Here is a 244500-nt window from a genome sequence, read left to right on the forward strand (position 1 = left end):
AATAAGGTTATTTTAATTAAAGCGAAAAATTGCAAGCGCCAGGGTTTAATTTATTTTCCGCCAAGGTATTTTGCTGGCGTTCAGCTAAAATGAAAACTCTTGAAGAATGATGCATCCAAACTTCACATTAATTAACTAATACGCGACATATTATAAACGTGTCTAGCAACGAATTCGATAAATTGAAAAGAACAACAATTGTCTTTTCTAAAATCACTAACTTTAATGTACAGTTAAATTGGGAAATTACAAGGACAGTAAATACGGCATACAGAGGCGGCAAATAACAATTATCATTAGGTAGGTGCACTAATAAGCAGCTTTCAACTTGGAACATAATGGATGCTTAACAAAGAGAGCACTCCAGCTCAATCTGCCACAAAACCATGAAATTATCGCAAAACCGGGTTTGTCCATTCCTCTTCTCCATCATTTTCCAAAAATAATTTAGGCCCTAAAACTGATTTCCACTATTGAGATCTAGTGGTATGGTTGAACGATTTTTGAAACAGTAATGATAATCGATTTTATGCAGGACAAAAGGAAGACAATTTAGTATGAACATATTCACTGTGGATGAATAGTAGGTTTTAAATAATCAATTTTCAAATTATGTTTTGAATTTTTGATTAGGTGTTTACTATTGGATGCGTAATTGAAATTATACTGTCAGTGTGGTTCTTTCCACTGTTTGACACGTAACACGATCATTTAGGTAGAACTGATCTTCTTTCGCTCTTGTAGAATATGCTTTAATAAAAATCACTAAAACAAGAATTTACTGTCGGCGTTAATGACAAAAACATTGAATTAAATAGGTCCTCAGGAAACGTCGACAATAGTGAAGAAAAATCCTGTGTTTTATTTGGCTGTAACACACCAACAAAACTTTAAACGTACAAATTTTTCTTAATATTCCGATAAAGCCTGGTGAGTCCCTTGAAATCCCTAACGATGAGAAGAACACGGTTCACACTAACACGGAACGAGATTCTGTAACATTCTGATTCCGCAATTTCTGTAACAGCTATAAGCATCGCAGTAAATCAAATCAATATCCAGAACTTTGAATAATTAAAAGAGTGGAATTGTCCTGTTCATGCAGTCGCTTTTATACTGTACTATATAATCAACGGTAACTGACTTAAAAACTCTAATTTGATGCAGTAATAGTGTGGCAGAATATGCCGTAAAACAACAGGCCTCACAGAATCGCTGGTATGACCCATCCAGTATCTATTTTCAGTTTATTCACTATACAATTTTAAACCAACGTCACTTTTGACACTTTTGATAGTCAGAAAAAAAATCGTTGCGCTGTTCTTTTAAAAAATTTAGCTAGTTAGTCAGCTCAATCATTTTATCACATTCTTTTACTCTTTTTTTGAAAATTAAGGGCAATTAGTCAGCTCAATCATTTCCTTCATCAATTAAAATCACGACCGTCGTGTTACGTTTAAAATTGACTTTTTTAAGATTTTTGTGCAATTTTTCAGGTACTTATACAGAAAAATACGTGGCATCTGTGTGATTTCGTAATCATGGTGTTATGTGATTTTTAGATCATAACGCCTTTGGACCCAAAATCATGGTTCAAAAGCTCCTAAAAATTGAGAAAATCAAACAACAAAGAAAAGTTTAAAAATCTTTTAATGACCATGCATTCCATCACTGCAGTGTAATTTATTTGAATGCTATTCATATCAATATCAATCACAAAATACTTCCACACTACATGACAAAACTTTTACTTAATTTACAAGTAAGGTTTATTAGGTAAAACTAACGATGATAATAGAAACGGTGAAAGTTAATCTCGTAATGCAGTCGCCTATAAAAGAAAATAAAAGTTGGAATGTCCGTCTTAAAAAAAATATAATCCGAACTAAATTGGCGGCCTCTAATTTGAGGAGAATAAGAGTCGTTTTTGTTTTTATTAAGGAAAACCCGTAAATAAAACAGCGCTCTTTGCGTGTCGATAAAATCGTCCCACGAAAGTAAACAGCGGAGCCCGTTTATTACTTCACACAATGATTTTCGTTTTACCCTCATATCGTAGATCTATGCATAAGTTTAATTGGAGACGACAATTATTTATTAAACCTTTCGTTTAGGGCGTTTGTTATTTTCTAGAACTGTACGCTATTTTATTTGTTGCACTGAGGAAAATGTTCTAATTACACGGTTTTCTATGTGTAACAATACCTTTTCTCGATGCAACTCAATTAAAATTTAATTTTGCCTCTTGGAAATTTAAGTGATTCTAATTTAGATGTTATAGATAGAAACTAGCTTCCTGCTGCTGATGGCAAAGTCTTGGCTTAAAGTTTAACCGCACTTCTGCAACCTAATTACTAATTTAAACTGCTTCAGTCAGATTTTGACTGATACTTAAACAACCAGAGAAACGTTGGAGTTTTCATGACCGTTAAATCATACTTGATATAATTATTGTTGTTAACGAAACTGCTTTTATACATGTTGAGTACGTGAATAATTCAAATGAAATTTAATCAGCTGGAAGCTTTTCCGGGTTTCAGAATTATTAATCTCGATTATTGAAGCCGGAGGCATTAAACCTAGGATTTTTACTTAATATTTATTTAAATCGGCAGATTTTTCATATTAAGAGCAACGGAATTTATTCATTAAATACTTTCATGTGCTTTCCAGGGAGCGCAATTTTTTAGTAGTAATTCCATTAAAATGTCGCTGAATGTTAAAAACTAAATAAGTAAAAACATGCCAAATCCATTTATTTGAAAGGGTTCCGCCGCGCGATTCATTCACTCACGGTGAATTTGATAAAATACCTTTTATGTAGGTTAAGAAGTAATGCATACTAGTTAAATCAAAATCTCAAAAGTGCAATTTGTTTCTTGAGCGAGCGACTGAGGCCTCGATTTGCATAGAGCTTTTCGTGTCAGGTAGGAAATAAAATCGAGCGCTCTGCAATTGTTAAGTAAAATATTTGAGAATGTCTCTTCATTTCTAATAGTTTACCTCATAAATATTTATAAGCCATTTTATTAAAATGAGCTCTCCTTCATTTTGGAATTAATAGCGGCTGAATTACTATCGATAAAACCCGGAAATGACAAGTTGCAAAGGACAAATGGGAAATGAGGCAATTTTCAGTGTATAAACACTCAAGCGTTTGCACGAAACCAAAAAATTCTCTAACCCAGTTTGATAATAATTCTTAATTTTAGTAGAAAAGTACACGTTGCATTAAAACAAAAATAGTTTATTGATTGATTATGTAACACCCCATTCTCTCTTAATTGAATAAACCTCAAATTTTGTTGATTCAGTGAGTAACGAAAGAGCCAGTTTACCAACAATAAACGTTTTTTAACACTTTATTTCAATGGATTGTCCAAAAACCCTCGGAATTCAATTAAATATTGGCCATGAGCCATAATTACCTTATCAATAAAATAGCACATTTTTTTTAAAAATACTTTCCGCTCTTTCAACGAGTTAGTGTAAAGAGTGTCAATAAAAGTGTTGGCAATATCATTATTGAATATTGAAAATTATGTTATTGAAAAAACGGTCGATATTTGAAATATTGCAGTTCAAAAAATTATTAAAAGAGACCTCATTTCCAATACAAACCCGATGTATTTTAGCAACATGTACATAGTTTTCAATTCATAATAAACTACCGTCAAAAAGAATGGGACAGAAAAATGTTTGATAATTTTTGAGAGGCTGTTTCTTATGCTGATATTTTTTTTGAGGATTAAAAGGCATTTTCTTCCTCTTTCTGATGTCCTAAATAACCTTTTTGAAAGTTTTCACGGATCCGAGTATAGAAGGTGTAACTGAGGTGTAGTCAAAAAATTAAACATTCTGTCTAACGCCATTTCTCGCAAAACAATTTTTATATTTCAAAAGAACCTGTGGTCAATATTTCTAGTCGTTTTCGCCAGTTTGGTGATTAACAAAATTATATTTTTATCATAAATCTTGACATGTTGTTGTGTGATTTTAATGGAATATAATGATATGAGTACACTATTTGTTTAATGAACCAATTCATATATCTAGACGTTTTCACCAGTTTATTAAGGGCTGTTTATAAAATTTATTGGTAAATTTTAAAAATGGGTTTATTTTTACATCCTTTTATTCAAATTCAACAATTTCTTTAGATTTTTTGCTGAAATAAGGGATAAGCAAAATTACATTTAAAACTACCCAATTTAAAGTAAAAACACAAAGTCGATCTGCACAAAATTTATTAAATAGCTGTTAATGTAACTTTGCTAATCCCTTTTTTTCCACAAAAGATTTAAAGAAATGGTTAAATTAAAACCAAGAAAATTAAAAATAACCCTATTTTTGAAATTTGGCAATAAAATTTGTAAACGTCCCGCAATCGCCAAACTGGCAAAAACGTCTAGAGATATGGACCACAAGACTGGATTAAGGTTATTTTAATGTATCATATTATATTATAAAATTGTTTAAAAACTCCTAACCATCATCGTTCTATGTTAAGCAACTTTAAAGGAATAATAAAATAAGTAAAAAACTTCTTAGATTGAGGCTAAAACAACAATATTAAGAGGTCAAAATGAATTTCGTGAAGGAAGCAATTTAAAAACTACAAGTGGCAAATACAGTCCACCACTTAATATCATCGGACCGTTAAATTTCGTATTGCGTGCAGTTGCGTGGCGTCAAGATTAATGACTTCTTAAAGACAATGAAAGCCGATTTTGATTATAGCCCGCCCGGGAAAGGCTCATTATGTCGACAGCTTAAAAACGGTTCCAAAGTAATATAATTTAAGTGTAAAACTAGTCTAATTTGAATACTCTCTACGTCTCTTACATATCTTATCTGCGTTCTGTATAGGTAAACTTTTACTACTTTCGCGAAGAGCCGTATCCAAGCCCGATTTCGTCACACTTATCCATTCTGAATTTTAACTGTCCCGGGAAGGTTTAACGAAAACTTTGATGCTGCAAACTAAAATTGACATAGAAGTGGGTCGGTTTCCTCTCTGCAGAGAATTGAAATCTCGTTAGGAGATGGCCTTATGGGAAAAATATTTGTTGAGAGCATTAGAGCATATGTGTGAGTTGGCATTTCAAATGATTGCGTAGATGATCTAGCTCTAATCATATTTTCAGCCTCCATACAGGAATTTTGTGGTCACATGCCAGAGAAGTTAAAACGGCACATAAACTAAATAGGGTAAAAGCCTCTCGGGATGAGTAGTGTCCAGATAAGTGCTAGGTAATTCAGTTAGGAGACATCTAAAGGTAGTCCTTTATAACGTTATTGGATTTCATTTATCCTAGCTTTAAAATAGTTTTCAAAGCAATTTTCTTTCAGCAAAGGCTTCGCTGACAATTATTAATTATCGACATTACGCTAGTGGAAGATATGCGAGCTGTCACTAATGCATTTTCAAACATGTGCTGACGGTTTATAGTAATGCTAAAATATCAAATAGCGTGTAAATGTCCCACAGTCGATACTCTACAAATAACAAAGAACATATTTGAACATCATTATAACCGACTAATGGTTATGAGCTCTCTACCTATTGGAACAAATTACGTTAAATTCAACTACATCAACAAAATATCAATCAACTTTCATAAAAAAAAAAAACAGGTAACCTTTTTAAGGTGAGTCTTCTTCAGACATTCAAAACGTCTGGTCTTCCGTGACAGTAACGTAATGTAGTAAATTGATTTATATCCAAGATAGGGCCAATAATAGGTCCCAGTTTGTTCATTTGTATTTACTGGATACTTTGCCTAGAGAGGCATGCCCGAGAAAAAGCTAGCGAATCGTCTTTTTATTTCCAGTCCCTGGAGAGAAATAAAATAAACGGGTAAGTTTCAAAGTTCGCCGAATATTGCTCTCGCGATTAAAGAGTTCCTTTTATACACGGTTAGAAACCTGAGCGGACTGAACATTACCAGTAACGATTAAAACCAATTTTCGCGGTTATATTTCATTGGCTATAATCCCCGAATGGTCTCTTTGGAAGAAAGATTTTCCCAATTTTAGATTTAGTCAGTCTCTACCTAAGGTAGAAAAACCGAAGAACATCCTAATATGTTTAAAATTGGAACTCCATCCCTGAAACTTCACTCTAAATCAATAAAACCGTATAACTTCAATGTGTCTCTAAACGGTTTTATTCCAAAAGCAATCCACCCAGATTTAGCAAATGTTTGAATTATTAAAGGGCGAGAATGTTAGTTTTTGTTTACTCGAAGCTACTGCGGAGTGCTTGATAATGTGTTTAATCAGTTAAAACGTGAACTAAATTGTAGAAAACAAACTTCCGTATTTGTTATTTTCAACCCGCTTTACTACACTTCAAACCTTATCAATCATTACTGATACTTAGAATTGTATCGATAACAATAAATTATTTCTTGTTTTGCAACGCCTTTTCCTAGTAATTAGCACCCTTGTTAATGACAATGAAATTACGTGCAACCTGGAAAATTTCACTATTGGGTCAAGACACGCAAACTGTCGTCATCACTGGTGTTTTACACAACTTTATTCACGAAGTTTACCGTATTTATTTCTTTGTATGCTTTGGTTATAAATAGTTTCATGTTTCACAAACCACACGCCAATCTTTTGGTCTTAACCTTTTTTAATCTCACTCATTCACTTTAATGGAAAAGAAAATTTCTTGACTCGGAAGTTTTGCATCATAAATTTTGTTTAATAACCGTTTTCCTACAGGTTGGAACAACGTAATGTAATTTTCTGAAGTAGTTCCTTTGTTCTGATAAACAAATTATTTCCTCCTATAAAGATTTTTCTTTTCAATTTAATTTGAATTTAAGTTATTTAAGTAGCTTTTAAAGCTCAAATTAGCTGCAGTCAACTAACATTTTTTTGTTGGTTTTATGTATAAAAACTGTTTACTTGCGTGTAGAACTAAAATAATGTTTTCCATGAGTGTTAATTAGTAATTTAGATGCATGCATTTGGTATGAATTACATGTGTTCTAACAAAAATAATCTTGATTGTTCATGTTAAAGTTTGACAGAAATGTCAATACCTAAAGGTTGTGGGGTGTTCTCGTTTTATTAACATAGCTATTGAAGTTGTCACGTGATCTGTTTGGTTAGAAAAGGGATAAAAAATACTACAAAATGAGCTAAAACTCGCCTCTCTAGTACCTCATGTTACCGAGATATTAAATCTCAAAAAGTTGTAAAAAAACCTCTGATACCTTAAATTTCTTTTAATTTTTCTAACTTGTGCTTATCTTATCTAATTAGGGTCTTTTAGTATAAATATGCTCTTTGCTGTGCAAATTGGAACCCTTATTACAAAATTATGCTTGATCGAGTTTACTGGTTCAATGACTTCAATTTATTGCAATTAAGACAAGTAAGTCAATTGATCAGAACAATTAGGACACTCCAAATCAAGAACTATTGTCTTTAAGAGTTATGGTGCTTGCGCAAATAACATGCATCAGAAGATAACTTACTATCCTAATTATTTCACTACAGTGAGCAAAATTGCATTTATTTTGACGGATGCTGTAACCCTTGTTACACAATCCCTGAGGGAGATATTTGCGAAGCTGAAAATCCCCTTATAACCCTCGTAAGTACCTTAACCAGTCAGTCACCTTTCCTCAGCATTTACGTAGGCAAATCCAATTATTTGAAATTATCGTTTCGCAATCAAAATCTAATGAACCTAATCATTTTGGGGTTTTGCGTTTGAAGATAATTGTCTGGGAAATAGGAAGGGTTAGTCGTGTTTTTGACTTGAGGAAAAATCGGAAATTGATAAAATTAGAAAAGCCAATATTCTGTTAGCTATTATCTTTTGAATTCACAATATAAAAGGCAAAACGGGGGAATATAAAATTTACTTTTGCTGATCAATATCCGGGGTATTTGATAGGAGCAACACGTGAAGGCTTGTAAAAGCCTTATCATCGTCGAGTAAAGTCAAAAACAAAGCAGTCGCGGTTCGAAGGAAAGTTTCTATTAAGGAAACTTCAAAAAGAAATTTATATTTTTGGAAACTTTGTATCGCGTTTGTGGTTTAATTTCCTCTCGTAAAACAGGTCAAAGATTCATCTCGTCGACAATGAATGAGGAATTTGTTTAAGGTTTGATGTTGCTACTACGTCTATTGATATTAAATTCCTTTTTAATTGAACTAATTTGTTTACCAAACTGGTCTTTTGCTTGTACAAACATGCAGTTTTGTAACATATTAATTGGATGTACAGAACAATGCTTGTATTCACTTTGCACTTGGGTAATTCCTACAATTACGCCCTATAGTAATTTCCTGATGCATTTAAATTTTCATCAATATCGTTAATTAACAATCCCAGACCTCCTTAATTCGGTAGCAATTATATCGTCCTATAAATAACTTGAGTGAACATCAATTACACTTGCAATACGCCCAGAAGAGCTTAACGTGATTACAGTACCTTTAATTCTTTAATCAGAACAGTTACACATCCACATTTACTGTAGGAATATTAAGTAAATACCTTACATGTACAAATTAAAGTTAAATTAGTACATGTACGGTATTTACTATAAATATAAAAGGAAAAAAAAAGTCGTAAGTGAACTTAATAACTATTTATTTTAATCGTCAATAAGTATTTACTTAAATCTACATTTCAATTACTTTAATTATACTAATTAACTGGGTCTCAAACGCTTTCATCTTCCTCGTAATAAGCCTGCAAAACAAAGAGAAACTGAGTGTGAACTAAGAACAAAATCAGATTATAGCTTTGAAAGTATCACTCCAATACGGAAATTGTAAGTTCTTTAACTGTTGCGGTTCTAACATGTTTACACATCTTAATTAAGCGTAGAGCAGCAACTGTTCCGAATGTGTAATTTCGCTCAATTCCATTACAAAGAGCCATAGATAAAAGGGGGCTGGTTCGGTTACACTACTAATGTCTTTAATTACTAATATAATCTCCCAACAATGCCGAAATCGAGGGGGAATTCTTTACCAAACTTCACCTAACAAGTTCGGCAACGCTGTGACATTGAGTGAAAGGATTTCGGCCATCCTTCGGTATAGTTAAGTGTTCTTGGTTTTAATTCATACGCTGGCCTAGGACCCATACAATTTAACATTGGCAAAACTAAACTTATAGTGCCTTTGATCCCTCAAGCTTAAATTTAATTAACACGCTAACGATGATGTTTTGATCTTGTAAGGTTTCAGCTTCAGCTGTGAACTCAGCTACAGTTTATAAGATAGGAAGGTTTTTTTTTTTAAAGTGATTTTATTTTCTAAATTGCGTGTCCTTTCCAGGCAGAAAGAATCTCTCGTTACTGTGCTTTCTGGTTGAGCAAACCAGGAATGTATTAAAAAATGTTGGCTACAATTTCTAAAGAAAGATAATTAATCTAGAAATTCGATCACTACGAAATCCGTAATAAACGTGTAAAATATTTTCATCCTGGACACTCTAATTGTCCTTCAAAACTTGACGAATTACAGTCATCAACTCTTGAAGCAGATAGAGGGAAAATTGAAACGTATCGGTAGCTATCAGGCTGTTTTTTAATAAAAAAAAATCTCTTGCCTCTATATTGCTTTTTAATAGCTTGTCTTTAAACTGGGTTATGTCAATCATGTTGTTGTTTTGATAACTATCAATATTTTTAGTCTGTAATCAGTTTTTTTCCAACCGCTGCATTGAGTTTATAAAAGTACTTACTTGATGTTCCATATTGGTTCGTGGATAAGTGCAGGGAGTACATTCCATGAAAGATAATCCGTTTTGAAGAGAAGTACATTCGCATTCTGTGCAATCTCTTGGCACAGCTGAATAAGCTAACCGTTTGGCAAAAACAGACGCAAATTTCCTTGCGTTCTTTTGTAAGTCCAAGTGTTTGCTGCTAAAAACGGTCCCTGCAAAATGGGAATTTAAAATCTTTATATGTTTTGACACTAAAATTTGAGTAATTCCTCTATGCAATGCACTAGCCAGCCAGATGTATTGATTTAAGCCTGAATAGTGGCTTTATGTTGAAAATAGTGCTTCCACATATTGCAATTTACCGCATTAAGGAATTAAATCATTTCAATTACACATCAGCATTGTAGAGAGGAATTATCCTATTCATCAGGTAAATTCCTTTACACTCCTATTAATCCTGAACAGTCCTAATGTCTATTTCATAGTATGAATGAAGAGCCACATATCAAACAACAATTGCAGATTAATCTATTAATTGACCAATCAGCAGTTAATTTCCCATTTTAGGGAAGCGGAAAACTTTTTATTATCTGGTTTGTTTCGAGCGTGTGTGAACGCAAACTGCAATCAATAAGCAAATAACGAGCTTAATAACTCGATTGGTCAACTAAGCGTTTTTCAAAAGATAAACATTTAAATTGAAGTTTATCCTAGATAATTTGCTTAACTGATTTGGTGATGCGTAGATCTGAAGCAACTAACGATGACAAACCTCAGACGATTACTGTATATTGGTTGCACTAAGCATACAAAACATATCATGTATATCAAAGCATTTGCATGAAACAGTGCACACATAAAGTAACATATACGGAGAAGTTCACAAATAGGCACCAGTTCGTAAACAATTAATCTGACAAGTCAAAGGGCATTAGTCTTAATCTTAAAGGTACACGCTCAATATTAGGTCGATATAGAGGATAACTATTTAGTCAATCGTAGCTGTCAACAATTAAGATGCCTTTGAAGCTTGTATACTAAAACAATGAAAACATAGTTAGCCGCTCTCGAATCATAGGTTTGTTAGAGCTTGGTTGGCTTGTTGTGGAAACGGAGAAGCATCTAAATTAATGTTTACGTCGAATCGGAATGATTGTGTAGTAGGTAGCACGAAAATTAACCCACTTATGCCGGGATATGAATTATTATGTTAATTCCAATCCAATTTAGTTGATATTTATTAAATATAAAGGATTAATTTACTGCCAATGCAGTTCTTTGATTAATTTGGTTACAATAAAAGCAACATTTCTAATTTGGAAAAACAATGCCGGTTCGAACAACTTTTAACAATATCGAGTGGATCGAGTTATTACATAATATTGTGAAGCCAGGCCCGGTAAATATTGCATTTATTATTGTATTTGGCTGTAAAATATTGCGCATTTAATTACTATTCAATGTTATCTGAAATCACAAATACTTCGATTTATCATGGGGTTGTAGCCAAAAAGTCAAAGCGATTTTTATTCGAAATGTTTTTGGCTGGTTATCTGTCCTGCATTCGTTCATTAAAAAAATATGCTTTGTGCTGTATAGGGTGGACCAAATGGACGTGTGGACTAACCTAAGGTGCTTTGGTATAAATATGTCCTTTGATGTGCATTGGAACCTTCCTGGAGCAAAATTAAAAATTGCCCTTTTAAAAATACTACAAAATGAGCCAAAACTGGGGGGCCAAACTAATGGGTATAATTTGGCCCACCCTGTACACTAAATTCTCTAGTACCCCAAGCAAAAATTTCCGCATTTAACTTTATATTATTCACTTAGCCGGAAGCTATACCCCCCGATTTTGCTTCAATCTTCCCTTCCAACGAAAGAAATGCACGATAAGATATTTCTTTTCTCTGGCGGGAAACACGAATGTAAACGCATGTAATCTGGCCGTGTAAAAAATTTAATCAGCGCTCTGCTCACCGTTTGTTTCTAAGGCGAGCGAAAAACACAGTCCCAGTCCTGATTTCGAAAAGCTGATTGAATTCCTTAATACTTGATCTCCATCCAGCTTCTTTATATCCTTTTTAGTGTAGGCTTTGCTTGAATCGACCCCTGAAATTGGAAAACAACTTTTTGATAAATATTGACTGATTTAATCATAAATTATAAGTAAGAAAAGCGAATATTTTCAATGAAAAAATTGCTCTTGTTTTTAAGCTGCTAGAAAACGTTAAATAATGAATCACTCTAAAAAGTAAGAAAATTGTCCTAGACAACTTAATCAATAAATTGCCTTTGTCACTAAGATTGAAATTTGTTTTATTGTGAAATTTGATTTCAAGTTGATGAGGACGTGGAGCTTTCTAACGTTATCCATTATTCAATAAACTTAAATTCATCGAAAAAATATTTATGATACTAATACATTTAAAGTTTCAAACACGTTTATAGACAACTAAAAAATCTATAAAACCGTGTTAGTGAATGTTTTTCCTGTTCTTGACAATTAATAAGTTACAAACATTATCACTTATTGCCTACATCATCCTATGCAGCTTTTAAACTTGTCCAAAAAATATCTGAAATCTTTAGAATGCACTCCAGATTTTGTCGCTATTTGAACACAATGCATCCTTAACTCCAGTGGATGCTACGTTCTAGATATTAAATTTGTGTACCTCTTTTCCGGAAAATAAGAAACTAAACTAAACCCTTCCAGATTTTTTGCAAATTTCTCCTTAGGGCATTCAATAGTGATACATTGTTGAACAAAGATACAATCATTTGAATATAAGTGAAAACACAGGTGTAACTTAAAACGTAACGATCGATGGTTTTAAATTTCATCCTAAATATTTAAATTAACATGCTTTTCAGTTAGAGCTAATTATCCTTGCTAAAAAAGATTTAATGAGGGTTGGAAGTTTTGTTATGAAACTCGTGTATGTATACAGGGTGTAAACAGATCAGAAACACCTTAGCAATATAACAATTCATTTTTAGTCAAAGTTAACTGAGCATTTTTTTTTAAAGGTTGGAAGCAATTACATTAAGAATATTAAACCTTAATCATTATGGTAGAATGATAAAGCACTGTATACGCTAAACCGAAAATAAACTATTTACAGTGCACTTTCCCTCATTAAAAATTTCAAATCAATATATTTGTTTAAATAACTCTGAACCACCAGTCAAAATCAATATTAAATTTGGTTTATTATTTATATATACTTTTCGGTGCTAAAGTAAGTTAATTTTAAATTAAATGCAGTTTCGAAATAAGCAGCAAAATATTTCACGTGCAACAGTATTTAATTAGTGAAATAATTTTTTCCCAAAGATTCCAATTCATGTAAACGTGAATTTGATTTTGTATTAAATTCTTCGTATACTATACGAGATATTAAAATTAATTTTCAATATATAATCATATTCAAAAACTAAATTTACTCACCATAAGGAATTTTGTTGTCTCTCTTTCTCTGATCGGGTGATACGACAAAAGAGTTGTTCATCAAAATATGTAGGGCAGTAGAGCTTTCGAACAGTAGTTGATGAACAGTAGGATAATCGTGCTAAAAAAAACAAACTGGGTGCTCATAAAAAGTGAAACCACAAAGGAAGATAAAAATGGGGGGAAATTTTCGTTCAAGGCCAATTTAATCAATCACCATAACCAATCGTCCGCCCTAATATAGTGAACGATATTTTCCCCGAGGGAAGCCCAAAGCCCTAATTTATTCATACGCGAGTCAACCTCTAAAAAAGCTAAATAATGGCTTTTCACGAATTCTCGTGTTTCTCTCGTCGAAATGAAATGGCTTAATCCATGCGTATCAAAGAATTTTTTATTTGTAGAACTGTTTCTCTTTCTTTAAAATGTATCGGTTTATTTCGGGCTTTTGTGCGGGTAGTTGGATGAACGCCTTAAGATGTTCGTGTTTACCATCCTTTAGAGTTCTCTGGCTATGTGGAAAATCGATACGTCTTTACCGGAGTAAATCCTACCAAATTAGAGATTCGCGAGACTAACGTCGAGAATCTCTAGTTTGGTTTAGATATTTTGTCCTGCTTTGTATTTAGAAATTGACGCTATAGTTTAAGTAATTACATCTTCCCTACTAGGTATATTATTTTAAAAAAAAACCTTAAACGCCTAAAGAGAATAATTCCGTGCAAACTTGGTTTCAATCTCCTCAACGGAAACTCGCAGGTGCGCCATAAGTTATCTTTATAATACGTAACAAGATGTAGGTTCGGTTAACTTTACCTCCATATTATCCTCCTCGCATTGAGAACACGGGAGTAATATGAAATTTCTGGACACTCCTGGTCTGAACATCAATTTGTTAGCAAATATAACAGCTCCGTATATGTCAGAATTTCCATTGCCTGAAACCAGAAACGATGCGAATCATTATTATTATAATTAATCCCGTTATGTTTACAAATATTTTCGAAGTTAATTGATGAAATAATTACTGATATTGTTATTTTCGATATGATTGTTTTTTGCTGCTAACGAGCTTTCTGCAATATTAACTATGAGTGCATATGTCTAAAATGAACTATGTTACATTTTAAAGTGTCCTATTTCATTCGGCTTATTATTTTAATGTTTGTAGATCAACAATTCTAATATTTCCATAATTAAATCACGGCTGGTTAGCAAACAATATGGTAAACTGTTCGGAACTTTCATGAAATTAGTAAAATAAACGGTTCAGAATAAAATATATTAATGAACTTACCGACCGGAATATCCAAATAAGCCAAAACTGACTTTGCATCGGTAAAAGTTTGTGAACTTCGAACGATACTTCTGGGTGCATTATAAACTCCATTCCCCCCAAAAACTACAACCCCATATCTGAAAAAAACGTTTTATTGGCGAATTTACTCTACTCCCCCTGGCATAAATTACCTGTTGTTGGTTATGTTTAACTCGGAAAGTTCCTGGTTTATCGCTTCGATGAGGATATCAAAGTTTTTACGAGTTCTTAGATCTTTGTTGCAGTCTTTAGCCTCGACTATAAAAACTATATCAGCAGTCCTAGGCACTGCACTACCTCTCAAAGATATTATCTCTCCTTCACCAATATCACTACCATTAGCTAGATTACACCTTTAAATTTAAACAAATTAATAAACCCACACCATATTGCAAAACTCCAAACAAACCTTATACAAGAATCTGGAATATTTAGTGGTGTGTGCTGTCTGTGGCACATCTCAATATACCCAACAGCACTTCTACAAGCCTCTAAAGTGTTGGTACTGTTCATGCACATGCGCATGAAGTTATGTTTAGGAACTCTGGGGAAGCACGTACTCAAGTCCGAAACTTTGCTTTGGAAAAACTCATGGCAAAGTGCTTGGACTTCTTTTGGAGGTAGTTTATCAGAGTAAAAGTCTGTCATAAGATTGGTTTCATTAGAATTATATATATATATTATATTAGGTTATGTTAAATTAGTGCTATCAAATAAATTGGATATGGGAAGACACCTTTTTAGATAGGAAATTCACGTAATGATAGGAGAAGAGATTCAATGAGCTAGAAGCAAAGATAGCAACAAACTTCCTAAGTGACATGTGTTAGTCTGCCGAAACGGATGTGACGTAATGGTTACAATTACATATTAATTAGGTTTGTATTAATAATCGTTCCTTCAAGAAACTCAAGATTTGCTTTGGCAACATAGCAAAAACAAACGAAAGAAGAAATAGTGATGAAGAGTAATCAAGAGGAATTTTCGTGTTTTTGGTACTTAAGGAAGGTTGGAACACCACTCAGAAGTGGTATGTATTAATAAATTGAATCTGTTATGCAAAAAACAAACAAAAAAGTAAAAACAAAAGTAATTTCCAGCTATACGTTTATCATTCACTTGAACACCTCTATGGTAGTTGTTAAAATGTAACTTTACCAGGGTAGTTCCAGTCGTACCATAATATTGCAAATTTATTAGGAGAGAAAGAAACCCTAAATTTTTTTTTAAATTCACTGCTGCTATAAATTTCTAAAGGATTTTGGAACTCTATTATAATTTTTTGGTATTCGCAAAAGAACAACTATTTTGCAATTTTCAGTTGAAGGAACACTGAAGGTAGCTACAATGCTAACTTAAAGTAAGGAATTGCTTGAGGCATCCTTAAGGAATTATTAATACCGTATTACTCCTTAAGCATCAAAGAACCCTCAACGAACGATTATTAATATGATTCCTTCAGTCTTTCTGATGGTCACGTGACCAACTGTCAAATGATGTCACATTTGTTCGGACAGACATGTTACTTACTTTACACTCTCTAATTGTAATCCCTTTCGAAATTACATTTACTAAAAGTATTATAACCTATAAAAAAAAATCACCTGGATGTATTTGTGTAAAACATTGCTCATTAACCCTCCAACTATCGCCAAAAGCTGTCAAGTTCTTATCGCTCGGTCTAGACCGGTTAGGAGTGGTTAAATCGTCAAAAGGTTCGTTGTTGTAAGTTCCCCACAATCCAGCAGTCCTGCCATAATGCCACCCTAAAAGTAGATCTCAGTGTAAAAAACTGCCCTTCTTCTTCCACTCTCAATTAAAGAAAAAAAAAAGCGAGGCACCTACACCCAGCGAAATTATATGGAAGTTTTTCGTACACAGCCACTAAATGTCCGCTTCCTGTTATACGTGACATTAAATTAACGTCATTAAAAAGTTACCCGGTGCGTTTTTTGTTCCATGATGTTTTTGAGAGGCAAATTGCTCTTTCCTGGTTTTTTTGTTTGTATTTAAGTGGTGCCTTTTTCCAGGGATAAAAGGGTGTGCAACCGACCACTTAATAGCCAATTAATTTTTCTGGTTTATATAATATGCACATTTAGATGGGCGACAAAAAAATGTTTAGCATTTAAAACGTATTTTGTAACGTACTTACCCGAAACTTCAAAAATGCAAATTTGGAATTTGATATTGCATTCCAGAGTAAAGCCAGAATCGCTCGTCAAGGTGATGATGTCGGATTCCCTGTATAAGTAGTCGTTGCCAATTTGCATGGGCAGCAAAGCCGTTTTCGAATCATCCACCAAAATAATCTAAAGCAAGAATCGTTTAGGCAAAAGACTTCCGTACACGAAACCAATATCCTTACATCGCTAAACAAATCGATGCTGACAACAGTTTTATTTATCAATAAAACCAGTCTATTGGAAACCCCATTTTCGTCGTAAGACACCAATAAAGTGAAATTCCGATTGATGAAATCGGTAGCCAGCAAGTAAGTGCAGCTGCCCCTGAAGTCGTAATAGCGTTTGTCGAAAGTAACATAATGCTTTCCTCCCATCAGCATGGCGTGTCCTAGAACATATTGAGTCAAACATGACTGGACAAAATTCTGTTATATCAGCCTTCTCGGAACAATCTGACAGCGAATTCTCAGCAAAATAACTAATGTCATAGATAACTTTAGTTCCAGCATAGATAAACTATTCTGGGACACTAAAATTTATCATGCAGTTTCGTCAGGAAAGGCAAATATTTCAGCGCACGAACTGCAATATACCTGAAAGTTTAAGGCTAAGACGGGTTTCATGTACCCACAATACGAAGAATGTTATTTGATGTCGGATTTTGCAGTTTGCTCTAAGTTAATCTTACTTTGTCTCAATTCAAACATTCGAAATACTTAGTACGAGAGTAACGGAACTTCTGAAGGTAGTTACTTTTCAGGATTACTGCAGCACGTTTCGGCAAAATTTTTCAACAGATTTAACACTTATATGTTCTTCTCAAACCGCATCAAAACTTTTCTGACAACCGTTGTTTTATATCTTTTCCGGCATTTCAAATTTCCTATAAAACACTTTTGGACTTTAAACTTACATACCTTGAATTCAGTTCTATACTTGCGTCTAAGCTTAAAATTGCATGTCTCTTAAGATGTAAAACTAGAAAAATTGTTCTTATCCACTCAAAACAGTCAACAAACAAATGTTGTACAATAAACTGATTTTTAAATTACGAGTTTAACACAGTTTTCGTAAATAAGGATGACATATAAATTGTTATACTCTGTATATACAAAAGATGTTGTATAACCACTGCTGATACAATTTAGAAAGTCTATTTATTTATGTCCACGCTTTCAATTATTTTCAAATGTCAGATTATCTGTAATAATAAAATAGCAGAAAGATTTAAACAAGTAAATAGGCATGAATGCAACACTTTTCTTGATAACTGTCATATTCGTTATTTTATGACATTAGAAATTAAAAGTTTCATATTTTCTAATTTTTTACCTAACACATGCGGAAAGCGTTTTTCGCGCCCTTTAACTGCCTACCCTGCTGCAACTGCAGTCTCGTGCGGGAAAGTACCACTTTCCGCACTCGTTAAGTAAATATCTATTATTGCACTAGGGTGGTAAAAATCTCTCATTACGTAACTCAGTGAGATTTCTGTGTAGAAGTACTTTTTAAATAAGTTAATAGACTCTTGGAAAAATTTAATTTCGTGCTGGAGTTCTATTATGCGGTAAATAAACTAAATTTTGACAGGACAGTAAAAAATACAAGTTCCGGCTTTTTCTAGTATTTTCATTTATGCAATTAATATTTTTTAACGATGTAACATATTTTTAGAACTGTATTTGATTCTTAATTTAAATTGGGAGGTTTTCAAATTCAATGAACATTTTTGACTCCCTTTTTTATATGACATACGTAAAATAAAATATTTATTGGTAACCGCAAAATGTTAAAAAATAAATTTAACGGAGCAGTCAGTCAACATTACAAAAAGAATGAATGGCAGGATAATTTAACTAAAAACATGGGGTGGCAATTCGAAGTCATTTACACTCCCCCGTGCTGTCCAATTGAAACGTTTTCAAATCATAAAAAATTAATATATTTCGAGTCGAATCAGCTTTTTTAGAGTGTGATAAACTTCGGATTTGAGCGACGGCTGAAAAGAAACAAAACAGTAATTCCTCTTATTGAAAATGCGGACGATGTATCCCGAAAAAAAAACAGCTGGGTAATGTGACCCATAATACCAGAAAAACAAGCTCTCGCTCGGAAAAAATCCTATTCAACAGATTTACTGAGGCACTTAAAGACTCTTTTTAAACTTTTATTCGCATTAAACTACCTAGTCTGCTTGACATGTCGGGATGTCAAATAAAAATCTTTTTACCTTTAAATGGAGGCAGCCATTCTGACGGATCCGTGTAGGGCATGTAATCGTAATAAAAGTTCCAAAACGACGTCTCTGATGCCGCTAAATAGTTGTATACATCGTAAAATACCTTAATTTCGGGAATCTCCTGAAAATAAAGCTTTAAGTACTAGGGTTGGCAAAGTGGGCTAATTTTATTCACACCGAAGCTTTTAAATTGATGCTCGGCTTTTGCAAGGCTTTATTTTTTCTACACCTAAGCTCCCAATTTTATATAATAAAAAGTTTAAAAAGTACAGTACGGAGATGCAATGTTTGATTAAAAGGAGCAGAAAGCAAAAGTGTCACGTAACAAGATGTTCAAATTTCAAGGAATATCGTTAAAAAGTCTTTTGGTTTTCCGGGTTTTTATGAGGTTAGTCCCTTTTTAAAGAAACACGATACTTTCCACTCTAAGGAATTTTTAACTGAGAGCTTAGGGAACAAGTGAAATTATATTTGATCCAACCAAATTTCAATATGCTCTTCGACGGTGCATGTTACAAGAAACAAAAAAACTTTACCTGAAACTTTGGTGTTTCGTTAAAACCGTGCCAGGACATTGGAAGTTTCTGCTGTAAAAACATGATGCCGTCATTTGGTTCGTATATGAATTTAGTTTTCGCTGTCCTGTGACTGGAAGATAAATTAGGTTTAATAAAAATGTTTCAATGAAAAATTGTCAGCTTAAACGGACCTATTCTCCATTTCTAAAGCTGTCACTGTCATTTCGGACAATTTCTTGTATATAAATTTAATAATTCTATGCGCCCGATATTCAACTTCAAAATATTTGTAATAATACTTGACACTATCCAAAACTTCGTTACACTTTTCGAGTGCATATTTAATAGATGGTACATCACCAAGTTGCTTCAATTCTGCTATGATTTCTGATATCACCGCCTTCAATTCCTTTCCGAAGGGAGCATGATTAATGTACTTTTCGTTTACGAAATTCCAAACGATATTACCGTATTTATAAATGGCTTCTACGGTGTTATTTCCGGTGATATCTTTGTAAAATCTATCGACATCTCGAGAAAATTTCGTAAATTCCATGAAATATGCCGATTCGATGATTTTGTTTTTGCGGATGTAAAGGAAATCTGAAATCAGGACAGAGAATTTTGTTTTTATATTCGACCTGTCAATAACAAAATATTGGTATTGAGGAAGTTTTATTGCCGAATAGGGGAGGAAATATATAAGGGCAATCTTCCACAATCCCAAATATATACACAGTTCAAAACTTTTCATCATTAAACACTTAATATGTTGTATAATATTACGGCTCAAAGTCTGCAAAATCATGCATCATGAAGTATCAAAACTCACCTAAGAACTCCTTTCCGGTTGTCCAAACAATAGTTTCGGCATAATGAACAAATTTTAGAAAACTTGGTTCTAGAGCAGCTAAAATCTGATGGCAATTATCTATTATCATATCGTAGGTCTCTGACCATATTTTCTCTATGTAATTCAATACAGATACATGCATGTTCTTTATGTAGCCATCGTACTGATCAACAAGTGTTTCTAAAATGGATGACAAGTGTTTAATTGGGTCGCCGTTAATTAGGTTGTGAATGAATTCAGTGGTGTGCGTGTAGTACAGTTTGATCTGTAACAGAAATAATAGAATGTAAGTCATGTACTAAAGAATTATGATGTGACGTACTTTTTCAATTGCAAAGATGAAACTTTCTTTAATGTTCTTTCCTGAGGCTCCCATCGCTGTCCAGAGTTCCTGTACGATTTTAGGGAGTGACTGTAAGTGAGTTTTAATAGACAAATCGTCGAATATAGTCATAATGATGGAAGTAATGTTCTTGATATAAAACTCATTGTTATGGTACGAAGTGTTCAAGAAATCTTTTAAGTATCCCAGATCCTCTTCTATGACGGTAACATTCCTGAAATGAACAATTAAAACTAAGATCAAATGAGATTTCGGGTTAAAATTTACATTAGAAACGGCAGAATGTGAACAAATTCATCGCTTTAAACCCTGGGGAGTGGCTTTAAGTTCAGAGCATTTCTTGTTACTGCACAAGGGGAACAAACGTAACGTAAATTAAACGGCCAAATCACATCAGCCGAAGGCAGTGACGTGTCTAACCTTCGTCAGCTAGAATTCAGGTGATGGTTAAAGAGAATGGTTTTCGAATAACCTTTTTACGGCTTTCTCTCTGTCAGTGATGTTTTGTTTAAAGACGATTCTTAATATCCACTACAGTTTTGCCGCTTCACGGCGAATTAATTCCGAAGACGAATACCGTTTATAAAATAAACAAGCTAAGCGAATTTACGGCAACCTTTGTTTCGTTTAGTAATTAACAGATCATTTTAAATTCTTCCTCTAAACCATTGTATTACTAACAATTATGATAATTCCCTTTCATTCAATTTGAAACCAATCCCAGCGATACCAACCTTAAATCGATAAGAAATTCAGACACAAAAGGTTTTGCGTCTTGCCAAATTTCTCCAATAGCATCCTTAGCTTCAGCTCTTATATATTGACGAGTGTTGTTAATTTGATCCAAGACTTCGAGGTACAATTGCAATGCTTTCGAACGGATTCCATGCTGAAAAATAAAAATTTTAAAACTTGCATATGGTATATTTATTCAACCAATAAACAAATATTGATATCTTTTTATAATGTTTAGACAGTGGGGATAAGCAGAACACGTTTCATACTTAAATGTGTTTCTTCAATTGTAAACAAATTCTCACCAAAATAAAAGGCTCTACTACCTAACTCTATTCGCAGTTGTAAAGAAAGCTGGCGATAAAAACGTTAAATTTTAGCGTCTGTTGTAGCTAAATCTCAGGAGTAAAACAATCCTTACTTCGAACAAAATCCTTTCTTAACGTATGTGACAACAGAAATAAAAGACCCGACACTAAAGACCTTCTTTTCGAACAAATCAAATTGGTGTATGTAGACCGGGAGCAAAAACTTTGTTATAAAAAATACCGTAGTTTGTAAATTTACCTAGATGATGCCTTCATTTTTACTTGGAAGTGTTAAGTTAGTAGGAATTGGTCGAAAAAGATATTTTCTATGAAGTAAGAGAGTAAGTACCAAAGATTGAATTTAAAAAAAAATAAAATTTTTGGTTATCATAACCACATTAATAATTAATGTGAAAAAAAAATTTAAACTATAATTATTATAGTTTAAATTTGCATACTAATTATTAAAAAAGCAAGTTAACAACATAGTTTATTATCTAATTTTGATTTTCCAATTTGATTGATTTCTAGTTGCATAAACAAAATATTTTATTTTTTCTCAAAAATGGTTAGTTTATAAAAAAAAAACAAAAGAGAAATAATTTGAGCTAAATTGAATAGGGAATCCAAAATTGTATTTTATAAAAAAAACAGTGGCGTACGGACGTACGGATGCTACTGGCAAACTTTGATAGACAAATTTTTTGTTTCTTGAAAATATGAACAAAAAGCTAAATTAATTCCTTTTATTCAAATTTCAACATCCTGTATTTCCCTAACAAAGGATTTTAGTTTATATATAATATAAATTACATTTCGGGACACCCTGTATATTCATAATCTGAATTTCTTCTCTGTTTCTTGTTCTTTACACTCACTCTGTATTTTTCCGTATCACCACATTTTTAAATTCACATAATATTAGTTAAATTTTCCATTCATCAACAATTACAATAAAACAAAGTCAAAACATAGAGCTAAAAAGCTAACGGTACTTGAAATGGTACCGAAGCTAACATTTGATTAGTTTTCTCTATGTACGCTTTCTTCTTTTTTTGTTATTATCCTCTTCCAAATAAATTAAATTTAAAACTGGTTTTCTGAGAAATCTAAATCAACAACAAATAGTCCTGAGATGTCATTGGCACTAGTTTTTTTATTAAATATACACAATGTCCTGAACACTGCTTCAAATAAATTTGAGTGAGAGACATATTAAACTTTTAACTGTATGAACAGACATCATGACCATTCAGACCTGGACTAAAACCAAGAATAGAAGTTTAATTTGACAAAAACAAACCTGGACGTCGCTTATCAGCTCGGGACGATACTTTAGCTTGGACATTATTAATCTGGAGTGATTGAGTTTAAGATAGTAGGACACATCAGTTAGCCGCTTGTCTTCGTAATCTCGCCAAATTTCAAATCTTGCACTCCTAGCGTCCGGGATTACTCCGTAGGTGTGCAAACTTTGGCTGCCTTCTGTAAAATTAAAAATAAGTACAAAATATTAATCATTTTTGTACTCTAGAGTCGAGAGATTATGTGTTGTTTAGTTTTTATATGGAAGAAGATTTGAAAAGGATTACATACGAAAACTGAACTAAGCATTAGCGAAATTTACGTTTTGTTGAAAATGCAGAGTGCAAGCTTTTCAGTCATAATATATTTTTTATAGACTTGTGTATTTTTGTATAATTAATTTCAGTCTGGCGTATATGAAAAAATTGTTTTGATAAATTTCAGGTTTTTACCTAGCTCATTGCCTGGATTCTTTTAACTGAAAAAATTTAACTATTTCGCTTTAAACATAGAATGGATATTGTATATTACCTTCGGTCAAATTTACATCGGCATAAAGTAACTTCTCTTTAAAATTCACATAAAATTTCCCTGAAGTGTAATTTGATCCGTGAGCTGTGGTCATATTTGCAGTGTATATCGGAAAATGGCCCCCATATCTGGCCCAGAAAAGCGATTTTCCAATTATATTCTCTTTCTAAAACAAATTTGGCTTACAATACTCGACAAAATGAAGAGCTTTACAGAGGCCATTATATGTAATCAACAACGTTTTACCTTTATTAAAATGTCCTTCATGTCAAAATCGACTTTGGCGAGTGCCACAGACCGAGATAATGACAAATAAGACTTCTTGTAATCCGCCATATATTCAGTTCCGCATTTAGAAGGGCTCCAATGAACATGTCCGAAGCAATTCAAATATAAATTCGTAGCATTGTGTTCGGCCCAAATATTGTACGAATAATTGTATGTCGTCTCTTTTGATTTATCTTCAGCCAGGATCCCGAAAGTCACAGTACGCTCCGAATCGGTTGAATAGTCTATGGTAATCTGACCGTCCAATGAAGAATTTTCGTAACCGTAATTGGTCAATAAGGACACGTCCTAAAATTTCCAAATTAAATTTCACCAAGCGTAAATCGAAAAATGGAAAAACCAACTTTTTCAAAAGAAGGATGTTTAAACAGAAGTTTCATCTCTTTTCGTTTCAGAGCGATTTGTCTCCAGTCCAGCGCAGCTTCAACAGATTTGTTATCTCTGTCCCACACCAGTAATACGTCCGTGGAAACAACAGAATCACTTATATTGTAGAAAGCTTGGGCACTGATGTTGCGTCGAGGGTATGACATATTAATAAGAAACATTTCAACGTCGAAATTATTATCCTGCAATTTTTAAAAGAGTTTATCTTTCGAGGCGTAGAGGTTTTGCGGACAGTTTTTAAACCCTCCGTAATTAATAAGCACAACCGCTCATTACACAACAAAATAAAATTGTACTCGCTCTAATATTTACTTACAGTAGTTTTGTTAATAAGACTGAAATCATATTCAATCCAAATTTTCGGGCTCAATTCTAATCTTGAATGCTGCTTATACTCTTGAGGTTGAATGGAATAATCAGCAGAAAGGGACACGGTTCTATTCAAATGAGTAGCGGTCACGACGTAGGCTTGTCCATCTTGATGTGTTTCTACGTTAATTTCCCCGGTCAAATTAAACTTTGACCGATTGTAGAGATGGTAAAGGTGCAAGTGCTTATTGTCCTAAATTAGGAAAGTTATTACTTAAGTTTAATCAGAGTTAACACAGACAAAAAATTAAGTCATAAATAATTTAAAATAACCTTCATTAAACACAATATGTTTTTACAAAAAAAAACATTAGTTAAGTTAAATTTTGCTTCATTAAAAGTTAACCAACTTCGTCGAAACATAAACCAAAATGCTAAATTTGAGCTTGGTGAAAAGCAGGTTATTTGCAGTCAAAATATTAAGGCCTCACTGACCTAACTTAACAACCGAATCTAATTTCAGGCAAACGTTGAACTTTTCTCATTTCCTAGCACCTAAAACCTAAACAAGCAACAAAAGGTTTCAATCTGTCTTTAGCAGAAAGGATCCGCGGATCTGAATTCAACTACCACAGAATTGCAATTAAAATTATCTAGGAAATGGTTGCTCTTAGCTGTTTTAGTCAAAGATACAGTTTTAATCCCTTAGTTCATACCAGTTGGCGCTTTCATAGTTAAATATTAAATGTAACCTAATTCTAAAGGAAGATGAATAATAAGTAGTGAGAATTGTAAAGTTAATTCAGACAATTGACCACTTTACCCAAAGGCAGTTATAGAAGCAGGGATGATTTACGAGAATAAAAACTTGTAAAAAAAAACAGCTAAAAAACAGAAGAAGCAGAAAAGAAAAATTATTAACATAATATTCTGGAATGTGATAAATAAGAATACAAAATAAGCATTAAGTTAGGATGAGGTTTTTTGTTGGAAGGTCAACTTTTTGTATTAAATTAGTTAAGCCTGGTTTATAAAACAAAAATGATTTAACTTTAGCGTTAACTTTAAGAGAATTTAGAATTTTAAGTAAATTTAAGGTCAGGAGATACAGCTAAATTTAAGGTTAAAGTTAAATATCATTTATGAACGTCTTGATTTAAAACCACTAGTCTTATTCTTAAAATTAATACTAAATTTAATGCTAAATTTAAATTTTGTTTTATAAACCAGGTTTTATTCTGTGGTAATTTAAGTTTGGGTTATTTTTAATAAGTGACAGATTTTGAGATATTTATCAAAGAGTAAAAAGGGGTGAACAGCTGCAACCGTAAACGAAAGGGCCGGATCAAAAACTTTAAATTGACGATAATTCGTATATTTCAGAAGTGGATTAGAGAAATAGCAACGTACCACAAGGTCTGGCGTGCTTATGAGTTGTGTCCAGTGACCGTTTGTTTTTCTCGACTGAGTCATATTTCACCTAAACGAACAGAGAGCCTAACGGTCTGAACACATTCATCACAACCGGATATATACCAAAGTTTAAATCAATAGAGCTTTCCTCTCTATGCACAGACATAGATGTATCATTATACAAGTTATCATCGTTAAATCGTCGGTGCATGTACATTTTGTCACGAAATCCTCCAGGTGACAGGATGCACGCCTCTGTGTTGTTATGCCAGCTCTAGATAGTAAATATCCACCGCAAAAAAAGATTAAAAAGAAGAATGCCCGATGTATTGGAAATGTGGGGTTATTCCAAAAGGTTTAATATTGCGAGAAGTTTGGAATGACTGAGAGTGGTAATGCAAGGCGAGCAATAGATTACAAAGGATTTTATAGGAGCAACTGATTTATTTGATGCACCCACTAGAGTTAGAGCGTTTGTTGCAGCCGTCCCTTGGCGTACCGTTTTCATGTTCTATCCTCATGGACGGCCCCGATGGGGGATATTCACAACTCAAAAATAATTCCTACTCTTTGCAGGGTGAAATTTTAATTTTAAACCTTCTTACCGTTGTTGGAGCATTGTAAACGCTAGACGATCCATTAACATGTTTGTGCACATAATCGGCTCCAATGGGAATTTTTCCGTTCAAAATCTCGACGTGAATCGTATCAAGTCCGACGTCCGCCTGTGATTTCGACAGGCAATTATACTTGCCTTCGAGTACGTTTTCTCCGTTATACAGCACGGTGGCCCTGCCTGTGCTGAGCTCTGCCTTTTTCTGTAAAACTCATTCATTAACATTTGTTTTTTGCTTATTCGAGATCCGATGGAAGATTTAAGAGTTTTTGTCGGCTCGACCCCTGGAAAACTTGTTCGTACAGCACTGAGAACGAGCACTTCCAGAACGGTCTTGTTCCGCTTAATTAATTGCCCCCTTCTTGTCCACCTTATTAAAAGTTAAAAGAACTTATTCTGTAATTTAACACTTTTTGATGGCTCTTCTTCTTGCAGCAGATGCTTTAACTTTATTTAACGTCAAAACATCTCACATCGTTTACATGCACATTAAAAAAAAAGCTAGAATTTTCAGTCTTGTTAATTAAACTGCCTTGTCATTTAAAAAATATATTTGAAGTGAGTTATCGTATGTAACTTCCATTTGGAACTACTTTAAACTTCCTCATTCATGAAAAAAACTGAAATTTTCATGTCGATTACCTATTGAATTTACAAGGGGCTAAAATTGAAGTGCTTTCAAGTAGGCTTCAAACTACACATGCAAAGTACAGGGTTGGGCCGTATATTTAGACAGCTTTATCCGGTGTTTTTACAAATTAAGCAAATTTCATTTCCATTAAGTCAAACTTTGTATATAAATTTCTTTCTGGTTGAAAAATTGGTAAACCGATTCTAGCCAAGTTCAATATCAAATTTCAAATCATGCTCCAGACATTTAACCTTACGGCTGGTTTTGTCGTAAAGTTTAAAGTAAAAAAAGAAGAGCAGGCAAAAACAAGTCTTAAATGTTCCATTTTGGGGACATCCGCCAATCGATTTGGCATAAAAATACATCATAAACCTCTTACGTCATATTCATAATCGACGACTCCAATATGCCTGGTAGCTAAAGGCAATTCCACAAGCAACTCGCCTTTATAGTGCTTTTCTGAAATGGTATTGCCCGTTTTTATGTCGCACTTGCTGTCTAAAAGTGCGCTGTCATTGGCCCAAAACGCTTTGATATATCGATTGTGAACGTTGCTAAAAGGTTCGTATTTTTTATTACTAGCAGTTTCTGATTTACATAGTTGGTTTTAAAAACAGATGAGCCAAAAGCTATTACTGTAAATAATAGGTCCTCACCTGTTGGTTGTGAATTTAAAATCAGCCCCGGTGAAATTAAGCGATTTATGGGGAACTGATACGTTTAGCATACCAAACATATTTGCCAGCTCTACATAATCTATTGTGCCATATACCAGCGATACATCTTCTGGATAAAATGTTTTGCATCTGCAATAAAAAGACATACGGATATGCTACGCCTGCAAATGTCTTCGTTATTCAATTTACGCAAATTCCCATGCAAGTCGATAGATACATTTAAAAATTATACTTTGTAAACCCAAACCGTTAAATGAAACGGAATCCTTAACAGGCTAGTTACTTTTTCAAAGTGCTCTTCATCCAAAGAAAATTCCCGAAAAATGATAACCGTTTATTTAGTTACTTACGTTATATTGTGATGTTCGTCTTCGCTGTTATAAGCAACTTCAGCAACAAACGATTGTTTTTCCCGATACTTAGGGGTTTTCAATTTATACAGCACATCAAAGGACTTTTCCAGCCGTCTCAAATTGGCGTTATTTTGGAATTCTTCCCCATCCCATTCGATTACGGCATTTCCAGAAATATTCTGTTTGTCTTCCAGCAAAACCTAGGACATTGATTTAATAAAGTGACCGCAATACATTGACAATCATTGCAAATCTCTCGTCGTTATTATACCAGAATGACCTAAAATTTTCCAGTTCAATATTTCACTAGTAAATATGGATGCTGCATATTTCTGGCATAATTGAAAAGCTTTCAGTTCTATTTAATTAAGCGTCTAGATTTGTGACATTTAGGTTTGGTTTAACCAATAATTTGAAACCAATTTTGTCTTAAATTAGAAACAATTTTTTTGAAGGAGCTTATTGTGGAATAACAGTTTGTTTATTGCTTTCAAGTTTAGTTTCATTCCTCATCCCATTGAATTACAATTGTAATATTGATTGAATACAAAATGTTTTAATGAAATAATGTTTGTCTAAAATTATAATGCGTTCTGGGACTCTTACAAAATTATTAAATTGAGTGTTCTGTCAGTCATTAAAACTCTGTATACACAAAATCCAAAATTACTATATTTTTTAGATTACGTGGATGAAATTTTCAGTCTACTACAAAGTTCCAGACTGAATATGAAATATTGAATAGGAAGTTTTACGAAGATATCCGTTCAGTGCAGATAGGTCGAACATGCAAATATATTTACCTCGCCCCATAATCCATACTTCCTTAAAGGTTGATTGCTTCGGTACTTGAGCAAATAATCAATAAAGTTGAGCCCATTGCCATAAATTAATTTGGCAAACAGACTGTGAGTTTCCTTAAACTCGTTGGGAATTTTTAAGTGCCCTTCAAGGCTTATGTTGTTTTTCGAAGGGATGTTGAACGAAGCATTGGCACCTGCCCTAAAACCGTGAATAATTTTATTTGTCGCCCTTCGTAACAAGTTATTAATTCCGTAAATGCTTACTCCCATAACTCGTCAATTTTCACATTTCCCCCAGTTTCCAGGTCCTTAAACTCCTTCTCTGGATTTTTATAAAATATTGCCAGTTGTGAAGCACTAGCATATTGGGGATTGGTGTAGCTGCCTACCGCTTTCAATAGCATATTCTCCAAATATAACCATGTCAAATGAATATCGGCCTTCCCCCTTATTTGAGGAAGTGTAAAGTATCCCGCAACGTTTTTCACTACGTTTTCATCCCTGTAAATTATTCGGAGAGATTTTGATAAACATGAAACCGATTTAAAGGGAAAAAAAGTAATAAAATCCCCTTCAACAAAGTGATACCTAATATGCAAAATAGCTATTACATTAAACGCATAATAATTTATAGCTTTAAAATAAATTCCAAGCAAATTTTATTTATTACGCGCTACAGGTATCATTTTGAAGTGCGCATTTGGTCGGTCTCCTGACACTAATATATTAACCTTTATGTGGAAAACAAAACCGTTTTAAACGATAATAGCCTGTCTGAAAATCATTACCAAAAATGGTCAAAAATGAGGTAATGCTTTCTGTTTGAATTTCAGCAATTAGGTTTATAAAAGCATAATTCAATTTCGAGTAGTGCATATTGACAAGTTGGTTAGCATTTAATATTCTACAGGTCATGATTGTTTTTCGACTCATCGAATAATCCAAACTGAAATTGAAAAATCGTTGCAATTTTCTTGAGTGACTGAAACAGCACCAAAATAAAGAAAAAATTGATTGGAATCTAAATGAAATTGGTAGTTAAAATTCATAAGAACGTTTATCTCCAATTGTTATCAAATGGAAAAATAATTAAAAAATTTGCATACACACCCCAGATATGGAAATATCATTTCAATAGAGCAACGCGAAATAATAGCAATTTTTGCATTCGTCATTGTGATTACATTCAGTTTTGTATAGTTTCCAGGAAAACTGAGAGCGAAAACGGAAAGGTTTTAAACTCGCTCCAGGCATAAACCTGATAATTGTTTTTATTTTTTTGTTTGGCACTTACGGCGGTCGTAAACTTTCTTGTTCGTGTTGTACATTATCCAAGAATGAAATTTTGAAATTACGGAGAATTAGTTCGTACCTATAATTTAAACCAAAAGTGGAATGTTCCAGTTTAGGAATGCTCGTAACAGTTTCCACATCAATTGTTGCAGTATTTCCCGCAGATTTAGCAACAGCATGGATGGTTAATCTCTGAACAGGATTAGGTGGATCGACCTGAAATAAACCAGTAAAACAATAACCAATATTAGTATAATAAATAACATTACAACATTCCAGTGGATGAGCGATTAGGGTTTGAAATTTTGAAATCAGACCAAAATTATTGTCAAAGTTGGGAGAAATAAAGCAAAGATCTTAGTGAATAAGTAAAACTTTCGGTTTGTTTAATTACCTGTAAATTAATTTCCCAGTTAAATTTATCGTTCGCTGTGGCATTGCCGCTAAAACGGGTCAATCTGTTGGAATAACTTAGAGAACCAACTAATCCATAGCCTTTTAGAGTTGTTTCAAGATTGTATTGAAAAGTCAAAGGAACGCTATTATCTTGCGGAGTAAAAGTGATTAAAACTTTTACTGGTAAACTTCCTATAAGGTTTGCGTTTCCATTTATTCTGAATACTTTATCTCTCAGTAATAAAGTTCCATTAAGCTCACGCCGGTTTTGAGCTGGAGCCAGGACTTCACAATTTATATGTACAGGATATCTAAAAATAAACAATTTATGAAGTCCTGTTGCGTAATGGCCAACTTTCACGTAATATCCCCCTTTGTTTTAAAAGTCTAGGTGCCAAAGAACACCTTTTAGCACACAAACGATTAGTGGTCGTGTAAAAAGTTCCAGTCAGATATAAAGATCTTTATCTTTCTAACTAACTGGACGCTCTTAATGGCTTTTCAGCTCAAACAAATCACCTACCTCGTTTTATTTTAGAAATTTTTAGGTAGGTAATTTGCAGTAATCGAACCTTTGGGTCCTATCGATTATCATTAAATATAAATTTTTGCACAAACCTCTTGCCATTAAAAACCACCACACTGTCACTTCTGAGCATTTCATTCTCAAACGTTGAGTTCATCTCTGCTTCAATAGGGTTAAGATGAAGAGACCCTACTAACGACGTTCGTTTATCAGTCGATACAAAATCAATTACTGCTTTAGTTTCTTCAAGTCCAGTAAAGGGACTTTGTAGCTCTACAGTACTTTTGAATTCCTTGACTCCTCTGATCAGCCATGATGTTTTAAAATATACCTAAAACATTTGATACCCTTCTTAAATATCAACAGGGGTGAATACAGCATCGATCTAGACGACTAAATTGCTTATACCTATAGCACTTTAAATTCAGCATAACTTACCTCGGACCGCAGCCTCTCTGGGACCTTAAGGCGTACTTCAGCGTAATTGTTAGAGAGGGATGTTAATTTAGTAATACTCAAATGGGATTGGGGAATGGTTACCAGCGGGTTAACCGCATGGAAATCTGATATAAGGCTCGTCCATCCATCCTCAAACTGCAACGACAATCTTAAATCAATCATTTAGCCAATTTTACAATATACAAACAAGTAAGCTAAAGAGCAGGTGCGCCTATTTAAGAAAAAATTTTTTTACAAAAAGAATTCACGCTTATTATGCTTTATCAGATCTACTTTCGAAGGATTTACTCTAATTTTTCCTAAGGAAGTGTATTGATGAAAGGGAAGAGATCCCTTTAAAGACGACATTCTTATTTGGTTACCTGGGGGATGGCAAGAATTTTTCGTCAAATATATGCTGAACACATATTGATTCTCTCATCTATTTCGAAGCTTATTAAATGCAAGCTAAACGTATTTAAACCAGCTTTTTAGTAACACGCAATTAATTTTACTTACATCCAGTCAATTTCTAGATAGGTAGTTTTTGTATCAATTTTGAAATGTCTGTGCGTTTTTTTTAAAGCTTAAGAAATACATTACAAAAAAAAATTGTGTTTCTCACCTTAGGGAAAGATGGATTAAACCACCTCCCATAGCGACAGTAACAATATTTTAATTTGCTTTTATAAAAAAATCTATGTTACGTTAGCAGCCCATTACAAATTAGGAAATATATTTTAAAAATGTTTTTCAATCTGAAATATTTCGTAAACATCCTGTTGCTTTTAAATTATTATTAATATAACAAAACAGTAATTGACTGAAAACACATTCAACTGACAGGAAACAAAATCGTAGAAATAGTCCATTCTAGCTCAAAAAGACTTTCAGTAAACAATAAAGGTTTTGTCAAAAAAAAGTCTCAAAATTTTGAGTTTGACTTCTAGTTTTTGACAAACCCTGTATTGACATAAAAAGAGATTTATACACATAATTTCGGTGTTTAATAAACACCTTTTAAAGAGTATTGTATAAAAAAGTTGCTCAAAAAAGATTCAACAACACTTTTCACACACAAGTGAATAAAAATGAAAATATAGTTCCCAATTATTCTGTCGTTACCGGTCAAAATTTGCTTGGCACATATCCTTACTGCAATAAAATTTTCCGAAATAATACAAATTTTCAGTAAGCAAAAATAGGCTTAACTGAGGATCCACAATAAGGTGGGTGTCAAAAACTATGGTTTATTAATTTAGTAATAGTTGATTACCTAAATATGTGATTGGTACCAAACACTTTAGTAGAGTGTGTTAAATCATTAAAAATTAATTATACGAAATGGATCAAAACAATATTTTAATAGTTCTAGCAAATTGTAATGTATTTTAAATTTGAAATTATTAGTTAGATTGAGGTTTGAAGTAAAAGTGTAAAATAAATTAGTGTCCACATGAAACTCTAATTTGTGAAAACTTTCACAGTTCTTTTCTCGAGCTAAAAGTTTGGAATTCTTAATGAGTTAAAACCTTTATAGCATTAAAAAGCTACAAATTACAAAGTTGGGATTTTTTTATCAATCACATTAAGGTAATCCAAAAGAAAGTTAACCAATAAATTAGGACAAAGAAAGTTAGGAACCGAAGAAACTCGAGATGGTGTAGTGAAGAATGTCATCTCTGGCAGACAATCGAACCGGAGCTGCGGTAAAAGAGGGTCTTTAGGGAGCCATAATATAACCACTCAAGTGCCGGGAGTGATAACTAACAACAGTGAAATAAAGTATTTCAGGTCACGGGTTTGCCTCCAAAAGTCAGATATTCGGATTTAAATTGAAAAAGACAAGTCGATGAATCGATATAAATGCCCGTTGATTTTCTGAAACATAAAAGGATTTTTCCAATGTTTTTACGATACAGTTTGAAGAATGGCAGCCTTTTATGTGTGGTATAAATTTGTTTTTTCATCAATTTAGTTGAAAAGTTAAAGCTGAAAAATCTTGTTCAGTGTTTATCAAACGTTTCGTATTTCGGTGCGAATTGCAATAGACGAATGATTCCGAAAAGCCGCGCTAACTAAAACATAGAATTTCGAAATAAATTCGATGATTGTGTGCGTCCTTTTTTTTGGTACATTTCCTGCGTTAACATACTGTATAATAAAGCTATTCAATTTAAAAGTCAAAGCGTTTATTTAATTTCTTACTTCCGTGGTGGCGTCCAGAGATATATCACTCCTATTTGTTGTGAATAATAGCTTGGTACGATAAAAATTCTCCTCGGTTTCAAAAGCCCCAAACAATTTCAACTTTGGAAAGGCTTTAAACGGGGTATTTACTTCTAGTGTAACGTTGTAAATTCTATCGTCGGCATCCTGACGGTCCACATTATATTCAGCTAAAACACTAGTCTGGAAAAGCAAAAATAAATATATTCCCGAACCATACGATAAATGCAATTTCACTTACGGTTACTGGTCTAGAATCGTTTTGAAAACTTAAGCCCAAGTTAAAGAGGTAGTGTTTACTTTGAACAAAATACAGTTTGAAATCCGAGTTTATATTCTTGAAAGTTTTATAAGGAGTTACTATCCTCAAGGTATTGCCCATAGACAAGACGTCCTGTAAAAAGATCGTATTTTTACAGCAAACACTGGCAAACAGTATGTAAACAATTACTAACGACGTATTCAAACTCGTCGAAAATGGTGGCCACTCCATGGGGTAAGTGAATTTTTGATTGGAAAACATAAACCGGACCCTTCTGATCAATTTCGAGTTGTCCCTTCATTGTGGGAATTATAATTGCGTCCACTTCTATTAGTCCTTTGAAACTTAGGAAATCGTCATCTTGGCTGCTGTTGCGTAAGGTCTTAGAATAATACACGTCGCCAACATTAATTCCCAATTCCTTTAATGGCTTCGGTTTCGGCTTTCCTATTAACTTCACCCCTAACTACAAATAAATAGTTTCATTACATAATCACCTATCACGACGCTGCTAAAACATAGAAACTCCGCCAATTTATTACGGAATGAAGTGCTTCTCATACCTACGTCAATTAATTTTAATGTCGGCCATTAGGAGTGGGAAACTCGAAAGAAAACCGAGATAAGGGGATTAGCAGAAAACATATCTAAAAGAGTTATAATGATTCATTTTATTTCTCTAGTTTTGTCAGTTTTATTTTCGGAACAACTTTTCTAAATGTGGAATGTGTTAAGGAAGATTTATAATCAACGTTAAGTATTCTAACAGTTAAAAGTTCAACTCCGCGAAGAAGACATGGAGTTGAATATTCGGAGAGGATTATGTAATATTGAATTACGAACAACTCAGTTTATTTTTCTTATATCAGACAATTGAATTACAAGATCTTACGGATGACTTATTTTAAACCTTGTCAAGTAATTCAAGCAAAAGCTTTAATGCCTAAAATATCTCTAGGTGGATTAACGTAAAGCTGATTTCCATTTTAACGTAGATTTTATTTAATTTAACGAACACTTGTATGTGTTAACTTTCCCAACTGACGTGATATAGGGGAGTAATATTTGCTTAATATGGCGAGAAAGTTTTAAACCTATAACATAACAAGCTTATGGTAATCTATTAAGAAAATTTCGTCGGAGGACCGCCTTGAGGGAAAAGTTTAAGTGTCTCGGCATACATAAAGTCATGAATTTATAAGTGGGGATTTTGGATTCCTCCTCCAAGTCGATCAGATTAGATTTCAACCTTATATCGACAAATTTTTACCTTCAAATATTTACCTTGTATAAAGACATTTTCAAAGACATTTCAAAGTCTAAGCCATCCTTGTATATCAGTTTGGCCACGACACCGTTGTCTTCAAAATCCTTGATGGGTGTGTAAATCTTGTATGTGTATTGGAAGTCAATGATATTAACATAATGCGATAGCCCGGAAAATCCCAACAAAAAGGAATTCCAACCTATTCGGAAATCTGCCTGAAAAGTTGATTTTATTAGTTCTTTCTTTCCCCCTGATAGAACGAAAATATTGAGTCGTTCGACGACATATTCTGTTTTGTTGTGTGTATCGCTCAAACGAACGACTTTTTTATATATAGTGCCCGGAAAAAAAGGCCAATCCATTAGCTACAGATGTGCAATAAAAAAATAATTTATCTAAAATAATGATAATATTGTCTATGGAACTGTAGCTCATAATTTAGTTGGTTATGACTCACATTGATTTATAAAAACTTGTGTGTTAAAATTCATGATGTCTGTACAAATTACTTACCTCTCCAGGATGTAACTTAAACACAACTAACATGTTTTGCAAGAATTTCGCTGGTGTGGCAAGCAAAAGTTTCACATCGAAATCCATTAAATCATTCAAAGCAAACAATACTTCAGTCCCCAAATTTCCAGTTGGGTATGTGACCAAGGCCACAAAATGCCTGTCTTTTTTAGACAATTTGAATTTGCACTGGTAACTTTCGTCCACAGTGGTAATATTAGCGACAAACATGCTGTCCATGAGTCTTTTGAATTTTCCTTCCATGTCGATAACCAGATTTTTGTGATCCACATCAATATCCGCAACTCCTCTTAGGTATTTGTCAGCTGTGTAGTAGATCTTACTCAAGATTATACCTTTTTCTAGTCCTTTAAATGGGGTTAGAGTTTTAACAGTCCCAGTCAGATTTGAGAATTTATCATTGTTTTGTAATTTCCATTTACTATCCAAATCAATTACGAAGTCTGGATTATACTAAAATAATTTTTGGTGTACACTAGCAGAACATATTCTTAAACTTACCATTAAGTGCAATATAGAATTGTAATCGGTTGCATTATGAAAATGTTTTATAGTAGTGTTCACATTAGGAATGTTAGTTAATGTACTTTGAACTGAACAGCTGTATCTACAGTCAAATTCCAGTTTCTTGGAAGTGTAATCACCAAATAAGTCTATGGCAATTTTTTGCCTAGGACTCCAAGTAAGACCTCCATTCAAACTGTACTTATTCGCTAAATGCTCAAACCTAAAAATTTCAAAAGTGTTGAGTTAAGTACTAAGTCAAGTTGATATTAGTCAACTTACACTGCAGAAAGCTTCATATTTTTAAAGGCATCCAAGGGAGTATTAAGTCGGGACGATATTTCAAAAAATATCTCGTTTTCATATCTGTATTTGACGTTCAAATTAATGGCGAATGATTTGCTGTCGTCCCAGGAGACACTGGCCAGCATATCGATGTGACCCTCTAAAACCGGAAGTTTATTTAATTTATTTCCTTTAAAACCCTTTTATGCGTCTAACAAAGATTGTGACATATTTATTTGAGTTCATGAAACCGCGAAAACTGGATTTTATGGAAATTTTAATAAAAATTATCGAGATTTCGAGGGGAATAGAGGATTTGACGGTGTATTTTGATCTCTTTAACAGAACTCAAAAGCTGATAGCATGCCTTTTCTAGCAGAATTAATTCAAGAGAAACCCTCCTGCAGCAATTTAGTTTAAGTCTTGGACTACACTTTTCACTCAGTATCCTTTATGTTGGGGTTTCACAGCAAATCCCAACTTTAACTTCTATTCATCCTACAAAATTGCCTTTCAGATGAGTTTGTAATTAATTGCTATATTTGTCAAAGTTTTAGGATCCAAGCTAATGAAGCTCTAGGATATTTTTAACGATTTAATAGCAATAACTCTTTAAGCCCCGGTTAATTAATAGTCGGAAACTCAGCGAACAATGCTTTGGTCCTATTGTACGTTCTGATACCCGCAGGTGTCTACCCTCATAAAAAACCGGCATAGTTTATTATAACCAGCTTTGTAATATAACATCAAAGAGCGAAAATGACAAACAGCGCAAATTAGGCCTTTAACGGTACTTAAAAACATCAATCACACAGACGATGCTTACTTTCCAGTAGGAACTGATATTTTCCAATAATAGTACGTCCCGGGTAACTAACTATCACATCGGCGTTGTAATTAAAATCCGCTGCTTTGGTAAAATTGGCTTCAACAAACAATTTTTGATTTGGATCTCTATTTGCATCCCAGTTTATATCAAAACCCAAAGCCTTTTGTGTCTCCCCGTTGAATCCCCACATCGAAAATTCAATATCTCTTAACCTAAAAAAAATCATACAAAGTTAGGAGAGTTAATTTACCCTCTAAATAGAATTGTAATTACTGGTCTATGTGCAATTCCGTAGTTATTTTGAAGTGGGGTCCACGGTTTACAGCCGCATTCAAAGTGTACAACTTTGCTTTGTATTTTACTTTAACATCCGTGTGCATTTCCTCTTCCGATATCGTTTTGTGATTCAGATATGCTTGGTAATCGTTATTGTCGTGTACAGCCTGAAATATTGTCAATTAATCACCTGTCCATTAATTGTGTAAATAACTAAACAAAAATAGTTTCTGCCACTGTTGATTAAAACTAACATTAGTGTGTTGTTTTGGATTATAAACTGCTATAGCAAGTTGAAAAGCAATTTGGAAGCGGGAAGTTTACAACTACTGGCTAGTCTTCAATCATACTTTTTAATTCATTCTTTAAACAATAACTCATGACGACGAATGAAAACGGACGAGCAAGGAAAAAGAGAACGTTTTTGCCAGAACGTTGAAGTAATAATTCGCGTCGAAAGGGTGACAAAGACATATGGGACTTGAATCTTAAGGTAGGTAAGCAAACTGAACTTCTTGTCCGACTTAGGCAATCATTCGCCACGTGTTCCTAATAATTAAGGCCGACATTTTCTCATTATTCTGCTTGTCTGTTCTCACTGACAGCAGCTTACGCTTAAGTCCTTTCCCACTTCGATGGAAATGGTGTTTGACTCCACTTCGAACCTAGTAAGCTTTAATTACCCTTTTACTATCTAATGGTTTTCGATACATTTTTTTAAAAACTTTTTTCAATAGTAGGTTAGGATCAAAAAGTTATACTACTGTGTTAAAAGCCAAATTCCTTCGGAAGTAAGTTAACATAAATTAATTACGTTATCAAAACTTGGCATTACCTTAATATCAACTTTCAAGTTGTCATTGTCTCTATAATAGACCAAATCAGCGCTCACATCTTTGAAGTTGGGAGATTTAAGAAAAACTTTCAGGTGGTGGTCTGAAGTTATTGCGGTACTGCTATCTTGATAAAAACCCACAGCATGGGCGCTATGGTTACTAAACGTGGTTCCGCTAACTGTAAGCTAAAATTGCATTATATGAAATAGACTTACAAACAGAAAATTTTAGGTTGTTTTACTTTGTACTCCCGATTGTGGACTTCATTAACTTCCACTGATAGCGTCATAGGAGTGAAAGTAGGCAGAGTAACATTAAGATCAGCTTTGATGTACTCCAAAGTTGTACGTGGGTGGGACCAAAATGCCGTAATCGAAGCTTGTTTATTTTTTGCGTAATTTACACTACCTTCCAACTTAATATCCGAATTAATACTTTCGTACAATAGCAAACCCTTTAAATCTAAATCGCTGGATTTGCGCTTCACGTTGGCTATGGCCCTTATTGTCTGCCTGCTATCAGTAAAAGCCTTGTGGGAGAATATGAAATCAAATTTAAGGCTTTCAGAATCCGACTTTGGATCATTTAAAGGCAGCGGATTTTGAATTAAGCCTACTTTAAATTCCATGTGACTACCACTTCTCTGGAACAGCGTAAATATTTTAAGATCACTTTTAATTAAGGGGTTTTGATGAAAAGATCTTACCTGGAAAGTTGCGTTGCTATAGAAATTGAAAGTCGGATAAGCTGTAGATTGGACATTGCAAGCTCCTATGAAGATAGCCAAGTTCTTTCTAGACCTGTTGGCTAGACTTAACTTCCAGGAAACTCTCTGTTCTTTGCTACTGAGAAATTTATAGTCCAAGTGCAAATCAGTGCTCAGAGATGAGTCAGTTTTCGAAATATATCCAAAAACTTTCGAAGTCACTCGTTTTGTTTGAAATTTCAAGTCTACAGTATATTGGTAAATGTCTTTTTTACTTATTAAATCCACAGCACCTGCAAATGCAACTGTCAGGTAAATCAATCTCTAACTCCTAGAAAATGATTCTATTAAATTCCACTGAATTTCACTCATGTGTATTCGCGGTATTAACAATCCTCATTAAATTGAAGGTACAAAGCAGAATACATCGAACAGCAAATTTGCTTAAACGCCTCAGGATGGATTCTAAATGGAAATGCATTACCGATCTATCTAAATCATATGTTCTTTATCTCTTATGTGTGAAATAGGTGAAATTCCAGTCTCAAAAATAGTATTAGCCAACAGGGAATTGTATATATGAGTTCCAAATAGTTCTAAATAGAAATTCTAAAGTGAGGAAATAACACACTCTAATTGAAAAAGGCAATTTGATAAAAGGATGTTCATATCAATATGTAGGGGTAGTAATTACGTTGGTGCAGGCAAGCAAGAAAATTTGATTAAAGTTCTGACAACAATCAATTACGTGCAAAAGGGCCCATAGCGCCGTAACTTTCCTATCCGTTACATGATATATATCCCTATAATCGAGAGATTCAGATTCGTATACAACTGGTGAACAGCAATTTTCTGGAATCGAATTTCGATTAGCTTCAGATTTAGATTTCCCTTAATTATTTTTATCAGCACTCCTGTAAAATTGCCCTAAGTCTAACAACAATGCCAGCTATTTATACGATTATTAAATAAACCTTTTGATTTGGGTTGTATGTCTCCCTTCAGGCTTTGAAGTAAGAATGTTAAGAATGTGCTTTATCTCTTGTTCTTAAAGGAAGAATTTCCACAATAAAAACATAAACTTTTCTCTTTACTGTACAAATTAGAATAGATTTTCATCCTTACCTTGCAACTCCAAGACACGTTCTCCGTTAACTCCTAAGTATAAATTAGGCTTATAAATAAAACCATTAACTTTCCTCAGTCTGTCATATCCAATTTTAGCGTCAAAGTGTTTCATGTCATTGATATCCAATGTCATCTAAAGTGTACGCTTATATAATACAAGATACTTGATACGATGGGTTAACGTACCTCGAACACTTTTTGATCTTCAGTGTTTTTAATTCGACCTTTAGCTAAAACAACTCCAGCAGATGATTGCATTAACATAGTCAAATTGTTTCCAGTTGGTTCAATAGTAAAATTAGCATGCATAAGTCTTTTAACTTGTGATCCAGGCGTATCAAAAGTCAAAGAAACTACATTCAAATTATGCCCTTGTGTCCATTTATATTCGAATAAATACACATTCGCACTCGGATCAGATTTTTGCACGTAAACATCAAAGTAAGCAGGTCCTGCTAAAGAAAAATACGGTGCAGCGAAACTTGTTGTATTTTTGTAGTTGTAATCAACGCATAATTTCAATCCAAAAGCTGTGGAAAGAGCGGACCAAGTGCATAAAGAATTTGAGACTGTGCTTCCTGAAAGCCCCGTTTGAGGCTTTTCAATATTGTTTTGTTTGACTAGCAGCTCCGACCTAAAACGAAATAATAAATATACGGAAAATTTGAATGAAACATATACACAAACGGGACTGCCTATATTTGACATATATATGGCTTACAAAGACCTTTGAGGTCTATATTAAGGCCGTTTGAAAGCGCACCCCTTAAGATATTTCGCGTTCATTTGAATGAAAGCTTATGTTTTGGAACGAACGCCCACCGTCAACGTTCTTTATTGTTTTCGTCGACTTAACTCAAACATTTAGGAATCGAGTTCATGGGATTAAATTTCCTTTAATACTAAGCTTTAGGAAATGCATCAAAGACCAAGAACAGAAAAATTCAGTCTTTTGTAAAGTTAGAGTAATGTTATCCTTGACTCTACAGCCATGAAATACAAGATTTAATATACAGACCTCAATTTCAAATGTTAAGTTTCGTAAAGATAACACTGAATTGGTTATGTTAGCATATAATTTAAGTTATTAAAATAGTATTCCTTCCGAACTCTCCAAATCAACATTCAACAACTTTAATAATCCTTTAAAATCACGAAAAGTTTATCTACTGAACTTGTAAAGGAGCAAGGAAAATTAATTTCCGTTTCCTGGAACAAATTTATACTTTGCAATGTCAAATTTGCGAAACAAATTCTGTATTCTTAGAGAGGTAATTTATAATATACTCCAGTGAAATAAGCGCAAGTGTCAGTGAAAGATTCTGCGTTTTGTATGTAGAATGAATTTCAAAAACTTTGTATTGTGGTGGACTACCTTACATTCACTCATAACCTAGTTGTGAGTAATCAAATTTATATACGAGAATACAAAATTCCAGGTCAACTAACGTTTTTAACCGATTAGTTTAAATATTTGCCACTAACAGTGCAAATAAATACAGATGACCCTGTTCCATTAATTCAGCTCGGAATTAGCGACTGTTCGAGTTGGGCAAAAAAAAATTAGCAATTATTTCGCAAAAGTATTAGTGATAAAATACGTTGTGATCCATTTTAATTAAAATATAATGAGCAAATTAAATTATATACGTTTTGGGGCCTGACTAATACGTTCAAAACATTTTACACGCCGACACAATATTGATATATTTATATAACGTGAACGTGACTGATTTTGATTAAATGTGTTTAAACACCGAGATTTAATTTAATTAGTAGTTTTTTCTAGCAGTAAACAAATCTACTAATTGTTTACGAACAAAATGTGTTATAATGAATGTAATCAGGGCTGAACACATATAGTGAAAAGTTTTGGAGAATCAAGTAATTGAATGTAGCACATTGTTATTACAAATTTCGTGACACGAAATAAAATGAGAGAGACTAAATTCTCTTTTGTTGATGATAAACTTATTATGAACTCATTGGCATTCTATTGAGTTGTATTTAAATAGCCTGATGTTTGAAATGAGCAAAAATAAAACTCCGCACATAAATTGTATTTCCTGCATGAATATTATTTTATGGATATTAACTATAAAAGCAAACTTTATTACCGATAAAATTTTATTATAAAAGTCAGAACCGAATTGTAAAAAGCTGGAAAAATGAATTTACCTTGCGCCAAAAATTCTTGTGGTTTTCCTAGGTAAGCTAAACTTGGCACTGACCAATTTAACTCCTTTTACTTTAAGGTCCGCTTGAACAGACATAGCTGATTGCATGTTTGTTTTTAATTTAATTCCGGTACTGGCATAAAATGCGCTTAGTGACATTTCACCGGAAACGTCAACAGTCACAACAGGATCAAAATTAGCGACCAGATCCAGTTCCTTTTTCTTCGAGAAATCCGGAGATTTTAAAGATCCAAATAATTTGATATTGACTGACGCTGTTCCTAATGCCGAAAGAAACAATGGGAGTCCCGCTCCTGTGGGAACAACGTAGTTACCGTCAAGAAACATGGTAGCTTTTTTGTACTTAATTTCCTACGGTGGAAAGAGATTAAAACATTAATATCAACTGATTTACGGCTGCTTGTGAGCAACGGGACTCGCCTTTCCAGAAAGTATATGCTGCAGATAGCTGAGCACATTAAAATACTCAGTGCCGTCTTGAATTTCTTTCTTTCCCATAAATGTTACGTACTTAAGGTCGTTTCCAAAAACCTTTAGTCCCACCGCCACCTGAAAAACATATAGTCTTTTGATACCTCAGGAATAAACTTTTCGATGTAAATATTGACTGAAAAAGTTTGGAAAAGTAAATGCTGAAACTCGTTAGAAGTTTTATGCAAAGTTCAGCTTATGTTGATTGTTAATAATATTCGGATGAACGGTTTTTGCTATTGACGTAACAAACGGCAAAATGTGTTTTTTGAGTTTGCGGATCCGTATCGGATATTAATTCAGTTTCAAACTTTTCCTGTTTACTCACCATCAAGCACTGCCGTATTAAAACATAACAATGTGTAATCATTGTACAGCACAAATGCGAAGCACTGTTTAAATGAGCCAATAAAATTCATTTAATAACCAAACAAAAATAGGTGAGAATTTAAATAAACCAACATAAGTTTCATTTAGTTTTTTTTTTAATTGTACTTTTTCTGGTATCTAATGATAATTGATTTGATGATGACATATTTTCAGTCATACATAATTACCGAAATACTGATTATACCAAAATTGAATAAAAAATGATAGAATACCAAAAAAAATACCTTGGGTTCCCTTTTAGCATTATTAGCAACATTGGCAATCTCCTGCACTTTGTTATCAATAATCTGGTTGTTCGTTGTATCTCTAATCCACCTCGGCCTAAAGGCATCCATTTTTTCCTTTATTACATTGGCTTTTCCCCCAGGTCCAAAAAGCGATTCCAAATACCGTTCAAAGCCTTCCACTCTGGTATGAACCTTTTAAATCATAATACGTACGGTTAAAAAAATCCAGTGATTATTTTATAATGTATTACCTCTAAAAGGTTGACATATTTCCCAAATAAATCAACTGTAAGATTTAGCATGGCAGTTCTGGGTATATAGGATGAGGGTGAAAATAATACATTAGTTTCGTAGTTGCCACCTGTGAGGAAAAAATGAATTATAACGGTTTAAGGTGCAGAAAGAAAGGTAGGTGGAATTTATGTGAGGGTAGTGTAATTTTTGTTTACCGAAATTGTATTCATCGAAGTACAAGGAGCCTTCCCGATTATGGGAGAACTTTCTGATGTCCGAACTGAATTTTTCAACTAAATCTTCTTCAGATAGCAGACTCTGTATTTCGACTTTTAACGGATTTGCCGACTTGATAATATTGTTTAGATGGGACCACACGAACGAGCCAACTAAAAGAAAATAAACAAAAGTTTTAGTTTACTTACAATTACCAATCAAAATGACTTAGTGCAGAGAAGATAAAAATCTCATAAGGTAGAAAAATTACTATCACGCCCTTTCGTTTAAACCAAAATTCTCCACCTCTTCGGTTGGAGATAATTTACGTCATGAGCAGAGAATCTGCATACAAATACATTTATTAGGGAGCTTGGCCCTTGAGATGTTGCTTTCACTTTAAAAGTATGGTAGACTATACAAGTAATTTTACCGTCTTCTCGGGAATTACTAGCTCGAGCTCGGGTAAATTGAAACAAGTTTTTAACCCTAAAGGAAAACTAAATCTTGATAGGTTGCAGAATGTTAACGTATTACCTTGGTTGACTTCTTCGTGCCTTAAATTATAGGCTATCTTCCGGACTAGCAAATAAGTAGGGCATCTCATCACTTGGAGATACGACGCTATCCTAAGTTCCGAGTCTTGGTCCTGGTCTTGAAATATGCTTTCGAAATAACTTCGGTGCTTTTCGCAAGGCAAACGCCGGAAAGTTTCAACTGCCGCTACTCGTACCGCTACGTCCAGATTAGAATCACCCACAACTTTAAAAAGTTCTTCTTCGTATTTCTCCGATATCCTTCCTATGCTAGACAATGCCTTTAGTGTCACTATGATCTACGGCAGACATATATTTTAGTTTTACCACTTTCTCTTTTCTCCTCTACTTTGAACAACTCCAACAAAACTTTTAATCATCAATACTTATAAATGTTGCAGAACCAAAACAAATCGAACAACAAAACGGCATCGAGCAATCCAATAAATAAATTGTAAAACCAATTGCCTGGCCGCACGGTAATTAATTAACAATAAAATTCCAATTGCCCTATCGTATTCATTTTGCAAAACGCAATTTGATATTAACCACCACAGATATCATTAATTTACAATCTCCATTTACCTTGTCCTCAATGACCCTCTGAGTGACATCATCACGCAAGAGTTCATCCAGAGTCTGCTCAAAATACTCGATGATATAATACACAGCTTTTTTGGTTTCGCAATTCGAATGCAAACCACAAAAAGTGTGAGTTAAGGCAGCTACACTAAGAGCTATATTAGATGAGAAAGGTTTGCCTTTCAGAATTGTTAAAGCTGACTCCATCATGCTATTGTCTGGATTAGGGATGAATGATATGGTGAGCATCCAGTCGTTTATGGTATCTTCAGATAATTTGCCAGATAGAATTAGATCTTTCATTAACCCTAAGGATGCTGCAGTTTTGATGTAAGGCAGTGCTTCGAGGGCGTGTTTTCTGAAATTGGAGAACAAATTGTGATATTGAAGAAACTAACTTGTTATCTTTAACTTATTCAAGAAAAATCAAATTGTGGTATTTGTGGGAGTAAGTAGATAAATGTTTTATCACCACTTAATTTTTTTTAGACTCTGATATAAAGGGAATTTCAAATGTTCCAGAAAGACTTAGCTTTTGCCAGAGCTGTATAGATGAAATTTTGAAATATCATGTTAGGTTAAGTCAAAAACTGGCTGAAAACAACTCACTCTTTGTTTGTTTTATTTTGTATAATTTTACACAAAGACACATGAAAAAGTATGTCAAAGTAAAACTTGAAATATGTGTAGTGCAAGAAAATATCGTTTTCTTCCTTAAGTCCGTAAAGTCCACAAAAAGAAAATAAAAGACGACATTTATAGACAAGCAATAATTTCGATTAAGCTTCGCTTTGAAAGTGGACTGGAGACACATTTTTATCTCAATTGTTTCGCCTGTTTCTCGTGTTCCTTTCGGGGGTAGGTAGTTAAGCCTAATGGGCCAAGATACTATTATTTTATAGGGATTTGGCAGCGTGTAACACTTCCCCAAGCTAAAATATAGATTCGAACATAAAAACAAAGCATAAATCCGTCCGGCTTGGCGGATATATTTTGTAAAACGGTTTGCGTCATGGAAATAGAAAACGTGTAGGAAGCGAGGATTTTAGCAGTTAAAAATAACGGTGTTAAAACTTAAGCGAAGAAAAAAAAAGATTAAATCCCCACGATGATGCGACATTTATGGAGTTCGTTCCGTCTTCACGCATGATATCCCAGATAAATGAGTTTAAAACATCGTTTCCCTACATGTCATCTTCGTGATTCCTTTGATCTTGTTACTTTTTTTACAATATGCGCACCAGTAAATATTTTCAAACCCCGTCAAAATCTGTGGTTCAGCTCAGATATAAAAGTAATAAAAAGTCCCCTTAGTCTCCTTTCTTATTGAAAGTAATCGATATAATCCCATTCTAAACGTTAGGAAGTAAGGACTTACTTGGCCGAAGGACACGTAGAGGTGGTATGAGTATAAAAGGTGGACAAAGCCGGATAAGCTAAGCCTCTTAATCCATAAATGAACTTTCCAAACAAATCAGGAAAGTCACTTTCAGACTCGAGTTGACTTTCCTTGCATAATTCTTTGATTAAATCCCTCGCTGTTCTTAGATCGCTGCTTGTCGGTTGCTTAGGGATCGAATGGTCGAACTTCAGATTTGTTCGTCTCGATATCTCGCTTTTTTCTTCGAATTTCGATTCGTCTTGCTCTTTAAGAGTCAATTTTTGGATAACTCTCGTCAGCGCCCCTGCGGCGTTATTGGAAAATGGTTCTAACAGGAAACTCTCTTCGCAAATTATTTCGTTATAGATATTTTCATCGATAGACATTGTGCAGCGGCTCGACGATTTTAACAGATTTTCGCTGTTAGTTCTCTGGAAAGTAAATAATTAGTTTAGTGTACAAAGTAAGTAAGTGGTAGAGAAACGAGTGGTGTGCTTTCTCAATTTGCAAATACAAAGTCCATTAACAAAACCCCCCAAAAAATGTATAGTATATTTAGTGAATATTGTGTTTAAATTAAATAATATAATTTCCCTAATGTCGTTAGTATTTTTAATTAAATTACTACGTTGGAAGCTTTCGGCACGTAAACACCAGAAGCGTTTTAGCGGAGCTGCAATTACGATAGCATTTGTCCTTTATTTGTTGACCGCTCTGTTAGCATATTAACAATAAATATAATCGCCGTAATAAATTCAGCGCCGCATTTATCAAAAGTCATTCTATTTGAATAATTTCATGAAATCGCAAAATGAATTCGCATAAGCAAATCAGCACTAGATTGTATGCCGAATATATCTATGTAAGCCAATAGCGCGAAAACAATTGATCCCCGATTGTTCATACTCTATTACCAATTCGCATAGACGAGTCATCCTTTTATTCCTGGATTATCCTCTCCAAAGACCACAAGCACCATAATATGCGACGATATTTTTAAATAAGACCTAGGCAAATTACCTTGCAGTAGAGTTGCAATAAATAACCTCACCGGCCAGGTCCATTAACAATAGGGGATTATAGAAAAAATGTATCTATCTATTTTTTATCCAAATAATTCCGGCCATAAATTTGCAAACCCATAAAACGCTTCCAGAGCTGCGCTCCGAAGAACATGATTAATAATCTTGCAAAAAATGCAGGCTTTGTGTCCACCCCAATCAGGTATAAAACTATACAGCATGTCTCAAAACGACTTGTCAGTTTTATTTCCATATTCCAAGTAACATTAACTAATTCATTAGTAGTTCTAGTTGTAACAATTACCAGCATAATGTTACTGAATATGCAATGGTATCTAGGACATTCAATGATGTGAAAATTATACAACAACAGTAAAACTAACCAATACTTACAGTGGGAAAATTAGAAGAAGTCATTTGGATGACAGAATTAAATTTAGCTCTTTCAGTACAGCTGTCCAAGTCTTTAGTTTTCTCAATAAGTAGACTAGTCTCTTTAACTCCTGTCACTTTATAAGTAGTGGGACATACACCCCTGACATCCTCTTCTTCCCCAGTGAAATCGAGGTCAAACCGTTTCATGCTATTCTGGATCAAGGACAAAACTCCCCTTTTAAAATTTAAAGGGTAACTTTTTTCGTCATTATCTGGACATATTTCATAGATAATTCCGTCCTTGAAGGCAAACCTAAGAGTGGATCCGCTTATCATGTCTGAAAATAGCTGTCTATTAGCTGAAGTGAGACTTTCTTCATTGTCTCCTGAGGCAGTTTCGCTTAATGTTACGTCCGAAAGGGTCAGCAAACCATCGCAGGGAGTTAAGAAATTAAACTTGACGTCAGCATTGATGAACAATGTAGATTCGTTCTTGCTGGTCCCATTGAATAAACTGTTGGCCTGAATGGAATACTTGTAGATGTAGTCTTTGCCAGAGTTGTACTTAAATTTATTATCTGAAAATTGAATTTAAAAGTTAGTAAAATGGTTGTTACGCGGAAAATGTAGGATATAAAGAATAAACGTCGACGGGAAAGCGCTATTATACCCGCTACCCAAGACTATACATTTTCCGGGTAGAAAAAATGGCAGTGGGAACATAGTAAGTGTGTACAATAAGATAACGCCTTACATATACGATACTATTGTGTATTACACTCCATCTTCTTGGCATTATCGTCTAACACTTTGTCATTTTCTTGCGCACGTGTATTGTCCATTTACCATAACAAGAACCGCTAAATGTGTTTTCTCCGTAAAAATCGCTTATGTATTCAAACCCCAGGAAGGATTTTCTTATAGTGAAGTTCACCGAACCGCCTTAATGATCTTGGTCATTGCAGAAACACGACTCTCTCGTTTCAAATAAGTCTAAGCCGTTTAACGTAAAACCAGCACCAAGTTCGCTGATAAAAAAAAACGAAACTACCTACTGAAAAGCGTTAATTGAAAGGCAATTTTGTTCCTCAATTGAATATTTATGCGAGGGAGTTCGGTTAGGACCGTAGGCGAATTTATCACCTGCAAACAAATAGTGGTATAATTTTCCTATGCTATTGAAACGAACAATTTGTATTCTGGATAAAACGCATTAGGCCCGTTCCAGGGTTTCGGTGAACTTTAAAATAGAAGGAAACGGCCCGAACGGTTTGTTCCCTTTTCTCAACCGGCTATAAAATTCCGAGAGAATCCGGATTATTCGATCAGTTGACAGAATTTCCTTAATCTCACCACCGACCACTTAAATCAATATATGTTACGACGAGAGTGTGTATAGAATAACCATTACCAAAATAAGAGGGTTTTGAGCGCAGAATTTACGGAGCAAATTTCAGTTTTTATGTCAAAATTGGTAACATCCCGTAAAATCAGCCACAACTTGCTCAAGGACTTTGGATTTATTAACGAAAATTAGAGCCTGCAAAATAGTTAATTCAACTATCTAATAAATACCACACATTTTCGTTAAAATTTTGCTAGTATAATGCAATTTAAACTTTATCATTTACCTTCTAAAATACCAATTGATGCCAATCTATCCAAATCACTGGCATTATTTCCGGCTCCATTAAATATTTATCGATTTGACTAATGGCATTGTACATTCTTTTAACGCATCAATAAAACTTCCCCAAATAACGCTCTAAACAAACAATTTCCACTACATAAATAATTATTTCAGTTTTGAAGCAGATTGTTGTAATATGTGCCTGCATTTACGATTAAAGTAAATTCGACGACTCCATTATTTAACGAATATTAAATGCCTTTAATTTAAATTTATCGCACAATTATCCGGTTATCTAGCTATAGATTTATGCAATTAATACTAAATATACACTGTGAATTTTTTAACGTCATTAAAGCAAAACCCGGTGAATTTACATATTACTGTCTAAATATACTCACTTGATAGCAAACACGTGGGAATTCCACAAATCTGGGGGTCCTTAAGAGGATCTGAAACAAAATTTCGATATTATGATCATGAAATTTAAATGTTTTTCAATGTATGTCACTATGTTTCTCATAATCATAACTTTAAAGTATAATTTACTATAAACTTCAGCGTTTTTAAACTGTATTTCGTGGAATCCTGAGGTTTCGCCAAAATACAGGGTGGAAAGGACATACAAGTAAGTGAGTGTGTGTCATATAACTATGGTAAAGAAGTGCTCCCTAAAGGATAATATGTAGCCCAAAAACAGTTCTTTAATCTTAATTCCTAAACAAAACAAAACTCTTATAAAATTTGGTATAGCAATTTGGAAATTGTTTTTTTAATTAACGACAAGAACGAATTTTTCATTAGCATTATACATTTAGCGTATGAAAATGACAGTATCTTAAAAACAATGCAAAAAGACAAGAAAACTCCAGACAAACATTTCTTAGGAAAAAGTCCTTACTTTTTATCATCATCAGCTATCACATGTGCCACATCAGAATTACAGCTTAAAGAACCTCTTGGAGGCCTCAAAAATAGGAACCAAACTTTATTTGAGTAACTTTTTTGTTCGTTATAAATAAGAGTAAATCTCATTTGCTCACGGGTTTGTTTCAGGCAACCTTATCGACATGAGTTTTAAGTCAACTTTCAGTTAATGTTAATTTTGTAACATAAACTCCAGATTGAGTTTTTTAAATAGTATGTTCTTTCAATAAAAAAGGTAAAGAATGTTTTGATGGCAATTAGGTTTTCTTACTTTAGTGATTAGAACATTTTAGGTACTTCAATTAATTAGAGTTGTTTAATTAAAAAATTGATAATGGGGCATTTTGTCACGTTAAGGGGTAGCTCAGAGGTAAGAATACATTAGTGACAATATTAGGAAGAAATGTTGAGATTTGTTCGATCGAATCAAAAGAAGAAAGAGGAATAACTAGAGTAAAAACGATACGCAGAATAATTATGCAGACTTGTCTGAAAAGCTAACAGAAAAAACTTGACAAAAAATAAATACTATTACATTTAAATTTTCTATAGCAAAAGCTCATTAAGAGTCAGTTTTATAATTAATTAATTCCATCCAAAGATACCATTAACCACGACAAAAGATTTTAGTAAAACCATCGCCGTTGCAAATGTTAATCTTCGATATTAATAACGTCGCTGAAGCCTAGTAAAGCAAAAGCCTAACAGATTTGTTGGTGCAAAACACATTACGTATTAATGTTCCTAATTAAAAGCATACGTGTAATGTCACAAAACAATCCGGTAATACAATATCAATCAAAATGCCCTGTATTCGAACCATTGAGAATTCAATCGCTTAAATCCGTGGAAATTGGTGTAAATTATCTCCGTTATAGGATCCCCGACATACTGTTATTATTTCTCGTCTGGCAGTTGCGTTAGATATGGGTTAGAATAATTTGGAACATCGACAGGGGTTGTTATTCCACCCGAGAATCATGCCGAACTTGAGACTTGTTAGAATTTCAGTCTATTCACTAATAAAGTGAGCTATCGATGTCCGTCCTTTAATACTAATTAAACCAATCGAGGGTGCTTTTTGAGGTATTAAGTGCAATTCCAACTCACATTGACTAAATTATCATGCATATGCGAAACTCTTCTTTATTTATTGCATCTACGTACAACGAAATGATTCCAGTATGGCAATTAATCATTGTGTGGTTTGCCTATAGCACAGCACAGCTCCTCTGGATCTAAATTTGTATTTTGGATTAGGGTTTGCAATTACAGCCAGGACGTTTGCAACATTTACGGTGTTCGTAATTTTCCTTGCGCTCTATCAATCAATTAATAAAACTACCGAGATTTTAATGGAAAATCTTCTTTGTTTGATCGCGTATTGTGATAAAAAAGCGAAACAAGCTGTAAAGCTTCCTTTTCGACTATAAAGACTAAAGAATATTTTTCTAGTATAGGTAGTAGCTAGCTTCATGGATCTTCCGGAGACTTGTATAGCTAAACAGAGATTTGGTTCTTTTCATTCCCTTGACATACACTATTCATGAACCAAAGAATAAAGGAAATTTAAATACGCCCCAATATTTAGCTACGCTTTGAACAGGATGCATGAATAGGATCTTCTTTCCCTCAGTTTACTCGTATACACAGCGATTAGTAACTTGATACTATTATTAAAATCAAAATTTTGTTTGTATACGTCAATTAATAGACGAAGAATATTTAATACATGTAACAAGTTGTTCGTGCGGTAATAGCACCATTTTAATCAATATCCAATTAAATTTTGTTGTATTAACTTTCTCAGTTAAATTGTTCTGCCTATTTTTAAAAAATATAGTAATTTAAAATACGTCAGTAACAAATGTGATTATGGTCCAAAAAATTGTTAAAGAATCTATAACATTCATTTATATTTCGTTTAATCAGAAGGTTAATAATTTATTCTTGATAAGCGCAAACTGTGACTTGTTTACTAAGTTGACCTATTGACTACCCGTTTCGGGTCTTACAAACATTTAACTTATAAAACCAATTCAACTTCAATTATACGAAACATATTTTGTAATGTATTCGTTTCATAATAACAAAAAAAAAATTATTATTAATGGACATCATTAGGATCAGCGTGAAATGTACTATAAACATAAAGCATTAAAGCTGGCGAGATGTCCAATTTAAGCAACAATAAAAATGAAAATAAGCTGTAAATTTTCGTGGTGGTTTTGAGCTATAAAGACTTAACTTATTAGGGGTAATAACTAACTTTATAGACCATTCGGGATCGCTCAGATTCTTATAATTATATTCAACTTTTGTAAACAATTTGACACGTTGAATAATTATAATAATAATGCAAACAATTTACCTAAAATCCCGAAAGTTATATTTTAATAAATGTTCTATCCCAATTTCGATTAGCCCTAGTTTGAGCCAAAGCTTATGTGCTACAGCAAGGCTGCATACTTGGAATACTCAATGTTGGTTAGATTGTATGTCAACTATGCATCTTGCTGTTTCTACTTCATTGTTCCTAAATTAACTTGAGTTATTATAGCAGGGTCTAAGTGAATAGCGACAAGCTTTGAAAATTCAAATTTCCTAGCGGCTTGCATAATTATTAGTAATTAAATTTCAGTTCTTGTTTAGCAAGCAAGCGTTAACAATATGAAAAGAAAAAATAGGAATACTTACTGGTATGCTGCGAGCAAGTTGAGACAAAGAGTAGCAGGAAAACCAGCCCCGATAACAACAAAAACCTCATTTTAACTCAGAGGCATTGGCACTATTTAAAAAGGAACTAATTCACTTATAAAACGTTGCTACGAGGTTGTTAAGTACTTAAAGTGCTGTTTCCTACTGATTGTTTAATTTTCCAGTACCCTAAACTTATCTCCGTCTAAAAGAGAAACGATTATGGTCATTTTGAGATCCTAAAATGACATTCTTATCTAAAGTTCGATAGGTTACTAGCTGTTATTGAGTAAATGGTCTTTGCGTAACAGGGACGTATTTAACAGTAATCACAAAAAGAAATCATTTTATTAGTTTCATAAATATGTTTTACCAGAATGTACCGCTTATCACTGCTGTGGTTATTCATGCTGCAAAAATTCAGCCCAAAAAAAACTATTTGTTGGTAAATTACAAGTGAATTGTTTTGAATTGTACTCTGCTGTTGTGTTTATCTTTAAAAATACTTTGTCGGCATTCCGGGTACCGATACTGGAATAAATGACGTTTAATCAGAATTTGGTCGTCCAGTTTTTTTTCTTACGATTCGTGTCGATAACGTTCCGATTTATCGTAAGCTTTACTTTACCATAAACCATACAAACGAAATACCAAAAGACAGCACGATGACGGCGTATTGTCCCTCCATGGAATTTTAATTTAATTTAAATAATATGCACACGTTATAGTGTGCATGGAGAAAATTGATAAACGTGCTTGTGTGCAGGGCTCATATTTCATACATCCGCAACTGACAACAAATAATAAAAACGGATTTTGGAATCCTGCAAATTGAAATCAAATAAAATGCTGCTGTATTATACATTCGTAACTGGATTTATTTTAGAGATTACACCACAAATCAAAACTCAATGTTTTTTGGTAGCCAGTGACGTGAGAAAGCTGTGATGCTTACTTTGAGAAATAATCTTTACCCAAAAAACACCTAATTTACAGTCAATTTTTTGTTTTTTTTATAATTTTTTGAAAATGAAACATATTCAAATTAGTTTGTCAAACATCTATCCCAAGGGAATCTAACGGTTCGGGTATATGTAAGCGGACATCAAACAATTCAGGAAGCAAACTCTAACGAAATATTCACTCGTCAAATTACGTTCTCTCTCTGACCTATCAGGATTTATTACCTTGGAGAATTGTGGAGGGTGACTCGAATCGAAAATTGCCTCCACCTCGGTTGTTAGCCTACTACCAAAACGTTATATTGTACTAACGATTGATTTAATGAGCTTATTTGTTGATGCTATTTGAGGTTTCTCAAACAATGTCTCGTCTAGTATTATTGTTGTATAGTAATTGAAAGCATGAAAATTTTAATTTCCTCTTTAGTGTCAAAAATTTAAATCTGTGTTTAGTGTGTTTGGGGCTCGTGTCAATCCTTTAATGAAATAATGGGTTTTCGATATTCTATTCAATGATCTCCAAATGCGATTTGCCCAAAATCCCACATTCTGTAATTTTGGCTACAAATTGATGAAAATGTGTTCTGATTTAATAATCATTATTGCATGTATTTATCAAGTCTGATTAAATGCGAATAGCTCAGCCAATTTGCGGATTTATCTGCTTAACGATATTTATAAATTGTCAGCTTAGAAGAGCATGACTAATTTAAATTTTGCTATGTAATCCTAAAACAATCACATATTTAAGTTTTGATTTAAAAATTGAATAAAGCCGATAATTTAAAATTAGTAGAAGCCTGAGGGTTTTAGCGACATCTTTTCAAAAAGGAAGGGAAATTCAAGCTGAAACACTTGGATCAATATGAAAAGTTTGATATCGATTGAATATTCTCTGGACAAATTAGTGAATCCTGGTTGGCTCTAACTTAAGCAGCATTACAAAAATTTATAAGAACTAGTAACATTCCAGATTCCAGATTTTATATTATCTTTGAATATTCAAATCCACTAAAGCATTCACTATTCAGCATTCACATAATAGAAGGTAATGCTTTTCTAGATTTGCTCTGGTAGTCCATGCACATCTTCCGTTAATTGAGACACCTAAAAACTAAAAAATCTCTAACCTATCTCCAACAATTGACATATAATAATTACTTTGTTAGAACTGCAACTATGTGGGCCGTAATATCTTCATAATATCACGTTTTGCATACAACTCCTTCTTTAGCATAATTTTACTGTTTACATGTGTTTTAGCATAGGCAAATTGCAAGCACAAAGACAACAGAATCCTGTATTTTCAACTTACCACCCACTAAGTGATACATTATGCAGGGGCACGTTTCTCATTTGTAAGTACCAAATTCACGTATTTTGTGTTGTATATTTCTTATTTAAGTAAAAATCAAATAAATTTGATGTTGAAGCTTAATTTATGATTACACAGTGGAATAAAGTCTTTCTCCATGTTGGGAATGATTTGTGTTTGAAATTACTAGTTGTCAAACTAGTAGTAGTGTTGAATAACTAATAAATTAACTACTTTAGAGATTTCTGACTATTCCACCTTAATCAGATTATTTTCACAAGACTGATAGGACCAAACAGGAATTTTTTGTCAATTATAGCTGGTCCCCACCAATATTTGCATCATTTGGTTCTTCTTAACAAATATGATGGATGGATGTGATGAAGTTGGCCTTATAGGAGAGTAAGCAACTTATGCGTCATATTTAGGGACACACATTGAATGAAGGATAAAACAAAACGACACATTCGCTTACACGTTTATTTACGATAAAGACATGACTTACACAAATATTTACTAGGAAGGCCATTAACATCAAATAATATAAAACGAGTACCGTATTTAATTTTAAAGGCCTGCCCACTCGGTAAAATAATACGTTAAAGATACACAATATTTCACTATCAGCTAGAGCATTGTTCAGTTCAAATAAAAAGTTAAAAAATGAATAACTACTCCTAAGGTTTCATGTTTAATGTCATTTTATAGTACAATTATAACAATAATAGTAATAAAGAAACTAAAAATAATAAAAACAATGTGGATAACATTGTTGTTATTATTTAGAATTCGTTATAATGCCCGAAAATATAGTTGTCGAGGGCTAGAAATGTGTACAGGGTGTTTGTTGTTAGATCAACAATATTGCACGATGAAGACCCTGTTTGTTGAACAGATGTGTAAAGTAGTAGTTTGATATGCATGAAGTAATATCGGCAGTAACTAAATTACAAAAAAAAAACTGTAAAAATAAAATATAAAAAAAACTAAAATCCTGTTCAAAATTGTATGTACAACGTAAGGGGTGTGCAATTCCAACAATTCACAAAAAATAAACAATATTGCTTATAAAATTATGTACATCCGCTAGGGCAAAAATTAATAATCGATTCATGTGTATAAATACATATATAGATATAAGTTTCCAATAAAATATCAATCATAGAGTTGTAAAAATCAAACAATTGTAATAACTTGTTTTAGGTATCACAGCAATTATTATTAATTTTGTGGTTTCACAATAATCCAGAAAGCTGTCATGTGGATCAAAATTTGTATCAATCAAGAACTATTAACTGACAGTAATATTGTATTGAGCTGCACTAAGGAATCCTGCCTGAATGCAGAATATAACGAATCATACCGAGTATTAATACAAATGATTACACATACGCAAAAATCACACTATATTGCTCTGTAGAAAATTATTGCTTAGGTTACACTGCATAGAAAAGATAAGAACGTGTATTTCCAAAGAAAATTGTTGGAATAAAAAAATTAGTGTCTCGCATATAGCCGCAAATAAATTCAAAGTTCAACAAGAGGCACTCTTGTATAAATTGCTTCTTATCAAATATTAAACATATAAAACATAAAGATAATGTCTTGTGAGAACAATGGGAAATTCCTAATACGCCATCAAAAGAAGTTCCTCTCATAAAACGAAGTTACTCATATTTTTCGTAGTAAAACTTCAAAAACTATTAAGTAAGTCTTAACATTACCAATAAAAAGTCTCTGAAAGGCACTCTTAAAAAAGTACTAGCAATTGTAAATAACCATAAATATGCAATTAACGTCGCGATTACAAAATTGTTTATGTAAATAGAATCTTTTATTTATGTACAAGTATAATTATTACTAAGGCACCATAATGGATGGATTTGATTTGTAGTGAGCATCATGTTTTCATGTTAACTCTGAGGTTAACAGAAACAGCGTTAAAATCTTTTTCAACGTGATAACTCCTATTCCAAGAGTTGTCCGTGCACATGAAGGAATCCCTTATTTTAATACCAAACGGATCATTTCAACAAAAAAGGCACTAAACAGATTAAAGCTGCGAAATCCTGCTGAAGTTTAACAAAGAAAGCTGCGTTCAGAGCGTTAACAATAATTGTGCCTTTACTACGAGTTTGTAAAACGACTCGAAGTCAGAAAAAGTACTTAAATGTCTCAATCATAACTAAATTACTTGAAAATCAAAGCCTGATTTACCAGTAGACGAATAAATAGACATTTTCATTTTCATACATGACATTAAAAACATTTTCAAGACTTTCTGTCATTAGAGCGAAGGAAACGGAAAGTCAGCGTAAATGCAATTTGAAGTGATACTGGGCACCAAATCGTCGGTTGAATCAATGTTGTCGCTTATGGCAGATATGTCAGGAGTGTCCAAAGCGTGACTGTCACTGCTTACGTCTATGTTATCTTCCATACTTGATAAGTAACCTTCTGGAGTGTGTGGCAGTGAATAGTTGGTTCCCATACCTAAAAAGCAAAAATTAATAGAGGTACTATTACTGAAAACAGTGTAGGAAATCTTGAATTATACACCCACTACAGACTTGATATTGACTTTAAAATGAGAATTATTGCAAACCATCACTTTTGGCCAAGATGATGCAAAACTGTCTGTCACTTATGAAAATGTATAATTACAAAATTGTTACACTATTCTATTATATTCTCACCTAAACCGCTATCTCCAGATTCCTGACGGGAGTGATCAGTCAACCCCGACAAAAAAGGGTCCATTCCCGGCAATTCAGTGGAGGTAGCCCTAAGCATAACTTCTTGCTGCCTTCTGATTTCCTGCTGTCTTTGCTTCAGCCTCTCTCTTTCTAATTGGAGTTGTTGGAGTCTCATCTGTTGCGCTTTCTGCGGCGAAGTCGAAGCCGTTGCGTGCCATGCCGGCTGTACTAAAGTACTTCCTGGTGCTCTTTGCTGAAGATGTTGCGCTAAATTGATCAGAGGTTATTTAAGATATTGATAGAGGTAACAGGCGACTTACGAATTCTGGGATCAAACCATGAAGTAGTCCTTGTGTGATGATTTATAAAATAAATCTCACCCTCTGGGGTTTGGGCTTGTTCCCAACCGTCTGGCAAAGGTCCTAACTCAACTCCGTTGTTTACTTTGGCAGCTGGAAATTGAGTTTTATTTAAAGATAGTCATTGGTATAAAGAAAACTGAAAAAAGTTTTCATTTCAACAAATGTACTTGTGATAAGAGAGAATACAAAACTGGAGATAAATTTTTAAATTTCGCATTGTTATGGCAATTTCTGCAGCAAATTCGTGCTACAATGAAAACCCTAAAACACCTGAAATATAATGAACAATGCTGATTGGAGTCTGGTATGACGTTCAGGCCATTATTAGTCCAGCAGGTGTATAGCAACAAAAGATATTAAAACAATAACAATTTTGTGGTTTTGAAATAATGATAGCGATACATTATCAAGTGCATGAGAATATTATTTCTTCAGTTTTTAAATAAACCTTTTAATGAGTAATGTAGAAACGCATTGTGATGACCGCTAAAAAAAGTACTAAAACGACATCCGCGGATAGCTAAATGTCTTGTTCTAGTAGTAGTATTGGATGTATTTTAAAAGTTGGGACGTGGAAAGTACTAAAGCAGAACAAAGTTCATTAACATCGATGTGAACTTATACGCAGGCGAGCAGGAAAGGAAATACTTGCAAATAATGTAGTGACATCAGCCTCTCGGGTGTAGCCTGAAAATTATGTCACACACCTACTAAGCCACTTTATTTATATAACATCTCAGTTAACACTATTTGAAAATGTGGAGTAAAGTTTATTAAAAACTGATGCTTAAGGGGTATTAGAGAACTTTGAGTTAATTTATGAACAAACTGAGTATTCAGCACTTCTGCTTTTCTTGGTTACAAAAATACTGGATATGGATGTTTTTCAGTTGATTCTGTGAGTGTGTAATTAGGCTGGTTGGAGGCATTCACATTCTGGTTCAGTTTAGTAGAATTCTACTTCTTCCTACATTTAAACAAAGATTTAGATAACGGTTGAAGAAATCTTACTTGTAGTCGGTGGAGATGTGTGCGGATGTGACAAGTGTTCTTGGCTTTGATGCTGCGGTGTGGTGGCGGCAGCTAGAGTTTTTCGGGGATCCTCCCATGTGGTCGTTCTCGTAATGTGGCTGAAATTCGAAGAAAAAAATGCTTAAATTAAGTGTCTGAAAGGTGGAGTAAAAATAAAACTAAACCAGAAACTTGTTAGAAACCGGATGGGATTTCTGAACGTAGCAGGCTTTTGTTCGGGTGTACCGCTTAATACCACTTCGTAGAAAGCTACGAAACCAGGTATAAATTACTTTTACCCATATTTCCTCGTACTGCTTCGAGACGTCCTTCGCTTCTCACTGAAGCAAGGCAACGAGATTTCGCTTATAGTTTGAAGAAGGAATAAGTAAATGGCAGCCACTGGTACCTGGTGGTGATGTTAATTTTACCGGGGTTATTTGATTTCTTTTGGTCATGTGTAGGCAACTGTACAGTTACGAAACCATGGGACATTCTCTAACATTTTCCTTAAGCAACCAATTTAACGTCCTTTAAAGGCCGGCAACAACGGAAGGCAATTCAATGCACATACAGGATGTACACATAGTGAAGTAGCGGACTATGGTTGATTATGGTGTAGTTGATTGTTTTTGACTTTTTAGAAGTTTTGCTGGTCAAAATCCTAGAGTGGAGCAAGGAGCATATCTCAATTCAACAAAAATGAAAATATTTACACATGTAGGTTTATTGTATACACTGAGTTTTATTATTAGCACAAGATGTCGAAGTGGTGGGTGGAAGGAAAACCAGAATAAGTGAAGTGCAAGCAGCGGTTGTACATTTAAAAAACAAAAATCTTACAACATTAAATGCACGTTTTAAAAATATTCCAAAATTACCTAACAGTCGTTATCTCTAAAACAGTGGAGTAAAAATTAAATTTTGCCTTTTATAGGTATTACAATACCGCCTCATAAACATACGCAATTTTAGTAGAAACTGTCTCAAATATTTAGACGTCATTAAAGCGCAGTGTAAACTTTATGTTCCTCAAATAGTTCTGAACAAACCTTGAGTTTAAATTGGTATTGATGCTTTCAAGGGAACATGGAGTATTTTTGTGTTAGGTAACGTAATCCAGATTTTGCCACACAACATATTTGGTGAAACCCTAATGATGTTTAGATTCAATGTCGAAACTACTGCAACAAATTTCCGGTTAACCTTAAACACCTTCAACTTTCCCATAGTTAACCAAACCTCGTCAAGATTCAAATATGAATAAATCCATTGTTTAACAGTAAAACTGGCAGACTAAACGGCTGACTGGGCTGCGAAGGCATAATCGTACAAGCATAAAGTAGGCTTACTTGATATAGTTCGTCTTGTATTTCGTAAGTATTATTTAAAACCCAGCCTATTACTGGGAGCGGTATATATGAAACTCGTGTGGACACTTCGTCTTTGTTCAATGCACGTAACTAGGAACCCGACCACGTAGCCGAGAATGCTAAATGCGAGACAAGAAAAGTTGCAGCGCTCATTTACAATCCCATAACCAGTTTTCCCTTATAATTGAAACCTGAAATTCATAAAATTTGCTCCACTTCGACTAACTACATTTATCTAACCAGAAATGTCACACACTATTCTCTTCAACTACTGCGATTGACATTTTCAGCCACTCCTCTTCAACGATATTTACCATACACCATCTTCTAAATGTACGGAGAAGGTTTGTGTTAATTGAGGTTGGGTTAATTCGAGTAAAAATTACACATAAATTGCAGTGCTAATCATGTAACTTGTTTCATTAACTAAACTTCTGGAACAATCAAATCATAATCAGATTCAAGCTGCTTAAATAATCAAATATACATCTTTTGAATATTGTGACACCCGAGGTGACACCATAGAATTTAATAGTCAAATATTTAAATGTTGGATATTTGAATACATGCAGATTTTATAATATGTCAGTTATACAACTATTATAGGAATACTGAATGACCTAGCTTTCGAGCTAACTATGCATTTGTTTACCAATTTACCAAACAGGACTTTCAAGAGTTTCTAGTCAATTTTCCTGGTCAAAAATCTAATTTTGAGTCTGAAAAGCACCCCCTTGTTATTTCTAAAAAAAAAGAATTTTTGAAAAAAAGTTTGAATGAAAATTGTAGGTATTTTGCAACACACAAACTATTATTCAGGATGACTCGTAAGTGAAATAACAGTTAAAACAATGTTTTCTTAAATGAAATTCTGTATATTTTATTGCATATTTAACAAGTACATTAAATTTGTTGGATCTAATGGTAGTCCCTACGACTACTGTCAGTGCTACTGCCATAATTTTAAATTCCAATGTGTTCAAATGACGGTCAATTTACAGTTATTGTAATCGTTTTTTATAGTTTTCCATAACATTTAATAAAGTTTGTTTGGAAATTGTATTAAACCCAATCAAGGTGCGTCATATAATTTGATTTGATTATCTGCTATGATGTTTGCCTAATTAAAATTTCTAATTATGACTGACAGTAGTCGAAAGGACTGTCATTGGACACATCAGATACCTAGTACCGGGTAATAGAAACTTCCTATTATTTAAATATCAAGTTTTGGAAAATGTTGAATAATTCGAAAAATTATATTAAAATATTGCAAATTTAATGTTCTTTTTAAATATACAATAAAATATACAGTTAAAAAACGTTATTTTACCTGGTACCTCAATTATGAGTCACCCTGTATAACAGTTTGGTGTTGCAACATATAGAACACACCTGGAATTATTATTTATTTTTTTTTCTTGTTTAGGAAATAATAAAGGGGTGTCGCTTCTCAGACTCACTCTGTATATGAAGTTTGTTAAAAAATTATCTGATGATGTGCTTATGAAAATGTGCACACTCTCTTACATCAAAATACTAAAACTTACTATACGATATTTTCAGTTACTTAACGTACACTTTTGAATTAAGTATGAACAAAACCGATAAGGCAGCAACAAAATATCTTCAAAAAAAATTCTAGTTTTAAATTGATAGTCAAATCCATCTATTTTCTTTAGCAATATCTACAAGAAAGCCTAGAAAAAGTTGTTCAAGAATTTTCCAGTCAGTTGAAATGACAAACTGTAAATTTGAAAACAATCACTCACGTGATCTTCAAAATTTGGCTTCAATCTTTTAAGTTTCAAACACACATGCAAAGCAATAACTTCTCCAATTTGAATGTACCAGAAAGTTTCCTAGTGAAAAAAGTATCCTAAACGAAGTGATGAATACTGGAACAACCTGCAGAAAAAGTACGTGGTAAATTAATGGAGTGTTGATTGGTGGGTGTATAAAAATAGAAGAAAAGTGGATGAGTAAGTGAGCAATAAACGGTGGTAAAAATCGTAGCTGTAAAATTGCAAATGGTGGCTGGAGGTGAAAATAATTCGAGTTTTGGCAGTTGGATCTTCCAATTCGTACAAGCAGAGCCTGGCAATTAGACTCGTCTGGATATTTATAGAAGTTAAAATTCTAGGCGCCTAAGTCTCGGACATCGAACCTTTTAATCTGCGCTCAAAATAGTGGCAATGCTGATGTTGTGGCTTTGCAACTTCTTGTGGACGCATTTGTAATAATAATCAGCCTATATTCGTTCGTATCTTTAGACTGAGTATGTTTAGCAACGGCGACCGAAAAAATCCGGATCAGAAATAAAGCGGATGGTTTGGTAAGGTAAACAAAATCCAGTGCATAAAATTAGTCATTGCAAAATTGGTTTTGTTAACCTTGATTCCAAACAACTGTCCTGCTTGCCAGAAATTTTGACTTTGGCGTCACCAATATTCGACGGACGCCTTTCAGTTTCTATTAGTCACGCCTAGATAATCTGTTAATGGTTTTTCCAATAATGCTTGCCATCCTGAAATTAGATTTTAATTACTATTTTAAATGGGAAGTCTCTTTGACTTACTTAGAACAAAGCCTAGTTAAATAAATTTAGCACATTAATTAATTAACACTTTAGAAAGCGTATGAAAATACGAATCTTTGTGGTATGGTCATGTAGAAATTACATAACACTCTGCTGAACTAAATAGCCAAATACCTTAAGTTTACATATGTGTATACAATATAATCTGTAAGGATTGACTTATTATTTGTTTCACTGTTAAAAGTTTTGCCATGAGACTTCCGCATCAAACCGACAACAAATCCTTGACCGAACCATTTAAATATTGTTTTATATCGGTAAATCGTAGGTTCTTGCACCTAGACAACGAAAAGTCAACGTTCTTTACATAGAGACGGAATTAACAAATAAAACAAGACCCTACTGTTTATTTGGTTAACAGCTATAAATAAAAATTTAATTAATCGTCGTCGTCTTTACAACAAAGGTTAAAGACTTCAGATGTGACGAAGTGCATAAATTGCCCGCACAATGTTAAATTTTGTTAATAACGTATTAAATGGCTTCTCTCCAGCCTGCCCCTACGCCTCATTTATTATATTACCATATTTCGAGAGATACTACTAAAATCCTAACAAAACAACAACTTGGATTAAACCAGCCTCGTGTGTGTGAAAAATAGAATCTAAGTTCGCAATCTTATCTTCTCAATGCCAAAGTAATTTTCAACATTTTGCACGTGAGAATAATCCTAAAATTCTAAAGTAATTTTGTACGTATACACAAATATTAGTCAATGAACATCAAATAATCCACAATAATGATCGAATTGAAGCTGACGTTACAAAAAAACTCACATGAAACAAACATTTCATGTACTAAACCTTATCTGTAATTACCTATGTAAGCGAAAAAAAACTGGGGACTAAATAAAGTACTTATTATTAAATTTCACTTGTGTTGTTGCCTAAATGAAAAACAAGGTAAAGATTGTATTAAATTTGATAATTTACAATCAAATTATCTGCTCAAAATCAGTGTTGTTAAGTAATTTGTTTACAATGTCCACAAATTTACAGTAAACATATTACTTTAACTCTCAACTTACAAATTTACTTCAAATCTTGAGTGATGAGGTAATACCTAAAAAATGCACTCAAACCCACTTTTTCATTAAATTTGGACCAGGTCGTAAACGAAGGGCAACAAATCAATTAGTAATTAATAGTTCTGGTGACCATAGCAAAGTAAAACAGCAGGTAGAAACAGCGCCCACACAAAGTAACTTAAAATCCATGATTCTCGTTTTTATATGTCTCACTTGATTTTCAATGCTTTGATAATCTAACAATACTATTTTGGGATGGTAAAACTTACGTAAATGTATTTGATTTGAAGACAATACTATTTGGTAAATTCCTAATGGTATCTAAGTAGTTCAGATGTTTTTTCAGTGTCTGAGGAAATTATTAGACAATGATATTAAATTTTATGGGTCTATTCAATAACGTCTTATGACAGTGCAACCACAAATATACTAGAGGCATTTACGAAAATTATACCTGCTAATTCCACCCTTTACCACAATCAGTGTAACTTTTAAGGATCTGGTTCATTACGGTTATCCTATTCCTGATATATCTTTGACATCCCATCTTATTTAGCATCCGATGTTCATTGTTGAAATGTTTTATAATATCGGCATACTCTCCCTCCATCTCGCAAACAGAACATATTCCAATATTAACTTTAATTTAACAGGTCAATCTCATAAGCTAGCTAAACTGAGGAACAAACCGAGAAACCGTCAACCATAAACTAATTTTTGAGGTTATGTTATGATTCTAAATTTTAAGGGAAAACCTGTCAAAAGTCACTTTTTTCTTAATTTACCGACGGAACTTCTCGATCCATAAATCATAAACCGGGTAAAACCAGGTACATATATTCGGTATATGGGTAAAATTTCAGAACGGCAATAGTAGTTACCTACCGGTAGAATATTCGTAAATGGCTTAGTTTTGCACTTGCCAATGGAACACGCCTTTTTTGCGATTTCAGATCCAAGCGCGGTATGATCCAAAGGTCACGTGGCCTTCACATGATTTGTAATTATGGTGTCATGTGATTTTTACAAAATAACGCTTTTGGATCTGAAATCATGTGACCAACTGTTAACTAACGTTCAAAACAAACAATCTGACTAGCACACTTGTATTCTCTGCTCTATCAAATATTATTGAACCAGAAATACAGTAGGTTTGCTTGCCTTAAACTAACCAATGGAAGTTAACTCTCCTTGCTAATATAGAGTTTAAAACTTTGAAGAAGACGTAAATTGTCAGTTGTTTAAATTTGTTTTACTTCTACTTTATTCATACTCAGAATTAGTTATGCTACATTCCTAGCACGTTTATCATGTAAGTGTGACGAACCTTATGCTTAAAAATTCCTATAATATGATTTGAATGTTAAAATAATTTTACAGAATACTGCAGTAGGAATATTTATAAGGAGTTTTATGATATAGTTATTATCAAAATGTTTGTTTGCCAATGGGTTTTCTTTTTACAATTTTCAGTAAAAGAACAGTTGTACTTTGAGCAATGACGAATACTAGATGACGTTACATTTGCTCTGTTCGTTTAGTCCTTATAGTCCTTTAGTGATATTTAAAGAAACAGTTCCATAGAGGCTAAAAAGAGTAAAAAGGTATTTTAAAACAATGTACAAGAATGAAAACCATTATATTCCCATTCTTCTGATGACAAAGATGGTGCAACACTTGTGTCTACCTGAAGCAAGCGACAGGTGGTCACGTGAACTGTCAATTACCCTACCTGGCCTAGTTACCACCATTTGCACCGTCATACTTTAAGCATAGCTTAAGTTAGGTATGGTTTAGAGTGTGACTTTTTTCACCTGTACTGTTCCAGTCTGACCCATACTTAAATTAAGCTCGGCTTACAAAACGACGGTGCAAACGGGGGTTAGACAAACAAAATACTTATAGCGTTATCAATTGACAAGTTTAGTGCAAAACTAATGTATCTGTATCCCACTCTATGAAATGCCATTGAAACAGTGTGGTAATACACTGGTTTTGCACTAAACATGCCAATCGAAAACGCCATTAATTTAACTGCATTAAATAAATATTGTTTGCCACTGTGCTCATGTTTATACCTCAAAAGTTAGAAATAAACATTATTTAAACTCTAATAGAATGGTAAAAACCTCCCCTTCATAATTTTTCCCCATTTATTAGTCACCAACCCCTACAATGTCAACATTAGCGTTTTCTGGGCCTCATTAATCAATTTTAACTACGTTTAGTCCAATCATCCTGAAGTGTTCTCTACTTTTCAAAATAAGCAAAAGACATTCATGGAACTATCCCACGCCTTTTGGATGTGAATATACAAACATTCCCAGAATAAAAGTGGCTGAATGGAGACTTCCTGTGTGATATGGCGTTGGATGGGTCGTATGACAGGTTACACGGAAATTTGAGTAAACTAAACACTTGTGTCAGATTTCAATAAGCAAAGGCTTGAATAAGAATTTACTGTGGTAAATCGGATCGGCAAGAAGAAAATAAAAAGTCATAAAAACATTTCACAAGCAACTCAGGTTTCTGTCTGGGATTGATGTTAACTACCTTAGTGGTATGTTGTAATACCTTTCCAGGGTGGTATCTGTTATATATTGAGATAATCTTTGCTAAACGGTGTGTTATTCTACATTAGTATTACTGATAAGTTATAATAAAAAGTCATAATGTTTATGCCAAAGGACCTGGCTGCATGAGCAATAAAATGAATAGAAAAGAAAATAAATATATAGTTATATTTCTTTTAAATTACATTGTGTTTCTTAGCCTAATAAAACTGCTATAAAAATAATTAAAAAAAGCACACGAAGTTATCAAAATAGAAACTCGAAATAGGGGTGAAATTAAGTGTCAATACTGAACACAAAGAGCCGGTCCGGTCCTGTGGCATAACAATCTGACCCATGAAAACCTGTTGTCAACAACAGGTACTGGTACAGGTACTCACTCTAAATAATAGATTTGCCCCTCAGGGGTGCGGGCCTGTTCCCAACCAGGAGGCAGGGGCGTCGAGTCTTCAGTTTTACAGGCGACATCATAGGATCTTTGTTTGATGTGGTGGTGAGCGGGGGGTTGTTGTTGGCCCACTGCGTAGGTTTGTTGCAGTGAAGCAGGTGAACTGTGAGCCCTGTGATGGGCTGGCTGTAAAGGCACAGAATTCACGGGGGTGGAAACTTCAAATGCAGAGTCCACGGAATTCTCCCGTGAATGATTTATGGATTTAGAACCAGTTGATGGCGGGGTAAAGAAGGAGTCTGGCAATTTCCTCATACTCCATGGTACTTGTGCTGGCCTTCTTGAGTCTGGTTTTAAGACACTGTCGAATAGCGCTTCCAGATCAGTTTCTGAGTCTTGGTCCATTCGGACGACTTGTTTGGACTCATCTTGATTCCGCGCCATGTTCACTGAATTGTCCCACAAATCTCAGTCGACGCGAACTAGTTACCAACACTGATGGTACTCACACGACCAGTGTTGATCCCCGCGGTTTGGGGGTCTTAAATAAAATGTAACAGCCAGGTCAACTGTTATTTACGACCCCACAAAATAAACACGACAGCCACGGACACTCGCTACTCCCTACACCACCCTATCTAACTGCCCCGTTACGCTGGTCTCGACTGAACTGCTTGCCTGTCCTTTTTGCTCAAGTCAAGATTCAAGAACCATATCTGCTTGGTTCACACACCCGTTTCAAGCAGCGCGTTATAATAGTTAAGCGCACCGGGCAAGCGCTCTCTTTAAATTCGACTGTAGTTTTCAAACCGCGCTTGCTCCCTATAACTTTCTTTCGATTTCAGGACATAGATAAGCTGAGGAACATATCTAGCATAAAAAGCTCACCACTACGTCACTGGTTTTGATATAGCATAAACTGCGCGATCTCCATCACGTTTTTTGATTCTCGCGCTTCTATGTGGTTATTTTACTTTACGTCCGTAGGCCTGGTTACATCAATTTATTAGTTACTAGACATTACAATAACAGTCGAAAAACCTAGTAATTAAAAAATATTATTTTCTTTCTCCTAGAAACTTTAGTACAAAATTTAAATTTTGTGTTTAAAAAAAAAATACGAAGATAAGCGCCAGCTACATGCCTATTACGCACTAAAGGACTTTTATTTATTACAGATTCCTGTACTTCGAGTGCCGTCTTGTCACTAAATTACATGCGTCAGGGTTGTCCACCAACTCAAAGCAGTTCTTATCTTTTACCATTTTCATAAACCGGTTATATATAACCGGTTATTTTCATGTATATGGGAAACAATCAAATATTACTTTAAACGAAATTAACTAGGAATTTTGTAGGTCTTTTCTACTTACTCACATTACTTCCAAAACTGCTTTAATTTAAGTTTTTTCACTCAATTAACTGCGTTAATGACTACAAATTTGTCACACATGCGCAGCAATATTTGACATACACTGTTGCGAAAACTGTGGCAACCCTGACTGGTGCCTAGTTGGAAATATTTTGGCCCGCTCTTGTAGACGTGGAACCACAAATGAAAATAAGTTTGGCCTAAGGAAAGAAAGTATTCCTCCTTTAGTTCCATCCAGTGCTTTAGTGAACAGTCTTAGACTGAAAGTTTGTAGTGGTGCTAAGAAGAATTTGAATTTAAGTCATAAAAATGTCCAAACAACAAAGTAAAGGGTTCACCAAGGAAGAAGAACTGCTCCTGCAAGACTTCAGCAGGAACGTGTCTACGAAATCTTCAGCACTTTTTTACGGGAATGCCTTCATCGTGTCCGCCGTACCAATATGGCTCTTTTGGAGGATACATATGATGGACTTGTACTCCTCCCTCATTCTGTTTGTTGCTGTGACTGCCTTATCAACATACTTGTTGGCCATTGCTTATAGGAACACCAAGTTTACATTGAAACACAAAATTGCTGTGAAGAGAGAAGAAGCTGTCACCAGGGACTTGCTGAAGAAACTTTCTGATGACAAGAAGATGAGCAAGAAGGAGAAGGATGAGAGGATTTTGTGGCAGAAAAATGAAGTTGCTGATTTTGAGGCAACTACATACTCAATCTTCCACAACAATGCTCTATTTTTGACCATTGTGATTGTTGCCAGCTTTTACTTCCTCAGGTCATTTACTCCAGCTGTTAACTACACTATTTCTATTGGAGCTGCTTCAGGCTTGTTGGCCCTGTTATCAACTGGATCCCAATAAATAAATTGTTTCATTTAATTTAAGTATGTTTTGTTAAAACATTCTGTAGGTAACTTTTGGACAGTTACATGTCCAACATAAAGAATGTCTTCATTTTGCAATTCATTTCATACTCCTCATGTTTGTATAGTTATTTATGAATGATTAAATGACATTTGTATTAATTCCAGTTTTATTATTTGCCTTAGGAAATAATAATATTTGCAGGTAAAAGTTGATAAACAGAAGCAAAGTATATGTGTTTAAGAACATTTAGATTTATTTATAACACAAACAAACTTTACAATTGAAAAAATAAATAACAAAGGAATTAACATTGAAGTAGTCATTTTACAATATAGTAATTAACTAGTCAATCTCTCCATCATGGTCAATGCGATAGGGACCTGGACAATTTTCTTTGAGATCCTCAATGTCAATACCAGTAATAACACAGTAAAGGCAATACAAGTGCTTATTCCTTATATAGTCAATTATTGCAAATAAGTTCTCTTCAGTAACATACTGCTCAAACTCATCATCCTCATCACTACTGTCAGTATCATCAGGACACTGTTTTTCTATCTTCCTACGCTTCTTAATTGTTTCTTTAGTCCAGTAAAACTCATCTACAGGATCTTTAATATTCTAAAATAACACCAACAACAGTGAAAGTATGAAATAAAATAGATTACATTTAAAGTACTTACACATCTGAAATCCAGCTCTTCACAAACTTTCTGAGCTTTAAAGTAGTCTTTCCTTATCTGAGATAAATTCTTCCTTTCCTTATTAGCAAGCCTGAATTGAGTTTCATAATGCTGAAGATTCTTAATTTTTAATTGTTGTCTATTAGTCAAGACATCTTTAATATGAGATTCTCTGCCAACACCTGAAGTACCTTGTTTCAATACAATATCAATAGGCTCTTTAATCCCAGCTCTTGATTTTCCAAGACTCTCTCCAGGTTTAAATCCCATCTTCTCCAACATACGAAAACCTTTATTTTCACTTGATATTGCAGTAGAAAGACCTTTATCTCTGTTTTCATGTTCTAGCTCTGCAAATGTTTTTTGTCTTTTATTGCCGGTATCCATTTTCTTTTTGAACAATTCATGTTTACGTTTCTCTCTATTTACCAGAAGGCTAGGCCTCACATCTTCCTTGCTAAAAAAAACCAACAAAAACATTTTCTAAATATACTAAGGGGCCAATTTTTATCTTACCAATCAACCAGGACTTTGAAAGACATATAATCATCGTCTGAATCCGACATCTTTTATGGCTTCTACTTATTCACGGGTTCTTTTCTCTATAATTCAATTTATAGACGGAATTTTGAGTCTTTATTGGAATTAGTAACAATTTAAATGGAATTTTGTGTTTTATCAACAGTAGAACTTGTCAAACTCAATAATCTAGACAAGTTTGGTTAGTTTGTCTGTCGGCTGATGGTTGTCAAAAGTCAAGTAAGGATGTTTTTCATAGAGGTCACCACTAACCATCTCGTTTTGATGGTAGTGTCTAGTGTAACAGTTACGTGGCTTTAAAATTACTTATCTACACGAATTTGTTGTTGGAAAAAATTGAGTGAAAATAAAAGGAAGTTTACACTGAATGTAGAATATAGAGAAAATAAAATTAGTAGTTTGTTATGAATCCAAAAGTAAAATTTGTATGGCTTTAATCACTGATTAATTCTGGTTCCCTTTTCTAGCCCACCATAGTAGTATACATCACTATGAATTAATTACAATCATCTTAATAAACTTATTTGGACAGTACCAGCAATCCTTGTTTCACTTTTTCCCACCTGACCATGATTAAATATACATAATATATCAAATTGATACAAACCTGAACGTGATATATCAGTGGAGCGTTTTTCGTTATCCAAGCATTGCAACCGCGTTATATATTAAACCCAGAAAGTATCCAGAGTTCTAAAAATAATCCCACAGGATCGGTACGAGTTTTCTCCCATATCACGTTCTACTTTAGCTTTTTCTAGATAAGATGTGGCAGTGCAATGGTTTTGAAGCCGCATTTTATACTGTTTTTACTATTAACTACTCACACGGGGTTAACAAGGGTAACATGCAGTCCGCAAGGGGAAGAGTAAGTGAATTTTTGTGATAAGAAAATAGGTGAGTTTAAAAGTGTTAAAATGAGTGACTTTTTAGGGTGAAAAAATGGGCGGATGCTATAGGAAATAAATTGTGGATGTTGGGTAATGAAGTAACGAAAAGAACGGAAATAGAGCAGGTAGGTGTACCAAAAAAAACTTTGTAACTATTGAAATTCCAATTTAAGTTTTACAGAAATATGAATTTTTAAATGCCAGAGTTGGGGAGAAAGATCCTGGCAGTTTATTGGCAGAAATTAAAGAAAATATTTTAAGAATGATGGACCGAAAAATGGACGCTATTAGGGTAAACAAATTTTCCTGTAAAAGCAATAATAACAACAATAAATACAATTCTAGTGCATACAACAGGAAGCTGAAACTAGAGCAGAAGAATTTGAATACAATAAAGACCAGCCGTTCAAATATTACAGTTCTAGATGGTCTACAATTGAAGGCACTGAACCCATCAAACTATCAAAATCTCTTAAAAAAAACCGCCACATGTATTTGGGACTTAAATTGAACAATGACACTCATTTTTACAATTTACCAGTTAACACAAGTCACAGCTCAGTTTACGTTCCTACCAATGTTTACGATAAAGGTAATTTTGGAAAATATTAAAAAATAAAACTACATAGAAGTATTTCTCAAGCAGAAGATAAAGCTGCAGAAGCTATACAATGGTCAGAAGCTTTAGACAAAGTATTTGCTCAGAACTACAAGTCAGATCCGGCGCTTTCCTGGCAGTACTTTGGTAGTGCTTCTGGCATAATGCGGCACTATCCAGGTAAGTACTGACAAAAGATGATAAAACATATTTTGAATGAGGTTTCAGCAATGCATTGGGTAGATAAAAAGAAAATGAAAAATCTTTTTGATTGCCGTATTCGTACTTGGTTTATTGAGGCTGCAACTTGCACTAAGGATGTTATTATTCTGATTGATAATTCTGGATCTATGGATGGTAATTAGTTTTATTTCACTCCATTCGTTTTTATAATAGTAAAAGTTTAGTTAGATAAATTACGTTCACAACTCACACTTTTATGAAAGTAATTCTGTTAATCAAAACTTTTAGGTATGGGCAAACATATCGGAGCATTAACCGCCTACAGTATTCTTGACACATTTTCTAACAACGACTACGTAAATGTGTTAAATTACTCAGAAACAACCGATTACACAGTACCATGCTTTGAAAACAGACTAATTCAAGCTACCAAAGAGAATATCCACGTCTTTAAAGATGCTATAGACCGTTTAATGCCTAGTGGAAAAACCCAGCTGGAACAAGCTTTAGTTGTGGCTTTTGAGCTACTTAGCAAGGTTTGCTTGTATAACAATAATTGTAATCTGTAGGTATCTACCAAAGTATTTGCAGTACCGTACGATACGAGGGTGCGACAGTGGAAATAGTACTGACTGTAATCAGGCTATCATGGTGTTAACTGATGGAGTTAATCGTAATTATAGTGAGACAGTTATGAAGTATAATCATCTTTTTGGGGGTAGCAGTATTCCTGTTAGGATATTCACTTATCTTATTGGTCAAGAAGTGACCAATGTGGAAGAAATCAAATGGATGGCTTGCAGCAATAGAGGTTCTCATTAAATGTAAATAAGAAAAACGTTTGAAACAAACATTTGCAGGATATCACACTCACGTACAGTCACTAGAACAAGTTACCGCTTCAGTGCTACAGTACATTTATGTCATCGCCAGACCTTTAGTACTGCAAGGAGAAGACCATCCAGTTTCCTGGACTCACGCTTACGCTGACATTACGGTAAAACCACAATTAAAGACGCGTGCAATTCTAATTTAATATTTTTTTATTAACTGATCATAGTATGATGACAAGACTGATATGACAATAAATGAACCCTATAGACTTCTAACGTCAGCTGCCATACCATGTTTCGATAGGAAAATTAATAAAATGAACGATACAAGAACTGCAGAACTATTAGGTGTGGCAAGTACTGATGTTCCTATTGATGAATTTAGGAAGTTAACGCGTCCATATAAGGTATAACTATCAATTTACTAGATCATCATCACTGGTTGTCAGTTTAAACATATCCGGGTTCTTTCAATCACTCATTTTTTAAGATTGGGGTAAACGGTTACGCTTTCATTGTAAGCAACAACGGCTACGTTTTAATGCATCCAGCATTACGGCCAGTTTTCCAAGGAAAAGAGAAAGAAAATTACAACAGTATCGACTTGACCGAAGTCGAACAGCATTCCGGTGACATTCTGCCTCGAATTATGAGTAACACTGTACGAGAATTACGCTCAGCTTTGGTGAACGGATCAGAAGGAAGTTTTCACAATATTGTGTTAAATTATCATTACGATGATAACCGTAGAGTGTCTGAAGAAGGTTATGATTACTATTACACTTATCTAACTGACACTCCGTTTTCTTTGGCTATTGCTATCCCAGCTCGGTATGGGAATTATTCGTTAGACGTGGGTGATCAAATTCAAAAAAACAGGCATACTGGAGAAAATTTAACTTCATTTTTTAAAGGAAAGTGGAAGGTCCACCCTAAATGGTTTGTTGGTTATCTGCATTAAAATCTTTCAATTACCAAAATGGTTTCAGGGTGTATTGCAGATATCATTATTTGGAAGGTCACGAATTCAAAACCCCAGAAGAAGAGTTGATACACTTTTTGGGGAAGATGTATGACATGGACTTCAAATGGGAGAGACAATATGAACCGTTGGAATCTGAAGACCTTACTAAAAGTACATCAAAAAATTGTGATCAAACTCTCATGGTAAATGACAAACAAAATTTCAGTTGAGTGCGGCAGAAAAACTTTAGGAGATGACAGTTATTACTGCGACAAACAACTAGTGCAGCGCCTCATCTTCGATGCTAGGAACACATTTGAACCTTTCAAAGAAAAATGGACGTTTCAGTCCGATACAAAGCAAAACTCCACTAATAAATCAAATAATTCTCTATCAAACTTATTCGATGATTTCAACGTCACCCTAAGGTTTGTGGCTACGATGAGTGGTCTTACTAGGTGGGACTACATCTACGATGAGTATGCTAAAACCAAAGCTAAAGGAAAGTATGTTCTTCAAATTTTACATACATAAACTTTTTTTAATAACAATTTTCCAGGGAATTTGGAGACTTACATCCGAGGGCAATAGATGAAAATTGGTACAAAAGTGCCGTTCTACAACATCAATACGACACGGAATCCTTTGTTTATTCGGTACCATACAACTATGAACCAAAACTCGACAATGACACTTTAGTAACTGGAAGCTACGCGATTTTTGCTAAAGACGCTGGAATTGAAGCTCCAGGTTCTGTGGTGGGGTTTCAATTTTCCCACGCTAATTTAAAAGCCAAAGTAATGGAAGTGGCAACCAGACTATCAGTAAGAAAGCATCCGAAATAATCCTGACATGATTTACCTGCAAAGAACTGTTACAGAACGAATGTTCCCGAAACTGCACTAAATGTGGCGAAAACCTAGTTTGTTACATTGTCGACAGTTCTGGTTACATTATAGTAGGAGATGATAATGAAATGACCGGGAAATTCTTTGGGGAAGTCGAAGGAGATATTCTAGAGTCGATGCTGGAGGAAGAAGTGTTTGTAATGAAAACTCTTTATGACTACCAGGCTTTGTGTTTTTTAAATATCAGCAATGAAACTAGTTCTGCTACTCGTATGAGCACTGTAAGTTTAATTAACGCAATCTAGATTTAGTTACCTAGGAACTATATGATTTAAGCCATCTAACTACGTCACAAAAGCTGTGCAGTGGATTATTTTAAGAATCTTGCATTCCTTAGCTGAAATCAGTTTGTTTCAATTCCTGGATCCTTTAGTAGCTATTGCTCAAGATATAGTGGACACTGATGGTATGAGTATACTACTTTAATGTATACACTCTCCGCATAATCTACTTTGAATTAATGTAGGTGAAACCAGCGAAACCAGTTATGAATTTGATGAAGATGGAGTTGATACTGAAGACGAAGACGAAGGTGATGAGGATGACGATGGTGATGAGGAGGGAGAAAAAGCTGATGATGATGATGAAACAAGTCGCGACTATGCTTGCGAAAACAAGTCGAATTTATTCATTTTGCAACAATTCCGTTTCATCAAAGACAACATACAAGGAGAGTTGTCAACGAAAGATCGGTAAAATTTACTGTAACTCCAAGACCATGATTACTCATCCTCTTTTATAGTAGGGAATACTACGTTAAAAGAATTCCCCATAGCAACTTAATATTTGTGGCAGCTGCTGTTATGACGAAATACAATCCAAGAAAGCCAAGATACTCCACTGATCCGATAACCATCTCCATGGCACCTGTGTGGACTTATGAGGAAATGAATAGCACTTTGCTACCTTGTCAAAAGTTGTACTTAAATTCACTACCAAGACGAAGACTTACAGGTTGCTATAATGAGCACGAGCTGGTGAGTTTTGGTAAAAAAATTAACGGTTAATACTACATATTTGTTTTGTAGGAACATGAAATTGAAGCTTGCAGTCGGTCTCCAATTTTCAAATTCAGTATATTATTATCAATTCTAAGTTGGTTTATATGTTATGTTTGTTGGATTTGATATAATAAGGTGTTTTACCATATTTTCCTTTCTTGTTACCATGTTAATTTTGTTAATTAATACCTAAATGAAATGTGGATGAAGACCTTTCGTTTTATTATTACCCACCATATTTAACCATCTTGTATTTAGGTGAATTTTCAATGGAGTCACCGCCGAAATATTGATAATCGCACACTTGGACACCCTGTATGATACCTCAACAAATTTAGTTAAATATGTAACCACGAGCCCTGACCTTCGCCCTGAATAAACATTAGCTACAATATTATGACCTTCAATACATATTGTTTTAGGCTGATTCTTATTAGATTAGAAAGTAAAAATTGATTCATGAGACTATACAGGGTGACTTAAAATTGTTGTTATGAAGAATATTCTACAAAACACATCTTATAGCTTATTTTTTTCTCCAACGCCCCCAATTCTATCAATTTGACAAATACGCTTAGAAAGTTGTAAATATAAGGTAAAGTACAATAATGGATGGGGACGGATCTTTGGGCCACTAAATGAAAATGAGATATGGAGAAGAAGATATAATCATTAATTCTACCAACTTTTCAAGGAGGCACCTATCTCAGAATTCGTCAGACTACAGAGGCTACGATGGGCAGGCCACGTAGTAAGAATGCCGGATAACAGACTACCAAAAAGGGCCCTCAATAGTAGGATGCAGGGCAGAAGACCAAAAGGGAGACCACGGAAAAGATGCGCAAAACTTGGTAGGTGTCAGAACCTGGAGGAGAGCGGCGTTGGATCGACAGTGTTGGAGGCGGAAGATAAAGGAGGTCAAGGCAAGAATAATGGACAAAATTGGTTTAATACATATATTGCATTTTCATTTAATTTTTTGAACAGACAATATAAATAAAAATAATTTAAAAATCAATCTAAACAGTAAAAAACATCTTATTTGTAAACATACTTAAATAAATTAATCACAGAATATTTGCCACTCGTAACGAAGTATATTTAACTAAGATATCAACTAACTCTAGGAGTATTGGGATGTCTTAATATTCTACCCGGCTTGCTTTTACAAAAAACTCACAATCTATAAACTCCAAATCCATATAGGTAATATCTCAAAAAGACTGAAGATGAATGAATTATTACAGGAGAAATAGCACTTTAAGTTCCTTTTTTACCCAAACGTACAGTTTTCTCGTAATAACCGAAAATATGACTGGCGTCCAAGTTAAATAGGAACCAACTGTGAATTCTCATGTAAGATATAAATTGTACAATTCCCTATAACCAATTGATGAGAATTCGCGATTAATCCTGGCTAAACTATATGACACAATGAACCCTCCGTCTATTAGAAATAACTAATAATTTTACCTGAGCAACAATATTCTAAATTGCCTAAATTGATTAACACCACAAAATCCGCAAAAAAATATTCACATCTTTCGCTGAATAACTGCATTCACAATAGTTGTAAGTGAGCATTAAGTCGTGTTTGAGCCTATTTACTGCACGTTTCATTGTTTTTAAACAGGGTCGTGGTCGGATGTTAGCGGTTGTTGAGCCTGAAATTTTAATTCACCATTATTATTATCTACAACTCAAAACCACAATATAAATTAAATATTATATTATAGTAATGATGATGAACACCGAAATGAGACTTACCATAAATGTACCACGACGGATGCAGAACAAAAATATAGACAAATTAAGAAAACGTATTACACTATGTAAATCAAATTATTAATAAGTCAATACAGTAAGTACATAGTAGCGGTAAACATTAAAATGAACACACACACCTACAATCAAGATCAAAGCAATCGGAGTCCAGGCAAACATTTGCCAAGGAACTTGTTGGACTGACACACCTAACCCGTTGGATTAATTTGCAGTCTGAGGTTTAATTAAAGCCGAAAATTTGCAAATTTACCAACCTCACATAAGTTAAAACTTAAAGTCCCTATTTAATTCCATGTACCTTTAAGTTTGATGAGGAAAGCTAAAGTTAAGTCATGTTAATTTTGGTTGTTATCTAAATATTCTCCAACTGCACGCAAAGCTTAGAAAGGGTACAACCCGATCTAATAGGACGGGGTTTGAAAAGGCGTAATTAAATTTGTGGGGGCGTGGTTAAATCTAGAAAGGACTTGAGACAGGGGACGGGTGCTCTAAAAGGTAATTTCAATTCACGTAGCAGTCGAAAAATGTGACTTTTAAAAAGGGACAATAACCTTTCCAAAAAGCGTCAAAACTACAATTATGTAGTAAACATTTACATATAGTAATAATTGATGCTATTGGCACAATTCCTCATAAAAGAGATACAAAAATATTATCATTAGTTTAAGGAAAGCTATAGTAATACTGATGGTTAGGTTTAGAGAAATATTGTTAGTTTACGCCGTTAATAATTTTAAGACTTATTCGATACATTACTCATAGAAGGACAAATATATATGTATATATAAATTTATATACGAATACTGTAATTTAAGCGACGAGAATTACATTTTGAGTTACCTTCAAATCACCATTAAGAGGTAAAACAAAATTTTTGTCGCGATCAAAGTAATTGGCCGATTATCTAGAAATGTTATAATCTAAAGCTAAAGCCCTCACCTCTTCTCCTACAGTGCTCAAGTAGGGCCTCTGAACTGGGTAGTTGTTTTTCTCCAAGGAAAACTGGTCTTCTGTGGTTTTCCTGTAAACGGGGTTGTCGAAATTCATCGAGGTCACGTTGCGGTGCATTAAATGACGGTACAAGAACCAAATACCCTGTAAAAGTAATTATTGTTTGATAAGTGCAACTGCTGCATTTGCAGCAATGTAAAAACTCTAACTTTTTTTTACTTCTAAAATATCTAATTATTCTTAGGATACTTACAACAGCGAAAAACAGTACCACTATTAAAATGCTAATAATAGCGATATAAGCCACTCCACCGCTATCTGCAGACTCTGAGGTTTCACCGCTTGGTTTAGACCGATTTGTCGTACCTGAAAACATTTGTAACCATCAACCTCAATAGTAAAACTGAACTTGAAATAAAGTTAAACAAAAAAATTAGTTAGAGAGAAAAAAGACTTAAAAATCTCCTCGCTCTATGCGGAGGCACCTAAAAAAATCTATACAATATTGCGGGCAAAAACAAGCAAAAGACAGAATTAGAGGAGAGCCAAACCACCACCGGAAGTAGAAAACAGAGATATAAAGCAGGGACGCAGTACTCACTCTCTGGCAAAGAACCAATTCTCGGCGTATAAGGCTCAGACTTGGAAGGTGCGCTGGTCGTAATTGATTCTGCCAAAACCAAATAAAATCAAAATAATAACACATCGAAGGCTCCGCAATGCGTGTAAACACTTAAAAATATGTAACAGCAGTGCCTAACCAAATTAGCTGACAGTAATAGTAGTAACAAAATACAGTACTAACCATCTTGTACACACGTTAAGCCATCAGGTAACATGCGCAGACCCTCAGGGCATGCGCAAGAAATCAGAGGAGCCCTAGGATTAATACGGGGGGCAGGCAGACATAAATGTGAACAATGTCCATTAACAGGTTGACAGTGATTCTCAGAGTCTGGTTGACGGTAAGGGTGGTAAACGTGTATTACCATAGGATTCTGGAACAAATCTCACCTGTAAACACCCAAACTTAGGGTATTCGGAAAACATACCTGAACCATTTCAATTGCGGTCACATGTGACAAATCTTTGCCGGTAAACTTATTAGCGCGGAAAACTGCAGCTCTGTCCCAATCAGTCCAGTATAACCAGTCTTCAAAAGTAGTAATAGAGAAAGGATGTCTTAAAGAGGAAGTTGAGTACAGTATTAAGTTTCTATTGCGTCCATCCCAATCGCAGACTGAAATAGTGTTAAGTTTTGCGTCCACCCAGTATAAGCGTTTTTTAACCAAATCTAGTGTAAGTCCATTTGGCCACCTATCATTCAGAAAAACACAGTCTTAGGTATGAGTCGAGAGAAAATGCAAAATTTTATAGAAAGCTTGTTTACCTAACATCATAAGTAACAATAGCCTGTCTGTGAGAACCATCCATCCCTGCTCTTTCAATTCTAGGTTCCTGACCCCAATCAGTCCAGAACATCCATCCTTCTAAAGGATCCACTGCGATTGCTCTGGGTTCCTCCAAATCGTCCTTTATCAGAACCTTACGCATTTGACCATCAAAGTTAGCTAGAGAAATCGTATTGGTACCAGTATCCGTCCAATATAAGTGTTCATACACCCAATCCACTGCTAAACCATCGGAAGTTGTCACCTCATCCGAAACGACCTGAAGCAACTCAATCATTAACATCTCTGTACATACCTCGGAGTAAAATTTTCATACCACAGTTTTAGAATTTCCTTCGTCTATCGGAGCTTTGTAAATTTTCTTATCAGCAACATCACTCCAGAAAATCATTCCAGTCCTAAAGACAAAGTCAAGGGCAGTAGCGGAATTAGTTTCGTTCACAATGCTGGTCATTTCATGATGGTCTAAAGAAATTTTCCTGATGTCCCGTCTTCTAGCGAATAACAATGATGCGTGGCCTTCAATAGCCTTGCAACGTGTGTGATTTCTAGGATCTCTTGCATATCCCGGCAAACACTCGCATTTAAATCCTCCTTTGTCATTAATGCAAATTTGGGAGCAAGTTCCTTCAACTTGGCATTCATCAATGTCCCTGCAAGTACGGTTGTCTGCTGCCAAAGAGAATCCTGGACGGCATTCGCATCTATATCCAGCTGGAGTATCCAAACATCGATGGGCACAGCCTCCGTTATCATGGGCACATTCATTTATTCCGCATTTTTCTTGGGGTTCATCTTCAAAAGCTGGACAATCAGGCTGTCCATCGCAAACTTTAGATAAAGGTATACAAGGTCCTTCCGGACTACAGGAGAAGAAAGAGTTAGGATCGCAAGTCACTGCCAGAGAATTGCAATCTTTTTCATCTTCCCCTTGAGGACAATCTGGCTGTCCATTGCAAAGCAACGCCCCCGGAAGACAGGATCTATCGCTACATTGGAACTGATCAGTCCGACAAGTAACGTTTCCACAATGAGCTGGCGCCTCATCAGAACCATCTGGGCAATCTTTCGTTCCATCACAGAGCCAATTCTTATGGATGCAAGTTATTCTGTCACTGCATTCGTGCTCCGAAGGCAAGCAAACCGTTGGATGTGGTCGTGCTGGACAACCCTGTTCATCTCGACCGTCCAAACAGTCATACTCGCCATCACATCGCCATTTTAAGGGTATGCAAAACTTTTCGCTACATTGAAACTCAGTATCAGGTGCGCAGCTCACTTCTGGACACTCGGCTTCATCAGATTTATCACCGCAGTCATCATCTGAGTCGCATACCCAACGATTTTGGATGCATTTGCCGTTCTTGCAGGTAAACTCGTCTGCTCGACAAGTTTCATCTGTTAAAAAAGAATATGTATAGTTTTAAATACTCACCAAGAGTCTAGCAAATGACAAGGTTTACATTTTTTTAGGGTAGAGAAACGAAATATCTTTTATAAATCATTTTATAATCTACTTTAATGAGAAATAAAAAAAATATCACTTACTACATGATTTCTCATCACTGCGATCCGAACAATCATCATTATCATCACACATCCATGTTAATGGTACACATTCACCAGGTGTCGATTTGCAGGTAAATTCGTCAGGTCCACACAGTTTTTGTTCTGTAATTAAATTCAGTATGTTCAAATTTCCTCTGCTATTATTACGGTCTACTTACGGCACAGGTGTTCATCTTCATCGCTATTATCACTACAGTCTTTGTCATTATCGCACTGCCAATGACTGGGAATACATTTTCCATTGCCACACTTGAACTCGTTTTTGTTGCACGTTACATTGGCTGAAACTAAAAGTATATTGATGATTATTCAAGTTAAGAAATTACTTAATCTGGGGAAAATCAAGCTGTTAAGTTTTCAACCTAAATTATTGGCCCCTCCCTAAAACTTATTATTCAGTGCACATAGTTACAGTAAGGCAACAAGTAAACCTATAATTATTGGTGTAAATACCGTATAATCGATTAATCAAACCCTGTATCTAAAATGAACTATTTGGTTGGAGTAAAGCAGAACAAATGCAATTAACATAAGTGTAGGTAGGTCAGGCGCCATTTGTACATACACAATAAGTATCTAGAAATTGACCTTTCTTAAAGTAATTGACTTTTGCTGGCCAGACGGATTATGGAAGTAAAGATATTGAATTTCAAAAACCAGCAGCTACTGTCCTAAAAAATTGAATTTCTACAATTTTTAAAAACTTTAAATTGTTTATTTCTACATCTAAATTCCTAATTTAGGGTCCAATTCACTAAAGCGCTATTAAAAAGAAAACTCGTCATTAGATCAAAACAGGTTGAACAGAAAAGTGAAAATCCCCCGATTTTATAACAAAAAAAAACTTCCTTTTGCGTCGTGAATGCACGACCCAGATTTTCTGCAAATTTTTATCATTTCTACTAGATCTCTCCGTTAGTACTACTCTAAACAAATGAACTTGACCCGCACACAACGGGTTATGTTTACAATTTTGATAGGAAACCACATAACAATAGCGATTTAGATAACAGTCGAATTGTTTATAAATGAAGAGGTTATATAAGAATCAACTCGTCTCATCTTACCCTGACTCGTTTTGATTACATAGTTAACATAAACAAAAAAAATATTGCTGTTTAATAACAAATCCAAGTTCCAACCATCAGACGGAATTCAGACCCCTGTTTAATCGCTTGAACCCCTTTGAAGTCTCGCTAGAAATTAATAACTCTACTACAGTAAACACTTAAAAGCTCACGTTATTTACTTGCTCTTTACCCATTTCGCGAAGTAATTAAGCGGTAAAGTATTCCTATATTCAAGAGCTCCTCTAAACCTGATCATGATTTTCTAGCCTGCTGGTTCATTTATCTTAATTCCAGACTTTCTGACTACGGCAAAGCACCCGTAAATTCCTAATTTTGTGTAAAATCACCTTATGAAATGTTAATTTCACCTCCCTATGGCATACAGTCTTTCTATAGAAACTGATTTTCAATTGAGCCTGACTGAATGAAACTACAAGACTGGGATTTATTTTGTTTTGCCGTACATGTGTGGAAAATTGTATAGAAAAAAAAAACAAATAAGCTCTATCGAGCTTTGAACGTGTATTACCTATCAGTTAATGGATGAAATAACAAATCCAGATAGGATTGAGTCAATCATCAGTTGGATATACAGGAAAATGACACATGTTTATGGCATACGGTGAAATCAATCATGTTGATCCCTTCTAATTTAAGTTCAATTGGTTCAAAGCGCTTTTACATGCGTTACGAAATCCTTGTTAATACCGACCTAACAAAAACACGGCTGGAATGACGTCCATTCATGTAACAACACGTAATAGTTGTTATTCCATGAATTAAATGGTCCGGAAGAAACATTTGCACTCCCAATTAGTAAATACTGAATACAAGGGAGGTAAAAATCAGATCTTTTTTGAGTAACGTAACCCAACTCTGACAAAGCTCGTTAAAAATGTTCATTTAGGGGTGAAATATTAGAAGCGCATCTAAAACATAACGAGATAGCTCAACTTCCTGAATTATTGCATCAGAAAAGAGCAAATTTTGGTAACATAATTAGCAAAAATGAAAAATGCTGCCATTAATTTCCGGCTATATTCCGAAACTTGAGTGAAAAATCCGCAACCGCTGGAAAAATGCAGCCTGAATTTTAATAACATAATACGTCCCAAGGAAATCTTCATCTCGCAGCTGCTTTTCAAGCGAAACTCAATTTTACTGAAGGAAATTCTTTTACGTTTTCCATTTCTCGTATACTTCAATTCCTCACTGACGTTACGAGATTTACTTCTTTTCGAAAGGCATAAGATTTTGTTCGGTTTCAAGAATTTTTTTGCAAAATTTATAAATAAAAAAAACGTACCTGGCTGGATGTCAACACGTTCCGTTGGAACTATTGTCAGATTGAGTGACCGACAGTAACCAAATCCATAAATCAAAACTCCGAAGAAAAGTAAAAATTTCATTATTATTCTTAAGCGACCGATTAACACACCGCGAGTTCTTCAGACAGTTTGAAAGAAAGGTTGACAACGAGGTTTCTTGACGCTTCTTGTTTCCCCCTGATTTGCAGACTTCGATAACGTATCGACTCTTATTTCGTTTTATACACACGTCTAAACAGTATTGAAAAACGCAATCGCTTGCTCTAGTTACGACATATCTTCTGCGCTTTACTGCGCTGATACTCTAATAACACTTAATATTAACGTAAAATTCATAGCCACTATATTAATTACAATCTAAAGAAATGTCAAACATTACAATTTTAGCGCGTTCTTTGGTAATTCAATAACCATCCCGATGGGCGAGTAAATTTGTAGGTTCTACATCAAAGGGCACCTCTGGAATATAACGTAGAAATTGCAACTCAAACTTTGAAACCGGCAAGCGGCGCTGGATACCAAAAGGGACCCTAACTGGTTTAATGGAGTGTATTTTAACTTAGCCTGGGGGCCTATGCAGGAGATATCTGATGTAACTTTTCTAAGTTTTACATTGCAGTCCAATTAGCGGAAATGTTCTTTTTGATGGGGATTTTTTTGTTGAACTCCTAAGGCGATGAGTTCTTTCAGTTTGTAGTTAGAAGCTGCAGGCGGGCTTTTTATGGAAAATTCTTCCTACCAGCAAAGAGAGATATAAAATAAAGCCATTATTTAATCATAAGCTTTTTTGCTGGTAAACCTAACTTTATGAACATTTACCAGAAAATTTGGGTAGTCAAGTCTACTAGGGTGGAAAATGTTGGACTGACGATTTAAATGTATGTACTAATTCAATGGAGCCGTCAGGAACATTGTTTTAAATTGTTCCTTCTTCTTTTTCCTATAAATAATTGTGAATTCCATATACACTGTTATACAAAATATTATAAAAGCGTCTAACTAAACCAATACAAACAAGGTAAAAATGCATCTATTAAACGTGAAGTACATATTATGTATCAATTACCTTATAAGACAGTAATCTATATTATCAAGAAAATAATGTACTTCACTCTGAATGCAAAATGACTTGTTATTGTTTGTAGAAACCAATATATTTTTTCCAATTATTACGGATGGTACAAAAGTGCATTTTTCGATATCGTATATGAACTTTTTTGACCTTTTTTTACATTATACACTCAATGTTATGTTTTATACGTTTTATGTCATATAATAATAGGCAAATGACGAATGTTGCAATATAATAGAGCTCTACTAATTATTTTGTTCGACAGTGACTAAACAGGTGTTTTCACTATCCAATATTGGCAAAAAAAATATTTGTATGGTAATTTTACTCAACAGACATTCTTCGTAAAAAATACAAAAGTATTCCAAATTACAGTCTTAAATTCTATAACCAATTTAAAATCAAATAATTGAAAAGACCATCAACAACACACCTTTAGAAAGTCGTGGCAATAAAATGACCAGACCAAAAAAAAAGGGAAATAAATGCAACTTTCATGATGGCCGTAGATGCCACCTGTATTGACATAGACTGAATTGATTGCATCAGAAAAGACATTACCTGCCTGATATAGGAGAGTAAAGCTGCAATTATCGATTTCCCAATAAAGGACTGGTGTTTCAGTTGAAGTATTTCGTCTCGGATGTTTTGTATAATTGAAACACTCATAACAATGTCGCATTTTTAATTATTGCCAAAACGTTAATCAATTAGGCTTTTACTAAAAGTGGTAAATGTAATTAAAGTAATTAAAGCACTGCTTCGACCTGTTTTTTTTCCAGACAGTGGAAAACACAAAAATGTTTTGATTTTCTTGAGACTTGACAGTGTAAAGGTTATAAGTTGGAAAACATTTATTATTAACTTGAAAATAGCGCAAGCTTATTTTCGAATTTGACGCAAAGCCTGAATATTGTCTACCATGTAAACATAGCAAAGCAAGCCAAAAAACTTAAACGGTTTTATGTGAGGAATTATGAAAGCGAATATGTACATCCGCACCTTGTAGTTTACCATTAATGCGTATTAGAGATTTTTTCCTGTTTACATTGTACTTTAACCTTTAATACACATTTGTCGAATATAAACAGGTCAAAGAGATTGAGAATACTACTTGATAAGTTATGCAATTATAATTACGCAGTTATAATTAGCATCTATAATGTCGCCGAAATTCCCATAACAAAAGACCAGCGGCTGATTATCGGAGGTTAGTTAAAGTTATCAATTGAAATTACATACATGAAAGACACGAGTCGTAAAGTTTACAAGCGAACCGCGAAGGGAGATAAGTTTGAATTGTCCCAAAGTGTCGCTTGAACTGGAACACCAACTTTATTGATAGCTATTTATTGCGTTTCCAAACTCGCCATGTGTCAATAAATCAATAGGTGGAGTTAAAAGAAAGTTTAAAATAAAAAAAGAGGATAACTTGACACTCGATCAATCTTCAAGAAGGATGACTAGAGGAGATTACAATGCGGTATTTTTGAAGAAATTATTTGCAAATTAACGTCGTAACTCAACGTTTTAATTTAATTACATGTGAATTGTTGACAGTGGATTCATTAAAACAAAGACATTATCATCGTTAGGGTGACGGTCAAAATGTACGCCTTTAATTGTTTTTATATAAGACGTATTAGTAGTTTTCGGAATAACATAATTAATAACTATTGTTACCGTCACCAAGGCGTCAATATCTTTTTTTTAACGTCGGTTACACCTGAACGTATGTGTTTTAGAACCCAAAATAACAATTATCTTATGATATTGTAAAAAACTATTAATTCGACACGTGAACCTACTTAAGAAAAATAGCACGTAATTTCCATTATTGACACGTCAATACCGGAGTTGTTAATTATCCACAAAGCGCCTTTTCTCCGATTTACTAAGTGTAGAACGGAAATTATCCTAATTATCGACTTTTTGTGTATTGTTCACTTAATTCGTTAAAACCATCTATGAGACACAAGAAGGCTCAGTCTCCAGCCACCATAACATCATGCAATTATTAACAAAAGTGATCTATTAACGCTAATGGATCTCAATTACTTACTGGGACATTCCGCCGGGTTTTCGTCTGAGTTATCCCCACAATCATCTTCTCCATCGCAAACAAATGCAATGGGAATGCACTTTTTGTTGCTGCAAGTAAACTGCCTGAGTGCGCAATTTGAATCTGAAATTGATAACCGAATGCAACAATCACACAGATTTATGGTCAATACTACACTATTATAAATAGTTTGGTATGGTCTGACTTATTTTTTATCACTGTTTTACAGCCTGCGAATAATTTGCTGACAAAAAATTGCCACAGCTTACTTAGTTAAGATAATGAATACTTTACAAATCAAATATGCAGATTGTGAACCAAATAGGGCTTGAATTGTCCTCATTAGAGTGTATACAATCAATGCGGCTATTCATATTCAAACGAAATATTACTCTATTTTATGTTGTTAGTTTATTCCCAATAAGCAAAGTGAAATAAGTATAATTTCAGGCTAATGATAATAATGTTTATTCTTTCTGAAAATTGAGGCTTTTATATATAAGGTGTAAAAACTAAAAAATCAGTATCTTCCTTGCCTATACCAGCTTTCCTGGTTAGACTTTAGCTTGTATTAGCTAAATTGACGTTTTGTAAACATAAAACCACTTAAATGGTCAATTTTCTGACTGCCTTTGGACCATTCAAGAACTAACTATATTCCAATTGTGCATTTCTGGAGGCCCAATAAAAACTAAATGTTCTCCAAAAATTCAATAAATTGATGAACCTTCACCACAGTTTTTCTATTGCCAATAGCATACCTTCCCAGATTTAATAAAATATCATTGAGACATCTAGAACTAAAAACCTATAGAATGATATGACTAAAAATAACTAAGGAAATTAGTCATAAATTGTGCCATAAAACTTAAAAATTATTATTGTTGTGTGAATTACTTCTGCAGGCACTGGCTATAAAAAAAGCATTTAAATGTTTAACTAACTGCTTCAAAACTAAATACCAGCTCTATAATTATCAAAAATCTGACTTGAAATTTAGTTAGAAATTTCACAGGGTTAAATTACTGCTAGAAGTGTTTAATCCTTGAGAAAATTAGCTGGTGTAGGAGCAAAAATAAGTTTCGGTAATTAGGCGTAATTTGAGTCAAACCTACATTCTACATTGTTGCCTTTTTTAACATTTTTTCCAAAATATTCTCTACAATAGTGAGTTTATGTAATTTCTTCCAGAATTACAAAAGCAACTTTAATTTGCACATTTAGTATTTTTGGTTCAATTTTGACATCAATTCTGAATTACATTTTTATTTGTATAAAGTCTGATAATTTTTTAATTAAAAGTTGGTTCAATAGAGGAAAATACTTTTGTAAGTAAGATTGAAAAATATTGATTTTCTTATTGATTTTTTATCAATAAATTTGTATATGAAAATTTAAAATACCCTAGTTTTTAATACTAACTTGTTTTACTGCAAAATGTGAAAAAAATCTGATTTTAATACCTAAATGATGATTAAATAAAATAAGTATAACTCATTGGCTTAATAAATGATGCATAGGAAATGAGCTGTGTTTATATAAAATCAATTGTATTTTATTTTAAAAGCAAAACAATTTGCAACATTGGGACAATAATATTTAAATTTTCAATATTTAATGATTCAATGTCACTCCACTAGCAAAACCTATTTTGATAGGCTGGTTCCATTCAACGTAAATACACAGGTAAAATATCACCTGATGTTTTTGTAAGGCTATGCCTTTAATAGGAGCCCAGTAAAATTCCTTTGAATTAAACTGAATTTGATCTAAATAGGGTTGTTATTGTACACCAAAGGGTTTATTTTCTAATTGATGACATAGGGAGATAATTAAAGATATGCAACTCACCCGGGGTGACAGTTAATTCCGGGTATCCAATGGACAGGGAGGCAAAATAACACAAAACCACAACGAAAACGGTCGTACCATTTGATAACTTTAAAAGCATCGTATTCATTGAGTTTCACACGTGTTTTACGACATAACCAGTTCGTTATTTTTGACTCACCACCGTACAAAGCTAGGGCTAGGTGTGCTATATGTATTTTACATTGCAGACCTTGCTGCTATATCCTACGTCGCTAGACCTACGCGAGTCGGGTCCTATATACAGTGACACCTTTCTTTAAACTTTTGTCTCTTTCTAACTCACCTTAAACGACAAAGAATACCGAGTTTCGGAAGGTGATTGACGTGCAGTCTCTGCGTAATAAAGTGCGCGTCGTTATCGGCAAGCGGCAGCCCTTTGGACAAATGCAAGCGCAAGCGCTTCTATTGTTAGAATGTTTTTGCCAAAATAAAAATACAAAAACCATTTGCGCCCCAGGACATATCAGCTCCTAAAAACAACTATTTAGTTAGCTTTAACAAAAATCAGCCTTCATCAAAATTGCAAATATATCAAGGAAAAACATTGCACTTTTCATAAACAGATGTCCGTAAGTATGTTAATAACTATTTTGAGCGTATTAATGAAGGCAATTAATAGTCAAAACGGTTTAGTACAGTTGAGATTATTAATCACTACTAATAAAACAGCTAGTGGAGACTGAATTGGAATAAATTTCCTAGCGGAGAGCGATGATATTAATAAGGTGAGTTAAGTAGACTAAAATTTAAACAATTAAATACAAAAATGTTTTTTTTAAGTTTGACAGTTATCACGAAACGGCATTAATATTTAATAATATAGGCTCCATTCATTTTGATGCTCCATGGAGCGTGCAAAACGATTTTGACGTCACTATGGCGTAATTTGACAGTTGGTCAAAATATTCTTTTGCTAAATTGCGTCATCGTGACGTCAAATTCGTTCATTTTGCTTCGTTGGAGCGTCAAAACCAATGCAGCTATAAAATGTAATGTAACTCAATACACGTTTATAAAATTCTGGTATTATAGCTAACAAGAAAAAAACAACAGCACTCAACAGCTTAATTACCATATCACTTACAGCGTTTACACAAGAACTTATTGTTTCCAAATCTTTTGATCGACGAAGGTTTCTGCAAGATGGGGCTGTACCACACACTAAAGCCGTTATTGTTCCTATTTAGACGATTAAGGTTTTCACTGAGAAACCAAACAGAACATAGCAATTCTGTAGATAAAAATAAATTTTATCAAGATTTGGCAGTTTTTTAACCCGTATGATCATATATATAATAATTTATCTTTCAGTTTTTGAGATACCTATTTGAAAAATTACTCTAATACTTCCCAGCATTTACAAACACGCTCTTTATTATGCGCCTTACTGATTCTTTTTGTGTTATCAGTCTTTTAAACGAGAACAAAATAAACGGTAATACAGAACTTTCTGTCTTCCATGCAGTCAGTGCTAAATCGTTTTTTGTATTGAGATATCGTAACGCTAGATGGCAGCATGCAGTATTCAACTTAATTAAAATTCTCAAATACTAGGGCTTCAATCTATAGTACCTCTCTCTCAGCCATGAAATTAAAATAGGGTTGAAACCTCTAGGATTATGTAGGAATTAAGGTTTATAAAAACCCCCTTTTGTAAAATATACTTTATTAAGTTACGTAATAGTACATATATAACACCAATAAAATCAGATTCCTTCTCCTTCTACATAGTGATGGCTGAAAAAAAAATTCTCACTAAGAAATAAATTAAACTGCAAGATCATCATTCAAATGACCTCATTACAAAACAACACTTGTTATTGGAATTAGCATTTTCAGTGTTACAACACAACAATAACAATATTTTAAGTACTAAATGGTGTTATTTTTTGTACAGATAAACTTACTTACCATACTGACAAAATGGTCCATGCCACCCTTCATCACAAACACATCCCTCCTCCCCATCAGGGGCACATGAACCATGTCGGCAAAATGAACTGCAAGCAGCTCTGGCGGTTTTCGGTTTTCCAATTTCGCAATGGTCCCCTCTAAATCCGCGACCACATCTGCATTTATTTACCCCCTTGCATCGTCCATAGTTCAGACATGGGATAATGCAACGCGAAAATTCGCAACGCGGACCATAGTATCCTTTAGTGCAAGTGCATGTATCATTTTGCATGCATTTGCCACCATTTAAACATTTTTTGCTGCAGATTCCTCCTTCGCAATTAGCACCCTAATTGACAGCTCAATCGGCATTTTGCACAATATTAGTAATTATATGTTCTAAAAATTTACCTGAAAACCTGGAGGGCAACTGCACACGCCAGGAGATGTGCAAACTCCCCCATTTATACACTGAGGATAACATAAGGCAGTTTTACAATACTGGCCCATGTAACCTTCTTTGCATTGACAAATTTTTTCTTCATTACACCACCCCTGATTGGCACATTTTTTATCACATTCTGGATCAGGGCCTGATGTGTTATCACAATTATGAATTTTTTGAAAGAAAATTAATTTCATTAAAACTTACTCCTTTTTGTGACTGAACATTCCTTTTTTAGCTTCAGCTTTAAAGGAGTATCATTCAGGACTACCCCTCTTCTAGTCTTTATTCCCAGCTCTATTTGAAATTTTGCTATGCCTGACCTATTGCCAATACATGGTAGAAAAACACTGAATTCCTTTGGATGTTTTGGAATTCGCCCTTTAGATTTAATTGAAATGACTGGGGCCTCCATAACACTTTTATCAAAAGATGTTAAATTGAATTCATAGATGTATTTCTTATTTCCAGCTTTCCATGTGAAATTTACAGAGTTGACTTCAGAAGGAATAACTGGAAGGTATTTTTCAAAATTTGGGTCTAAAATGTATGAAGAAACATTTCCATTTTCTATGGCAAATATCTCAACTTCAACTCCTAAAAAAAAAATGATAATCACACAATTAAACTCATAAAATATAATTTATAAAAAGTAGGCATAAAAGTGATCTATTTACAGGATGAACAACCTCAGTTTTTTTAACAACTGTAATTTCAACCTGAAATGGTGCTATATTAATGTTTGATTGATATTAGTGCCAATTTTAATTATAAACATTAGAGTAATAGAAATATGAATAAATCTTATCATATATGCCTCAATCATGAGAAATTTCTCTACTTACCACTTAGCACTTTAACTTGTTTTTCATCCATCCATAAAGTTAAGTCACTGCTGCTTCTAGGGTCATTTTTGGAGTCATTTCGAGACATAGCAATGGAGACAAAAGTGATAAGATACAAGAAAATAAAATTCATCACAGACTTCTTTGTATACATACTGAAAATTGCCAGTGTTACTGATCAAATTATTTCAACTGCTTCCAATGTTAAAATCAGTGGCAAAAGCATCAGGTTAAAGGGTCAGTTAATAAATAAAAATGCAAATAATTACCAAGATTACAAAATATCAGCTCATTCTTCTTGAAATCTATGTGATATTAAGCAAGCTTAAATCGCAGCCGGCCAGGAAATGAGAGCACAAAGCAAATAAGCATCTCTAATAAAGTATTATACTAAAAAACTCACTTTTATATTCACAAAGTCAACTTGTTTATAAATATATGTAAAAAAAAATTCTTTGAAGACAAATACATAAAACTGGTAATTAGTGCTTATATAAAAAAGAACATTTGTACAATTTGAATTTGAAAATGCTCCTACTAACGTTTCTAAACTTGCTTGATATGGGTAACACATTCATACACATGTCAAACAACTAAAAAAAAACAAACAAAACACACATGTTTGTCTGCCATTTTTATTTTTAGTCAAAAGAAAAGAGATAGGCATAGTACAAAGACGGTAAACGGTAGAGCTCGAATCAGATGAGAAAAGGCCACCGCATCATCAATGACGCAGTTTTTAAAACTATTTCTTTCTCCTTCTACAGTTGCCGTCGCATTAGATATAATCAGAGGCGTCCTATTAAAATATTCCCGAAAATATATTGTTAAGCGGTCAAAAAGCCACTTGGCAACGTAGTACGGTTTTTACTTGGACACAATTAAAACAGATGCGGCAGCGGCCAGGGACATTTGGACCTTTTTATATGCTTTTACTAGCCGGCACTCTAAACGGTGTTGCCAAGTTTAAAAAAATGTAGTGGCGGACAGGGAGACTTAGGGGGTTAGGTTAGGTTCCGTTTTAGTCTGGTGTTTTGGTTGTATTGTTGATGGTCGCAGTTGAAGTTCACATAGTGTTATGAATAAAAAACGTTATTTTGTCAAAATGTCTTTCAAAAAGGTTGGAAAGAAAGGTGTTATCATATACAGCCAAGGCCGTGAAATCGTCAGTAACGTCTTACAATTTATGAAGAAAGAAGCAGAAGGAGTTTCCATTCCTTTGAAAAACTTGTTGTCTTTTATTTTCTTTATTAAAAACGACGAAAATGTTTCATTTTACTGATAAAATAATAGCACGCCACTGACTGGCTGCAACAACTTGGAAAGTAACGAGAGCAGCAATATTTAAAGCGAGACGTACAGAGATCGTGACATCATCGTTTGATGACGCCTGTGGCCTTTTCTTAGCTGATTCGAGCATGGCTAAATTTCTTAAGTACGATGTAGCCTGTATTAACTTGGTCCTGCAAGCGTTTGTGACGTCAGGGCGGATGCTGAAATTTGCTCTCGTCAATAAGCTCGTAAGTATTTTTTAGGCTTATGAGTACATCAACTTAACGTGTTTTTGCTGTAATTTTTTATTTTTAGATAATTTTTAAGTCAAACTTAAATAATTCTAAAAGCGTTGAACAGTTGTACTTCTACACTTTCCTACAATTCTGTCAAGTGTTGTTTATGAGAAAAGTCTAATCTAAAGCTTATTATCTGCCTGCCTGTGCTAAGGATAGTGGAGTAATAAATTCAAATCTTTTCCCGGTAGGGTTATCCCCAGCCCCAACAAAATGGGTATTTAATTAAAACTTAATTTAATGTAGTGCCTTAAGTTTTTTAGTATGTAGTATTTTTTTCTCCATAACGAGCTTTGTTACCTCCTTTAAGCATTACTTGTTAAATTCAATTATTCTATCATAAAATGGGTCTCACTGTCTCTCCCCTTGTAAAGACAGCCGGCGCATTGTTATGCAATTTAAGTTCCTGAAGATGGACATTAATATGTCCAAAAAAGTTGAGCAGGCCTTATTCTTTAAAGGCTGAAATAACGTATTGTGGAGACGACTGTATGTCACATTCTTACCTTTCGTAATCTAATAAGCCTTTGTTAAAGTGGAGAATACATTCTCAAACCTAAATTTGTTTTAGGTTTACATGCATAATGTACGAGGTAACAGGGAATGATTCAAAACTATACATTTGTAACAATATAATAATTACGACATGAAGGCAATAAATTAAAAATTAAATAACTGAAAATAATCCTGCACTTAAATATTAACCGAAAACAAATATAAATACATTTACATTTCATTTACAGTGGGAAAGCTTTCTACTGTTTTTTGAAAGTAGTCTTTGATAGCTTTGACAAAGTTTTTGAGACACTCAGTGCCCGATTCCACATTCATCATGATACCAGTAAAGCGTCTCTGTCGACTACTGATGTCACTCCATTTTGAGGTAACTTTGAGAGAGTCCAACTGAAAGTGCTCTGGGGAAGACATTTTAAATTCAATAGTCCACCAGGTCTGGCTGCGTGAACACACCATATCGAAGGTGAATGTTCCGTTGTTGTCAATTTTCAGTGATGTAAATTTACTGGAATTAAAAAGAGTATTTTGTTTAAATAACAAGACATCAAAGACTCTTCTTTTTTATCTAAATAGCTGATATGTAAACTTAAATAGGGCCAGTTGAAAAGTAATAGAAAACCTCATTAATCATTCATATCAAAATAATAGAAGTAACAACTACTTCTGTAAAATGCAACACAACACTTACCTAACCTATCTACTGAATTGAAGGACTAAAATAGGGTACAAAACACTCACCGTTGTAACATTAGAAACGTCCAAAAGAAGTCGTAATACTTGTCTATAATCATCTGCAAATACTCAAGGAGGGACAACATATCAAAACTTTGTCCTAGTGAACTTGTCAACTGGTCCATTTGGGTTTTGGACATCAGGTGCTCTACCAAAAATTTGCAAAGTGAATGATTAGGGTCTTCTGACGTTTCATTGAGAACTTGCAGTGATGTTAATTCTATTACATTGTCGTTTTCTTGGTGTAGATCAGCCCTAAACCAAATAGATTCTGAAAAAGCGGTGAACAAAATTGTTTTCTCTTCTATTTCTATCAGTTTTATATCAGTTGGTTCACTTTTGTCGAAAACCTCTCTGATTTGATCCATTAGAGGTTTTGGTAAATCTACAACTTCATCTACGTCTGAATTCAGACACTGCTCAGAGTCAGAACTGTCTGTACTGGTCAGAGTGTTTGTTTCAGATGCGGATTCAATGCTAATTTTGCCTATAGTTGTCATGTTTGTTTCGGATTCGGTTTCAGAGGTAGTTGATGTTAACGACTGACAGGTTAGTCGAAATTCCGTATGTGGTTGATAATTTGCAAGACATTCTTTCGCTTTTTTTAATACTTCTTGTGAGTTTTTGATAGTCGTATTGCATTCAGTAAGGTCCACAGTTACTGGTTGGTATGTAATTAATTCATAATTTCCCAAAATTCTATTCATAGACTCCATCAGTTGGTCTATACTGTTGTTATTTGCCACTGAAGAGGCAGCTTGTATCAAAGCTTGAGTACTGTCTACAGTACTTTCAGCAATGGAATTGGAAGCCTCCAAGTCCGTCAAATTAACTAAATCACATTGTGTTTCTAATATGTAAGAGATTTCATCTTCATTTGTGCATGCCACTTTAATTTCAACTTCTGGATCAGTAGTAGAGTTGACAGTTTCGGTTTCGCGTTCCTCTGGAATAGATTCAGTATTTACAGCCTGAACTTCTTCATTCAATGTCTGCTGTAGAACTTCTGTACTGCGATCATTTGTTTTTGAAATTAATTCCTGTTCCTCTTCAATATTTTTCTCAGACATTGAAGAACCAGCCTCACTCTGTTGCGGCTTCGTAATAATGTTGTTACATGCCGTTGAGAACTGACAAGTAAACTCCATGCTATGGTCAACGACGTTTTCGTTGTGACTGGTTGATTCAATTCGTTTAACCTCAGGAAATCTACACGTTAAACTGACGTCATCTTGCGGGTATATTGTTCGGTTGGTAACATCGATGTCCATAGGTTCTTCACTGTCAGCATCATTAAACTGACTCGTTAGTTCCATATCACATAGTTCCAAGGTAGTTCTGTTAGCAGTTGGAGGAATGTTCTCCTGGTCTACAATATTGCCAAAATTGCAACATGTAAAACTCATATCTGCGGTCATCTTGGTACCATCTAAATTATTAAGACTGTGTGCAGAGTTCACTTCTTCTTCATAGGTGTTATCCCATATGGTGCGATCTCCGTCGTTAACAAAAGGTTTAATAGTGCTGTTGGCGGCAAAACTCACTCGTCTAAGTGGCGGAACTGGGACATCTTCACTGGCCTTTCTTAGGGATGAGCGAATTTTGTTACGGTTTTGAAGGGCTTCTTGATTCGATTCGGAATTCATTCTTGCTGAAAATAAGTTTTACCTATAATAATTAGTACATAAGATTGATGAGTTATTAATATTGGTAATAAAGACATTTGAATACACATTTTTATTCAAAGATACTTTAAACATTTTTCTTATAAACGGTGTCTTGGAGTAAACTGAACTGCTACACAAAAGATCGATATAGCATAATTTTTGGCAATTTTCAAGGTACTGTATCTCCAAAATGCCTCAGTCAAATTTAATGAATAAAAAAGACTGTTTTTTTGCTCCACTATGTTTGTACCCTAACAGTGATTTCTTCAGGGACATACAGTGTAAAGAAAAAAGTGCTGCAAACTTCTTAAATTTCAACACAGTGCTTTTGATAGTTGGGATAATTTTAGAACAATTTTTTTAGTGCCATGTAATGGATTTGGTTGATATTTTTGAACATGTTTTTGGGTTTTTCAATCTTTGGTCTACAAAAAGAATTATGGTGTGTTTGCAAAACAGATGTACCATATTTTTATAAATTACTCTGCATCCCGGGAATACCAGGACTAATTTTAAGGAGATAAATCAACACTAAATTTTTACTGGTTGTGAAATTAGTAACCTAGGAGGGAGGTTGATACAAATCAAAGTTGTTGAGCACAATAAAAACACAATGCAGCACAAAACAGCTTAGAGTCCTTAATTCTGGTCCTTCTTGCAATGATAAAGTATAAGAATTTTTTTTGTCTACAATTTACTGGAGCATGATAAAAACATTTCCAACTACTACCCCTAAATAGTGGCCTTTATATTACAGTGGTAATTAATCTTAAACTTTGTTTTTCCTATTCCAAAAAAAATGTCCCAAGTCTATTTTCCCCTGTAACTCTTCACCTGTAAAACAGCCTTTAAAGCCACTTTACCTACAGCTGGAACTTTGCACTATATTCCTAATAGTAGTTAATTCTTAAAACAAACTACACAATACACTATAACAAGCTTTAAAACACTTCCAACCTACTTTTGTAAAAAGTACTTACCTATCTAAAGTTTCAGCTTTGTAGAATGAGGACTAATGCTAACAGCTAGTGGCACAATCTGAACGTTAGAAACCTATAGTTAGAAAGGTTTAAAACTGGTCGGTTTCTATTAAAAAAATATTAAAGAATTTCTAATATTTGTAAACAGCAAACATTTTCTTTAATTTTTTAAACCCAAACATCCGTTATTAAGAAGACTAAAATATAATATGACATACCGCCTGGCGTTGTCAAATGTCTATCAGTCACTGTCAGTAATACATTTATGTTCTTTTCTTTTTCTAATTGAATTATTTTACTATAAGTAAGAGAGAGAACAAAACAGTCAAGCAACAATCAAGCAGCTATCTCATCACCTTGTTACGTTGTCAGTGTTGTCACCCTTTACATGTATGGTATGTTGTCACTGTTGTCAGTTTTCAGTTTCCTCCTAAAAACTACTAATGTATGCCAATTTTAACAAGTTTATTAAAAAAAGTAAACAAAACCACTTTAATTGAAATACTAGAGCTGCACTCCGGATATTACTCACTCCATAAATAAATATTTCCAGCTCCACCATAAAAGGTATGACAGGCTACTGCAAATTAAATTTAAACCAAAAATTCCACCCTTTTAGGTGCACAGCAGGAAGGATGGAGCTCTCCCATAGTTTAACGCTAAACGAAGAGGCCCTAGCCCAAATCTCAGATTCTAACAAGCCAGTATTCATATTTGAATGGTTAAGATATTTGGATAAAGTCTTGGTTGCGGCCCAAATGGTATACTGTACAAATTATAAATAATTCTTGCTAATTTAACCATTCTCACAGAATGATATAAAAGGCTGCCAAAAGCAAATAGTTCAACAACTAATGAGCCACATTCAAGAATCTCCAGGTCCTCCAACGCGTCATCTTATAGCCAGGTGCCTTGCAACATTGTTTTCTGTTGGGGATGCATTTTTACTGTTTGATACAGTTAATCAATGCAATGATATTCTTAAAAATAAGGATGACAGCCCAAGCTTTTTGCCTACTAGATTGTAAGTATTGTTAGTGACCTAGTTTTAATTGGCTAGGATACTGATCTTTGTCTGAGGCAAGAAATTCAGAGAAACTGTTAGTACTTTGAGCAGTTTAAGAAACCATTTACCTATCTAATACCACATACTTTAGTTATTTTAAATCAAGGGTCTTTTGTTGTTAACTAGTGATGACACTCAACATCATCCACTCTCTTACATACACCATTTACAATAGTTGTTTTTTTATTTATCTATTGTGTTTGCATTACCATAACCAGAGTGAATCTGTAGTAGTTCATAATATACAAGGAATAGGAAGCATGAAAGTGATAACCTGATAATATGTTTCTCTGTTCAAGGATTTGTGATTGTTTTTTATGCCCCTTTGTTATATGTAAATAGTCTTTTTTTATTAGTGGCCCCTCTTTTCTTACATCTGATAAAATCAGTATTACACAAAAACATTTTTTTCCATTATAAATTTCTGTCACTATTCTTTGTTCTAAAAAAATGATCTAAAACCAGGGAATAAAGATTATACTTAATACCAGTAGTAACCCTTCTTTGATGTAGTGGAAATGCTGACTATTTTTTGCTAAGGGTCCTAAAATCACTTCTTATCAGCCTATTACCAGGGTTGCACACTCATAATTGAAGTGCTAAAAATTAGCAAAGTTTACAGAACAATAATAAATTGGGTCACTCCTGCCAAATTTTACTCTGTCTTCCCCTGATATTTTTATAGCAGTAAGAGGCTATAAAAGGGCAGGCTTAAGAAAATGAAACTACAAAGTACCGACAAGGAGTGACCCAACTTATATTCTGTAAACTTTGCAATTAGTTTCTTTACAACTGTTAAATTCTGCTCCCCCAAGAGTGCCTATGGCAAGAGGGTTGGTGCCCTCAAGAGAAGTAAAATTTTACATTTGTGACCACTGATTATCAAAATTTGTTAGACTGTGCTAAAACTGTCACAGTATGCAGATGTTGTTTACCTGAATTACAACTATTTCCCTGATAATTATTCAATGAAATTATCTACTAATTTCGAAACTTTTGTATTAAATTTTCAGTATTAAATTTCCCACACATTCAACAGTAACAAAAATATGGGTCAGTTCAGGAAAGACTCCTACAAAAACATCAAAACTCGTTTCTTGATAATTATTTTTTTCTCAGGGCTGCAATATGCTGTGTGGGTACAATGTATGAGAAATTAGGCCGAATGATGGGCAGATCATATGAAGAAACTGTACAAATTTTAATTCGTTCTCTACGAAGTGCCGAATCGCAAACTAGAATTGAAATAATGTTAACTTTAGAAAAAGGTACATTAATACTGAAATTAAAATATTCCCTTATATCAAATTCTGTTTGTATTTAGTGTGTTCCGGGATGGGGAGTGCAGCTATGAACATACACAAAGATGTATACAAAGCAGCCAGACCATGTCTTGTAGATCGAAATATGGCAGTAAGGTGTGCGGCATCCAAATGTCTTTTGGAATTACTCAAACATGCTTCATTTCTCCATGGCCAAGAATTGGAGAGTTTAGCTTCTTTGTGCTTTCGAGCTTTTGATGGTTCTAACTATGAAGTTAGATGCACAGTTGCCAGATTATTGGGTAATCTGGTGGCTGCTACTCAACAAGGCCAGAAGGATTCTACATCAAAAAATAGTTAAATTTGTTGTAAAGTTTAATAAGCTGTTTATTACCAGTTAAATTTGTAGGTCAAGCAAGCAATAAAAACTTAAAAGTTTATTCATTAGATGAAGCCTTAGGAATTTTAATGGCTGGATTTCTAAGAGGAGGTGTGGGATTTTTGAAAGGTACTGGAGAAATTATTAAGGGAAGCTCTGGAGTTAATAGAGAAGTTAGAGTTGGTGTGACACATGTAAGAAATAAATTAAATGAAGCTTTAAGAGTTATTTATGAATGTTATATTATTCTCAGGCATATGTGACTTTTGTTCATATTTTGGGGACTTCTTGGTTGGAGAAGAACATGAAAGTTTTTCTTGCTCATATTCTTTACTTGGTAGCAAACCCAAAAGCTGCTTCTTCTCATGTGGACGCAGTATACTCTCGCAAATGTATTAACTTTATTTTGAGATGTATTTTTGGAAAAATGTTTGGTGAAAAAGCTCAAATAACTGCTTGTAAACAAATAGCCCAGATTATCGTAAAGGAAATGAACAGCATAGATTTCAATCCCGAAAATGCCAAAGAGTTTAATCAAGAGACTTTGTTTAGCCAACACCTTTTGGTATGTGCTTTACAGGAAATAGGAAGCCTTATCCTTAGCCTTGGAACTACGGCCCATGATCTTATTACAGACCACTCTTTGAGTATGTTACTGGTTATAAGGGTTACATATTTTTAATGATCCATTTGTAGATTTAATTGACGTAACAATGAGCGTACTGGTACACCCATGCCAAGCAGCTAGATTAGCTGCAGCGTGGTGTTTAAGATGTATCTGTGTTGCAGTGCCAAGTCAGATTTCACCACTTATAGGTGATTATAGTGTCACTTTCAGCATTTTAAAGATTGTTACGTTGAAATTTATAGATCGCTGTGTGGCCGGTTTGGAACAATACAGGACTTCTCCAGAAGCAATATCAGGCTATTCTTCAGCCTTAGCTGCCATTTTAGGAGGTGTCAAACTATCTCCTTTAGGAATACCTCATACAAAAGGAAAAATAATTTTTAACACTGCTGAAGAACTGTTGCGCAGTGCAAGCCAAAACAGCCGGTTGTCCTTGGCGCGGACCGGAGCAGGATGGCTTTTAGTAGGGGCTGTAGCTGCTCTGGGACCTGCAGCTGCTCGTCCGGTACTTCCTCGAATGCTGCTTTTGTGGCGCAATGCATTTCCGCGATCAGCTAAAGAACTAGAGTCTGAAAAGGCGCGTGGGGATGTTTTTACTTGGCAGGTAGCTTTGGAAGGACGTGCTGGAGCTTTAGCAGCCATGCATAGCCTGTTGTTGCACTGTCCTTCATTGGCCACTGGAGAAGATGCTGGTAGAAGACTTTTGCAACCTGTTGAAGCTGCTTTGGCCATGCTAGCAAAGTATGATTGTTTACAGCTCCCTGTCTACATATTTAATTTTCTCGTGTAGTATCTCAGGTGTACTGAAAACCTATGGCCAACAATTAAAAGCTCCGGCAGCAATGGTGCGTCTGCGTTTGTGTGAAACCCTTCTTTTGCTCTCTCCACAATCATACGAAAGTCAGTTGTGTTAAATATAACTTAAGGCTGATTTAGAGCTCGTTTTTTACAGATTCGTACACGCACTTGTTGAGAATGTTAGTGGCTGAGTTTACGCTGGCTGAGAACCCTGCAAATACTACAACATCCCAGCTTAAGGCTGTTTGTCATGCGGATGATGCTATTCTTTTAGGAACTTGGCTACAAGAAACTGATCATGGCACTATTGAAGATCAAGTAAGTTTGATAAATGTTGTGTTGTTTGTTGCCTAAGTTTTCCACATCCCCACACATTTTTTTCTAAATTGTTTTATGTGGATTTCTTGCGCAACATAATAAAGTTGTAAATAAGTTTATGTTTTATGTACTAACTAATTATTCTTAGATGGAGTCTAATCGCAAGGGCGATAACGACCATGTGAGTAAAGGCTATAAGACTTTGCAATACGGCTTGTTTTTGTGTTTACATCATTTGTGTTATTTTCGCTCTATTCAGTTTCATTTTTTTTTGTTTTTAAATCACAATCAACATATAATTGAAGTTTTGTTGGAACTACTATCACAATTTTTTATTAAGACAAGCAAAAACCAGTCTTCATATCCCAAAATTCAAATGTTTTTCATATTGTTTTATGTATTCATTTTGGATAGAAAGTGTTAGTGGTAAGTTATCCTGATTTTTAATTATAATGAAAAAAGCAACATCTTTTATATTGAATGGGGCAAAATGGAAGTGTTGGCTTTAAACTTGATTAATTAGGTGAATGTTTAGTTTTCATCCCTTTATTAATGAAATTAATCTTTTACGATATAAATGCTCCAATCTCTGATGGTATTAGCTAGCCATACTTAATTGCTTTAGGACTGGATCCATTTGACTTTATTTACTTTACAGGCAAAATAGGACTGGAGTTTTTGCTTTTCTTGATATGATTTATTTTGATAAAACTGTACAAATGCTTACTTTTTTGTTCAAGCTTCAAACTCACAGTGCAGCTGGTTCAGGGGCATTGGAACATGACCCTTGTTGTCTCTTCCGCGCAGGCCCAGGTGAAGACCCTCCCGGACCTCTACCTCTAGGAGTGGCTGTAATAGATGCAGCAGTTCAGTTATTTGGACAGTTGTTTCCTCGCATAAGCCAACGTCATCGTGTTCAGACGTTGGAGCACTTTGCCGAATGCGTCAAAGCTGCGCGTAGCTCTAGACAAGAAGCGGTTCAGCTAAACGCGTTTGCTGCCCTGCTTTGTGGTCTGCGCAGTTTGGCTGCTGTTAAAGTACACAAGTTTTAATAACTAAACACAAGATATTTTAAAGTAAATTTACAGGCCTCCTTGACAGTGGATGAAGCTAAGAGGATTACAGTCTTGGCGTCAGCCGCTCTGGCAGCACCAGGAGCACCACCAGTACTTCGCGCTGCCGCAGCTGAAACTTTAGGAAGACTAGCTCGGTCCTTAGCAGATCCTCGTTTCACAGCAGAGTTAATTCAAGCCAGCATTGAGCGTTTGAAAACTGCTAGAGATGCCGCGACCCGAACTGGTCACTCTTTGGCTTTGGGTGCTTTGCACAGACATGTAGGAGGTCTCGGTGCTGCCAGACTGATGCAAACGAGTGTGTCAATTTTGGTGGCATTAGCTCAAGATCGTGCTTCTGCAGCTGTACAAGCTTGGGCTTTGCATGCGTTGCGATTGTGCGCAGATGCCGGTGGCCCTATGTTTCGTGGTTTTGTGGAACCAGCTTTGGCTGCTGCTCTGCGGTTGCTACTAGAAACACCTCCGTCGTTTGTAGATGTGTATCGTGGTGTAGGAAAGTTGTTGTCGTCACTGATTACCACCATTGGTCCTGAACTGCAGGTATTTGGTTTTATTTGGAGTGTAAAAAATGTTGTTCAATAAACTATTTTCAAGGGTAACACATCAACTATCTGTCTGGCAAGGTCCTCGTTTTTGTGTGCGTGCGCAGCATTGCAAGGCCATCCAGAACCAGTGGTTCAAGCTGAAGCTACAGCATGTCTTCAGCAACTGCACTTATTTGCTCCTAAGCACGTTAATTTGTCATCACTGGTTCCTACTTTATGCGTACGGTTTATATATTTTTTCCTACTTTCATTACTGCAATTATATTTATTTTTAGCGAGCTTTATCTAGTGACCACCTCCTTCTTCGTAAAGCCGCAATATCCTGCCTCAGACAACTAGCCCAGCGTGAAGCTAAAGAAATTTGTGATTTGGCATCTGCCCTAGCAAGTGAAGGTCCAACAGTAGAAGGTTTAATCATCACGGAAACCGGTCTACCGGGAGTCTTTTTCGGTCTTCTTGATACCGAAACCGACCATGGCTTAATCAAAGATATCCATGACACCATCATTAGTATGCTGCAAGTTCTAGCCACTAATCATTTAAGTCAATGGTTGGGATTGTGTAAAGATGTGCTCACTGTTGCTTCTGAGCCTGGGGAAGACCGTGGAGCTGCTGATGCACCCGAAGATGATGATCAAGAACAGTTTCATGCTGAGGAAGAGACGCAAAGAGGAGTACAACCTCGTTGGCCTACTCGAGTATTTGCAGCTGAATGTGCTCGACGTGTACTAGGTGCTTGTTCATCTAAAAGGCTCAGTTCCCAGTTGCCTGATTTGATTAGAATGGCGTTTGTGGCTGCTACCAGCGATTCTGATCCTCTGAGACTAGAAGGATTAAAAATGCTCAGAGAAATAATTGATAAGTTTGCCACAGAGCCAGAGCCCGAATTTCCAGGACACTTATTACTGGAACAGTATCAAGCTCAAGTCAGTGCAGCCTTACGACCAGCGTTTGCTGCAGATACTGCTCCCCATGTAACTGCAGCTGCCTGTGAAGCTTGCTCGGCATGGATCGGTGCCAGAGTAGCTAGAGATGCCGCTGATTTACGACGAGTTCATCAACTGATGGTGTCATCATTAACCAAATTAGGAAAACCTTCAGCTGTAGAGACGTTACTTTATAACGAGGCTATGTTAACTCTAGAGAGGCTAGCTATACTACGAGCATGGGCCGAGGTTTACGCAGTGGCAGCTGGAGCACGAGGACCACCAGATTCTGGTGTTCTGGAATTGGTCAAGCCCCAACTTGCCACTTTAGCTCGACATTGGCTGAACGCTTTAAGGGACCGCGCTTTGTTAGCTTTACCCCCTGAGTTTTCCGGGCAATTACCTCATGATGGAGGGGCTTTTTATACTGCAGAAACTGCTGAAGCTGCCAGACCACACTACGCGGCTTTTTGGCCTCCGTTGCTACTTGCAGCCGCATTATGGCTGTCACAACCATCCAATACTACAACAATATCAATGGACGAAGAACCTAATAATAATCCTCCTCCAGACGACCATTTCCGCCTACTTTTTGGCACGTGCATTGAAGCTTTGTGTGGCCCTAGAGGCACTGAATCACCAGAAATTGTGGACACATGCTTGAGAGCTTTAAGAAATATTCTGCATGTTGCCAAAGCTAGAGATTTGTTGTTAGATGACACTGGACTTGTAGTGGAGTTGTGCAATGTATTACATCGTTTGGTGCTAACTCTTGATTCTTCAGATTGTCAATTATTGGCTATGGAGGTGCTACAACTAGTTCTTAAAGCTGCAACTGATCGTTTGGATGATGAGAAAAATAGACAACCTGGTGAGTATATTTTGTTTAGATTTGCAAATGAAATAGTTTGATAGCAATGAATTGTTTTCTTGAGTTACAGAAAATGGTGAAATTCGAAGCCTTGAAGACCGTGATGCTTTAGGAGAAGGCGGAACAGATGGAGACTTAGATCCTGACAAATCTCTTGTTTTTGCAGCTCTTGAAATTTGTCTCTGCCTCATTGTTCGACAAATTCCATCTCTTAGTCCAACTCCTCATCCTGCTATGACAGGCGCCCCTAAAATAGCGGATCCAAAACTTTTAGGAGCTGCATTCACAGCTCTAGCTGCTCTCACTGGTTTATGTTCCTTGCAAGGCGCTTTAGCTATTCTACCTACTTTGTTGTACTTGGGGACTGGAGTTCTGAAGGAAGCTCCGACTTCAGCTCCTGGAGCGCTACAACTTTTGAGGTCTTTAGCTTCTGACGATAGAGCTAACGATAAGGAATGGAGACATTTACTACAGAGTGCTTTAGCTAAAGTGATTGATTTGGCTAAGACTCCCGGACCCGATGAGGCTGCGCCTTTGTTGGCTATAGCGGTTTTTGTTTTACATGCTCCTTCGGATGTTGCTGCGGCTCCAAATTTGCAATATCCGTGTATTAATCACTTTAGGCAATGTTTGCAAAGCGACGATTATGCAGTAAGTTTTATTAAATTATTTATGATGTAAGTTGCAGTAAATTATTTCCAGACGAAATTGAAGTGCATCAAGACACTGAAGTCATTATTTGCTCATCCTGATAGGGCTGTGGCTACGCCATATATACATTCTCTTGCTCCTCAACTTGTGGAGTTTTTATATTCGGACAAGGCAAAGAAGTTGTCTTCAAATGAAGAATTCTGCATCACTGTGGAGACTATTAATGCTGTAGAAAGTCTAATTGCGCTGGCTGAACCTCATAACAGTAAGTATTTTTTAATATCTTAATATTTGTAGTTTTAAAATTATTTTTATTTTCTACAAATCTTGCGTAGGGAATATTATGCAAGGCAAGTATTTAATGTTTATAACTTTTCAATGTCGTTTTATTGTTCTTTTAAGTTTAAAGTAAAAATTAAATGCAGGAATTCAAATGTTGTCTCTTCTTGTGCCAATTCTGGTTAACTACCTACTTCAACATCCATATGACAAGTCCCAGAATAAATACTCACTGTCATTGCATGCAGTAAGTTTGGAGAAATTGATGAAAATTGGACCTACATATCCCGAGGTATTACAACTTAGTTTTCAGTGTGGTATTGCTACTAACAATGTTAAATGTTTTGTTTTGTTCGAAATCTATTGTTTTTTATTTTCCATGTAATAGTATGAAAATATTCATTTTTGCTTGTGTCTTGTAGGAATTCAAGAAATTGATGAGCACTTCCTCTGACCTAAAGACTAAACTTGAAAGTGCCATAAGGTCCAGCCAGCAGAAAAACCAGCAAATCAAGTCCAGCGAAGTCAATATTAACACTCAACCTACGTCAGTGCATATTCCCACAATTAAACTTAAAACTGACTTTAGTAATTTTTCGTAAGCGACTGAAGATGTAGTCTTTCAGTTGTTTGACTAACCTTGCATTTAGCTGAAATTAATTATCCATGGTAGGACCAGACTTGTGAACCAATAGGGAATGCTGAGCAAGATAACCTTTTTTTAATGTAGGTAATTCCCTTCCTTGTATCAGACTGAATAAACTCATCGTTATATTCATGAGCACAACCCCTCTTTGTAAGAATATAATTTTGTGATATTGTTTAGAACGAATCTGATTTTATATAGAATGATTTCTTATAGAACAATTTATAGAAATATACTAATGACGCTTAAAATGATTTTTATTACCTTTTAAATGTTGTGTCCTTTAAGTATAAAGGGAAAAAGTGGACTTAAGTATTTTTTTTAAGTTTCTTTTAGTTATATGCTAAAATTTGGGTTGTTAGTTTAGAAAGCAAAATTTAATAAACGTTTGTCAAGTTTTGACGTTCTCTTAATACGTTTGGCACTATTGGTCAACTGATGAGGTAAGTTGTTTTTTTTAAACTAATTTGTTCCTGATAGTACTTAATGGTGGTAGAAACTAAGAAGAAATAAAATTGTCTTGTATTAAAGTAACAAGTTTTATTAGGGTGGCAAATAGTGTGATGGTCAAGATAAAAAATTAAAACTTATTTTAACTAGAATATAAAAGTTTACAAAAAAAAATGTATTTTCTTTGAAACTACATATCTAGTTTAATAGTATACACTTTCTTAAACTGGCCCTAACCTTTTATTAACAAAACACCGACACAAATATCTACCAAAACATAAGTACAGGAAGTAGTAAAAAATTACAAAATGAATGGTAAAATAGCTTTCCTACTTTTAGGGTAGTTTGGAAATTCCTTCTTGTAGTTCCTGTGCTTTGCAAGAGCCCAAACTGTCATTTGGTACAACCCAGCCAATGCAAAAAGTCCAGCTGGAACCAAACACATTACAAACCACATCAAATCAAATTAAAATAAATCCTACCTGGTACACAAGAAGTCAGCAAAGTGAATCCTAACCAGGAGTAGAACTCATAAGTATAATTAGGACAAGACACAAAATTATACAATTGGGTCAATGGGTTGCTGTTAGGAACAGGAATCTTTCTGACACTAGTACCTGGAGGTCTCAAATCTCTTAACAGGATATGGATGCTTAAGTTTCCAAGCTCAGACACCTTAAAATTTTATATTTTTTAAAACTTTTCTACTTGATGGTATAAAGTTCTTACAATAAATATAGCAAGACCCACAATCTGCACCAACACTGGAGGTGGTGTAAACAGAGGGTGGTTGATGTGATAAGCTACATAAACAGTGAAGCCCCAATAATATCCACAGTTTTTAAATAGATTCCTAATAGGCATAGTACCATGTGAGAAGCGATGTACAAAGAGAGTTTCTAGGATCCTTTTCAAGTAATGGGTGCTCCAGCAGGCCAAAGCAATTCTATAATTTTAATCTCTAAAATTTAATATAGATTTCAAGCTAATGGACTACTTACATTGCTGTAGTAGACAAGGTTGTGCCTTTGGCTGCATTTCCATAAAGAATCCAAGGTCTCAAAGAAACTAAACCATACAAAACCAAGGGGCCAGCATATTCAAGAACAAACACAGTGCTCCAGCCAATTTGGGGACCCAAATCTTTAACATAAATCTTTCGGGTGCTACTTAAATTAGGTACAGCTATGTCATCTTTGATGTCTCTGCCTTTCAATTCAGCCCTTAATGATTGCCGGTCAACATAAAGTTTAGGAGAAAGTGCTGCAATTTGCTTTTTTATATCTTTGACCTTTTCATTATCATCAACTGTGATATCTCCAAGTTTTTTATTGGATGTCGTAAAAACTTCTACCTGTAAAATGTAGAACAAGTTTAGATGACCTACTGACTTCCTGATTTCTACTAGATAAAATTTTATATCATGTTCGGTATGCTGTTTAGAGTACTTATAACAATTTACAGTTCAATAAAAGAAAACATAAATTTTACTTACCTGTACCATGACTACTGCACAATTTATACCTTTTAATGAAAACTAGATAGATGCTAAAGTCTATGTTCACTGCTAGTAATTAAAATTCATTAAAACAGCATTGGGTTTCTGTTTAATGAAAAAATCGTGTTTCCAGTGGATGGGGTTTTAACCTGATGACCATTGACCCCTATAAATACCTACGTATAAAAAACAATATGCAGTGTAGAGCTGTGAACGAAACGTTTTCGATAGTTAGTAAGTACGAATTTTAATTAGGTCTAGAACCGGTTAAACGTCTAGATTTTTTTAAAGTTTTGGGCGGAAGCAGTCATTTATTGATAAATTGATCGCTCTTTGTTTTGAGGTTAGGTTATCAATTAAAAGTAAACAACAGTGACAGCCCGACGGCCATTGGAAAATGAAGAGACATCTATCGAGTAAAACCGACCAATTGAAAAGGTCTGACAGAAACTGGCGCTCAAATTTAAATTCTGCTTTCTTGATTAGGATTTTTTAATAAAACATTAATTTGCCTTTATGTAGCTCTCATACAGTTCGTGTTTAAAGATGCTCTGAGTCATTCTGCGAAGGAATATAAGCATAAGACCAACAAAACATATAGGTATATGTCAGCGATACTAACTCAGTGGTTTAAACACTTTTTTTCTTATAGAACCACTACTCCTACTTCCAACTTGTCAAAGAACCAGAAAAAAATCTGTTAAAAAATTTCGCCAACAAAACAAAAAAATTTACTTGGTGGACACGATTGTTTAAATGCAGTACATAAAAATAAGGATGTACTAGATAATGGCTGCATTCGTTTTCAAGCTCTATGGAGCGAGCAGAGCGTTTTTGACGTCACGATGACGCAATTTGGCAAAACCATTATTTGACCAACTGTCAAATTACGTCATTCTGACGTCAAAAACGCTCCATGGAGCGTAAAAACGAATGCGGCCACCGTGTAGGGTACTAACTTATTAGTTTTTGACGTAAAAAAAAGTGTGAAGTAGAAAACAAATTGCTTAGTCGCTTCTCATATCCAAGTATGAAACGTTTTTCGGGTATGACAAGGCTACTAAAAAGATCATATCGATAATATCTTATCTCTACACTCATATATTATCATGTTAATTTCATAAATAACATCCTTTTAGCACGTTTTAAGTCGCAAATTTCTGTTTATTCAAAGCTATATAAGTCGTAGATTGCTGCTAATTAAATTATTGTTATATACGTTCCAGTAAGAAAAATAAATAAATTTCGGTTTCATCCACTGTCAATACATTTCCTTCTGGGAAGATAAATTCTATTAATGTTTGTCACGCTCACGCTCTCTGTAGTTTAATGACATATTTATCTTTACTTTTGATGCAATTCTTAAAATATTTGCAGAAATTACTCACATTAAACAATGAGTAAACCAAAAATTATATCATATTCTACGTCTTTCCATATTTAGGTGGTATGTGTAAATGAACCGCTAACCAACTATAAAAATATTACGCTTATGGGATTGCCGCTATATATTTAGCAAAACGGTAAATTACATTTTTAATCAGGAAGTGGACAACTATGCCGTGTTCCTATGCATGAATGTAACTCACGTCCGCGTCATGCCACTCTACGACCGCGACAAGGTCGTACGGTGACCGCCAGCGTGACTATTTTCTGCGATTTGGCTGCCTTTATTACTTTCGTTTATTATTTATTAAATTCCAACACGGTGAAGTTTAGTAGAAACACCGCCAAGTTAACGATGACACACTGAGGTAACTCGTACAAGTTATGTAATTTCATTAAGGGGTTTTACTGATTAAAGATTATTTCTACAGGAAAAGTGTTAATGGAATAAAAATCTTGTACTAAAAGAAAAGTTGCTTTAATACAATAATAATGTCATAAAAAAAATAACAAAATAATCCATTTTCTACATCGTTTAACTTACGGACAACGCCTACAGTTTGCCAGACAGATAAAATTAATTAACAGAAATGTCGCTTTGACGACAGCTGGAAAACAAAATGTGCTTTTCGAAAATGAGAATTAGATATTACATTTATTACATACAATATGCCATGCTTTGAAAATACGTTTCACGCAAGAATGTACATCTAAAAAACTGGTGAATACAACTTAGCCAATGAAACAGAGATTCTGCCGTTAGTTAAGATTAACATTCATTTGGAACAATACATTCAGTGCGCAGGCAGGAATAGGGCGCGGACCCAAAATTTTCAAAAAACAAACAATGCAATGATTTTGAAAAATTTATTCTTTTTTATCTGACAATTATACTTGACAGATACAACAGAAAACAGAGTTGGTAGCGTTTAATACATATTCATACATTTTATATATAGCACATCCAAAATGACCAGAAAAATGGAACAGGACTATTGGAAATGGTTGTGCCCTGGGGCCGCGCGTGCAAAAAATGTGGATATAAGGGACAGAAAAAGGCATAGAGAACAGATAAGGTAATAAATAGGTTGACTCGTTTAATGATTGAGAAATACAAAAACAGAAACAAAACTATAACTTAAAATATTTGTATGTACTTAACAAGTCAGAACTTAAGAGTGCTGCAGACGAAGAAATCAAAAATGACACATTTTGTTTTGGAGGGATATATAATGTATAAAATATTAAATATAAAAACAAGTATAATAAAAGTTGAAGAAAAGTTGACACCTGAATCACACAACAGCCAGCAAAAGAAGTTGGGGCTTTTGAATGTTTTGTGGAAGTTCAGCTGGTTGTGTGATATTTAATGTGAAATATAATTTAACATTTTACATATCTCCTAAAAACATTGTTAAATATCAAAAGTTTCATCACGGTGAAACTTAAAAACTGTCTACGAAACTTGGCGAAAGTTCCGCAGAGTTAACTTACATGAATTTTCATTTTTAACGGATAGAGTGAAAACAGGGAATTATAGTTTTCAGTTCTCACCACCTTCCTGAGGCTCGTCTGGTTCACCCTGTAACAAATAAAGTAATTACAACAAGTTAACACCAGAACTTCTAACAGTTGAACCAACCTGTGTATCGCTGGTCCATAACGTCAAGTTATCCCGCAAAAGTTGCATAATAAGTGTGCTGTCTTTGTATGAATCTTCATTCAGGGTGTCTAACTCGGCAATCGCATCATCGAAGGCCTAACAGAGACTTGAGTTAGATGGCAAAGCCAAAATACAAGAAGTGAGGTTAGTGCGCGGGCAGAATTAGCGTTAAACACGACACACACGACAAACCTGTTTCGCCAAGTGGCAGGCGCGTGCAGGCGAATTGATAATTTCATAGTAAAACACGGAGAAATTTAACGCCAGCCCCAGCCGGATCGGATGGGTGGACTGCATTTTCGATTTGGCTATGTCAAATGCTTCCTGGTATGCTTTTTGCGAGTCTTCGACCACCTCTGAGAAAAACAAGCACATATTAACTATCGGTAAGTTCGAGGCGCAAGAGCGCCGTGCCGATGTCGCCGCGTAATCGCAATTCTGCCCGCCAAAAAACCTATGAGACTGATAATAACCTGTTTAGCTAACTGACAGGCTTTGTCTGGTGAATTTAATATCTCATAGTAGAACACTGAGAAATTCAGAGCGAGACCCAGCCTGATTGGGTGTGTGGGTGTCATTTTGGCCTTTGAGATTTCAAATGCGTCCTGGTACGCCTTCTGTGAATAATCCACGACGGCTGAAAAGGCAAAAACTCGTAACGCTTGTCCTTAGCGGGACTCGGCACCAACGCTACCCTACTGCTCTTAAATCACCCCGAAACTTATTACTTACTATTTCTGGTGTCACCCGTCGCTACTTCTGCCAGGTATCTGTAATAATCTCCCTTCATTTTGAGGTAAAATACTTTAGATTCTGCGTTTGACGCCTTTGGGATGAGGTATTTGTCCAGGAGACCCTGTAAAGAAAGTTTACCCTTCAAATTCCAAAACTTTACCACTTTTGCAATTTTCAACTTTAAGGTAAAAAAATCAGAATACTAAAGTTTCTTCAAAGTGTCTCGGAAGAACGAAAGTTATTTTTGGACATCATTTAATACCCCCATACCACCTAAAATGATTCAGCTTCACAGCAAATAATTACACTGGCAACATTTAAGGAACTTCAAATTGATTGAAGATATAAACTTGTGATTCACAAGGTAAAGTAAAAATAGGAGTCACTCATTAATCTGCTTGATTATTAATTTGCTGCATACTGAAGCATAAAACAGCAAAACTGTATTTAAATTTCATGGTTTTGCACCTGATTAATGATTCATCTCTATTTAAAAATGTTTGATAATAAGAATGTTATCTTTTTAAACTCCCTGTTAATGGACTATGTTTAGTGATTTTCCAATAACAGGAATATGTTTTGATACACTTTCATTGCTCAAAATTTGACAAAATCATTTCAGTTTACCAGATACTGAATTTGCTTAATTAGTGTAGATGACAATATTGTTATCACTTGACTACTGCATGTTGTTAATCTAAAGTAGTCACATGGTTGCTGCAACTGCTTTAATAAGCTAACAGTCACCAATCAGAACAATTTCATTAACAAACCATAATTATTTTATGTTAAGAGACATTTTGATGTGTCTGGAAGTAAAATGTTAGGGTTGCAACTCTTTCCTAATCTAACTGGCATTGTTCACAAAGTATTCATAGATGTCCTGTTTATTTTGTGAATGTGAATACTGGTTTTAACAAAAGAAACTACTAAAAACATGGCAAAAGTGCACCACCATATTTAAAGATAGTTTAAGCTGAGTAGTGACAGAAAATGGTTTAAGTTGTCCTAAAGAACTGTGGGTGCAATTGAATAAATAGAGATTTAGCTATGCTTAATAAGTAGTGTTGCTTCAATTATGACTAATCAGGTAAGATATGTCACAGTTAAAACTACATTTGTCATTTATTCCAGTACACAGTATTATCTGTTTATTATAACATTATCCATTGGCACAAATACACTAGTTTCACACTAAAGTTGCCAATGGAAAATTATACACATGATAACAGTTGCACATAAACCAATAACTTGAAGAGCAGAATAATAAAGATAATTGCAAGTTGCTATAGTGTAGAAAGATTTTTGGAAGAATTTAATAGATAGATTTCAACTTTGAGAGTCCTCATAGGCCAATGAAATTGTGTATCAGAACCGAGTCTATTCAGTAACTGTTAACTGGTTCAAAGTTATATCAATAACTTTGTCATTGGCTATGGAGAGTTGAAGTGATAAATACATAAAGTAGCAAAGGTAGGTAGGTAGGTATGTGAAATGAAATGAAATTAACAAAAAATGTGAGTGTGGCTGCACTTACCAGAACATCGTCACAAATTTCTCTGAGCTCTTTTTCAACCTTCTCCCTGTACTCCTTGGCCATTTGTTGTTTTCGCTCTGAACCTTCAGTCTTTTGTTCAATTGAAGAAATTACCCTCCACGATGATCGCCGGGCACCAACAACATTTTTGTAGGCGACAGAGAGGAGATTCCTCTCTTCATTACTGAGTTCCACCCCAGTCTCTGTGACTGATTTCATAGCAGAAGCCATGTCGTCGTATCTTTCAGCCTGTTCGGCCAATTTGGCCCTTTGGACTAGTTCATCTTTGTCAGGAGCAGACATTTTGTTCTAACTCTAATCTGCAAGAAAATCGAACGTGAATATCCGCTCAAGCCTCAAGCTTTGACGACGCTAGCACTAAAAATAGGGATGGCCACACTAGCGACGTTACCGGCAAAGTCAGTAAACACGATCGACGCAATATGGCGCCGACCACACCTTGACGAAACGCACCGGATTGGAGGATTGGACCGAACATGCCCGGTACGGCCGGGCCCGTGTGACCCATCCGTGTGGAATTTTGCAAATTGACAATTGACGTCACCCCCAAAAATCCTATTTTATCTCACGTGTATAATCTCAAGTTGCAAATGCAACGAAAAAGGCTTGAAAAGTCGTCTTTGACTTAAGACTACGCATTAAGAAATGTTGAAGGTCGACCGAACCCATTTTAACATAATTCACCGCATGCCGCAGAAACCCTCACGAAAAATCAACCACCACCCTCTTACAAACTATCTATGAATCACAAAAACTACGTATAAGTTAAACTTACAAATTAATTTAGAAATATCACACAATTTTCTGGCAGCGGATGCCGACAATTCACTCACACGAGCATACACAAGGACTAGACAACGACAAGTATTAAAACGAACTACGAACGAAGAAAACCGTGGGATCGATCCATCCAAGTTTACTAACCGTCATGCCGAATACGCAAATATGGCGGCAAGCATGTAAATTTTACCTGGAAATATTCCTTTCCCACATGATTTATCAACCGGGAAAACACTATGATCGCATGCACTTGAAAGTAAATATTAATAAACAACATACTTACTTGAAAATTCGCTTCGATTTATCTGAAAATTTCAGTTTATAACACTAGAGAACACGACCAGAACGAGAGATCTGTAGCCGGCAATGAAACTTGAAACAGAGACAGGAATGAGTAACAGAGATGTCGAATAGGAGGTGCTTAGTGGACAGTGTTGCCGATACTATTCCACGATCCCTCATAGAGGTATACAATTTAAAATCTCTGCATTTGATTGAACGTCTTCTTATAACCTCGTGCTTAAAGCACCATGTGAGCATGATCAATCCGACATTAGATTCAAACTAAGCGCTACTTTTTATGCTTGTTTCTTTCTGCTTAATAGCCACCCCATTTAGCTGGTTAAGGTCGATATTGGTTATTTTTAATACCATTTTTTACGTAATTTGTTTCATTATTAATACACATAACCCCGCGTCAGTGTAAAATTTAATAAAACAAGATTCATATAATTATATCATTTAGAACAAATTAGGAGTACCAAAAATAGAAACTGCCCTTTGAGGTATCAGCACCAGCATGGCAAGATATTCACATAAAGCAGGATCTCGCCATCCACCCTGAAAATCGATAAAGCTATGGGCCCATTTGACCTTGCTCTTCGCGCTACATTAATTAACCTTCGGTTATCAAATATTTACTGCTGAAATATTTGCTCAAAATTAACACGTATCATCGTCATTATAGTTAGCAAATTTATTAAACTAGCAGTGTGACGTTTTTTGTCTTTTAAAGATTTTTTTTTGTTAGTTTGACAAACAACAAATATTTATGCATTCAAACATTTTGCCTGCGCAGTATTTTAAAAAACTTTTAGAAGGGAAATCTTATTTATCTAAGCAATACACATACGGAAGGTTTTTGTAAGTGCATTAAACTCATGTTTGGATAAAACTTAATTTTTATGACAACTTGTCGCTTGATTAGATTAAAGCTTTGTGAAAGTGCTTCAAATTTACAAGCAATTTTAAAATTAAACTTTTTACAGGAACACTTATAATTCACACACAAAACAAAAATTCATATCAATGCGCAGCAGCGCAGTCCTCCATCATTTCTTCACCCTCTAGTTATTTTTATTTTACAGCTCCATGGTTTACGTCACACGTAGTACAGTAGAGGTCTCTTGCGTCGCATTGCAATATGACAGAGTGACAGGAAAAAGTAGAATGACAGAAAAGCTTTATTTTTGTACACATTACAAATTAAATAGCATTTTTTCGTAATTGTGGTTACTAAATATAAAATGTAACAGCAAAAGGAGCCTTGCCTGGCGTTGCAGTTGCTCCTTATTCGATCACACCCAGTAAAATTCTGTGATAATTTGCAAAGGAAAATGAGATTTAACGATAAAGAAGTGACAAAATTTGGGGATGGAAAAGCTGATTTGGAGGGTATTTTGAACCACATGAAACCTCAAGGAAATGAGTGGTCAGATTGGTATCAGCAGCCCAGCTTCAAAGAAAGGTATTTTAAGCTTAAAGCTAATATGCTTTTCTACAGCAGGGTAAATGAACAAGAACCTTTGGGAGTTCTAGTTCTTGAGAATGCTCATGTAGCTTATGAACACCCTCATAGAGGTATTCCTTTCGCATTCTCAGTAACCTTTAAAGTTAATGACAAACTCAGAGACAATGAAGCCAAGCATGTATTTTCCTGCAGATGTGAGGCTGATGTTAATGTGTGGGTGTCTGCTTTGAAAATTGCCTCATATGAATATTGGAGATCCCAGTACAGAATTTTGAGCACCAAAATAGCTATGAAAACTGGTAAAGATCCAATTTTAGAATCCTTGAAAAATGCAAACTGTATGAATGTTTCTGTTAAAGTGGAGGTGAAAAAAACAAAAACAAAGGAAACGAAATCAACTTTCTATAGCAATTTTGAGTGTAGTTCTAGAACTTTCTATGAAAGCTCAACTAGTTCACTAACCAATTCTGTTCAAACTAATGGGACCTCAGCAGTGGAAAATCTAATTACTTTTTAGTACCTCAATATTGATCTCTTTTTATTTTGTACTGTTTTAAAAACATTTAATTTTTATTATTTTAATGAGCTTTAAAGATTTACAATGGTCTTGTGTAAGTAATTTATTATTTGTAGTCACAATTTTTATATATTTTGTATCCTGTTAATTTATACATCAAGCTTTCAGTGAGTAAAACAAATGTAATGAAACATAAAATCCTTGCATTGCTTCTGCTAATATAGTTAATTAATTGCAAAGATTATGTAAGAGTTTGTAATTCAAAGTAACATATAAAACAAAATGTGTGGCACAATTGAACTATTACACTATTTATTATTTTTGTCTATTGTGTCACAAATTTTACTTGTTCTAGATCTAAAGTAATAAAATGAATGTATAATAGACAGTAATAAGTGAAAAATTTTCTTCATAGATGATTTAGGGTTAAGAATGTTGTCATCACTGGATATAAATTTTTAGTTGTTAATACAATCCTACTAGTAACTCTAGTCAAGCCCAATAAAATACTATTTTTGTACTAAGTACTGCTGTAAAATTTCTAAAATTTATTTTGAAAAATGAGAACCTTTTTTTAAACTGTGTTTTTTTATTTATGCCCCTTAAATCATAAAAAAGTCTTTAAAATGAAAGTTTTCTGTAAAACCATTTATTTACCATAAAATAACAAAATGAGAACTTATTAAATAACTTATATTTGCTTAAATAATAACAAATTTTTGTTTTAGTACATGTAATAAAAATATCTTACAGTCATAGGGAAAAAATATGAACTTAACAACTTAAATTGCCTTCATTTGGGCCATAAGATCATCCAAACTGATATCATTGCTTGTAGCTTCTTCGGCTTGTTCTAATGGATTGTTATCAGGCATTCCTGGTAATGTGTAAGCCAAGGACAACCCTTCAGCAACAGCAACACATTCTTTTTCCTCTCTACTTTCCTCAACTAGAGAAATGCCCCATTCATTGGATTCATGAATAGGACCTTCATCTTCAACAGCCTCCTGAGCCTGTTCAGGCTTTGGCTTTTCTTTAATCTCAGCTTGCCTTATCTGGCAATATTTGTCATCACAATTTGGATTTGGACGCAAATTCATTGTTGGGAAAAAGTCATTTAGAGCATTATAGCCTAGGTAGTTGCTGACTTGACCAAATTGGAGGAGATACTAAAATATAATATTAAGTTGTCTGAAATAACTGGTATAGAATAAATATACCTTCAAGGCATTTTGTACTAAAAATCCAGCTACAATTCCCATTGTAGTTGGAAGACTAGCAGCACAAACTCCATCCCTTTTCAAGGTCTTCTCATCAATGTTTGAGGCTACTATTAAAGGTGGGGCACACTGGAAATGAGTTTTATTTCAAGTATGAAAGTTTTTATGTTAAGTAGAAAAGTCTTACAGCAAAACAGGCAGTTTCACCTGGTGAAATAAACTGGATATGTCCTGAGACAGCATTTTCAGATACTCCAGATTCAAACCAAGTCAAATTAAATTCATTGCAAGCAGTATTTATGGCAAACCTGGCTTCAAAGTTGTCAACACAACTAAGAACTAGATCCACTGGACCATTTGATAAACTGGATGTTCTGTAATAATAAAATAATGAATTTATAATTGTTACTTTCTGAGATTACTTACGTCAAAGTTTCAGTGAATTTATCAAAATTCTCTACAGTGGTGATGTTGTAATTGTAGGAGAATATTTCTACATCGGGATTAATATTTTTTAAAGTATCTGCAGCTGCAGAAACTTTACTCATTCCTGACTGATGTGGTTGGAAGAAGAGCCTATTCATATTAGCTAGTTCCACTTTATCATAGTCAAACAGCAACAAACGTCCAATTCCACAGCGTGTGAGCATTTCTGCAGTGACACTACCTACACCACCAACTCCAACCACTGCCACTGTGTACTCTCTAATTTTCTCATAATTGTTCACAATGCCCATTCGTTTTAAAGCCATAAGACGGCTGAAATAATATGGCTTTGAAGATTTAAAGCTTCAAAATTTTTCCCTTACCTGTAGGGGTTGCTATCAACAACTTCAGAAGACATATTTTGAATCTTTTCTCTGATAGGGGCATTTCCTTGAGCTTTGGCTAGTTGAGCCTCCAACTGAGATATTTTATTCTTAAGTTCTTCTACAGAATCCATTGTGATTGTTAGTTCAAATTAAACATATGTAAAGATTTTTTTAACAAGATTTTTTTATCCAACACAACAAGAAAATGTCAAAATGAAACATGTTGAGGTTAGGTTAGGGTTTGTACAATAATCAAATAATCATTATTGCGCTCTTTTATTATTAGGTAAAAGAAAAATGTAATAGACAAGGAAAAACATATTTATGTTTTTGGTGTCAACCCTGTATGCTTCTTTTTAATTTCTAAGTCAGTTGACATTAGACAGAATCATTGAATATAAAGAAGACATGTTTATTTTTCTCTGTCAAACTTTAAAAATAATAAGGTTATATTAGATCAAAAAATTTTAAGTCACAGTGCATTGAGATGATTTATTAAACTCCTTATTTAATTGCATAACAGACACAGAAAACGGCATAAACAACCGGATATGGCTAATCACTTAAAAAACCACGCATTAAATAACATGCCAAACATGAAGCCTGCTCATGGTAGGTATTCAAATTCTGGAATAATAAAGTTTATTACAGGCTCAAAGAATTAGGACCAATTAATCACAATATATAGGTTGTACGTTTATAAAATGGGTTTTCACTGCTGTTTAATTCAATGGAACAAATGTCTATGAGTTGTGTTTGTATTCTAGGTCCAAACAACTGTTCAAATAAAATACCTGAAAGTCAGCCAAATACCTCCAGACCTATGCACATAAGGCGACTAGAGCAAGTTTTAAATATACAACCTTTCCTAAACACTTTTCACACCCAAGATCCAAATAGTGATAGTGATAGTAGTGAAGATAACAATTATTCAGAGTCTTTGGATAATGGGTTTAAAGAGGAGTCCCATTCTGCAAAGGATTATTATAATTTTGAGAATGTCACTGCAAGTCGCAAGTGGCTTGCTAATATACTTTCAGAAAATATAGATACAGGCCCTGAGGATGCTCCTTATAAATGCTTATTAAAAATGCATGCTTATCAGAAGAAATTGAGGAAAAATAAAGTGGTAAGTGGTTATAATCTAATTATTACAGTCTGGATTTTTATGACTGTTTGTTGTAATGTTTTTGATGATTCTCCAAATTTTCAGCAAGGTCAGTAATAAGATCCTGAATAATAGTCAAAGGCAGGAAGTAAATTTAGAATGTGTGATATGCTAGACTATTTTTTCTAATCAGTTGTGTACTTTAGGTGTTTTGATGTAGATACTAGAGAGGAATGTTTTTTTTATTCAAATTACTGATTTTGATATCTTTATAGTTTTGTTTTCACAAATTTTGAACTAATTTCAATTGGTGGTTGTCTAAATAAACAATGTTTTACTTCATGTATCTCCACCTGATGTCCTCAGATTAAAAATGCCAGAATTTACATATTTGTTCTACAACATACTGCTGGGAAAAGGTACTTTTTGCAATTCACCAACATATCAAGACTTATCATTCATTAGTTAATGATGTTTGATGAGTAACATTGATATCTAAAAGATTACTCATTATCTAGAAATCGGAATGGTGGTTTTCAAATATTTTGAAGAAAAAAGTTAAATTTGTGATTACTAGTTAATCTATTTATAAAAATACAAATTATATGTTATACACCATTTTGTTTGCATTGCACTTTTTCTTGTTATTCCTGAGTGGTTTAAGAAGAATGTACTTAAAATAGTAGGATTTTATAAATAACTATTACTCAACCTTTCCTTATAGAAAAACAAAATTTTGAAATGTTTCTGTTTAACTTTTATATAAATTAATGCAAATATTTCCAAACAGAGACTAGTTTTGTAATTCCATGTAATCTCAGAGAAACATCAAATCAACAGACATTTAACAAAAAACAAAACTGAGAAATTTGTCTGTATTGTTGGGAAATCATTACATATCCTTATTTGTTATTTTTTTGGAAGAATTTCGACCATTCAATGTATTATGGTGCTGGTCTCATAAGCGCCGTAGATCGTTACCCAGAAATAGAAAAAGAAATTCCTGCCAACTTAAGAAAAGCTACCTACCTTCATCACAAAGATGATTTGAAATCTTCCCTTTACGATGGTGACATTATGGATGATATATCTGTGGTAATTAATTTTTTTTATGTGATTTTCAAATCTAACCTACAAATTTAATTTCGAATAGGATGAGCCCTGTTTAGATTTAAATTTAGAAAATGGAATTAGTGAATATCCAAATTTGGATGGTGATTTTGAAGATAGTAATGCTAATATTGACTACAATCACTCGAATATTTCCGCTCAAGTAATGCCATCTGTGGTTATGAGTGGACATGGTTCTTCCAAGAAAAAAGCAAAAAAATTCAAAGATGAAGAAGCAAAACGGAAGTGGGAGGAAATGATGACGACTAAAAGACGGAAACTGTTTATAAGTATAGCAAAAAAAGAAATTGGAAAGCAACATAGAGCAAAGACTAATAAACATAAAGAGATGTTGTTGCAGTGTAAACGAGTTGCCTCACATTGTGCTAAGTATCCCCGACAGAAAGCTGTAAGTATTGTTATCGCCGTAATTGCAATCATTATACAACATTATTTTTTGCTTTCAGCTTCAATCTGCTAGAGTAGTAAAAGAACAACAATGGCGTATGAAACGGTTAGCTAGAGAAAGTATAGCTTATTGGAAACGGTCGCGACGTTTTGACCGAGAAGTGAAAAAACGACTAGAAAAAGAAGCGGAAGAACAACGCAAAATTGACCATGAACTAATAGAAGCCAAACGTCAACAAAGAAAACTGAACTTCCTTATAACCCAAACCGAACTTTACGCTCACTTTATGTCAAAAAAACTAGGAACAGCTTCAACAGAAGAACAGTTGAGAATTTTAAGCCAACTAGACGAAGAAAAGATAAATAAGCTCATAGGGGATGATTACGATTCTGAAAGCATGAAAGAGCAAGCCAAACGTAATGCACAGGACGCGTTTCAAAGCGAGAAAGCCCGAACAAAAATTTTTGATCAGCAAGCCAATTCTTGCCTCACTGAAGTAGAACACATAGATGGAGAACAACCCCAACCTGATATGTTCAAAGGAATACTTAAGGGCTACCAACTGAAAGGAATGAATTGGTTGGCCAACTTATACTCTCAAGGAATAAGCGGCATATTAGCTGATGAGATGGGTTTAGGGAAAACTGTGCAGAGCATCGCTTTTCTATGCCATATTGCCGAGAAGTACTGTAAGTTTATTATGTCACAAATGTTTAAAGTTGTTTAAAAAAATATATTGCAGCTGTTTGGGGCCCGTTTTTGATTATCTCGCCAGCGTCGACGTTGCATAATTGGCAACAAGAAATTGCCAAGTTTGTTCCTGACTTTAAAGTTGTACCTTATTGGGGAAATCCTAATGAGAGGAAAATTTTAAGGCAGTTTTGGGATCAGAAAGATATTTACACAAGGGATGCTAGTTTTCATATTGTTGTCACTTCATATCAAGTAAGTACTACAAGTAACTACAGTATAGATATGATAGGATTAGTTTTGAATGCTGTGCCAGTTGGTAATTGGATTAAATTCGATTTTTAATAGGATTTAATATGCTTATAAGAGGTTTATTTTGTTTATATTTTATGAAAGTAACATTTTAAGAATTATTAACTAGTAGGATTGTCACCTAGTGGATTTGACTGGACTGAGAGTTTTAAGGTCAACTAAAAAAATCAACCCTAAATTAAAAACAAGAATACTGGGGCAGAATCTGATACATAGTAAAGAAGCCTGTGTAATGGTCTTTAAAATACATTTACACTTTCTTATCAAGCATTATACCTTCACTTGTTCTTTTTAGATTGTGATAACAGACATAAAATACTTCAATCGTATAAAATGGCAATACATGATTCTGGACGAAGCTCAAGCTATTAAAAGCACCAGCTCGATGCGTTGGAAAACTTTGCTAGGTTTTAGTTGTAGAAATCGTCTTTTGCTTAGTGGAACCCCGATCCAGAATAGTATGGCCGAACTGTGGGCTTTGTTGCACTTTATTATGCCTACACTCTTTGACTCGCATGATGAGTTTAATGAGTGGTTTTCTAAAGATATTGAGAGTCACGCGGAAAATAAGACTGGTATTGATGAGAGTAAGTTTTTTTAATTAAAATTTTGTCAAGAAGCTGATGTTATTCTTTTTTTAGAGCATCTTTCAAGGTTGCATATGATTTTGAAACCTTTTATGTTACGGAGAATAAAAAAGGATGTAGAAAATGAGTTGTCAGATAAAATCGAGGTGATGGTGTATTGTCCATTAACAACAAGACAAAATTTGTTGTATTTAGCTCTCAAGCAGAAAATTAAAATTGAAGATTTGTTGCATTATTCAGTTGGAGGAGGTGATTCTCACAATGTTGACAAAAACTTCACATCCAACTTGATGAATTTAGTTATGCAGTTTCGGAAGGTACAGATAACCTTTTCAAAGCTTCAGAGTGAGATAACTTGGTGATTTTGTAGGTTTGTAACCATCCGGAGTTATTTGAAAGAAGAGATGCTAAATCTCCTATTAGGATACAGCCAGTGTTCTATACTATGCCCTATTTAGTTTACGATAGTAACATCAGACAGGATACTTTCCTAAAAATAAACAAACTCCTAACATTTACTCCAGAGTATATTTCTAAAGCAATGTCATCAAGAAACTCATTCTTTAACTTATTAAACTACTTGGACATCTCAGTCAAAGAATTGTTTGGAATTTTGTTAGGGGACATCGTAACTAGGTGGAGATCATACTTTGAAATTGAAAAACGAGAAGAACTACTGTACCACCGAAAATTGTGGCATCCCAACATTCACCCAAAACCAAATTTAAGTTTCAAACACGAGCTCAGACTGAGTAAAGCTCAAATAGAAAGCAGCAAAGTTTTGACAGATCTGCTTTTTGTCCGGGAAATTACTGCCAGTCATGTGGTGTATACTCATCAAGATTACACTTTTCATTCAATGCAAGAGACTGTAGAGCATAGAAATATACGATACAAGAAGGAGAGAAACTTAGAGGAAGAAAGTATTGATGTAGAGTGTGATAGAACTGCAACTCCCGGTTTTGAGTTTCCTCATATTAAAAGACCTTCCAGGCTGTTCTGTTGTGAAAAGACTGAAATTCCTTCCTACTTATTCTTTAATATGCCTAAGGTACTATATTGTCAGGTAAATTTAAGATGTGTTCACTAAATCATTTTATTATTGTAGTGTTCTGCCGCCGCTATCAGTACATATTGCTACTCAAGAAGAGCAGCATGGGGTTTACAAAGACACATAGACGACTACAGTTACAACTCGTTAAACAAGTATTGGGCTGAAGTTACAGGACACAATTTTAAACCTAAAACTGTACAACTAATAACACCAAAACCTGAAGATTGTTTAGAACGCATTACTCCAGTCAGCGGTTGGTCGAATATTGCCATTCCAGATAAAGAAAGTCTGGTAACTGATTCAGGAAAATTATTCGTATTGGATGGACTTTTAAGAAAACTGAAGGAGGAAGGGCATCGGGTGCTTATATATTCTCAGATGACTAAAATGATTGACTTATTAGAGGTAATAGTGTAAAATTGGATCGTTGTTCTTGACTGTAATTACGTTGAACTGCAGGAATACATGTGGCACCGGCATCATAAGTATATGAGACTGGATGGTTCATCGAAAATTTCGGAAAGACGAGATATGGTAGCTGATTTTCAAGCTAGGGCTGATATATTTGTGTTTTTGCTGTCTACGAGGGCTGGTGGTCTTGGTATTAATTTAACTGCTGCAGATACGGTAAGTGACTATGTTTTCTTTGCCTGTAAAGTGATAATAACTGTCTTAATTATCTTATTGAACTTTCAAACACGATTAATAATTTGGGATGTATGTTTTGCGTCTAGTATTGCCTACCTTCATAGTTTTGACCAATCATTTTTAGATGTTTTCTATAGCGAGTGGGTTAAATTGTCCGAATGTTTCTTCTTTTAGAATTTTAATAGATTACTTTGACAGTTAAAATTAATTTTTATAGAATATACACACTTCAAAATAGTCTGTACTTGTTTGCCAAGCATGTACTGTTTTTATAGCTATCTGTCTACATATCACTAGTACTTACACACAGGGTCATCTATCGATGTATTTCAATGGTAATTTATTTATCTGTATAAAGTATTTAAGCACAATAATTCTTGAAATCGACAATGGAGTTTCAGTTTATGTGACACAGATGGCCTCACTTGTGCTGTTTATTATAGTCTATGGTTCTGGTAGTGTATATGGTGTCTTACTTCTTTTTTCTAGAAGTATGACGTAATTATTTTAGTAGAAGTAATTCATCAGCAGAAGAAGTAATCGTTCGAATGTTGATGTCCTAATGCAAATCATGGAATAGGTCAAACAAGTGTCCCCGATGCATACTGTCGTGGTCTTCGTCGAAAGTAAACGCTGGTGTTCGTGGAGCAGTACGCATTGGAATTATGAAAGATAAAATTATTACCGGTATTGAACAAGGTACTGCAATTTAGAACGGTGTCTGCTTGTTAACGGACAGAGGCGTGCGTGTCATCGAGTTGGAAATTTTCTCTTTTAATACAAACTCGCAAGTCAGTAGCAATGAATAGTAAAGACCCGCAATAATAACTCAATTAATGTACTAGCAATTTCTAAGTAGCAGCTAATTAAAAAAAGAATGGAAAACAATAAATGTTATGCGTGGTTATGCAAATGAGTCGGAGCACAACAAAAAGTGAATGAATTTATTGTTGGGTTAACGGTGGATTTCGTGATGGTGAAGATCAGCCCGGCTATAAATCTTCAGGACAAATGGGTGCTCAGGTACCTCCCGAGCCTGATGAGAACAATCCGAACAAAAAAGAGATTAAAATAGTAGCGATAACATTATTTGCATGCCGTGGTCCGGCTTTCGGACGGTTTTTGCCTCGAATTTCGTATTCCCCGCGACGCTACCTGTTAATGGACGGTCTGTGGCCGCGGAATGCTCTGACGTCGACCGATCGTGGATTCGCTGAGAACTTTTCAGCGTGATTCTCCCAGCATGTTTGTCGAAGTACGTGGACGCTGCATCCGTTATGCGGCGACCTGGACAAACTGCACGATTCCTTTACGTTTTCTTATTTACAACCTTGTGTATTCCACTCTCATCTGCACGTCCTTGCCTTTAGGCCATATTCATAATAGATGGGAAGTAAACAAAAAAGTGGACGATATTTCAGTTCCACTTTGTTATTGACAATGTTGTTCAGTAAACATTTTTTATACGTAATTGGTTTATGAAATAGCACAGAGCCACTATGAGAATCTTGAAAATGGTAACAACTTATCTTGACACAGCCCATATTAGATTTAAAGTAAATACTTTTCATGTCCGTATTATAATAACCTTTTTGGTGTTTGTTATTGTTAAAGAAATTTTACTTAGACACCCTTTATACACTATTTTAGAAAATATGATTTACTGAATAATAATCTAAATTTAAAATATTCATCAGCACTTTTGTGGTTTTGACATGTATACATGAGCGTTTTTGGTTTTGGTTCATTGATTGAATGCTCATGTGACTATGACGTTTTCTGACTTGTGGCTAATAGACCTAATAAAAAAGCATTGAAAAATCAAACCGCAAATAATGCATTTTTAACTGTAATGATTCTACGATTGTGTTACCTTATTTTCTCCTGGTGGTACGAAAAAAAAACAAACAACTATCCATGCAATTTGTTAAACTAAGCGCCACAGTGTTCTTATGAATTAAATCACCTATAGCAATCGATAATTTGTTATAATGTCAATGCCGTTTGTTACTCGTTATTTATTCATCTCAGGTTTGGATTATACAAGAAAATGTGACATTATCAAAAGGGAGATATAAATTGTTCGATTCCTGTTATTGCAAAATGCACCCATTAAACGGCTGTTCTACAGGGTGAGTCAAAGCTCATGTTCGTGGAATTGATGGTGAGAAACTCCTTTCGCGCCACGAGATGGAAAAGGCAATCTTGCATTTATTTGGCATATATGGAGTGGCGTTGCATGATGCTTATTAAACTAGAATGGCGCCTATCTATTAAAAACAAAATAACTCAAAGCGAATGCTTATATATTCGTGTTTTAATTGTGTGAAATATCATGCCATCGTGCGCACCTATTCAAAGTGGAGTACCTAAAAAGTCAACTTGCGAGCGGAATTGAGACTAAGAATGGCTAAAATATGTATCGGTATCACCAGAAGCATCTACATCTAAGTTTATTTAAATAGTTTTTCCTATTTCCCATACGGCTGCTATTCCATCTAAGCTTATCAGTTTGCCGCATCTTTTTCGCAATAATCAGCAGTTACGGTAGCCAAGTAGCACGTGTAAAGGGTGGGTTTCGCTCTTAGGTGGTTGTACACGTGCGGGGCAGGAAATGGCTTCCTCTCGTTTCCGGGACTTTCATACCGCGCCATCCTACACTACCCTTATTAAGTACTTTTCAAAGATCGCATTGGAGAACCACAGCCACTTCAAGTCTTATTTGGACAACACCGTCCGTTATCGAGATTTTCGGGGGTGGCACGATTTTAACTACCCCTTTATAATGTCCTAAGTACCGCTATCGCGGTTTAATCTCTTTTTCTTCGACAGCCTGCATGAAAGACTAACCCTCTTTAATTATCTCTTTAGGGATTAATTTTAAAAACTTCAATGAACTTTAAGAAAAAAAATACTCACAACAACGAGGGCAATAGACGAATTAAAACGATCATAATGTTTTTCTAGCTAACTATGTTACTAAGTTATACTCCAAGAACGTGCCGGTAATGTTAAGTGGGCGTGTACGAGCTCCTGAATATGTTAAGCGATAATATTCGGAGAACATATTGAATTTTAATACCTTCACTCCTGTACGTGAGTCGACCGTGTGAAATTTTACTTTGCCAATTGCCAAATTATCGTAGACGGTCTTGATGGATAAATAATTAATTTACCCATAAAATTAGGGCTCTTTTGTTCACACCGTATGATGACACTGCTTTTTGTTTGTATTTTTCTTTCTGTCGAGTCAAGTGGATTCAGTAAAGGTGACCTACTTTTAATACAGGAGATAATGAAATGTTCATTAAACTTATTGTGTTTTCTTTTAGCAGTATTTGTATACAATTCTCACTGTGTTTTAAATTAGTAATAAATATCCTTTTCTAAGAAATTAGGAAATAAGACTTTATTTTTTACATTTGGCAAATTGTTGCAGGTAATATTTTATGATAGTGACTGGAATCCAACTGTAGATCAACAAGCTATGGATAGAGCTCATAGATTAGGTCAAACAAAACAAGTAACTGTTTATAGATTGATTTGTAAAGGATCGATCGAAGAACGTATATTACAACGAGCTAGAGAAAAAAGCGAGGTATACAATCAGAAAACCTCTAGGAATTATATATGAGTATTGCTGCGAGTTTTCCGATGTTATTCCAATGGCGCTTTAAATAATTCAGGTTGTTTTGTGCTTTATAATTTTGTGCCAGATCCTGTAAGGTTGTCATGTATAATTCCTAATAGGTTTGACAAGTTTAAATTATGTAATGTTAATTAGCTTGGTGAAATAGTTTTCTCATTCATGATTATGTAAAATTGTTAGATACAAAAACTAGTAATCAGCGGAGGAAATTTCAAGCCTGATACTCTGAAGCCGAAAGAAGTGGTTTCTCTTCTACTCGACGACGATGAATTAGTTCAAAAATGTACGTTCGGTTTTTTTTCTTCTTGGGAAGAGCTATACGTTGATAATTAATTTATTTTAGATCACCTAAAAGTCGAGAACAAGTCGACGACAGAGGAAGCGAGAGACGATAAAAAGCGAAAATTGGCTTTTAAGGTAACAACGAATGGGCTACTATATTTTATTCGTATAATTACCATCCGGTCACCTTTTATTATTATAATTATTGAATCGCAACGTCTTTCTCACACTGGTTTATATATCGTCAGACAATTCCGGCTGCTGAGGCTAAAAGGGCTAAAGTGGAACCTTTGACTCCTTTACAAGACTCCAACGAAGAACCTCCGGCTAGTCCCTCCAGTGAAATTGATCCTGATGGTGCTGGTGAGGATGCAGATATTATAAACGACGATGATTCTCCTATAACTAATAGTAAGTCATTAAGTTCTATTCTTTTGGGTCGTTTATTTATTAATTAATATTTTAAATTGTTTCAGAGTATACAGTATACAACGTATATGGATCTACTGTAAGGCCTAGACCAGCAAGAGGAGGTCATACGAAGAGGGGAAGACCTAGAGGCTCAAGGTCTCGGGCTGTAACTTCAATAGGTAGGAACAACGCAGCACCAAACGGACCTATAAGCACAGGAATTCCTATTAGTAAGTTTTTAAACATTTTTTTTCGGTTTGGGTTCTGTGTTAACTTTAAGAGTACCTAAAACTTTGAGGAATCCCTATAACATTTATACGTCTCGCAGAAATATCTTTACGCGCATAACATTTGCACGGAACTAAAAATACGTACAGACAAGTCGGCTATTGTCTTGGAATAAATGTCAGCTATCGGTGAGCTGCAGCGAATTTGGATTTGCTTTGATTACACCCAGGGCAATATTTGAGCCACGTTCTCTTAAGTCTTTTCAGGGTAATATTACAGATGAAGAGGGAAAGCAGCGTATTTAGGTTAGCAAGTAATTTTATACAGTGTGACTTTAATATTAAATCTGTATAACTCTTTATACAGACACAAAAACTGTCACTTGTCAAATTTGCTTGTGAGTTTGTAAACTGAATCTTCATCTCTATTATTCCATTTGAAGACAGTGGCCTGATTACATAATTTTTACCTACTTGAAAGTAGGTAGCTGGCAAGTGTGGGTCTTTCAAAACGTAAAAAACTACCTTGATTGTATTTTGAGAAAGAAAAAGGACTAAAAAGGGGGAGCATCCGACCCAAATCGAGGCAGAAGGCGGCAACTCTTCCCGACATCTGGCGGATATCCTTCAGGAAATCTATTCAAAGGTGGTTCTAAAGGTGGCTGTTTTTTGCGCAGGTACCTCGCGGCAACTGGTACTCATTTGCGTATAAAAAACCGGCCCAAAAAACTTTGTTTTCCGATACGCGCGCCTTCGAAAACCCGGAAGCGGAATATTTCAGTCGGGGACCTAGTTTTTAATTTAGGAAAGGACGGCGGGAACATATGGTCCTATTTAAAGATTTTTTATGGTTCGTCAGATCAGTACGACCGCGAGGAAATGCAGCTTTTACGTTGATAACCCAATTTTAAACGGTTAAATCTTTTGCTTTTGTCTAAATTGTCGATTAAACACTTCTTAACAGTAATTTTTATACGCGTTTACGATTTAATTCGACCGAAAAATCGCGTTAGTAAACTAAAAAAAAAGTAATAATAAGGCCAAAATTCCAATCTACACCATAATTCGGCGTAACTCACAAAAAAAATTCCTTTTATTTATTATTTCAATTTGAACACGTATTGTTTTGAGTACTTAAGTGTTAAATGTTTTTTATTTTCTTTTCATCCCGTCTACTTTGTGCAATGTAATTGAAACTTCAAATTGGCTTTTTTTGAAAACACCGTTAATCGTTCAATTTAGTATAACCGCAATAAGCTGTAAAACGTGAACTGGACATCTTATTGAATATATGAGAGTGAGAATTTAACTCTGACTTGATTTCTAAGCTGCATAACATTGTTAGTGTGGTCTATTTGAAGGCAATAAAACGCTTTTTCCAGCCACATTAAACTCCTTTGGGGAGCCTAATTCAACTCAAGACTCGGCGTCTTCAGTATCTTCTACGCAGTCATCCCCTAGAGGTGCCGGTGAAACACCACTAGATCTAATGGGATTATCGGGTACGCCCCCTGCCAGACGAGGCCCCGGGAGGCCGCGGCTTCGACCTTCTGGGCCTGCGCATGCAGGCTCTCGGACTCCTCGTCCGCGCAAGCCCGCTAGACCTTTACCCGTGCCATTACCGACCGAACCTGCCATTAGTTCGCAAATCTCTTCAGCTTATTCATTTTATGAATTCCCCGACGATTAATAATACTAGGGCTAATTATCTTTATATGTGTTTGGAGGTTAAAAACTACTACTAGACTACTTTTATAGTTTCTTCAATGTCATTAATTCTGACGTTGTTTATGATTGTACCGTTTGGTTAGTTTTAGTTTTTCCAAGTCATCGAATTTTTAAGGAATCATTTTCTTTGAACGTTCCGTATATTGTTCCGCTAATTTATTGATAGTACCTGGTAGCAACTGAAATCAGAAGCTAAAATGTCAGCTATCAAAACTTGATCGTTGACATTATTGCTTCGCTGTCAAGAATAATTTGAGACCATAATTGGGGCAATGATATACGTAGGGTGTTCAATTTAAGAAAATTCCAGCTGAAATTTTAGAGGTTGAGGTAAAATCGAAAAGTAATTTTTATGGGACAATTTTCATGGTATTACACTTTGTGACTTTGAACTAGTTAATTGAACGGCTAGTTATGTAACTTTTTGAGTAAAATCCACTGGCGTAGAGAAACGAGAACTTTTTTATTGTTTATTATTTTAATTCACCTTATCAATATACTATTTCATAGCAACTATACTCCTCATATTAAGTTCATGTTTTGTTTCTCCGCCACTGTGTTTTACGCAATGCTGTTTTACATAGCTGAGAACAGTCTGTATTCGTATTATTCTAATAAATTGCCAATTGCACTGTGACATTTTTTTTAATATAATCTAACTAATCAATTACATATAAGAAAATATTTTCACTCTTATCAATTAAATTTTAGCAATTATTGTTGTATATATAGATGGTGTTTCAAATTTTCTTAATAATTAATACTTTAATATTAAATTTAATGTGTATAGTTCTTTTTGTATATAGTTTATCACTTCGGATCTATATTGTGATTTTATTGTAGCTATGTAAGAAATATTGTTAGGTTTATGATTTGTCTAAAGTCGTGTAAAATAATACTGGTACCTGAAGACATTGGAATCCGTTTTTAATTTTTTTGTAATTGTCTTTCTCTATTGTATGAAATGTGTATATTGTACCTCTACACGGTTTGTAGGTATATTACTCGTAAACTTATGTAATTTAAGAGAAGTTTTTTATTTTAGTCTTTTAACAGTATTTATGACGGTTATTGATTTTCTGAATTTAATATAGCTGCGGTACAAACGATCATATTTTCCACTGCAGATAATCAATAATATAGAATTTATGCCGGGTGTAAAACATATTCAAACATTCTTTTATTAAGCAATAAAATAGTCATCTAATTATTTAAATTATTGAATTTTTTATTTATTGAACTACGAAAAGTGTGAAATTGTATGTTTGAGCGTAATAATTGTATTTTTTTTTTAATTATATACTTTTACAATAATTCAATTTATGTTTTTAGCTAATGATCCAATTGATTAATAAAATTATTTTCAAATTGAGATTGTTTTTTTTTTAATCCTATTAGTAATGTACTATAAATTTCACCTGAAGGGTTACGCCATTGGTAAGTTATGGTGGTAATCAAGGGTTGGTTACGTTAAAGCAACTGCTGGAAAGGTCGGCCCTACCCTTAAATGCGGCAGGTTTGAAAAAGGGGTTAACATATACGACTTTCCCCGTTTGTTTCAGTAACCTAAATTATTTTAAAACTCACCCCGATATTGCGAGTCATTTATGGCCAGAAGTGCAGTTTTTCACCCTTAAAACTAGGGCTTGATTTCGGCCGGGGTTATTTTTATAATGAATCACTTTCCAAGAATAAATCAGACCGGCTTGTGGAGTCAAGCATTGTTCAAAAATTCATTAAAAAAGAACAATATTTTTAAGGGGTTTACAGGATCGTACTGAGGGTTACATTTGATGCAAGTGGTTTAATTTTAGGTTCAATGTGGTTAAAGTTGATTGGCATTAAAGCTTAAACCGGGCCTGGATGGGTCCATTAAAATAGGATATCGATTAATAGCTCCCTCAGGACTCTTGAAAGTTCATAGCCTGAGCACTCGAGACCCAAGGCGTCAGACAACCTCGATTTCTATAGTTTCCCGCTTTGATTTCCAGTCTGGACAAATACACTCTGAAAAGCGAAATCTATTGCCAATAAGCGACTGCACAGTTCCCGGTTTTATATTTGATTAAACACTTGTGCAGGAACGTAGTCAGGGAAGGTGCAGAATGAAACGAAGTAATTTCTAGTTCAGTGCGGCGAAGGATAAGTATAAAAGCTTTGTATGCTTAAAGAAAACCCAACAAGGCTTACATTGAGCGTTTCCCTGGATTAAAGAAAATATTTAGCCGATTTTCCCGTGTTAACACCTGGCCTGACCAGGCTTTATTTGAATGAAACCAAACAAATAATACATTAAACAGGCGGGCTGGTATATTTATATCCTACTTAGAAGAGGTCGAAACTGAGTGCGTGCTTCTAATTCGCTAAATATAAAACGCTCTCAAAACTCTCTCTTCTGTAAACATGAATTGTTAGTTACAAGGGAAACCGTACGAATGGAAATTGCTTCCAGAATTTCCACCGACGGGGCTTCTTTCACATACGCGTTCCAGTTTCGGTGATCCAGTGTCCCGTCCCGGATTCATTGAGGAATGCGCGCTGCCCGGTTCAGTGTTAAAATTAGTGTCACTAGTGCTTAAAGTTCACTCGGAATGACCATCGATGTCCCCAAAAATTTATATAGCATTAGAGGTGACGGTCTCAACCTTGAAATGGATACGAACATTATTTTGGTATGTTTAATTTTAAACTCTGACTCGGGAGCCACTCGTTCCCGAAAGTTGTGCGCTTTGTGTGTTTTTCGCTTTTATGATTGCAATTTCTTGTTTTAACAGGAATTGGTTTAATAACTTTCTGACCTTAAAGTTTCACTTCATTTAACGCAGAAATGTTCGCGCAGCGAATTTCATTTGATGCGCACAAAATTTACACAGTAAAGAACAGTGTCCAAAAAGTTCGTTACATGGTGCTTCTTGTGGTTTATTTTTTTAAAGTTAAATTTAGACCAACAGAGGGAATAAGAAAAGACACTTTAAACCCCCCTATTTTAGCCAGTGACACGTTACATAATGTTTTAAGATAGTCACTAATAGCGTATTATTAGGGTTGGAGCTAATTTTCTCACGGTGTTTTTTTCCTTAAAAAAGCAGTTTGTGTTGAGTTTTTTAAGTGTGTTACCTAAGTGGGAATTTTTTTCTTTTTGGTTAAAGTTGTCACAGGAATTAACTTATTCAGGAAATATTTTTAAATTATTAAACTCTCAGTCAATTTTCAAGAAATTTTTACAAATTTATTGTGTTGTGTCCAGTATTAACAGGAAAGTAGCATTTTTTAAGGTTGGCACTACATTTGGGTTATACCGTTGGCGACCTCTACATTACACGCAAAAAATTTAAATCTTGTGTCAAATACAATAATACAATATGCTTAAATTGATGCTAAGCTAATTTCGTATATACTGAAGTAGATATAATCTTCAAATGAAGAACTTACATTTTTAGCACTATAGTTTCAATTTAAAAACAAAATTCAATATATATAAAAAAACTTGAATTGAAAGAACATATTTTGATGTTGCGATATTAACGGCTTGAAAAGCCTAGGTTTTTAGTTACAAATATGTATACAGGGTGGTCCAGTTTTAAATGTCAATAATTCACCATTCGAAAGCCCATCAAAAAATAAGTTAACATACATTATGTCAATACAGTCCATACATGTTGAAAAATCGGTTTCTTGTCATAACTGTCAGACCGCTCGAGGAATTTTAATCAAATTTAGAACAAATTTATAAGAAATTAATTCTCATTATGTGATGATAATGACGTTTGTCGAAACTGTCCAGTGGTGGTGGAAAGATGGTTTTCATTTTTCTGCCTTATTCTCTACGTCAATGGATATTTTTAAAAAATTTTATTTTTTTTACTTTACTTGTTCAATTTGACAAAATAAGTATCTCTTATAAAATTCTGATTTGAAACTTTGTTTACGAAATACTGAGTTATTACGTTCAAAGACCCAAAACCAACCCAACCCAACTTAAAAATTGTCTTGAAAACGGTGAAAATTGACTTAAGAAGCTTAAAAAATGTCTTTGTAGCCAGTTTTCATAGTTTCCAGACAAATTGTAAGACTTTAGTTTTAAAAATTGAAACCAATGAATTTACTTTGAAACGGTGAAAATTGACTTGAAAGGCTTAAAAATTGTCTTTGTAACCAGTTTTCAGACAAATTGAAAAACGTTAGTTATTTAGCCTTCACAATTGACTTGAAAACTGTGAAAATTGACTTGAGAGGCTTATAAACTGTCTTTGTAGTCAGTCGTTATAGTTTTCAGATAAGTTGAAAAACGTTAGTAGGGAAAATTGACTTGTAGCATCAAAAACTACTTTATCTAGAATTTTTGACTACAAATTCACACATTTCAACCTTGAAAATTGACTTGGACACCAAAAAGTGACTCTGAACCAATGAAAAGTGACATCAGAAGCTTAAATTTTGCATTTGAAGTAAGTTTTCATAATTTGAAAATACATTTCAATATTTTAGTATTGAAAATAGTCTTAAATACAGGATATTGACATTAGATTCATGAAAATTGACTTGAAGACTAACTTTTCAGGTTTTTTTCACCAAGTTTTTGACTTAGCAGAATTAAAAAACTATGTTAACATTTTCCATAGCCTTAAACATGTTATTTCAAGCTTTGTCAGTATTAAATTGACTTCTAGACGCTTCACTGTGCTTTAAGACTTTAAGAGTTTTTTATAGTAAAAGTTAAGTTTCAGACCCTTCATTAATGAAAGTAAACAATTTAAGTCTTAGTCTCAATTTAGTCTTAAACACTAATTTTTAGAATTAACTTAGTCCGAAAATTCGAACTGTTTCCAGTGTAATTGAATAAAAAAAAAGTTTGAATTGAATGATCAGTTTTACACTACCTATAGTTTAAAAAATTGAACGCCAGTAAACATTAGTCAAAAAATCCTGTTTTTTGACTATTTTCAGTGTACTTGTTCCCAATTTGATCAAAATTGATCCAACGGTCTGATAATTGTAGCAAAAAAAAAATTCTTTACGATTTTAAAACTGAATTTTGGAGGTCTGTGTCTTCCTTAAGAAGCGTTCTTCAGGAAAATGACATAATGCATGTCAACTTATTTTTTGATGTGTTATCGATTGGTGAATTATTGACATTTAAAACTGAACCACCCTGTATTATAAAACTGGTAAATTTTACTGACTTATTTTAAGGAATTATTGTTACGCAAAATCTTCAACAATATTAAAAAAGTACTAAATTAGAATATTCGAAAATCATCAAATAATGCAATCTGCTTGATGAGACAATAGACAGATCAGCATCATAGCAAAGAATACTGTTTTTTTTTAATTATATGTATTAAAATAGTTTAGCAATAAATTAAAAAAACAATCAAGATTAGAAGTTCTGACAGCAATGCATCAGTAGTTGTCATTGTTGACATTATGACAGCCAAGTTTTATGAACATCTTGTCTATGGCCACATTTGACGATAAACTTGACGTCACTGTAATGTAATTTGACAATTATGGTTTTGTTAAATTAGGTTATCGGCTTATAACCTATTTGATTGCAATATCGTTTCAATGATGTCACATACACTAAACAAGGAAGAAAAAAAAACAAAACTTTCTTCCGGCTACTGCCGGCCTTTTTAAACAATGTAAGTTTTCAATACAATTTTTTTCGGACTTAAAGTGAGTATTTTCAAAAATAAAAAATTACGATTCGAAAAAAAATAATGGGTATTTAAAAAATTCAGGTTAGAAGGTTTTCTAGTATTTTAGGGAAATATGTAATTAAAATGGAAATAATGCGGGCCCTGGGTCGTGAAAGCTACGAAACGCCACTGGGCGCGCGGTCGTTCCAGCCGGCATATCACCAGGTGTAACGCGGCTTCAGCACCTGTCCTCTTAAAAAAATCAATGTCCTGTGGCTATTACTCGTCACAGTGTGTCTTTGGACCTCGACAACTTTTATATATTTTTGGTATTAATAATTAATTAAGACGAAAATTAGTTTGAGTGACTGCATAGCTTAGAGCACAAAGTGGAGTGTGCTAAAAAAAATTTAATGTGACGATAACAAAGCTGCAAAATGCGCGTGAGCTTCATTATTTCGCAAATTGGAAATAACGTTAAAGAGAGGAGAAAGACTGAAGAAGTCAGTGACCTTCTATTGAAGAAGATGCAGAAATTCGTCCCTGTCTGTGCGCTTACTTACGGCGGTCGGGTCACAAGTCAAATCAACTTTATTTTCTTCACTGCTAGGAAGAAATCGAACATTTTTCAATTACCTTCCATTACTTTCTAGCCAGGCTGTTGCCAACCACGGCCACTATCTCTTGCCGTTAATGTAGGTAAAAGCTGGAAGTCGTTTTAATTAATTGACGCTTCAGTAAGAAAAAGGAAGAAGATACCATTGTTAGACTATAGAATTTCATTAATTTGTGATTTCATTACCCCCGCCTTGTTTAACTGACAATGATTTAAATTGCCGCATCATAAACAACCACATCCATATTGTCCTTTTTCATGTTTTTCATTGATGTTCTGGGAGATTAATACTAAAGCTGTCGCTATGCTGGCACAAAATTGTCGACGCTTAAATTATTTGACGTTTATTGGTCTGTCGGGGCGTTTTAGTATCAAATATATTTAAACATGATTTAATCTCTAAAATAATTCCTTTAGACAGTTTTGGACTGGCGTGTAAAGTAAATGCACACTTGGTTGGTCTCTGTGTTTCCTGTTTCCACTACAATGGACACTAGACACGAGCCAATTTAGTAGATTAGCCATTTAAAGATGTTTTTTTTTTCTATTCGTTTTTTCAGTTAAATTAGTATGCGTTTAGTATAGTCTTAATTGTTAAAAACTAACACAATCGCCGACAGAGTCCAGGATAGAGTTTTACCTAAGAATCTAAGCGGTGTTAGAAGACAATGAAAGAATAAACACCTGACCAATTGGGTGGGCTCCAAAGATTTATTTCAGTGAGGGACAATGGTTTGTATCACTAAAAACGTTTCCCTAATTACTCCTTTGATTTTTGTCCGGATTGACGCACAAACAAGTCTCATTGTTTTTTATTAAATGGTTTGCATTGTATTCCGCCTAATTTCCTCTGGTACTACCAATAATAGTACCACCAGCACGTGCTACTGTGTCTGTACAATTGTCACAATAGATAACAATATCTGATTGTTGTCTATAGGGTTAATAACGACAAAAAAAATAGACCCGCATTGGACATACTCTCCTAGACTGATAACTGAACTGTCATGTTCATCCCCCAATAAGAAGACATCGTCTGTTTTGAGTAAGATGACAGATCTGCGTTATTTATAAACTCGGGATTGAAAGACGCCTGGCGCAGAACCCTAATGGGTGAAATAGATTTTTTGCCTCAATTATAAATATGAGCCAGCCACATTGCTGAGGAACTCATTTTTTAGACGCACGTGCGGACGCAATCCACGTGTTCGGAAAAATCGCCGAATTATAGCCTGCCACCCTATCACATCCGATTTTTTTACTTCACATCCCCCACACCCACATGTCCAACTTTACCATGCTTATTATGACGATGAGGTATCTCAACATGTCATCTTACACATTGGCGTACTAAATCAGTAAGTAATTCTACATTACCTTTAGTAATATTTTCGTATGAGGCATGACGTGGCCAAAGAGTATCAATCTGATAAATATGCATGAGATCCATTATAATATATTAAAAACTCCTCCCATAAAATTCTTTTGGATTGGCATCGAAGCAATGTGGACGAACGCCAATGTTAATAAAGTATCATAAAAAGTGTCTCAGCTAAAAAACAGACGGGGCGCAAGCTGTCGCGATATTTTAAGAATTAGGGGCGACTTTTTAAGCCCTTATCTTGGCTCGTCGTTAATCTAGGGACAGCTGACTTTTTAGTTATGCGCAGCGGCCCTAATATAGGATGCATATTTTGGCAAAACTAATAAACGCCCCAGGTTCAGATAAGTTTTAGTTGCATCCGGAGTCGACATATTACCTACTCCAGATTTTTATCATTTTTTTTTTGCTGCAGCCTACAGGAATTGATAAACGCCACTGATCTTTGCCACATTCTTCTCATGCCGTTAACATTATTTACAAAGAGGAGCGAAAAGTACTTTACAAATAAACTTAAGTACAAGTTTGCAAAATACTTGTAGTATCAATCAAAAGTGCTTGGACATTGACAGGTCTATGAAGAGTTGAAACGTGCTAAGAACACAGCTCAGAAGTACCTATCTGCAGAAAAATGGAAAAGTTTTTAATTTGTATCTTTTATTTTTGACTAATTTTTAATTTAGTCAGTCAGTTTTAATAATGCCTGATTATACGAAGAATTTAAGAAGAAAATTTGTTTACATGTTAATAACAAAAACAACCTTTCAATCCGATATTAAATGGTAGTATTTTTCATTAAAAAATTTGTTTATTTCCTTTTCAACAAATCCAAATTGATGCTACTGTTTTCCAATCACTCTCAATTTAATGACCAACTGTAAAGAATTATTGCAAAATCGAGTCTACAGCATTTGATAATTGTTGTATGTGTCAAAATTTGCCTAAAACATCAGGTATATTACAGTTTTTGAAACAAGACGTTATTCTGATATTTATGACTGTTATTTTGACAGTTGTCACGTGATTATTAAGCTAAAAAGTGTTTTCTAATCACGCGGCAACTGTCACTAACGTCAAAACTGACAAACAGTGTCCCGAAACTGAAATAATCCTTTTTAGAGCAGTTTTCAAAGCAAGACCGGTTTTTCCGCTGATTGACAGTTATTTCGACTGTTGTCACGTGACTACGCGAGTAAATAATTAATTATATTTTATTAAGAACTTCTACATCATCTATTTGAAACTTAATTTTTTAGAGTATATTATTTATACCCATCATAGCAAAGAATACAGTTTTTTAAATTATATGCATTAAAATAGTTTAGCAATCATTTAATACTTATTTAACCAACTAGTGTATTAATGAAAGCGATTAATAATCGAAATGGTTTAATTTAAAACATACATCATTTGTGTTGGAGCAAGATTCAGATAATCAGACACTTCTCGGCTCTGTTTTCAATAAAAATGCATGGAGGAGTTTTTTGAACTGGTTGGTTTGTGTTTAAAACAATTTTAAACAATTATAATATATTGGCCCATGTTCTTGAAGTAGATGTAGTATAACCCATAGAGTTAGAGCCACAAAATATGGTTGAAAAATAAATTGAGAGCATGACCTAAAAAACAACAACAAACATACAAACCCTGTATAGAAAAACAGAATGATTAAAGTCATTGACAGGTTTTCCTCCATTATCTACGTTTCTTACAGTTTATTTACATTTTTACTACATTTATAAGTTTTACCCCTTTATCATGTAGGGTTGTTCTACCCTGAATGTGGCGTTCCATTAAATTTGATGTATGACTGAAATAAAACTTAGTAACCATGTAATATATCATGATTTGGAATAGACGGCTGATCCGATAAGATTATTGGTCACAATTTTTGGCGATATCGCGGAAAGGCAGATGTGAGGGGTATTGTCTCGTAAATATGGCTTTTCAATTTGGATTTCGTCACGAAACTTGGTTGTTTGAGGCCCGAGAGAAACATAAAATCCACTTGAACGTGGTAATAATTCCATCTGTTCCAGTTTAAGTCGAAATGTGGAAATGGCACCGTTATGGGCGATTTTAGAGATTAATACCACACATATGTGATTTGATCTGAGTGATTTTGAGACAGTTTTCTAAAAATACATCAAAGAAGATATGTTTTAATTAAAATCAGTGGGTAACGCTAAAAGCATCAGGGCGGCAAATTGTCACGGTATGCCAAAATTTCAGAGTGAATTGACAAGAACACGTAAAATCCGGATCTGTATGTCTGCTTCCTCCTCCTACTAAACGGAGGCATTTGTAAAATGGGGATTGTCAATAAAAGTGATAAAATTTCGCCCAACTGCAATCCCTGGGGTGCAAATTGAAAATTTCATTTTGTGCTGCCAAAAGAGATAAAGGAATTCATTTAGGAGATTCTGATCTCTGTCAGTGCTCTATTTTGTCAAATCGATTGGCTCGATTAGGGGAACAATAGGAAGATATTACCTTCCGTTTGATATATGTCTTAAAGGGGGTCACTTAAATTATTTTGCTGCTGACTGACGGAAGGGTGAAATAGTAAGTCAATTACAGGGTCGGCTGACTCTAGGCGCGAAAAATAAGGTCTTTACTATTTAACATAAACTGAATTCGGGTCTTAAAGGGACCCTACTAGAAATCTCCCCCTGAAACTGTTACTTTCTTTACTTATCGCATTCGATAAGGGTGAGTTGTTTTGTTGTATGTTCTGTAACGGAAATACGGCTTAGATAAACTTCCCAAAAAAACTGTTTTTTCATTTGAATAAATAATCGCTTTGTAAAGCAAATTAACTAAAAAATACGTAAGTTCATAAATTAGTATAATTAGCACAATGAGGAGGAATTTTTTAATTAAGATTTAATGAGACTAGTGACCATTTTATTACAGACCCCCTGCGAAAGGAAAGTAACAAATTCGTTCTTTGACCTCTGTGTAGATGTTCGACGAACTTTTATTATCTCGTAATTGTTCTCCTGAAGAATAACGTTTTAATTATTTACCCGTGATATGACTTTTTATACAAAAAATTATAAAGTCGCCTAAGCCGAGCTTCGAGTTCCCGCTAGCCAGGCGAAACAAAGATAGCGTTTGTAAATTAAAAAAGACTCTTAAACAACAGTTACTTGTTCACTTTATTGGTAGTTATATAGAATTAAAACTTTCTTCCATTATAATTCTATACGCGTTCTTCATGGGAAGACTCTTCGTCATGTTTTATTGTCGAATTAAGAGGTTTTATGATTGCTGCATTTCGGCGGCCCCACCTGGTCAGCCACCACTCGCACAACTTTATGAATTTTATATTAATGTCCTTATCAAATAGTGGCCAGAAAACCGTAAAATTGTATATTATTACTTGATTAATACACCACAAGTAGATAACATTCCGGTATACAAACTATACTAACAAAACCGTGTGTGTCATTAGTAATCACAAAACAATTCTCACATTTTGAATTTTGGCGAATCAATTCAAATTCATCAACATCAAACGTTCAGAAAATGTGGTTTTGTACCGAATTCAGCATCGCCCCTTATGGTCCGAAACCTGTGACATCGGATTCCACTATGCTGATTCCCAAACTTGTCATCTCAACTTAAAAAAACAACGAAAAATCTGCACGTTCTCGGTTTTTTTGTAATCTAAAGTGTCGTCAATTTGGTCACCTTACATACCCTACTATAACAGTAAAGACATGTTTTTACAGAAAAAGCTCAAAGATGTTATAAAATTGTCTACATTTATCCATGTATAGGAATGTCCAAAGCATGCTCTTTAGCAAAAAAGTAACTAACTAAATTCAATAAAATATATAAAATTCTATTTTAAAAAATATCACTAAACCATGTGATATTCACCAAGCGTGAGATATGAAATAGACCAATGAGGCCTTCCCAAGATTTTTTATTCTATTTTCTAAAGGAATTTGGACAAGAAAAATATTTAAATTCACTAAACTTGTAAGAAATAAAAGAACTGCACTCATTAAAAGAACAAAACATTTTAGATCACTATAACTTACAAAAATAAAGGTCAAAACTGCAATACAAGTTTACAAATCCATCTGCAGACCACTATGGAAACATGCTAATGGCAAAGTCAACTCCGAAAACTAAACAACACATACAAAGAACGGAACAAATTGCATTAAGACTAATCACAAAAATTAGAAGCGAAAGACTACTACAAATTCAAGCAAATTAAAAAGACAACTGGACAATATTAAACTTACTCTGTATAACTCGACAAACTAGATCCCGATTTATTTGCTGCTATTTTTTGTATTTAACTAGTTTATGACAAATCAAGCTTTCCAAATTTTCTAAATAAATTTGAATAAATAGTTTGTAATTGTAAACGCGGTTATATCTGTAAAATAACTCCTTTGACAAAAAAAATGCAGGAGTTTTGACGTAATCTTATTGGTTATGTAACGTCGCACAGTGGGTCATTTTAAGCCCTAAAGTGGTAATAATGACTTTTGCTATATTGAAATATTGAAGGCTTCTGAGAGACAAACACATACCAATTATCTGTTGCAAAATGGGTAAAATGAGTAAATTTGTAAATTGAAAAATTTAAACTGACCAAAAAATGTCTAAATGCTTCTGAAATAGTCTAAAAAATGAAAACACATTCCAAAACACTAGAGAAGCTCTAACTTGCAAAAGCTTACCAAGCAGCCTAGAGGCTTCCAAAAGTTTTTAAAACAGTTTAAAAGCTTCCAAATGCTTCTCAACTTATCTAGAAAATTTCAAAAGATTTCAAGAGTCTGAAAGCTTCCGTATGCTTCTAGACCAGTTTTCAAAAATTTCTGAAACCGTCTACAAGGTTTCAAATGCCTTAAAGCAGTCCAGAACCTTCAAGGCTCTTTAAACTGTCCAAACACCTACCAAATCCCCCTCAAGTAGTCTAAAAAGGTTTTAAAACACTACAGAAACTCTAAAATGCTTCTAAGGCCGTCGGAAGCCTTTCAGACACAGTGTAGAAGCTGCCAAAAGCTTTTAAAACACTCTAAAGGCTTCTAAATGATCTCCAACTACTCTAGAAGTTTTCAAAACATTACAAGACAGTCTAAAAGGTTCCGTATGCTTCTACACCAGTTTAACAGCTTTCAAAAGTTTCTGGAACCGTCTACAAGGTTTCAAATTAATGCTTTAAAGCACTCCAGAACCGTCAAGGCTCTTTAAACTGTCCAAACACCTTCCAAATCATCCTCAAGTAGTCTAAAAAGGTTTTAAAACACTACAGAAACTCCAAAAGCTCTTCAAATATTCTAGAAGCTCCCAAAAGGGACCAGCTCTCCAAATGCCTCTAAAGTATTCCAGATCCTTCAATATGCTCTCTAAACTATCCAAAAACCTTTCAAATGCTCCTCAATAGTTCAAAAAAAGTTTTCAAAACAATCTAAAATCTTCCGTATGCTTCTAAAGCAGTTTGAAAGCTATCTAAAAATTGAACTCAAAAAAAGTAAAAAATTTTGCATCTCTGAAAGAGTTAGATAGATAGATTTTTATGATTTTTTTTAATTTTCCTCCATTATTTTGTTTTTAAGCGCTTTTTTTTCACTATTTTAGTGCTTTTTAATCCGGACTAACACTATACCACATAAATTAGAGTTATTGTACCGTCTTTTTTTTGCCAAGTGCAGTTTAGGCTGTGACTTTTTAAACTCGTTTTGTCACATTCAAAGCCAAACTCAACTGAAACTCGAAATTTATCCTTTTTTTTTGTACATTTTTTTTATTATGTAAATACATTTGTTTCTGTAACATTGGCAGAAAGACCATTGTAGGTCGATAGTCGTTTTCCTCGGAAATAAAGATTGCTTATGTATGTATGTAAAAATATTGAAAATATTTAAGGTCACGTGAACTAAACACTGCAAGCAATTTTAGAGTCACATGATGCACGTTGTCACACGTTGATGAAAATAAACTTTAAAAAGTCAAATTAACAATAGGAGAAATTTAATTAACCTAAAAAGCAAACAATACTAAATTGTCTATGCTTGTCCATCTAAAAATCAATAATTACGTGGGTATTTCCAGCAAAATGGGGTGGTTAAAAATAGTGAAAACAAAAATGGCAATTAATTAAATACATTCAGGAGGCTTTAAAAGTAAATTACAACCATAAAAGCAGTTAAACGTAATAATTGCCGGGACACACGCAGGGAGAGAATTTTATAAAAACCGTCAAGAGACGAGTGACACCCACCAGTAATGTTTTGTTTGTTTTCTATTTCGCTTTTTTACGTTTCGTTACAAAACTACAGCACATGTTATAATGAACTTGAAATCTGCCGGGCTATTAATATTTTTATAACTATTGTGGTCTGGATGAACACTGCCGGCACTATTTACTATTAATAGCATTGGAACTGAAAGTTCCGCGTCTTTTGCTAACTGGAGGATCTTTGTGGATCCAGTTTTAAATTTGCTTTAAGTTAGACAATACGTTCATTCATTTTTTCGGCACAAGTTGTGTCATCCATCATTAAGAACATAGCATCTATTGAAACACTTCTAATTTCAGGATTTCCTTTGAAGATATGCTTGAAATAAATGATCAAATATCGCATCATTAAAACATATTTAAATGGTACATGGTCGCTATATACGTGTTCTTTTTTTGTATACAAGTCTTACATTTGCTATGGTATCGTCTTATTAGAGACGCCCAGGGGTCACAATAATTGGAGAGCTTATTGGACTAGGACAGTCTGCACTATATCAACTTATAATGATTCAACAAATCACCTTCAAAGTACCTTTGGAACGCGGTGAGGGTGGGAACGTTAAATACGGCATTATGTGCTGTAATATTTTTTGTGTAAAGCAATTGGATATGTGAAGTTAATGGGACAAAATAACGCAGATGTCATGGGTGTAGATGGGACAGAAAGTTAAGGAAGCGAGAAAGACGAAGTCCAGGAGTTCGCGACTGGCCGGCCGTAGTTCCGGCCCAACGGCCAACTGACCGGCACAGTTGCCGCGGTTTTTTTAACCAGCTCCTTCAAAATTACCATGAAAAAAACCTTTTTCCCATACGAACTTGAAATTACGACCTGATAGCTTAAATTGCATGATGTGTTATGATTTTGTTCGGTCTGGTTTATTGATAAATTCTGCATTAAACTCTTAAATTTCGATCTCCCTCTAGTAGAGCCATAGAGCTTTCTAAGAAAGCTCTTTATGTGGCAACCCAGCAAATGACCGGAAGCTTATCAAGTCTTAGACGCGTTGCCGCGATCACTCAATGAAACCGAGTAATGGGGCCCAGACAGGAACCTTGGGGCACAACACGCGCTTTTACTAATTAGATACACCATGTAATTCGAAGAAAAATCGACGCAACTGCATTAACGAGTCCCCTAGTTAATTGACATGTCAAATGTCAATTGTCCTGATGCTTTTCAACGAGCGGGTTATTCAATGTTGGGATAACAGAACGGATGTAGAAACTGCAACGAGGATATGCACCCGTAAGTGTAAACGGTTTATGCAGTATGTCGTCCGAACACAAAAGAACTGTAGGAATAAATCTATCCTTATTGTTCGCAGTCACGTAAAAGTGGACTTTCGTTGTATTAGAGCTCGAATCAGATGAGAAAAGGCCACCGCATCATCAATGACGCAGTTTTTAAAACTATTTCTTTCTCCTTCTACAGTTGCCGTCGCATTAGATATAATCAGAGGCGTCCTATTAAAATATTCCCGAAAATATATTGTTAAGCGGTCAAAAAGCCACTTGGCAACGTAGTACGGTTTTTACTTGGACACAATTAAAACAGATGCGGCAGCGGCCAGGGACATTTGGACCTTTTTATATGCTTTTACTAGCCGGCACTCTAAACGGTGTTGCCAAGTTTAAAAAAATGTAGTGGCGGACAGGGAGACTTAGGGGTTTAGGTTAGGTTAGGTTCCGTTTTAGTCTGGTGTTTTGGTTGTATTGTTGATGGTCGCAGTTGAAGTTCACATAGTGTTATGAATAAAAAACGTTATTTTGTCAAAATGTCTTTCAAAAAGGTTGGAAAGAAAGGTGTTATCATATACAGCCAAGGCCGTGAAATCGTCAGTAACGTCTTACAATTTATGAAGAAAGAAGCAGAAGGAGTTTCCATTCCTTTGAAAAACTTGTTGTCTTTTATTTTCTTTATTAAAAACGACGAAAATGTTTCATTTTACTGATAAAATAATAGCACGCCACTGACTGGCTGCAACAACTTGGAAAGTAACGAGAGCAGCAATATTTAAAGCGAGACGTACAGAGATCGTGACATCATCGTTTGATGACGCCTGTGGCCTTTTCTTAGCTGATTCGAGCTCTACAGATTACGACGAAAAACTTTTGAATGTGTTACCGACCGTTTAGCAGTCCACAATACCGTGGGAATCGAGCTCAGTTATAATTTCAAATCAAATCATTACCGCACAGCCAAGTAATAACTGTAACGCCTTATGCCGATGCAATTAACAGAGGCGTCGATTTGTTTTGGTCGTACCCAAGGCCGGATATATTCCCTGTCTGTTACTTTATTTATAATTATTGTCACCAGACTAATTAAATGTACTCACACTTTAATTAACTATTTTTATGAGAATATTACTTAGTTCCTTACTGTTCGATCAAACGTGACGGTGATCAGCAAAAAGAAAGTCTGAGACAACTAGTAATGTAGCAATTTAGAATTTTCGTCAGTTATGGTTGGCTTAATCGAAGTTAATTTGACTGAAATTTTATTATTTGTACAGAAGCAAAAATTGTTTTGCATTATCAAATTAAGTGTTTTTGCAAAAGATTAGTGGCAAGTTTTTTACAGTTTAGATTTTGTCATCTGATAGGACTGCCACTGCTCAAAAACATAATGAGCAAAATCCAGTAAACATCATTTATATGGCAAGATGTTTCTGAAACGTCTAATAATAAATCAATAATCAATTAAGTGCTCTATAAGAACCAGCAGCAAATATTCCATTAAACTTAGTAGTCATAAAGCTAGTAACGAAAATTACCATTGCAGGGGTTTACGGTAGTAAAAGGCAAACAAATCTGTTTTTAAGTAGCTGTTATTAGTTCGCACGTTTCGGAATTGCCGAGTTTGTCTTACATATTGACATAACTTTATGGAGTCGAAGATTGAGCAAAAGCAATGACCAGCTGGAAGAATTTCTTTGATATACCCGAAGAAATATTGATTTTCTTTTGGACAGATTTTATTTTCACCTTGCGATTGGGGGCGTTTTTCCTTTAATGAGGTCCGGCTTTGCATGCAAGCAATAATTGCCGGTGTTTGATAAAAAAGAGCGCAGCTGATAAAAACACATGGCAATCTCAAAGGCCAAATATGAATACTAGTGGGCTGAAGAAAAAACCATCTGCCCTTGGTCATGATTTCGTAAAATACAGATAAAGCAAAGGGTTGGTCGTGGCGCGAGCAAAAAGAACTAACGGACTGACAACTGGCAAGTCGGGGATTCAAATCAGAACTGCATCTGTTACGCAGATGGCCTTTAGACCTGATACCTTTCCTTCACGCGTCCTAAAATAGGTAAAAATCACTTGATTATCCTCCCTTTATTACTGAATTTTACCTGTGCCATATTTCAAACGACGGTCTTTCAGAACGTCACATGTTTTATTGAAGTTTTCTTGAAAACAAGAAATTCACGGCCACATGGCCAAAGTCTGTTTGGTTTTTCCACAATTCCCACCTTCATCGAAGAAAAAATCGTCGGTTAGGCACGTTCATTTTGGGAACCCAAAATTGTTTATTACACGACAATTACAGTCAAATGGTACATCACAAAACCAATTTCTTCTCTCGCTCTTTACGTACATTTCGTATTCTCAAGATGTTCTGTCCTGACAGTTGTTCTCTCCTGGTATTTACCGAAAGATAATAGCCCGAAATAGGATGAAAAGTATTACTGTCGTTTACCTACTTGTTGATACCAGGTAAGCCAGGATCTATTCAAAAAAATTTTTCTATTCAAATGAAACAAAGCCACATTGAGAGCCTGCAGTTAGCACAAAAGAGGAAGAAAGGTTCTATATGGACAGCTGCAACTTTTTTGCCACGCGCTCTTCTATATACGCATATGGCACGTGCTAAACCACCCTAGTGCGCGCATGCGTGCAGCTGCAACAGGTACGGGGTCCAACGTCACCCATACCCAACAGGCTATCCATCACGAAATTTTGCGCGCCAAATCTCCCCGGATTTTTAGACTTAAGCTACCGTAAGAAATTGATTAAAACTTCCAACCCCTAGTTCAACTATAAGGGGAAGAAACACCACTCTCGTAACGGCTTAAGATCTGGTCGTTTAAAAATTTCTTTAGAAAACCTTACCTCGGATAATATTTCACTATAGTCCAACCTCAATAATCCGTATTAAAAAACCATTGGAGCATTCATAGGTTAAGGAAGAAAAATGTTTACCCCTTTTTCTAGTATTTTTTGTGGAGTGATTAGAGTTCTTCAAGCTTCCAGCTTATTCAAAGTCTCTACCGTCTTTAGAGCTTTTTGGAGAAGCATGGCGTTATTTTGTGAAAATCAGTGTTCTTCCCTTTACTAAAAAATAATATAAAAATAAAGGTGATTTAATAAACTAAATTTCAAAATTTTGGAAGCTGTTAATGAAGTTAAACAAGAATCTAATGACCATAATGATTGTCCATGTTTATGAATTAAAATTCCAAATATGTCCCAAAGCTAGAAATTAAGAAAACTTAATACTTTGTTATTTAAATATTTCTGATTATAGCAACAAAACGCATATGTGGTTCATTCCTGTGACACTTGAAAATCTGACCCAGTTGCCCGTCACATGGGGCATAATGGAACCAGCAATGTGGGCCATATAAGCAGATCGTAATCAAACACCCTCTATGTGGTTTGAGACACGTGCGGTAGATATGCGTTAATGTAAACCGCAATTTAAACAGGACGGTAAATACTATCTTTAAGTATGTAACTGTGTATAGTGCTAAGTAGTTTCCTGTTGTGGATTTCCGGTTCCCTAAATTGAACTTTTTTGCTTAATGAAATATATTGATGGCGCGGATGATACCTTATTGTCTATCTGGAATATAAAAGGGTTGAGAGATCACCCCATTAGAGGGCGTTAACTAATCGATTATTAATTATAACCCAAGTCCCTAGGAATAAATTAATCATCAATCTGTGCAATCGAGTTTTTTTAAGGGGTAAACGCATCTGCGCTTGCAAGGGGGATGAATTTGAAATTACCTCGTCGAAAACGTGTAGTCATTAGAATCACTCATTGTTGTTGCAGTGTTGTTTCCAATGTTTCGGCAAGTCTTTTAAAAAAATAGACGTAATTCCCTGTAGTACTATTTAAGACTGATGGGATGGATTTTGTTGTCGCATCTGTTTTTTCACATTTGGCAACGCGGTGTCTGGATCTTTAAATAGTAATAGATTTGACAGGGCGACATATTTACCAAAACATCGGGGACGGGACGTTAAAAAAGCCGAAATTTATCGACGGACGCTTTCACAACGCGACTCGAAAATTGTTGAAATATTTTCTCAAGCCAGACATTAAATCCGGTAACGACAAATGGGCCAAAGCGTCCGACATCTTTTTTAAGCCTTTGTTTGTCCGAAATAAAATTATGCACCTTTTAACTTAAAATATATATATATTTTTTAAAGCGAAACATCTGGTTTGTGTGCCAAATTTATGAGTGAAAAAATACGGTGTTCGTTCTAGTCAAAATAATTAAGCTACATTAGAGAGTTATTTTTTTAGAAAAATGTAGGTAAATTCAAATGACATATTTAGTTAAGGAGGCTTTATTAAAAATGGCATCATAGAGGAATCAATAGAAGGAACCCAAGAAATTTAAGAAGATATTTCAGCAAAAGTGTTTGATACTCGCAGGTCAGGATAGTGGGAACACCATTAAGTAGTCTGTAAACAAATCAGAAAGAGACCAAATGAAATCAAATCCAAGACCAATATCTCACACCTGAACTCAATGACTTCAGGCAAAATCTAATGAGTTAATTTTGGGTTTATTAAAATTTACTGATTTGACGCTAAATGTAACAGTTCTGAAATGTGTTGGGTGAGTTTGGCTAGTTTTGGAAGTTTAGAGTTTAGAATTCGAGAAAGTGTCCGAAAACCAAAGAAGGAAAGGTACTCGTAGGAGCGTGGTTCCGCTAGCTTCTTGTAAGAGTAGTACCAAGGAGGCCCAGCTGCCTTTTCGCCGGCATCTGTCTTTCACAGCTGCTTCTTACGAGCAATCAGTCCAGATACATACAAAACTCATATTTGGTTTTGATAACATCGCAGACCTATATTGTGTATCTTAAATGCCTTAACTGATATTATTATTACTTTTATTGTGTCTTTAAACAAACAGTCCCGGTGCCTGGATTGCGCTTAAACAACTTTAAATAAACCGGTACGATTGTCGAAACGTATCAAAGTGAAGAAGAAAATTGTTGTTTGCTTAAGCTTAAAGTGAGCTTTGAGGGTTTTTGTTGTTTTTTTTGGGGACGTTTGCAGTGCAGGAGCGTAACAAACGCCTTGTGTGAAGCATAAAAGGGAGTTAACTAAAGGCAACCGAGGATAATTAAAGCCTAATCGAGCTATCTCACGCGACAATTTTTTGGTTCCTTGCGATTCGCCAAATCGAAATTGAGCACCTGCCCGGCTTTTGCCGAAATCTGCAAGACACATGTCGGTAACAAGCGGCCTGTGGGAACCAGCGGCAGATGCTGCACACCTACATGTGCTGTTACCTGTGCATTTTAGTGCAGGTAAACCCTCAGCTCCTCGCCCCCGCGCCCTTTAAGCACAAACATTGCTTGTAATCCTACCCTGGGAACCACGGTACAGATGACACTCCAAGAATAAGGCTTTATATTGTCTATACTGATAACACCAATCCGAGGGGGAAATTCAAAACTTAGCCTAAATGTAAATGACATTACCAGATATTGCTACAACAATACCTTCTTGTTGATATAAGAATAATAAAAAACGTGGTTAGACTAGAACACTCTAGAAAATTTTAAAATTGCTATTAAACGTTTTCACATACATACATCTCAGTCTCTTATTCTGTAATTGGTGTCCTTTCACTTTAACATTAGTTTAGTTTAGAGGCCCACAACTCCGTTGTGTTCACCAAAGCAACTCAAATTATTCATAATTAAATGTAAAAACAAATGGTACCGTTATTCGTGAATGGCGTTATAAAATGCGAACAGTATAAATAATGCATTCGAGCAAGCCTCGAGGCAAAATTACCGAATTTTTGCATTTTTTTTAAGGGGCGCGCTTGCACCTTCGTGCTAAAGTTCATTCGAGTTTTTTGGTCGCACCATGTTACACTACGTAAGTCCGGTGCTTTCAACCATACACAGGCTACACACCATTATTTTCCAATGGCTGGACATACAGTATTGTCATTATAATTTTTATGTAAGCTTCAGGAAGTCACTTATTACTTTACCTACGTCTTCAAGACGCTCTCTAGTACGTTTCTTTATTCTCAAACAACACAAGTTTAATCAAGAGGGACCTAACGGAGCCCTTAATGTTGCAGTTAAATTTTTTTCAAAACTTTCTCGACCAGTGTGTTTTAGTGCCTGAGGAAACAGCAATAAATTCCGCGAAACGTTGTAGTTCAACTAGCCTATTTCCCTAACACTCATTTCGTAAGGCCACGACTCCAATCTAGCAGCTCTAATGAAAGACAAATATTCGTAAATTTTCGTGCTAATCAAATTTCAACTTATCATTTTTGATGATGACAATTTCAGTAATATTATGTCTAGGCAAATTAATGTACTGTGTAAATAATGTGACTATATTATTATGCTGGCTGAGTGACCTTTGTGAACTTAAAGAGAGCAAAATGATATTTTAGTTAAGTTAACAATAAAAATTAAAAATTACAATTTGAGTGCCCTATTTGTAACCAGAGAAGTTTAGGGTGCCAGCACGTAAATTTTATAATAGCAGTTACTTTTAGGTATATTTCAATAAAGTAAAATTGTAAAGTAGTTCTACTAAATCGTGTGAGTCATAAACATAATTGCGACCAAAAAAATCACGGGCATGACCCACATATCATAAAATCTTCTTCTAATGGCTGAAATCGAAAGAATAGGGTAAACGAAAATTAATATTTCATATTTTTGAAAAGACTGTTTACATTGCTACATTAGTTTGAGTTTGCCAATTAAATCTGGACGTCATCTGAGAGTGAAAAAATAGGAATTTATTTACATTATTACATTACAAATTTAGTGTAAACTAGAATAATAATTTTCTTTTACTTCTTAAGGAACATTTATAAGAGTCTAAGTTAACAGAACTTTTAAATTAAGATCCATTCTGTGCATTGAAATTACTCAAAAATACAAAGTTTATTCTCATGTTAACAACATTATTTAAAGCGAAGTAGAAGCCATGTTCTCAAAGTGGAGGTGAAAGTGTTAAAAGAGAGGAAAGAACACACAGCCTTCTCCACAAAATATTTATTAACCCCTAAATGTTAAAGGGCGGGGTAGAGCTCGACTAGTTTCGGGTACATAGGCACCCATCATCAGGAGCTCATCTTTTTAGACAGGGAGAAAAAATGGAAATGGAAAAATGGGTCTCGCTATCTGTCCATTAATAAATATTTTGTGGAGAAGGCTGTGTGTTCTTTCCTCTCTTTTAATTATCTAAAGCGTTTGGTTCCAAAATACCCATGGCATCTAAAAACTGTTTCATGGAGTGAAACAAATGTAATTTACAATACTTAACGAAACTCTTCAACGGTTTTTCCAATCGAAAGTGCGCGGGAGATTTTGACGAAATTTCCAATTTTGATTAAACGAAACGAAGTCTATTATATGCAATTTGGCCAATTAAAATAGGAAAAAATGAGAAAGTAATACGTTCTTTATAACCGCTAATTTAATTAGTATAATTTAGTCTGATTATAAGTATGCCGAACGCAAGATGGCTTTTTAACCACCGTCCCATATTATAATATGCACTGTAATTGAAGTTTTACTTTATATTAAGTTTTAACTATAAATTGCAGTTTACAATCAACATGGGATGCGTTTAGACCCACATTGTTCCAAGAATTATTCATTCAGGGAGGATACAATCTCCAAACAGCATGTGATGAGGGTAGTAAGCAAATAAATTTAGCACTTTATTGACATGAAAAAAAGGAATGATTGTTTGTTAACCTGCAGAATTAGTGGATGCAAGGTCGGTTCGTGTAACACCTTGCGTAAAACGAATACTTTTATCAACTGAAGGACTTTAGTCCGTCTGCTAGACGGCGGAAATCGCCCGTCATTACTAAGTTAAATCTCAATGTTATAGTTTTTTTTTTCAATAAACCACATTAATTTCGTTTACTTTTGAGATGACCAACCCATAACCAGGAAATGTCAGTCAAGGAGACGATGTCCAACCGCCTCTATATAGTAACTACCCTACTATAGCATTCAGACGACCCTTATGCTTAATTGGTTCAGGAACTGAACTTTGTCTCAAAACATATTAGCAAAGCTGTCAATATACACGGATCTGGCCATAGAAGGCTCTTCCTTTGCGACCACGTGCCATTTCTTAAGCCAGGTGGCCCCAGTTTTCTAAACATATGTACGCCCTTTCTTTCTAATGATTTTCTTGGATCCGCAATTTCATCATTAACTTCCTATGTAAAATGCTAAAAGGTTGGTTTTTCGAGTGTGTGTCCATGATAGGAATGGTAAAAGGTACGAGGGCAGTTTGCATAAATAAAATGACTGGGCAGGTGTTTGTTTTATGTTAAACGGCCGGTATCGGGCACAATTTAAAGTTCATGTTAATTAGCCGAATTTTCATTCGCAGCTTTTTAATATTTACCGTTAAAAATGCTGCAGTTACATAAAAAAATATTTAACTACGTCAGATGTCTTTTTGGACTCATTTTTGGTTATTACACCGTTTTGAGGAAAACTGGAGCAGTCGCATTTGCTTATGTTTTTGTAAAAAGTAAGAGCGGTATTATCGAGCAATAATATTATTCCAAAAAAATACATAAATAACTACCGAGCGAAACGCCCATTAAGCATGGAGGAGAGTTCCATTGTTCAATTTTACTGAACTGTGGCGTGTATACCAACTGCTTGGACTATACTTCTGCCATGAGGCTTTGGTACTCCTTAGCAGGTACTACACTGCAATTAATTTTCGTGAAGATACCGAAAGCAATTTCACCTACTTGCCGCACGTATAGTACCTTCGACTTGTAACGTAACACACTTTCTTCCTATTCAAGATTCCGATATTTGAAAGAAATGCGTGATGCCAACTAATGATTGCTGTTGCAATGTTGCATCGATGCTACTTTCATAAAACATCCTGCTGTATTCGAAGATTCACCTAACTTACCGGTTATAATGCCGTTTTGTTTATTTACTGCCTCTCTTCTTATCTTGTATCGAAGATCTTTTAGTTTATTTCTCTTCAAACTAACATCTTTAGTATGTTCACATTAGACTGATGTGCTGAATCGTCCTCATTAAGAAACCAGTCCCACGATTCGAAAACAAATATAGTGTGCAAGTGGCATCTTTTATTTTTATGTATGTTATTGAAAAACATTTTCCCCCTAGTGTATATGTATCTCTATCAAACGTCATTGAATCAGTACAGCAATTCTCTAGTTTTAAACCTAAACCTACAAAAAGGAAAGTTTAAAACACTCGGTACTAACCTGTAATCTTCTTAAGTTTATAAAACCTTTTAAAAAAATTTACTAAAACTTTTTTGACAATTTAAAAACTATAAATGAAAACAACATGTTTAGTTAAAGTAAAGAGAGTTTTATGGAAGAGTTAATTCCTTTTCTAGTTTAAATAAGTCCATTGGTAGGTTTACAAAAGGACGTATGTTACTTCTGACAATGTTTGGCTGTGTAATAGGATATCCTGGAGTTTAAAAGGAAAGTTTTCTCCATTTAATCCATTAGCAATCTAATTTTTCATCCCTGTTAAATCAATATAGCCGAAATATAACCAAACATAATAGATCAGTAGTTCTAATTGTAGATTTTGAGCTGACATAATATAATAATTTACGTTCAACAATTTATATAAAATAGTGTTCGATACTAATTGAGGATTTCGTTATTTTCAAAGGTGTTCTGCAATTAAATGAACTGCAACTCTGATTGCATGACATTACAGCTTTCACGTTTAAACCTCTAGATCGGAAAAAAACAGGGTGGGCTTGTATACTAAATAGTACGTACAAAACAACGGACTGTACACAGATATTAAAACGATATAACAACAATAGCCATTTGCATAATAATAATTCGTTACACAACGTAGAAATTCTCTGAAAATTAAAATACCTCACTTTCAAATTTGAGATCAGACACATTTTTGTTTGAAATGATACTTGCACACTGTTGACACGGTTATAACTACAATAGAATGCCATTTTGGGCGTAGGTAATTTAGAAAAGCACGACCGATATTGTTTAAAAAAATGAACCTTGTTGATGCATTCCGTAATATAAATGTGACCTCATCTGTTTTTGTTTAAATAAGCACACTATATCGATAATTCATGGAATCACTAAGTTTTCACTTTGAAAAATAAACTTAAAAATTATAATAATAATTGTTCCATAACTCTGATGATTTTAGTAAACAGGGACTCATGTGTTTGTCCAGCGTTAAAGTTTATGTTATACTTTGTTTTCGGATTTTAAGTTTTGCCCAAAGCTTGAGAAAACACGAGGGCGGATTTTCCAAACAGACAACATGCTTGATCGGCCATTAAGTGCTTTTAGCAGATGTCATACGCATTGGGCTTCAATTATCTGAATACCTTAAAGCAACTTCATCGGGAGCCTGCATATTGTAAGCCGGAGGCTTATTTTTTGTTTGCTATGTAAGCTGTACTACCTAAATTTCCATTCGTACCGGCAGACTAGGTACCTTTCTTTACAAGTCTTACGATTTTTCGGACTTATGACTTATTTTTTCATATGTACGTCAGGTAAAAGAAAGCCGGTGTTTGGTATATAGTTTACCAACGCAGCTGCTCCCAAGTAAAAAATAACCATAAGAGCATATGTTTATTTTGATCATTTCGGCTTTAGGAAAAATATACTTCTGGTTTTTATTACGAAACTTAACTGCACATACAATGTAAGGCCTGATTTCACCTTATGTAATCCTGGACCTTTAAATAAACACCTTTGAAAAAGAGAAAATCAGGGTCCACCTGGAAGATTATTAAAAATCGACATTTCATCTGTGTTAACCAGTCTGGTCAGTTGCAAAATGTGTACCTTTCATTATCGATTGGGCCTAACTCAAAACGATTTTTAACATTACGGTGTAGTAATTCTGAAGGAGTAGTACATAAATTACCAAATCTGGGACCCACCCCATAGGTCGATCGTGAATGACTTAAAAACAGATGCCAACGAAAGCGCAATGTTGTAAGTGGTATACCACAAGTACTAAAGCGAATTAGTTAAATGGCAAGGAGTGGTTTAGACTCACCTGTCGAACCTATTATGAATTCTACAAATATTTTGCGTTTTTCGTGCTTTTATCCATCGGTTATGTACCAGAATTAACAAGCTACGAAGCCAAATAAATCAACGGACAGACAAATTGAAAATCCTAACCTATCAGGTAGCTAATAAATTCAAGTTAAAGGCCTTTGATTATCATCTTACTAACAATAAAACCAAATCAAAACAAACCCCGTATAAGAAATGTTCTTTATTTTTCAAACTTAAAATACATCTAGCATCCCTTCTTAGCAAACGTAACACCCTATTATCAATCAAAGTAGGTCGCCTTTAGGGACAGGATAACCCAGAATATACCAAACAATAAAATAGATTTGGTTTACTAAAACTTGATGGATGTGCATGTAAAGCTCTTACAATAGAACATCAGTTACAATTTCAGAATTCACAGTACAGGGTGATATATAATTTTGATTTTAGCAAAAAACAGTTATTATACAGGGTGTTTTTTAAATACAATGATCAACTTTTTATCCGATATTTGAATTGTATGTATCGATATTCAATTGTTTCCGCAGCAGCTGTTACTTTAACAATGTTGCCTCGATTATATGTGATATGATAAGGGTTAATTTAGTTACTCAAATTTGGGACACCCTTTATAATAATTGTTTACCTAAGAGTAAAGTCAACCTAAATATCAATCAAATCAAGGAAGCTGCAGCAGCTTCCATGATTGATTTAAAAAAAAATAAAAAAATATATACAGGGTGGTCCAGTTGTAAATGTCAATAAGTTGACATGCATTATGTCATTTTCCTGAAAAATGCTTCCTAAGGAAAATACTGTCGTTTAAAATTCAGTTAAAAAAATCAGTTTCTTGTCATAACTGTCAGTTGGAGCAATTTTGATCAAATTTGGAACAAGTACTTATGAAATTAATACTCCTAATGACGTTTATCAAAACTGTCCAGTGGCATAGCTACAGAAAGATTGTTTTCATTTTCGGCCTTATTTCCTACTCACTAGATATTTTTCAAAAATTACACTTTTTTTACTTTTCTTGTTCAGTTTGAAAAAATAAGTAGGTTAGTCAGGTTATCTACTTCTTATAAAATTCTGATTTGAAACTTCGTTTACTAGATACCTGAGTTATTACGTTCAAAGACCCAAAACCAACCCAACCCAACTTAAAAATTGAGTTGAAAACTGTGAAAATCGACTTGAGAGGCTTAAAACTGCCTTTGTAGCCAGTGGTCATAGTTTTCAGGTAAGTTGAAGAACTTTAGTATTCAAAATTGACTTATAGACATGAAAAATTACTTTCTCTAGAATTTTTGACTACAAACTCACACATTTAAACTTTGAAAATTGACTTATTAGACACAAAAAACTTGTGACTCATCAGAAAATTTGAATTTGAAGTAAGTTTTCATAATTTGAAAACACATTTCAATACGTTAGTATGGAAAATAGTTTTAAATACAGGATATGGACATTAGATTCATGCAAATTAACTTGAAGACTAACTTTTCAAGCTTCTTTACTTTGGTTTTTGATTTTCTTAGAACTCTGGACTATTTTTAGGGTTTTTTAAACTGCTTTCAGCTTGGAAAATCAAGAATATCTTCGACAAGTTTTTGACATAGCAGACTTAAAAAATAATTTTAACATTATCCATAGACTTAAAAATGCTTTTTCAAAGCCATTTCAAGCTTTGTCACTATTAAACAGACTTTTAGACACTTCAGTGTTAAAAATTCGACCATTTCTTACAAATCTCGACTTTTTTAGTGCTTTAAGGCTGATTTTAGCCTGAAAAATAGAGTTTTAAGGCTCTTCTCGATCTTCACAAGGTTTTGACTTCAGGCCAGTTTGTACAGTGTCCATTAGTCTTGAAAATGTCATTTCAAACCTCTTCACTATTAAATTGACTGCTACACTCATCGGTGCAACAAATTGGAGCATTTCTAAGTAATTCGGACTGTTTTTAGTGTTGTAACACTGAAAAATCGAGTTTCAAACTATTTATATTAGTGAATATATTGAAGATTCAGTGATGAAAGTAAAAATGTTGGCACTAAATGCTACGATATTAGTATTGAAGACTATTTTTTTAGAATTGAAATAGTAAGAAAATTTAATTTGAACTGTTAGCAGTGTTTAATTGAATTCTAGACTTATTTTAATCCAGAAAATTGACTACCTTTAAAATTAACTTTTAGCCTACTTTTAGTGGTAAAAATTACAGTTTCAGACACTCGACAATGGATTGCAGTATAAAAAAACGAATTTTAAAACAATTCCTAGTAGTAAATAACAAGTTTTTAGACTATTTAGTCTTGAATGATCAGTTTTACACTACTTATAGTCTAAAAAATTTCTGGAGAAATTTCTGGTATAGAAACTGGGGTTCTGTCTTCCTTAGGAAGCCTTTTTCTGAAAAATGACATAATGCATGTCAACTTATTTTTTCGAATGGTGAATTATCGACACTTAAAACTGGACCACCCTGTATATATTATGTAAACATATGCTCTTATGGTTATTTTTTACATCAATTGTTTTTCCGGAGACAGTTGAATATCGATACAGACATTTTACATCAATTAGGGTAGAATTCAAATATCGTATAAAAAGTTGGTCATTGTATTTAAAAATACATAAGTTTGGTTCTTTACTCAAATTTGGGACACCCTGTAGAATAACTGTTTATCTAAGAGTATAGTAGACCTAAATATCTACTAGTTTTGTATATAACTTTTTTTGCTAAAATCAAAATTAAGGAAGTTAAGGGGGTGATCAAAATTCAACCAATCACCCTGTACATTATTATGCTGATTAAATTAGATAAATGTTAGATGAAAATTAATTATGATCGCACTGAAGTACGTAAATTTTTCGATTTTCAAAACCTGGAAATTTTTGGTTAATGTTTAACTGAAATTCTCTGATGGGAAAGTATAAGACCTAAGGCAGTTGAGGATGTCATTAAACCTAACCTCATTAATTCAAAATTACCTTCCTGCCCATTTTTGTGTATTACAGAAAAGTTTCCATATCATTACAATGGTTGCTAAAGCCAAGTATACAATTTAGTGCAATTAAATTATTTTAAGTTATTTTTTGGAGCTGTTGCAATGCAAAATGCTTACAATCTGAAGTAATTATTGCTGGTATAATTAGTGTATCGGAATTTTTTGCAAACTATTTAATTTCTGCAACGAAACGTTGTCATTTTGTTCAAAAACCGGCTTGGTAAAGTTGGGTCTTTTCTAATTGGGTTCTCGTAAATGTTCTTCTTTATTAATCAACTTTTTACCAGGCAATTATTAAAGCACCGGCACCTGTAAAATCTAGGGGATTGACTTTGGTTTTTTACTCCACCTGCCAAGACACAGCGTCGATTTTTGACGCACCTGCAACCAGAAAGGACAAATTATTATTTTCATCCTTTCTCAATCTCGTTTATATTATTACCACGTCTTTGGCAAACCACTATTTACTCAACCCTTTTAAAGTTGATAGTGGTAGTACTAGATGCCAGGTGAAAGGTATACGTCGTTCTAGATTTTGAATACAGTTTTAAACCTCGAGGTACCGTGGGAATGGCCAATCCAAAGCCTTAAAAAGGACTCAAGGCACCTGTTGATGATAAAGTAGTTCTTTCTCGCGAAGGGTTTCTTTAGGAAAAAACCTCTTCACCCACCGGGCCCTGATACTATAAACCAATTCTTCATTATCGTCCCTTAAAAAAATGCACCTGACTGTCAGCTTTTTAACTAAATTAATCCTTTTCTTATGCTTATCTAGATCCAGATAACTTCCAAAAAACTCGACGGACTTGGAATATAAAATATTTGATTGCTCTTAATGGCGTCGTTTAAATATTCCACATACACAAATGAACGTCATAGTTAATGAACTGTAGCTGGTCCGTTGGGACAGATACCCATTAATTAATTTTCGAAACTAAATAAAATATTAGTTCAATTCCCAAAGGAAACGTAGCGTGAAATTCGGACGAGTTCACCAAAAACAAATGCTACCTATGGTGAAACATTAACGGAAGTCGAGATTAGATTTTTGAAACGACCACCACCTGATACGGTGGGTGAAATATGGACACCGTGCAAATTGGATCTAAAGCCATGTGGCGGGCATGTGGCACGTGCCGAGTTTGCCTGTCAGGCTGGACCACTGATCAGCTCGCAGCTGCCGCTTTATCTATCGGATAACTGTCACTAGTGCAAAATTAATAAAACGCAACTGAAAACCTTTTCTTAAGCTTCTACCTGAAATTTTGATCTTAAGAAATAAGGGTACCCCAACCCCAAAGATCAATGAGAGTTCAAACTCCAATGATCTTCAAAAGAATTTAGTTCGCCCGAAAATATGTTTATGTAATTAACTATTTGTGTTACGAGTCCATATAGCCCAAAAAATATTATTAGAAATTCTGGGTTCCACAATGACAAAAAACCACAATGTCCAAACTATCACTAGAAAATATTATTTCATAGGATAGACTGTCTATTGATTTATAATAGTTTTCTGTTTGCAGTGATCTAAAAATGCTTGTCTTGCATAAACCACTGATTAATTTTCTCCTAAAAAATCAAAACGATTTGACATAACAAATATGGAGTAAAATTTGTAAGAATTGTGAATAAACTATAAATAACTGAACAAGACAATTTACCTCTATGAAAGTTAAATAGAAGCTTAATTGAAGACCGAATAGTAATTTAAATATTAAAATATCCATTATGAAAATAAACCAGGAGTAATAAATGATTTATGTGGAGACCTAGACGTTGTAGCGTGTATTCCAGACGTTTAAATAAATATATTAAGTTCTAAGACATCGAGATTGAATCCTAGATAAAATCAAGCCATGTTTTTACCCTGTCATCTTCGTTATAGACTCACGTCAAGAACATTTCTTATTTGTTTGATCTATATTAAAATATGTGCATTTCATTCACCCTAGTAAAGGTGTAATCAAGAGTGTCGGGGTGGTTTTGGTAAAGAGCATGGGAAAACATTAAAAAATATGTCTCGATTCGAGTGTAATAAATGTGGAATCTGTGAAGGATAAAGGTTGCATGACTAAATGAACCGATTCTGAATCGTCAAAGTGTGTATAAAAGTGAAAATCATTATGTCGAGATTTACCTAAGTCATCCTGACTGATCGATTCAATCTAAAATTGTTTTGTTTAAGAATAAAAAAAGCTCAATGCATCCTCGACATATGCCCTGTTAAATGTGGCGTAATAGAGAGAAAAGAGGTTCTCACGGTTTTTTTGGGTGCCATCTGCCAATTGTGGACGAAAAAAGGAACAGAACCACGTGCCAAAAGAACCTTATATTCATCAATTCTCGAAAAGGTAAAAAGGTGTACAATGGAAGGCAGTTTAATGTTTCAACCCAGGTGATCGTCGTGAATATTATCAATAGTATGTCACACCTACCACGCTTTCTATATCATGTTTTGCAGAAAATTGTTGACTGTGGGAAGTGTAACTTGGGATTTCATAATTTTGATTATATTATTGTAAAGCGATGCAATAAAATTAAGGAGAGTTCCCTGCTGGCTGACACACTATGGCATTTAGAATCAAGGAGAACTTAATTAGATATTGTTGTCATTGAAATGTTGCGGACAATTATGTCGCTCTTTCCTTGCGAAATAAGCATAAATTAACAACGTTCTTCTACTACGAGAATTTTTGCTCGTTCACTGTATGTCGTAAATTATACCTCCACCTTTTCAAGCTGGCCAAATCGCAAAATTCACGGCGTTAATCTGCTTCCGGCGGATTTTGCATCCCTCAAGTGGTAGTACTACGTTCAACAGGCGTTCCGGAAGTACCCGGTGGTTTATCCTTAAGCTCGCCAGCTGTATAAAGTCACTTGCGTCACTCAAGGCCTGTTTTGCATTGCTCTTTCTGCAACCCTCCCTCGTACGCCTATTTTTGGCTTCGATATTTCTGATTTGCCCCAAATTTTCTTCCCTTACCTATCCCACTTATTTACTCGTTCCCACGCTTAACTTAACCACTTTCTTCAAGTCAACTGACATACCTTTTATTATGTAAATGTGTCAGTTAGAAAATAATTCACAAAAACAATTTAGTAGTACACAAGAAGCCGAAATAAGATGAGCAAAACACCAAAATGTGTTAAATAATCAATCAATAATTGTTATAAAACCATTATAATACTGCATACAAATCGAAGGCCTTCAATCTGCTATAAGGCAATCAAAGAAGATGCCTTGCAGGGGAAGAAAAGGTGTACCTCTACCAAATAAAATAAGGGTCGCTCAAAATGTGGCCCATGATTTTTAAAAAGATACCGTAAATTCACGTAACATCTGCTTTAGTTCCTGAAATCATTGTTTTGGGGCAACTGCTCATTTAAATTAAAAAAAGTGGGGAATGATTTATTTTTGCTTTTTGGCGCATATGTTGGGTGGTTGGATTTTTTTAAATCTCGAACAGGAAACTCAGTTTTAATAGTTACTTGCAATGATCGATGGTAGTCTATAACAGATTTGTCGGCGCCAAAAAATATATCAACGTTAAAAATGAAGTACGAAAATAAATGTCGAGGTTTTATGGTAAAACTTTGGCCTAAATTTGATGTTGTAACTCAAGTTAAATTAATTGTTTTCATGCCTCGCTTTTCTATTTTTATCTTGAAAAGTGCAAACCACTGCAGAAATTTTATTTTCGTAAATATTTCTGTGGGTATACATTTTTGATAACTAATGCTAATTAACACGGTATCCTTGATGACAGTTCATTTAAAATATATAGTGTTCCAGTTGAAAGAAACGTATTTTTTTTTAAATTTCAGAAAAACATCATTCATGTTAAAAATTCATATTGTGAATAAACTCTTGGTATTTCATATAAAAGTATCCTAAAAATTATTGAACTAACTGTCCTATTTATATTTTTACAGTTCTGAAAATAGCCATTTTATAAGGCGAAATGCTGAAAAGAAAATCGACAAACCGCTCTTCGTTGATTTCTTAGACAAACGTAACGAAGCAACTACTTATTTGGAATATCCGATTTTAGATGAACTGGAAGAAAACATAATAAACTCAGCGGGATTGGAAAAGTCCTAATGTGTTTTAAAGTGGGCGCTTAACTTAAAAAGAGGCCAAGTAAATGTCTGTTTTCTAGATCCTTACTAAATTACTATAGGTAGCTAAGCTATTTTAAACCGTCTAAAAATAGGTGCATCCGATGTTAACCCCTTCTTTTGTAAATCCCTTAACTGTCGAACAGAAGCACGAACTTTTATAAGAAAGATAGACAAGTTTTTTGGTGGAGAAAGAACCCTGGGAAAGCCGAATTAAAAAGCAGCAGTTTCACAAATCGGGCAGAACATACGTTCGACAAATGAACATTAGTAACGAAACCCCGGGGCAAAATGCAGGGGTCCCGCCACTGAAGCTGAAACAAATAAGCTTTAATTTGAGGACCTTGGCGCTCATCAGCTGCTTGCAGAGCTTTGATAATCTTAGCACATCTGCCCGAGAACCCTTTGACTTTTACGAACCCGCATGGCATTGCTAATACCATCAAAAAGAATTTCTAAAAAAATATGTATCAATATCGTAGTATTATGAAAAGTTGCATGTGTATCCCATTAGATTATACGCAGGTTGATTTTAACTTAATTAAGTTATTTATATATTGCTTTATACATGTATAAAGCCATTTTTGGGAGGTACCTGCATGGTTTTATTGTTGGCGTCTAAAAATACAGTTTTCAATCAATAACCCGAAAATTATTAATCGTCGACAATGCACAAGCAGCCTAAATTGATATAACTTCCATTTTTAACAATTGGACAATTAACAGAAAGGTAACTAGGTGTATGCTACAACAAAAAGAATGCCTACGGACGTGATAATGCGTTGAACGGTTTTCAATGTTGTATCAACTCTGTTTTGTTGTATTGTCAATGCAATCAATACCGATTTAATAGGCTTTAAATAGAAAACATTCCATTAGGTGAAGTATAATGGATTTCTAATATTATGAGAATAACTGTATTAGCTGTGCCAAAACGTTTAATTCTACGAATTACTGTTGCCAGGCATAAAAGGGCATTTATACGTATCAATTAGACAAGGTTATGAAGGAGTTTAGTAAGCATTGAGGGTCTACTCTAAACCTTGAAGTATAAGAAATCAATGGCGGTAAAAGCGCAGATTTTTCACCAAATGTAAGGGGCTAGAATAAGCAAATAACCCCCCGAAAGGTGGGTTTTATCTCAATCTTTTCACACAGGTCGCAGAAGGACAGGCAATCTCAATATTTGCTTATCCCATAGGAAGGAAAGAATATGACCCACTGTTCTCTTAAGGACTACTTCCGGCCGGAAATCTAGAACCACCCCGGAAGTACTTGCGATTTGGTTTTATTAGACTACTTGCAGCATTACTCGGATGTCTTCATTGTATTGTACAATCTGCTGCAGATAGGCCCGCCCACAATTTTTTGACACGGTCCTACATTATAGTCAATTCTTTTACAGGCAGGTGAAATTCGAAACTCTTTTCTTTAAAGGGGTCGACAATACCTGACAAAAACTTCACCTTTAATTAGTTACTGAAAGTGACAATAATTACCGAATACAAATGAAGTCAGTTGGGTAAATAAACAAGTTTTATGTCGCAGCCGCAGGGTAATTGGAACCCTTGTTTAATTTCCAATAAACTTAATTTACGCTTCTTGTATTAGTGTTTGTTTAGGCCTATTCTTGATTCACTGATAATGTAATTAAATAAATTTTAATAGAAAATACAGCATATGAGCAATTTCAGTGTTGATGTTTACGAAATCCAACACGGTATCGATTTTTAGTTTAGCAAAAAAGTTATATAACTACAATGGGGTTCGTACCTTAACCATGACTCAGATGCGCTCAGAATTTTGTTCGGTACGTGTCGTTTTCGTGAGTTTGTTAGAAAATTTAGGGATAATCAGGATAATTAGGAGTGATCAGTGTTAAAACACTACAGTGACTGTATATCGAATTGTGCACTGTAAAATCAGTGACTTAGGGAAAGCATTTTTTGGGTAAGCTACTTTTAATTTATAAGGGGTTTAGTATATTATAAAATGTGTCCTCTCTAGAAAAAAATTATTTTACCTTTACATATTCTAATACCTAACAACAAAACAATTAAAAGAGAGGGATATTGAAGAATTAAAACCCACAAAATGATCAGTCTTGCAAATGTAATATTCATGGGGAAATTGTTATTTAACAAGAAACAGTCGAAATTACATAAAAGCTTAGTTTCTGTAACCGTGCCCGATGCAGTTTTTTCGGTCTTAAGCTTGGCGGATTGCCGCGTTTTTTACCAATAACTAATAATCCATCTGAAATTAAAGTAAGACAAATATAGTTATAACAATTAATCTCGGAGCTTTTTTCACCACAGTGAACACTGATTAACATTCTTTCTGAATAATCACTGTGATATTTCCGCTCGCATTTAACGCTTGTGCATTTACGGATTAATGGCGGATTATTGGGGAAAATACGATTAGCGTGCTTTTTTCTTTACTGAGAAGTCGAAAAAACGCTCAAATATTGTCTGGATGGTGTCGTGCATCTAATTTTTGCTTTCATTATTTTTATAAAATGATTTTTTTTTATGAGTGACCAATTAGATAATTAACCGAGTAATCACCGTTCTATGAGTAAATTACTTTCTTCGTTGAATCCAATTTTCACTTTCTATTCATCAAAATCTGGCGATATTATTTGAACCTACTTCATGTAAGAATCATAAATTGTATCCTACGCACAAGAATTTCAATCGAAATTGATCTGTTTTAGTTGAATCGCATTCTTGGACTATTAAGTGTAAATAATTGTTCATATACAGGATACAGGATGTTTCTAAAATGTTGTAAATATACACTCAGAAGTTCAATAAATTAATTAATGAGTACAGGATGATAAAAAATTTGTTTGTTCTCTGCACTAAAATATAATCAATATTGTAACAGCCAAATTCAGTAAAACAAAATTGATCTAGCCACCCTGATGTTTTATTCCAAATATGCAGGGTGTCCCATAGGATAGAACTACCGCAGTCGATAATTTAAAAACTACAAATATGACTTTTTCAAAAATTCAGGGTTTAGTTAATTACGAAGTTGCTATACCAACTCCACTATACAGGGTGATTCCAAAGTTGGTGCTTTCCTTTCACCTGCGAATAGGGCTTCAAAAAATAACGTTTTTTTTCCTTTAATGCTGTTTCGAAATATGAACAATAACGAAGATACAGGGTGTCAAAGTTTTACTGAAAAAATAAAAATTTAATGATTTTGGCCAAACCATTTGAAGTAATTAAACAAAATTTTGTAGGTGTCAGTAGCTCTGTGCAAAGGAAATTTTCCAAAAAACAACAATTTTCTTGCGTTTACCAGTGGCGCGCGTACAATTTTTTTAAATCATTTTTGAAAAAAATATTACCCTACTGGTTTTTTTTTAACATAAAATTTATTCTTGAATTCCTTGTTCAATTCTAAAAATAAAACCCCTTTTATTATTTTTTCCCAGTAAAAAAATAAAAACCGTCTTAATGCCTGCCTAAAATTAAATGCTGTTTTAATTTAAAATGTCAAATTATTAAAACTTAGTTCAAAGGCGGCTGAAATCTTTTGTTTTTGTTTATGTCTGTTGATAAGGAATAACCTGTAGTTAGTTAAAATTAAATTTATGTTATTTTTTATTTTGGTTTTTTTTTCAGTAAAACTTTGACACCCTGTATCTTCGTTATTGTTCAAATTTCGAAAAAGCGTCAAAGAAAAAAAAAAATTGTTTTTTGAAGTCCTATTCGTAGGTGCAGGGAAAGCCCCAACTTTGGAATCACCCTGTATATTCAACTGTTTTCGAGATTTTGGAGTCTCATAGCCTTTAATCAGATTAAGATAGAGCAAAACAGTTTGTACAGTGGTACCTCAAAAGTGAAAATATGTTATATATGTCATTTTGAAAAAGTTATTTTATGAACTAGTTTCCGGTGGGGCACCCTGTATACATAGTACAAAGTATACTTTGATATGATGATGATAAATTGGCTCAGTAACTATTTTTTTTTTCTATTAGGACATCCTGTATTTACTTACAATAAAGTATAGATAAGTATCCTAGTTCCCTAGGTATATTTTTATTAATTGAAAACTCTGTATATTTACAGACATCATTTGGTTTACCAAAATACACTTAATTTTTTTTTTACTCACACGTTGAAGTTTGGCATTAAATTATTAGGTCTTGGTATTAAAATTTTCTATAAACTTTTCATTCCAAAAGAAAAAATATTTTTTATTGCTTTTTAACTGTTTAGTTACAAGAAATATCGCACATTTCGACAGATCACGTGATTACTCGAATCAAACGTTATGCAGGAGTCATGTGATTGCTGTCAACACGTTGCATAAGCCGGCATGACCCTCTAAAATGAAACATTCTAAAATCTCAACACCAGCTAATATCGTTACTAATAACTACCCTGTTTTCTAAAACTAAGAAATTTAAATATACTACAAAATTTGTTTAAATTTGCAAATGAAACTCAATGATTTCAAAATTTTTTTTTCTGTGAGATGATATTGACAGAATGACAGATGTCAAAGTTTAAGTTTTTGGCGGGTAGTACATACGTTCTTGGTATTTCGTCGATTTTCCAAAAAAGTCGATTTAAGATGGGCATCCCTAGTTCCGGGTGCGGGTGCCAGTACCACCACGGAAGCACCGGGCTTTGTACCCCTTAGAGAGCCCCCCCACCACCGGCGGCTACCACACGCTCGCACAACGCTCTTCGTTCACTCAGTCGGCATAAAACCGAAAGAAAGCACGGACGTAACAAACACGCGTTACCGAAGCGTTCTTACATTTCACGACGAACGTGAACAACTCGCAGTGTTTTGTGTACGATATAATATGGGGTTACATATCCATCCGGCTCATTAAAATACAACCCTTATTCTCGAACCTTGCTTGTGCTTGTGCTCTTTATGTGGATAACCTTACCGCCAGTGATTTTCTAGTGAACTCTGTGAACAGTGATTATTCTTCTTTTCGTAGCCTATGGCGCTTTGCGGAATACCTTTGAGGTAACATCACCTGGAGGCTGTAGCTCGTCCGTGTTCTGGACTACGTTTCTACATCATCATCCCTATCGACATGTTTTGGATTTACTTTTCTCTTCTTGGACTTTCTTTAGTCACTCAGGTAAGTTCTTTTTTAACTAAATATACTTAAGATGCTCGTTTATGTCAAGATGAGACGGTGATATATTATTTACATGGTCACAGTCTCAATGCCACATGTGTACACGACTTTATAAATCCGCGCTAAAAAACTTAACCGTCATTTCGCACCCTCATGATGGTTTCCGCTTACCATGCTTTAAAGCTCTAAACACACACACACACAATATGTATAACGTTCGGTATAACGTGAATATTTGGCCACCGTTCGACTATTAGTATTTGTTTCATTTAGGTTAGGCCAATAGGGATGTTTGTTATTTCATTTTATTTATTACAGTAATCTCATTTTCTATTTGCAGATCTAGTGCAGAATGCGTGTATTTTTCGATGTTTAGTGCAAAACCAGTGTATTGCCACACTGTTTCAATGACATTTGATAGAGCAGGATACAGATACATTAGTTTTGCACTAAACTTGCCAATCGAAAACGCCAATAAATAAAGTTCAATAGTAAAGAAGGAGTAGACAATACGTCTGCTCTTTGCAAATGGGAAACATGTCTTCTTTAAGACTTTTTAGGTTAATTTCTGTTTCATTACCCTTAGTTGTGCTTATGGTTTTTCATTAATTATTAAAAAAAAACTGAATCTGGGTTGTTACGCCACTGGCACCCTTTAAAGGGTGTCCCTATAGCACAGGGGAGTTGAGGTGGGTTTATTAGCAAACAATAGCCTAAAGTAATACTGGCTCTAGAAGTACCTATAATATAATATTTTTATTACTCTTATCAAATAATTTGTGTTTTTGGGACTTTGTAGTTGTAGGTTATGATTGACCAGATCTCTGTATTTGCATATACCTACTACATATAGGGCACACATCACATTACTCATATAAACCAGGGAATCCAATGCAGTGGGTTGATTTTGTGAACAATTTGTAAACTTATAATGATTCTTTTTCATCTCTCCTTAAGCAACCCTGGGCAACTTGAAATTTATTGCCAAATATTAACAGATTCTACACATTTTCAACCCACTGTATGGCTTATCAAGCTTAGGTTTTTTGCTGGCAAATATATAAAGTTTTTCTACCACATTTTGTGATGACTAACTTTTGTTTAATAGTTTAACAAATAAAAGCACTTAAAGTGGTAGCTTTAGTGGCATTAATCTTTGCCTGTATTGTTCCCACCCTGTTTAATGTAGGTACAGTACCTAGTTCTAAAATATTACAAGGCTAAATCTAAACAATAGAACACAGTAAGCACTAACTGTTGTTTGTTTGTGTAACCACCTTACTTTGAATCAGCTGATAAATTCCTGAAGTTGAAAGTTCACCCAGTTACTTTAAGCTTAAGGGATGAAAAGTTGAACCTGGATAGTTTTATTAAAGAAGTTTTTTTGGTGTTAGTGTACAGGGTTGTTCAACAATGTGAATTGATTGAATATGTCTAGTATGCATGTTTTTGTATTATAAATTAGAGCACAAACTTGCACAACAGATTTTACTGTTGATATTCTAAATTTGGCAAATTTTTTAACTAAAACCTGAAACACTCTGTACATTGAACTGCCAATTTTCTGAAGCTCATGTTACAGTAGTAATACATGATATATGTAGTGTCTTAAATTATCTTTGGTTAAAATGTTGAGATGCTGGGACAGAGGGAAAAAAGATAGTTAAGTTAAATTTTCCTTTTTATCAAATATTTTGAAAACCAGTTTTATCAACCTGGCACATTAAGTATGTTACTACATAATTGGCATGTCAGCATTTTTTCAGAAATTTCCAGTAGCCGGTTTGACAGCTTAATTTGACTAAACTGTAGCTGTTCAACATATCATTCTAGTTAAACATCCCACTATAAACTAATGTATTTTGGCACGCAAATGGTCTTAAAATCAGCTGAAAATGTCATTGTGGAAAAAATCATCATAATATTATATGCTCGGAATTATAGCCCCCGGTAAGACTTTTTCGAACATCTGCCAGACCCAACGTCATGTTTACTATATATTATCTGGGTTACTCACAGAAAGCCGAAACAACCTACCTATTAAACCGGCCTGATAATTTATGGAATACTAGTGTAGTAGCTGGTTTGTTGAATAAAAGCTACGAAGTTATCATAATTGTTTATTTATATTTTATAACAATCTATTTTGGGAACCCGTTAATTTTTAATTGGCGGTTGGGTCGCGGGCTACCTACCCATATGTTATTTCATAGAATGTTACCCATCTAAAAAATCAATTACGGAACATTTGGTCTTTGAAATGAATAGTCACGGGCAGTAATTTTGAGCATATGACATGAGACCTTCTGGTTGTGAAAGTCACATTTCGTAATTACCTAAATTCCAAGAATTACGTAGAGGTGTCCCAAAAGGTGTCACATTCTCACCTGAAATAAAATCCCTTTACCTGGTGGTCGGTTGTTAAATGTACTTTTTCAGTAAGTTTTTGTAACAGTTTATAGAAAGATTTTATGTTTTCAGACTCCTGCTTCAGGGGTTTTCGAACTAAGATTACTATCCTTCGACAATCAAGCTGGAAAAGATGACCTGGGTAGATGTTGCTCAGGAAGACCCTCTGGTTTGGAATGCGAAGGAGACTGCAGGCCACGTTTCCGAATATGCCTTAAGGAATACCAAGTAAAGATTGATGCAAATTCTCCATGCACCTTTGGAGATGTCATCACGACTGAACTCGGACCGGGACCTGCAGAGGATCCTCAGAGTGGCTTTGCTAATCCTATCGCTGTTCATTTTTCATTTAATTGGCCGGTAGGTATTTTGATATTTATTTTGAATAAATAAATGCAGAATAGCTGCGTGAAGTGTACGCCAGTTTCCGCTAAAAGATTTTAAGTATCTTAGACCGTCTCGGCACTCGAAAGGCAGGTACCCAGCCGTGGGAACCGCACTTCCATTGTCACTGCACAGCTGGGAAATTAATTAAAATTGATTTATTGATCTAACTTTATGTTGATTCGGTCAGTTTTTGGGAATCGCTTTATCGATGTTTTTGTTTTCTTTTTATTAATTATACGGTAGCTTTTGTACTGTACACGTTTAAGAAAGCACAAAGTGGAACGCTTTACAATTTTCTGATATGTATGCTCACGTCTTCAAGTAACAGTACTCATTGGTCTGCTGCAAAGAATTTAATTAATATATATTTTCGCTAAAACTACGAAGTTGGAAAGCGTAACTGGCTATGTGGGTCCGAAGAAGATATTTCCGCGTTTTCGAATAGTAAATTCCACAACATTGCTACAATACGCTAACGCTTCAGAGAACCTTTTGCTCGTTTCGACATACCCACCTAGTTTTGCGACTATCTAAATTTTTTAGTAATTAAATCCGAAGGTGAAGTCGTTTATCAATTACATAAAATCCTCAGCACTTATATAAGCGTTTGTCACCTCTGTATTGCAACTGATTTTCATTAATGCACACCCACAATTAAAGAGAATTTCTATACTATGTTCGTATCTGTGTAACTTAAGTAAAAGAATAATTAACAGTCATGTAATGAGCACCCACATAGAGAGGTAGTGCCAGAACAAGTGCTTATAAAGGCGTTGAGGTGTTCGATATTACTAGTAAACAATTCGAGTATACATTTTAGCAAAATAAACATTTTAATGGGTGTATTAGAGCAAATGGCATCTTGCCAAATAGTTCATCGCACACGTTTTCTTAGCCTTAATGAGGCGGCGGTGTGTTTTTGTAATTTGTAGATGTATACAAACAGAACGTTTATATATGTTAAACAGAGTTGAAAAATTGAAACTGAATTCTCTTTAAGCCAAAGCTAATTCGTATTAATGATGGGTCGATCCGCGTACCGAGTTCTCTTCCCATGAAAGTCTTTTATCATCCTCGTTTTTTCATTCAAACTGGTGCTCGCCATAATTGTTGTTTTATATTATAACTTATCATCTGCTCAATCATGGGAAATGAACAGGTGATCGCAGCATCGCATGTGCAGCAACAAGTGAAAGTCGCTTTATTTTTCTGTATAAGCATATACAATGTAGACAAAAAATATGTAATCAAATTTATATTTTTGCAGGGCACCTTCTCGTTGATCGTCGAAGCTTGGCATGGGAACCAGTCTGCTCACTCTGAAGGTATGTCTTTTATATTAACAAGTGACTTAAATCACGATAAGCTGACTAAATTAACTCGACTACCTCATCGAGAAATATTACCGGAAGAAGAACCTTTAACTTATCAGGAAGAGGGCTGCGCATACAGCGAGAGCAGTTGACAGCTGTTATGCATGTGGCTCTATACCGTGCCATATATTTATTTAGTTTTACAACACATACACCGAAGAAAGTCTCTGTGCGATTGATAAAAACGCTTCCACGAATTTGTATATGCACAATCCCGGTCTGCCAAGACCCCTTCAACTTTTTCTCTTAGGTGTTTATGTCATTGTTTTTTTATATTTCTTCTCAATTATTTCTCTCACTGCAAAGCTCAGTCAGTGGGTTTTAGATAAAGTGATCAAATATTTGAAGATAAATATTTTGTTCCGTACTTCCAAAAATTCAATCTGTCTCTATTTTAAAAAAACTGAATTTTCAACACATCAGTAAGCCAAAATTGACTCTTTTGTTTTTTTTTTGTGAATATTTTCCTGAACATTTGAGTCGATTCTGACTGAATCACGTGTTAGTTAATCAAACGGAAAGGGGGCACGCGTTTAAAGATAAATATTTGCAATGTGCCATATTACCTAATCACAAACATTAAAATGGTCTGCGAAGGGCACGATAAAGTTGGTGAAATTTAAAGCGGTATAGTATGCCCTATCCCCGGTTTACACAAGAACCGGCCAGGTGCTACAGAACAGAGTAACCGTTCTCTGCGCTCCCCTCCCTCCGTTTTTACTGTCGTACAACTATGCAGTTGACGGCACAATGATAAATAGATCCCAAACTCCCTTCTGACCGATTATAATGTCATAACCCTAACTTAGTGACGTTTTTCAGCCATTTGTTTGGGGCTTAGTCATTTTCTTGAGCTTAGTTTTTTATCTGGGCATCACAGACTCTCTTTTATCCCAGCCAGTCTTATCGAAATGCCATTTGTTTGTTTTTGGTATTTTGACAATTAAATGGGTCATTGTCTACCTATCTTCATCGTTTACCTTTGGGTGTTCCTACTTCAGATGATACTTCCTACTGACAGACTATTAATTCTGTTAACCCCTGGCACACAATTTATAATATTGTTTCAATGCGTATTATACTAATTTGTTCAGACAATTTCTGGGCAATAAAAGTCTTCAGCTGTATATAGAATGTCTTGAGAGGAAAAGGCCAACGTAAACCATCTTTCCTAGGTATATGTATACACTTAACTTCTTGCGGCTTTAAGAGGCTTCATATCCTGTAGTGGATGTGAAAAAAGCATGTTTTTAATTCGACCCATCAAGTTACTAGAGTAAAAACATACAAATAGTTCAAACCAGTCTACCGCGCACCTCGAGTGATAAATATCATAATTTTGAACGGAAGAAGAGTTTCGAAGACCGTATTGAACGGTGTCTGGTAGATCTCTAGAGTAAATAAGCTGGGCAAGACAGGTTTTCCTCCTTTAATTAACAGACCTTCGTTAATGCGAAGAAAGAAATAGTAAATAAATGCTTGCGATAGAGACGGAAAAATAAACGCTATACAGGCACAAGGAGACACGGCACAAAAGTAGGTACTTGTGTATGAGTGACTCTGAAATTTAGCGTCACTCATATACAAGAATTTTACAGTGTGATATGAGATGGGACAATGGCCTTAAGAGTTCCTATTACTATAATAAAAATAATTTCGTGACATCCAAATCTTGGGAAAATATTTTCTAAAAACGTTTAATTAGAAACAAAACAAGTTCAGAGAAAGCTCGGTAGCATTGTTTATATTAAATTAATTTTCTTGTTTACTGCAATTAATTAAAAAAATGGTTGAGCGTGTGCCCAGCAAAACAATAAAACTGTTCACTAAAAAAACGGTGGAAGCAATACAAAACTTCTCATATATCTAATTGCAATGCTCAGTTATTAAGCAGCTTATAATATATTGTTCCGGGGTCCACGATATCCTTTATGAAGCAACATAATATAATGTGTGAACCTTCTTCATTAAGCTCTCGGTAATGATCCCGATCTTTATGTAGAAATGCTCTTATTCCTTTATGCATTAACATAACTGGTATAAGTCCGATCTTTTTATAACCCAAGAAGCGTCATATTGCTTGCGGCGTTTCTGCACTATGGATTTAAATTTAAAATGCATTGAGTCCAAAACTCCGACTTGGTTTTAAACTTTTATGTTTATGGAGACCAGTTTTTTCGAACAGTAATTTGATATTAGCTTTATTACTTAGATAAGACTTATTTAAATTCTAATTGACTTCCACTATTAATTGATAATATGCGCATTTTTACCGGTACCTACTAAATAGAGTAACCTCATAACAAGTTGTTATCCAATACCCGGTTTCACGTCTTAAGATAGGTTGGTGTGTACGCCACCGGATGTCCTGTCCTTTTTAAATTTCTCCCCAACTTGTGGAATACAATCTGGTACTTCCTTTTGAACAACCCTTCTGCAGTTTATTAATGTCAGTTTGAACTGAAAAATTTCAAGTATAACAATCGATTTTTTATATAAATATTATAACCAATGACCCAGTGATCAGATCATTCTTCCAAATAGGCTAAAACCGACTTGATTTCCTTCTTGAAATATAAACGGTTTGCATATTTTTACATATTTTTGAATGCTAATGATTATTAATTTTTTTAAACCACACTTACGTCGGCTATTGACCTAGAACGAATAACACTAAATTCTATATATTTCTACACAAACTACAAGAATGTTTAATTAATGCAGCCATCCTTAAAATTTAACCAGTTTTGTTAACGAAGCTCTAAATATATACCCACAATTTAGTCAGCTTTAATCGGGTCTCGAATCTGACCAAGACCGGAGTAAAAATCTTGGGAATGGTTAAAGGTGTTCTTCTTGCCTTTTGTACCACCGGATACAGCTGTTCTCCGGACAGGATGCTTTGCTATATGACGCAGGTGTATTTTGCTCTCCTTCTTTTGAACCACTTTTCGTTTCTTACTCTTCTTTTAGTACAGACTTTTGATTCAATATAAGGATGCAAAATCCAGTATAAGCAGCAAAACTGTTGGAAAAAAAATTAGATTGTCTTTATTCTTTTAAACCTCCTTTTTGGCTGGTCACTGTATTAAGTGGGTTAATGGCCTTTGCAAACATCTACTAAAAATTTAATTACCTATCAAAATTGATTAAAAAGCGAACGAGGGCAACTATCAAGATAAAGTTTTCTATAGATGGCTCATCAATACCTTTTTAACAAGTTCGTTAGATATTTTTTTTAAGTCTCTTAAATAATAATTTTTGACACAGTTATTCCGGGTGTTAAGGTTTTATGCGATTGCCAGTCTAGGACATGGGAACCATGGGAAATAAAAACAGAATTATCTCCTATTATAAATTTTATTATCGTAATAAATATAAGGCGGAATTTTGTTTGAAGATCGCCTAGAACACCTTTGTATAAATCTGTTCTGGGATATAGATTAGCGTCGGCCCGTCAGACACTGGTTTTTGTTTGCTTTAGCTACTCGAGAATTTTAAAAAAATATCTTTCCCATTATAGTGTAAAGTATTGAGAATAATTTTATTGTTTCAGTCCTGGTCAGCAGACTAATGCGCCAACGATATCTGGACGTCAGCGAAGAATGGACAGAGGACACTCACAGTTCGAAGTATTCGACTTTACGATTTGAATATCGAGTAACATGCGAACCCCATTATTACGGAAAGGGTTGTGAAACTGTGTGCCGACCACGTGCTGATAGTTTTGGACATTACAGCTGTTCACCTACAGGAGAACGCGTATGCTTAGCCGGATGGACTGGAGATTACTGTACAAAAGGTAAGTTTCCCATCAATAAAGCTCGATTGATATGTATGTTAAAATAAACACAAAGAAGACGACAAAAAATGGAGATTTTATAACGCAAGACAAAAAAATTGACCGCGAGATCTAAGACGTGAGCTTCACTTGCTGCCGAGTATTCAGCCGTTCAGCCGGCGAATGTTCCCACGATCGCAGCATACCTGTCTGTCTACAGGGTGTTCCGCATAAAATAGCCCGAAGAGAATTAATAATGCTTGACATTTAATCATTCAACTACTTTGCAACGAGTCTATCTGTATAGTTTTATATTTACTTATTGAATTTATTAGTTGTGCATAGATTAATTAGATATTTTTTGCTTTCAGCTCAATGTTTGCCAGGATGCGACGAACAACATGGTCATTGCAACAAACCCAACGAATGCAAGTGAGTATTTTTTGTTTTTCAAGCTAATTCAAGACGTGAACAATGAAAATATGATACCCGTTGTACGCGAGTTACTCATGCAGCTGAAAAAGTGGCTCAGCCAGTTCTGATCATTGTGGAATTCCTTTTACAATAATATTACTTTCGCTCCTGGTTGGTGGTACAGTCAAGACATTTAAATGTTAATGTGCGTAATTATTGTAATGTACTGGTAACATAAGAATAGTCGATTCACCTTGTATCAACAGAAACGCGTTTCGATTAAATCTGTGAGTCAATATTGAAATTCGATTAGTAGTAAAATGGCGGAACGAAAATAGCCGGTTCGGTGATTGAAAAGTTGTTAATTTGAAACATCCTAGGTGCAAGTTTACGCGGAAATCAGGCACCGGGTGGCGATCGCCGATCCGCATTAGCCATTCTAATCGTGCACTAAAGAAGCGGCGGCTCATTGAGTTGCAGCCTGAGTTGAAGGCGAAGAGGGGGCACGCCCACGGACTTGGTTCCCACGCTGCCCGTTGGCAAGTATGCGGGTCAAGGAAAGGTTACCTGCGGGTCGGCGGCCAGCCGAACAAAATCGCGAACCCGGGCCTGTTAACCGATTCTAAACGCTTTTCCATCATCAGGTTTTTTCCTTCTTATTTTTAGCCAACCAGTCCATTCACGCTACTTACAACTCTCTATAGTGGTACCAAAAATTATATTTAAAAAAAATGGGATAACTTTAAGAGTCCTCATCTATGTACCCCTGCTTGTAGTTTACTAGAAACGTATTAAGACATCCAGAACAATAAAATAAGAGAATTGAAATTTTCTAGTCCGATGACGAGTCAAATAATCAAAATCGCTTGGTTAGTTAACGTGACCGTTATTTATTTATAAATCCGACTTTTAGAATCAAGTTCTGAAGAACTTTTAGGTGAATCACCCTGTATGGTAAAGAACTTTCACGTACCGCTAAACTGCACAACTGCACGTGCAATTGCTATGAAATTCAAATTATACAAGTTTACATAACCGGTGCAAAGGTTCAGTTTCGACTAAAAACCTCGTAATTTCAGTGTTCAAACACCCAAACTAATTTCTATTTTTTTTTTACTTTCAGTTGTCAACCTGGTTGGGAGGGTCCTCTCTGTACGGAATGCCAACGTTATCCCGGATGCCTGCACGGCTCCTGCGTTAAACCCTGGGACTGTTTATGTGACGATGGTTGGGGAGGCTTGTTCTGCAATCAAGATCTCAACTTCTGCACCAATCACCTGCCATGTCGTAACGGAGGCACTTGCTTTAACACCGGAGAAGGAAGTTACACCTGCAACTGCCCAGCGGGCTTTAGCGGTAAAAATTGCGAAACACCCACCGACGACTGCACCAGAACCCCTTGTTTACACGGAGGAACATGCGTCAAGTCAGAAAATGGCAACACTTCAGTTTGCCAGTGCTCTTCAGGATATAAAGGTTCTCTATGCCAAACTGCTGTACCACCTCCACCTTCTCCCAGCTGCTCAGGATCTCCTTGCTCGAATGGGGGAACGTGCTTTGATGCTCCTGGAGGATTTCGATGTAGCTGCCGTCCGGGATTTACGGGTCCCACTTGCGATCGACGTTTGGGAGTTTGTGATCCCAGCCCGTGTGAGAATAGAGGTGTGTGTTCCGAAGCTCCAGGAGCCCCGCACGGTTTTCGTTGCGCCTGTCCCGCTGGATTTGTTGGAGATCGCTGTCAAGTCGACGTGGACGATTGTGTCGGTGGCAATCCTTGCCTAAACGGTGGTACTTGTATAGACAAAATTAACGAGTTTCGGTGTCAGTGCGTTCCGGGATTTGTTGGCCGATTATGTCAAGAACGCGTGAACTATTGCCGTACCAAACCTTGCGCGAATGGAGGCACTTGCCAACAACTACTTAATGACTATCAGTGCAAGTGTCCTCCAGGTTTTGGAGGAAAAGATTGCAGCATTGAAGTTGATGAGTGCCGGAATGAACCATGTAAAAATGGTGGAACTTGCATTGGCCGTCAGAGAAGTTATGAATGTCATTGTCCCGTTGGATTTCACGGTAAAGACTGTACTGAAACAAGCGGAGGAGCCGCATCTAGTGCCAGGATTTCTACTGAATCCGCCTTAACTACTGAACACGTTGTGGTTATTGCCACAATATCTACTTTTGTCCCTCTTTTGGCTCTAGTCGCAGTGGGGGTTATAGCCTGCCTTAAACAGCGACGTAAAAAAGAAAAAGCACGAGCTGATGAGGAAGCTAGATTACAAAACGAGCAAAATACAGCTAATAGCAGTTTTGCTAAAAGAGGAGCCGCTATGGCCAGTGATGCTAGGATGATTAAGAATTCTTGGGGTAAATGTACCAATAACGCCATAGAAGAAGCAGCTAGTGCCACAGCAGTAGGAGATTTAGAACCTTTTCCCAAACAACAGCAGCAAGTAATTGACGGACGGCCTGTTTATGGGCTACAGCGAAGTCGTTCGCAAAAACAACTGAACACTGAGTCCTGTACAGCCGCAAATACAGCCGCTGTGGCGGCAGCTCGCGCGTCGGCCCTTTTGGTCGCGAAACTTCACGAGCCCGAATACGAACCTATTAAGCGTTTATCTGTGATGTCGCAGAGCGACCCGCCATCAAAGGATACTCCAGTGTTTGTGGTTGAAGAACATTTTCGAGTCCCCGTTCCCGGTGGTTTGTTTGCCACCGAGGTGTGATAGACGAAAACTTTCGAGGTTTCGTCACCCCCATGACTGCTGTGTTCCGGTTCTGAGTCTCCGCAGGTCCGAAACCAATTCCGAGCACTTTTTGAGGTACCGTATCTTCCTCACTTTAGTTTAGGACTTAATTTATTGTATTAAAATTTGCTTCGAAATTCCTTTGTCATTCCCGGCGGTACTCATTTCCGGAAAGATCGAAGGCGTTGCGAACGGGTGATTCGTCGTCTCAGTCCCCCAGCGACTGATCCAGCGCTTTTCTGTCCATACTGTACATATTTAGGGTTTAGTGTCCTGTAAATTAAGTCTTTGGCTACTGGATCAGTCGGAAACCAAAGATAGGGCTGTAGCACGTCGTCTTATTCCCGCGCATCGTACTTCCGGGTACAGTTTTTTCTAATTGTACTCTTGTGATGCATTTAAGTGAGCTAACTCACCCGAGGGGTTAGTTACTAGTGAGGTATTTGTATGTATAATTAGGTTAATTTAAATTACATTTAGAAACTGTTAATGTAGCTTAAAATGATTTTCGAACTTTATGCCGCCCGTTTTGTTTATTTTTGTTGTATGACATTTTTTTATACAACTTTTTATACACTCTATTTCTTTATGATAGTATATTATACAACTTTGTGTCATGTCTAAAAAAATATTTGCAATCAATTAGACTAGAATAACTTTTCTCAGAACCTGACTGAAGTGAGACAAAAATGACGCTTTCGGGACCAATTCACTGAACAAAGAAAAGGAAGTGTTTCTCTAGTCTTTCGGATTCTTAGATACCTTAAAAGTGATTTTTAAAATATTTTAGGGAGCAAGTTTTGAAAATCATTTTAAAGCCAGAAAGCGCATTGATATGTAACTTTCTTATTTGTGACTGCCCCTCATACTGTAGTCTGATTAGAAAGTAGCTGCTTCGCTAGATTCTGCTTTCGCGTATTTATTCTTGGCCAGTGGACTTAAGAGTTAGAATTTAGCGGACCAGCCTTGTTCCAGTTTTTAGTGACGATATTTTGTCTATTAATCGGATTTTGTACTTACTTAATACGAACAAAGAAACAATGTTCCTGTAATGTAAACTAAGTCATTTTTGCATGTTATGGCGTTATTGAGCATTTGTCATAACGCTAGGCAAACGCAGGGTGTACTACCACTGATGGAACTATTTCTCCTTCAGCTTCTGGTAGAAAGTAGTTTTTTTTCTCGTAAGTAACTTTTGTCCAGAAGCTTTCATTGGTGAAGTAGTTTTAGAAGTAGTTCTGTTGTACTTAAACCCTTGGGCAAGTTAATTAAAAGACTTAATAATAGTAAAGACGTTTTGTAATATATTCTTGTGTATATTTATAGCATGTACCTATAAAAATTGTTCTGTTTCTAGAGAAGCGGCTGTATTTGTTCCTCATGTGAATAATGTTATTTAAAGTTATCTTAATAAATTTTTTGTTCTATATATGGTCTTTCACTTTTATCTTTAGAAGTCACCTATTATTACACCGACAAAAATCAATGTAACAATACCTCCTGACAGAATGCACAATTCCTAGAAAGGTACATTAAAAAGCCAACTGCTAGGATTCCCCTAAGGGTCCAGGTAGACTTTAAAGAAAGATGGACACATTATTATGCCCTTTGAAAACACATGGTGCAGGGTCCAGGTGTCTAATAAACCCAAGGCCGCTTTTTGAACCATTTTCGTGAAACTGAATGTTACCGGCAAACGTCTTTCGAAAAACACCAGAATTTTAATTATTATTATTATTTGAAAGCCTGCTGTCAACATGTTGCAGATACCCAAGTGTCTTTTTTAATCTATGAAAGCCCACCCATTTTTCTTCAACAGAAGAAATAATTAATATAGGTAAGTTATATGAGTTTTTCAGTGTACACACGACTATAAATTTTTAAATAGCCGCCCTTATTGCAATTAGCATCTAAAAAATATAACTAATAGTACTCGTACCAACTTATACAATATGCAAAAACTGGGTGCATAGGGGACCAGCATTTTTCTATTAAGCACCGGATAAGGCTAATCAGAAAGGAACAAGAAGGTCGAATTCACCTAGACAACGCACTCCAACCTTCTATCGAAGTGTTACCATAAATAATAATTCTGGTTTCTGGTCGAGTACGGCGGAACTGCATCTTAAAGAATATCGGAGATAAAAGTACCAAAACTAAACACTGACGGGATTAGAATTTTATTAGTCATTAGGACTACTTAAGTGGCCATCAACTTTCGGATAGGGTTTTTTTAAGGCAGATGCCATACGTGTACCGCTATTACTGAGAGACAAGATTTACTAGTTTGCCACTAGAGAGATTTTTGTGGTTGCTGTTAGAAGATAACACAAAGATGAAAAAGAAAAAATAGCTTTGGTTTTGAATAATCTATACCCATATTTCTGTGATGAAAAAGTAAACTTTAGTTGTGTAATTGTTTGTTCCTCGCAATGAGTTTAGCGGTATAAATGTAATAATATTAGAAATGAAAGTCGACAATCTCGTAACCGTTTTATGGGTGCATCAGTAGAAGCGAACCATCTATTCGACACCTACATAGCCGTTAGATACGCGGAAATTCCAAAAATGTCCATCCTTGCGTAAGTCATCTTCACACAAATCCACAAGAAAGTGAAAGGATTCACAACAGACATTTTTACTAGACTTATATGTTCGTATTTACTAATCATCCCACATTTCAGGGGGACTGGCTTGTGTTGAGTAAAACAGTTTTTGCATATTTCATGTGATGTTTTAATATTTCTTCTGTTAATGAACAACTGTAGCACAATTTGTATCGTGTGAGTATATTGCTATTTGCGAAACCAAAATCAATATACATTCTTCTGAATGCAGTCTTAACCATCATCAACCTACATGCCAACGAGAAATACTACTTTCACGTTAGGAAGCATCTTCGACATGGAATTTGGAATGCAGTATCGTAAAATGCTTGTGCCACAGTACGGTACCTGACTATCTCGAAGGTACTAGCAGAGAAACCGCGGGTACGCTCATAATGCAAATGCAATAATTAAAATATGTTAATGGCAGATTTTATTACTCATCGAGTAACGTTTAATAAAGATTAATTTTTGACTCTCGCTTAGTACAGTGGAAGAAACTAAATTTTAATTTATATAAGTATCAATAACTGGCCGTATAATCCTACCTTTATGCATATATGAAAGTATTATCATCACTGCAAACGCAAGACCGGCTAATAAGATTTTGCTTCAAAACCTCATATAGGCCTTTCTCCTTGCTGAAGGAAGAAGTATACACTGTAAGTCAGGCGAATAATTTAAAGATTAATTGAATGAAGCTAAGTAGCCGTGTGAAAATTGATTTTGCTTCCGTCGGACGGTTTACGTATAGGTGGAAACAGGAAGATGAATTCTCGCACCTGAAAAACGTCCGAATCAAAAGAAAAAAGATCAAAAACCTTTTTCGACAAATAAATATATCATCGTTTGTGTTTCTTCGCAGAGGCATCCGAAATACATTTACAAAAACTGGGATGTCTTGTCTTAAAATAAATGCTTCTCATTCTTGTCGAGGCCATTTTATCGTCAACGCTGCTAATAATAGCTGTGTAAAAAATATCGAAGATCCAGCAAAATTTATTTCCCGTGGGATAATGCGAAATTACCATTACGTTCGCCCGTACACCGGATAAAAGTTTAATCGCTTCGAACATTTTTCAAATACGCTTCCAAATGTTCTGATTATGAAAGTTCCAAACGTAGACTCATCGTGAATTCGAAAATAAATATATGTCCATCATGTATGTCCACTTTGTTAATTTAGACAATTTATTTTAAATAAAATACCCAAAGTGAAGGAGGAAAAAGTTTAATTCGTACATATATAGGACACATATATTTCAAACACTTAATGTGTTTTCTTTTAAAAATATGTGGGACAAAACCTTGATATGATTGGAAAAGTTTGCCAGGAACCAAAATAAGGAGTAGTAATAGAAAAATTAAAAACAAAGACAAGATGAGTGCCGAAGAGTATGTTTGTCCGTATAACCCCAGTAACTTCCACTAGATGATTTTGAGTAGACAATCCTTATCTAGCCGCCCCAGTTTTTGCATATTTAAATTATGATAGATCCCAAAATTGTGTAAAAAAGTTTAAAAGTCACCAATAAACTAGGAAATATGGTGTCCAAAACGCCAGAGGTCACTTTTCAAAGAGTTAATTTGGTTGCCACTAATTAAAACAATTCCTCATTCATCTAATCAAATCAGAGAACAGTTAATATGAACTTCAAAGAATCATCACTTCGATACTTCCGATCACCTATAACAAATTAATAACGGTACTCCATACTACCTAAATAACAATTTAATCTAGAACAAGATTAATATAATAATTTACCAAATGCAAAACAAAGACCCACACTTTCTCATCTAACAGTAATTAAACAAGCAATTACCGGGACCTCATTTTTATGATTTCAATTTTATTAATTGTGATTTTGTTACGTTAAGGCTTGATGATTGAAGCCGTAGATAGAAGCCCAATAAATTATTAACTTACAGAGTGGTTGATATTCTTTTTCGAAAAACAACTAAAATATTTTTTTTTCAAGTTGAAAGTATATCAAAGTTTACGCGATTTATAAATTAACTCGTTCAGAATAGGAGGAGTACTTCAACACTCAAACTAACACTGAAACAAAAAATCAGCTCTATTAATACGCAGGTAGTTAATCAAATAAAACTCAGATTCAATAATAGGTAATGTTTATTTACAGAGATAAATAAATTATTAAAGCTACAACTAACGTATCGCGTAACAATATTGAAGTGTACAAGCAACAAATTAAGGGCCATCCGCAAAACAGGGCTACTACAAATGTGGAATCAGTACGCGACTGCTTTTTATCAACAATGGCATGAATGGTTAATATCTTAATGGAAACATGTTTGAAGTTAGACAAAGTGAGTACTTACAGATATTTGAGTGTTTAGCTGCAGACCGGAAAATAAATTGTTGCTTAAAAATATATGTAAGTCAGGTTGTTAAGTTATTATGTAAATTAATACATATATACATTTAACAGTTCCATCACTATACGCTATCAGTCATTTAAACAGGATACTGTTACATGTTGTTTCGAAAAAGTACTGCAAATAGGTTATCGCCAATTTATTTCAGTTTACCTATACAGAGAGAAATAAACCAATTCCTGACTTGACTTACTGATACAAGGGCTAAAGCAAAATCTACTAACGTTAGTTCGGTAATTACTTGAACACATTTCTCACACAAGAAAAAACGAAATGATTTCGTTATACAATTGATAAGACCCAATGACGATAGGATAATAATGTCGCCTTAAAAATTACTTTTAACTAAAATACGACAGCGATATATGTGTACGCAATAAGAGAAGAGAACGAGATTACAAAAGGTATATTACAAATACATATCACAAAATGGAGACGGAGCACAGCCCCTAATAAGATAATGAAACTTCAAATAGCAACAAAAATCACAGATAGATCGTGAACTTAATCAAAATAAGAGTACCGCGTAAAATTAGTTATAAATGGCTTCGTTGTCCTTCACAACCACCATACACGAATTACGATTAGGTTAAGCAACATCAAGACGCCATAGAAGTAACGCGGTGTTTGACCAGAAACTGAATTGGTAAAGTACGAAATCTCTTTATATTATTGATCTTCATATGCTTATTATTGACGCAAGGAGACTTCTAAGTAAATTGCATCTTGAAAAATTGATCTTTAAGTACTCTTAAAAGTCATTCGAAATCAGTTCAGAATATTTAAGCAACGAGTACATATATATAGTACAGTACATATACGTATTATCTCAGTTATATTTTTCTTTCCACATGTCGATCCACTAAAACATAAAATTTACAAAAATAACAGAAACAATCGACGCTCTGCTTATAAGTAAAAGAAAACGATTTAAACTTACTTCGATTAACTTAACGTACGCCATATAAATCGTAATTATAAATACAATGGAATAAGTACGTATTGCACCAACTTAATAGAGCGACATGAAACTCGACCAACTGTCCAACCAGTCTTTTTTGGTACAATTTGATGAAAACTGTTATTACGCGGATAATTTTTGGTTTCAGTTTGGACAGCTGCTAACAAACCAATTAAATGTACAAAAGTAAAGCGCAAGGGACAGCTAAAATTAACTTCAGGCTTCATCAATGTAAGATAAGGAGTTCCCATCCAAACTTAAACTTATAAAAACAAAGCCTGCTCGACGATTATTATGTACAACTTCAACAGTAATATAGCAACACCTAAGACAACATACACAGGTACATTAATACAGATTTTTATACGTCACGTTTAGACTTGTACAGCGTGGGATGTTGAGGACCACTTTCAGGAGAGTATTTTTTAAGAACACCTACTATGTTTACTTTGGAGTATAGTTGATACAGAAAAATGCCGTCTGGACTCTATATGAGTTTATAGGGTGCTTCTATAACAAACTAGGGTATATTCTTTCTCATAAGCAGACTTACAGACACAAAATAGTGTTTAGTTTCTCAGAGTATAGTAAATGTTGTTTGGATGTATAGCTAAACTTTAACACTATTTGATTATAGAGTAGAATGACACAATTTATTGTGTAGGAGTCTAATATCATTGAATGATTGACAAATATTGGTGAGTGGTCTCACTTACTGAAAAGATGCACCGTAGTTTGGAATCACCCTATACATAAACATCAATGGGGCAAGTTTTTAAACTTTCTTCTAACACTAAGAAAAACGTCTATTCCTAGTGTCGATCAGCACTAAAGTTTCAAAACTCGCAACTCTACAAAATAATACGACCTACAGATTGCAAGCATTTTCGTAATTTTATGCTAAATCTAGCAAACTCTTGGTCCACACACGATACAATTATCCTTAAGATAGAGTAATAACAACGTATAATCCGATCAGATTTAAATATTATCAATCAATAATTACGACTTTTTCAGAGAGAATCACAGATTTACCGCAACAGATTTTTTTAAATATATATTTATATATTTATATACAGTTGGGACATTTACGTCGGGGCGCACTACTTATTTGGCACCCCGTACAAGATTCTTGATATATTCTTAGCCGGTTAAAAATGAATTACTATACGTTTCTATACGAGTTACATCAAATGTTTCGAAAATGTGTACTTAGTTTATACGGATGAGTAGCTTAACAGAGTTTGATTATTTGAACACTTTTATTAGAGAAAGTTATTTTTTGGTTGTTCTACATGTTACCCACAAATATTGATAAAACATTGTTTAACTACTGTTATTTTTAACATCCTGCATGACCCAGAGAGATTATTTTTTGTACATAAAATGGTCCCTGACACAACCCAAATTAGAATTAAGCTCAATAAGCACTCTCAAGTCTGAATGGTAAAGAGTAGTGATAATAGTGATATATGAAAAACTCACTTGTTCTCTATTTAAAGCAATAATTTTAATTTTACATACATACAGTGCGTTTTTTTAGCGCGCAACATAGGATTTTACGGGAATTACAAGTGTTAAACTTGGCGGGTGACTATTTTGTACTCTGAAGTCAAATAGGTTTACCAATTCGGTCTAAAAAGTGATTAAAAACTCGCAAAAAATCATCTTTTTTCGAAAAGATTTTATCTTTCCATACTGCCTGTATGTATCTTAGGTGCTTGTTGTTTTTGTACTTGTAGGGCAGGTAGCAGGTAAAATTTGGTGTAGAAAGTAAAACAGGGTGGTCAAAATGCGAATATTAACTTTATATCAAGAATTAAGTACAGAAGAAGTATTTTTTATAATAAATTTTCAAAGTGACCTCCGTTTGAAACCAAACAGTATCCCAAACGATTATAAAATGCCCTTTTGACGTTATAAATAAATATGTCACTCTACCTGCTACCTGCCCTACCAGTATCAGAAGCAACAAGTACCATGCATACAGGGAGCGTGGAAAGATGATTTTTCGTTAGTTTGTAAACACTTTTTAGACCGAATTGGTAAACTTACTTAAGCTTCAGGGTACTAAACACACACCCGTCAAGTTTTACACTTGTAGTTCCAAAACTACATGGTCTAACATGGGCTTAAATATTTAACACGTAAAATCCTATGTTGCGCGTTAAAAAAAACGCACTGTATATTGTCTCAGATCAAAACAGAGCCCGAAATTGCTAGTAAAGTATATTTGGTCCTCCATAGCAATGCTACACAATGGGCACACACAAAAATTAATTTGTGGATTAAAGTCATATTTTGTTTCAAAGTTGTTTTTTTTTAAATTAATAAGGACAGGCTTGAAAACCCAACATCCAACAGATCACAAGCACAGATGATGACGTAACTGTCCTCCTTGCTTAACAAGGAAGACGGTTACATTATTTACTTTCTGGCCCGTCAAATGCATTTTAAGTAGCAACTGAAATTAAGGGAATGAAATTTATTGAAGTAATAATTATTTTCTAAAAGTTTTAATGAACTGTAATTTCCACATTTAATAAGGTTAGTGGAAAAACTTCTTCGTCATCAACAGAGCTCTATGCAAAAGTCAAAAATACTTTCATGACAGTAACTACTGTATTCCTACGTCATTTATTAACCACTGTTTATGCTTAAGTCAATCTTGTTTTATTAGCCTCAGGCTATAGAGACTACAGAAAACAATTTGTAACTCTGAAGAAGTTAAATCGAATTTATTAATGCTTAAGAATTTCAAACTAAGTTTATATTAATTTTCACTGAAATTAAAAATCAAAAATCAAATCTATTCAACTTGCTTTCCTGAAATATGAAGGTAACAAGTACATGAACAACCAAAAAAATAAGGAAGGGGAAACAATTACCATTTATCGATCTTATAAGAAACGAGGTACTGGAGCGGACGAAGCAAAAGTCGGTCCGGGTGGATACAGCCGATAAGCGGAACGCGGAGGGGGACCGTCTCCCAAATCTAAACGTAATTCGGAAGGAGCCGGAGGTGGTCCCAACGACGAAGGACCCATCGCGACATCCGGTAATCGATCTGGAGGTTCTTGCATCCGACGAGGTGGAGTGGCCAACCTCCGCCTCGCAGGACTCCTTCGTCCTGTAGAAGAACCTTCCTCGGTCTGAGTGCCTACGCGATAAGCTTCTAAGGCTTCTGCCACGTTATCAGGGAGATTAAACTCCCTAACTACCCGCAGTCTTATTTGTCGGCCGATCTCTACCCGGCTACTCAATGGCATGCTTAAAGCCAACTGGCACCCGGGAGCTTGTCTGAGTTTTTGCTCGCGTTTTAACATGGCATTCAAGGCGCCTGCATCAGGTACTGGTGGGGCACCGCCCAAAACATCCACTCCTGAAGAACCGCCGCGAGTTTCAATCATGTAAGAGATATCCGGATCCGGGCCACAGCGAACGCGCCTACCACGCAACATTTCCGCTTCTTGAACTAACTGGTCTTCCACCAGGACTTTCAATTCATCGTAATACGGGATAAACAATCGAGGTTGCACGAAAAGCCCGTTATTTTTAGAACCACGAATCCAAGCGTTGACTCGCAAGTTTTCGCGCTCACCTCCAATCATGTGACTAGGTGGAGTACTCACCAGGCCTCTACGGATCGCCTGTATCAGTACTTCGCTATTTGGAGGCAGCACGTGGTCCATCCTAACCCAGGGCAGTAAGTCTGATAAAATCTCTCTCAACTCAATGTCGCTTAAGTCACGTTTTTTCACGCCTTTTCTCGTTACAGAGTGTGCTGTGTGGCTTACCACGTTAGGTTCTGAAAACACTTAATTAATCCAAAATGCAATCAAATCAAACTATTATACCTCAATACAAATAAAATACAAACCTCGATCTTCCATTCGGCGTATCAATTCGTGCTCTCCCCACTTCAAGACTGCTTGCAGTACTTCAAGTTCACTGGCTTGTAAAAACGGGCTTTTTAGAACTTCGATTATATGCTCCTTGTCAAGCTGATAGAACACTGGAGACTGTGAGACTGGCTGAAACTCTTCACGGAGAAAGTGGAGAGCCTATAATCCCATCATTTATCAATAAAAACGAATCATTGTGTCTAAAAGGGTACAAATAAGGTATTATGAATACATTTAGTTTCCATCCCTTTCAAGTAAATATGCCATCTTTAGATATTTAAGTTATCTTCCTAGACTTATTTTCAAAAGAGCCAACGTACGTCATCGGTATTGATTTAATTGCGAAATATACAGAAAGAAAATGTAAGCCACTTAAAATGATAAGTTCTCTAATGGTAAAGGAAAGGGATCTTATTAACTGTGATCATTCCGCTATCTCAATTCCCATTTCCATTTTCAAGGATATTTCTCGTAGGAGTTTAACTGAATAATTCGTTATTATTTGTTTTCATATGGTAAATAACCTACTTTTGATCAGTGTTCAAACAGCAAAAAAACCAAACTCATTAACATTTTGGAGTTTGTTTTGGTTTGAAAATATTGCATTTGTTATTTTTCAACATTAGCACATTACATGGTAAATAAATAATGGTTCATTAGTTAAACTAGGACTATTACAACAAATATTTAAAATATCTAGTTAAATTAATTGAAATAACGTGTGTTTATTTTAAATAAGAGTGTAATTTTACTGTGTAATATTAAACAAAGTTGCACGTATATGAAAACTCAATTATAGTACTGCATAATCAGCAAATTATAACAAAATTTCAACAAATAAAATCCAATTTGAATCATTACAAAGGTTAAAGTTGTGGAAAAAAACCGTTTTCAGTTCTGATATAGGAAAAAGTAACAAAAATAAAATATGGAGTAAGCTTACCTGTCGATGTACCCAAGCCGAACCATGCGGTTGACTAGACCATTGCAAAACCGCAGGCAATGTGTCCAAAGACAACGCTTCCAATATAAGATCCTCGCAACCTTGCGCTAATATGTCCAGTTCCAAAAATCGCCCTATTTGGTACAACTCCATAGCTTCTTCTAAGGGGGAAGGTCTTGCCCGTCCTGTATGCGCAAGAGCGTGCGCTTCCCCCAATCCACCACCACAACCTCCACGCGATATCAAACTCAGATCAACCTAAAAATTATGATGTTCTATAAACAACCAATAAGCTGTATATTAATAAATCACACAATTTTTGTATGTCAGTCACTTGTCATTCTGAATATTAAACTAATCCTATAAATTTTGCTTTATAGGCTAATATAACATGCTTCAACTTCTCTTGAGTAAAAGATTTAGACGAAATTTGATGCAGAGACACCGCTGTTTCGTAGGCGGATTAACATTAACGTTTATCTGAACGAGAAATCGACTCCAGTGTCACGAAGTACACGTTCTTATACACTACAATAAAGTCATGTAGGAATTTAGACTATTCAATGTAATGGTGAAAACGGCTTAACATATTTTTAATTTTTCAGACAAAATCTCTGTCTTTGTCTAGTCCATATATTTGCAGGTTTAATCCCTTTAAATTGTAAAGTAGTTTTAAATTTCCTCTACTATTAAGGGTATATTAAAACGGCTTCTTAGAAAGTTTCAGATTATGTATACAGTTTGAAAATCCAGAGATTTTAGTTACTGTAAGAAGAAAAAGTGCTTCCCACTCAATATTTTAAGAGCTTGTAACTACCTATCCGCAATCTGAACTTTTTAAGAGCACCCGACAAGTCTAAGAAGCTCTTAAAAATTCCAGGTGAAAGAGGATTTAAGACCTTTACAAAGTGACACTCGCCTCCTTGCCAGGAGTTAAAATTTCACAACGATATTAAGTATTTTTATATTTAAGTTTTATGCTGTTTAAAAGTATAGAAAAATAATGACATAAAACGTCAAGGCGACTTAACAGGGTTTAAGTTTTCTTTAGAAGTAATTACCGTTTTTTCAGGAGCCCATGATTTAATTTTCTCAAAATTGTCTAATTTGTATCAAATAAAACTCACGTGATCCAAATAAACGGCGTGCAAAAGCACTCGAGCATATCTCTTGGGAATAACACCCTCATCCAAAACAATTCGAGTGGGTTGTCTTTCCTCTTGGTTACGGGCGCGTCGAGCTAACAGCGATCTAAAAAACGGTGACCGCGCAGCTAGTACTGCTCTGTGACAGGGCAGTTCCAATCTAGGTCTAAACCCGTACTCCGAACCAGCTGAATCAGGCCGTGGACCAAGCGGACCGTCCGCGCCTTCGGTGAACACCAAAGCCGCGTCTGCGTGGTCGCCCGATTCGAGGAGATATCGCAAGTCGTCTTCTAACGGATTGGGAGATCCGAATTCCTCCCGCAGTCTTCTAAGGAGATTCAAGTCTAAGTTGCCGTTGTGATGACAAATATCACCTGAAAATACACATATATTTAATAATTAAAAAGTTAAGTACAAGTAAAGGAGAAAGTACATATTATGCTGTAACACAAAATATGAGGAATTACATGTTTTCTAAAATAATCTTCGTATTTTAATTTGTACTTTACATTCCCTAGTAATTACTCATGGACCCAATTGATAGTGATTACCTTCTAAGTTTCAATTCACATGGGCACTTACCAGTATATAAATATCTAAGCAAAGCCGAAAACAACTGGACGTCCACTGAAGGAGATCGAAGGTCTAAGCAAATTCGAGCGCCATATCCGGGACACCCAGCCAAAAGATCCCTAAAGTAAGGACATCTGGCCGACACGAGAGCCCGGTGAATAGGAAAGCAAGCTCCTCGATACACCAAGTCAGCATCAGTGCAGTATTTAAAATCGAAGAGCGCTGATAAGTCTTGTTTAAAAGTGGCCGCTGGTGGTCTAGCCAGTTCGGCTTGAACACAGAGATCTTTGAGGGCTTGAAGAGCCTCATATTCTTCCAATAAAGCAGATATTTCTAAGGGACTCCAATCGGACACTAGCTCCCTTAGAATTCTACCATGATCACAAGCTTTAGACGACCTATAACAAAAACCAATTCAATTTTTAGTTTGATCCAACTGATACCTGACTGTATGTGATGATTTTTGGTTAAATTAAGTGTGAAGTGCTGAGACAGAAAGCTAAAAAGTACAAATAAATTTTACTTCAAAAAACGAGTTTCAGGTTGGATTGATTTGTCAAGTGAAACTGTATTAATCCATCTGGATCCAGCAGCTCTGAATACTCATGTAAATAAGTATAACACTTATATAACCAACTTACCTTGGGACAACGTGAACTGTCAATAGAAAATAAAATATTAGGCAACGTAAACACGTGCAGTGGATAAACTGTTAATAGATCTAAATGTTCAACAGGTATGCAATATTACAATAAGTTCTAACCAGAGAGTTTAAATTTGTGTTTCTGGTTAGACACTAGAAATATGCTTACATACAAAATGCATTTGTCCAAGAATCATCACATACAAAATCAAAACACGAGTCGTAACAAAATTTTAACAACAGTACCAACCGTCGTCTACGAATGAACTTCTTTTTAAGCGTAGCAAATCCAGTAACACGTTTTTTCTTTTCTCGAGAACCGGGAGGCTCTAAACCCGGAGGTAACCCTAGGCCTTGGTTGAGCCCCAATCCATCGGCCCCTTGCGACGCCGACGCACTGGCCCCCATTCGCTCTGACATGCAGCGCTCACTCTCTATGGCGCTCCTCCAGCTTAACTGCGGGGCACACGGAAACAAACAGCCGAATATGCTCATGGCGTTCCGCCTCTGAAAGAGCGGACTGGTCCTAAAATTAAAAAAAAAATACATTAGTTTGACAATTGACATTATATATAAATAAATCAGTCACGTGATAACTGTCATTATTTTTAAGGTCAACAAATTTTATTTTATTAAATGGAATGAGGTTTTAAGGGATTAACTCCTAATACACATAAGTTACTTTCTTGGCATTTTTTATCTGTGACGTTCCTCCTTAATTACTTAAGTGTATATAAGCATTTAAAGCCTAAATGTCTTATGAAGCAAATAAGTAATACCTTTAAATTTATAACCACATCCGAGAAGGTATAACAATCAAAAAGTTGATAAATATTGATCCATACATTGATAACTAGCCACAGAAAAACCAACCATAAATGCATATCTTATTAGTGAGCAAGGGATTAAGAAATCTCCAACTACACAAATAAACTAGGGCTGTTTAACTTATAATTTGTACAACAAATTTGCCCATTACCAAAGTTTAATCTGGTTTGAGTAATATTAGTTTTAGAATCAAATTACTCCAGGCAGATATTACTTCTTTCCAATTTGTTTGTCAACCATTAATTCAAACTTCCACTGAATAATTTCAATTACAGGCGCAAGCACGTTTCAAAGACTCAATTTTTAAATAAATTGAGCAGAAACTCAAGGATGTTTGAGTTAGTAACCAACCAAGCTTACTTTTAATATCTGTCGCAACTTTTAAAAAGATCGCTCTGTTGACTTTTCAATGTTTGCCAAAGAAATTCTTAATTAAAAACACAAAAAAAGCCAGACTGGAATTATGTGTTAAAAGCACCCCCAATTTAGACTGCTCTCTGAAAGTAGGTTTTTGAAAGAAAGGCCACTTTAATAATTAATTTCAGACTGTGGTTTTTTGTTTGAGATAACCTTTTTATTTTAATAACCATGTCACCTTGAAGTTTTTCAGTTAGGTGAGGGTGGGGAATTTCTAGAAGGACAAATACACCCTGACAGGAATTGAGTATTAGCACACAAGATCAAGATGGATATTAGCAACAAAATTAATGTTGTCAACAGAATTGTTAATAAATTATTCTGGTTATGTTTGCTTCAAAGTGGGTGAGGCTGTTTTTCACATTTTCATTAATTCTCTGGCATTGAATGTAAGATCTGTTAAGCTAGATTTTAAAGTCTGTATAAAATATATGGAGGCTTAAATGGAAGCTTTATAGGTTTTCAAACTGCACCTTTAAACATTTCATTTGTAATAAAACACATCTTTTGCTGTAAATCTATAGGCTAGATTCTTAAAATACAAATTACCTGATTGAATCTCCATTGATTCTGATTTTATATATTCCAGCCTTTCTATAATCTATAAATACACTTAATTTTTTGGTACTAAATCAATTTGGGTTAATGCATTTGACTCATCCTCATACTAGGACATAAATAGTTTTGTATTTATGAGTGATTAGTATTGTTTATCTAGAAATAACTGAACAATGAATGCAGTAACTGATACTCATAGTGTTCTAGAAATCACTGATAAATTTATGACTCATTTTCATTGCAAATTTAGAATAACAAATAATTAATATAATGAAATTATATTTTCATGTCATTGGTTTCAGTCAAAAATATAAAATTACTAAACAAATCACCAGTATTAAATGTTAGGGTTAAATTAGGAGTAAAAAACTTAATAATATTAGGTATAAGAAATCAGAGTAATCAGATGATGAACTAAAAATTAAATAACTAAAAACCAGGTTAAGATATAAATCTGTCAGCCACAAAATTTGTGTTGGAACCAAATAATATGCTCTGAAACAACAAACATGAATGTCTTAGATTGATCTAATAAATATTAAATTAGTTATCTTTCCTTGTCTAGTAAAAAAATACAATGTATATATGTTTACATGTTTAAAACATGAAATTGGTGTTTCCTTGAATACTAAACTTAAATAAACATAAACCCACCTGTGTCAACTTATTTAAATAATGTCAGTAATAGCCCTTCACAGGTTAGTATTTGATACTTTTACCACTGATTAAAGTATATATTTTTGACATTAAACCTTCACAATATGTATAAGCTTTCCACTTCAATAAAAATTTAACTATTTTAATGACTTACTGAATGTGATAATCAAACATTCTCCCAAAATGGTTGCAGCTGAATTCTATGATTACATCAACATATCAGTTGTAATAATGTTTTTGTGCAACCAATATTGAAATAATTTGACACTTAAAATTCAGAAATTACTTTTAAAGGTCAAATTCACCTGTGATTTACATTCCATTTGTTGTTTTCAAATCTTATTAGTACTGGTTGATAATAAGTGTTGACAAAATTATGACCAGAGAATCTTCAAGCTAAAAAGTGGGAAACTGATGTATGATTTTGATGTTTGGCTTTTAACTGCTCTACTTTCTCAAATAAAGGGTTTACCTGGGCCTTTACTGTAACAAATTAAATAGTTCTTAATGAGAAAGGGGTGTTTACTAATTCAATAACAGGCTCTGCGTGGTAAACATTCCATAAACAGTATTGGGCTACAAAGGCTACAGCCCTTGTGGTGTCCTAGTTAAATGAGGGTGACAAAGAAAACAAACATTAAAGGTGAAAATAAATACCTGAGCAAGGATAAATCATTGTAATCTGAGGGAATTCCCTGTAGTTCCACACCACCAACATCACTTTTAATTTAAAAAAATACGATAGTAGCCATGTTTATGCCGTTTAAGTGAAAAACAATATTATCTGTGCCACATAAACACATATCTCTCCTTGGTGCAGCGTGCGAGTTGCATGACATTAAACAAACTAAACCCAAAGGGGCCACTACTGTCTTTGGTCTATTGGGAACTTCACAACATATGAAACGCACTGATTTCTCTTTAATCCTGATTTTATTCACAACACTCCAGTCTCCCGGAAATTAAAGTTCGCTTCGACGTAAGTGCTACAAACTTCATTTCACAATTCACCGTGTATACTGGCGGAATGTCAAATAAGTCAGTCAGCAGCTAATCAATGGACAATCTTGCATACACTGCAATTATCTATATTTGGAATTCTCGACATTTTTAATCCAACCCAAATCAAATATTAAGCGTTTTGTCTCATACATTTGTTCACCATTGTTTAATTAACAAACACAGAAACTCTGTTATTATTTAATAAAAATTATTGTTTTGATCATATCAAGTTTTTTGACTTTGACGTTTTATATTGATGTTTTACGACAAATTACAGAAATCTGTACACAGTTGCACGGAATAGATGAGTATGGTGGTGCCATCTATAATCTGAGCGGTAAATTTTGATTCACGTAAAATAAACAAAACCAGGGAGGAAATTAATGGTATGCATACTTAATTTGAAAGCAACAATACATTTTCAAAACCTCAGATTCCAGGGAATAGGACAACACAATAAAGACCACAATTTTAGAAAAAACCTTTATTATTACCTTTATTAACTACATCAAATTTTCACATTTTGTTAGCACCAATGGAACTTACAGACTAAATGATAAAAAATATTTGATTAATTTACAAACAAAAATACTAAACCTAAAGAACCTAAGACTAAAATACATAATAGGAACTTTCAAATGCCATGTTTCTTACATTGCATACTAAAGCTAAGCTGGACTTTGCAAATATTATTAATGTCAAAAATGTGAGAACCAGTAATATGAAACTTATCCAAATACATTAGACAAAAATAAACAATGGTATTGCACAAACATAAATAATGAAATGTAAACTAAACCTAAAAAAACATTCAAATGCTATTTGAACACAGATATTGACATTAAACTAAACTTTCATAAGAAGTTGAAGAGTCATCTGAGCTATACTCAGATAAAGAAGAGCAGTCATCACTATCTGCTCCATTTTCAAGGCTCAGACCAGCCATCATAGGGCACGGCAAACAACTTTCTTCAATTTGCACCAGATTGAGCCCCACATCATCCTTTTGAATATCAAAGTCAAGGTAATCTTCGACAACACTTCTCCAGCGTTCTGGATCCCACTTCATGACAAAGAGCAGATAATCCTTGATGAAAATCTGGTTCAAAATGTGTTTATCACTTCCTTGAAAGATGTAGTACATGTCAATCAAAGCTCTAGTTAAATGCCTTTCAGGAAGACAAAGTAGACATTTGAGATCTTCAAACACTCTGTAGCTTAAGTCAAAGTGGCGGTATAGTGGGAAGATCAAGGTCCTTCTAAATCCTGTTGTTATGGAATCTTTGGGGGTTCTGAAGACATCAAGCCAGCACAATGAAGCAGCAAGTGTATTGATGTTCCAAGCTGATTCAGAGCACTCCTCAAACTGGTTTATTCTTTTGTCATAACAGTAGGCAAACAAGAGTTCAACAAGGCCATGAAAGCCATAAATAATTTGCTCATGGACCAAGCATTGTGGTGGTGTTTCTAATTCACGAAGGAAATTTGTCTCCCTTTCTGTCCATTGGAATAAAAGATCAATCTCACTATTTTCATAGGGGCTCCTTAGGTCAATTAAAGCTTTAATATTTTCAAAGTCATGAAGGTCAGCAAGGTAATGGTCAACATTGAACTTGCCTTGTTCAATCTGAATTCTGACGATATGACGTTCTCTAACAGAAGCTTCTCTTGGGTCAACTGCAAAAGTATCCTCATACTCAGAGAAAAATTCTCCCAATGCGTATTTGTGCTTTATCATCTGGCCAAAACCAAAGCGATAGTCTCCTTTATCATACTCAATTTGTTCCTTTTCTAAGTCAATGTGGGACTCCTCCTCACTAAAAATACCAACTTGTTTTGGAACTACTTGTATTAAAGCTTCAGAGGAATTTCCCACTTTTGGTGGAAACAGTGCAGGGATTATTTGTAGATTGTAAAATTCTTCTCCAGGATGCTTTTTGCCATAAGTGAATGTAAACTTACTTGTCCCTTCATCAAATGAACTCTTGTATCTCTCGTCTTCTACAATGCTTCCCGGCACAGTAAGCCTCAAGAAATAAGGTTTGCAACTGAACAAAAAGGTATCCTCATCATTCAAAGCTACTTCCAGCTTGGCAAGATTGCAGTTTGGACTATGAATATGAATAGTCAGAGTATTCTCGTCTTGGGATAGTGAAAACTGTGGCTGATTCATTTTGGCTTCTGAGATTTCTTCTTAACAAGGTTTTAAATGAAAACAAAATCCCACGTGGGTCTTATGTAAGTAAGTTCACGCAGACGCAGACACTAACTTTGCTAACCCAAAATGAAAAGAGAATGTGAAACAAAATGGAGGGAGAATCTGGACAAATGACAATGCGGTGATGCATGACGCTACCGCTAGCGTGCGGGTGGCGTTGCTGGCGTTTTTTTGACAATTGACGGAAAACGCTTGGATAGGGTATGTATTAGAGATCAATAGGAGTCAGAACTATTTTCTGGTTTAATTTTTAATAAAAAATTAAAATAAGTTTTTATTTTTAATTGTATTTTTTACATCTTGACACAAATGTGACAGTTCTATTTTTATAGCAAAAAAATTTTTCTCTTTATAACTATTAACCATTAATAACGATCCTTGTTACATGTAAAGCACTATAGTAAATTACTATTTTTTAGTACAAATTTGTTGCGGACGAGACAGACAAACAACAGACAGAATTAAAATTGTACGTGTTTTATTAATAAGATAAAGAAATGAAATATATACAGAACAAAAATAGTATAGGTACATCAAATAATGAATATAATAACATTTTAGCACACATGTTAATACATATACTTCAATCAAAACGTTTAAAACAGTTGCACAACAAAATTAACTTGAGGATTGATATCCATACATCAAATAATCATCAGTTTGTGTAGCTTTATCACATTGAATTTTCGGCCCCTTGTAAAACATGCTGACCGATTTAATAATTTCTAAAGAAGCTACTGGCTGATTTAAAGACGTAGTTGTAGTTGTAGGTAGTAAAGCCCTAGAACTCCTGATGGGTCTTCTACATTTAATGTCTGTGAATTTAAAACGTTTTAAGCGATGGCCTTCCAGAAAATCTACGTCCGCATCAGGTTCCGAGATTTGTCTTTTGATTGACATCGACTTATTAACAGGTTGGTGTTCTAGGCTTTTGCTAGTGAAACTTTCATAAACACTTTTCATAACTCGAGTCATGGATGACCAAAGGCTAGATTCGGTCATGGAACTTACAGACACGCCATCCATGGATTTCTCTAAAGGATAAGTTTCTTGACAGAATGTATCAGGAACAAGTTTGACTTCTTGAGAAGTTCCAGCTTGAGTGTCAAATGATTCGAGGCCTTTCACTCTAGACAAAGAAAAGATTGTTCCTTGTGGTGTTTTAAATGGGGTTGGTTGACCCATCATTTTGGTAGACATTTCTCCAATCATTTCAGTCTGTCTTAGTTTTACTAACCCGGTTTGCATTATAGGAGTTGATGCGAAATGAGATGGGAGGTTAAACTTCATTTGAATATCGGTCCTTTTCATAATGGGAGTGGGAGCAGCAAGTGAGTTCGCTTTTTGTTTTGGGGAAAACTCCTTAATTTCTTCTTTATCGTTGAGTAACGCTGAGTCGGTTGGGCTAAGCGCGCTTATCCACAGAGTCTTGCTGTGTGGGCTTTGAACTTCTTGTTCCGGATAATTTTCTTTGTCTGAATCTTCTTTGGGATCAGTGGTTTCAAGTGGACTTTCCTCATTGCAGTGTTTTTCTTCCAATTCAGTTGTTACTTCTGAAATTTATAAGGATACAATAATTATTACAATAATAATTGGAATAAAACCTTTGGGAGAATTTTTTAATTCCTGCAGGGTTTCAGCCTTAATAGGGATAGAATCCACAACGGTTACAACATCAGATCCTAGATTCTTCAATTCACTATGCTCAGATGTCTGAGGTGGATTTTCGAAAGGTGGTACCGGAACAGCTGCGAATATTTCTTGAACTATAAGTTACTGTTTAAGTTATATGATATACGTACTTAATGGAGAGCTAATAATATCCATAGAAACTGCTTCACTATTACTCTCCTCAACATTATTAGCTAGCATTTCATTGCGTGACCTCAACCGTGATGCAGAAGGAGCGCATACTTGAAATTGAGCAAGCAAGTTAAAAAGTTAATTATATTTTTTCTATAATTGAGTTAACATCAATTTAACATTATATTGCTCTGATTCCTCTATGGAGCATTACAACTTTAAAACTCCATTATGGTGCTTACCGGGTGTTAAACTTGAACCAGCTGTAATCATTTCCTGTTTAATAACTTTCTCCTTAATTGAACTGATGGACTGAATGACAGATTTAGCACTGTAAAATTGGTCTTCCTTAAAAGTTTCCCAGTTACTTGCTAAAACGTTACATACAAAATAAGAGTTTAAACCAAAATTATTATTTTAAATCTCCAAACAAACCTGATGATGGTGTAGCTGTAGAGTAAAACTCAGTTTTTTCATGTGTAGTGTGTTCAGCTTTACTATTTTTGTCTTCATCGCAGTTTTTAATGTTTTCACCTGCTGTACCTTTAAGTGTAAAATCAATGTTTTATATCAACCTGTTAATAAGTGCAATAACTCAACTTACCTCCACTTTCTGGTTTGTTGGTGACTGAATTACATTCAGATGGTTCACCAAAAGTCACTCTCCTTTTGGAAGAGCTGTCACATTTAACCAAAGAGTTAGTTTTTTTTATAATACTTTTATTGATATTGATTGGTTTGTCCAATCTGTCAACAGGTGTTAAGGGTTCCTTGTTGCTTTTATCAAACGCCATTAATTTTTGCTCTTGGGTTCTTTGCATTGGGGTGCTAGTGGCTAAATTTATAAAGTGATGGAAGTCGTCTTTTGATTGTAGACCGTTTAAAATTGGACTATCTTGATCATTTGCATTAAGATCTGGTGGTTGCTTAAATGGAGTTTTAGGAGAATCTTCTTTGGAGTGGTGCAGATAAGCTAGAGAGCACTTTTTCCTTTGCAATACCTCTTCAATTGAAGAAAAAAATTTAAGACAGAAAAGGCACTTTAAAGGCAAATGTGAGCTTTTAATGTGCAGCAAGAGACTGTCATCGATTGTAATAAATGAAACTTGTCCATAAACACACAAATCACAATCAGGAACAACTTTATGCACTTTCGATTCGTGCTTCTTACGACAGTTAACACAACAAAACACTTTAACACACAATCGACAGTTATTCTGAAATGTTTTTAAACGTTATCAATAAGAGCAAATTATGATTACTTTTTCAACTTACTGCTTCGAAACAGTGCATGACGTTTTTGAATGTCCCGCCAAGTCTTCTCAGGCTTTTTGCTAGGCCATTGTATTTGGTATTTGCATTTGCGCAGTAGATTTGTTATGCTGTTTAATACATTACAATTTTATGCACAGGTCAGTTTATTTACTGATAAACACTAATTAATCACTATTTATGAATGAAAAAGTCTGAATTTAATCACTACAAGTCTGTATTTGTACACAGGAGGATACTAGTTCCAGTTCTGCAGTGGTGAAACTAAACAGCTCCGTTTATCACAACCCAGAAAAAATTTTCCGGTATATTTTGCGCAAAAAATGAAATAAAAAGGTATACAAAGCATTTATATTTTGCACAAAAAAATGAGTGGAGCCGTTTATGGTGGAGGTAAATGCTAGTGTTTCCTATCTAATTTGTTTGTAGTAGTAAAGTTCCCAGTAGTGTCCCCAAATGTAGTGCATCTGTGTTACCCCTAGAAGTCCTAAAATGTTAGTATTTGGTTTATAATATTTGACTAAAAATAGATCACATCCATATCATATTTACTTTGACTTTATAGATGAAGTAGGAGCCCTAGTTTTTGATATTGGCCATAACAGTGTTCGAGCAGGTTATGCTGGTGAAGACTGCCCCAAAGTTGACATTCCCACTACAGTGGGAGTGTGGCTAGACTCTGAAGATGAAGTTTCTGTTCCTGTCACACATTATAACATTGGCCTTTGTGCCATACATGTTTGGAGACCTGGTAAGACATTCAAGTTACTCAATACATTGTAATACAAATAAATCATAACTAGAAATGGAACTCAGCACATTTCTAAAAGATGGCATGGTGGAAAACTGGGATATGTTTGAAAACTTTCTTGACTACATCTACTACTCAGCTCTTAAAGCTGTCCCTAGGGACCATCCAATTCTTTTGACTGAACCTCCATGGATTACTTCACCTAAACGTGAGGAGATGGCTGAACTTATGTTTGAAAAGTATGGAGTACCAGCTGCTTACCTAGCTAAAAATGCTAGTTTGGCAGCTTTTGCTAATGGCAGGCCTACTTGTCTTGTTTTAGACAGTGGGGCAACACATACTTCAGCTGTTCCTGTACATGATGGGTAAGTAATATTTGACTAACAAATTGTTCTACTGTTAATCTTGTTAGAATGACAAAGAAAGACAAAAGTGTTGTGTAAAGGTTTTATTTTTTAGAATTTCCTTTAAAACTAAAAAAAACCTTTTACTTTCAGGTATGTGCTAACTCAAGCTGTAGTTAAATCACCGGTTGGAGGAGACTATTTAAGTGAACAGTCCAGGATATATTTACAAGAAAGAGGAGTGGAGTTGGTACCTCCAAGTTTTGTGGCTTCCAAAGAAGTTGGCAGGCCTGAAGAACCCCCGAGCTGGCAAAGAAGAAATGTTCCTTATAATTTAACTGATTCCTGGTTTGCCTACATGATTAAGGTAGGTTTATCTACAAAACTATACTGTCTACCCATTATTAGTCAAGGAAACTAACTGTTAACCAAGGATTTAGCACTATTTTTCCCAGATACTTAAGATGCTATTATTACTGGTTAGGCAAGGATTATAGTACAAGATGTAAAAACTAAAAATTCAACCCCAACTACTCTACAACATATTATTTATTATTGAACTTCTTGAATTCAATTTAGTACAAATATTGCAACTTTTACAGGAAGTAATGCAAGATTTCCAAGCTACTATCCTTCAAGTTTCTGACTGTTCTTATGATGAAGAAATTGTAAAAACCATGCCTACAACCCATTATGAATTTCCTAATGGATACCACCGGGATTTTGGAGTGGAAAGGTTTAAAATTCCTGAACCTTTGTTTAACCCCACCAATGGAGCTAAAGCAGGTATTCAACCAATTTTGGGTGTTGGTTCATTGGTCACCACCAGTGTGGGGATGTGTGACATTGATATTCGACCTGTAAGTCGTTAGTGTTGGTCATAATCTTTGATTTTATATGGTATTGATTTTAGGCAATGTATGGAAATGTTGTGGTCACTGGGGGAAATTCCAGTCTTCAAGGTTTTACTGAACGGCTTAATAGAGATCTTGCCTCTAAAACCCCACCAGTAAGTTTTGTCATTAAATTATTATTGTTTTATTGATTAATTATGTATTTTAGAGTATGCGTTTAAAAGTGATTAGTGCTCCTGGAACTTCAGAAAGGAGATTTGGAGCCTGGACTGGTGGGTCTATTTTGAGTTCATTAGGGTCTTTCCAGCAAATGTGGGTTTCAAAACAAGAGTATGAAGAAGGAGGAAAGGCCATAGTACAAACTAAATGTTATTGATTTCTGTTAATTTTATATTTGAATTTATTTTGTTTTATATATGTTTTAAGGTGTTCTTTCATACGCAGGCAATGAATTGAAACTTCGAATGTGATGAGCCAAGAAGTATTAACTCCATTTTATTCTTGATGCATGACCCCCAACCTTCCAATTATATAAATGTTAAATGTTTAAAATAACGTCAGTCAGTATTAATATGCTCTTCCATTATTGATACTAAACAAAAACTAAGCCGTTTAATACTCGTGTACTTCTACACAAATTTAGTGTATGTCAAGCAGAAAAATACTTTTGATCTCACTTTTTTGTTGTGTTTTTAGTTTTAATGTTTATTCAATGTTTAATGCATGTTTATGCGGTTTTACTGTTCCTTTACTCAGCTTTATGCTTTTCACTAGGCTGAAGGCTAGTGAAAATAACAAAGCTATGAATGTAATTCATGAACGTATGTGCCAATAAATTAATTACATTTTATATAATTGTTTCTTATTACAGGGGAAACCCAGTGTTAATATTTTAACTTTTTCAAATGCTCAAGGGTTTCTACATTTACAATTAAATATTCTCACGACAAATAACCCCCGCTCCCCCCGGGTAGGACTGGATGATATAATCTTCCTGATATTTAGAATCTAGATTCTAGAAGAAACTATAGTAAATAATGTCTAACATTCAACATTTTTTTACGAAAAATACTGTTTAATATATAATTACTGTGTCTCAGACTTAAAAGTTTGTATAACTTTCAAGATTTTGTAGTCAGGTTTACATATAAGCATTATATACAGTGTGACCCATTTAGAATGGAAACACCCCTATAAAATTTTAGGTTATTAACCGATTTCAATGATTTTTTTTTTGAAATAATTAGGAATGAAATGTCTATTATGGGAGAAAATTTTAAATATTTATTTCAGTTTTCAGGTCATATTACGAGACTTTTTCTTGATAGAAAATGGAGAATTTTTATTAGCGATTTTTTTATTGAAAAAATTACTACGCCACTGGATCTATAGTGCTTTCAAATAGCTGTGACCAATTTTTTTTTTTTTTTTTTTTTTTTGATTTTTTTTTGATTTTTTTTTAATTTTTTTTTTTGATTTTTTTTTTTGATTTTTTTTGATTTTTTTTTTAGAAATTAATTTATTAATAAGTAATAATAAACAAATAAATAGTAACACCATTTCTATGGCAACAGTTGATGCAGGGTGTTCTTTTGTGACCGTTAGCTTAGAGGATTTTTGAATTTTAATTTGTCATAACTTTGTTATTAATGAATGGATTTTCATGAAATTTTGGTCACAGCTATTTGAAAGCACTATAGATCCAGTGGCGTAGTAATTTTTTCAATAAAAAAATCGCTAATAAAAATTCTCCATTTTCTATCAAGAAAAAGTATCGTAATATGACCTGAAAACTGAAATAAATATTTAAAATTTTCTCCCGTAATAGACATTTCATTCCTAATTATTTCAAAAAAAAAACATTGAAATCGGTTAATAACCTAAAATTTTATAGGGGTGTTTCCATTCTAAATGGGTCACACTGTATAATCATTCTTCACTGATCTATAGGAACTAGGTTTACATGTCAGTTTATAAGTACTAAGTTGGAAGAGGAATATTACATATAGCATTATGAGCCAAAATAGCAAAAACTCCAGCTAATGAAATACCGGCACTGTCTGCAAACCCGGTAATAGCCATTGAAAATTGCCTATTTTCAGGTTCAACCTAAAATAACATTTGGATAAACTTTAGGTATAATCCAGTTTCACTTTCCTTACCTCGTTTGTAATTCTGTAGTATGTATTAACATAAGAAGACCCTCCTAAAAGACCTTCCCAAAGCACTAACGCCACAACAATATAGAAGTTTGGTATATAGTAGTAAATGGCTTCTGTGGTGAATATAATTACATTGATTCCCTGTAAAGTAACTCAGTTAAATAACTAAATTTTCAAATTTCTATTCTATTAAATAACCTGTAAAACTGCCATAATCCAGGTTTGTTTAATGTGCCACAAATTTACAGAGGATCGGGATATGAACACCCCAACCTGGTAAGTCACTTGCAACCATCTGTATTGTGATGATTCAGATATGGACGAGTTGGGTATTTGGATGATTTCAAACTGAAATCACTACAATAAAGCTTGTTCAAGATTTAGTTAAGTCAAACATACAGTTCCTTGGTTGATAAAGTACTCAAACAGATAGACAAGCCCAAAAGGAACCATATACTTCATTAAACCTGGCACCAGTTTAAGTTTTTTCATTACGGAAGCTTTGGGATTGTTCAGTTCGTCTTCATTAACTTTCTGTTGAATTTCTAGAGCTGCTGCTATGTCATCTTTTGATGGTTTCGGCAAAATGATCCAAAACCTGTTTTCCATATAATACATATACGTTGGGATTGACTTAAATACAAGCAAGTACTTACGAAACTGCGGTTAAAACTGGAATAACTAGCATCAAAAGTAAAGTGGTTTTCATCCCTAATCTTTGTAATAAAGCGTAAGAGAGAGCTCCTACTACACCAGCTCCTCCAGTGCCTGAACTCCATGCAGACACCACATTTCTGCAAAAACCTCATTTTTAATCAAGTACCAAAATAATTAGAACATCCTTACTCACTTTCTATAAAAAGAACTGTACTGAAGGTAAGTGACTTCTCCCAAACCTGAACAGAATGAGGTGAGTACAACTCCCAAAAGGGAGACAAAAATTGATTCTCCTAAAGCTACAGCAATAAACCCTCCAGCTGCCAGAAGTATGCATAGCGACACCCTCACACTATACAAATCGTTAATTTGAAGATTTTGTGATTGTGAAGTAAATCATACTTACTGAACAAAGAAAGGAAAAAATGGAGCCAGCAACTTGATTAGCAAAGATGGTAAGATGTCTGCTAGCAGAATTGCTCCTGTAGACATATATGTACAGTTTTCACGCACTTTGCTGCTTTCCTAAAATGATATCAAATTTTTTGAGATGACAATGACAATTTGCATTTTAATTGTTAAGCTGGTTTATAAGAGGAAGTTAAAAGATTTGAATAATCTCTTTTGTAAATAAGCCTAATCTAATATAGTTTATATTTTATTGAGCATGCACTTGATTCCATTTACATAAAAATTGTTCAATAAGTCTTTTTTGTTTAAGATTAGAATTAATATGTTGCAGGAAATTGAAATAGAAACAAAAGCCAGATCAGCCATTGAATTTAAAAGCCAACTGAATGAAATTGTTAGAATAATCATATCAGAATCAGAGAATTAATTGGAATTTATTGCTCTATTCAGAGTAATAATTTTAAATCGCTAATAGTACAATCGATCACGCCATTTTACTATAGCAGCCCATGCTGCAAAGATTAATAATTTTATTATCCTGTTTTTTTATAATGCAGAAATATCGTATACAGGGTGATACACTAAAATAAAAACAATTCACATGTTTCATATCGTAAGATTTTTAGTATTGAGTTTGATGGGAGTTATATACAAACCATTATTTTTTCTACATTTTCTATAGAATAAATGAACACTGTAACGTTATGACCTTTAAATTTTCAATTAATATGCTCGATCTCAATAGTCGTAACCTTTATATCAACTGCATCCAATAAAATACTGTATATTTGTAATTAAGTTTGCTTAATTATGTATAGTGTAGCTTCGTTTTGAATGTGAAACCCATTTCGTTTATAAGCATTGTACTAGTTCATGTGATAAGGCCAGGAAATTTACATAAATGTTTTTATAACACAGCTAGTAGTTTAATAATAAATTTTAACTTTTTAAAGGTCACGATATTTGTAAAATTTGCGACTTTACGGACAAAAATTCCCCTTTTAAGTCTTACTTACACTTGATTGGCTACTTTCCCCGATAATATCAGCAGCAGCTGTCAACATAACAACATATCCATAATTGTTACATAGACCCAGAATCCAATATGCTACTAATGGTCTGATTTTAGTCCATTTGTTGTGTTGTTCTGGTTGAGGGTCATTAGGTATGGGTGTGACGCCATTTTCAAAATTGTCCATAGTGGTGCTAAAGAAAGAGACTTATTATTTAGTTTTTTTTTATAGAAAAAATTGTATACATACAGACGAGAGTAATCTGGAAAATGTTTGTTATGAGTTTTTAAATGGGTTTGTAAACAATTATGCTTAACTTGCCTTTGTATTTCCACCGTCTTAAGGGCCAGTTAAACATCTCAAATAAAATTGATACCAATTTATAAAAGAATCTTTTGCACTTTATTTATGCTTATTTTGTTATGTTATTAAAATATGCTACCACGCTTTATTACACCATTAACGTTAACTGTATACTAGTTATCTGCTACGGTAATGACGTCCTTATCAACGTTCACTGTAAGTGAGCATTGTTTTCAGATTCATTCAAAAACTGCTTATTCCATTTAAGTAATTAAACCTATTTGCAACCGTCAATCAACATAATTTAAATCAGCGCATGTCAAAAGACGAAGGGCCACTTTAATATGGAAATGCCCCTCGCAGTTCTCATTTTTACGGAATATCTCCTGCTGACAGTTTGATATTTCGCTATATTTAAATTTTCATATGACCCGTGAATACATAAATAGTCCATGAACTTAATGGCAATCCCATGTTCGCTCGTTTGTCCCTTGCATATCAAATTGGGCTAATTGGACTATTCGACGTTCGGATACTCGATTTAACATGTCAATCTGTATTTACATAGGTGCATTTAGAAATTGCACTTATGCAATTCAATTTAGTTTAATTAAGAAAATCAAAGCCAATTTTTGTGAAGTAGTAAAAATTACAGTTATTCTTTATAAAAAAAAATCGTATTTATTTACTTTTGATCAAACATCAATCACACTTCAATACTTTACTAAACAAATATAAGACAATATTCGTAAACAATCAGTATCGTTATTTAAATTGCCTCAATATTCCTATTCGCATGATATCTGATTAGCTTTATCATAGTGCTTAAACTTCGCTTTCCCTATTACCTATTATTTAGATCATACAATCAAAGTTCATACTAACACTTACCTATATATTACGAAGCTTGAAATCACTTCACAAGCATAAAAACGCTGGATTTAATATTCAAATTTAAACCATAAAGAATCATTAAAATTGATTGCGTTAAATACCGGACTAGACACTGTAGAAATAACAATCGATATGTCTTTGAATTATCGATCTGATTGGAATTTAAACGACTGTTTGTTTTTAATATCCACTTCAAGAAATCGTATGATATTTAAAGACTTTAGATGTGTGATTAAAAAAATTGCATACCTCTATGAATACTTCCTGCTTCCTTTTTATGTGCACTAGTAAAAATTATTTAATAGTAGAACTGACGGTAAACAGTGTTCACAACATTTATTCAAGTTAATGGTAAATTAAATGTTCTGGTTGGCTAAACAGTCATCAATATGTGAAAAATGTATGGTTTTATTGCAATTTTCTAAAAGGTTACAATAACTTACCCCAGTATATATGATTCTCCGTCAATTAATCGTCATAATTTTACAACAATGTTGTTTGATTGCAGAACTGCTTTTGTCTTTCTAACGGCAAAAATTTCGGGCTTATCAACATCGATTTTTCATTGATTACTATATATGTACGTATTAATATATTATTAATTAGAATATTGCACCATAAAATTTGATAAAGATTTTTGACGATTAAAGCAGTAAAATCACGTAAGATCGAATCACTGTATTTACAATACTAGACCCACAAAGATTAGGAAATCTATGTTTTATTAGTGGTTTAAATTTCAAACTTATAGCTAACAGGTCCAGTGCCTAAGGAGGACAGTTTATGAAATTCCGCCTTGAACCTTCACGGTTTTGATTTAATGGAAAAATGAGACTCTTCTTAAATATTTCTTAGCTTCACTTGCAGTTTAATCGCTCTAATGGCTAGTGTAGTTCAAGTATAGCGACAGTCTGCATAATTCAGACTCAGGAATATCCCGTTTCAGCTTTCAGCGCTTGATAATTCAGCAATATGGAGTGATTTCGGATGTCAAGCGTTACTTTGCTGAAATTGAGCCAGGTTTGTTAATGGTGTCATTATAACTTCAACCCCTTGTCATTATAACTTTGGAGGTAATGGCTTCGATTAGTCTTTTTTCAGTTAATTTTATTTTTAGAAGTATTGGAATAAGTTAGTTTGTGGTAGATTGCAGAGTATATGTTTATTTCTTATTCACTCCTCCCTACTTGAAATTTTAAACTATAACTAACAATTTAGATATTGATTGTTCATCCTGTATATAAACCAGCTTGTTAAAATATTCTCGCTAAAAACGAAGTCAAATTGGCCAAACTTTGATTTATTCCAGGTCTGCCGCAATCCAAAATTAGCTCAACTGCAAAGCTCTCGCATTTCACCATCCTTTATTTATAAGAGGGGTTGATAAATTAACCATTGGATAATAGAAATTTAATTGAAATCTATCAATATTATTTTGCCGCTATTGGGATTTCTATACTTACCACAAAATTGGACGAATTGCACGTTTAGCTATACACACATGATGGGTGAACTGCGAAGTACCAACAAGTTTTGATTAGCTTCAAAAACCAGTCCACTTTCTTTGACCCTAGTATTTTCTTTAAATTGCCTTTAATAAAAGGAATTTTTGCAGAAACAGTGTTAAATTTACATAACGTTAAAATTTATAAAGTGAAAGCCTAATATTAGACCATATTTCAAAAATGCTTCGTTAAAGAAATACAGAAATATATTTACAGTTATAATTTTTACAGTTTTTGAGGTGTTTATTATAAGATACATCTTATATATTATGCTTTACATCATTGGATATGCCAACTTTTTGCACAACTCTACAAGGTGTTATAGTTTGGGGTTTGGAGCCCCTTTCTCATTCCACTTTTTTCTGGTGTCCCAATAATTTGTTTTCTATCTAAATAATAATCAACACATTATATTTCAATACATTTATTAGGTAATAATTATAAAAAGCTCACACAACCAACTTAATAATTCTTCTTCCCAAAAGCCAAATCCAACACATAGTACATGATATACAGGACGGTCATAACATAAACGGTTAATCCTACATATCTCACACACTGGCAGGTATTCTTCTTGTTGCACATTTGCTCCGCGAATTGCCGATTCTTCAAAATCTGGATCTTCATGGTGTCGGTGAGGTTGCCTTTGAATATGACTATATTCTGCTGGTCGTCTTGGGTGTGGCCGTTTTTCTCGGATTCCTCGTTTACAGTAACTTTTTTGTCGTAATCACCAAAAAACCAAACCATTTTTCTGGATTATTGTAGAAAAGCTTTGATGAAAGAATGAAATTAGATGCACTTTTAGTGAAGTCTAGAGACGGTTTGCTGAAACAACGTTTGATAAAAAAAATTAATAATACCAAGCGATGGAAAATCCAACCTATATGCGTTTATCTAAAAGTATTGAATGACAATGGTATGAATATGGCTTTAAGGAATTGTTATTGTTTTGGCTACAATCGGGATTGTTGATATCATAAAGCTCCAATATATTTCCTTCTGTAAATGTCCATAATCAGTTTTCTAGCATGATTAAAATGTTCCAAGTAATATCAGCAAACAACTAGATATGTCCCATAGCAATGATGTAAACTTAATAATATTACACGCCAGTTTATTATGTCCGTTCTTACTGTGAAAATTAATGAAGATGGAATAATGCAATTTTGTGCAGTTGTCATCCTGATTTTCTTTGATTTTAGGAATATTATATAATTTATGGTTTTTTGTTGAACTTATATTATATTATTTAAAAAGTGGTTTTTAGAGTATGGCTAGCTTTCGAAAATCTTCAGTTTATTCACCAGCATCAGTGCAGAATAATTTTGGCAAAAAATGCACTATTCATTGTGCAACTCATATCTACAGTGTGTCTCACGAGAAAAAACGTCGTTTGATATAAGAAAAACTACCGATAGAAGGGTTTGGAAAATTTGACAACATGCACAATCCAACTCCAAAATATTTTCAATGTTATGACAGCTTCGGTTATTTCGGAAATAGGTATCAACTTGCTTACTTTAAATGAAACGTCCTGTATATTATTCTATTTTTGAATACTCCTATCGATTTCAAATATGTTTCATATATCATATCTTATGCCTATCTGCTACGGTTTTTGAGATATTGAGGTTTGAAAAACTACATTCTTAATTATTTTGAAGTGTCATGGCTCCTAACCAGATTTTCCAAAATCTGAAAATGTTCTTTTTCCAAACGTCAATATCTCGACAAGCCTTGCATATAGATATAAATATACATGAAAAATATTTAAAATCGATAGGAGTATTCAAAAATAAAATAATATACAAAGTGTTTCATTTAGAACAAACAAGTAACCCACTTCCGGTAAAACCGGAAATATCGCATGCTGACTTTATAACTACGTTACTAAATCTTCAAAACTTTCCTCTCGGTAATTATATCAATCGATGTTTCTCGTAGGACACCCTGTAGATAACACAATAACATAAAAATAAATGCTGACTAAACCAACAAACGAGAAATTTAAAATGCAAATTCAGATTTACACTAGAAAAATGACAAACAAAAATAAAAATCGAGTAAGGCAAAATAAAGTAAGAAACAAAGTACTGACGTATTATGCAGTGATTCAGAAATGATGATAATAAATACTACTAAAAACAACAAAGATAAGCATAACCCTCAAAATGTAGCTATAGTTTGCACATTGATGCCATAGCTATAGTGCTCTCAAAACGATTTGAAGCTCTGATTACAGTACTTCAGTTAAAAGGGAGCTTTAAAATAGTGAAGTCCTATAAGGCACTTAACCAAATGTAATTTGTTTGATTAATATCCGTTGTTTGCACGACTCTTAGTTTGAGGGTAGAATTCAGAACCCACTCAGCAAAGTTTTCAGCAGAACCACCGTTTCTTTACATTTCCTAACCTAAATTTGAAAATTTCGTACAGCTTGTCATCGAAAAAAATTTCCGGTAAAAAACTTAAAAAAGGGACTTTTTCCGTCTATTATGTGAGAAATAATTCGGTTCGCAACGGGGGTAAATCGAAAACGGGGTCACAGAAAGACAGACGGACAGACGACAAGCAACGGTGTAACGGCTGAAGCAGCATCATCAACCCCAAAAAGGGTGATTTAGGGGTAGCCGCGCGTCTCAGATTCCATTATTCTTCAGCTCTGACAAAAAAGCCTCCCCAAATGTACCATTCGAGCCGGTTTTTTTAGTGAGAGGGGTGAATTCCAGGTGCGACATTCGCTATATACGCGATCTTGCTAACAAAGATCGCAATCAGTCGGATACCAATGGGTTGATGGGCCCAGTTGAACCAACGCTGTCAATGTGACAACTCTTCGGTTAGAGTAGCTCTTCATTTCCTACCAGTTCTATATATAGTCTACAGTTTACAGGTGGTTGGAGACGTAATCAGTGAAAGTGCTTACAAGGATTTTCCGCGCGGAAAATTTAGTGCGCAGTCCAGGAAAAACTTTTTTAGAGGGGGTGGTTTGGCCGTTAAAATTTAACAGGTAAGGTAAGTGTAGGTGTTTAAAGTCTTGTTCAATTTTTCTACATTTGTTTCAATTAATACAAATTTTATTTTATAAACTTTCTTATTTTTTTTTTATGATTAGTAAATAAGCTGACTGATTTTAATTAAAAACGTCTTTTGTAATATCAAAACGTCCAAATCATATAGTTTTTTGAAAACCAAATTAAAATGAGACTTTTTTACCATTTTAACTCGGATTTCTTTAATGTAGCCAAAATTCAGAAAATAATGTTTGTATTTCATGGCGTAAATCGCGGTTTTTAACGAGGGGTTGCGCCCTTAGATTGATTTTACCCTTCAGTTGCAATACCGGCGTAAAATGGGCGTTAAAAAATGCTACAACCCTCACAAGTTCAATGTTGCATAGTCTGACATTTTTTAGATTTTGCAATTTAATAATAGTTTTTCATTATTTTCAATTTTTGTTTTTTCGGTTTTATTCCTTTAAGGACTGAATTGTATAAGTTTGAAAAGAGAACTTTTCAAATAGTGTAGGAAAAATATTTATTTGTTTCAATATTTACAAAAATGATATATTGAACTTTTTTTGGAAAATTTAAATCATAAGTACTAAATACTGAACTATTTCTCTTAAGACATAGGTATGATACAAATAATCGCTCAAACTTAACCCGAGGGACTAAAAAAGGTCCCGTTCAGATCTCTCATCCCGGTATCTAGCATAAACAATGAAACCAACCCTGTTTACAGAGTTGTCTTGTGCCCGACTAAAAAAGAACTGACAATAACGGCTTGACAGCTGCCGCACACCTTTTCTCGGATTACTCTTTCAAATGTAAGAATGGGGAAGCTATTTAGAGTTTTTTTAGGGGTTGCGACGCCCGAATAGAGGTTTTTAATCGGGAACTTTAACAAATCGGTTCCAGGTTTTATATGAAATAATTCGGGGGTGAAAGTGCACCCTGGGATGACTTTCAGTTTTTATTTCAATAGGTATATACGGAGGCTTTCAGGGTTTAGTTTTTGATGTCTTTTAGGAAATTGATTAATTGCCCGTTACAATTTTTTTGTTAGCAGTTTCAGTGACACTAATTTTGGGGTGGGCAAGCCCTTTAGTGTTATTCTATGTAGTGTTGCTTAAAGTAATTTTAATTTCTTTTCAGAAAAATCCACTCGTTAATAATAATAAAATTATCTGCTTGTACTGGTATTCAAATCATATATACCTAAACTGTCAATAGAATATTCCTAAAGGATGCATTTTAAGTGGAATGGTGCTGCATTTGTAGCCCTGTTACAATTGGCTTGCGCCCTTCTAACTTTGACCAATCGCGTTACGTTTTGTTGACCCTAAATCTCTCCCTTTCCCTTTATGAATATATAATTTTAAACCCTGAAATTATTTTTTAAATTCTACAATATTATAGCAGTGTAGTATTCATCCTTGGATATAATTTCCACAACATAAAAAATCATTTATAATAATCCAAGAAAACAAATATAAATTGTTTTAACAAACTGTACTCAAACCAAATAACGTAATATTTGAGTAGCATAAAAGCACAATTTTTATCCAGGAGTGGAACAAACCTTTCTAAAAATACCCAAACGTTTTCCAGGTTTTGGTGAAAATTTAGCAAACCGGCTGTGATTGGTGGTAAATATTTAACCCCGCGCCAACTCGGGTTTGCGTTGAAACCTGAGGGCGGAGCCATGCGGGGGTTGTTTTAAGGGCCGCCTCTTCCCTTGTTTACCCCAGAATGGTCAGAATGGCCATCGAGGTAGTTTGGCTTTTGGTGCTTAACTGAGAAGACAATTTTCAGATTTAGTTCCAGGTGAGTAAAGTTTATTATATCTACTGTATTTTATTTATTGTGCCTTATTTTTGAGTTGTAAGTCTAGTGCTGTCCAGCTTTTATTTTTCCTGACAATTCATTTCTATTCCTTATTTAAGAGTCAGTTTTATAAATTGATCCGGGTTAATAAATCTTGGATTAAAGTCTAGCCTAAAGTTATAAAACGAGCTATTAGAAACACTCAAAAATTACAAAACTGTTTAATTTTTAATTAGCCATCACCCTTTTATCCTGAATCAACAAGTCGAATCCAAAACTTTCCTTGCATTAAAATATAATGACACCCTTATCAATCTCAATAACAGGGATGTCACATCTCGAGATGGGGTTGTCCACCCGTTAACTTATTCAAAAGGAAATGTCAAGTTCAAAGTGTAAAAATCACCCTTAGGAAGGGGTGTCATGTTAGGATTTAGTTTTGTTAATTGTTTTATGCAGCACTGAGTGAAATTTTTGGCACGTCAGTGACGTAGAAGGACCAGTGTTTTAGGTATAGTTTTAACCCTATTAAATTGTTATTTAATTTTCTTCTCTTTCAGTGTGAGATTTGGTTTCTCCATGATGCGCATTCTCTATTAAAGTCATGTTTGATTTTGATTGTTGCTCAGAAAGCCTTGTATATTATAAGGGCTTTCGGGTTTCAATCAATTTCATACATGGCCACTTTCGACTATTTGGAACCACTACACACAGAACCCATTGTTGTTCAGTATGCGTGTACTAAACAAGTTGGTTAAATAAACGTTAATTGTTTTAATATATCTGTGTGTTTTTCTGTATTTCATCGCAGATCTAAAGGCTCTTAAAGTGTCATTTTTGTTAATCATTTTTAAAATAGTTGCTTTAGATGGTTCTAGCTTAGTCAAAACCCTATTTTCTCATCCCTTATTGTAATTTTGTTACTCTTTTACAAATATTGCCAAAATTACAATAACATTTTTAAATATGCTCTTGTCTTAACCTATGAGAACTATATTGTGATACCACAGAACTATATGTGTTGGAAAACGTATATGATTCCAAAAGAAATTTTTTACGGGAACTGAACTATACTGAAGATGATGATGCAGTTCTAAACACCAATCAGTCTCAATAATAAAACAAGAAAATTTGGAACAATGTCTGATTATCGTTCTAAGTAGGTACGCCAAAAAATTGAGAGTAGGTACATATATAATTTCAGGGTCCTTCATTGGAAACCTCTGTTTTAACTAAAGTGTTATACTCCAAGATAAATTAAGAGTACAGGAAAAAATAAATCAGTCACAAAAGAAATTTTTGTGGGACTAGGAAAAACAAAGTTTACAGACTTTGGGAACATATTTTTAACTATAACGTTGTAAGTAACTATTTTGTCATACGTCATGTAGTTTGAAAGGTCTTTACCATCATATCCTATAGTAAATGATTAGCAAAAAACATCAACTCATACTTATTGCAAGAACGATCAGAGTTCTTGGATTCTCATCATTTTTACTTTTTTACAAAGGCACTACAAGTGCAAAAATATTTAAACTACTATTAATACAAATACACTCTTCCTTTTTTTATTCAAAAAACCAACAGCAAAAACATTTTCTTTTATGCTTTGCCGTATACAGAAAATTCTGCGTTCTTGGCAAAGTATTTGTATTTAGTTTTTATGCAAGATTTTTGAAGTTTTTATTTTATTTTATTGCAAGGGCTGTAATTGTTTTCGACTCAAACTATACTATCGTTAAATTTAGGAAAAGAACTGTAAGCAGATGACGCTTCACAATTTTTGTCAAAACTGGACTGTGATCTTTTTTCCCTTATACTCTCTTCAAATCTTCTCCTGTTTTAACTAAAACGTTATGCTCCAAGACATTATATACACAAATAGAGCAATGACTTCATAAATTAGTATTTTGTCAAGTCTGGTAAATGCATCAAAGGACCTTTATTTGGTTAGGCCCAGCAAAAATGAAATTTTGTTAAAAACACAGATTTATTTCGTGACACATTTTAGTACCGAATAATAGAGTTGTATAAGAAAAAAACGTATTCTAGTCCTCTATAAAATCCAATTTAAAAGCGTGGTATTTAGGTAATTCTGCTTCACTTTGATTATTTACCTCTTCCCTTGCTATAAAAACACTTTGTAGAAAAATAATAATATTTTTATTAACATTTTTTTACTTTCATCTTATTAACAATAATATAGCAAAAAACTAAAATAACAAAAAAATGGCGATCTCCACTAAACAAAGAGATTCTGACGCTGTCAGATATAAAGTAAACCAAACGCTGCAGTCTAAGCATCTCTATTGGTAAGGCACAGGCAAGTACGGCTGGGGATATACAGCTGAAAACACACAAATTAAGTAGTTTGTTAGCCTCAAAATTTCAAACTGAAATTACTTTGACTGAGTGGCTTCTTCCGTAAAATCCTCCTTCACTTGCATGGGCGAGAACAGAGCTGTCAATCCTATCAAAACCTCCAAACCGGTTTTCATCAGAGTTTAAAATAATCCTCCAAGCTCCTCCGTCTTGGACTCCCACCGTGTAATCTACGAAACTTTTGTTAGGGTGAAAATTGAAGACGAAAAGACATCCAGCTCTTTCAAACACTACAACTTTGTCGTCATCATGTTTGAGGCTGACAAAAGCAGGTGATGCAGCAAGCCAGTTATATCTGAAAAAGTACACATTTGGTTTTCTGTCTAACCTGATCATTTATTCAAAAAGTATTCTAATTATATAATTAACAAACTAAACTAAAATACTTACTTGTTATCAGTAGCATTCATAGCAGCATCCCACTCATTTAAATATTCATACTTAAGTGACTTATCATCAACCAAATTCCATTGTCTTCTAGCATAGTGATAAGAATTATTATTGCCTTGTCTTGGAAAGTCTAGCCATTCAGGATGTCCAAACTCATTGCCCATGAAGTTAAGCCAAGCCTCACCTCCAAGCGCATGTGTAATAAACCGGATCAGCTTATGAAGAGCTATCCCTCTATCAATTATCGCAGAAGGAGGGGAATTTTTGCTCATATGAGTGTACATCTCTTTGTCCATTAACCAGAAAGCTATAGTTTTATCTCCTACTAGGGCTTGATCGTGAGATTCTGCGTAAGCTACGGTCGGTTCCATCCAACGCCGGTTAGTTAACGTATGAACAATATCACCTGTAAGAACCTTGTCAACATATTTCAACTACTAATTAATAAAACAGTACCCATATTCCAGTCCTCATCTTTGTACTTCTTGAGAAGTTCAATCCATTTATCTGGAATTGCCATCGCTAGACGGTAATCAAAACCTAAACAACCTTCGTCAACTGGACGGCAAGTACCAGGCATTCCAGACACATCTTCAGCGATAGTAATAGCTTGAGGGTTGAATGTGTGTATGGTGTAATTCGCCAACATCAAGAAAACCAGACCATCAGTGTCAACGTTTAAACCGAAATACTCGTCATAATGTCCGCTGAAGCCTTGGCCAATTCCTGAAATCAGCAGTTTGCCCACATTTAACGACATTAACGTTGAACCACATTTAACTTAATCTTGGGTAAGACTGAATTAAAGAAGTGAGTGATATGTTTATTTCACATTTTTGAAAATACTAAGTCTAACATAATAAAAATGTAATAAAAACATTCAAATTTTTAAAGTAACATTTAAAACGCCCGCAAGATATGACGTAGACAGTGTTCAACCAATTAGCTGCCAGGAGCCTATCATTTGTGTTGCCAATTTGTAAAGTTAAATCTAATAAAGATCTGTCTCTATTCAAAACAAATTAGAAACGATAAATGGCGGTCTATATTTCTATAAAAATCTCAGTGTTTACAGTTTTTAAGTTTCTAACAATAACACTAGACTAAAAATAATGCCAAATTACTTTTTTGTCCAGTAAAATAAGAAAGTTTCCGTGTTGTGCCATAAAACGTGTTATTTGGCAACATTGCACTCTGCGGACTCCACTCCGACTTTACTTTGAGGTGAGGTTATAAATCAGCTCAATGCTGGGAACCGTCAGACAGCCAATAAAACGGCTGAAAGTCGTCTACGTCATACACGCGGCAAAACCGTAGATTTGAATTTATTAACGCATTTTCAAAGTCCTGTAAATTACCAAAAGACATTTTTTCCAAGATTTGCATGTATTGAAATGCAGTTTTGTAAACCCATTTCCATAAATTTTGTTATACATACTTAAGTATTTAAATTCTTAAGGTTCTTCCAGCAGAACATCAGAAAATACAAGAACGACGCCAGTTTCAATTTTAATGGTACGCTCTCAAGATACTTATAACTAGTAGTTGTGTAAACATCAGTTAGAACGTACAAATGGCGTCCCCAAGTCTAGGAACAACCCCCTTGATGCCACAATACTTAATTAATATTTAGAGTAAAAGACCTGTTAACCACAAAATTGTATAAAACCCATACTAAGTCATTATAGTTTTATTAAAAACAACCAGTACCAAAACTTTTTATAAAACCAGAAAAAAATTTGAACTTAAATTGAGGCAATAAAACTGACCCACAATATCTTAAAAATGTGGAAGCTACAGTAATAAATCATTTATAAACTTTGTCCCATCAAAATTTATAGTGAAAATACTTCTCTTATCTTATCTGGTTAAATAACCATGACATTTTTACAGTATGAACATAATTCTTACCTCTAGAGTGATACAAAATAGATGTACAACCATCAAATCTAAACCCATCAAACTGATACTCCTCCATCCACCATCTCAGGTTGGACTGCAAAAACCTCATTACTTCAAACTCTATATAATTAAAAAGTCTTGAATCCCATAAAGAATGAGTGCCACGACTGCCAGAGTGGAAAAAGCAAGAATCACTGCCATCAAACATGTTTAACCCATCCATGACATTTTTACAGGCATGAGAGTGAACTATGTCTAGTAACACTGTGAGGTTGTATTCATGTGCTTTATCAACCAGGCGTTTTAGGGCTTCTGGAGTACCATACCTATGTAAAAGTTAACTTTACATAATCAAATAAATCAAATAGAGGCAAATGTACCTGCTGGAAGCTGCATAAAAACTTGTTACTTGATACCCAAAACTGGCATAATAAGCATGTTCCATGATTGCCATAACTTGAATGGCATTGTACCCTTGTTTTACTATGCGCGGTAAAATATTGTCTGTAAAATTATCATAGGAACCCACTCCTAGTTCTTGAGTAGCAATTCCTACATGACACTCATAAATCCTCAGACTTTTTGGCCTCTGAGGCCTATGATTTTTAAATACATAGCGCTGTAATTAACCCTCTTATTACCACTAAATGCACATAAAGTAGGATAATTTATAATCACCTCATTTACTGGAGGGTTGTAAAACAGCTGTCTGTATATAGTTCCTTGCTCTTTTGGTGGCTCAACTACATAAGAAGCATAAGGAGACAACCTATCTTCTTTAGAGTGATTTTCAGTCAAAACAACCAACTACAAACCAATAACCAGTAAAATACTATTCCTATTTTAGCAAGCAGTTTAAAAAGTCACCTTTACTTCCTGCAAGTGCTTGATGGCAGGAAGTCCTTCAGAGTTTGGAGGTAGAACCAACTCCCATTTGCCAAAATCCAACTTTTTAAATGGATGACTTGAGCGGTCCCACTGATCTAAAACAAATATTCAATATCAACAAAGCACTTTCATGCAGAAAACAGGACATACTGAAATCTCCAGCTAGAAACAATGCTTGGGCTCTAGGGGCCCATTCCCGGCATATAATAGAATTGTCAGGTTGCACATGCATGCCATAATATTTGTATGCTTGTGTAAATTCATTCAGCCCACCTCCATTTGTGTCAATTGCTTCAAGATAATCCTTAAACACTCCATATCTGAATTAAGGGAAGTTTCAAGTAAACTACAAGTAACTATTACAGTACTTTAATAATTTAATATCAACAAGCCCTATAGTCCTGGCAGCTTAAGGCCGTAAAACCAAAAGAAGAAGAAGAATATCAACAAATAAACAATGCCCTTCATTGACCTCTAGTTTAGGTAAGACTTACCGGCGACGGATTTCAGCCTCATAAGGCTTCAAATAACCATCCTTCTCTAATAGGGCTTCAATAGCAGGGACCTCCACATCCATGGGATCCATTTTAGAGTGTCTACCTCCCATTTTGTATCAAAATTACTAGTACCAAAAAAATTATGCAGTTTTTAGTGTATTAAGCAAACGGTCACTGACTAAAATGTTTCATTTGCCGGGATGCTACGTGAAGTCAGTTAGTGATAATAAGTGTCAAAGGATCAATTGATAAATTGTGATAAAAAGTACCATCGGCTGGTACCTCCTAACCAAAAACCAAACAATTTTTTTTTGTTGAAATTAAATTAAAATCGTGACAGCTATTTAAATGAAGGCGGGATGCCGGTATCTTTATTTGGACAATATTAGATTAGAGAGACGACCTAGACAGTAGGTCACGAGAATTCATTAAGGCTCCTGATAAAGCGGTCATGTGACTACCACTCAAGTTGCTAAACGATTATAAAATAGAATTGTCAGATAAATGTTTACTACGTGTCACTCTTAGAGGGCGCTTGCAATTAAACACAGTTTCCTGTAATTTTCCAAACCCTACAATTCACAAAGTTTTTTTACTAATAGCTAGGTATTGAAAAATAGGCTTAATTATGTTTTGTTTATATTAAAAATCATACTGAAAAAAATACCACTTGCTCTTTGATCAAAGGTCTCAAAAACTGTAGCCTTTATTTCCTGTTCAAAACTGTAAGCAACGACTAGCTGTGCTTAAACTAATTTTTTTGTAAAATTTATGTGCTGATTGGCTTTAGTAATGTATTTAAATCTTATACTTTACTAATCTTGTACATGTACGTGTACGTGGTGCTCGTTTACATAATATAAGTCGTAGGTTGCTACAAGAAGGAGAGTATTCTTCCGAACAGTTATTCCGCCACCATAAGTCAAGAAACTCATCGCTGCCATACATTCTAGTTAGATCATAAAGATTATACTGTGGTACAGAAAGCTGTTTTAAAAGTTTGAATTGATATACTGCAACCTGAGAACGTGAGTTTACTCAGGTTACATTAATTGGTTTATCACCAATTACTTTTTAGTAGTGTTTCTCTGGTTGCCTTATATCGTAAAATCTCTGTTCAAGAACTAGTATATAGAAAAAACTACTCACTCCATATTAATCAACCGGGTGACTATTTTATTGTTAACCCGCATCAAACGTCCGTAATCTCATAATACTAATTACGTCTACTCTGCAGACTTTTTTGATATCACTCATATAGAAATATTCATATCTGATTTTTCAGTATGAAGTATATACCACTGTGAACTATGTAAATTCATGCATTTTGTTGTCATGTCCGTGCTATAGTTAACCGGAAGTGTGTAGGCAACCCGCATCTTTACTGTCAATCTCCCTTATATTCTATTATAGACAGATCTACTATTTTTCTCCACTGTACAGAGTTATCGTCCCAACTAGTAGTAAGAAAATATTAGACTTCGTAAAAGCACTTTGTAGAACTATTTATAAAGTCCTTGTCATACCAGAACTTTCTGGTAAAGTACCACTGAGAACAATGTAAACGACTCCATCTGTTTTGTGCACTAATCAGTCATGAAAGTATAGGCAACCCGCATCTAACATCCATAGGGCTTTTTATAAGATTGATTACATTTACATTGCAGCCTTGTGCTATAATTTAGAGCCAGCTTAAATCTGGGTTGGTTTACCCATTCATGATTCTCTAGTAGACACTCAATAAGAACCTCTTGAATCACACCCATATGAGTACACAATATATATCATAACGTTAGTCGTAAAGTTTCGACTAACAAACACATCATCAGACGTCTGATAAATAAGTTACATTCATAAACCTGATGTGTGAGTGTATTGTCATCTTTTATAACATTTAACACACTTAGATACGTTTACTTTGCAGGTGTTACTGCCTCTGTATTTAAGTTTCTTTCAATCCTTACTTCAATTAATTCAGACTTGTAGTAAACTTATTAGGAAAGGCAATATTATCTTCATACTTTCTTTTTACTTAAATAAATATTCAGTTTAGGTCATATCAGTGTTCACCAGTAAAGTTTAGATTAGCAGAAATTGTGGGACATTTTTAAATTACCAAATTTTGTAAATAAAGCTCTCATAAAAATTATAATTGCATATTTATTCTTCATAGATTATCACAAATATACTTTACTAATTATGAGTTATTTACAATCTTACATATTTTGTAATATTACTATAAGCGTCCCCGAAATCACACAATAATATATGTCATATAATTTAAAATCCTATGTAAAGCTCTCAGTCACTAAATCATTGGCATAAATACAAATTTTCACCTTTGTAAGTTTTCTTCCAGTCAATTGCACCTTTCTAAATAATTGCACTTCTTGGAAAATTCGGATACTCTTACCTCGATCACAAAATATTTACACGCATGCACTATAAAAAGAGAAACTTCCGGTGCAAACTGGAATCACATAAATAGTTTTCTTGAATTTCTGTTCTTCATGGTTTTCTTGCCAGTACACCTGACATCGGAATTCCAAGTTTTGGATGTTTGTCTGAAGAAAGTCATTTCCTTGCTGAATTCGGGATCCAGCATCCTTGTATAAGCTGAAGGGGAGCACATACTAGAGTTTTCTTCATAAAACTTCCTGTAGCCGCCTTCTAAGATGTACATTTCGGGGAAACACAAAGCTGGATACATGTTAGCATTAAATTTGCGATCTTCCTGTCTCAAGTGCCTGTATAAATTTGGTCCTCTTTCTGCAGAAAATTCGCAGTGGAAAATCAAAATGCTGGGTTTTTCTGCTAAAGCACTGCGCGCTATTTCTTCTAAAAGAGCTGAGCACTGATCGTGGGTGTAAAGGTTTACTGCGCCTGCGATGTGACCTCCTTGGTACTCATAAGGATACCTGCAGTCGATTATTTTGAAAGAGGGTACACTATCACTGAATTCACCATTTAATAATCTTTTTAAAGTACTGCTGTCGATGGCCCTTAAGTCTTGATGACGAGAAGGAGCAAGAGGGAGCGAGTAATTTTTACTAAAATCAGCAATCAAGTCTGGTTCTGAATAAGACCTTTGAAGGGCTGTCTTAATCACATCTTCAGAACTAACAAGCTTCAGTTGATTTTGTGGTTGGGGCACTTCCAAAGCACTACATTGGTCAGATTGAACTTTTCGCACTAACTTTTTCCTTCGGATTAAAAAGCTTCCTTTTGTGTTGTCTCGTTGGCAAAGTTTCTTCTTTAAGGGACTCACATTTTCTTCTAGGGAGGTGGCTCTTCGGAAAATTGGCTTAGGACTTACTGTCACTGTGATAATGGGTTTTTGAATCAAGTTGCTGAAGTCTGTAGGCAGGATAGGGCTTGCAGAAACTTTAATTTCAGCAAATTCTTCTAAGAAAGCATCTTCACTCAAACACTCTAGTGGAGGATCTTCGAAACCTGAGTCTCTGGAGTTCGTGTCGTAGAGCGATAATGATCTGAAATAACAAAGTGATATTGTTATTTTCTGTTTTGTTTTAAACTGTTTGTTGTGTGTGAGTAAGTGTGGTAGTGGTTTATTAAAAACATAAAAGTGTAACTTACCTTTCAGAGCAAGAAAACTGCCCGATTATATTACTGTCAAAATTATCCTCGAAATTCATGGTCGGTAATTTAAAAATACATTCACTTAGTCGAAGAGATGTTTACTACTCGGAACGGCGCAAGGAACTGACTTCTAAGGGCAATAAAATTGCTTATATGGGTTGCTTAAGGGCGCCAAATCATCCCTCTACCTGCTAGGGTGGTGGGGATTGAGGTCTTCCGAAGTGTCCTTTCGGCTTTGGGACGGCCCACTGAAGAATTCGGCTTATTTGGGCGCTAAAATGCTTTTGATTGATTTAGTATGTTTACTTGTCTGTTTGAATGCAGACTCTAATACAGGAAAACCTTATTTCAGCCTTTCAATCTAGTTTGTTTATAATCGTTTAATTAAGTTTGTTTCAGAATAGACAACAAAACAGAAAACTGTCTCTAAAAAGTTAGGAAGAACAATTAATAGTTTCCTGATCAAAATGATGTAAACGTACCATTTGTAGTTTGTACAGGATGTTCAATTAAAAACTTCACTTCTCTGGAAAACTCTTGCACATCAATTTGTCATTCACACAGTGCATCTTGTCAATTTTACAGTTCTGTAGTTTGATTCCTAGTTCCTAAAAATCTCAAAGTTCTCTAACAATTCTCAAACATTTTTCAGTTAGGGCCACCTTGTAGAATTAAGGAGTTTATTTTTACATCGGTTTTGACTTTTTTAATCACCCCTATACATTTAACGACACACATTTTTGGATCGTACAATAATCAACCACAAAAATGTCTTTGCGGTTTCTTGATGGTAAATTAACTGGATCAAATTGGACCAATTTCAATCTTATAGACAAAAAGGTGGACTGAGTGTTCTGAAAGGTGCTTTTAAATTCCCCAATATTCTAACTCATAACGGTTTTTGAAAGACCAAATTTGGTCCACTGTATACCATACATCATACCCAGGATGTTTTTTTGTACTGTACTGAGGCAATTAATGATTATAACGGTTTCTTGCCTGGAAACTGGAATAATCATTGAAATCTAATTAAACGTAAGCACTTTTCTTTGTTTTATGTAGTATAAATTTTGTACTGAAACAAAATAAAAGCAATATAACTCCAATCACTGTGGTACGCCTTTTTGCGGTTTATTTACTCTGAAAGAGCACAAAAGACCTAAAAGGTGAAGATCAATAGGCTTTAGGTAGGTGTAGAGATAAATATTATTGAGTGGACACATTTAAAAGGAGCAGGTACCACATAAAGCCGTCAGGTACCTACGCACGACAAGTTGATTTGGGTGAAGCTTCTTGCCTTAAGGGCGTTTAATTTTATTGTAATTTACGCAGGGTAACAATTATTACTACGTGTTGCTGGTTTTATGAGGTACCCAAATTTGGTACTGAGTTATTTATAGTAATGGAAGAAGGTAAAATAAGTCAAGCAGTTGTGTGGGTTCAAATAAAAGGGTAAATTTATTCATAAATTAAAATAACATTTGCATGTACATTAAACTTGTAAGTATTGTAGCATAAAATATTATATTATATAAATAAAAAGCAAAAGTCGTAGAGGACGAGCCTTAAATAAGTATTTCAGTCTGTTTAATACCCAAATCAGATATGTTTGATTATAGTATGTCTCGCCTCTAGAATTTTGCTCCGAACACACGAAAATATGCTAAAAATACTGAAGTAGTAGACTTAAAAAATATTTGAAATAAATATAAGATGCTATTTCTAATCCATAAATTGGTTACAGCATCAAATGACGAGTGTAACAAATTTGGTAAGACAAAGCATAATCACAAAGTATTGCTAGGAAAATTGCACTTAAAAAAAAAACACTAAAATAAAAAATAAATCCATTAAGTTAACTGAATAAAACGAAACAAAAAAAAAAACGAAAACTTTGGTTGAGTAGCATTGCGTAATAAAGTCCTTCATTAAATGACCGGAACAGAGAAGCTACTTTATCTCTCTTATATACACAGAAACTCAAGACTGTCTTGAAAATTATAACTATCAATATGATAAGAAAGGGTAGGAAAATTGACATTGTGTATGTTTGTAACAAAGCTAAGGAAAGTGGAAACCTGCTCTTAAACAAATCACAACTTTGTACTATAAAAGGCTGCGGAACCTAACATATTACAATCTCTTAAAAACCCTGACAGGTCTTTGGCGACTGTCCGCATTCCAAGTCTTTGATTTTTGTCGAAAATGACGTAAGTCTTCTTCATGATCAGGATGGAGCATCTCCTTGTAAGCAATGGGGAAGCACATCTCTGAATATTGTTCAAAAAAATTCTTATAGCCACCTTCCAGAAGATATATTTCTGGATAATGGAGCAAAGGGTAGTCGCTGATGTTTCTTGTACGATCCTCTTTGCGTAAATAACGGTATCTGAAATAATTACATCAATAATTAGTCAAAAATTTTTAATAAAAAAAAATTTTACTTACAAGTTAGGCCCTCGTTCGCTTGAAAATTCACAATGGAACACCAAAATTCGTCTCTTGCTTCCCATTGGAGAAGAAGTTCTGGTTTCAAGCAGCAACTCAGCAATTTGTTCCTTGGTGTACAGATTTACAGCTCCAGCTATGTGTCCTCCTTTAAATTCATACGGATATCGGCAGTCAATCACTTTATAAGACTCTACAGAATCATTGAATTGGCCATTTATTAGTCGCGCCAAGGTTTCAGGAGTGATTGATTTCAGATCTTTATGCCTCCCATTGGTCAAAGGAAGACAGTAGTTTCTGCTAAAGTCAGCTATCAAATCTGGATCAGTTGACGACCTTTGAACGGCACATTTAATACTTTCTTCTGTAGCAGAAAACTGTCTGGTAAATAAGGTCTTCAAAGGTGCAGATCCCTTGGGTTGAGGGCTTGAAAACTCCCCAAACAGTTTAGTTCTTTTCACTCCTGGAGATTCCAACTCTGTAGGAGGTTCTGGACGTTTAGCTGATTGTTTATTCTCTTTGTCATCATCAACAAACAAACTAGTTCGCACTCTACTGTTTTTTCCAGAGCTAAGAGGATTTTGTAAAGAAAGAGCGCGCCGAAATAGTGGTCTTATGGCCGTATCTTTAGGAGATGACCTTTGAGGCTTAACCACTAAAGGGTCACTAATCAATTTATTAAAATCCTTGGGCAGCGTGGAGTTTTTCTCAAGCGGAGTAATTTCGGAAAAATCTTCAAAAAAATCATCCTCCATAGAGCAGATTGAGCTTGAACCGAAGGAAGCAGACAACCCCCTGCTAGGGGAGGCATAGGACAGGAACCTGCCATGATCTCCTTGAAATCCTGTGCCATACCCGGAATCAAGGGAAGAGGCGTCGATGTCATCTAAAGGCCTTCGGGAAGGGCAGTTGGGTGAAGAGTTGGTGCCACAAGAAATTGGGACAGTAACACCACCTTCGAAGAGTGATAAGTCTTCAGACTTTGTTGGACTCAAATTGTCTTTGAAGAATTGATCTCCTGAAGAAGCTGATTGATGAGTTTGTTTCCTGTAAATAATATTTATTAGTATTAATTTTAGCTTGTGATTATTATTGGCACAGCTGAATGTCCAAGGTACTGTTATCATTCAGCATTTTAGGGTGTCACCACAAGCTGATTAGAGACTTGTTCCCACAGTTATCAGTAACTGGTTATTTCAATGAATTCTTAATTGATTACTATGCGAACAAATCTAAAAACGCCGAGCTGCAGCAGGCATTTAAAGTTTAAAAGGCTAGTGCCGGTGTAAATAAACCGAATATCACTTTCACCGCTATAAAAAAGGTGAATCACATCGCATACCTTGTAAATTCGCAAGTATCACAAGAATCGCCCAATGAATCCCACATTTTAGCACTTGGACAATCACAAAAATGATAAAACAAAATTTGACAGTCTATTTAACCCACGCAAAACATGTTCTAGAATTTTGATTTAACGGATATGACACTACCATGGAACCAAAATATCGCGCGCGCCCACGGTGAACTAAAGTCACAACCGTACAACCCAGTACCGAACGAGCGAGTGTGCCCGTCCTGTTCTGTTATTACGACGGTATCGTATACTCTGTTTTTATTCCAGTCCCCACGCTACAGTTAGGAAATGGAGGGGGCGACACCCTTCCTTAATTTTTAACACAGGGGAAAACTGGGGTTGATATACGCGGGACATCAGGGCGCCAAAACGAATAAACCCGCATGTGCTGTTACATATGGTAATTTTGAGACCTAGCTGAAACAGACTTATTTACTATCACTATTTTCGAAACCATTGTCAAATTATAATAAGTTGCCAAATTTGATAACAACAAACAAAACTATGTTAATATTAATAAGAAACTTCTTTGGGACATCCTCACAATTTTAAAAGATGGCCCAAATTTTATTCAAAAAACTCTTCAATAGTGATGGAGAAGTTGATTTAGTTCCCCTCTTTTACTTCTCTTAAATTTCTATAAACTTCTTAGTGGTAGACCCTGATGCTTTGGTTCTTTTAAAAATTGAACTCACAAGATGCTCAACAGCACAGCAACTTACTTTGGTTAGTTCAAGCATTATTCAACTGTAATTTTCTTCATTTACATCCTTCAATCCTTCAATAATTTGCAAAATACGTTGTTATGAAATATATAGGACAAAATCGGTGATAAATATTTTTATACAAAATTAACCTTTGCCACTTTATCTTGCGGTGTATCTGGGTCATGCAAAATTTTCTTGGTTCAGTTCGGCCAGATTTGAATAATACGCGAACTGTTAGCAGCAAACTAAAATAATTGAATGAAAAAAAAAACAATTCTGTTATCAGCAACTAAACGGAAACTATTATCTGAAAGAGAGAGTTAATTTACTAAATATTTACAGACATGTTTATGGTCTTGAGAAGCTTTTTGCATTGTGATGTTTTGATACCATTTAATATTATTAAACAAAGAGGAGTTTTGTTAAGTTCAGTGTTGGACAATGTTGAATGAACAAGGTGCTTCCGGATACAGCTGGACCAGTTGGATAAATTAGTTAATTCAAACTGTCTAGAGAATGATTATTGCTGTGTTACCACCCTTAACTCTAAATGCATACAGAGTGTAGTTTCAATTCAACAAATAAACTTTGACCCTTAATTGCAAAGGTTAGTGGGTACAAGATGTAAAAAATTAACTAAAATACAAATAAACACTGCACATTATTAGTCGTTAAAGGCAGTTAAAACAAAAACACAAGTGTTCCAGATATCAAGCCGCGTTGGTCCCAACACATGGCTTCTGGCGCACTTAATATGTAATATCCTTCACTAGAAACGTTACATGTGCCGCTTTGTTTTAAATTAGTTCATTTAGAGCAACTTAACCCCGACTAAAATGCTAATAATTGACCAGAATGGGAACGTTTTTTGTATTAGTGTAAACGGGAATAAAGCACGCTTTTGTTATGAAAACTCCAGCCTTGTAATTGACCATTTGAGATCCAAATGTCATGTTTTTAACTGTTTTCAAACAGATTTGAAGGCCAGCTTTAAGATAACACTTTATGAATTCATAACCAAATTATAATGTAGAATCTGTGAAACATCGACCTAGAACGGCATTTAAGTACTAAATATTTGCACTGCAATATGAATGTGAACAATGCGATTTTATGTAATATTGAAGGCATATAAACCTGAACTAATATTTGATTTAAACCACAAGAAAAACATTCAAAGCAGTTTTCTTGGAATTTCAATTTGGCGCAAAAATTTTTCAAGGTTCGTCTTTGGTTGCTGCCTTAAACCAGATGGTAAACTTTGACCCCTCGCTTAGGGGTAAACATCCCTGCAGTGACGCAACGCAAGGGCGTAAACCAGTTTTTCTTAAAATACGAGATCACTTTTTTTTTTAGTTTGTGGGATTAAACCCCAACTGGACAAAAACTGGTGTCATTCAAGAAACTCTCAGCTAAATGTTAAAAACAGTTAAAGTATGTTGTAACAGATCAAAAATGGGGGTGACTAGAGTAATAATGGATTAACTGTGCATGTTGATATGAACTTAACTAAGTGAAGAAAAGACAAATTAAAATAACCGACTAATGTACAAGGTGGTCCAGTTTTAAATGTCAATAATTCACCATTCGATAGCCCATCAAAAAATAAGTTAACATACATTATGTCATTTTCATGAAAAATGCTTCCCAAGGAAAATATAGTCCATAAAAGTTCAGTTTAAAAAATCGGGTTCTTGTCATAACTGTCAGACCGCTGGAGTTATTTTAAAGACCCAAAACCAACCCAACCCAACTTAAAAATTATCTTGAGAACGGTGAAAATTGACTTAGGAAGCAAAATGTCTTTGTAGCCAGTTTTCATAGTTTCCAGACAAATTGAAAGACTAGTTTTGAAAATTGACTTATTAACCAGTAAATTTACTTTAAAACGGTGAAAATTGTCTTTAGAGGCTTTTTGTAACCAGTTTTCAGTCAAATTGAAAGACTAGTTTTGAAAATTGACTTATTAACCAGTAATATTACTTTGAAACGGTGAAAATTTACTTTACAGGCTTAAAAATTGTCTTTGTAACCAGTTTTCACAGTTTTCAGGCAAATTGAAAGACTTTAGCCTTGACAATTGACTTGGAAACTGTGAAAATTGACTTGAGAGTATTAAAAAAACTGTCTTTGTAGTCAGTCGTTATAGTTTTCAGATAAGTTGAAAAACTTTAGTAGTAAAAATTGAATTCAAGCCACACACACACACAATTTACACATTTCAACTTTGAAAATTGACTTGCACACCAAAAACTGACTCTGTACCAATGTAAAGTGACATCAAAAGCTTAAAATTTGCATTTGAAGTAAGTTTTCATAATTTGAAAATACATTTCAATATTTTAGTCTTGAAAATAGTCTTAAATACACGATATTGAGATTGGATTCATGAAAATTGACTTGACGACTTTGTACTTTACTTTTCATTTTCTTAGAACTCTGGGCTATTTTTAGGGCTTTAAAACTACTTTCAGCTTTAGAAAATCGTTTTAGGGTTATCTTTACCAAGTTTTTGACATAACAGACTTAAAAAACAATTTTCAGTGTCAAAAATTAACTCCTAAACCTCACCGATGACCAGATTTGAATCTTTTTGAACCATTTTAAAGTAAAAAATACAATAACCCAAGTAGACATTTTTGTCAAAATTTGAATAATATCCAGTGAGCGTCATTCACATCAAATAACGATTACTCATTTCATAATTACTTGTTCCAAATTTGATCCAACGGTCTGACAGTTGTAGCAAAAACAATTTTTTAAAATGAACTTTGGAGGTCTTTGTCTTCCTTAGGAAGCGTTCTTCAGGAAAATGACATAATGCATGTCAACTTATTTTTTGATGGGCTATCGATTGGTGAATTATTGACATTTAAAACTGGACCACCCTGTACATTTTTCATTGTCAATTTAACTTACTACTCTTTTAGTTTTTGACGCTGGAGTACAACAGCTAGTGCCTTTATTAATAAACTAAAATTTAAACATTTTTAAAAATACATAAAACCAAAATATAATTTAAATGGTATTATGTACCGATCGTAAATTTAGTAAATAATAGAACAAATTTTGGAATTCGGCCATAAATTAAAAAATAGGAAACATTTTGCTTTTCTGGTGGTATGATAGATTTCCGGAACAAACTGAATGCGGAAACAAAATTTGTACTTAATTATTTTCCAAAATGTAATAAAAGAATGTTAAGGGTGGCAGTCCTAAATTTTGACATAATTTATGATACTTTTCAATAAGACTAGTTTCGATGTTTTATTAAGTTGGAGAGGGTGGATTCAGTTTCAGAATCGTTGACAAGACTGTTGGAGGTTGAAGGCAAAGTTTAATGAGCGGTGGCATTAAAAAGATGTAATTGCCAATGATAATAAGGTAAAAAGTAGAGAAGCCGTAGGGGGCACAAACCATGAAACAAATAAGGTGAAGGGGCAGATGCCGACTCGGTCGGATGAGAGTCGTGAACCGCGACACCCCCTTTCCGTTGTATGGCCCACATGACCCTCGATTAACAGAAATGCCCGCGATCATAACCTCCAACTTTTACCTTCCGTGCTTGTGCACCTTGTTCTTGCCCTATCTCGTTATCAGCGCACTTGCTTTTTCCGTTTTATATACGCTGACCCTGTATTAATAATTACCGGATACCGGTCCTGGATAGTCAAGCCAGTGGCATACATTTTCTGCTCTATAACTCTATTTTTTCTATTAATCCAATCAGTTATACTAATTCCAATTTAAAAAGGTTTTTTTAAATTTCCTATCCAGGTTGATAATTGTTTTATACCCTACTAGTTATTATATTTTTAATAATCCTGTCACCAAACCGTAATTTGGGCCTAATTGACTTCTCTAATCTCTCAAAAGGCTTATTCGAAAAAGTCTCCAGTCAGCATTTTAGAGAACTTTCTAAATCCAGAGCTGCACTATGTAAAGCCTGGTGTAATTCATTATAAATTTAAAAAGTTGCAGTTAAACATAGTGAATACTCTTTTTCCTGTCAAATATTTACGCCTGTCGTAACGTTCCTCCTTAACTTATTCAGTTAGTATAATTTTATACAAATGCATAACGCACGAAGAATCAAGGTAATACCATTAACATTGAATCCTAAGTGTGGGTGTTCTACAAAATTAAGCACTATGATTATCTCGGTTTGGTTATTCAGTACATTGGAAGGTTGGTTTTATCTGCTGGACATGACCACGCTAACTCAACTTGAAATAGTACATACTAATTTTATCACAAGACATTAATCTTAATTTTAAAACTTGGAAGTTGCAAATGCCTTTACACGTTAAGGTTCACTTTATTTAAATCAAAATATATTATTAACCTTCATGTCTATCAAGCAAAAAGCCAAATTTTTAACGGTTTCCAGATGTAAAGATTACCCACTAACCTTTAATTTGGTTTGCAAATGTTTAGAAACAGATAAAGTGGCTGTGCATTTAATATGAGTTTTCTCCCTGACCCCAGTACCACTGTGCTAAAAATAAATCTGCCAGTTCATTCAAACATTACATAAAGTATCCCGTATCTTGCAGACATGGGCGAACTTGCAAGTATCGCAGGTACTGCGTGGGACCTGAAGATGGATTGAATGCAGCAGAAACTGCTTGAGCAAGCGGAAACTCGGTCCCAAGGATGAAAATTAGATTAATATATTATTGCCGTGGTCAAAATGAGGGATACTACTAGGAATTGGTTGGATATCAGTGAAACTGAAGAATGTTGATAAATAAGCAGATTTGGTTTCTTACAAAGGTGTACACACTGTTTTGCCAGACATGTCGGTTATATTAAAGTCGTATAATTTTTTCGTAGAATTTGGTTCGTGGTAGGCGCCGATTTTTATCGCCGAAAAGGTTACCTTATCCCGGTTTTTATTATATTCAGTGGGTATATGGCATGGAACTTTTAATTTTCCTAAAATACTTGCCATTGTCATTTCACACCTCTTGGTATTAAACATTGGTCAAGCTTAGCAACTCTAATTCTTCTCAAAATTATAGTATTCTTTAAGGTGTTTTGACCAGTTTTAAACGGGTACGACATCTTGTCACAGACTTTACAACTTTAAAAACGTCTTTTTGGCCACGTTAATTGAACGTTACCTATACCGACAGGTTCCATAAACTTTACAGCCGGAACTGTAAATCCTCCAGTCACATTTACTTCCATCTGTGATTTACTATCCCTCTGACAATCTTTCAAAAAACGTTCTTGTGATTTCACGACCAGATGTTTTATACACAATTTGCTAGTATTCAAATCCCACTGGAATTTAAATTCCAAAAGGGTTTAAGTTTCATTAAACGACACGTTCCACCACCCAAAGTTGCTCGTTCGAGTTTCGCGACACAAAACCTTCAGCCCTAGAATGTGGTTCAGTTACCATATAAAATTATTCAAATTTATGGACTTTTAATATTATTATAGGAGCATTTCTAGTCGACTGAAGGGGCCGGGTCATTGCTGGTAGCACGTGCTATTTCTTGGCAAATGTTTCTTCCCCTCGTCTTGAGGGTTGATTCAGTTTGTGATTTTCACGCGCCAAAACTATAACGTCTTCACGACATATTGGATGGACTTTGTAGCCACCCTTTGCTTTTAAAGCGGGTTTTAGACTAATTTTACACATTTATTTTATGCCACAAATAAATTCTTAGAGCATAATGTGATTTCGTTTGCTGTCAATGAAAACAGAAACATTTAGATCATTATAATTATTTGAACTTGTTTTTGTTGTTGATATTTTGATTTTAAAACTTCATAATATTTCTGAATAGTGTAACTATATAATTTCTACAGGATCGGCTGTTCGGGGACAACTCTTGATATGCCGAAAACCAAAAATTTGTTTTTACAAAGAATTTTCAAGTTACAGTCTATTTTAGGTATAATTCTAATAAGGTAGAAGGGTTGTTTTCTTTATTTTTACATCTTCTTTCAAAGAAAGGGTTCCAATAAATAACACTGGACGTTACCTTAAAGTTGTTTACGTTAATAATTGTAAGTAAATAGTTACACCAAAATTTTTAGGATTTATTACGACTTGTGTAGAAATGGATTTTCAAACAAATTTATTATTGAAATTTTAAACATACAACTAAGACAACACCTTTCAAATTAAGGAAATCTGGTTTTTGATGGGAGACAAATCAACAGGCGGCGGCGTCTGTGCCAAAACCGGGTAATTTCCATTTTAACAAGTTCGTTATAATTCGACAAAATATTGTTGGTCATAAATAAAAATAAACAAGATTGGTTCGTGTTTTTTCTCGATACACACCCACTTTCATTTAATTTCAATTTTTGAGTACCACATGGTACTATTATGCTACCTACAGTACATACAGCGTGTTGACTACCCTATAAGTACAGCACTGTCGATTTTCCAGCCTTAACCGGAGGAAGTTCTCAGTAAAACGTCGTAATTACGTAAGTCGAGGTTTATTACCATTTAACTTTTTATTGGTCTTCCTTTTACCGATTTAACGGACGCGCATTCTACCAAAGAGTGAGATGAAGATAGGTTTCGAAGAAGAAAAAAGCGAGATGCTGAAGAGTCTAAAGACACCGACGTTGCCGAAGACTGAAGATTTATCCGGGGTTAGTGGTGAGTTTTAAGGATTTCTCACTTAATTAAATCAATTTGCAACTTGCTGATGTCGTGTTTGGCACTTAAACTGAAGTTAATTACCTCTCATCATTTCGATATAGTTTTGATGGACTACTGGAACAGGAATTTTATTACTGTCTTCAACTTATTCCTAGTTAATCATCCCTTGAAGATTGATAGATGATGTGATTGTTCTTAAGACGTGTCTAGAAAGCGCTTTAGGTCCATTTAGAAAAAACTCGGTCCTGCCCACAAGATTAGACAGTTGCTATTAACATTCTAAGAAGAATGCTTAATCTTTGTCATCCTTTTAAATTCATTGTTATTGAAACTGCAATTCACACGGTTTTTCAGATACTTTAATTCAAAAGTGCATCACTTGAAGGAAATCAATCTGGCGAAGCACTTAACACAGACATACTTAAAAGTGGTGTATAACGTCAACAGTAGCAGCTGGTAAGCTATCTATAAAGTAAGAAACTGTTTATTTTCTTCGCTTGTACTTGTCGAAGCAATTACTTGGTTAATGACACTTATCTTTACGGCTTGTCTGCAATAAGTCTTGTGTGCTCGCCAAGCGCAGCTTAAAGCGCAGAATGTCAAGATTCTGCGCAGGGTGTCAGACGTACAATGTATTTAATTCCACTTGCTCAAACAATAACAAAGGCGTACATTAAAGACTGACCTAACATTTTAAAACGACCTCTCTTAATTTAAATATCTATAACCAGCATCCCGGCACTATTTAATTATACGCAGGAGGGCGACGTACCGAAAGAATGAATCTTAAATTAGTGCAGTGTTACGACCGTTTCACTCCTGCATTGTGGTACTGACCGCACTTTCAATGGCACTTGTTATTTAATTGGTACGCCACTGCACATATGAGAAAGAATCCGAGGTGGTACTGGACGAGATGGCCGGGGTACCCAAAGGGCACTTCAAGAAACACAATCGGATAAAACAAAGGCCGCTTAGTTTGTTGGCGGTACTATTATGTGTTAAGGTTTACTCCTTTTCTTCTCTTTCAATATTATATACCCCGTTTTTTTAAGTTGTTTAAAGTCTCTTGTTCATTATGTTTATCTAAAAACGTGGAATGTTGCAGTTTCCTGCTCATAACGTCTAAATCAACAGTATACTATTATTTCCCGTACGTAGTTAGCAACAAGCTTGAAAAACCATAAAAAGCCGTTTAATGGTTTTCCTGCTACATGCTGCAGGATTTTAAGTAACCGACACGAAAAGGAAAACACCAGTTGGCGAACTAAAGCTCGCTCTAGAGATAAAATACTATTAGACTTTATTTACGCAGCATTGACCTCAACTCACTCTATCCGTATGGACTTTTGATCGGTCAGACAACCTGTGAATCAAAAATTGTTTTACCACGTATGGCGTAAGTTTCTTCGAAGAGTTCGAATTCCAATTTAAAGTTATGTTGGCCATCTGACAATTAGTCAGATGACCGCAATGTCGTATTCTTTTCACCGCTTTGTGCTCTTCTGGTGCACCACAAACGTGTTTTCACGCGTTCCTTTTAAAATATCTGTAACTCTTTGGTTGCTCTACCATTGAAGCTTTCTCAAGCAACTCTCTGATTTTTCGTTTACATTTAAATGTAGAAGTTAGTTACCACATAAATGAAATTACACCGTCTACTTGGCTACGAAAGTAGTATGTTATTCTTTTCTGAAAATTTCTGTTCAAGGAGATGGTGCCAGTAATCAATCTGAATTAGCAACACGAAGATATTGAATGGGAAAATCACCATCACGAAAATTTAGGAGAAAAAAAATCCAGAAGAACGTTTACAAGTAGAACAGTATAATGCGACAAAATTCAAATTGGCTTCAAACATACTACTTTCATAATAGAAGCCATATATGACAATAAAGAAGAATTTATGTGAGTTTATCAGACTATATATTATTCAGATTTCAAGATTTGCTGTTGGGCTATTTCATATCGCACGCTGAAGATTGTCTGTGATTGGTCTATTTCATACCCCACAGTTGCGGAAAGTCTAGGATTCCACATTCAGCCGGTGGCAATTGCCTACTTATTCGTTCTCTAAACTGTTAAGGAATGAACCAATATCCCTGTAGGAGTAGAAAAATAAATGACTTTTTAAGGCCTACAGGGAGCAAGGTTTTATTTTCTCTCAGGTTTCTAGAAAATGAGTGCTTTTACATTTCTGCAATAGACAAATTGAAAGAAATGAATCACTCTGTAAAGTCAATCATAAAGAAACTTTCAAAATAAATGTAACTTTTGGGATGCTCTATTATTGAAGCTTTCTCAAGCAACTCTCAACTGTCTGATTTTTCGTTTACATTTAAATGTAGAAGTTAGTTACCACATAAATGAAATTACACCGTCTACTTGGCTAAGAATGTGGTATGTTCTTCTGTTCTGAAAATTTCTGTTCAAGGAGATGGTGCCAATAATCAATCTGAATTAGCAACACGAAGATATTTAATGGGAAAATCACCATCACGAAAATTTAGGAGAAAAAAAATCCAGAAGAACGTTCACAAGTAGAACAGTATAATGCGACAAAATTCAAATTGGCTTCAAACATACTACTTTCATAATAGAAACTACTATAAGCAATGAGAGCCTGCCAAGCAATAGCCATATATGACAATAAAGAAGAATTAATGTGAGTTTATCTGACAGTCTGATAATAGTATATTGTACAACAAGATTCAGATTTCAAGATTAGCTGTAATTGGTCTATTTCATACCCCACAGTTGCGGAAAGTCTAGGATTCCATATTCAGCCGGTGGCAATTGCCTACTTATCCGTTCTCTAAACTGTTAAGCAATGAACCAATATCCCTGTAGGAGTAGAAAAATAAATGACTTTTTAAGGCCTACAGGGAGCAAGGTTTTATTTTCTCTCAGGTTTCTAGAAAATGAGTGCTTTTACATTTCTGCAATAGACAAATTGAAAGAAATGAATCACTCTGTAAAGTCAATCATAAACTATCGAAAGTACATTTGTTTGAAAAAGCACTTACTACAAATATTGATACAAGTCCAATCAGTAAATGATGAATGATGACTGAAAGTGAGAATTAGACAAAACATATTGCGGTGGTCTTAAGCCTTCTTAGAAGCATGAAAGACCGTTTAAAAGTATGTTTGCTATTCAAAGTGGCATCCAAACATATTATACACATAGCCTGTTTTTCTATTACACAGTAATGAAGATCACGTATACAACATTGTTCATTGTGTAAAACGTTTTGTCGGGTTCCTACGGTGGTTGTGCTACACCATTCAAACAAGTGTTTACCACATTTATGAATGGAATAAACAATTATAGGAATGTTTAAAGATCCGATTGAGCCAGACAGAAGAAATGCGTTGAGTCTGTTGGTCGTTGGGATTTTTGTCAGTTACGAAGTGGCTTTAAAGGTGTTCGTTTTGTCTCCCTAAAGTTCGGATCCCAAAGGAATTCCCTCATATAAGATTTTTATTGAGGCAGATACAGACATTGTGTTACTTACAATCATTTCTTAGCTCGTGCCGTATTGTTACGGAGTGGCCCCCTTGGTCGGATTTGGCAATCTTGAACGTTAAGTTAAAGCAGCTGCTGGCGTTACTTGTAACCCCCTTGTATAATTTTTAGTTCTTCGATACCTTATCATTTATTCCCATATCAGGTACGGGGGACTTTGGGATTTAACGTTTTATTTTAGCACTCGCCGAAACTTCCGACTCAGGTAGTTCCGGAACTAATTTCGACAATTCAAACTGGAACTCGCCCTGTTTAAACCGCACAGGGAAGCTGGGAACCGAAATAGTATAGTAGATTTGTCTGGAGGTGTAGGTATGAATACAGATCGAGAAAAACCCCCATGACAGTGTTTTTATGTTGTTTAGCTTTTCTAACTGCCGTTTCCGTATTTGATTACATTGAGCAAACTTTCTCAGTGAATTCCCGAGAATTGAAAATTTTACTTTATAACTACGGATAGTATAAGGAAACCCTCTGTGTTATAAATTTACTTTTTCTGCAACGTGGGAATATTCACTATCATAATATTACTTATTTGCAATAATCTCAACTTTGTTTGACCGAACTATGTATGTAAATACTAAAACTACATTTTTGTTACTGTAAAATGTGGAAGTAAAAAACTGATATGAATGCAGCATTGTATATGCAGAAATAACATGTCTCAGGGAGCTTATGGACAATATGCAGATATGGATTTCTTTTTGAAACTAGAATCTTTTTGCACTGGCTGAAATATAGGTGAACTAATAACCGAATTCACAATTCAAGGGTTTAATTCAGGCGGTAGGTTCCAATTATTTTTTGTAGCCGAAATCTGTGATTTACACTGCACCGACTTCAGCTGCGTTGCAATAAACCTAAACCGCATCTCGATTGAATTGCTTAGTGAACCGAGTCGGTTTGTTGTAATATCGCTCCATCACGTTCCCAAATGGTTATTTTTAAGGGTCCAAGACGCGGGTTTTCGCTTATAAAAATTGACCACTGGTCGCCGGAAGTTTCAGTTCACCCCAGCAGCAGAACAACGGAAGATTAAATTTCCGTAACAAATTAAGATCATCTTTACAGTCCCCTGTAACTAAATCACGAAGCCTTAGCGAGACTCCTTGGAACATATAGAATTACACTGCGCAGTCGGCTTTTATGAAAGAAATTCGGTAAATATTTGTAAAGCAAGACCTCCGAGAACCTGCCCGAAACACATAATATTCATAAATTACATATTACAAAGACGAGCTGGGTCTCATCCTTCCAGTAAGAGTTTACGCTCGCGATGCTCTTTGGTTCTTGTTGCCCCTCGAACCGCCCATTAAGCCATAATTACGATCAATCAAATCAAGAACCATCGTCCCGGTTTATTGAAGGAATTTCGATTTATCGCGGGATTTAAAGTCGTATTAAACCTTTTAATACGCTGCTCGCGTATTCACATTTTTTCCGATAACCAGGCGGCCCTTTACAGTGGAAAATTTACCTTGAGCACCGACACCGATCAAAAAAACCAGACGAGGAAAAGAATCGACACCGAACGCATTCTTATTTTGATCCCACAATGATGTTGATGATGATGATGATGATGATGCTGCATTATATTCATAATCACGTGAAGCCATACAAAACAACACCGATACGCCAAGACTGGTTGCCCCCTTGGAACCACTAAATTGCTTTATGGACATCGAAACTTAATTTGGGAGTTTTTTACAACGCATTTTTCGAATTCATTCACGCCTTAGAAAACTACGACTGAGTTAACAGTAACCCAAAGGATTAAAACTGTTAAATAAGGCGCATGCGTTGGTTTGGTTTCTGACCCGCACTAATCGTTGCCAATACTTGTTATTAAAGTAAAGTACTCACTTTTCTTGACATGATTATATTATTTGAGGATTATTGATGATGATGTCAGCATAAAATGACAATATTATATACAAGGTGGTCCAGTTTTAAATTTCAATAATTCACCAATCCATAGCCAATTAAAAAATAAGTTCCTAACCTACTTTTCCTGAAAAGTGCTTCCTAAGGAAAATACAGTCCTTCAAATTTCTGTTTAAAAAATCGTTTTATTTGTCATAACTGACCGTTGGAGCAATATTGATCAAATTTGGAACAAGCACTTTATTACACGTTATTACGGTCAAAGACCCAAAACTAACCCAACCCAACTTAAAAATTGTCTTGGAAATGGAAAATTCACTTAAGAAGTTTAAAAAATATTATTGTAGCCAGTTTTCACAGTTTCCAGACAAACTAAAAGACTTTAGTTTTGAAAATTGAATTAGAAAAGATAAAAATTTCAGAAGCTTAAAAATTGTGTTTGTAAACAGTTTTCATGCAAATCGAGAGACTTTAATACTAAAAATTGACTTGTAGACATAAAAACTACTTTTTCAAGAATTTGTTACTACAAATTCATACATTTTAACCTTAAAAATTGACTTGAACCCCAAAATGTGACTGAACTAATGAAAAGTGACATCAGAAGCTTAAAAATTGCATTTGAAGTAAGTTTTCATAATTTAGTCTTAGATGCAGGACATTGACATTAGATTCATGAAAATTGTCTTTAAAACGAACTTTTCGTG

At 34.6% G+C, this 244500-nt stretch overlaps 23 protein-coding genes and 1 long non-coding RNA gene across 47 annotated transcripts; 8 read left to right on the forward strand and 16 right to left on the reverse strand.

Annotated features, from left to right (window-relative positions):
• Positions 1-8607: 8607 nt before the first annotated feature.
• On the reverse strand, positions 8608-53586 carry LOC145738646 (uncharacterized). The gene is made up of 57 exons (XM_081993559.1): positions 53373-53586; positions 50150-50200; positions 48137-48696; positions 46719-47152; positions 45344-45698; positions 44760-45057; positions 44222-44395; positions 44024-44133; positions 43770-43964; positions 43105-43233; positions 42665-43035; positions 40673-41120; positions 40484-40619; positions 39359-39651; positions 38894-39295; positions 38652-38837; positions 37814-37983; positions 37538-37752; positions 36709-36871; positions 36424-36649; positions 35902-36375; positions 35406-35603; positions 34315-34587; positions 34101-34253; positions 33839-34042; positions 31631-31786; positions 31285-31523; positions 30665-30977; positions 30350-30486; positions 29242-29478; positions 28978-29176; positions 28172-28374; positions 27801-27950; positions 27524-27698; positions 26503-26715; positions 24492-24737; positions 24133-24357; positions 23747-24076; positions 23501-23666; positions 22968-23149; positions 21356-21510; positions 20601-20835; positions 20258-20543; positions 19617-20028; positions 19444-19555; positions 18899-19028; positions 16851-17056; positions 16638-16794; positions 16087-16248; positions 14892-15123; positions 14635-14835; positions 14462-14580; positions 13981-14102; positions 13165-13285; positions 11691-11822; positions 9729-9922; positions 8608-8726 (listed from the first exon to the last, which is right to left on the reverse strand). The coding sequence occupies exons 1-57, from the start codon at positions 53440-53442 to the stop codon at positions 8697-8699; spliced, it is 12465 nt and encodes a 4154-aa protein (XP_081849685.1). The 5' UTR covers positions 53443-53586; the 3' UTR covers positions 8608-8696.
• Positions 53587-56115: 2529 nt separating this feature from the next.
• On the reverse strand, positions 56116-68376 carry yki (Transcriptional coactivator yki). The gene is made up of 5 exons (XM_081993585.1): positions 67671-68376; positions 59719-59837; positions 58666-58797; positions 58346-58612; positions 56116-58142 (listed from the first exon to the last, which is right to left on the reverse strand). The coding sequence occupies exons 1-5, from the start codon at positions 68120-68122 to the stop codon at positions 57937-57939; spliced, it is 1176 nt and encodes a 391-aa protein (XP_081849711.1). The 5' UTR covers positions 68123-68376; the 3' UTR covers positions 56116-57936.
• Positions 68377-69179: 803 nt separating this feature from the next.
• On the forward strand, positions 69180-70075 carry LOC145738664 (translocon-associated protein subunit gamma). Its single transcript, XM_081993594.1, has one exon. The coding sequence runs from the start codon at positions 69360-69362 to the stop codon at positions 69909-69911; it is 552 nt and encodes a 183-aa protein (XP_081849720.1). The 5' UTR covers positions 69180-69359; the 3' UTR covers positions 69912-70075.
• Positions 70076-70148: 73 nt separating this feature from the next.
• LOC145738660 (G patch domain-containing protein 11) lies at positions 70149-71332 on the reverse strand. The gene is made up of 3 exons (XM_081993589.1): positions 71117-71332; positions 70601-71057; positions 70149-70538 (listed from the first exon to the last, which is right to left on the reverse strand). The coding sequence occupies exons 1-3, from the start codon at positions 71164-71166 to the stop codon at positions 70260-70262; spliced, it is 786 nt and encodes a 261-aa protein (XP_081849715.1). The 5' UTR covers positions 71167-71332; the 3' UTR covers positions 70149-70259.
• A 483-nt stretch (positions 71333-71815) lies between these two features.
• Ca-Ma2d (Ca[2+] channel Muscle-specific alpha2/delta subunit) lies at positions 71816-76728 on the forward strand. Of its 2 annotated transcripts, none has more exons than XM_081993573.1 (19): positions 71816-72008; positions 72074-72155; positions 72212-72322; positions 72376-72622; positions 72677-72808; positions 72857-72985; positions 73100-73347; positions 73403-73622; positions 73672-73808; positions 73872-74051; positions 74135-74583; positions 74634-74779; positions 74835-75114; positions 75168-75432; positions 75489-75737; positions 75793-75922; positions 75983-76208; positions 76259-76493; positions 76545-76728. In XM_081993573.1, the coding sequence occupies exons 1-19, from the start codon at positions 71920-71922 to the stop codon at positions 76641-76643; spliced, it is 3654 nt and encodes a 1217-aa protein (XP_081849699.1). In that variant the 5' UTR covers positions 71816-71919; the 3' UTR covers positions 76644-76728. The 2 variants fall into 2 exon arrangements, with proteins under 2 accessions (XP_081849699.1, XP_081849700.1); XM_081993574.1 differs by having other exon boundaries at positions 71974-72008; positions 72204-72322.
• Positions 76729-77459: 731 nt separating this feature from the next.
• LOC145738653 (low-density lipoprotein receptor 1-like) lies at positions 77460-89844 on the reverse strand. Of its 4 annotated transcripts, XM_081993579.1 has the most exons (12): positions 89618-89844; positions 87767-87889; positions 82393-82521; positions 82214-82336; positions 80982-82063; positions 80644-80924; positions 80306-80570; positions 80059-80251; positions 79855-79923; positions 79507-79619; positions 79242-79397; positions 77460-78181 (listed from the first exon to the last, which is right to left on the reverse strand). In XM_081993579.1, exons 1-12 carry the CDS (start codon positions 89724-89726, stop codon positions 78143-78145), a joined length of 2682 nt encoding a protein of 893 aa, XP_081849705.1. In that variant the 5' UTR covers positions 89727-89844; the 3' UTR covers positions 77460-78142. The 4 variants fall into 4 exon arrangements, with proteins under 4 accessions (XP_081849705.1, XP_081849707.1, XP_081849706.1 ...); XM_081993581.1 differs by lacking the exon at positions 87767-87889; XM_081993580.1 differs by lacking the exon at positions 79855-79923.
• A 222-nt stretch (positions 89845-90066) lies between these two features.
• LOC145738647 (HEAT repeat-containing protein 5B) lies at positions 90067-107977 on the forward strand. Of its 7 annotated transcripts, none has more exons than XM_081993563.1 (21): positions 90067-90207; positions 90272-90363; positions 98904-99045; positions 99097-99308; positions 100470-100618; positions 100675-100968; positions 101022-101185; positions 101245-101638; positions 101688-101807; positions 101862-102360; positions 102410-102519; positions 102572-102735; positions 102884-102916; positions 103476-103772; positions 103824-104348; positions 104403-104573; positions 104629-106150; positions 106221-106801; positions 106853-107066; positions 107227-107372; positions 107503-107977. In XM_081993563.1, the coding sequence occupies exons 2-21, from the start codon at positions 90350-90352 to the stop codon at positions 107680-107682; spliced, it is 5931 nt and encodes a 1976-aa protein (XP_081849689.1). In that variant the 5' UTR covers positions 90067-90207; positions 90272-90349; the 3' UTR covers positions 107683-107977. The 7 variants fall into 7 exon arrangements, with proteins under 7 accessions (XP_081849689.1, XP_081849686.1, XP_081849687.1 ...); XM_081993560.1 differs by having other exon boundaries at positions 90075-90211; XM_081993561.1 differs by having other exon boundaries at positions 90075-90211; positions 90277-90363.
• LOC145738658 (protein shifted-like) lies at positions 91288-93436 on the reverse strand. Its single transcript, XM_081993587.1, has 6 exons — positions 93091-93436; positions 92822-92976; positions 92184-92573; positions 91943-92124; positions 91550-91880; positions 91288-91375 (listed from the first exon to the last, which is right to left on the reverse strand). Exons 2-6 carry the CDS (start codon positions 92973-92975, stop codon positions 91362-91364), a joined length of 1071 nt encoding a protein of 356 aa, XP_081849713.1. The 5' UTR covers position 92976; positions 93091-93436; the 3' UTR covers positions 91288-91361.
• LOC145738654 (uncharacterized) lies at positions 95007-98481 on the reverse strand. Of its 2 annotated transcripts, none has more exons than XM_081993584.1 (3): positions 98285-98481; positions 95644-97284; positions 95007-95410 (listed from the first exon to the last, which is right to left on the reverse strand). In XM_081993584.1, the coding sequence occupies exons 2-3, from the start codon at positions 97281-97283 to the stop codon at positions 95116-95118; spliced, it is 1935 nt and encodes a 644-aa protein (XP_081849710.1). In that variant the 5' UTR covers position 97284; positions 98285-98481; the 3' UTR covers positions 95007-95115. The 2 variants fall into 2 exon arrangements, with proteins under 2 accessions (XP_081849710.1, XP_081849709.1); XM_081993583.1 differs by having other exon boundaries at positions 95644-97288; positions 98285-98480.
• Positions 107978-108251: 274 nt separating the features above from the next.
• Positions 108252-110036, reverse strand: Sc2 (trans-2,3-enoyl-CoA reductase Sc2). The gene is made up of 5 exons (XM_081993588.1): positions 109672-110036; positions 109178-109530; positions 108906-109122; positions 108659-108851; positions 108252-108605 (listed from the first exon to the last, which is right to left on the reverse strand). Exons 1-5 carry the CDS (start codon positions 109678-109680, stop codon positions 108478-108480), a joined length of 900 nt encoding a protein of 299 aa, XP_081849714.1. The 5' UTR covers positions 109681-110036; the 3' UTR covers positions 108252-108477.
• Positions 110037-111522: 1486 nt separating this feature from the next.
• On the reverse strand, positions 111523-116241 carry 14-3-3zeta (tyrosine 3-monooxygenase/tryptophan 5-monooxygenase activation protein zeta). 3 transcript variants are annotated; one of them, XM_081993592.1, is made up of 6 exons: positions 116080-116241; positions 114996-115315; positions 113456-113579; positions 112916-113079; positions 112703-112819; positions 111523-112642 (listed from the first exon to the last, which is right to left on the reverse strand). In XM_081993592.1, the coding sequence occupies exons 2-6, from the start codon at positions 115296-115298 to the stop codon at positions 112604-112606; spliced, it is 747 nt and encodes a 248-aa protein (XP_081849718.1). In that variant the 5' UTR covers positions 115299-115315; positions 116080-116241; the 3' UTR covers positions 111523-112603. The 3 variants fall into 3 exon arrangements, with proteins under 3 accessions (XP_081849718.1, XP_081849716.1, XP_081849717.1); XM_081993590.1 differs by lacking the exon at positions 112916-113079 and adding an exon at positions 113197-113360; XM_081993591.1 differs by lacking the exons at positions 112916-113079; positions 116080-116241 and adding exons at positions 113197-113360; positions 115792-115951.
• Positions 116242-117196: 955 nt separating this feature from the next.
• On the forward strand, positions 117197-118642 carry LOC145738663 (pleckstrin homology domain-containing family J member 1-like). The gene has a single exon (XM_081993593.1). The coding sequence runs from the start codon at positions 117413-117415 to the stop codon at positions 118061-118063; it is 651 nt and encodes a 216-aa protein (XP_081849719.1). The 5' UTR covers positions 117197-117412; the 3' UTR covers positions 118064-118642.
• Positions 118643-118696: 54 nt separating this feature from the next.
• Positions 118697-120325, reverse strand: Uba5 (Ubiquitin-like activating enzyme 5). Its single transcript, XM_081993586.1, has 5 exons — positions 120093-120325; positions 119710-120042; positions 119471-119657; positions 119284-119412; positions 118697-119232 (listed from the first exon to the last, which is right to left on the reverse strand). The coding sequence occupies exons 1-5, from the start codon at positions 120224-120226 to the stop codon at positions 118846-118848; spliced, it is 1170 nt and encodes a 389-aa protein (XP_081849712.1). The 5' UTR covers positions 120227-120325; the 3' UTR covers positions 118697-118845.
• A 192-nt stretch (positions 120326-120517) lies between these two features.
• On the forward strand, positions 120518-133682 carry Ino80 (chromatin-remodeling ATPase INO80). The gene is made up of 17 exons (XM_081993568.1): positions 120518-120707; positions 120863-121224; positions 122128-122298; positions 122357-122722; positions 122781-123411; positions 123465-123667; positions 124020-124311; positions 124366-124628; positions 124682-125362; positions 125420-125770; positions 125825-125992; positions 129453-129611; positions 129843-129945; positions 130006-130079; positions 130193-130355; positions 130421-130585; positions 131965-133682. The coding sequence occupies exons 1-17, from the start codon at positions 120647-120649 to the stop codon at positions 132270-132272; spliced, it is 4521 nt and encodes a 1506-aa protein (XP_081849694.1). The 5' UTR covers positions 120518-120646; the 3' UTR covers positions 132273-133682.
• An 800-nt stretch (positions 133683-134482) lies between these two features.
• Positions 134483-183345, forward strand: Delta (neurogenic locus protein delta). 3 transcript variants are annotated; one of them, XM_081993823.1, is made up of 7 exons: positions 134483-134982; positions 170658-170804; positions 173286-173573; positions 174868-174925; positions 178530-178775; positions 179126-179186; positions 180292-183345. In XM_081993823.1, the coding sequence occupies exons 2-7, from the start codon at positions 170757-170759 to the stop codon at positions 181895-181897; spliced, it is 2307 nt and encodes a 768-aa protein (XP_081849949.1). In that variant the 5' UTR covers positions 134483-134982; positions 170658-170756; the 3' UTR covers positions 181898-183345. The 3 variants fall into 3 exon arrangements, with proteins under 3 accessions (XP_081849949.1, XP_081849951.1, XP_081849950.1); XM_081993825.1 differs by lacking the exon at positions 134483-134982 and adding an exon at positions 167462-167626; XM_081993824.1 differs by lacking the exon at positions 134483-134982 and having other exon boundaries at positions 170274-170804.
• A 3295-nt stretch (positions 183346-186640) lies between these two features.
• LOC145738684 (BTB/POZ domain-containing protein 7) lies at positions 186641-198796 on the reverse strand. Of its 2 annotated transcripts, none has more exons than XM_081993647.1 (7): positions 198212-198796; positions 195345-195620; positions 194461-194849; positions 193861-194252; positions 192734-192991; positions 191766-191949; positions 186641-191693 (listed from the first exon to the last, which is right to left on the reverse strand). In XM_081993647.1, the coding sequence occupies exons 2-7, from the start codon at positions 195587-195589 to the stop codon at positions 190786-190788; spliced, it is 2376 nt and encodes a 791-aa protein (XP_081849773.1). In that variant the 5' UTR covers positions 195590-195620; positions 198212-198796; the 3' UTR covers positions 186641-190785. The 2 variants fall into 2 exon arrangements, with proteins under 2 accessions (XP_081849773.1, XP_081849771.1); XM_081993645.1 differs by having other exon boundaries at positions 186641-191702.
• Positions 198797-199025: 229 nt separating this feature from the next.
• Positions 199026-200865, reverse strand: LOC145738617 (protein SHQ1 homolog). The gene has a single exon (XM_081993492.1). The coding sequence runs from the start codon at positions 200727-200729 to the stop codon at positions 199398-199400; it is 1332 nt and encodes a 443-aa protein (XP_081849618.1). The 5' UTR covers positions 200730-200865; the 3' UTR covers positions 199026-199397.
• A 370-nt stretch (positions 200866-201235) lies between these two features.
• On the reverse strand, positions 201236-203993 carry fs(1)Ya (female sterile (1) Young arrest). The gene is made up of 7 exons (XM_081993491.1): positions 203853-203993; positions 203182-203794; positions 203013-203120; positions 202820-202948; positions 202577-202687; positions 202379-202522; positions 201236-202327 (listed from the first exon to the last, which is right to left on the reverse strand). Exons 1-7 carry the CDS (start codon positions 203868-203870, stop codon positions 201393-201395), a joined length of 2058 nt encoding a protein of 685 aa, XP_081849617.1. The 5' UTR covers positions 203871-203993; the 3' UTR covers positions 201236-201392.
• Positions 203971-206555, forward strand: LOC145738619 (actin-like protein 6B). 3 transcript variants are annotated; one of them, XM_081993502.1, is made up of 8 exons: positions 203971-203989; positions 204081-204185; positions 204415-204600; positions 204653-204965; positions 205098-205311; positions 205547-205804; positions 205858-205953; positions 206007-206555. In XM_081993502.1, exons 4-8 carry the CDS (start codon positions 204655-204657, stop codon positions 206172-206174), a joined length of 1047 nt encoding a protein of 348 aa, XP_081849628.1. In that variant the 5' UTR covers positions 203971-203989; positions 204081-204185; positions 204415-204600; positions 204653-204654; the 3' UTR covers positions 206175-206555. The 3 variants fall into 3 exon arrangements, with proteins under 3 accessions (XP_081849628.1, XP_081849626.1, XP_081849627.1); XM_081993500.1 differs by lacking the exon at positions 203971-203989 and having other exon boundaries at positions 204100-204242; XM_081993501.1 differs by lacking the exons at positions 203971-203989; positions 204081-204185 and adding an exon at positions 204203-204343.
• On the reverse strand, positions 206266-212829 carry Cln3 (CLN3 lysosomal/endosomal transmembrane protein, battenin). 6 transcript variants are annotated; one of them, XM_081993494.1, is made up of 10 exons: positions 210363-210514; positions 210291-210303; positions 210045-210234; positions 209024-209142; positions 208811-208969; positions 208617-208754; positions 208360-208558; positions 208159-208308; positions 207961-208101; positions 206266-207907 (listed from the first exon to the last, which is right to left on the reverse strand). In XM_081993494.1, exons 1-10 carry the CDS (start codon positions 210397-210399, stop codon positions 207779-207781), a joined length of 1275 nt encoding a protein of 424 aa, XP_081849620.1. In that variant the 5' UTR covers positions 210400-210514; the 3' UTR covers positions 206266-207778. The 6 variants fall into 6 exon arrangements, with proteins under 6 accessions (XP_081849620.1, XP_081849622.1, XP_081849621.1 ...); XM_081993496.1 differs by lacking the exons at positions 210291-210303; positions 210363-210514 and adding an exon at positions 212702-212829; XM_081993495.1 differs by lacking the exons at positions 210291-210303; positions 210363-210514 and adding an exon at positions 211682-211840.
• A 2641-nt stretch (positions 212830-215470) lies between these two features.
• On the forward strand, positions 215471-218345 carry LOC145739214 (uncharacterized). The gene is made up of 3 exons (XR_014180927.1): positions 215471-215756; positions 217360-217575; positions 218136-218345. It is a non-coding gene; the product is annotated as an uncharacterized LOC145739214 (long non-coding RNA).
• A 1370-nt stretch (positions 218346-219715) lies between these two features.
• On the reverse strand, positions 219716-223957 carry AGBE (1,4-alpha-glucan-branching enzyme). Its single transcript, XM_081993864.1, has 10 exons — positions 223632-223957; positions 223288-223457; positions 223117-223232; positions 222928-223056; positions 222630-222868; positions 222259-222575; positions 220804-221073; positions 220348-220753; positions 219979-220252; positions 219716-219922 (listed from the first exon to the last, which is right to left on the reverse strand). Exons 1-10 carry the CDS (start codon positions 223742-223744, stop codon positions 219872-219874), a joined length of 2085 nt encoding a protein of 694 aa, XP_081849990.1. The 5' UTR covers positions 223745-223957; the 3' UTR covers positions 219716-219871.
• A 1843-nt stretch (positions 223958-225800) lies between these two features.
• Positions 225801-227290, reverse strand: LOC145738883 (M-phase inducer phosphatase-like). Its single transcript, XM_081993998.1, has 2 exons — positions 227232-227290; positions 225801-227125 (listed from the first exon to the last, which is right to left on the reverse strand). Exons 1-2 carry the CDS (start codon positions 227288-227290, stop codon positions 226111-226113), a joined length of 1074 nt encoding a protein of 357 aa, XP_081850124.1. The 3' UTR covers positions 225801-226110.
• A 1374-nt stretch (positions 227291-228664) lies between these two features.
• Positions 228665-231311, reverse strand: LOC145738832 (M-phase inducer phosphatase-like). The gene is made up of 3 exons (XM_081993915.1): positions 231025-231311; positions 229683-230729; positions 228665-229623 (listed from the first exon to the last, which is right to left on the reverse strand). The coding sequence occupies exons 1-3, from the start codon at positions 231069-231071 to the stop codon at positions 229368-229370; spliced, it is 1350 nt and encodes a 449-aa protein (XP_081850041.1). The 5' UTR covers positions 231072-231311; the 3' UTR covers positions 228665-229367.
• Between the last annotated feature and the right edge of the window lie 13189 nt (positions 231312-244500).

This window comes from Ips typographus, linkage group LG16, assembly GCF_016097725.1.
Source record: "Ips typographus isolate SLU linkage group LG16, UJ_Ityp_2.0, whole genome shotgun sequence".
Lineage (NCBI taxonomy): Eukaryota > Metazoa > Arthropoda > Insecta > Coleoptera > Curculionidae > Ips > Ips typographus.

Excerpts from the sequence above, each read along its gene's own strand:
- LOC145738646 (XM_081993559.1), bottom strand. The coding sequence starts at position 53,442 with ATGAGGTTTTTGTTGTTATCGGGGCTGGTTTTCCTGCTACTCTTTGTC. Across the intron at positions 43,036-43,104 it reads AGCATATACTTTCTGGAAAG|GAAATTAAGTACAAAAAAGC; the intron begins GCGAGTCCCGTT and ends TTTCCACCGTAG. Across the intron at positions 29,479-30,349 it reads ACTTTTGGTTTAAATTATAG|GGATGAAAACGTAGTGAAAA; the intron begins GTACGAACTAAT and ends AATAATTTACAG.
- yki (XM_081993585.1), bottom strand. The coding sequence starts at position 68,122 with ATGGCGCGGAATCAAGATGAGTCCAAACAAGTCGTCCGAATGGACCAA. Across the intron at positions 59,838-67,670 it reads GGGCAAATCTATTATTTAGA|CCACATTACGAGAACGACCA; the intron begins GTGAGTACCTGT and ends TTCGAATTTCAG. Across the intron at positions 58,798-59,718 it reads CACATCTCCACCGACTACAA|CTGCCAAAGTAAACAACGGA; the intron begins GTAAGATTTCTT and ends CTCAATTTCCAG.
- LOC145738664 (XM_081993594.1), top strand. The coding sequence starts at position 69,360 with ATGTCCAAACAACAAAGTAAAGGGTTCACCAAGGAAGAAGAACTGCTC.
- LOC145738660 (XM_081993589.1), bottom strand. The coding sequence starts at position 71,166 with ATGTCGGATTCAGACGATGATTATATGTCTTTCAAAGTCCTGGTTGAT. Across the intron at positions 71,058-71,116 it reads TTCAAAGTCCTGGTTGATTG|CAAGGAAGATGTGAGGCCTA; the intron begins GTAAGATAAAAA and ends GGTTTTTTTTAG. Across the intron at positions 70,539-70,600 it reads AAGAGCTGGATTTCAGATGT|AATATTAAAGATCCTGTAGA; the intron begins GTAAGTACTTTA and ends GTGTTATTTTAG.
- Ca-Ma2d (XM_081993573.1), top strand. The coding sequence starts at position 71,920 with ATGGTTTTGAAGCCGCATTTTATACTGTTTTTACTATTAACTACTCAC. Across the intron at positions 75,115-75,167 it reads AAAACCAAAGCTAAAGGAAA|GGAATTTGGAGACTTACATC; the intron begins GTATGTTCTTCA and ends ACAATTTTCCAG. Across the intron at positions 75,738-75,792 it reads CTGCTACTCGTATGAGCACT|CCATCTAACTACGTCACAAA; the intron begins GTAAGTTTAATT and ends ATATGATTTAAG.
- LOC145738653 (XM_081993579.1), bottom strand. The coding sequence starts at position 89,726 with ATGAATACGATGCTTTTAAAGTTATCAAATGGTACGACCGTTTTCGTT. Across the intron at positions 79,398-79,506 it reads TGGTACTGTTTTTCGCTGTT|GGTATTTGGTTCTTGTACCG; the intron begins GTAAGTATCCTA and ends TTACTTTTACAG. Across the intron at positions 78,182-79,241 it reads TGAGCACTGTAGGAGAAGAG|GCTCAACAACCGCTAACATC; the intron begins GTGAGGGCTTTA and ends TTAAAATTTCAG.
- LOC145738647 (XM_081993563.1), top strand. Across the intron at positions 101,639-101,687 it reads TATTACAGACCACTCTTTGA|ATTTAATTGACGTAACAATG; the intron begins GTATGTTACTGG and ends ATCCATTTGTAG. Across the intron at positions 101,808-101,861 it reads TCAGATTTCACCACTTATAG|ATCGCTGTGTGGCCGGTTTG; the intron begins GTGATTATAGTG and ends TGAAATTTATAG.
- LOC145738658 (XM_081993587.1), bottom strand. The coding sequence starts at position 92,975 with ATGTATACAAAGAAGTCTGTGATGAATTTTATTTTCTTGTATCTTATC. Across the intron at positions 92,574-92,821 it reads ACAAGTTAAAGTGCTAAGTG|GAGTTGAAGTTGAGATATTT; the intron begins GTAAGTAGAGAA and ends TTTTTTTTTTAG. Across the intron at positions 91,881-91,942 it reads GTTGCCCTCCAGGTTTTCAG|GGTGCTAATTGCGAAGGAGG; the intron begins GTAAATTTTTAG and ends GCTGTCAATTAG.
- LOC145738654 (XM_081993584.1), bottom strand. The coding sequence starts at position 97,283 with ATGAATTCCGAATCGAATCAAGAAGCCCTTCAAAACCGTAACAAAATT. Across the intron at positions 95,411-95,643 it reads ACGTTTCTAATGTTACAACG|TAAATTTACATCACTGAAAA; the intron begins GTGAGTGTTTTG and ends TTTTAATTCCAG.
- Sc2 (XM_081993588.1), bottom strand. Across the intron at positions 109,123-109,177 it reads ACCTTGTCTACTACAGCAAT|AATTGCTTTGGCCTGCTGGA; the intron begins GTAAGTAGTCCA and ends TTAAAATTATAG. Across the intron at positions 108,606-108,658 it reads GCTGACTTCTTGTGTACCAG|CTGGACTTTTTGCATTGGCT; the intron begins GTAGGATTTATT and ends GTTTGGTTCCAG.
- 14-3-3zeta (XM_081993592.1), bottom strand. The coding sequence starts at position 115,298 with ATGTCTGCTCCTGACAAAGATGAACTAGTCCAAAGGGCCAAATTGGCC. Across the intron at positions 113,080-113,455 it reads GACGGGTGACACCAGAAATA|AGGTGGTCGAAGACTCGCAA; the intron begins GTAAGTAATAAG and ends TGTTTTTCTCAG. Across the intron at positions 112,643-112,702 it reads TATGGACCAGCGATACACAG|GGTGAACCAGACGAGCCTCA; the intron begins GTTGGTTCAACT and ends TATTTGTTACAG.
- LOC145738663 (XM_081993593.1), top strand. The coding sequence starts at position 117,413 with ATGAGATTTAACGATAAAGAAGTGACAAAATTTGGGGATGGAAAAGCT.
- Uba5 (XM_081993586.1), bottom strand. The coding sequence starts at position 120,226 with ATGGATTCTGTAGAAGAACTTAAGAATAAAATATCTCAGTTGGAGGCT. Across the intron at positions 120,043-120,092 it reads GTTGATAGCAACCCCTACAG|CCGTCTTATGGCTTTAAAAC; the intron begins GTAAGGGAAAAA and ends ATATTATTTCAG. Across the intron at positions 119,413-119,470 it reads GTGAAACTGCCTGTTTTGCT|TGTGCCCCACCTTTAATAGT; the intron begins GTAAGACTTTTC and ends ACTCATTTCCAG.
- Ino80 (XM_081993568.1), top strand. The coding sequence starts at position 120,647 with ATGGCTAATCACTTAAAAAACCACGCATTAAATAACATGCCAAACATG. Across the intron at positions 123,668-124,019 it reads TTGTTGTCACTTCATATCAA|ATTGTGATAACAGACATAAA; the intron begins GTAAGTACTACA and ends TGTTCTTTTTAG. Across the intron at positions 129,946-130,005 it reads CGATGAATTAGTTCAAAAAT|ATCACCTAAAAGTCGAGAAC; the intron begins GTACGTTCGGTT and ends AATTTATTTTAG.
- Delta (XM_081993823.1), top strand. The coding sequence starts at position 170,757 with ATGTTTTGGATTTACTTTTCTCTTCTTGGACTTTCTTTAGTCACTCAG. Across the intron at positions 178,776-179,125 it reads TGGAGATTACTGTACAAAAG|CTCAATGTTTGCCAGGATGC; the intron begins GTAAGTTTCCCA and ends TTTTGCTTTCAG. Across the intron at positions 179,187-180,291 it reads AACAAACCCAACGAATGCAA|TTGTCAACCTGGTTGGGAGG; the intron begins GTGAGTATTTTT and ends TTTTACTTTCAG.
- LOC145738684 (XM_081993645.1), bottom strand. The coding sequence starts at position 195,589 with ATGAGCATATTCGGCTGTTTGTTTCCGTGTGCCCCGCAGTTAAGCTGG. Across the intron at positions 194,850-195,344 it reads AAGTTCATTCGTAGACGACG|GTCGTCTAAAGCTTGTGATC; the intron begins GTTGGTACTGTT and ends TTTTTGTTATAG. Across the intron at positions 192,992-193,860 it reads ACGCCGTTTATTTGGATCAC|GTTGATCTGAGTTTGATATC; the intron begins GTGAGTTTTATT and ends CATAATTTTTAG.
- LOC145738617 (XM_081993492.1), bottom strand. The coding sequence starts at position 200,729 with ATGAATCAGCCACAGTTTTCACTATCCCAAGACGAGAATACTCTGACT.
- LOC145738619 (XM_081993500.1), top strand. The coding sequence starts at position 204,218 with ATGAGTGGAGCCGTTTATGGTGGAG. Across the intron at positions 204,966-205,097 it reads GCTGTTCCTGTACATGATGG|GTATGTGCTAACTCAAGCTG; the intron begins GTAAGTAATATT and ends TTTTACTTTCAG. Across the intron at positions 205,312-205,546 it reads GGTTTGCCTACATGATTAAG|GAAGTAATGCAAGATTTCCA; the intron begins GTAGGTTTATCT and ends CAACTTTTACAG.
- Cln3 (XM_081993494.1), bottom strand. The coding sequence starts at position 210,399 with ATGTTTAACTGGCCCTTAAGACGGTGGAAATACAAAG. Across the intron at positions 208,970-209,023 it reads TTTTTTCCTTTCTTTGTTCA|TGTGAGGGTGTCGCTATGCA; the intron begins GTAAGTATGATT and ends CGATTTGTATAG. Across the intron at positions 208,309-208,359 it reads ACTTTATCAACCAAGGAACT|TTTGAAATCATCCAAATACC; the intron begins GTATGTTTGACT and ends TAGTGATTTCAG.
- AGBE (XM_081993864.1), bottom strand. The coding sequence starts at position 223,744 with ATGGGAGGTAGACACTCTAAAATGGATCCCATGGATGTGGAGGTCCCT. Across the intron at positions 222,869-222,927 it reads ACAACCCTCCAGTAAATGAG|CGCTATGTATTTAAAAATCA; the intron begins GTGATTATAAAT and ends GGTTAATTACAG. Across the intron at positions 220,754-220,803 it reads AGATGAGGACTGGAATATGG|GTGATATTGTTCATACGTTA; the intron begins GTACTGTTTTAT and ends AGGTTCTTACAG.
- LOC145738883 (XM_081993998.1), bottom strand. The coding sequence starts at position 227,290 with ATGAATTTCGAGGATAATTTTGACAGTAATATAATCGGGCAGTTTTCT. Across the intron at positions 227,126-227,231 it reads CAGTTTTCTTGCTCTGAAAG|ATCATTATCGCTCTACGACA; the intron begins GTAAGTTACACT and ends TTGTTATTTCAG.
- LOC145738832 (XM_081993915.1), bottom strand. The coding sequence starts at position 231,071 with ATGTGGGATTCATTGGGCGATTCTTGTGATACTTGCGAATTTACAAG. Across the intron at positions 230,730-231,024 it reads GATACTTGCGAATTTACAAG|GAAACAAACTCATCAATCAG; the intron begins GTATGCGATGTG and ends TATTATTTACAG. Across the intron at positions 229,624-229,682 it reads AGCGAACGAGGGCCTAACTT|ATACCGTTATTTACGCAAAG; the intron begins GTAAGTAAAATT and ends TAATTATTTCAG.